This window comes from Ursus americanus, chromosome 4, assembly GCF_024610735.1.
Source record: "Ursus americanus isolate L20-20 chromosome 4, mUrsAme1.1.p, whole genome shotgun sequence".
NCBI classification, from domain to species: domain Eukaryota; kingdom Metazoa; phylum Chordata; class Mammalia; order Carnivora; family Ursidae; genus Ursus; species Ursus americanus.
Genome location: NC_142130.1, coordinates 47533802 through 47822159, shown reverse-complemented (window position 1 = coordinate 47822159; position 288358 = coordinate 47533802). Strand labels below are relative to the sequence as shown.

General features: G+C 40.8%; 2 protein-coding genes and 1 long non-coding RNA gene across 15 annotated transcripts; 1 reads left to right on the top strand and 2 right to left on the bottom strand.

Annotated features, from left to right (window-relative positions):
- Positions 1 to 77059: 77059 nt before the first annotated feature.
- CD47 (CD47 molecule) lies at positions 77060 to 122538 on the bottom strand. 5 transcript variants are annotated; one of them, XM_045785261.2, is made up of 11 exons: positions 122320 to 122538; positions 109849 to 110196; positions 101123 to 101212; positions 90112 to 90219; positions 88887 to 88979; positions 87760 to 87852; positions 86852 to 86944; positions 81253 to 81284; positions 79870 to 79894; positions 79189 to 79221; positions 77060 to 77310 (listed from the first exon to the last, which is right to left on the bottom strand). In XM_045785261.2, the coding sequence occupies exons 1-11, from the start codon at positions 122360 to 122362 to the stop codon at positions 77306 to 77308; spliced, it is 963 nt and encodes a 320-aa protein (XP_045641217.1). In that variant the 5' UTR covers positions 122363 to 122538; the 3' UTR covers positions 77060 to 77305. The 5 variants fall into 5 exon arrangements, with proteins under 5 accessions (XP_045641217.1, XP_045641218.1, XP_045641219.1 ...); XM_045785262.2 differs by lacking the exon at positions 79189 to 79221 and having other exon boundaries at positions 122320 to 122536; XM_045785263.2 differs by lacking the exons at positions 79189 to 79221; positions 79870 to 79894 and having other exon boundaries at positions 122320 to 122535.
- A 73-nt stretch (positions 122539 to 122611) lies between these two features.
- On the top strand, positions 122612 to 239485 carry LOC123784087 (uncharacterized). Of its 9 annotated transcripts, none has more exons than XR_015724211.1 (9): positions 122612 to 123499; positions 127511 to 127652; positions 178475 to 178697; positions 196646 to 196735; positions 200611 to 200761; positions 201626 to 201827; positions 205966 to 206065; positions 234961 to 235015; positions 238452 to 239485. It is a non-coding gene; the product is annotated as an uncharacterized LOC123784087 (long non-coding RNA). The 9 variants fall into 9 exon arrangements; XR_015724210.1 differs by lacking the exon at positions 238452 to 239485 and adding an exon at positions 235448 to 236820; XR_015724214.1 differs by lacking the exon at positions 238452 to 239485 and adding an exon at positions 235448 to 236820 and having other exon boundaries at positions 196646 to 199455.
- On the bottom strand, positions 192342 to 248946 carry IFT57 (intraflagellar transport 57). Its single transcript, XM_045785260.2, has 11 exons — positions 248602 to 248946; positions 245969 to 246131; positions 245052 to 245170; positions 242211 to 242301; positions 237556 to 237624; positions 219817 to 219939; positions 200319 to 200390; positions 198958 to 199089; positions 197543 to 197605; positions 195650 to 195716; positions 192342 to 194641 (listed from the first exon to the last, which is right to left on the bottom strand). Exons 1-11 carry the CDS (start codon positions 248811 to 248813, stop codon positions 194463 to 194465), a joined length of 1290 nt encoding a protein of 429 aa, XP_045641216.1. The 5' UTR covers positions 248814 to 248946; the 3' UTR covers positions 192342 to 194462.
- Between the last annotated feature and the right edge of the window lie 39412 nt (positions 248947 to 288358).

Below are 288358 nucleotides of genomic sequence, written 5' to 3'. Positions count from 1 at the left end.
CACAAAATATCGAATATATTAGAACCAGGTCATTATGTGCAGAAAATGAAATTTTCACCCAGATTCCATTAAGCGCTGTGGTGTGTTCAGGGTGTCCTGCCTGGGCTTCATCAGTCCTGAGGCCCATCACTTGGAGACCTATGGCACCCATGATGCTATTATATGCCCCTAAGGAAAACAACAACAACAACAACCCGAGTTTCTTTGAATTGGAAGTGCAGAGGAAGAAAGAGGGGAGGGGATTTCGGGGGTGGGGAGAAGAAGAAAAGGCAAATTGTAAAAGGACTATTTGGACCACAACAAATTGGTAATAAGTCCCAAGCCTTCTATTTAAGTCAAACCATGTCCAGTGTCTGCTGCGAGTGTGAGTATGTTGTGTTAAAAGATAAACTGAGGGCACCTGGGTCACTCAGTTGGTTAAGCGTCTGCCTTTGCCTCAGGCCATGATCCCAGGGTCCTGGGATCTAGTCCGCACCGGGTTCCACGTTCAGTGGGGAGCCTGCTTCTCTTTCTACCCCTCCCCCCTGCTCGTGGTCTCTCTCACGCTCTCTTTCTCTCTCTCGCTTTCTCAAATAAATAAGTAAAAATCTTAAAAAAAAAAAGAAAACACTTGTATAAAAAAATAAAAGAAAAACTGAGGCCTATTAAACGTTTTATGATTTTATTTGAACACTTTTCTATTTGAATGGGCAATGCCAAACCGGAAGTGGTCAGAAGCTCTCTGCCATCGGGAGCCAGGGGAAAGACATAGAAAGCCTGCGGAAGCAAAAAAAGGGAAATTATTGATTGGCTGTAGCTTAAAGCTACAGTTGCCTGTTTGTGATTGGTTCGCCTTAGCATTTTGATTTTGTAACCTTGAGGCATTTCCAGGCTTGGATTTTTGGTTCGCTTATGTAGGCCACCATGGCATCAGACCCTCACAGTCTCATGGTGTCCTTGTTTAATTAATGTGACAGGAGTCAGACTAGAGCTCACCGAACCAGGCCCTAGATGTCCTGGGTTAGGGTCCAACTCTGCGAGGCACTATGTCTGTGACCTGGAGCAAGTTTTTTGATATTTATGGCGTTCGGTTTCCTCGTAAATCAAACAAGGGAACTAGGGGATGTTTAAGTTGTTGTTTTTTTTTTTTCTTTTTCTAACTATCTCTGAATGACTAGTAGCCAAAACAACCAATGAGCCCTCCCTTCCTCTGTCACTCCTTCCCTTCGGATCAGCTCGCTGCCTGAAATAAGGCCGGTATTCTTTCTAGCTGGGTTACCCAGACTTGTTTCTTGCGTTTCAGAGCGCGCTCTTTCCTGACTTGCCTGCCCAAAGCCGCCCAAGTCCATCCCTGAGGAAAACAGGAGAAAAAGCACTTTGGGGGAAAGAAAGAAATTGTCTTTGTTGATGGCTCCCTCTCTCAAGCAGGCCCTTTACAGACAAATCTCATTTGCTCTTCAACCCGGAGAGGAAAATGTTGTTAAGATCATTTTATAGATCAGGAGACAAAGTCAGAAGAGATCAAGTGACTCGTTGGGATCACACAGTCCTAAGAATAAAAGCAAGGCTATGAGCTTGGTGGAGCCAATGGCAAAAAGAAAGTGCAGGGCCCCTTGTTCGAACATTATTTTTAAAAATTATTTATTTATTTGAGAGAGACAGAGAGAGAGAGAGAGAGAGAGAAAGCACAAGCGGGGAGAAAGAGAAGCAGATTCCCCGATGTGGGCTCGATCCCAGGACCCTGGATCATGACCTGAGCCGAAGGCAGATGCCCAACTGACTGAGCCACCCAGGTGCCCTTGTTTGAACATTATTAAGAATTTCAAGACAGCGACAGAAGAGCATGGGACCAAGCGCGAGTCCTTCCACTCCCAGGCCTCTGTGACCACACAGGTAGCGAGCCCATGAGGCCAGCCCCAAGAGGAGTTAGAGGACAAACTTACTCTCTGTGTGCAATTTGTGTCTGCATTTTCTCCATTTGCTCCTTCCATCCCACTCCTCTGCACCACGCTCCATGCCCGGGGGGCTGAGCTCTGGAACATGGCCTCTGGTTCTGGCTGCGTTTGGCCAATGGGAAGCACCGGCGGGAGGCTGGAGGGCAGGACAGCGTGAGCTTCCTCCCTGTCAGGTCAGGTCGAGCTCTAGTTTGGCCCTTGCTGCGTTCTCCCTGCTCCCTCAGCCCTGTGCCCAATGTCACAGCTGCCACTCCCACAGATTTAGAGTGAGTCACTGTTTCCCTCCCTAGCCCTTCAGGGCTCTGTTTCCCCTGTTGCGTGTCCCAGGCTTCTCCACCCCTCACCACTGTCCCCTTCGGAAATAGCCCTCTTTCAAGAGTGCCATCTGTTTGCTACGGGGTATCTGGTGTTTTGCTTGGCCAATTTTTTGCTTTTCTTTTGCGAACTGCAGCCTGCTTTCTCTTTGGGGAACTCCTGTCCTGCCCTCAAGTACCGAGCGGTCACATGACTCAAGCCTGGTCAGTCAGAGTCCCCTGACATCCCTTGCCACCTTGCTTGCCTCAAGGATGTGCACGTCTCCTGGGGACATTTCTGCTGGGATCAGTGGAGGGCGTGAGAGCTGGTCTCTTTCCAGCCAGGAGTCAGGAAATTTTTTCTGTAAAGGCCCACGTAGTCAATATTTTCGGCTTTGCAGTCCACATCGGGTCCTGTCCCACAGCATTCTTTGTTTGCTTGCTGTTTTACAATGCTTTAAAAATTTAAAGCCATTTTTAGCTTGCCACATGTGGATTTCAAGGTGTACCAAAACAGGCTAGTAGCTTGTTGGCTCCTTAGGGACATAGTACAGAAAAAATGAGGCAAAGAGCTACTTGCAGCCCTTGTCTCTGGCGGCGTGGAGGACGCCAGCGTGCGCGCACCTGCGAAACCAAGGAGGAACTCTGGAAGCAGTGAGACTTCCCTTAGAGTCATTAACACCCTGGTTCTGCAGCCCTGCCTTCTACCTGTGAGCCCCCCAGTGCTCTGCCCAGTTGCTGAGCTCACCTGAGCTGGCTTGTGCTGGGTTTCTATGAGTTGCAAATATCCCAATCCCAGCTAAGCATCCTCCTAACTCCAGAACCCAGGGCGCCCTTGATCGCATGGTCTCAGGGCAATCCCGCGCAGCCCACGTACGTCAACAACTCTTGGGCAAGCATGCCAAGGGTGCTGAAGACCGCTCCCGCTGGAACTTTTACCCAGTGGACATTTTGGGGGATAGAATATTGGGAAATAGAAAATGATTACCAAAATAAACGTGAGGTCTCTTTGCATTAACAGTGCTGTAGTTCACACCGCAGGCAGCACTGTGGTTTCTGAGCAGGATCCCCAGGGTGCCACAGATGGTGACCAGAGGCCGCCGACCTGGGAACCCGGGCTTTGGCAGCCGCAGCTGCAGTCGGCCCGGTGAAGAGTCGCTGCTCTCTGCAAGTGTGCGGGGCGGGTCGCGCTCGGAAACCACCGCCGCGAAAGGCCTGGCGTCCTCCACATGCGGTGGGAGGAAACGAGCCCGTAACAGGCACCCCCCCCCCCCCGCAGTGGTCCCCGAAGTGGGGGGCAAGCTGGCACGTGGACGAGCTCCGTCAGTGCAAGGTGGGAGGGGGGCAGGTTCCCGTTGGAGTATCTGTAAGAAACCTTTTTTTTTCCTTTAAAGAAATGTTTCTGCAGAAAAGCTTATAAAAAACCACCACACAGCCTTATCCATGACTAGGCTGGAGAGGTGGGCTTTTTAAAAATAATGCTCCACCCTTTTCAGAAAGAGGAAAGCGGAACAGTTATGAAAGGGGAGTTAAACACGATGGTGATACAATTCAATGTCAAATAGTCTGTCCCCTTGCTCCCATTAAGAAAATCCATACCGATGTGACCCGGGTCTAGTCTGGGCTGTAGGAAACATGCTGATCGCGAGGACAACCGTAGGAGAGATGGTTCTCCGGAGCAAAGCGCCGTGGGTGGCTGGCGCTCTCAGGGACGCAGCAAGCACTGACGCCCCAGACGGCAGGGCCTCTAAAAGCTGACCGAGTGGGGGAACCTCCTGGGGACCTCGCTGGAGTCCAGACTCCGATGCGGTGGGGCGGCGATGAGGCCTGAGAGCCTGCATTTCTAATAACCTTCCGGGTGATGAAGATGAAGCTCGTCTGTGAGCGCACAGGGCGGGGCAGTGCCTTCCTGCTGGGGACGTTCGGTCACTAATAAATGTTAATGATAACAGCGAACACGGACTGAATGCCAACGAGAGAGGGGAAGTCACAGAGCTAGTAAGGGAAATTGCTAGAAACGGTCTCTAAGCCCCACGCGCTTCGCACCACTCCACGCAGGCTCGCTGCGGAGGAGAGAGGCAAGGGGCAAGGCTCGGGCCTTCTCAGTCCAACACGAGACCCCCTCGCAGCCCAAGGAGCCGGCAGCCCAGGAGCCGCCGGGCAGAACCTTCTAGAGGGAAGCTTGGCCTTGTTCGGTGACAGGCCTTCCAGGATTTAAGAAAAAGTACATCTGGCATTTCCAGATGAAGGCTCGTCTTTCTGTTCAGCCAACCTGACTGATGGTCCAGAAACGAAAGCAGGAAGAATCTGATTGAAAAATAGCTCATTCTATACAAAATACAGTCGAATGATGAGCTGTTCCTTTGGGGCAAATGCAGGATGTTTCCGTCTCGCTCACTTGGGTCCCTCACGTGGCACAGTATCCTCAGAAGATAGATGCCAAGAACATGGCTTTGGCTCCTGCCTCTGCTTCTCCAACTGACAGTAAACCATGGGGTCACGATGAACGAATCTTCCAGAGGGGAGCTTCATATTTCAAGTGGTTTGTCTCTGAAAAGAAGCCTGGTTTCCAGAAACTTTTGTGAGGTGGGTTTATTGCCCCCATGTGTGTGGATTGGGCGTGGGTCATGGTGGGCCTGCACGATAGGGAAGAAACACATTTAGCTTTTTAGAAACGTCTGCCCCCGGAATGCTTCACAAAGGAGTTTTTCCTCTTTGGCCTCCTTTCTGAACAGTTTCTGCGGTAGAGCTCCCGGCAGAAGCAGCTCCGGGCAAAACTGGGACACAGGGGGAATTTCTTAGTAAGGTTTTCCCACCTCTTCCATCTGGTCCTTCCTTCCTCCTCGCAGCCTCCTCCACCTTCCAATTCCATCCACAGGCACAAGGTGAGTATCATCTTTGTAGCAGAGGGAGGGAGTGGGGACAGTTGCTACAATATTACAGGTATGCATATTTATTTTCCATATTGATGACAACATAGCCATTTTTTTTAGTTGTCACAGAGCAAATAGAACCATGATTTATCATTTATATAACTGATTGCATGTACTTCTAAAATCTTTACCAGATTTCTGACAGTTGTGAATCATTTTCCCCATCTGGAAAGATAGAGGAGTACGTGCCCCCCGCGTCTGCCCAGCTGCAGCATCCCTGAGTCTATGGTTACACATTGTTTTTCAATAACAGTGTTGAAAGAAATCTCTTGGCCCAAGAAGGAGCAGCTTCTGCCTCGGCGCCACGTCAGCTACCCAAATCGTAGGCAACTTTTACGTGTCTGTGAAATTCAGTCAGCCAATCCCCAAACACCAAACCGACTCTGGGCTCCGTGCTTACTGCCTTGTTCCTTTTTCTTGATTCTATGGGAGCTTCCCGCCTCCCACCCCATTTTGCAGTTCTCCAAATGGACAGTGTCCATTTCCTGAAGTAGTAAACAAAGTTTGTTTGTATCACCTGAGTTGTCTTCCTCAATCATTTTGAACCGTGGTGATTAGTTACCTGACATATTTACTGATGAAAATTCAGGCTGTGCGGATCCCAAAGACTATAAAGCCTCTGGGGCTTGAGAGAGTCAAGGGAGAGACAAGATAACCCCAGGCCATTTGCATCTCTAGTCCATCAACATAGGGCAATGTAGGAGACCCTGAGGAAGCCAGGTGACCCAAAGCCTTGCAGTTTTGGAGAGTAAGTTGAGACTGCCTTCTATTAAGGGGAAGATAAGTATGTCTGCTAAATGCGCTTGCTCAACAAAAAACTTTTATGGCAATAGCAAACAACTGGAAATAATTACCAACAGTTTGGGAAGCTGGTCAAAAAAATTATGAAACTGGTAAATAAATTATGGAACTGTTATATAATGAAGCCATTGAGTTACATCTACACAGGCTATTAGGCCTAGGTCTCTAGCATATTTGTAAATGAGGAAAAATCAGAAATGCATAATTTGCTCCTATTGTTTTTGAAAACTCATAAACACTGGATATCTATACAACATTTCTGGAGTAATACATAGGACAATATGAATAATGATAGTCACTGGTAAGGGAAGCTGGTGTCTTTAATCTATACCCTTTTATAATAGTCTTGCTATCGTTTATAATAATACTGCTACCATTCATTGAGTATTTGCTCTGTGCCAGGCAATGTTTTAAGTGTTTGGTATGTATCATGTATCATCTCATTTAAACAGCCAAAAACCTGTATAGCACATTTCAGTTTTTTTAGTTTACCTTTATATAAACTGAAGCAGAGAGATGTCAAGCAATGGACCCAAAGTCACACAGCTAACAGGGGACAGAGCTGGTGCTTGAGCTTCCAGAGCCCCTGAAATTCATCATTGTGCAGTCGTGCTCTATTGTTACCTTCTGATATGTCAAGCAGTAAAGCTTGGATTCAAACTCAGGTACCCTTATCGACTACTCCTCCTGGTCTCTCTTTCTTGTACTATTTGAATTTTTACCAAGCAGATGTATTAATATTCAGATTTAAAAGATCTTGACCAAAAATGGAAGCTATTCCATAGTTCCAAAAATTCTTTGAGAAGCTACTATCTGTTCGTTCCATGCTAGGAATAAACCAGTTTGCCTTGCCCTTCAGGTCTCGCTGTGGACTGGGAGACACCTAGGAACCCACTGGTAGAGAGGGAAGTGCAAGGGGCTTTGGAGGCCAGGCTCCAGCCCCAGGCTGGAGAGGGAAGGGCAAGGAGGGAATCCCAGACCTCTAACACCTCAGGAGTTCTTGAAGGGTAAGTAGGAAGGACAGAGTTAGCAAATTAAGAAGCTGGTGAGTGGGGCGAGGGCTGGGGGTGGAGGAGGTGAAGACAGAGGCATAAGATAACAGGCACCTCCAAGAACTGCATAGCTCATGACGGTTCCAGCACGAAGGTAAGAAGTCTGAGCAGGTAGAAATCAGACCGAGGGAGTGTCCAGCAGACCGTCAGTGTATTTCAACTCAAGAACTGTTGATCTCTGGATGGGACAAAACCTCGCTGGGTAAAACTGTTTCTCCCATTCAGGATGTTTTAGCAGTCCTGGCCCCTGCCCACTAAGTGTCAGGAATATCCTGGTCAGTGAGAAACCCCAAATAACTGGAAAGGGACGAAACCTCTAGATCCCATCCTCCTCTGAGAACCATGAGACGCAGAGTGCTGTGGGCCATAAGAGATTAATCTCATGGAAGGGTTCCATATTATCGGAGGTAGGAGAAAATTGGAGGCAGGGAAAACAATGAAGAGGTTGTTGTTGCCAGAAGGCAAGTAAGAAATTCTGAGAGCTTAGAAGAGGGCAGTGGGGAAGTTGATTAACTGCCATCAAGGAGAGAGTATGCATGTGTCTACCGGCTGGAGTTAGAGATTCAGGAGAGAGCAGGCAAGCGTGTTCGCTGGGGAGATCTTGGTGATTTGGGGCAGGCAGTGGAGCCATTTGCCATAAGGAATATACAATGAGCAGGTCTGAGAAGAGGAGGGTGATTTCATTTTGGACAAGTTAGATTTTTTTTTTTAAATTACTTATTTATTTTGGAGATAGACAGCACATGTGAGAGTGGGGGGAGGGACAAAGGGAGAAAGAGAGAAGGTGAGAAGCAGATTTCCCAGCTTGGGGCTCCATCTCACAACCCTGAGATCAGGACCTGAGCCGAAACCAGGAGTCAGATGCTTAACCGACTGAGCCACCCCGGCGCCCCTGGAGATGTTAGATTGAAGGTATATTTGTCACATCCAAATGGGGACGTCCAGCAGGCCAGGAGAGGAGCTGGAGTTGGACATGCACACTTGAGAGCCATCCGGGTCTGTGTGGGGTTTGGAATATGGGCATCAGATGAGTCTAGACGACTTGGAGAATGGATGTGAGGCATAGCTACACTGCCTTGGGTGGGAAGAGCCCGTAGGTGAATCATGACATTGTCAATCTTTAACAGTTTTTTGACCTTCAGGAAAAGAATTTCATATGATTCAAACTAAGAGTAACTCATGACATGCCTTTCGCCCTGACCTGCAATAGGGATTCAGACAATCTTTTGCTTGGGTGGAGGGAGGCAGGGAAGAAGTAGGTGTGCCAGGGGCTGCCAGCTGGAAAGCCAAACTACAGCTTGAGAATCTGGGGCCCTTGCCAGGGTCAGGTGGGATAGAGTCAGCCCACAGTGAGGCTGTGGGGTGCTGATGAGCTGCTCAACTGCACGGCCAACGAGGGCTTTCTTCTGGGGGCACAGTTCCTACACCCCTTCAAGAAAAACAAACCCTCTGTCCTCCTTTTTGGGAAGCCCAGGGAGAGAGTTATCTGCCAAAGAGCCACGTGCAGACAAGTCAAAGCATTTTGGTCCAAAGAAGGGGAGTGAAGAGCCAAGACTTTCAGGGCTGGGCTTCCTCTGATTGGGATGGGCCAGCCTCTCTCGAGGCCAAGGAGAACTCAGCCAGCTACACCTTGCAGCAAACATATGTACCCTGGGACTCTAAGTGTAAGCCCCCCGTGCTTCAAGAGTCCCATTCTTTGAGCATCTATGAGAAAGAGGGAGTTTGTCTCTTATCTTCCACTGAGCTGTCCGCTGGGCTGATGCCCACTCACTTTATGTCATCTTCACTGTCATTTGCCTGACCACCGTTCGTCGTACTGATGCTCACAGCCCGGAACACCTGGGCTCCAATGTCCCTTAATACAACGTTGTTTCCCACCTGTGGTTGATAATAGAGGGATAAATGTGGAAAGTGGCTACACTCCCCTTTACTGCCCTTATTTCTATTCCCCCAAATACCACTATATGAGGTGGTATAATTATATAAAATGTTCCTGAAAGTCTATGTATAACTAAAGATTTTTATTGAGAGAGGGCAGTTTTATTTTACCTACCTGTTTTTGTTGAGAGACAATTCTCCACAAATAGCTCACATTTCTGAACTATCTGGGTCCTCTGAGCAAAGACATTTGCGGCCAAATTAAGAATGTTTATATTAAGGGGGCCCCTGGGTGGCTCAGTCATTAAGCGTCTGCCTTCGGCTCAGGGCGTGATCCCAGAGTCCTGGGATCGAGCCCCGCATCGGGGTCCTCCACTGGGAGTCTGCTGCTTCCTCTCCCACTCCCCCTGCTTGTGTTCCCTCTCTCGCTGGCTGTCTCTGTCAAATAAATAAATAAAATCTTTAAAAAAAAAAAAAAAAAAAAGAACGTTTGTACTAGGAGACATTCCAGGATACAAATCTTAGCGACATGTCCCTACCTGGAGATGCTTCGAGGTAGGAAAGATAAATAGCTCCCCTTCACTACCCAAAGATTACTTAAATTCCAGATTATAGTTAAGGTTTTTCTGCCTCCAGAGAGGAGCATATGCAGGTCACCGGCAGCCCTATACAAGAGCATAGCTTTCCAGGTGTGGGGGTCTTCTCCGATAACGCACCCCACTGCAGGCGTGGGTGCCAGTTGGACCTCACTGCAGAGCCCTTGGGGAGTACTTTTCCAACATGCTGCATTCGCTGAGAGTAATAAATGGACTCTGTCTTTGACCCAGAGATCTCATTACCTCCCTCTGTCTGTGTGTGTCTGTTAAATTTATATATATTTGTGTAGATATGTGCATATAGATACATATATAAATAAAAGTTTATATTGTGGTATATATCAGTATGACGGGGGCAGTCTAACTTGTTAGCCTGCAAGTAAGAAAAATACTTCAGACCCTTCACAAATTCTGACTTAACAGTTTCATATGCAGATTCCACGAAGGAAATCCATTCCTCATAGAGAAGGATCATCCTGGCCTGGGCCCTTGCATCTTTCCTCCAGCAAACAGTGGGCCTAGGGACTTTTGGGAAAGGTCGGGTTGGATTTTGGCTTCCCAAGGCCAGGGCTGTTCGTGGTGCCCCTACAGGCATGGACTGTCTTCTCAGTATTTAAGGTCACCCGGTAGGTACCGCTGGATCAGATACACTACGTGTGCACAGCTAGATAAGGCCCTGGAACGACCATTAACATCAGACGGAAGGTTCTGAAGCTTATGGAGGAGGAGACGTGGTTTCCTAACTCCGCAACACTCACGCTCCCCCAGGAAGCTTCACACTTGACATTGATTGCAGAGCGGCCCTCAGCAGCCCCTTGTTCCTCTTCCAGCCTCAGGCCAGGCCTCGGAGCCAGCAGATGTTCAAGAAGTGACCATTCCTCGGGCACTGCCACCTAATTGGCACCTCCCAACTCCATAGAGACCTGGCAGCCTCAGCCGCTTTGAAGCATGTGCTTATCCAGAAATACTTTCTAATTATAACCTGGCCTCACCTCCTCACCTAGAACATTCGACAACTCCCAGAAACTCTCGGTGCTCACTGACGCCCAAGCAAGTGAGGGCACTAAATTTCTATTAACTTTACAGGAAATGTACATTCGTTTATGTTCTCCCTGTCCTGAGGCTTCTTCATTGAAGTTCCCCGAGATTTTCAATATTTAAAAAGAAACAAAGCAGGTAATACTTTTTTTTTTTAAGATTTTATTTCTTTATTTGACAGAAAGAGAGAGAGAGCGTGAGCACAACAGCATTAGCAGGGGGAGCTGCAGAGAGAGAGGGAGAAGCCGACTCCCCGCTGAGCAAGGAGCCCGATGTGGGACTCAATCCCAGGACCCTGGAACATGACCTGAGCTGAAGGCAGATGCTTAACCAACTGAGCCACCCAGGCACCCGGGTAATACTTTCTAATAGAGCTTCGTATCTCTGATGAGAGGCCTGCCTTCTACCCACCCACATTGTTACCCCCCGTGCTGCTCCCTCCCCACCCCCCCACCCCCGCTCCCCCACCTCCCCAGCACATGTCTGCACATCTCCCTCTAATGAAGCCAATCTGGACCGTGCGTGAGATGGTCGACGTGGCAGATTGTAGCCTTGCCTTTTCAGAGACAGCAAGACTATTCTAATTATCACCTCCATACTTTTCTCCAGGATGAAATTCACACGAACCTCCCAGTTATCCGCCCTGCCATTCACTAATAGAAAAGATTTTGTGTTAATCCTCCTCCTTCCGTCCAGGAAGGAGAAAAGAGCTCATCCAATTCCTGTCGTGCAGCACCACCTGCCCATTTGTCCGGAGCCAAGTAATGATGGATTTGGAGCTGGGGGGATAAATGGGAATTGTGTTTATTTTATGAGCTGCAGAAAGTTGGCTGGGGAGCCCAGCGGGAGGCTTAGCTAGAAAAAAATGATTTTCTCTTACGCTGTGTGTCTGCTGTTTAGAAAAATATATGGCCTTACCCTTTCTTGATCCTGGGAAAGACAAAAAGGAAGAAGACATGTTTTCCAAATACCAGGTTTGAGGGCTGACCTTCAGAGGGCCTTTCCTTGTTTTCTGGGATGTTCCACCCAAGCCAAAGGCCTCCTGCCCAGCTGGGCAGTGGCAGAAGGAAGGATGGAGCACATGGGGGCTGGGGGACCTGACAGAGGGTCCCTGGGCCAGTGCTCAGTGGCCTGGAGAGAATCCCACGCTGTTGGCAACTTTCTTGGAAGAGAGGAAGGAGCAGCTGTCCTCAAAAACAGAGACTTTTTCCTCATGACAATACTCTGGCATGCATTCTTGTGGAAGCCACCACAGTTATCTTAATGAGAAGTCAGCGAAACCGTTTAGCCCAGAACGGCGTCAGAGAATGCTATGAAGACCAGCACCAGGCTGAAGACTCCACCGTCCGTTTCGACGGACGGGTGAGAGACAGCTTCCGAGCTGTTTTCTTGCTAAAGCAGCTTCTCTAAGTTTCAGTCTGTACAAAGTCCAGGTTGACCTCGTTGTGGGACGGAGACTCTGGTGTGGACCTTTGAAGCAACGTCTCACTGCCAGTTCCTGGCTGACGAGCTACTGAGGAGGAGAGGGAAGCAGAGGGAAGGGGCGTTAGTGAGGAAACGTTCTTACTGGCGAAAGCAAACAGTGCCAACAGAATCAGCTCGGGGCCAAATGAAATTCTGTTCTGGGGAGAGTCGTGACTGTATGTCTTGTTTCTCGCTCTCTTCTCACAATTTGTAAAACTTTTATCGACATATAATTTATATATAATGTGGTATTAATTTTAAGTGCACGGCGTGGTGGGTTATTTGATGTATGTGTACACTGCAAAATGATCACCACAGGAAGTTTGGTTAATGGCCATCACCCTACACAGTCACTAACTTTTTCTTTCTTGTGATGAGAACTTTTAAGATCTACTCCTACAGCAACTTTTAAATATACAATATTCTGCGGCTGGGTGGCTTCGTTGGTTAAGCGTCCAACTCCTGACTTTGGGTCAGGTCATGATCTCAGGGTCATGGGATGGAGCCATGCGTCGGGCTCCACACTGAGTGAGGAATCTGCTTGAAATGCTGTCTCTCCCTCTCCTTCTGCCCCTCCCCCACTCACGCACAGTCTGTTTCTCTCTTTCTCTTTAAATAAATAAACTCTTTTTACAAAGAAAGAAAGAAACAAACAAACAAACAATAGAGTATCGTTAACTACAGTCACCATGCTGTACATTCTATCCCCAGGACTTGTTTATCTTATAATTGGAAGTTTCTACCCTTTGACCACTCACCCATTTGCCCCGCCTCTCTACCCCCCACCTCTGGCAAACACCAATCTGTTGTCTGTAACCATGAGTTTGTTTTTCCTCTTTCTTGATGTCGCAGGAGAGGAGGCAGAGCGTGACAAGGAACGAGAATCTGGAGGGCAAGTGGTAGTTGTTTCGGAGCAAAAGAAAGGCAAAGTAAAGCTGTCCCCTTAGTGGCCCTGACCACCCCGGCAGTGGGTCCTCGACCATGCTGGATGAGCGGAGGGCCACCGCGAACCCACACAGCACCTTTGTTCAAATTAGAAAATGTCCCCTTCCTCCCGGTGGCAAGGCTGGGTGGACAGAGCCAGGGCTGAACGTCAGCCTCTCTGCCCCCACCCCACGCCGGGATGACGCCCCCAGGCAGTGAACAGCCCATAGTGATGGAAAGAAGCCCCTTGTGGCTGAGGAAAGGCCCATGAATGTGAATGTCTCCCTTGGGGTCAGTCTTCCTGGGAGTCCCAGCCCTCCAGCCCAGAACACAGTGCCAGGACTTCCGGGTGACACAACTAGATGACAAATATCACAGCCACCCGGTGTCTCTTTTTCTCCTTCTTCAGTAAGAAGCCCTTTCCCCTCAGAGGCCACTGTAATTAACCCCAAAGAGAATAGTCAACCTTCTAGTCAAACAAGCAGCTGACATCATGGTTTGATACACAAGCCGGAACCCTGTTTTCAGGGCTCACCCGGTGTATATGTCCTTCCCCATGAAAACCCTTACAGCTGATGCAGAAAAGACAAGAACAGCCACATCAGTATTCCATTCTGCCCCCACCCCCGTCCTCCTGTACCCGTACCAGGTCTAACTGTACAGTCATCGACGAGCTGCTCTGCTCATTAAGCAATCAGACAATGACAGTCCCTTCGCCAGAGCCAGGGTGGGTGCAGAGCCGTGAGCTGCTTTGTCTAAATGCCACAAAGCGTTCAAGTTCCGCTCTGCACTTCGGTCTTGGCGTCGTCACCCTGTTCTTGGCCGGAAGGCTCTGCTGTAACAATCAAAAGGAACAACAATGTTCTCCGGCCCTGTCCAGTTTTGAATATAATTATTTGTCAGAGTCATATTAACCTGATGTATGACAAACCCATAAAATGGATTCATTTAGGTCTCTAGGAGTCCTCCCTCGTTAACTCAGATATTTATAGCCATGGCTTCATTGCTACATCCCTCCTCCCGTGCAACATCAAGCGGGGATGTCATATTTCCCTGATGCTGTTAGGGGAGTTGTTTGTTTTCCAGTGTTGCAAAGAGAGGCGGGATAGAGCTGGCTTCCAGTCCAGGCCCCCTCGAGCCTTGATTGGCTCCTCTACCCATTCGTGTCTTCTTAGGGAAGGGAAAGAAAACTAAAACTAGACACTTGTGCACAAATCCTACAAGATTAATAACTTTCCCGAAGTACTGAGAAGGAACGAGTAAGACTGAAATACTCGGAGGGCTGGTTCTGAAATCAGACTTCCTGCCCCCCAAGCCTGGGTGTATCACTTCCCAGCTGGAACGAGATGCTAACTTTTCTTGGACATCAGTTTCCTCATCTGTAAAATGGCGGGAATAATAGCTCCTAACCTCGTGGGGTTGTTGGGGGTAGGGATTCAATGAATTAACTTATGTAAAGTGCTTAGACCCATCGTGGGCACATAACAAGTGCAAAATAAATTTACTGAAAAGTATGGTTACAATCGCTATTATTTCCTTGGGCCACAGCTGCACCAAGTTTCCATTTGCAGGCCTACAGTAGTCTAGCCCGGTTGCTTTCACACTGTGTTCTAGGGAGCACTGGGCTTGAGCAGAGGTCCTCCGTTTCCCTAGAGGGGGAAGTGGGTTAGCTGTGGAAAGCACAGTGGCCAAAGGCTTGTCAGAAAGGATTTCCCATATTCTTTAGGCAGAGCCTTGGCACTTTCATCATTTCATGTATTGGAATTCTAGATGAGTTTTCATTAAAGAATAGGTTCTCGGCCCAAAACCGATGGAAAACTACAGCTCCAGATACTTGTGACCCGTGTAAGTCCCCAGCTAATGTCAGGGGCCCCAGGAGCACTCGCCCCTGTTGCTTACCCAGAGTCTTTCATGAAACTGTGGTCACAAGGCCCTCTAAAGTTTTTCTTTTCCTTTTCCTTTTTCAGGAGTCATATGGCAGCTGCTCTGATGTCCTGGCATGGCCAAAGGCTAGGGGTGCTTCCAAAGGCTTGTTAGAGGCTGTAGTGGAAATGTTGCTCATGGTGACCACAGAACCTTGAACTTCTGCTCCATCAGGACTAGCAGAGATGAGCTGTGAATAACATTGGGGTCTGGGGTGCCTGGCTGGCTTAGTTGGTGGAATGTGCTGCTCTCAATCTCAGGGTTGTGAGTTTGAGCCCCATGTTGGGTATAGAGATTGCTTAAAAATAAAATATTTTAAAAAAATAACAATGGGGTCTGAGTTCACTGCGGTGTTCCTAACGTTGCCTTCGTCATGTCCGAGCTCATTTCAGGACGTCAAGGCCCGTTGGGTACTTGCACTGTCCGCCTGCCTCCTGGAGACCAAGCATCAGGCATTTGCAATCAGCACACATTCTTGGGAAGGGTTGGGGAAGGTCTCAACGAAACACCGATTTCATCCATAGTTCATTTCCTCAGAACTTTAGTTTCTCCCCCGTAAATCTGTTGGATAAAGTTGAAGCCCTTTGGCCTGGCTTTTGGGTGGACCCAAACAACTTTCCTTCTCATACTCCTCTGAAACAAACGTTCTGATTGAGCACGTAGGTTTTATCACCACCCGCCATGTTATCTTTTCCCCGTCCCCTTCACCTTTTCAAAGCTGATTCCTTTTTAAGACCCATTCCTGAATGGAAGCCCCTTCCATTCTGAGCCTTCCCTTCATGACTCAAAACAAAACGCTTGCTCCCTTCTTTCATCTACAACTGTGTGTTTTGTCTGCTTTGTTCATTGAGGCCCTTATTCCTTGACACCAGCTCTAGGAGTAAAGGAAATGATGAATTAGAGGCACCAGCAAGGAAGGTCAGTTGTAATTGTTAAGACAGGATCCCAGAGAGTGGCATCTGGCCCAGGAAGACAGTCCTGCTAACCAAACTCCTCAGTCATCTGTAAATCAGAATGCCTATGACAGAGAAACAGAGCCGTTCACAAGAGCAGACCCTGTGGATCCTTGATCCAGGATCTCCTTGCTCCCTGCATCGAGATGTCAGGGAAGCTTAATTGGTCATTAGGGGGTTGACTAGACACTTCAGCAAAGAAGAAAGATAGCCATGTGAATTGTTTAACATGGCTTATAGTAAGAACTATATACACCCCTTCTCCCCAACAGGAACGGGGACCTTAGTGACCAAATATTCTGGTCCCCAAAGTCAGTGTCTCTCCACTGGATATTGTCATCAATGGTAAAAATACTTGCTTCTCTTTTCCCCCATTTCTTTTAGTTCACAAGATTGATTTTTTTCCCTTCTATGATTCATTAATTTTATCCTTTTATTCAAGAAATATTTGTTGAATGTCGTTTACTAAGTGACAGGTGCTGGGAATATGAAAGTGAACAATACGCTAGATACCTTCACACCACTGGTTTTACTATAGGCAAGTTTTGATACAGATCTAAAAGCCATTCTTTCTTTTGCAGGTGACTTTGGTATATCTTATCTTACCAATATAGGCTTTGCTATCAGAACTCTGCATAGCACTATTACCCGACTTTCCTGAGTGAATATCTTGTTGCCTCAACAATATTTTAGGCTCCTAGAAGGCAGAGAACAGCTTAATATTTCTCATGGTATCTCATGGTATGCTGTGCACACAATAGGAACTAAATATTTGTCTTTTTACAAGAGACACAATATTTCTTACCGGTCATAAGGGAAGGAAGGAGGCAGACTTGCATGGTTTTATTTCAGAGATTCCCAAACCAATGGCCCATAGATTAAATCCAGTCAGCAAACATGTTATATTTGGTCTACACCGTGTCACGTTTTGAGGTTGTTTTTTTTAATTGAGCCAACATTAAAAAAATTAAGATCTCTCTCTCTCTTTCTCTCTCTCTCTCTCTCTCACACACACACACACACACACACACACACACACACACACACATCAAGAATTCCAGGCTTCTCTGGACTTTCAGCTTCCCTGGAAATATGAAAGGACCTGCAACCCTTAGCCTCATACCTGCTGAGCAAAAGTGCTGGCATGAGAGTGTGCTTGACCACTTCAGGGAGCAAATATTTCCCCGTGGGCCACAGTTCCTGTCACTCTGTGTTTCATCACACTTGGCCTGCCTAACTTACATAACTGCCGAAGCCGGAGGCATTTGAATCTGAACAGTTTTACATGAAGCCAGTGTATTGGGAAAGGGGAGAGAAAATAGCCCATTCGACCCCACAGAAAAAGAAGAACTCTGTGCCAATCCCGTGTTTCCTGGCACTCTGAAGGTGAGGACAGGCTCCCAGGCTGGCCCTGCACCTTGGCCCTGGGCCTCCCTTATAGTCAGTCTTCTCTGGAATGTTGGTGTTTCCTGCTGGGGAAACTACTGGAGATCCAAATGGCCTGTCTCATCGAATCCAAGCTATCTGCCTCCCAGGCTCTTCTCCAACACACCCTGGACCCCATCTCAGCAGTTTTTTGGCTCATTGCTTGCTGACACAAACCACTCTAATCCTGCCAAGGAAATCTGCTTGCCTCGCTGTCCCCTCCCCCATGCCTGTCTTACTCCTTCTCTCTGGGCACCGCTGAGTGGAGAAATGATACTCAGGAGGAAAGTTTTTTTTTAAAAAGGGGAGGAAGGAAGAAAGTAAGGGAAAGAGAGAGAGTGAGAAAGCATTTAGAGAAGGCCTTTTATATGCTTGATGCTATTTAATCTCCGGTCCCTGAACACAAAGATTTTGGTCATGTTTGTGGGTGTTGTAGGGGAGCAAAACTGCCACCCCAAAACGTGTCTCTTTGACATGTGAATTATTTCAGGCTGAATATTTTTAAGGAACAGAAGGCCCAGGAAGACCCCATGACCTGCCCCTAAATGCCTAAAAGAATTTACATGGAGGATCTCCTCCAGGAAGAGAGCTAGCTCCACAGATGACTATAGTGTAATATGAACTGGCAGTGGGGGCAGGGAGGAACCTAACAAGTCTGTTAGAATTCCTCCCCATGTCCCATTGATTCTGTACAGCCCAGCAAACTTCTTCTTCTTCTTCTTTTAACCAAACATTTACTCTTTTTCATCTTCCTGTGAGTTGCCTTCTTTCCCTTTGATGTCCTAACTCCCTGCCCCCTTCTCCTTAGCTCTGGATGGCATATAAGTCTCAATTGCCTGACTGCCTCTGGGCCTCAAATTCTTATGGACCCTGTACATATGTAATTAAATTCAATTTTCTCCTGTTAATCTGTCTCATGTCAACTTAATTCTTAAACCAGCCAACAGAACCTTGAAGGGTCGATAAAAATGTTTCCGCTCCAACAGTGTGTTTGTGTTTGTGTACACTGTGTATGCTGTGTGTGTGTGGTTCTTCATGGGGAGGGGGAATAAAAGGAATAAAAAAAATAGATCCACAACTATTATTCAAGCTAGAAAAGGGAAAACAATAAGAATGTGAAGCCTGGAAAACTTGTGACAGTCATTTTGCAACGGTGGCTGCTTTCCTGTCAAGACAACAAATATACGTGTGTGTGCATGTGTACATAGGAGTGTATCCGCACACGCACATACACATGATTATAAAGTAAGTATTTGCTTAGGTACAAACTTGGAAAGTAAAGTATAAAAAAAGAAAGGGAAAGTAATAAAAATCAAATGTAATCCTACCACTCAGAGATAATTTTTAATCATCCATTTCTTATTCCTATACATAATGCAGATGATTTATATAGCTGAGAATTTACATTGTGTGTTAAAACTCACTAGCTTGCTTTTTGCCTCTTAAAATTGTATCATAGACATATCCTAATGATGGGAAAACCTCCTTATCACCATTATTTTAATAGTTCTGTTGCATCCATCATGTGGATTTTCATAGTTTACTTCACCGATCTTGAATTTTTAAACATGTAGACTGATAGAATATTTTGACTTCTATATGTAACATGGTAATAAATATCTTTGTATATTTATCATTGCATTTAGTATTATTTCTTTAGGATATTTCAAAAAATGGAATTACTAGGCAAAGAGTAAAACTACTTTAAAATTCATGAGTTGTATTATCGTTCAATTGCTTTCCTAACAGTGATTCTACTTTATCTTCCCGATACTCCCATTTGAATGTGGCACTAGAAAGCTCACAGAAATGTTCCATTGGATACATCTAGCTAAGATGTCCAATACTGCATGAAGAAATTATTTTATTATATGATTTTGGAGTGACCACAGAATATATCATTTGAGAGAAATCAAAGCCACTAGCTGAAAAGATGTTCGCCCAGACCACATCACTATTCAGTCTAAGAGAAATAAAAGAGTAACTCCCTGGATTGCCCCCACATAGAGCTCTAGGATCTTCACCCCTCGCTAATTGCCTCTCTGATCCCAGGGCAGACCTACCCATGCCACACAAGGGACAGTGAAAGACATAACATGTTCCCTGTGACTGCCCACCATACTATAGGCCAGAGGAAAACGTCCCTCACTTCCCTGCCATGGAAGTCCCTTGGAGAGCCCACGGGGCCCCATTTTCCTCTACTGCCCGTTTTGTTACAAATTCTCTCCTGATCTGCAATGTGTCATCGTTGTCTTTTCTCTTTGCCATAGCAAACTTCTCTTTCTGAAGTGAAAGGGAAGATATTCCCTCCAAAGTATTCTTTTTAAAAAGAAAAAAAAAAAAAAGAAGGAAGAGAAATATTTGTTTATTTACTTAAGTAATCTTTACCCCCAATGTGGGGCTCAAACTCACCACTCTGGGACCAAGAGTCACATGTTCTTCTGACTGAGCCAGCCAAGCATCCCTCCTCCAAAGTATTCCTTAAGTTTTCACAACTGTGCTATCTTGGGCTGTTAGATTTTTTGTTTGTGTGTTTCCTTATTATTAGGAAGGCTCTTTGTCTCATAGCCTTCCCTCCCTAAGGGAACTGGTCCAGCCGGGGCTGGCCTGGCAGCCAATCTGGCATCAGCCATTGAACTTTCATGCCTGAGTGAGCTCTGCCCCCAACTCTTCTGTTTTGCTTGTAGAGAATTTTGCCCCATCCTGTACACTGCCTGGGCCAGATGGGAGGAGGGTGTTAAGAGGTAACCTTTGTTTTCCTATGGCTTAGGGATTTTTAGATCCAGAGTCTAGTGGTCCTCCTCAAAGTGTCTAATCAATTTTCCATGCCATGAGGTTCCTTGATCTCCCATATGTCTAGAACATAAGCTCTTACTGGGGACCTAGTTATGGACCATTCAACATAAAATATATGGTGTGATTATGATGTTAAAATCCAATCCCTTCCTCCTAAGAAACAGTAAAACATCTCTGTCCCTGTTCTTTCTTGGAGATTGCCATGCTGATTTTCTATCTTTTGCCAGTCCTCTTGTATTTTCACTCAGTCTGTTGCAAATTGGTCATTTCCTTAATCCCAGAAATTTTTATATTAATTGCAATAAATTCTTAATCTCTCTGTCTCTGAGCTTCAACTCTCTCTGAACTTTGCAATATGTGAAAGGTTTTGAAACCTCCTCCTTCACTGGCCAGCAAAGAGCAACTTTGAAGGCTGAATACAACCTGAAAAGAATTTCCCTATTGTTCAAAAATTATAGATCTATTATAAATTCTGAGTCATAACATCAATCAATTCCCAGGGCTGCAGCTCCCTGAGGATTTTCCTGTTTAACTGAAGTAAGTCTCAGGGAGACATGCTCTATATCCTGGTCTTCAAAACTCTGGGTATAGAGTGATGACAGTCCAGCTGATGAGACAACTTGATGGGGTGTCCTCTTTTTGGAAAAAAAAAGTCCTTCACTGAAAGTAACCCACATAAGTCTCTTTCTTGCTAAATCAAAAGACCTGTATACTAAATTCGGTATATCTATTTTTATTTTTTTCTCATGTTATAAATGTAATTCCATTTTATTGTAGGAAATTTAAAAAAATGAGTCAGCAAAGGAGTTAATTTATAAATAATAATAAATTAATAATAATAAATGAAAATTACCTGTAATTCACCAGAGATATTTGATTTTTTCATATATTCTTGCAGACATTTAAATATTAAATATTAATAAATATATTAATATATCAAATATATATTTAAATATATACATAAATATACATAATAAGTATATAATATATATTTATATATTCAAATAAAAATAGAATCCTACTGGTTGGTAATCCTTCCTCTTTTGTGGAATGAATAATGTCTTCCTTGAATTTGAGCATCAAACCTGAAGGGGAGAATCCTTAAATTTTTTCCATAGTAAATAGATTTTTCCTGAAGTCAGGTGAGAACAAACCAAGACTGAATGCAGTAGCTTACAGCCTAGGTTGTGTGTTTGTTGCACTTCTTCCTTTCCTTATTTTTCTCATTTCAGTAAACAAAAGTGAACATGAGATGACAGAGAAAAAAGAGGAACCTATGTCTGATCAGGTGATTGTGTTGTCTCTAACATATGTCTTGGGTTACTTATTTTTATCAAAGAAGGTTCTTCCTCTGGGTAGAGTGACAGGTCTTATGTAGTGTTGGGGAAGGGAAAATTTCCCCTGTCCCTCTTAGTTCTTTTGACTGGTTGAATAATTAAGATGACCAAAAGTCAATTAAGAAGAGAAAAATGTAATTGTGTGTCTGGCAGGGAGCTCCATAAGAACACGAAGCCCACAGGCAGTCAGGCAGTTGAGGCTTATATGCCATCCAGAGCCAAAGAAAAGGGGGGGGCTGTGTGGCACAGTTGGTTAAGCATCTGATTCTTGGTTTCAGCTCCGGTTGTGATCTCAGCGTGGTGAGATCTAGCCCTAGGTCAGGCTCCAGGCACAGAGTCTGCTTGAGATTCTCTCTCCCTCTCCCTTCCCTTCCTGCTTGCTTTTGTGCTCTCTCTCTCTCTCTATCCCTTTCTCTCCTTCTCTAAAATAAATAAATAAATCTTAAAAAAAAAAAAAACAAGAAAAGAGGGGAGGGGTCTGGAACTTCAAAGGGAAGGAGAAAAATTCACAAGAAGTTGATAAAGAATAAATGTTCGGTAAACAAATATTTGCTGGGTCATCCCAAAACAATGGGACACAGAGAGTAATTTTAACAAACAGACTTTGCTAGGTCCCTCCCTGTCTACTACCCCTCGTTCATATTATACAGTAGTTATCTATGGTGTTAGCTCCCATATTATAGGAGCTCTTCTATGTAAATTCTTTTAGGCAGTTAGGGAAAGGTCAAAGGCTCTTTCTGAGCCTTCTATTTCTTAAAAATATTCAGCCTAAAATAATCCAAATGCCAAGGAGACACATTTGGGAGTGGCAAATTTTGCTCTCCTACGGTAGCTTGGGCAGGCAACAGTTAATGGTAAATGGTAATTCTGTGATAGGAAGTGGTCCATAAAATTGCCTCATGTTGGGGTATCTTTTTTGAACTTGCAAACTCTCCAATGGCTATGGTCATGACTTGGGAAAGGATGACCAGAAGCCCCAGCCAGAGTGTGGATCCCATCCTCTAGCCCCACTGAAATGGCCACTTCAGCTTGCCTTTTCTGTCTGTTGGGACCCAAAACCGACAGAGCTTTTTTTTTAGTAAGTATTTCAGTCACTTTAAAGTTCTTTTTTTTTTTTTAAGATTTTATTTATTTATTTGACACAGAGAGAGACAGCCAGCGAGAGAGGGAACACAAGCAGGGAAATGGGAGAGGAAGAAGCAGGCTCCTAGCAGAGCAGGGAGCCCTATGTGGGGCTCAATCCCAGGACCCTGAGATCATGCCCTGAGCCGAAGGCAGACGCCCAACGACTGAGCCACCCAGGCGCCCCCTTTGAAGTTCTTTTCTGCTATTGTCTTTGGCAGTTTATAGAGGTGAACTTCTTATAATTTTTTACTTTATAATCATCACAGTCCATCTGAAGAAATACTTCAGTAATATTGTTTGAGACTGAGCTTACCTTTATCTTAAAGGCTAATATTTCTAGATAGTTTAAATCATGACACATACAAATAAAGACAGAGCATGTGTCAAAGATTTCATTGAACTTATTAATTAACAAGAAAGTAAAAAAGATGTTACAACTGGTTTCACTGGCGAATCCGGACCAGACATATGTATAAGCGATCAGGAATACTGAAATCAATACATGAAAAACTGGTGGCTATCCACCGGGCACTAATCAACGGCATTCAAGTAGACACAACTTGTTTGCATTTCTATGGACAAGAATCACTTGCATTGTCACTTGTTTTCTACAACTTATGAAACTGTGAAATAGCTCCAGGACAATGACAGATGGAGATGACCCCTAGACAGGACACCAGTAATTTTGCCCATTTCAAAACCTTTTACATTTCTAGTTGGAGTCTGTGTCCCCTACCCTGGCTGCAAGATTTGTTTCACTCTAGCTAGGTGCTGTTAGGCAACATTGGTGCCCAGTGGGGAAGCTGCTCTTATGCAAAATGTTATTGCCGTTCCCCCCAGATAATCAACTATTCCATGGGTGACTCGGGGGAAGTAATAAAAGAGGATGGCTTCTTGGGTGAGTTCTCTTAGTGGCAGCAAAATACCTGCGCGTTCTCCTGGGCTTCAGAGAACATAGGAGACAGAAATCTGAAATGTGTCCGTTTGATCCTCTTGTTCCAACAGCCCCAGGGCTGGGATGTCTTTTGATGGAGTGAAACTGTGACATCAGGGTGATCTATGAGACCGAAACAGAGGGTGACTGCAAGAGGAAACTGACCAGATTCACACCATTTCAGTGCACAATTTTTACAGCCTAAACAATTTAAATACTTTAAACATTTAAATCACTCCATCAGCATGAGCTTCACTGGGATTGTAACATCATCCAATTTTAACCAGTACATTAAAAGTATCTTCAAACACTCCTACCAATGCTCAATTTAAATCCTCTTGTGAAAATAATGGGTTCACAGAAGTACTCAGCCCTAATAAGTGGTCTCTGGAAACCATCGAAGGGAGAGTGTTAGGAAATTTCCTGTCAGCTCCAGCAGGGCAGCCCTCAGGGGTATTTCCCTCTGGCCTGCTAATACCAGACCTCTCAGTCCAGCTCAGAGTCCTCTAAAAGGACACTAGGTATTTGTTTTGGAGATACCCTGGATACTCACTGGGAATTTTCTCTACGTTAGAAGTCTAGCTTGATTGAAACAAGACACTCCCATACACTTCGCCTGAATGTGAGTTACGCGTCTCCAAGAAAAAGGTGGGGCAAGAAAGAACTCTTTTATCATTCTGACCCCAAGAAATCCACTTTACCAGGAAGATGCAGGCTTAATGGGAGAGTGGAACAAAGGGCCGGGTGGAGACATTAGACAGCTTCTCAGCAACCTGTGAGTCAGGCCATTACAGAGCAGTCTCGTCATTTTGTTTGAAGGGAATTCCCAGGACTCCATCCGAGTTCAAGAGTCTTCTGGTTTTGCAGAAATGCACTCCAGAATCAGAAACACAAGCAAGTGACTCAGGACTTTCCAACCCTCTGCTTCTTGCTATCTTCTAATATTAACTATAAAGGGTTATGTTGGTCTATGCATTTGTATTCTCTCACACGTGGTTTGGTTCTCAAACTAATTCGAGGGATCAGTAAGCCATGTGACCCTGGGCAAGTTTCCTCTTGACTCTCTGTATCAATGAACTCATCTGTGCGCTAGGACTAGGGGAACCAGATGGTCTTTCAAGTCCTTCTGCCTCTCCATGTACATTTGCAATTCTCTAAATTAAGTCAGAGTTCCTTTGGAAAGCTTGTCAGCAGCCCTGTGCCTGGCTGAGCCCTTGGAGGGTGATGACATTGCACTTGATCCGATTACCCAATTAAAACGATCTATTACTTATATAATTATTTATCTAGGATCTGGTATCCCTTGCCAGACGTTAAAGTCCAGGAGTTAATATCTTTCTCACTTAGCACTATCTCCCCAGCACCTAACACAAGGCCTGGTACATTCGAAGCACCCAGTAAATGTTTGTGGAACAAATGAGTGAGGGCACCAGGGGCTTGGATTCCGATGTCCTCCACAACTGCAGTGAGGAACCGGGCAAACCGATGAGGGTGGGGCTGGGCCAGCTTCCGGAGCTGCTCTGACGGCGAAAGCAGGAGAAGCTTGCAGACAACTGTGATCACTGTGTGGGACGTCTTCTGACAGCCGAGGCAAAATCTGCAGTCCTCAGCCCCCAAAACCTGCCTCACCATGACGTCACAGTCTGGGATGGACAGAGCAGTACGTCAGTCATGCAGCTCTAGGCTGCAGAGATTCTCTCCACTCTGGCTCAGGCCTGCCAGACCAACCCTGACTCCCAGGGCTCACCCTCCTCTTCCCAGCGCTGCGTGTGCTCGGTCCAATCCCAATGCAACTCGGGAGTCAAAGCCCCCACGAGGGCATCCAGCCCAGGGGGACAAGTGGGGTCTGCAGCCCTGCCCGAGGTCCCCACACCACCAGTGAGCCCTTCCTGGCATGGGGTCTTGTCCACCTTAGGAGTGTGGTGAGACCAAAGCATGACCCAGAGGAGTTAATTTTCAATACTCTGCACAAAGGCAGCTCGCCAGAAACATCTTTTTGTTTTCCTTTAACTTTAAAGAGCTAAATGTCCCGCAGACACCGGTCAGTCGCTATATGTTATATAAAAGTGCGGGTTTTGATCTTTATGTAGAGTGCAGAAGACTTGTTCTGTTGACCTCTGCCGTTGGGTCGACAGGCGTCTGGCATGGTTAAAGTCTCTTCTTCCAGGCTCAACTCAGGGCCGAGGGGACGCCGAGAGAAGGCCTGGGAAGGCTCCTCTCCCCTCTGTGTCTTGGGACAGAGCTGCACCTAGAGGGTCAGAGGATGAATATATGTGTCCTCTCACCAGCCCACAAAGAAAGATATTTTCATCTAACATCAAGTTAAACTTAATAACAGTTGAAGCTTAAAAGCCTCCCTTATGGTCTCCACAAGCATTTTGTTTCACTCTGGAAATCTGTGATCTCTACTCGAGATTGCTAAATATAACACTCAGAATGTAGAGTAGCAGCGACTGGGGGCACACTGGGATTGGGTGCGGGCGGGAAGGCAGAGACAGGGCTTGGCTGAATTTTGACAGGTGCACTGTGTGTCCACAGGGCGGGATGTTTCCCAGGATGGGACTGATGAGCATGTGATCGTCCATAAACACTGTCCATAGATTAGGATCAAAGGCCGTGTGCACTTACACAAAGAAGTGTGAACATGAAAGCATTTTCTTTCGTCCTTTTACTGAATCTCTTCTTAGACTCATAATCCGCAACCCTGAGGGATGTCTGATGAGGTCAGCAGCCATTTTCCCAAGGCCAGCAGTTGACATACATACATCTCCTGCATGGGATGGAAATGAACAAAGCGCATCTGTTTTGCAAGCTGCCGAACAGATGACTTGTGATTGTAATATGTATCTGAAATTTGCATTGAGAAATTTTTATTCAGAACCTACAGGGAGAGGAAAAAATTGGATTTTAAACGCACGTGTGAGTGCATGCACGCACCCACGCTCACTGACTCGCACGCAAAATCTAGAAAGGATGAGGGAGGGCAAAAGGACAAACCGTGGGGCAAGTGCTTCTCTTTTAATAATAAGCCACGGAAATGGAGGTGATTTGGTCTGGGAAGCCGTACTGTACTTCTGCGAAGTCATTTGTATATGCGCTGATTTGCATACTGCTGGGGCCACCGGGTCCCTGCGCCACGGTCCCCCAGGCCTCTTTTGGCCGGCCTTCTTCCCACGAGGACCATGCTAATAATTAAGCTCGCGGGAGAACACCGAGAACAGAAGACGCAGTGGCAGGCGCTCAAAGTCACCTCTTCCTTTTAACTCCGTAAAGATCTGGGGACAGATCTGCCCTGTCAGCTTCTCAGAAGAGTCAGACATTATTTTCTCTCCTCTAGAAAGGAAACCCATTCCAGGGATTATGAATGTTACTCTGTGTCTCCATCCGAAGTTAAATCTTTGCAAGCATGCAGTTATTAAGATGCCAAGTTGCCTCATTTAATTACAACCTTTATTATGGTATTGAATACGCTAAATGCACTATTTATCACACCTGAAGAGACGAGCCATTCTACCTTAATGGACCACTCTCAGTGGGCCGTCTATTGATTATCTTCTCTACTGAATTAATTCCTAGTAATCGCCTAGTGAACAGTCATTAACCGGATCGCCCCCTGCGAGTGCAGGGCTGGGGCTGGCGGCCTGCGACGGGCCTTTCAGATTGAGAGCCACTTTGGCCCCCTTGCCACAATTTTAGACGACACACTGAATGAACAGAGGCCTTGAGAACAAGCGGGTGTCTTCACTGTAGAAAGGCTTTGTTTACGGGAGGCCGGCCCAGGACTATTCGTTTCCCTAAGAGTTTGTTCTGGGGCACCTGGGTGGCTCAGTCGGTTAAGTGTCTGCCTTTGGCTCAGGTCATGGTCCTGGGGTTCTGGGATCGAGTCCCACATCAGGCTCCCTGCTCAGCAGGGAATTTGCTTCTCCCTCTCCCTCTGCCACTCCCGCCTGCTTGCTCTCTCTCTGTCAAATAAATAAATAAGATTAAAAAATAAAAAAGAGTTTCTTCTAACTGAGCCAATGGCACTTGAAGACCCTTACCGAATGGAAACACTGGTGGAAACACTGGTCTGTTGAACACAATCCAGCCTCAGAGAATGTGGTGCTCTGGGGTTTTCTTTGGTGGCCTGGCCGCTGCATTGCCTCCTTCTACTGAATTTGCTGCAGTTGTCCAAGGAGTGCCTCATTCATGTCGCTGACTTCGAAGAATGTTTTACTGGCCCAATATTTGGATGAGGTATGTGGGGTTCAGAGAGGTCATCCAGGCAAACAATAGTGGGAAGGTGGTCGCTCTGCCTGATTTTAAGGAGACTTTTAGAAAGATGGCAGGCTGGTTAGAGGGAGAGGGAGTCCAAATCAGAGCCTTACCTCTGCCTTTCCTGGGTGCAAGAAGGAGGTCCCTGTAGACCCAGCATCTCCCAGGTGGCCTCTGCTCTCTTGTTCTCTTACTAATCCCACTTAGGGATCAGGTATGGCACTAGGCAGAGCCTGCATCACGGGCATCTCAGCCTTTTACAAATCAGCTGTCTCCTCAAATTCAATTCCACAGCTGGACCCAGCGGCTTGCATGGAGGTATGTTTGCAGAGCCAAAGAGTGGCCGGTCTGGCTAGGCTTCTCAAGCGTCTCTTTCCTGTTCCAGACCAGACCCAGGTGGTGTGCTCCCTTCCTTGACCTCTTCTTCCAGAACCAGGTCACACAAGGTGGCAGAATGGGTGGCGTCTATAAGTCAAATCAGGGCTTGGCTCTCAAATTGGTGATGTTTCTAGACAAGCCTCCAGGTCATGGTTCTGGTCTACCGGGCCAGGCAAAGCCTAACACAAAAGTCAGTGGAGTTAGATTTGGCCACCCTGGGGCGCCTGGGTGGCACAGCGGTTAAGCGTCTGCCTTCGGCTCAGGGTGTGATCCCGGCATTGTGGGATTGAGCCCCACATCAGGCTCCTCCGCTATGAGCCTGCTTCTTCCTCTCCCACTCCCCCTGCTTGTGTTCCCTCTCTCGCTGGCTGTCTCTACCTCTGTGGAATAAATAAATAAAATCTTAAAAAAAAAAAAGATTTGGCCACCCTAGACTGTCTCTAAGTTTGCATTTATGACCTCCAGTCTCCCTCTCTGCATTCTTTTCTCCCTGTGTGGTAGCTAATAATAATAGCAACAATAATGATAATTAAAATAATAATACCTATCATTTATTAAATGTTTATTAAGAATCAAGCACTATGCCTAGAGGATTATGTATGTTATCTGGCATAACTCTGACAACAGCCCCATGAGTTAAGCGTGGTGACCTCATTATAAATGAGAGTCTGTTTGTCAGCCCGAACTGTGTGTGGTAAGCACTAAGGGGTTTTTGTAGAATATGGCCCTATGGAGATTGGTTTAGTTGCCTGGGTGGAGGAGCCTGAGAAGTACTGGATCTTAACAGTAGTTATGCATTGAAATCACATGGAGAGCTTTAAAAACATACTCATCCTTGGTCCCACCTCCACAGATTCTGATTCGTGTGGTCTGGCATGACGCCTAGGTATTGGCATTTTAAGTCTCCCCTGGGTTGAATTTAACGTACAGTTAAGGCTGAGATCCCTGTGCTGGGTTGAATATTTTGCCCAAGATCTTCAGAATTTGGGGATTGAAGGGGTGCCTGGGTGGCTCAATCGGTTAAGCATCTGACTCTTGATTTCTGCTCAGGTCATGATCTCAGGGTCGTGAGATAGAGCCCTGTGTCGGGCTCTGTGCTCAGCGGGGAGTCTGCTCCCTCCCCTCTGCACCTCCCCTCGCCTCACTAAAATAAATAAATCTTAAAAAAAAAATTGGGGATCGAAGTTGGAACATGAACTGGCTGACCCCAATTTGCTCCCCAGGGTTATACCTCTTCCTTTCATGGACCATTCCAGCATCCCGTAGGGAGCCATTTGTTATTTACACTTCCAGAGGGATGTTTTCTAGGGGCAGTTTAAACCTCCCTTTATCTATCTGAGGAAGGGAAAATAGCATATTCCATGAGAAGCATTTTATGATCTTAGGGGCAGCTGGAAGCATTTTGGAGGTTTTGGGACATAGGAGTTCTGCCTACTAACTCTTCCACCCCATATTTATGCATATCACTGAGGTCATGAATCTTAAGGCTTGGATGTCCCATGGCAGCTAGGACCAGAGCAGAGACTCAGTGTACCCTGAGCCCACTTTCTCCTCATGTCATTCCAACATCATTGTTGCTCTCACTTTGCAACTTAATCCTTACTCAAGGAGGAAAAAAAATTAATTTAATTCCTGTAGAGTTGCACTTTTAAAAAAGGTAAAAACACTCCAGTCTCAGCGTTTGATCTTTTGAAAACTCCCCTGCTGGATGTGGATCTCCACTATCCCTTTGGTTCTAAAATTTAGCGTCTGGCAATAGCTATACCCTGGCCAAGCCAGGGGCTCTTCCAGCTGGGGGTGGGCTGCCAATCCTATCCCAAGTTCTGAGTGGAGGAGGGCGGGCAGGCCTTTCCAAGCCCAAGAAATCACCACAAAATTGAAGACTTAACAACTGTGCTTCATTGGTGTTATTTCTAGCACCAAATGTAGGCTCCCTGACCTAGTGTGGTTGACATCATGGGTTTCTGGGAGTTCCCAGGGGGTTCCCAGCATTCACTCATAAATAGTCCAGCTGGCTTGTTTTTCTTCTTCTTGGTGGACCCCAGGTAGTCTTGTAGGGTAGTGGGGAGGAGGCGGCACAGGCCAGTGTCACACTTTGACAGGAGGGCCCCAATTGGGTACAGCCCAAGCCAGGGGCCCTATGGAGATTTAGTGGAAACTCATTGAGCTTTATCCACATCTTTCTTTCTCTCTGGGGCCCAAGCAGAAGTCAGTGGAGGTCCAGGCTGGGGAAGAACCTGGGGGTCAGACACTGCACATGCTGATTCTGAAAGTTCCCCGCCCTTCCTACTGTAGTGTTGTCATTGTTCTGGTGACGCGTGCTCTCTTTTCTCTTGGGGAAATCGCTCTTCTGGGAAATGCCTCAGTTCCTTACTAGTAACGGGGCTCCTGTCTTCCTCTCCAATCCTTGGTGCTTTGGGTGCACCGCAGGACCAGGCTCAGATTGATTGGTGCTTGGCGATTCTGGGCCATTCCCTAGACACACCCTTGGAATTGCCCTTTTTAGGACTGCCAGCCCATTGGTCACTGAGTCTGTGTCTTTATGATTCTAGGAAAATGAAAAGCTAGAGAGTTCACTGAAAATAAATTAGATGAAAAAGACTTAGTAATGCCTGTTTCATTCTTCCAGTTGTTCTTGACCTCAACTTCTCTTTCTCTCCCACCTCTCTCTCTAATGGCCAGCAATTCCTGTTACCTCTCCTGCTTCCACACTACAATAAAACACCAACATCTCTTGTAGGAGCTCCTGACATCTTCCGTCTTCCACCTGTGCTGCTCCATGGTCTAATCAATGCAGCAAAGTCAAATCAGATCACGTCACTCCTTTGCTTCAAACCCTGCCTCCAATGGCTTTCCACCTCATGTGGAGTAAAGCCTAAGTCTTCACAATGGCTTCATGGTCTTATGAAATCTGGCCCCTTGGGACCTTTCTGTATAATTTGTCTAGTTTCTTCCACTCTGGCCACAGGGCCTTTGCACTTGTTACTTCCTTTGCCTGGAATGCTATTCCCCGAAATTTATATATTACCCACTGCCTGTTGAGCTCTACTCAAATCATTAATTCAATGACTTTGCATTGCATTAAGTTCTAAATCTGGGTATTTGACTTTAAGCCTTTGTTTCTCATTAATCAGTTAAACCTATATGTAAAAGACAGGAGGAAATTGGCCAAAATCTGCACAGGCCACTTTCCTTTGCCCCCTTTTTAAGAAAAGAAGCCACCTGTCATTGAGATCTGACACGATTTCATACACACACACACACACACGGACAATTTTGTATCTGAGCACGTGTGGACTATATATAGCATATAGAAGAAATCTGTCTACTTGCTAATAAGAATATCTCAAAGGAATATCTAGATGAACCCTGGGCAAGTTCTGACAACCATTTGTGACCACTGAGAATCAACTGAAGTGGGAATTTAGTTTGAAAAATGGTTATTAGTAATGAAAATGTCAAGGGAACTCTGACTTTTTGTAACCAGAGTAGATGGATTCACCTTTTCACAAAGCTTCAGAATGTAAAACAGGCTCTGATCTTTCACCAGGATAAAAATCTATTCAAGGCTATGGCTGGAAGCCCACAGTAGCAGTAGTTCAGAGAGGAATTTAATGGTTTTTAAATTATGGTTTTGGGTCCCTCTAAATTATTCTCAGATCCCAGACAGGACCAGCCTGACCACTTGAATATACTCATTTTCTAATGGGACAATTTCACAGGTTGGCTATAACATGGAGATAAAGTATTCATAGACCTAGGTGAAGTATGCATTTCTGTGTCATGTCAATTTGTGACTGTCTATATAATACATGGTATATCTATGATTAAGCAAGAAAAAAAAATTGAAAAATACTAAATCAGCGCCAGCTTGAATTATAGACTCCAAGAAAGACAGAGTTTAAAACTCAAAGTATCCTGGACCCGACCCACTTTTTACTCAGTAGTCAAATATTCCTGTATGTTTCTTTAATTATTTATATCCCCTCAACATCGACACTCTGACAAGTCTTCAGAAACTGGCGCCCAAATTTGAATCTATAATGGTTTACTTTTCTGTACCAGGTGAAATCAAAACAAAACAAAACAAAACAGTTGTGTCTTAGGATAGCCGGAGGCAATGAACAAACACTTGAGTTAGCTTCACCTCACACAGTGGTACCCCACGGTCACTGGGGTGTTTAATCGTTCTTACGAAACTGCACATTAAAGAGGAGGAAAATGTAAAAGGTTTCCGCATTGGTTTCATATCCTAACTACTGCACATCTGATGTCCTTCTCTGACACAGCAGTCATGCTGCCAACAGAGATTTCTTCGAGAAAGAAGTCATGCTGTTCTCTTTTGGATAAACTATGCTAAATCAAAGGGCTAGCTGCTTGCCTCTGGAGCGAAGGAATTTAAATTGTAGTTATTTTTCTATTCTCATCTAACTATCTCTCACCTCTTTTTTGTCCCTTTATTTTGGACTTTTCCCTATCTCTTCCAAATAGGGGTAAAAATCGGGAAGCCTTGAAGTCACCTGGGAAATCAAAGGTACTGAAAATCTGAAACTTGACAGGAGATTCTACACGTAAATACTCTTTTTAGTTTATTTCTAAATCATCTCTATGTCCTTCTGTTTGCTTTTCTTCTCAATGTAGCTAGCATCATCTCATTTTTGTCATGTGTTTGTCACACACACACATGATTAAACTTCTTTTTCGTGTGGTTTGCCCGCTGCTAGTCATGGGAGATGTTCCAAAAATGGAGGCCAGACCCCGGCCCCAGAAGGACTCATCATGATGCGGGGACATATATGTAAGCGATCATTACAACATGGCCCATCACTGAAAACACACATATACCTGATTGAAACTCAGGGGTATTCCCACAGCATTAAAAATACTATACAGTAAGAGGTAAAATGACGATTTCAACCCTCTACTAAAAATTAAAAATCCTTAATGATTCCAGACTTTTTCCTATGCATGTGTAAGTAAAGCTATGTATTCGTGTGTTGGGGGTCCCCAGGACCTCCCCCAAGTTCTACGATTTGCCAGGAGGACTCACGGGACTTAGCATATAATTATATTCACAAGGTTTATTTACAGTGAAAAGATTTAGAGCGAGATCAACACAGGGAGAAGGCACACAGGGCAAACTCAGCGTGTTCTCGCGGGACGCGCTTAATTCCACTAGCGAGGAGTTATGATGGCACATGTGAAATGTTGTCTGCGGGGGAAGTTCTTTAGAGACTCAGTGTCCGGGGTTTTTATGGGACTGGTCACACGGGTAGCGTCTAACTGGTACGTAGCACAATTTCTGACTCCCAGAAGGAGAGCGGGAGTTCAGTATAAACCACATTGGTCGTACAAAGCAGCCTAGGTACAGGAAGCCGCTTTTATGAGTTGGGAAGAGCAGGAACTCTCCCGAATTCCAAGTTCCCAGATGCCAGCCAAGGCCCAACCTGATAAGCAGAACTTGCAGAGGATGACAGTCAGGCCTGCTTTGTCAGCTCTTTCCTACACAACCCGTACTTACACTTCGTACAAAGTGCTCTGTCTCTATCTGTATCCCACTGTCTGTTTTTCTGTCTGCAGCTTTTCTTTTGAAGATAACACTATTGTGGACACCTTCCTATACCAGTTCATGTAGGTCTGCCTACTTCTTTATCATAATATTCCATTTTAGAGACGATTTCTTTAATTCTTATATAGATTGATATTTGGTTTGTTTGAAATTCCTATTTTTTTTTTTTAGGGGGGAGGGAGAGAGAGAGAGAATCCCAAGCAGGCTCCACACCCAGTGCGTGACCTGACCTGAAATCAAGAGTCGGATGCTCACCTGACTGAACCATCCAGGCGCGCCTGCTTGCAATTCTTAATATTACAGATTATGGTGCAACATCATTGTTCATATACTTTCCATATATTCATGCCTATTGTTTCTGTTACATAGGCTTCTAATTGCTGTTACCCATGTTTCTAGAAATGTTATTCCTGATGTCGTTAGATTTAGAAAGGAAGATCACGGTGTTGGAATGTTAGTGGGTGTATTAAAATGAAGAGAGTTTGTTGGAAAGAGGGCCATTAAAAAATCCAGGTACAGTTGATCAGAGCTGGAACTCAACAGCTCAGCTGTGGCAGGGAGTCTGGAGAGGGGCAGAAATGTTGTAGATTTAGGTTGAAGGCAATACAACAGCCCCTGACTGTGGATGACTAGTGAGGCGTGAGCTAGGAGTGGTGAAGATCACTCCCAGTTATATGATCTGGTGGACAGCAACTAGGTCCTATGCAAGGAGAGCAATTAGGAAGCACTTATAATAATTCAGGGAAGAAGTGACGGGGGCTCAGATTTCCAAGTGTTCATTCATTCATACATATCGAGCATCTGTTAAGTATCAGCCACTCCATTAGCTGTTAGCATTAATGCTTTTTTTTTTTTTTGTCAAAAACGTTGAGATAGAAACTTGATGCAATCAATATAGATTCCAATAAACTTGGTCATTAATTAATTTCATTGCTATTCTTTTGTGAATGACACAAAGCTTAACAAGAGCTGGAGAGAGTAATGGTGAATCACGACCCAGATGCTTGAATGATTTGCACACGCTTTAGTGTAAAAATATGAAGAGGGAGGGGAAGAAGAATTATGAAAGCAAATAAGATCTCTTTTGTGTCTAGGTTTGTAGACAGACGCTCTCCCACGCGCCCATTTCAGACAAATGCCCTTAGCGAACAGGAGCGAGTAATCCACCTCCTCACTGCGCCCAGAGAACATTTTATCCTGCGCAGTTCTGAGTATCACCTGTGTGGGCATCAAGTGCGATGTGAAAGAGAGAGACCAGTAAGCAGTTCTTTTTATTCTTTTCACTGATTTGCTGTTCCCTTTGCATCTGCCCCTCCTCCCTAGTCCATGAGCCTAAAATGCAACTTCCTATTGTCTGAAGACCAGACACATATAAATCGCAATTTGAATGACAAGGGGAATTTTATTTTTATAGGGTTTTATGCTTCCTTCAATAGAAATTGACGTGCTTTTATGCATTTTGTTTCCCAACTTGTTTGAATTTATATTGGAATCTGCTTTCTGATTAAGTTTATTTGACTAGGCAGAAAAGTCCCATCTGCATTCATTTGCACTCAGTATATGTAAGGAATGTGATCTCACACATTCTTTAAAAAATTGTTTTTCATAGTCTCTGAAGCTTATATGGGGAGAGGGGTCCACGTTTTTTTTTCTTTTTGCAGACATAAGTCTCTTTATTCTCCTTTTAATTCCTGTAAAAAGTCGAGTTACATTCTTCAAAGAAGATATACAAATGGCTAATAAGCACATGAACAGATGTTCAACATCACTAATCATTAGGGAAATGCAAATCAAAAGCACAATGAGATACCATTTCACATCCAATAGGACAGCTATTATTTTTTTTAAAATATAGAAAATAACAAGTTAGCAAGGATGTAGAGAAGTTGGAAACTTTGTGCGTTGCTGGTGGGAATGTAAAACGTTGCAGGTGCTGCATAAAACAGTATGGTGGTTCTTCAAAAAAAAAAAAAATTAAGCCTAGAACAACCACATGATCCAACAAGTCTACTTTTAGGTAGAATTTTTCTACCTGAAAGAATTGGAAGCAGATTGAAGAGACATTGGTACATCAATGTTCACAGCAGCATTCTTTGAAACAGCCAAAGATGGAAGAAATCAAGTGTCCATTGACAAATGTGTAGACACACAGCATGTGGTCCACACATATAATGGAATATTATTCAGCCTTAACAAGGAATGCAATTCTGACACATGCTACAACATGGATGAACCCTGGAGAACATTGTGCTCAGTGGCAAAAGCCAGACACAAAAGAGCAAATATTATACGATTCAACTTGTATGTGGTTCCTAGGGTAATAAAATTCAAGTAGACAGGAAATAGAATAGTGACAGCCAGGGCCTGGGAGAGGGGGGAATGGAGAGTCATTGTATGATACAGGATGGAGTTTCCGTTTGGTAAAAGGCACAGGTTTTGGAGATGGATGGCAGTGATGCCTGTTACAACCATGTGAATGCATTTAATGCCACTGAACTGTGCACTTGAAAATGGCTAAAATGGTACGTTGTGTGTTATGTATATTTTGCCACAATTTAAAAAAATGAAAAAAAGTCAAGTGATAGTCAGGACTACATGGACAAACATACACCTTTCCCCAGTGGTAGTTTTTCTTCATTCTGAGGGATTTTCTCTCTTTTGCCCATCTTTCATCCAGCTTCCTCTCTCTGCCTTCGTGCTGTTTGCACTCTTTTCCGTCATCCTCAGCTACGAAACTTTCTCTAATGACAGATTCTAATACAATCAATGATTCCCTGAAGGTATTTGAGCCAATAGGATAGCTTTCCCTGGCGTATTTTCATTTTAAGGCTTATCTCTAATTGAACATGCTAGGTGGTATTTCCTGTAGAGAAAGCCTTCTGGGGGCCCTAACAGCTCCATGCTTTGGCACCTGTGCGCCTGCAGAAGACTGATGTTCTGGTGACAAATTCAGTCAGGAAAATGGAAGTCATTGTAGGTATTTTGAGCAAAAAGGGGTTTCATACAGGGAGTAAAGCTGCCAAGTTGTTGGAAGGGAAGGAGCGAAAGTGAGGGTGGGAGGAGTTATGTACCCCAAAGGCCCAGCGCTGCAGTCAGCGCGCCAGCCCCACAGCGCCCCCAGGCCTTGCAGCGTACAGCCCACGTGCGCCCCCGCCCTGCGGGATCCCTCCGCCGCCCTGCGGGATCCCTCCGCCGCCCTGCGGGATCCCTCCGCCGCCCTGCGGGATCCCTCCGCCGCCCTGCGGGATCCCTCCGCCGCCCTGCGGGATCCCTCCGCCGCCCTGCGGGATCCCTCCGCCACCCTGCGGGATCCCTCCGCCGCCCTGCGGGCTCCCTCGGCTGTCAGGGCCGCCTCTACCGTTGTTATTAGATTGCTGCCACGAAAGTTGGAGTCAAAAAAAGAATCCCCGCTCTCACGCCCTTGGCTCCCATGGGTGGCATCTAAACTGGAACCGTGCTGGCAGGGAAGTCTGAGAAATAGTTCACAGGTGTCTAGCCCTTGTGGTTTGGGGAGCAGAGAAAGGTAGGTCCTGGGAACAGCAGGCAAGACCAGGCACAGATGTGGACTTGTGTGGACTGAGCGCCTTCACCTGAGCAGGCTGAGCCCTGCATGATGAGGTAGCCTCAGGCTCCAGAAGGATCAAGTCTCCCCAGGTCAGGCAGACCTGTCTTACCGCTTTTACTTAGATCTTGGGCGCTGATAGGGACAACCGTTTGCCAAGCCCTTTCGGGAAGCCAAGGGCTTTGTGAACTGCCTTAAGCTTTTCATCAATAAGCCCGTGAGGCAGGTTTCCTCACTTCCGTTTTACAGATGAAGACACTGGAGTGGGGGAGGGGGCAGGTAACACAGCCAACGAATGGGAGAGCTGGGATTCAAACCCAGGTCCCAGCGACTCCTCTCACGGTGAACTCTTGGAGATGCCATCTCCATCTCCCAGGCTTGCTGGGGATTTGATGAGATGCTGGATGTCCATCTCCTGTTTCAGTGTCTATTCCTTACCCTTGGCCATGTGGCCTTCTCCGCTCTCCGTTGGTCCTGTGTCAGGGAGCGCTTCTGTGGAGAGCTAGCGTGGTGTGGTCTCCACCCCGCTGAAGCTACCCACCAGGATCTCCGCGGAGCACGTGCTGGCCATACTGCTGCTTCCTGATTCTGGCAAGTGGACCTAGTCCTGGACCAAAGAGGGATGTCAAAAGACTTCAAGTTGTTTCTGCTGCTGGATAACTTTTTCCTATTCCGCCTGTACTAGTTTCCAATGACTGTTGTCATAGATTACCTCAAACTTGGTGACTTAAAACAATGGAAGTGGATTCTCTCACTGTTCTGGAGGCCCAGAGTCTGAAATCAAGGTGGGGGCAGGGTCATACTCCCTCCAGAGGCTCTAGGGGAGAATCATTCCTTGCCTTTTCCGGGTTTAGTGGCTCCAGGCCTTCCTTTGCTTAAAGCCATGTGACTCCAGTCTCTACCACAACCTTCACATCAACTTCTCTTTTGGGTGTCTCTTTAATCTCCCTTGGCCTCACTCTCGTGATGGCATTTATGGCCCCCACACAATCCAGGATGATGATCTCCTCATCTCAAGATCCTTGACTTAGTCACGTCCACAAAGACCCTTTCCCCAAATGAGGTACTATGCCCGTGTTCCAGGGATTGGGATGTGACCATATGTTTGAGGACACCATTCAGCCCACAGCCCACTATACCCTTCCCAAGGGAGGAAGGAAAAGCAAAGAGATGTTTTTTGCTTCCTCCTCTCAGGAGCACATCTTTATACCTGGGCTTTTCTCCTTCATTCTGTAGCATCTTTCCCAGTACCTTTCAGCCAGCAGCACCGAAAAAATCTGAAATCTTGAGGCACACCGTGAATAGATGGATATTCACAATTGCAGCTCTGTGGTCTTCTTTGGGTGGGCAGGTAATAGAGTCAGTCAGGCCTTATTTCCTGTTCAGGCCAAACAACACTCCCATCAGCTCCATTGTCAAAAATTCCTCCATAGTTCTGACTTCAAAGAAATTTCTCAAATTAGGCTTCCCTCTTTCTGGTACTCTGCCCTACAAAAAACACAAGAGAGTTTTTTCCAACTAATTTATTCCTCACTGGTTTCTATTTCCTGGACTTTATTTCACTAAAGACTTCTTCAGTATGCCTCAATTTCTGAATTGTGTCACATAAATCCCTTGCATGGGATTAACATGCAAACTTTCTATTTCCTTCCTCCCAGATCTCTGCGCCTTAAGGCCCCGCCCCCAACGTTCACTACATTTTCACTTGGCACTGGCTTCCCAGGCTGTCATTAATAAAAACATAAAACACAGGCGTCAGACAACTCAGTGATACACTCCTGGCCTGGGAAGAAAAGAGGTGATTCTTCTTAATTCCCACACAGGATTTGGGAGGGGGGAAGGTCTTCACTCTCTGAAACCTCACTGGAAAGATGGCCGGCAGGCACAGCTCTCTGCTGTCGCTACCTGGAGCAAAGGACCGGAGTCAGTTGGCTTACCTCTCCCTGGTGGAGTTGCTTGCATGTGAAACAAGACTTGCAGGTTCTCACAGGTGGGCTCCCAAGCTGAAGTAGGAGTTACTTGCTCTGTTCACCATTAGGTAGACGTTATCCTTCACTTTATACTGGGGGCCTGTTCTTCTGATTCTCATCCAGCCTTTGAACAGCATTGGAAGAGCTTCTGTTCGTACAGCACTTCTAATTTTACAGAACTTTGCACAGAGAATCTTATTTGATCCTGACAGCAAGCCAGTGAAGCAGTTAGCTGGAAATGGCTGCCCTCGATTTACAGATTAAGAGACTGCGGTTATGTGACTGGTACGAGCTCACTAACCTATAAATGGCAAAGTGGCCTGTAAGTGGGACCCCAGCCTAGGAACTCTGGTTAGGAAGGCAGTTTGCTTTCTGCTCCTGGCCTTTCCCTCTTATTCTTTTGTCTCCCTCTCTTTTTCCTTCTTTCTCTTTTCATCTTCTCTATGCCCTCTGACTCAGTTCCCTTCTATTCTTCCTCTCTATTCTGATTATTTCTGCCATCCTCCCAGACCTGAGTTTCTATCCTAACTTCTCTAGTATTGTGTGATATATAGAGAGATATATATCTCTATATATATTGAGACAGAGAGGAATGAATAATCTGGCACTTGGTTGGTAGTCAGCAGACATTTTCTTTCTCCAGTTTTTCAATAGTGTGGACACATGACCCAGACTGTACACTTTTGTCCCCCCTTCACCTGTGTCATCCTTATCATAGAGCTGTTGGATTAGATTTAACAGGAGACCCTGGCTGTGCATCTGCGACGATGAGCCGTGGCCAAATGAGAAACGCCTGATAGATGTGGCTGGGGTGATTAATAGCAGCCTGTCTCCAGAGCTCTGAGAGCGGCGAGTGAGACGCATTGCCCTGACTCCACTTCTAATTCTGTATTGTCACAAGCGTCTGTTTGGCCAAGTGAGGCCCTGTGTCCACAGCACAGCATCTGGCTGCAAGCCCTGGATTTCCTGGGTCACCAAGGCAGATTCCGTGAGTGGAAAAGAAAAAGATACGGGGTAGTGATATTTTTCCAGAGAAGGGTGTGAACGCAGGGTGTGTGTGCAGCTGGACTTTCATACCTGACTGCTCTCCTTGCTGGACAAAGTGTGAGCCAGGGAAGGCAAAGCAGAGCCACGCCTGGGCAGGTTTTGCCCCCATTCCTGCGACGCTATTATCTTCTGCTTTCCCAGGCAGAAAGTCATCATTAGGACAGCATGGCTAGGAATGGAAGAGCCCAGAGATATGACTCGTTTTTTTACTGACCTTTACCCATCTTCTGCAAATAAGCTAGCATTATTTTGCAAAGCCAGGTACTTACCTGATTCTCTTCGGTAGATTTCTAACTGCTTTAGCATAAGGAGGTTTAAACAGAAAAAATCTTGGGCTGTGTCATCGTTACCTACTAAAGTTAGGATTTTCTTCCCCCACCTACATGTCTTGGATGTTGTTGTCAGGCTGGAAATAAATCTTGAGGCAGAGCATCCACTGATTCCATTCAAGGGAAAACAACAGTGAATATGTCTTATTCTTTCACAAGCCGGTGTCGGTTTCTTAACAGTACTTCCGGGGCTGTGATCTGCCAGGAATCAGGAAGCTGGAGTCCCGGTCGTCTGGGCCAGGGGCCCTGATCTCGGCCCCCCTCTGGAGTTGGAGAAAACCCGCAGTTCCTATTTGAAATTGGATAGTCGGATGATGTTTTTCTTGGCTGCAACTCTAAAGGCTGGTGCCCAGAGCCAATCTTTGGCAAAAGAGAGAAGTACGAAGTTTGTTTCTCCCTCAAACACTCCCAGCCTCCCTCTTCCTCCCCTTTTCTCTTGTTCCTTTCCAAGTTCCCAGGACTTTGTCCCTCCAGCGCCTCATCCACACGTGGACTCTGAAAGGATCTGAGACACAGTTTCTACGTGTGCAAGTGGATGATATTGTCCAGAGAAGGGCTTCACAACTTGAAAGCGTGTACGGATCCCCCACATTGTTAACGTGCAGCTTCGGGCTCAGCAGCCCTGGAGTGTGGCTCTGCGACTCTGCATTCTAAGCAGCTCCTGATGATGCCGATGTGCCTGGTCTGTGGACCACACCGGAGTCACGTGTAGGAGAAAACCTCCCATCCTCCTCCTGCGTCTCTTCCTTACTCGGACATGACTACCACACTGGCAGTGCTCTGACACCAGTTGTTTGGGTCTCCCCCACACCGCCAAGCGATTCTGTGACACCAGCTGGGTGTCCTCCAGTTTCACTCAATTCCGACATTGTCTACCTGAAGATAGTGTCAGATCCCTGAGGTTAAGAGCTCAGTCCCACAAGACTGCCCCAGCCCCCACTTGATGTGCCAATCACAGTAGTGGGTTCCTAGGTTAATCACAGCTTCTGTCCAACTTGGCTATTAACTGGAGGTTCCCATGACCTTCTCCCGTTTGGATGCAACATTTTGCTAGAACGCCTCACAGAGCTCAGGGAACACGTACTTATGTTTACCAGTTTATTAAAGGATGTGTTAAAGGATATGGGTGAACAGCCAGATGAAGTGATACATAGGGTGAGGTCTAGGAGCTTCTGGAATGCAGGAGGACCTTCTGTCCCTGGGGAGTGGGGGTGTATCATAGATGCGTTCACCCACTTGGAAGCTCTCTGAACCCCACACTATTGGGATTTTATGGAGGCTTCATTAAGTAGACATGATCAGTTATTAACTCAATTTCCAGCCCTCTCCCCCTTCTAAAGAATGAGGGGTGGGGCTGAAAATTCCAAGCTTCTGATCATACCTTGATCTTTCTGGTGACCGGTGACCAGCCCCCATCCAGAAGCCCACCTAAAGTCACCTCACTAGAACAAGAGATGTTCCTCATGCTCTTATTACTTAGGGATTTAGAAGGGTTTCAGGAGCCCTTGTCAGGAACTGGGGGCAGTATATATTATATATATCTTATTATTTCACAAGGAGCAAAGTCTTTCTTTTTTTAAAGATTTTATTTATTTGTTAGAGAGAGAGAGAGAGCACACAAGCAAGGAGAGAGGTGGGCAGAGGGAGAAGCAGGCTCCCTGCTGAGCAAAGAGCCCAATGCGAGACTTGATCCCAGGACCCTGGGATCATTACCTGGGCTGAAGGCAGATACTTAACTGACTGAGCCACCCAGGCGCCCAAGGAGCAAAGTCTTAAATCAACCCTAAGGGAAGAGAATGGGAATGGAAAAGGTCTCTCCTTTTCCTTTCTGGTTTAGGGAAATGTGTGTGTGTGTACGGCTCTCATATTTCCTGGTCATTAGGTAAATCTTTATGCTCTCTTTAGATCCTGCACAATGATTGGTTTTCTTGATCAAAATTTTAAAATTAATTTAAAATTAATTGTTCAGTTCGGTTCTCATGGATTCATGCCCATGATAAATTTTCACTTTTAGAAATTTCTCCTAAAATACCCTGATCTCTCATTTTGGTAAAAATCAATCAAATTTAAATGAAGTTCCTTACAATTTTTTTTTCTACTGTGTGTTTTAGGGGCAGGATGAGCAGGGAAGAGTCCAGAGATGGGGTCAGAGAAGATGGCCCAGCTTATGTCTATGCCTTACCCACCACTGCAAGTCAATGCATCTAGCAAACGGCTGTGAGAAGTGATTTGCTTGAGAAACCGAAGAGCCTGAAGATGGTAACTCATCTTAGAGGGCAGAACCCAGATAAGCCAGACCCAGAACCAAAACCTTGGTTCTCTCAGTAATACAGATGGGTCCTCATCCCAGCCTTCTACTGACTCAGTATTCGGGTCATTGGAGAGAGAAGGCTGTGAGCAAATACAAAAAGCTGTTTTCATGAATTATTCTCTAAGGGATTAATTTGCTTAGGTACCCTTTTCACAGGATGGAATGCATAAGGAAGTGAACCACAGGGTGTCCCTATCTCCTTGGCCCCAGCAGGGGTACTCCCCGAAGCCGAGGGGTGCCTGCAGAGGGCGGCCGGTGTGCCCGGCAGAGGCGGTAGCAATGCCTGTGGGGGCTAGAGAACACTGCCTGGAGCCCAGGAGGGCCACAAGGGCAGGAGGAGAAGGGAACAGAGTGGAGACACAATGGACCCACTGGGGGAGATGACAATTTCAGTCTTGATCGTATGAGAGAAAAACTCTCTGGAGCCTTCCAAGAATATTAAGGGAGAGGTGCTGGTGAATAGAGATTTGGCTGGGGACAAGGCTCTGCTTTACTGATGGGAATAAAAGCCCAGGGCCACTGACCAAATTTATTCAAAAACCAGCATGTTTAAGCCTCCACTGTGTGATCTATAAAACCAGAACCTAAGACATAATGAGTGGTTGGGGTCTACACGCATGCTTTGGTCAGAGCAACTCTGTTCTTGTCTGTTCTTTTTCTATGAGGCATTCATGTATGATTTCATTTGAGAAAAGAGTTCCTAAGCTCAAATCCCTGAGCACGATGCTCCCCAAGGGCCCGGCCAGCACGAGGATCCTACAGCTCTTCCTCGATGAGTAAGAAAGGAATATTGGATGCTGTGATGAGACTTCTCGGAGCCAAGGCCAGGCCAGGGGAGGTTGTGGTCAGAAGGGATTCCCAGAGTCTGAGCCCTTCATAGTTTAATAGCTCTAAGTGTTGACAAAGTCCAATTCCCTGTGGATACTAAAGCCATCCAGGACAGTTGCGGTAGTGTTCAGGGCTAGGGAATATCCTTGGGACAGGTGCTGAAATCCCTGGAGAAAATGAAGGTGGGCAAAGCCCCAGACCTCACAGGCTATTTTAAACCAGGAATTAAAAAGCTCTTGCTCACATTCCTAACTTTGCAGTGTTCAAATGCAGACCTCATCACCAGCTGGCCTCAGACGCTCTGAAGGTCCCCAGGGAAGGAGGCCATTTCTAAATTAACAAGGATCCAAATCAGAGACCTTATTCTACCATGATTGAAATGTTCCGAGTAATAGGATTTTGGATAAATTAGTTATTCATCATGGAAGAGGTATTATAGATAAATACCATACCTCATTGCTATTCCAAGCTGTCCACTAGTCATCTCCTTTAAGGAGAAAAATAGAAGAATTAACGTGGTTCTGAACGGTGATCTGCTTAATGATTTCAAGGTTTTTATCTGGAGAGGATTTCAATAAACTACTTTAAAAGAAGTGGAAGCCAAAAAAGAACTGTGTGAAGGGTTTGTATAATTGCTGAAAGGTTGGTTCTCTAGGGCTAGAAATCAACGAAAAGGGTGAATGATATGGAAAGATTTTTAAGTAGTTATTCAGGAGAAACTAAATAGAAAATCAATCAGGAAAATAAAAAATTCATAAATCCAATTGCTTCTAATTGGCTCCGAACATAGCACAGAATTCAAAATGTTTGCCTATGAACAGCTCTGTCTCTTGAAATTATGACTCTCATCACAGGAAAGAGCATTTGGGTTACTTTTTTTTTTCTATCAAAGAAAATTCATGAAGGCCAAAGCAATCCTGCAAATGGCTCAAGCTGAAAAACTCTTCATTATGCTATTTATGGAGAAATTCTTACCAAAAATTTACTCGAACTAGGAAGAACATATTTTCATTTCAAATCTTTAAACATTTATTAAGTCCCTACTATGTACACAGCACTAAGTTGGGCCCCGTGGGAAATACACAAACTGATGAGCCAGGATTCCTGAGAATTTACAGTTTCAAAGGGGAAACAGATGAATGCCTAACTAACTTTAGGACAGGTATTAATGCAATAAGGGCCTAATAATATCACCACAGAGTATGATCAGAGAGACGGGCACGAATGGTTTCTGACAAAGGAGATCTACAAAGACGTCTTAAAGGAGGTGAAATAAGAATTAAGAAGATACCTCATCCAGAACACTTTGAACGAATGTCTGGTGGAAATGTGAGCTAGGCTTGAGGAATACAGAATGTTTTATAATAACTTAGAAGAGTTGGTACAAGGTGAAGTCCTAAAGAATATGATATTTATATTTAGTACTGTAGTCTCTGTCTCTCCATCTCAAACTTTGGTAGGCAGCCATAAACTGTATACTGCTCTCATTTCTCTTGTTAGGATGAAAATTCCCCAATTAACATATACACTCTTAAAAGTTACCAACTTAATAGGATACCCCTCCCAAGGAGTATTTGCTCTTTAAACTAATTTTAATTTTTTATGATGTATTTGTTGAAGGTATAGAACTCAAGATAGGGAAGTTATTTATGATTTAATCAGTAAGGACAACTATAAGAAGATTCAAGTCCCCTTTTCTTTATCATGGGCATTTTCAACATTTCAAAGTTTGCTCAGTGTTTGTTTTAAAAAGAGAAGCATGGGGGAAAGAATCACATTCTGTTCTAAGGTATTATCTTTCCTCTGTAGGGGAATTTCAGGCATCTGTGTGAGAATGGTATTTTCAGGTGGGAAGATAGCCCCTCTGGGAGTTACGTTAGCATTGTGGTATGAGCCCATGTTTTAGAGACAGAAAGTCCTGTGTTTCAATTCCAACTATGCCTCTTTGAATGTTGAGTCTGGGGCAGACTGCTCTGCTCCTCAGAGACTGGACTTCAATGTGTGTAAATTGGGAGTGATCTCTGGCCATTATCAAGTCCAGAGTGGGGCACAACATCCCCACAAATCACAACAGCAAAGTCATCCCTAGTACCGGTGCAGCAGAAGTGAAGGGCTAAGGGGCTTTCCAGAAGAGCTGCAGGTGTAGGCCACGGGGACCTCAGAAGAGCTCCCATAGTGTTCTCCCACTGCCTTGCTTACTCCCACACCCTTCTTTTCCTAGCCAGTGTCTCTTAGCTGGACTAGTCATCTTTCAGATCCCAGAGGAAAGTTATTTCTTCAGAAAGCTTTCTCTCATCTTCCAGACTCATTCTCTTCTCACTCTCATGGCAACTTCTAATTTACTAACATTTAGTGTCCACATTCCTTGCTTGACTGGAAGATTCATGAGGCTAAGTATCAGATCAGTATGGTTTACTGCCTGGCCCATGGCAGATGGCTTTAAATATTTTTGAGTGAATTAATAAAGGAAAGGGAAAAGGAAAGAAGGAAAGAAGGAAGGAAGGGGGAAACGGGGAGGAAGGAGAGGAGAAAGGAGGGGAGGAATGAAGGAAGGAGGGAAGGCAGGAAGGAAGAGCCCTGTTAAAATTCGTTCCATTGTAATCAAATAAGTCATCTAGAGGACTAAAGGAGGGTGTGTTCAGACTGATGTGGTAGCCACCGAGGAAGAATTAGGAGTAGCTCCCATTAATATGCTATGATCTTTCTGAGAGAACAAAAGGCAGCACTGGGGTCCACTCATTCTTACATATGTCAGCTTTGCTTTCAATGCTATTCTTGCTAATGTTTAAATGCCAACATCACGACCCTGGGGCCTCATGAACTGCACATGATAAATTCCCATGAACTGACACTCCTCTACTGCTCAGCAGAGAACCTCATAATATCTTCCACCTGCTTTGCAAACTGAACCCCTTTTTAGGTATAGAAGATGAATATTTTAAAAGAGTCTTTCAAAAAATACAAGAGTATTCCAACAGAAAACATTCTGCTTCTGTTTGCAATTCAAAATATTTTATGGGGTATAGGAATGCAACATTTGGATTATTCCTTTCATTCTCCTCTTGACTTCAGATAGGATTCTGACGATGAGAGTTATGTTAGAGAGAGGTATGGGTGCAGCGATAAGAGCTTAGCAGGGGGATTTAGCATTCGATTCAATGCAAGGAACATCTATTAAGTACTTACTGGGTTGAGTGTTCAAAATAATACCAAGTGTCAGACACTGCACTAATAATTAAAATGTTTTATGCAGGTATGGTGTCAGGTAATGAATTATCTCATTTAATCCTATTGGCTCTATAGTTGGTATTGTACTACTGTTATCCCAACTTTATAGATGAAAATAAAGGCATAGAGATTAAAAGCAAAAACAAATGATGCAAAATCTATATCTATATCTATATCTACATCTACATCTATATCTATATCTATATATGTGCCCAGGGACATATAAACACTCAGTGGTGAGTCCAGGAATCCAACAGGGGCAATTAATTCCTCAGTCTGTGTTCTTCACCACTATGGGAAGGAGCAGGGTGGGGTGTGAATGAGAAGTGTTGGGGAGGGAAGTTTTCCCTCTACCCTTCAAGATTCTTTTGACTGGTCTAAGAATTCAGTTGGCATGAGACAAATTAACAGGAGAAAATCAAATTTAATTGCATATGTACAGGTTCCATAAGAATATGGAGACCACAGGCATTCAGGCAACTTATATGCCATCCTGAGCTAAGGAGAAGTGGGGAAGCATCTAGAACCTCGAAGAGAAGGAAGACCATTCACAAGAAGATGAAAAAGAGTAAATGTTTGGGAAACAAATGCTTGCTGGGCCACTCAGAAACAATGAAATATAGAGAGGACTTGCCAGGTTCCTCCCCATCTACCACTACTAGCTCCTATCATATGTCAGTGTCTATGGTGATAGCTCCCTTCCTGGAGCAGCTCTTCTATCTAAATTCTTTTAGGCAGTTAGGGAAAATGTCAAAGATTCTTCCTGAGACTTCTATTTCTTAAAAATAATCTGCATGCCAAGGAGATACATTTTGGGGTGGCGAATTTTGCTCACCTCCAGAGGGCAGAGATATAATGAGGAGACACAATCTCAATCATTGAGAGGCTTGCAGTCCATCAAGACAAAAACCCAGATTCCATCGTTGGTTTTTTTTAATACTTCTTTGTAGTCCCAAAGTCTTCCTTTTAGAGTTATAGAGAAGTCTATTTTAAGTTGTACCTGCCATCCATACAACTGCCTCTGTCCACCTGATCCTGGTGTTGTGTCCATGGCTGATCAGAGCACAAATGCAAAGGAAGGAAACTGCTTTCTAGGCAGAGAAAAGAGCCTCTGTGAAATCTCTGATATAGAATTTTCCAGGAGCTGAGAAAAGGGTGGTAAATAGAGAAAGACAGAGAGAGCCAGGCAGACAGGCAGAAGGAAGAGCAAGAGGTGAGCAAGGCTGGACTGAAATGTGTTGTCTAGCCCTGCAGTCCAATACTTGGCACCCTTTAAAACTTCGTTCTTTAAATATTTACTCAACATTTGTTTATATGAGAAGCTGAGCTCTGCCTGGGAAAAGGGCAGGAGAAGAGGCTGTGCTCATTTGCTTCCTTGTCACAATTTAGCTCTGACCCCAAACATCAAATCCAACTCAGCTAAACAGAGGTTTTATGGTAACTAGGATCTTCCTACTTCATATTGTCCCTCTCAACCGACCTCAGATCTCATTCTAGCCATCATCTGTTATTCTTCAGCTTACCCCTCAGGAGTCTGATCCTCTCCCCACCACCCCAGAGGGTCACAATCCCCCTGGTCAGCTCCTATCTGTTCAAGTATCCCAAGCTTTCCAAACACATGCAGTAATCTCTGAGAGAAGATATTTCTCTGGTAACAATTTGATGCCTGGTTATATCTTGTTATCTCTTATAGAGGGTGCACCAATGGAATTGCTCCAAGCCTGTCCTTGTTTCTGAGATGAGGATAGATGGATTGGAGTGTCAAGTTCATGATCTCATGGGGCATTGTCCTTAGGGCATTGGGAGTATTGGAGGGTTTTAAATAGAATGAAGTGGCTTGTGTTCTAAGCAGACTACCCTAGAGGCAGTGGACAAAATCCTGCACAGGCTGTGCTTGGTGGGCCTGGAGAACTGAGGATGGAGATGGCTGGAGAGGACAAGATTAGCACCTCTCAATCTCAAGTCTGCCCAAGTCCCCCTCTCCGTTTCTTTTCCTTTTCTTAATAGTAGTTATTGTCGTCGTTGTGATCACCTTCATTATCATAACTTGCATGGCCTAGTACAAAATAAAAATGCAGGGTCCCTTGTTTAAAAGCTATTAATAATTTTAAGACAAAAATAGCAAGTTGGGGGCTTTTCTGAGCCCAGAGCTATGAGACGGTGCAGGTCACATACCTGTGAAGCTGGTCATCTTAGGATTCACACCTTCTCTGTCCTAGTTTTTTCTATGATGGAAATTCAGCTACTTCCTGTTTCAACTTCTTCTTTGACTCTTTATTGACCCTACTCTGTTTTTTTCTGCTCTATAGTTCTTGCTTTCTGTCTTCTTTCAGTATGTCATTTGGCCTCCGTCCTGCTATTGACTGATGATTTTCTCTGAAAATCTACTAGATACTATCTAATAGAGATTGTTTTTGTTGGAAAGAGATCCTCACTAATTAATCTCAAGGTCATAGACTGACCTCGACTCAGGTGTCCACTTCTGGCCAGGGTGGCAGTGACACATAGACAGAAGGGAGTACTGCATAGGGCAGGCACAAGTGTATAATAGATTCCTCTCCAATCAAAATGTAATGTTGAGGGGCGCCTGGGTGGCACAGTCGTTAAGCGTCTGCCTTCGGCTCAGGGCGTGATCCCAGCGTTCTGGGATCGAGCCCCATATCAGGCTCCTCCGCTATGAGCCTGCTTCTTCCTCTCCCACTCCCCCTGCTTGTGTTCCCTCTCTCGCTGGCTGTCTCTCTCTGTCAAATTAAGAAATAAAATCTTTAAAAAATAATGTAGTGTTGAGTCCTTGTCCAGGATCTAGAACTATAAAGAATTATAGGAACCATGATAGAGCCTCTCTTCCTGCTTGCACAGGGCTTACAAACTTATTGGAGGGAAAGGAAGTAAAAACCTAGATGAAGGCACCTGGGTGGCTCAATTGGCTAAGTGTCTGACTCTTCATTTTGGCTCAGGTCATGATCTTAGGGTCATGGGATCAAGCCCTGTGTCAGGCTCCACACTCAGTGGGGAGTCTGCTTCAGATTCTCTCCCTCTCTGCCTGCCCCTCCCCCATTCGTGTTCTCTCTCTCTCTCTTTCTCAAATAAATAAATGAATCTTAAAAAACAAAACGAAACACCTAGATCATGCTGTGAGACACCTTACAGGACTGTGATAAGAAATGCACCTCACTGGTTACTTGTGACCCTATGCCCCTGTCCTCCCAGTGGTAGCAGGAGGGTCAGATTGCCCATATCACATTCTCAGTCCCACCACTTAATTGTCATGTGTCTTTGGGCATGTTCTTCTACTTCTCTGTGCCTCAATGTTCTCAATGGAAAAATTAGGACAATAAGAGAACACAGTCCCAATCTCAGAGAGTTCTGAAATTATATGAGGTTATCTATTCCTAGTAAATAATTTGGCCTAATATTTTCTACCATAAATCTTTCTCTTATTTTATTTCTAAATTTCTCCTCCCCTTTTTGGACAGGCAAATCGTGTGCATCTCTGTCCAGAAGGTTCATGCTCTTTTCTAATCCTGTAATTTTGTTCAGAGTATTTCCAACAAGAAATCTATCTTCACAGACCAGCTGAAGTCCCAAGGCCTTTATGCAACTTTTCTTGACTATTTCAACTCACATACAGAGACTCACAGAGCAGAACTGAGTGTTGAAAGGACTTAGACCTCAGAGTGCGGCCTCTCTACAGCTCAGGAAATTGAGGTTGGCAGAGCCCAATGTCTCTCTTTCCTAATCTCCTATTTACTTCCCTCATCTCTGTCATCCATAGTCCTAGGATGGATGACAACATCCACCTCCTCTGCTCCTTGGGCTTCCTGGCTTAGCCTTTAGAGTACAGTTTGAGTGACTCTTCCTCAACCTTCTTCTCCTCAGAATAGATCAATTCCACTGACTGTCCTTTTGCAGAATTGCCTGTTCTTCCCCTTGGGGGTCTTCATCAGAAAACAATTCAGGGGGTGCCTGGGTGGCTCAGTCCATTAAGTGTTGGACTCTTAATTTCAGCTCAGGTCATGATCTCAGGGTCATGAGATCAAGCCCTACATCAGGCTCTGAACTCAGTGAGGAGTCTGCTTGTCCTTCTCCCTCTGCTCCTCCTCCACTCTCTCTCAAATAAATAAATATGTAAAATTTTTAAAAGAAAGAGAGAAAGAAAGAAAGCAATTCAGGAATTACTGCTGTAGTTAGTGGTTTAATGCCCATCTCCCTCACTTCCTGGAATGAAAGCTTGCGTGTTTGTTTGTTTAATCAAATATTTGCTGGGTGCCTACTATGGGCATAGTAGTATGCTGGCTGTTGGAGATTCAGTGATGAACCAGACAGATTTGGTTCCTGCCTTCATGGGTTTTATATAAAGCTACCAGACTGAGAGGTGAAAGGAGCTCCTGGAACTTTGGGGAGCTCTCACCGACTACAAGTAGCTAAAGAAAATGAACAGTACTGGAAACTTTACCCCCACTAAACTGAAGCAAAATAGTGAAATTATTTTTACAATCAAACATAAACTAATAGAAACATCTCAAGTGCTCCAAGTAGCACAACAAAAAATGATGTTTTGAAAATGAAATACCACTTTCTTTAGTCTAGAATCCTCTTTCAAAGGCCAGGAGTCAACATTTACTCCCGTCTTAGTTAACTGTCTAAACCACTCTAATGCTTTGTTTCCACTCTAATGCTTTGTTTCTTCCGACTGCTTTTTTCATAAAACCAATCTAGTTCCTTGTTATATAAGACCTTGAACCCTGAGCACCTGAGCGCTTATCTTCCTTTGTAAACTAATCTGAGCGCAAACAAAGCCCTTCATTTGAAGGTCAAGAGTTTCTTTTGTCGTTTAAATAAAAAGGGAATCAAATTCTTGTGAAATGGCATGGAATTGTAAGCACCCAATCCATTCAGGGCAGACTAGTAATTTTCTAGGCTTCAAATTGTCCACTTATGGAGACCACCTTCTGCTGATCTGTTTGAAAATACTCAGAGATTACAATGTTCATACCATCCTTTGTTAGGTTGCAATTGCCTATTACGCATTTCTGCTTCACTCTCTCATAGGCAACTCAATATCAACAAGTCCCAAATTGAATCGTGATCCTTTAACTCTCTTTTTATTCTAAATATCTGCTAATGACACCTTTGAAGTAGAAATCTGAGATTCAGTCTCTTATTCAAATACAAATTCAATTTTTTTACCTAAATATCTCCTGAATTTGCCTCCCAGTGCCCTCCCTCTTTCCCCTGCTGCCATCCCTCCTCCTGCTGCTGCTGCCTTGGGTCTTCATCTTTTCATCACACTTTCACTGTCCTCTGTGGCCTCCTAATTTTTCTTAGGGTGTCACTCCCTTCCTTTTGAATCGGACCCTCCCATTGCACTCTGCCCGGTCAGGACACTTTCCTGTTCAAACCCCTTCAGTGGTTTCGTATTATTACCAACAGTTTTTCTCAAGATGATGCTACTCTTTTGAAAGTTTTGGAGGGACAAGAAATTCTTCATTGGGCTGGAGAGTCCACCGACATTGTTGGACGTTAAATGTCCCTGGGTGCAGGCTACTACATGCCAGGAGAAACCCCCTAGTCATTGTGACAACAAAGAAATGTACACGCCTACTCAGACAAGCCCTGGTACTGCCCCAGTTGACAATCACCTGTAAGAGAAAAGCCTGTCCTTCATGTGGTCTAGAAAGCCCTCAGAGACCTGATCCCTCAAAGACCTAGACATCTGGCCTCTGCACTTCTGTAAACTGGGTTCTCTGACAGTGATCGCTGCACTGCGTCCTCCGTGGGACATCTCCTCCAGCTTCCTCACCCAGCTAACTCCTCATTCTTCATGATTTGGTTAAGGGTCTCCTCCTTCCAGAAGCCTTCCGTGAATATCTTCCTATGCCTTGTCTCTTTGCCCCTTCCTTTTGCCCCACTCCCATTCTAGTGCTGATTGGACAAGTGCTTCTCCTTTGAGTGCACTGCACACTCTGGGAAAACTATCCCAACACTCATTATTTCAAGTTACAATGACCTCTTTATGCTTGACTGCTCCACTAATGTTTTTGTGGACAGGGTGGAAAGATGGATGCACTTTCCGGGTTCCCTTATATTTGTGTCCTAAGGCTGCTGAAACAAATTCCCAAGGACCAGTTAGCTTAAAGCAAAAGACATTTATTTATTCTCTCAGACTACTGGAAGCCAGAAGTCTGAAATCAAGGTGGCAGCAGGGCCAGACTCCTTCCAAAGGCTCTAGGGGAGAATCCTTCCTCGCCTCTTCCAGTTTCAAGGTGACTCCACATGTTCCTTGGCCAGTGGCTGCATCACTCTGGTCTCTGCTTCTGTTTTCACATGGTCTTCTCCTCTCCTCTGTCTCTTCTGCTCCTTTATCCCTTAAGTGGACACTTGTCATTGGATGTAGGGCCTCCCTGGGTGATCCAGGATGATCTCATCTCAAGGTCCTTAACTTAATTTCGTATGCAGACTCTTTTTCTGAAGAAGGTCATAACCACAGATTATGGGGTTTAGGAGGTGGATATACCTTTTGGGGAAGCCATTATTTAACCTACCACACTGTCCAACTTGTGAGAAGACTGTTCAGCAAATAGCTTCCAGTTGTCAGCTTTTTCAGGGACTGAGGGATTAGCTCCGTAGGAGAGGTACGTCAGACCAGACTACCTGATCATTCAAAAGTGGGATGGGTCACTGAGAATTAGGCCTCCATGTCACCTGGCACTGATTGGAAATACCCATAATGAAATTCTCTCTTCTTTACTTGAATTTCCTTATAGAGTAGCCCCCCCCTGCCCTCCGCAGTTTCACTTTTTGTGGTTTCAGTTACCCTGGTCACCATGGTCCCGAGGCAAATGATCTCCTTCTGACATATCATCAGAAGGTCACTAGTAGCTTAACACTAAGTCACAATGCCACAATGTCATTTACCTCACTTCATCTCATCACGTAAGTACCTTGTCATCTCACGTCATCTCGAGAAGGATGAGTAAGTACAATAAGGTATTTTGAGAGAGAGAACACATGTTCACATAACTTTTATTACAGTATATTGTTATCACTGTTCTATTTTACTAGTTATTGTTGTTAATCTCTTGCTGTGCCTAATCTATAAAATCATAGGTGTGTATGTACAAGAAAAAACATAATGTACATAGGATTTGTACTACCTGTAGTTTCAGACATCCACTAGGGATCTTGGAACGTGTCCCCTGCAGATAACGGGGGCTGCTGCACTCGTACTCACCACAACCCACTTTCTCTGAATTTCTTTCCGTGCAAGTATCTGTTGAGAACCTTCTAAACCAACCACAGAATGAGATGCTGAGGTTGCTACATAAAAAGCCTAGTAGATTCCCTTGCCCTCCTGAAGCCAGTTTCCCCATCAGGGAGATGGGAAGCAATAAGAACGCAGGCAGCCAAGAAGGAGGTGCCCTGAGGAATGGTAGAGGGAGCGAGGTGGGGCTCCACCAGCCTCAATTTCCTGAGCCATACAAAGAGCTGCACCCTCAGATCTAAGTCCTTGCCACACATGCTTCTGCTCTGTGAGTCTCCACGTGTGGGTTGACATAATCGAGAGGAGTTTCATACAGGTCTTGGGACTCCAGCTGGGCTGTCAACAATAGGTGGGGTTTAGAAGGGGAGGATAGCCCAGGCCGAGTGGAAGGATGGGGCAGGAGAAGCATGGACATCTACAGGGAGAGGTGTGGGCTGTGCCCGCCCCTGAGGGGGAGCAGAGGTAGCCTGAGAATGACACATCAGGGCTTCAGATGTGAGACGGCGGGCTGCGGGGCCTGTGCGGGACCTCAAAGGTCAGTTTGCTGCCTGTGTGGAGTCTGAGAGACATTGCAGGCGCTTCAGAGGTTAGAAAAGTGGGTGGGTTTTTTTTTTTCTTCTTCTATGAATGCAAGACACAGGACAGGTGGAGAAAATCTGAGAGACCAGAAATGGGAAGCCAACCCAAGACCCTGTTGTAGTTGGCCAGTACGTGGCACGGTGGACTTGGAATTAAGGCCATGGTACTATCAGAAACCCAGATGAGTCGTTGGTTTAGTAATTGGTGTGAACTTTAACGAGACAGGAATCTTAAATAATTCCAAAGTGAAGATCCTGGGAAACACGCAGAAATAGGACCACTGGGGAGTCCAGATGGGAAAGACTCTGAGCTTGCTTTGGGACCTGCTGAGCTGTGGTAATGTCAGGTCATTCAGATAGAAACGTCCGGCTGTTTGTTAGAGATGCCTCATTGCTGCCCTGTCGCTGCCGCGGGGTTGTCCTGTCACAGCCTGTCCTCAGGGGCTATCTCTCCATTGCTCCTGGGAAGACAACCTCCTGTTAACTCCGCAAAGCCGTGCTCTGTCTTCTCTTGAATGTGACCTTTCCCTTAATTTATAATATCTCCTCCTGAATCTTTCACGTGTGAGCATCTATTGTCCGTTCTGCAGTGGCTGAAAGGAGGCATAAGAAGGGAGGTCGGGCAGCATCTATTTCTTCAGCCAACAGTGATTCATTGAGCACCTACTCTGTGCTGGGTGCTGTGCTAAGTCCGGAGCATCTAAGAGGAGGAAAGGGGACCTGGTCCGCTTCCCGCTGGGGAAGACAGATGGTACGTGAGGGTGAGAAGTACAAGAAGGGAACTGCAGGATTCTTTGAAGTAAACCAGGAAGGCCTGCAGAGCCCTGAGGGGTTCTGAGAGGCTTTAAAGGAGCAGCACTGAAGCGAAACCTGGAAAGGACCTTGGGAATTATTCTGCACAACACCAGGGACCGCCTTTCACATTGTACTCTGTGTAAGTGGATCCCATGGAGATGGGCAAGGAAGTGGCCCAGGATGAGGGTTGGAAAATGTGATGAGGGTGGGGGGCAGGTGGTAGGGTGGGACTTTTTAGGCTAGAGGAAAATGTCGGGGAACTTATTGCAGCTCAACTCTTGCAGGGACCCCTGAGCTGATCAGAGTTTAGATACCGACTCATGCTAACTAAACTCACAAGGCATTAATAAATATAAAGGCAGAGCTGTTTGCTCATTTCCATGAGAAATTAGAGTGTCTATCTGTCATGCAGACTGGAGAGTGACAGCTTTGAGGTGCTGATTCATGCTAGCTAAACTCCCAAGGCATTAATATATGCAAGCCAGCGTGCCAGTTTGTTAATTTTCTGTGAGAGACAGAGTTGATCTGGCAGCAGACTAGAGATTGACAGCTCACACTCCCCCTGTGTGGGGGGCTCCCTGGGAAGCCCAATTATCCCCGGGTTTCATGGAGAGCCTGGGATCAGAGGAAAGAGCAGTGAGTTACACAACTTGAGGACTTAAGGGACCTTGGGCCCTGTGTCTGAAGTGTCCATCTCTTGTTGGGGACAGGCTCAGTGGGTTTGTCAGGGGAGAGGGGCAAGGTGGGGGCTTGGCCTACCCTGACCTCTTTGTGCCTCTCTGCTCCAAAGCTTATTAACCTTCCTGACCCTCATACTCTTCCTTCAAATGTGTGAATGCTAACTGTAGCTTGGGATTAACCCATTTACTGCACAGCTTCAAAAAAAAAATCAACCCTTTTGGCTGATTTCAGTAATTTACCTTTATGGCGTTCTCATTGTTCGAGTTCTTGGTGTCACATTTCTCCTGTCCTCACTTCACATTTATGAGCTAATTTAGTATCTTGGCTTGTTGTAGTAACAGCTCTAGGGTTCAATCTTTGATCAGGTAAATAGCAGGATGACTTTCCCATATGGTTTAAGTCACCCCTCCAAGATAAGAACTCAGACCTGCTGACTTCTGCTCCACCCTCTTGCTGGTTGGTGCCTGTGCCATCTGGCTAAGCACCATCCTACCACGACGAGCTCCAGCCTGACCTACACAGGCTCCTTTGGAGCCTGAATACTCAGTGTGAAAGGCAGAATAATAGCACCCCCCACATAGATGTCCATGTGACCATGTACCTTACACAGCCAAGGGACTGATGCGATTGATGATTTTGAGACAGGGGGTGGGGTGGGGCTGCTGTGGGTTATCAGAACCCAGTGTAATCACGAGAGTCCTTATGGGGAAAATGGAAGGCCAGGGAAGGGAGAGAGAGATGCATGGACAGAAGCAAGAAGTCAGAGGAAGAGGGAGGTGGAAGATGCTGATTTTGAAGATGGAGGAAGGAGACACCAGCCAAGGAGGCCAGCAGCTGCTAGAAGCTGGAAAAGGCAAGGAAACAGACTGTCTCATGGGCTTTTAAAAGAAACACAGCCCTGCTGACATTTTGATTTTAGGATTTCTGACATACAGAACTGTAAGATAACAAAGTTGTATTGTGTGACACCACTAAGGTTGGGGTCACTTGTTGTAGCAGCAATAAGAAACTGATATACTCAGCTTTTTCTGTTTCCAGGACCTACCCGGCAATCCACCCTGCTTTCCAGAGCCCTGAGATGGAGCAGAGCATGGGATGTCAAAATACACCATTTTGAGCTGAAGGCAATCAAGTCCTAATAGACTCAGAAAGAGTTGTTTTTTTCTCTCTCTGTCCTTCCCGCCCGCCCTCCCTCCCTCCCTCTTTCCTTTCCTTACTCCCTCCCTCCCTTTCTCTTTTCCTTCCTTCCTTTCCTTCTCCCTTGACTGCTTAAAATAATTTAGATAGAGGGCCTGGACCAAGAAAAGAGCTATTTCCGATTCCCAGAGATAACTTTTTATATCAGAAAGACTCCCCTGCATGGCATGCAAACATGTGTGTACTAAGCATTTGCCCTTCCCAGCTTTCTGTGAATTGTCTTCCTCCCCTTTGCAGTCCCAGAACCCTAACCCCTTCTCCTTAGCTCAGATTGCATATGAGCCTCAGTTGCCTCTCTGAGAGCCTCATATCTTTGCGGTTCCCGTACGTATGAAATTAACTTTTTTTTCCCTCCTGTTAATCTGCCGATTTAATTATTAGCCCAGCCAAAGAACCTAGAAGGGAAGAATAGAAAAGTTTTCCTCCCCTACGGCTCCATCACTCCGGACACATCAGACAGCCTGTCAGTGAAAGACAAGTACCCAGTGTTTGTTCAGGGTGATGGTTATACTTCTTACAAATAGCGCAGCATTAAATCCTCCATCGCCCTGCTGCCGGTGTGTAAGTGGTGGTCTTGTGCCCTGGGCCCAAAATACAGCTGTGCTGTCCCCGCCTGTGCTGACTCGGCCCTCCTCGGGGGCTGATGAGGACACTGGCTTCCTTTGCAGTTACTTTTTCAAATCAGCTCTATGGGGGCCTCAAGCAACATGAGAAATAGGTCCAAGATTCTCATCATGATGCAGGTTTTGTATCAAAAATGCACAATCAACCGACTGGAACAGGAAATAATTAATCAGGACATTACAGAGCAGTTAAGTATAATTAATTCATACAAAAGAATGTGAGTGTGCAGTTTTAGCTGCCAGAGTGATTTTATTTCCCTGCAAATTTAGTTCAAGATAAACAAACACCAGAATAAGCTTTTCAGGTTTTTCATGACTCATGGGTTATTTCCTCCTTTCTAGTTACCAAAAATATTATTAAACTCATACACTAACACCTCTAAGTTGATCATATTCTGGAGAAAAAAGAGCTCCCTGCTCCTAGTAAATGGGAAATTAACCCCGTCATAGAAATCACTTCCTGCATATGTGTGTGTGTGTGTGTGTGTGTGTGTGTGTGTGTGTGTGTGTGTTGGAAGGTGGTGTTGAATAAAAGCCGGGGGGAAGTTTGATTTCTGCCCAAACATCTTAAAATCTAAGCAGAATGCCTAAAAAATTTATGTTGTGAAAACACTAGCTAAGAAAGTGACTAAATCTCCAGGGTAAACTTACTGATACCGCGTGGGTTTTCCTTTCCTCTTATCCGCCCCCCCACCCCCGGCTGGGAGTTCTTTATGAGAGAAGAGGTGAAAAATGTAGGGCAATGTGCTCTGGCTGCACAGAGGTGTATTGGTCTTCAAGTCGGTTCTCCGGTCCTCACTGGGACGTTAAAAAAGCCAAAAGACAAGCCCTATAAGCAGGGTTTTACGTAAAGGTGGAAGAATTTATTATGCAGGAATATTGGCGGGAATATTTTCTCCCCTTGGTGGCTCCAGAGGGCACAGTGTGCCCTGTCGAGCTAGAACAATAGAACTGGGATCACGTGATGCATGCTTATTGTTGAGAAGAGCAGATCCAGCACAGAGGCCGAGCTCCAGACGCTTGCAGGGCTGGTGGACTGCTGTCCTTGATAGACTCACTCCCGGGAGCAACCTGATCACAGGTGACAACCAAAGAACTGTCTGATCACCTCAGACTGAAATAGAAGCATCCCGTTACGGGACAGACACAAACGCGCTCTGCCTTCTGATCGAATTCAGTGTCTTGAGACACCAGTCCCCTAAGAGTCTTAATTCTTACATTTGGAATCAGTCTAGTTCCCAAGAACTTTATTCGTGATGCCCTTTGATTTCTACCTTCACTCTAGGGTATAGCTTTTCAAGATGAAAGTTATGACCCATCAGTGGGTTTTGAAATCAATTTAGTGGGCCACACCCAACAGTTTTTTTTTATTATTTTTTTTAAAGGTTTTATTTATTTATTTGACAGAGATAGAGATAGCCAACGAGAGAGGGAACACAAGCAGGGGGAGCAGGAGAGGAAGAAGCAGGCTCATAGCAGAGGAGCCTGATGTGGGGCTCGATCCCATAACGCCGGGATCACGCCCTGAGCCGAAGGCAGGTGCTTAACCGCTGTGCCACCCAGGCGCCCCCCAACAGTTTTTAAACAAAGGAACAGAGTTTTAAAAACCAGAGTATCTCACACAAAGCCAGGATGATAGCATGTGAAACTTGAGTCTGAATGATGATATATGCCTGTGGACGTGTGTGCATCTCTGTTTCTGTATCACGTCATACACGCTCACCTACACAACTGCATGTTTGTGTGTACTTGGTTATGATGAAAATTTATTAAACGGCAGTCAAAAAGTCAAAAGCAAAAAAAGTGTCTGCTGTATGTATTGGCCATTCTAATGCCTGTCTCGCCCACAGAGATATGCAGCGTAAATCATAATGAAGCTAGTCTATCTGGGAAGAGAAGTGCACAGAGCGAAAAAGAACTGAACACACAGAGGTGCGCTAGGAATGGCTACTCTTGTCCCAGCAGCTGCCTCGGACCCAGGTGATGCCCCTGGAAGGTCTGCTCTTACACTTGGCTCTTTCCCCAAATGCCTGCAAGATCCCTGTGTTTCGTATTGCTATGTGTGCGCACAGATGAGTTTCCTATGATATATGGGATGTAACAGGATTTGATTAGCTAGGGGACATGTGCAGAGTCACATGACCAATAGAGAAGCAGATCATGTGGGCACAGGGAAGGACCTGTGGGTCGCAGGTGCTACCGTGATGAAAAAGCGTAAACACGCACTGGTGATGGCCCACGGCATGATTGTTGACCAAGAGCTCGATGGACTCCCATGCTGCATTTGTATGTGTCCATTAACTAGTCTAGCTCTACACTTAACACTATAAATGAGGATTTTTGCCACAGTGATTCTTGGAGTTCCCATCTCCCCCCTCCTCATTTTTTTTTAAACTGAAACACAAGTTTCCATAATGCTGTTTTATGAAGGGAAGTTTGCCTGGGTCCACGATTCTTACATGACCGCAGACGACTGTGCACCTGTTATTTGGGCCAACCCGAGGGAATTGCTCTTCCATGCAATCAGGAGGACCTCACACTGAACAGCAGCATATCCAACATCTCAGATTCATTATTTTTTATGTAATATTTTCCAAGTAGTTTCAGTAAATAGGGCAGTCATTTCAGACGTGCTGGTTTTGACCTAAGCAATCATCATCAGTAGTTAATTATATCCAAAGATACTATCCAACCAGGCATATGTACCTCCTAGTGCAAGTACAAAACGAAACAAAACAAAGCAAAACAAGACAAAAAAAAAAAAAAAACCCAAAAAACAAAAAGAAAAAACCCCAAACTAAGTTTGCACAAACTTCCAGCTCTTTGTACCTCTTTACAGGAAATACAGAAGAAAGGGAAACAAATTAAGCTATGTTGCCAGGCTGTCGTCAGCAGAACCCAAACTGTGGGAAATACCCAGACAAAGAGACCCGGTGCCTTCAACAATACCACCAGGGCAGGTAGGGAAGAAGAGTACGCACTTGATTTGGATCCTCAGCTAAAGAAATAGGAAGAAATAAAAAAGAGAGAGAACGAGAGAGAGCAAGTACAAGAGAGACTATTTCTAGGATAATCCGGGAAATGTGAATACTCAATGGATATTTGATCATATTAGGGACATATTAGTATTGATTTTAAGGGCGTCTGATGATTTTTAGAGAGATGTAATAATGCTGTCTTCATTGTTTTCAAAAAGGGCGGTCTTTGTCTTTTACGGACATACGTGGGAACATGTAGCAATGAAATGCCCTGGCATCTGGGATTTGCTTCAGAAAGATCTGGGGCTGAAGGGAGTAGAGCAGGAAACAAGGCAGACTAGAATTTGAAAATACTGCAGCTGGGTGAGGGGAGTTCATGATAATATGCTATGCTTTGGTCTATGTTTGAAGTTTTTCCTATGACAAAAGCCCAGTGCTTCTTTTATTGAGGTATTTGCTCTTTTTAACAACGTACATTGAAAGCATCGTTGCGCACACAGAATATCGGGGAAGTCAGAACAAATTAGGGTTCTTCTGGCCAGACTTCTTATCACTACTTCATATTTCCTCTTTTCTAAGACGCCGTTAATTTTACGACACCCAATTGTTTGAATTGCAGCTTTTGAATTCTCCTGACTTGAAGGTCAGAGCTGATGTGGGGTGTGGGAGAAGAGGAGGAAAGACAGCCATGTTAAAATCACGCATCGATTGTAAGACACACCTTGATTGCAGAGTATCCAAACTACGTGTCTTAGTCTAAAGGAAGAATGGTGATTCTTATTTTCTTTTGGACCTCGAGTATTTGGTTGTAAAACCTGAACTTCCTAAGAGAGGATGTTATTGTGTTCCGTGCAACTGTGGTTTTTGTCTTTTATGGACCTTTTTTTCTTTTTTTTAAGTCTGTCAGAATCCAGCCATCAGGTTGAAATAGGTAAATCTGGTCTTATCACCGGCAACCGTGTCTCGGTCATCTGGAAGAAGGTACTGGCAGAAGTCAACTATGGGCACACTCTTGAGCAACTATGCAGCTGATTTAAAAGGCTTCCAGTGATTCAAGGTGAATTCAACAGTGAGACCAAAGAGGTTTCTCCAGCATGGCCGTCCCAGGCACAGCTGCAGAGAACAGAGCTTGGGCTCTGAGCCAGAAAGAACTGGGTTGAACCCTGGCTCTTATCAGTTACCAACTGGGTGACCTTGGATCCTTGGATGCGTTTCTTACCCCTCTCTGAGCCTCACACTCCTCATGAATAAAATAAGCAGGAGAAACCTACCTCTGGGGGTCCAAGATTTAAATGAAAGAACAACATATATAAAAGCACCTACTGCAGTGTTAGGACACAGTAGAAACCTAAGTTGCCATTTTTCTAGAACCCAGTTCGGGCTCCGTTGGCATACACGACAGGCGGAAGTTTTTGCCGTCTTTTGACAGGAACCTGCAGTTGACTGGTCCTTCTGCAAAGCTATCATCTGGTGGATCTGCTGCCAAAGAGCTGAGTTTGGGTGATGACTCAGTCAGCTCGGTCCCTCTCACAAAATACCACAGACCGGGTGGCTTACCCAGCAAACACTGATTTCTCACGGTTCTGGAGGCTGGGAAATCCTGGGTCAACGTTCTGGCTGATGAGGTATCTGGTGAAAGCCCTCTTCCAGAATTTGCTCTTCTCTTTGTATAAGGGCACTGCTCCCATCATGAGGACCCCACCCCCGCTGCCTAATCGAACCCCAGCCCCCTCCCAAAGGCCGTGCCTCCAAATACCACCACAGCGCGTCTACGTTCAGTCTGTGGCCGCTGCATTGGCCGCTTCCACACTGACTTGGAACTTCAGACACAGAAGCCTCAGAACTTTCTCAGGACTTCCTGCCGCTCTGACTCCTACACAGCAAATATGCTTCTCTGCGGATTGTGTGGCCTCAGCCAGGGCTGCTGGGGAAACTGTGTGCCTGTCTAGGTACCGAGCATGTAGTCGGTGCTTATCAAATAGGGACGGGCCAAGTGCGCCTGGAGAATGGGCCCCCAGAGCCCACCCCCAGGGCAGGACTGTCGCACCATCGACGCCCACGCGGTGGGCTGCTCTTTGCCTAGGACGCTTATACACCTTCCGTGCCTCGTGATATTACTGCCCTCGCTTCTCTCATCGTGGTGGAGTGGTCTCACTTCCATTTCGGACCTCAGAGGAGTGCTCACCCCTTTCCCCAGGCTCTCCTTGCTGGGAACCAGGTAGCACTGGGTCGGCCTAGGCAGAAAACCGGGAGACCTTCTGGCCCGTCCTTGTCCAGCAGAGCCAGGTGCTGTGCTGAGGACTCCAGGCGCCCGCTCCTCCTCGTCGGGCTCGCTTGGCAGTGGCCGCCCCACAGGCAGCAGGCCCGCGGCGGGCAGACACCAGCTGGCTCCCATCCCTGCACCGCCCCATCTGCTAGATGAGGGGGACTCTGGGGAGAAGCGGGGAGGAGCTGGCCAGCTTACAGCCTAGGGCTAGTGTGGGTGCACACCGCACACATGGTGGAGAGAAGGGAAGGGGGTTGTGGCGAAGGGCACCTTGTTCTCCCTGGGACAGGAGCAAGGAAACGTGCCTTCTCAGCACCCCTGTTGCCCAGACGGTGCTGGCATTCCCCGCTCTCAGCAAGTTCACGACCTGAGCCCGCGTTTCCTCATCTGTATGAAAGACAGAGAAGACCATAATAGAAATTCACGTTGTCAGTACTTCCAGCAAACAGGCTCAATTCGTTTACCAAATTCCCACCTGCCTTAAGACTGCTGGATGAGACTGAAGTCGGCTACGGGCGATGAAGCAAGCAAGGGCTAAGGACAGCCCAACTCCTGCCAAGGTTAGGCGCCAAGGCAATCCTGCCCTGACCTCGGATAGCTCTGGAAGAGGAAGGGCTGGGGAGAAGCTGCAGGCTATCTGCAGATCCATCCTCCCAGTTTTCCAGGGAGAGGATGAGAATAACATTTTTTTAAGAGCCAGGCCAGGTAATGCCAGTGAGTGGAGCGTGCTGGGGATTTGCGTGGAAAACACGAGCCGCGCCCTGTCCTTCCACAGAGACGCGCTCTCTGCTTGCTGGTAAAGCAAATGGTCCTCTGCATACGTTTTATTTTCTCACTTCTCGTGGAGTCATGAGCACGGAGAAATTATTTCCCTATTACAAGGAAAATCCTAAAATATAGGCTCAAGCAGCAACTGCGGAAGGAACTGAGAAGATGTGGGGAGTGCGTGCCCCACCCAGAGGCGCAGAAGCTGAGCCATGGGGCGTAAGCGTGTGCACCCAGTGTGGCCACATCTTCCCCTTTAACAGCAGCTGGAAATTCAGATTTTTTAAAATGTTTTTTTCTTCTTCTTTTCTTTTAATGGGGCAAATGTTGTTTAAAACTTTGTATACACCAAATAAAACCCACCTTCCCATGGCCAATTGGCATCCCACCTTCCACAGAGTACCCTGAACGTTGAAGAGTTCTTGACAGATTACTACAAATTTGGCTTTCCGGGTAACCCTCCTAATGCAGCTAGGAACCTCAGGAATCTCAGTAACTGGGAGGGGCGTGTCTCTGACCTTGACTTGGGCCTTGTGTCCTTGGCGGATTCCAGGGAGCTGGTGCAGGCTGGACAGAGGGGCGATCTCCTGTCTCAGCAGCATTTCTTTCCTGGGGTCTTTATGTCACCCTGAGGTAGTCGCTGGGGTACCGGCTCCTTCTGTAAGCCACCTCCTGACCTCTCCTTGGGTGGAGATTAAAGAAGAGACACTTTCCTGTTGTCCTGACCGAGCTCATGGCAGAGATGACAGGCCAGCAGTGCTGGGGTAAGCCCTCGTGGCCTCTAGGCCTCTCGCCCCTCATCTTACTCGTGGAGAAGCTGAGATGCAGAAAGCCCAGCCACCTTGCAGGAGCCCCCAGCTCCTCGGTGACAGCTGAGGGGCGCGATCCCGGACTTCCTGCCTCACCGTCCCACACTACCTCCTACAGCCTGCCACCTCTGCCCCCACTGGGCACACCTAGCCCCTCCAGGCCTTCTCTACAGGCTACGTGGGCCTTGCAACAGACTACATGGCCAAGCTCAGAGTGGAGGCTGGGAAAATTGGGGAAGCAGGTGGGGGTTTGGGGAACATTCTCTTGTTGCTCTCTGCATGTTCAGAATTCACCCAAAATCCATCCAGAAAAAAGGCATGTTCTTACTTTGTCACCAGGGTCTGGAGTCACCCACGCCCCTGGAGCCTATTGGACCGTGCCAAGCAAATTTGGCCTGAGGACAGGCCTGGCCGGGTCTTTTCCTGGAGTTTGCATAGGTTTTCACAGAGCCACTCCTGCAGGTGGGGCGGAGAGGCAAGAGTCTTCGGCTCTCCCTCCATTCTCCCCTCACAGGGCTTGAAGCCTGCACACTTCTAACTCCAGCCAAGGGTTTGCTTCCTCCGATGGAAGGTTTCCTGGAGGGGGTGCATGGCCTAAAGAACGGCTCGTCCTGGGATTCCTATCCTGTGATCCTAACCTGTGATGCTATTTGATCCTAAATCACTCACTTTTCTTTATTTTTTATTTTTTTAAAGACTTTATTTATCTGTCAGAGAGAGGGAGAGCACAAGCAGGAGGAGCTGCAGGCAGAGGGAAAAGCAGACTCTCTGCTGAGCAGGGAGCCCGATGCGGACCTCGATCCCAGGACCCTGAGATCATAACCTGAGCCGAACGAAGGCAGACACTTAACTGACTGAGCCACCCAGGCGTCCCCTAAATCACTCACGTTTAAAAATCAAGAGCTTAGACAACTATCATATGATTTCTCTCATCTATGGAACATAAGAACTAGGATGATCAGTAGGGGAAGAAAGGGTTAAAGAAAGGGGGGGTAATCAGAAGGGGGAATGAAACATGAGAGACTATGGACTATGAGAAACAAACTGAGGGCCTTAGAGGGGAGGGGGTGGGGGAATGGGATAGACAGGTGATGGGAAGTAAGGCGGGCACGTATTGCATGGTGCACTGGGTGTTATACACAACTAATGAATCATCGAGCCTTACATCGGAAACCGGGGATGTACTGTATGGTGACTAACATAATATAATAAAAAAATCATTATAAAAAAAAAATCAAGAGCTTAGGAGCGCCTGGGTGGCACAGTCGGTTAGGCGTCTGACTCTTGGTTTCGGCTCAAGTCCTGATCTCTGGGCCATGAGATTGAGTCCCAGGTCAGGGGCTCTCCCCTTCTGCCCCTCCTCACCTCCCTCAAATAACTAAATAAATCTTAAAACAAAACGGGAAAAAAACCCAAGAGCTTCAACTCTATCCAGCAATAATCTATTTTAAAAAGGTATACATTTTTAAGAAACGGGGAGTTGTACGGATTTAGATTTTTTTCTTTTGCTGCTCATGACTGAGTAACGTTAGCTAAGCCCCAATTATATTCCACTAAACACCTTTGTAAAGCTTATTTCATGGAGTCCTCAAAACACGTCTGGAAGGAGGGATTCTTATTTTTGTTTTTATTCTTTTCCTATGTCACCATTGGGGGAATCAAGGCTTGGAAACAGTCAGGAACTTACTAAGTTACCCACCCCAGCTTGGAGGGTCTGTCTGATTCCGGCTGCACCCTCAGGCCCTCACATGGCGCCCTCATGGGGCAGGTGCTCAATCGGTAGTTGCTAGTATGTTGTTCCCCAGGGTGGCAGAGCAAGCGGGTGATGAGACCTTTACAAAAGATGAACAAAGACCTCATGGGATGAAGAAGGAAAGAAAGAGGTTTGCATAAGTCATCATGAAATCAGAAAGGACTTTGATTTATATGTCACAACTTCTTTCTTCCAAAGACTTTGAGGTGTCTGACAGTTACCTGGCCTATCTGTCCACCGATCCTGACAACTTTCCTGGCAAGTGGGGAGACACAAGCCCGAAGCACAACTCACGGACCAGATGCGGTGGTCTCCTGACCCATTTGCTCCTGCGCCGCTGGAGTCTTCAGGCGTTTTGAGGGAGAGGGCCTCCGCCTCCCCACCCCCCGCCCCGCCTTGAGCAGCCATGACTGAACTCGGCCAGGAGGGTTCATTCCAATGTCACCTTGGGCACTCAGTAGGTGGAGAGAAAACAACTTAGAATTGACCATGGTAAGGTATTTAGACAAAGCACGAGGGAGCAATTCTCCAAATCTGTCTTCCACTCAAAATCTGACCTTTGATGGATACTGTGATTCCTGGAACATTGAAGGAAATGAGCTGAAAAGAAGCAAAACCTCAAGTAAGTGCTTTGCTCCACATTTCTGTAGAACTTTGGTTATCAGAAAAACAGCAAAAGAATCATTTGAGCTATAGCTATAGATAGAAGCTTTGCTTATATTAGCCCGATACGTATCTTTTCATCAAAATCACAGGGTGAAAGTAGGGGAAGTGGTTCACGGTCACAAGATTCCCAGGAGACTTCTGTCTCCAAGCTGGGGTTCTAGAGACCTGTAAAAGGCCAGCAGTGGGAAGTTCACAGGAGACTCCTCCATTCACCCTTGCCACGACCTGTCTTACAAGGTTGGATGAGACACAGAAGTCTTGATTAAATGCAGGTGACAAAGTGTCCTGAGTTGATTTTTCTCATTTAACATTAGACTTTCTTAATTTAAGCAGCTCAGTAAGAAACAAGACATAAGAGAGTCTTGCTTTTAATTAAACATACCGATATATATTTATTTATTTGCTAGTTTCACTGAGCTATTGCTTAATTTCCGTTAATGCTGTGGATTGTTTTTTCTTTCCATAGAACAGCATTCTTGTTAATCTTGCTGGGATGCATTGGTTGTGCTGTGTTTATCTTCCTGGTTCCACAGTTAATTTCAGCATAGAACCCATTTATTTATATTTTTCACTGCTCAGAACATCCTTCCCACTGAAAATTCATTGACCGTACCACGATGCACGTTGTACTTTTATTTGGGGTGGGAGGAAGTGAGGGATTGGTTTGGAGAAAGAAATGAGGGGGGGTGTCTATAAAATGCTCTTCAACGGGTAGCGTGGAACAGCGCTGTCCCTAACGGAGGCCACCGGCACCCACTTTTGGGTGTGAGTATGGTGCTGTGATTGGCTCTCTGCATCACTCTCTGTTCCCTCGGAAACAGATGACAGACTAAGAAAAGACTCCAGTATCGTTATTGCATTTCTAAACACCCAACAAACATAAACAGCAAAGCATCTTTTAACAGACTGTGACATATTGATTCACCACACATCTCTTGCCAAGTTAGGAGTCAGGAGCTAAAACATCGACATAGGACAGCTCACATTCCCTCTCTGTGGAGCGTGTATAATATTGAAAGCATTAAAGGCTTTGTAGAAAACCAGGCGTTCCAGGGCGTCGGGGGCCGCTAATCAAGCGCTCTCTAAAGCAGGTTTCCGCGCTCCGCGCACAGGACAGGCCGCGTGCCTCGCTTGGCGTTTGATCCCCCTTGAACTGGGCATCGTCCGTGGCCATATGAGTAGGCGGAGAAGAAGGAAATAGAAGCTACTTCCAATTCACAGCATGTCTCCAGCTGCCTTTTTTGCTTTCTACAGCCACCCAGGATGGAGCAAAGACTTGAACCATTTTAGAGAACGGCTGATTGCGGTATAACCTTATCAAAATCCCCGACTGCAATACCGCCATTGGTGAAATACTATTCACCGGGCCTCGATATTTTCAACACCCATCTTCACTCCTATATACTTGGATTTAGTTTCTCCTGGTTATCAGCCTGAAGGCAGCTCTAAGTTCTTCATCTAAGTATTCTATCTAGCGTGATTAGAGGGCCTGCTCTTAACACATTTGGAGAAGTCCTGAGAGTCAGCCACTGACAGGAATGCATAAATGGATGAGCCGAGAACACTGGCAGAAGTGGGGCCCCAAAGACCCTCCTTGTGCTGCATGGACAAGCTCCTTCTCTTCCATCTTCTTCACATTCTAGGTGAGGGTGAATAGGATTACCCGCTCCCTTTCTCGAACGTCCCCTCCTGTGCTCTGGCTTCGTGAATGGAACCAGAGGGTGTCCTGACGAGAAATTTTGCTTGGAGTGCACACGTCTGCGGTGTAGCTGCACCTGTCATATCATTTTAGACTCCCAGTCATGTTCTATTTGCTTCTTTGGTAATAACACTGCACCAGAAAATACAAATTCCACTCTATGTTATGCTCATCTCTAGACTGTCACGCCAGGTTTTTTCCCTCCTTCGCCCATGTTGAATAAGAAGAGGAAAAAGAGAGACTGTGCACAGTTCCCGAGTGCTCACGTCGGGGCAGGCGCTGTGCTGAGTACTTCCCGTGCCTGATCTCTTTCAGTCTTCACGCCGAATCTTCATTTGACGAATGAAGACACAGAGGCACAGAGAAGTCAGCTCACTTGCCCAGGGTCACACAGTGGGGTACGTGCGGGGCGTGGGGTGCTCTGACTGCATTGTTGCCTCTCCTCCGAGTATCCGCCCCGAGAGCCGGCTCCAGGTTCAAGCAGGGGTTTCGGTCGAGATGGTGGGTAGAAGCGGAGGAAGCGCCTCTACTCCGGAGAAAAAGGAACTATGAGGAACACAGAAAGCTCTGTGGCCTTCTTTCTGGAGTCAGAATAAACGTGCCGACCTGTGCTTGAAGGCACTAGTGCCCGGGCTGGTGAACAACACCACGGCTAGTACTGTTTTCCAGGCTGCCACTTGGCCAGTTCTCTCTCTTTACTCTTGGCTAGTAATTAGATTTAAATCCCTGACAGGACTCTAACTCTAGTCACCCTGGGAGGTTCTAGATTTCTTTACTATTGCTTGCAAAGATTTCATTTGAAAAAAGTCCTTTGAAATGATAAGTAAGTTATACTCAGCAATAGCTTTAAAAAAAAATCTATTATCTTGTTGAGTCTTTTGAAGAACACATGCTGCTCTCTCTGTCCTCACCTTGAGATGTTAACCCTTATTTTTATCTCCAGTTTGAAGAATAAAAATACCCGGGAGGACCAGAGAAGGCCGGCTCCTCCACTGTAGCTTTCATCCACACCCGTGCCGCTGCCAGGCTCATTTGGACGGCGTCCAGGCACTTGGAATCCGTTGACTCGGGAGTCTGGGGTTTTCTCTGTTGTGTGTTTTTGCAAACTCGTTTTCTACGTATAGAACAAATCATCGCGGTGGCTTTGCTTCTCAGGGGAAAAATAAAGCACCGTGCTTTATATGAGTGAGTGCGTCTCTCGGCCTCTGTGCCCAGCTGCTTTGAGCAAGGCATTCAGAGGCACAGTTTGCCTAGTGCTGTGGCCCCACCCGACACCCACGGCGACTGGCGGCAGCCCGGCCATCACAAGAAGTGCTTGTGATCACGAGCGCAGCTTTTCTCTGACACGGGTACCTGACCCACTCGGGCACTTGGAGTCCTTTGAGGAACAGCACGGAGTCATATAAATAACTGGCTCAGGTGGGGATCGCCAGCCCCGTTAACACGTGTTAAAGCAACTGCGTAGCCTCCCGGGGGATCCGGTCACTCAGGAGAAAGCTGTTCTGAGACCTTCCTATCGCTATATTATGGCTCCTTTGGAGGCTCCCAGTTGCTTTTGAGGAGGGAGGCTTGGTGGGTCTCCCTTCGAAGTCTAGTTCGTTCATTCAGCAAAGAATGAAACATAAAAAAAAACACAAAAGCATTTAATTTTACTAAGTGTGATGCTTTTGGAAAAATATGAAAAATTTTTGTTGTAATTTCATTCGCAATTGTTTTAGGCAATTAATAAATGCCCCACAATCAGCCGAAAGCATGACGAAAAATGCCACGATTTTCTGACAACTTTCTCTGAGTGAAAGTAAGAACAATTGATATGTGTTGATGCTTTCAAATATATCCCCGCAGAGGATCCCCGAGTAGCATTTTCTATTCCATTTAGTAACAGTTGTTACCAGAACAATCCCTGTTGATAGCCAGGCATACAGCTAAAGATAGGAGGAGATGTGGGCTCTATTGAATCCAGGATAATCACATTTTTAAAAATCCAAGATATATACCCAACCAATTCAACTGCGAGAATTAAGCACTTGATAACATTGCAATAAAAAAAGGTTTATTCAGGTAACCAAATAGATGCATCCTCTAGCTTACAAAAATGTGGCTTATGAACATTACATTCTAAAAATGTCTGGTTGAATTGGGGGTGGAAATTCCCTGGAGAGTGAGCAGCATTCCTGGCAGGGGAGGGGGTAGGGTGGCAGACCTGCCACCACAGGACCCTCACCCAAGGCAGTGGGGAATCTAGTCCTACAACCAGTAGGGAAGGAGGTTTAGCAGTAGAAGAGCAAAGATTCTAGTACTTTCCAGTTGTCCTCAGCATGAGAGATATCTCCCCATACAATCTGGCACATATGCTGAAATTGCTAAGTTATTATATATTTTAAAAGTAAATAAGTAGAGAGCTTCCATGGAAGGGAAATACACTTAAATTTTGCCAACAATCCATTTGTTTAGGATGTCGATCAGCTTATGTATATTGTCGGTTTAACCTTGAGGAATTTTGCAGGCAATTCAAAGAAAATCAGGAAGTAAAACGATAGCTGTCTTTTCCGGAAGGCAGCTCCATGATCAAATAAGATTTTGTTAGGAGGAAGATCCCGGAGTCTTGCGTCATGCTGCGTGTATCACAACATCTAGAAGAGAATAGCAGCAGTTTTGCAGATCTGCGAATCTAGCACGCTCCCTGGCATCAAGACTGACATCACACTGCAGTTTTCAGACTTCTACATCATTTCTCTCCAAATTGGACTCCTTAACAAGCATTTCTCATCGTCCACGCTGGGAAAAGCTACTCGGTCCTCCACAACTGGCTATTATCAGACCTGAAACGCTGCCGTGTTCTAGTCAAATGACTGACTGCAGGAGTGAGTGCTTAGTGAGTTGGGTCTAATGATTAGGTCCGTTCTCACTTCTATGCAGCCAGCAGTGCTGTCTTCAGTATTAAATAATCAGTCCAATTAGCCATAACTCAGGGTTAAATACTTTATCCACCCCCACCTCCCGTTCGGTGGATGGGTGCTTGAGCATGAAGCCTATATGCACGAAATAAACACCAGGTGTCGAGTTCCCGCACAGCCTCGCTGTTCATGCCAACACTGTCAACTGTGAGCTCCTGGTGAAATCATGTCCTACATGGATGGTGTTACCATAATCCGGCATTTTCTAAAGCTGTCAAACTTGAAGCCGTGAGCTGGAAAGGCACCACACCGAAATGAAATCCAGTTGCATCTGCAAGCCTCCGCCTCGGTGGGAGTCTAATCAGGTTGCGTACAGCTCCGTGCTGCACGGAGCCGCCTTCGGTGCAGGAGGCAGGCCATTTAAATGCCTTCTGAACTCCATTAGTTACTCCTGCTGAGAGTGACAAAATCCTCATAAATGCATAAAAAATTAAATTGCCTATGAGGTAAGAAATGAAATGGTACCTAGCTGCCAAATATTATTTTCCATTCAAACAGTCTACAATCACACATACAACAGAGAGTACATACCCGCAAGGCACGCAGTGTGGGCTAGGAACGCTGGGCTCGAAAGTCTAATGACATCATCTGGTAACCATCCCCTGACTTGGGCTTCAAGTTTGCTTCCCCTCCATGCCCACCCCCACCCCAGATGGCACCCACAATCTCCATTCCAGGCTAGCCGAGGGAGTCAGCCAGCCCAGTGGGAGCGTCGGAGATGCCTGGCATGGGGGGGGGGGGGGGACGACCCATGACCCAGTCACAGCGCGGGAGTGCAGCATGGGGTTGATGACTACTCAGAGAGACATGCGCTCCTTTTCCCCCCATGTTCCCGGACCTTGGCAGCAGGTGCTGGGACAGCAGCTGTCTGTTTTGCCATTACATGCAGCCTCTGAAGGCAGGCAAGAGCTAGCTCGAGAGCTGGGGATACAGTGGATCCTCAGGACACCGTTTTGAGGCCCAGGATCCAGCTGTGCACCTGAATGTTGTTACATTAGCCAAAAAACCCCATTTTTCTTAGATACAGGATTTCTTTCCCTGGTAATCAAAATAGTCCTAAGTGACAACCAGTTAAAATGGAGAACTATTTCAATTTACACCTCAGTCTCGGAAGAGGTCTCTCTCTACAGGTGAGGAGCAGCATGGCAACGCGGGGAGGCGGCAGGCCGAGGTTCTCCGCTGGTCAGCAGTACAGCCAGGACCAGAACCCAGGGTTCTTGCTTTCTCAGGTGCCGATCACACCAGACCGCGGGAAAAAGCAACACGACCAACTTGTTTAAAACTTTTAGTTAAAACTTTGTTCCAATTAAAAGTTTGCTTACTCGTTTAACATACTTTAAAAAGAATTTATAAATTAATATTTTAAGCGATCCTTTGCATTGTTACCTAGAATATGGACAACTTGAAGATACAATGAACTAAATTTCTTAGAAATGTGTTTGTGGTCTGCTTTAAGAGCAACAGAAATAGCCCAACAAAATAGCTTAAAATGTTTTATTAAGTATATATAATATTACAGGGTAATATTTACAAAGTTATGTTTTTAAATAAAAAAAGTATCTTGGCAAAGGTTGCAGATATTCAAAGCTTCAAACAGTGATAAATTGATTTAATACATATAAAAAAAACCTTTAATGGTAACACAGCTGTAAAACAACTTTGGTCTTTAAATCACTGCAAAAAATGGCTACTGACAAATAGCACACCTTTAATTGCTATGGAAAAAAGCCCCAAGAGAGGATCTTGCACATAGCAACACTGGAGTTTTCTTTATTTAGAATGGTTAATGGATATTTATATGATGCAGGATCTAAATCTCAACAATGGCTTTTTGTAAATAATGCTCCATTTAATAAAAACAGAAATGTTTCCTTCTCTTACCAGCCCTGATAACAACACTTTTAAGATTCCACTGATGTCGTCTTACAGAGAAGCTTATTACAAATGCTCTCTTTTTTTCAAAAGGCTAAATTTCTGGGAAAGCTGGTCTTAAATGATAAGTAAGAGCTGTCAAAAGCCAAAGGTAGGAAAACTTCCTGTTCACTGCTTATCTCTTAGAAGTTACCTGGATTATCCCTATTAGCCACGGAAAATGACTTAACAAAGGACCCCAGTGGGTGATGGCAGTTAGTGATTTTGAAAATATGACACATGAGAAACTAAGATTTCTAAACAAACTCTCCATTAAATAAAACATAATAAAAAGATAAAGCGTTGCCCAACAATCATTTCTCCAGTTTCCAATGGCAGGTAAATAAAGGAGTACGTATTTCCATACACATCCCACAGATCTGTTTTTGAATACCCCTTTTAGGACAAAAAATATCTAGAAGGTGATATAGAGCTTGATTCTTAATGAGATGGAGGAGTAACCTGATCACTTTTTGAGCTTTAACTCAAATCACAATGTGGTTGGTCATTTACTGAATTGAAGCATCCTGGCATGAGCAATACTCTCAAATTATGGGATAGCCCCATTTTTTCACATCGACATTCTCAGAAATTTAAACAAAATGGACCTGGAGTTTCTAGGTGAAGAGTCATCACCTTTTAAGGTTTTCAGGGCACGTGAAATTTGTCAAGAGAGAAAACTATCTAGATCACCCTACTGAAAATCGTGGGGAATCTGCATACTTTCAATCCTCCAACTTAGGAACTGAACACCTAATGTAGGCAAAACACTGCAGGAAAAGAAAGGTGGGGGGGAAGCTCTTTCCATAACAGAATTTCAAAATTGAGGGAAGCAATACAAAAAACCTGACAGAACTCAGCAGACACACATGAAGTACTAAGAGAGGTGTTATCAGAGATGAAAGAGGCAGCAACACAGATGGGGGTGAGCTACAGACGAGAGCTAGGAGGGGACGGACGGCTGGAGGACAGCGTTTGGAAGGAGATGGAAAATCGGAGTTGGCCAAAAACGTTGGAAAAGTTGTTGCAAAAATGACAAGTGGCACCAGAGGATGTGCCCTAAATAAAATCAAGCGGAAGAGTCAATGGCAAAAATTGGGATCATTGAGTAAAAAGCAGGTTGTCGGGGGGGTGGGGGACAGATACATGATGCTCAAAACATTGTTAACAATTCTAATTTCGTGTGATAAAAAATTGGGAGCCACTGCAAGTCTGATTTAAAGTGAATGAACTGGCCCAATGATGAGGGCTCCTGCTGATGTGGTCCCTTTTCCAGAGAAGCTGACAACTAGTAAGAGCAAGAGCTGATGTCACCTGGCATCTCTCCTGCTTCCTCTGTGCGTTGTCTAGGGCAGTGAGTACCTCAAAAGACAGGCAGTGTTAAAGAGAACACAAAGGGTGATGGATGGGTCCCAAGACTGAACCCCAAATAAATGAGAGCTTATTGCATATTAAAAGATACAACTTTAGTTTATAAAAAAGTTTGCTATAAAGATTTTCATGCCTTACTTTTTTTTAATAGAGAATAGGTATCTGGATCTTTTTCAAGTTCATCTGCATTTCTCCTCCTTTCATCAAAATTGATTTCTAAAGTAACCAAACAATATTAGTAAAATATATTTTCAGAGGCAAAAAGAGCAGCAAGAGCCATCAGATTTATATAAAGGAATACAGCTCCCTCTCCATATGATAATATTTTGGACAGCAACACAATTAGGAAAGAAGTTTTGTTTTTTTTTCCCAAGAAGAGCTGTCTTGACAGTCTGCTCAGTTTTCTCAGAAGCATCAGCAGGCCGTACGTTGAGGTGTGCCAGAGGCAAACCACTTGGTCCCAATATGAAATATGACAATTAATTTGGCATAAAAGAGGCACATGGGAACAATCGGTGGACTAAAAACTATTAGTAATGTAACTACAGATACGAATGTCTTATTATTACACAGACAGGAAGGAATTACTAGTATTTTTAGAGGCATTGTGAGCAGTCAAAAAGCTTGGCGAATTACCTAGAAGTTTTTGAAGTTTTCAGTGCTCAAATATTTGCATCAAATATAATTCCACCCAATAAAGATCTTTTTTTAATGTTGTTACTAAAAGCATGAAATTAACATTTGCTCTCCTGTAGGTACCCTGCTGTTGTCCGTACAGAAGACGCACGTGCCTACCTTATACATGTGCGCACACACACACACACACACACACCCACGGAAGAGGAAAACGAGTGCTAAGAATCTAAAAGTACTCCAGGCGATCACGACTGTCGGAACGTTAATTTTCTTCTAACAGGGGTAGGAAATGTGGGGGGTTTTGTTTTACTTCCCGATCTTAGAGTAAGGGGCTCACGGAGGCAGGACTACACGAGGAAGATGATGAGTGTTTATCATGCAACACAGACACAATGGTAACAAAACCACCCTGCCGCGGGTGGGCTTGTTGGCCTGACAGTGACACACATTATGTTGCCATGCAGGAGACTCATAGTTCAAATCTCAATCTTGGTTTTTCATGCCCCAGATCAGAAAAGAAGTGAAGAAACACTGTAGATTGTGCCTTCAAATCCGAGGAAGGAAATACATATGTTACAACCATCGTTATTTCTGCTGAAAAGTGTGAACCTAGTTCTCGGAGAATAAGTCTGGCTCCTTTCTGCAGTGACGCTACCGTGTCACTGGACAATGTTCAAAGAGGAGAAAAGGTGCTACATCTTGTACAGCAGAAGCAAATAACAGGAGGACAAGACAGGATTTAAAGGGTTGTGTGAATAAAAGAAAAACACATCCATCAATAAAATTACCCTAATTCTGGAAAGGATTCATTACACTGTGTGTCGAAGGAAGAACGTGTGAATGGCAACCCCAAGAATGAAGACCATGACCTCCTGCCGGACCAGATCACATGCAGGTGGCACTCAAGACGTTCCCTAGCAAACTCCTGTCTGTACTCGAATTTGCTATTCCCTTGCCCCAGAAGCGGTACAAGCCGTATTTGGCTAACACCAGCCGTAACTGCCAACGTGGCTGTGAACCCGAGTTCGCCAAGGTTCTATGGAAGCCACTGTTCTTCATAGATCTCTCTGGGAAACCAGGAGGGTAGCGCCAGGTAATTCTCACCTTGAACCAATTTAAACTGGTGACCTAAAGTCAAGGCCCTAGGACCTGAAAGGCATCATTCTTGGAAGTTGGCCACTCTACTCTTGCCCCGAATTCAGTAAAAATAACAACAAAAAACTGGATCTCAATTGGGCACACAACACAGATAATAATTCTTTTATTAACTACATTACAAACGCTTTGAATAAAAACTTAACTGCAACAATAATCATTTAAGGGTCAATGATTTACTTTTTTCCACAGACGAGAACCAGTTATTTTTCTTGTTTTCTTCTCCTGAACAGTGAATCAAGGCCATGGTGCTCGAACACAATTGTATTCCTCTCACGTCTTACTACTTTCCAAATCAGAGTCCGTCACTTCACTTCAGTTACTCTGGAAAATTGAAAAATGAACATATAATTACTATTCATGTCTATTTTCTATGCATTAACAAGTTGATGTATTTAAAAAAAATGGGAATTGTCACATATACGATATCTAAAAATAAAGAAAAAGTATTTAATTTTAGATTTGCAAAGGTCACAGACATAAACCCGGCAAATCATCAGCCTTTTTAGTTGTGGTAAGGAAAAGGCCAATGCCAAATGAAAATAAGAATCAACAAAGTCTGGTAATCTCAGTTTGCTGGGTTAGCTGAGAAGCCAAGAGATGTTGATTTTTCAAAGCAAAAAATATTGATCAAAGAATAATATTCTATCCCATTCATTTCAGACCTGTATCATTCATGTGATGTAAGTGAAATAAAATGTTGATTTGGGGTGAGAGGAAGAGAAAATGGTACCGTGGTCACTAGGTTAGTCTGAAACTCACTCACTGCCCAGGCAGACGCACTGTGAGCATCAAGCCCACCCAAAACATAGGCTGGTTTTTGTTTGTTTTTTTTTTAAGCCAACAAATTCTAAACAGCTAAATATTAGCAAAATTAAGGGAGCTTCAAAGGTCATCATAGATTTTGTGTGTTATGAACACACAAAAACTACTCTACCTACTGATATAGTGGTTCTAAAAAAAGGAAGAGGCACTTGAGGCTCTTGTACGAGTTTTCTGAAAACAGAGAAAAGGAGGTTCGTTTCCCCATACAGCTGCAGAAGGGTGACACCACAGCAGGAAAAGGGCGAAGCAATTACAAAATAAACCATGAGAATGTAAACATGGGCAAACCACGCCACAATTCCAGGGACCAGTTCTTTTTTTAAATGTCATTTAGTTTATTCCTACCAACCACAATTTTTTGTTTTTTAGGAGGGTGGTGGTTGGCAAACAAAACATGCATCTTTGTAATAAAAGCTGGAGCTGCGACAGAAACTTACAAAAGTGGAATCACTCTGTGATTCCTTGTTGAACGCGGCCCAAGTCTTGTTTTAAACTCTGTCCACCAACACATAATCGGCATGTTTTTAATCCTACGCAAAAACTACTTGCACTCAGGGGAACACAGCCTGCTCTGCTAAAGGCTGCACTCAGCCACAGAGGCGAGGCGGTAGGTCACGCATGTTAAAGCAGGAACATAGCAAACTATTTACATGATCAAGAAATGACTGCAAGTATCAAAGGTATGAAGCAATTTTTGATAAGATAAAAACACAAAATTATTAAGATGTTAACAGAACTGAAGTATCACAGCGTCTTGAGGTAAAATCAAAACGAATACTTAGAGCACTCAGCATCTCAGACTTACTTTTAAAAACTAACAAATATGTCCTTGAAATATTCAATAAAAATTAGAAATTATTAGCCTAGATTTCCAAAACAAGAAGCAAAAGCTTGAATGACTAAACATTTCTCTCTTAAATCCTCTCCCAAAAGGAAAGAACTGAGTCCTGCTTAGAAAAGCAGAGATATTAAGTCCCCATGAATTAAATGCAACAAATCGCCAACACAAGCACAAAAGAAACTCTGTCAAGATGATAAAGATTTGTGCCAGATTATCTATGTGTCTTGCAAAAAGCATTTAAAAGTTACAGTCACCAGATACTGCAGCTGAAAAATGTTTTTTAAAAAGCAGTAATTTCTCTTTGCTATGAGCAATAGGACCGGAGGGTCTGATGAGTGAGACCCTACAGCTTTTCTAGCACTTGTTTTGCAACTTTTAAGAGATTTAAGTTTAATAAATCAAGAAATGCAGACCTTTATGATTTGACAGTGTCCCTTTTACATACAAAAAAGAGCATACTTTCAAGAAGCCATTTTATTTCTTTTCAATGTTCATATTTTAACCAATCTATAATTGTAGGTGCATTTTATACTTACCATCATTCATCATTCCTTTTGATTCTTTAAATGCTAAGAATTAGTAACAAGCCAAGCAGGCAGTTAGTAAGATTCCACAATTAGAAATCATTTCTAAATAAATAAATATGCAGTATTATCATGCTAGCTATTCCACAGCTATAAAGCCAAATTAATTTTAAGTCTATTACTTTATTACAAAAGCCTTTCTGTGGATCATACCCACAGACTCCACAAAAGGAAACAAAGTCAGCTGGGAACACAGATCTAGATTGAGGGAGAAAGAAAGTGAGATGCTTGGGTCTCATCCCGTGGTGACAGCCTGAATCTGAAATTTATAAATCAGAAACTGAAATTAATTGAGATTCTTCTCTATTGGGGGCAGTATACTTCATCTTGGCTAATACAAGGCAAGGTCCCCTTGCCCAAACATTGCTTGGCCAGTGCAAGCAACTACTGAAGAGATACTGAATAGTGATTTTTCTTAGAGGTAAGAACATTACAATAGCAATACTCTGAATAATCAAGAAAAGAGGGGTCAAGACAAAAAAAAAAAAAAAACCCCACCCAAAAAACAAAAACAAAAAAACCCTAGTTTTCCCCAAGGCATAGATGGAGCATTCTAACTGTTTTGGGAAGCTGCTCAAATTATGGTCAGGTAATGGATCAAGAAGAATATACAAGTTTGTAACAACCACATACCATTAAGGGGCTCCTCTACAGCTTTCTGGAAAATATTTAAAATATATTTACATAAAAATGGAACTTATTTCATGTCCTTTTATACTAAAATTTATATATGCTAACATTTAAACTATATAGTAGAGAGTGAATCTTACAGTCTAAAAACAAAATAAGGCAATAAAGGTTAGAAAAACAGAGCTTGCCAAGTTTACCTAATAGTTTAAAAATAGTTGTATTAATATTTTTTCTATACAGAATTTCCCACCCACTCTGCCTCTTTTAGTTCAAGAAATTTTAACTTGTCAAAAAGTGCAAACATAAATAGCAATACAATAATAAATAAAAGAGTTAAATGAGATGAGACCAAAACAGAATCATTTTCAAATCATGCAAACTGAATTCAGTACCAAGGAAAGAAAATGTGTTAAGATTTAAGGGTCCGATGGTTGGATTATCTCCAACAGAGGCACTCAACACAGCTGGCTCTTGCCCAATGTAACTACAGCACCCATCTTTATAACATAAACACCTGCGGTAAGATTCACCCCTAGGCCCCCCTGCCTCTCGGGCATGTCTTCTGAGGCTCGTCAGGCCTAAGGAGTACATGTAATCTTCACTTCCTGCCACAGACAGCAGTCTCGATTCTGGCGTTCCAGACAGAGCTACCATTATTCCTTTCTAGGAAGGTGACTTCTCCAGACCTCCTTTCAAGAAAATAGTTCTTGGGCCTGTCCCATGACCAGTCTCTACACGAGTTTTTTTCATGTGCTCATTTATCCATTTCAGTGTATCTCCTAAATCTGCTCCTTCTCTTGGAATTTTCCTGAATAACTTATTAAGGTATCCAAGACAGAGTGAAAACTACAGCACAGTATGGAGGAAGAAAAATACTTATAAAATGAGGGAAGAAGGGGAGTAAATTATAATTCAGAACAGATAGGTTCCAGCAATATCTACATTTATTTTATAGATTATCATTTTTAATGAAATCAATTTCACACAAATCCCCCTCCCTCATTTTAAAGCCGGAAATAGTTTGTATATGCGCATCGAATGGAGCCAACAGGTGAGGCAGTATATTGCAGTCAGCTTCTTTCAGCAGAGATAACAACCATCATTCTTACACATGAAATTTCCAGTTCTGAGAAAGTGAGAAGTCACTCGAGAAGTGAGCACAATCTTAAGGAATCACTGATTCTATTTTAGTGCAACTAAAATGATCAAACAGGTTTTAAAACAGAGTTGGATCTACTCATGCAAATTCACGAAATGACGTCCAAATTCTCTTAATGTGATGTTATACCACTAAACAGAGCAAAAGGCTTCAATATCTCAATTACTATTCCTCAGTCAAAACCATCAAGTGATCATTCCCAATTCATTTAAGAAAGTTTAACTTACCCTAGGAGGTTGTATAGTCTTCTGATTGGAAGCTGATATGATTAAAAATTGAGAAAATGAACTGAATAAATTAAACAAATTAAGGCAATATAATGTTTCATTTCAATGACTATATAATGATTATTTTCAAATGATTATATGCATTGATAGAATAAAATGATCAAACGGTCCATCTACATCAAATAATAAACATCTACATTGTTTTACATGCTCTATTTCCCCCAAATCGGCCATTTGTCATACTTCTTGTTGAACAATGCTATCATCTATTCACCCCCAGCGTGGACTCTACACCCCTCCCCACACAGCCCAGCCAGGAAGTGGACAGAATGTGGCAATGACTGATCTCCACCCCCTACTCCACTGCCTGCCCTTAGCTCACTGTTCTTGTTTCTTGTAGCCCAGTCTTTTCTTCTGCTTCCATCTTTCCAGTTTTCAAAGCTCCAAACAGCTAACAAACTAAAGAAAATATTCAGATCCCTCTGAGTTTAATGAATTATTCTAAGCAGCTAGTTTTTAGCCACAATCAACTTCTTCTCTATGTATTCCTTCTCAGCTTCCCAAGTGACCCTTGGAACTGCTTCTGAATGAACTGGTTAATGGAGATGAAGGAATATAGGGCCTGAAGAAAGTGACAAAGGGAAAAAATATTACTCGAGTTGCGTAGGGGAAAAGGGAGAACTTCCTTACAAAAGCCAAGTCAGAAGGTCCCAGAGCAGCTCAAGCCAATCCTAAATACAGAATGAGTCCTACATATACAAAAGCATCAACCAGCAACATCCTGTGAGCCGGTCGGTAGGAAGGTGATGCTGCGGGACAGTCAATTACACTGTCCTGGAGGGCGGATGAAAGCCTGGATTTGATTGTGAGCAGACTCAGGCAAGCCCCCGGGACTGCTCTAGGGTTCTGTGCTCTCTACTCCTGCCTCTCCTGCTCCATGCTCACCCCTACCAAGCTTCCGAAGCTGATGGGCAATGGGAGTGAGACCCTACCCAAGGGCAGCCAGTGTACAAACTAACCAGAAGCTGACAGGCTCCCTCAAACAGAGACCACCGCAACTGACTAGCCTGAAAAGTTTCTCTCTCCCACTAGAGCCCGAAGAGGAGTAACAGAGAGAAGACCAGAAAGCTGGTAATGGTAAGAAAGGTGACAAGGAGGCAGCAAGCTGGGAGAGAAGCTCAAGGCTTAAAGAAAAAGGTAAGAGAAACTATCAGTGAGAAGACAGGAATAAAATACAAGATAAAGCCATAAAGAGGCTAAGCTTATAGGGAAAGAACCAGAGAGGAACTCAATAGTATAACAGGCAGATGGGCATTGACTAACTCCTATTACTTAGAGGGCAACACGACAGCTCCGTTCTTAGGAATTTCCTAAACGGCTTACTGTTCCAGTCCCTGTGAGGCCTGGTTGTGTCCCAGCTCTCAGGAGATTCCCTTCTCTGTCACTGTCATGTGTGGCTTTAAAGTAAAGGCACCTGAGGAGTGGTATGGTCCTGGCAGCCAAACAAGGAAGCCACTTTTTAAACTAGTATGGAGTGAGGTGCCTGGCTGGCTCAGTCAGTAGAGCCTGTGACTCTTGATCTCAGGGTTGTGAGTCTGAACCTCATGACAGGTACAGAGATTACTTAAAAAATAAATTAAATCTTAAAAAAAAATAGTAGTATGGAGTGAAATGGGTTGGGAATGTGGGTGAGTCACATTTAGCAGCCTTCCAAAGAGGCCACGCAGAATTATGGAACTTCGTTAGGGATTATCATGGTAGTTACAAGTACATACAACTTATTTCAACTAAACCATGCCCTTTATGTTCTATCAAGGAAAAGAAAACAGCTGTGAAAATTTCTGGCTGGTAGTGTGAAGGGCCAGATTCTAGATCTACATTTTTGAGATCATAAATTTATTTATCAGAATTATTATTAAGTACTTCCAAGTAATTCCTTTTCTGTCCTAATAACATGTAAAGAATAGTTTCTGAGTTCCAACGTTCAGGTCCAAGGAACATCACATTTTGACTACACCATTCTGAAAAAGAGCTCTATAAAGAACAATGATTCAGAGGGATAAGAGTCAGCTGTGCTCACTCTAATAGCATAAAACCCAAAAGTGCAGAAGTTAATTTCACTTGAGTTAATCACCTTCCATAGACATATGATCACTGTGACAAAATTACTATGGTTTATCTGCTACTATCATGGGCCTAAGGCACTGACAGCTACACATATGTATGTAGTTAAATATATATATACAATATATATAAAAATACATATGTTAACTATATATTTATTTAATATATATTTATAAATATATATCATATAATATACTTTAAAGTATTATTATAGTACTATACACTATAAAGTATATTATATATTTATAAATACATAAATTAAATATAAATATATTTATTATACATAAAATTATTGTTTATTATATATAAAATATATTTTTATTTATGTATTTATAAACCACAAGCCTTAAAGGTTCCACATGAGCTCCCTTGCAAGGTTTCTTCTTGATTTATTCTTCTCTCCCTGAAACATCTGACCACATGGCATAAATGTATTTCTAGGTTTTGAATTTTCAGGAATATTTTTGCTACTGATATCAGACTCACCTCTCCTTAACAATGGGCTATAAAATATCTCTGAATTATATATATATATATGTATATATATGTATGTTCCATGTCATTCTAAAACAACTAGCATGTTGTGATAAATACGATTTCTGTATACTTAGTAGGTTGATTTGTAACAAAACATGTTTATATGCACTTATATTGAACTAAGTGGTAAATGGCTTTAAAAAAGTGAACAAGTACTGCCTCTCATAAATAATGGCTATTGATGCCACAAACAACAAGCCTAACTCTAGTGAGTTTAGTTAGTTCTATTTAATTTTCTGTTTGATCTCACATAGTTATTGTTTCTAGCTCCGATTTCATTTTGCAAAACTTAAATGCTTCCAGTAACAAAATGAAATCCAACACGGTTTAAAAAGACCACAGGAAATGAAATTTAAAAATATTACTTCTAGAGTAACAATTAAGGCTACAAATTTAAGCTTGGAAATAATAAAAACAACAAAAAAGTTAAGATTCTCATAGGGCCATTAACTTACTCTTAAAGAGTCAGCTTGGGTTTTAACAACGACAACGACAACAAAAAAAACTGAGGATTTTACTGCACTTAAGTCAAGACACATTCATTAAGCTTTTCCAAAACAGAGCATCAGCAATGAGTAAAATTTATTTTGGAAACATTTACAATTTTTACCTCCTGATAAAAACGCTAAAATGTGCAACCTTAATGTTACATACACTCGCATCTACACATTCAGATTATTTTAAGAAAAACACATCAATTTTCCCATTCTACCACATTATCTAAAGAGCAACTTTCCTGTACCTTTTCTCTTCTTGCCCTTCAACTGACCGAAGGTGTGCCTCTGAATTCTGGCATCAGACAAGTTGATTTGGAAAGTTAATTTAGAATATTCTTAAAATGTCAATACAACTGGACTAAATTCTTAACTTACACGTGATATATTTATATGCTAAACTATGATAAAGAAAAAATAATTTTGGGAACTTTTCAAGATTTCACTTTCAGTTTGCTTTTTAAGGTGAGAACAGTATGTGTGTAATTACAGTGGTTTCACAAGCTTCTCTGGGATGTAAATGATGGAGAAGGGAGAGAGCACAGCCACGGAGGTGGCAGTTAGACGCTGCCTATTTCCACCTGAGTCAGCATTCCGGACCTGTTGGCAACTCTACTGAGCATCATTCTTTAGACATGGAAGGCTCGGGGAGCATGGGAACCAAAGGGAGGACGATCCAGACAATGAGGAATAAAAAAAAACAAAAAGCTGACTATCAGTCAAAGACACGGAACGCGACACTATGTTGCAGGTCGCATACTGTTCTCAAGCACTCATAAGAAGCAACATAACCAGCAGTGTCAGCTTCGAGAACCACACAAACGGTGATTAGAATATGTATCAACACTCATAATGTGACGCTTCTGACAGCCACCAAATGAACACCATTCGGCTGAGAAGTCTTCATTGCGTTTTATGGACTTAGGAGTCACGAGCTAAGAAAATTTCTTTGAGGAAACGACACATGAACACACATGAACAAAGATAGGGAGATTTTAGTTAAGTATTTTAATTGTTTATCTAATAAACATTAACTAAATAGAGACAAAGAATATGTAACAAAATTGAACTCATCGATCAGTCAGCAAAAGCTGAGGTTCAGAAACAAAGGTAAAATTTCTTTGAGAGTATTATGTGAGTCATATGGAAAATCATTTGACTACAACAATTTGAGGTTTATATTAATTTTTGGAAACACAGTAAAGTCCAGCTAAAGCAAAAACACTGATTTTTTTACTCCATTATTTGGTAACTTTTGATTATTGTGACAAATGTTTAAGAGTTTGCTTTGCTTCTTAAATAAAAAACAATTTTTTTAAAGGAATACTAATGTAAACCAATTATAGGGAACATTTTTAGCTTAAATAAGACAACATACTAACTAAAAGCACCTGCCTCTATATATAAAAAATAAGAATTTATATAGAAATCTGTTATTTGAAAATTGGCAGATTAAATATGAAGTTCAGAAACAATTAGCTAATTCCCCACTCACTAACAATTGATTTTAAAAGTAGTAAAAACAACATGGATGGATCTAGGGAGTGTAATGCTAAGTGAAGTCAGTCAGTCTGAGAAAGATAAATACCATGTAATTTCACTCATATGCAGAATTTAAGAAACAAGACAAACAAAGGAAAAAAGAGACAAAAAATAAGCTTCTTAAATATAGAGAACAAACTGGTGGTTGCCAGAGGGGAGGTGGGTGCGGGGAGTGGGTGAAACAGGTGATGGGGATGAAAGTTAAAGAGTACACTCATCATGATGGACACTGAATAATGTATAAACTGCTGAATCACTATATTGTACACCCGAAACTAACATAACACTGTATGTTAATTATACTGGATTTTAAATACATACACATAAATAAATTTTTTAAAATGTAGTAAGCCCCTAAATTTTAAAACTCCATGTTTTTATTGTATTGGTTTTAACTAAAAATATTTTAAAGTCAAGTAAAGTCAGAGGGCACTGTTCTTTAATAAAAGTGACAGATTTTGAATTTCAACCAGCCTACTTAGGGGTGTCGAGGTCTGTAAACAATCTGCAAGAACAGCAAGTAACAAATAGTCTCTGTGAAAGAGCTAGCTCTCATAGAACCAATGGGCCAATTAAAAATCCTTTCCTATTGAATCCTCAACATTCTCTCTTTTTAGGTGGTATAAAAAAGTCTACACATTCTAAAACAAAGACATTTTCTCTTAAACTAGTTTATAATCTAAACTTTTCATTAATTCATATTACTTCTACCCTCTTTCATCACCCCACAATCATTCCAATTTTATTATTTAAAAAATACAGCTGCATTCACAGTATTTTCTCATTTTTGGAAACACTGATAAATTTCTTTAGTCATAAATTATAAGAACCAATCAAAAGAATTTTCCAAATTATATATTTGAAATTCTTGGCATAGGTTAACAAAAATAAGATTGACTTACCAACAAGTTTCATATACACTAATCCAAGTAATTCTGCTAGAGCTATAATACCCAAACCTGAAATCAGAAGAGGGCCATGCACTGGGGTGCACTCTGTAAAAACAAGTGAAATTTTACATTAGAAATCCACATGAAATAAGTGAACTTTTTAAGACCCAACAATAACAGTAATATACCAGTTTTAAGGAGAATAATTCTTTTTCTAATTACTAAGAAACAAAATTTATCTATATATATTCATCATTAACTCATTATTAATTCAGTGAAATAACTACAAGTTATTAAAAGAAAAAAGTTTTCGTTCGTATAACATGTACCTTATCTCATCAAGACTAATGGAAAATAGTGTGTAAAGCCTAAAGTTCCAACCAATTGGAGCCTGGTTATTTAAAAAACATTTTCCCACAAATATAGGCGTAGCAGTTTGGCTGCTAGGATAATCATCCCACAAGCCATATATAGCCAATATTCTCATGGCAATAGGGAAAACACTGTTCTCAGTGGGGGAAAAAAGAGAGTTAAAAAAAAGAAAAGCTCACAAAGCTCACAACACTAAATGCTGGCAAGGCTGTGGAGCAACAGGAACTCTCATTCATTGCTGGTGGGAATGAACGTAAAATGGCACAGCCACTCTGGAAGACAGTTTGGCGATTTGTTACTAAACTAAATATATTCTTAACAATCCAGCAATCACACTCCTTGGTATTTACTTAAATGAAGTTGAAAACTTATGTCCACACAAATACATGCACATGATGTTTATAGTAGCTTTATTCTTAATCATCAAAAACTGAAAGCAGCCAGGATGTCCTTCAGTAGGTCAATGAATAAAGAAGAGAAGGAAGAGCTCTGTCCAAGAGGTATTCCTAGTAAGACAAACTGGGGCTAGAGAAGAACATGACCCTTACCTGAGACACAGAGGCTTAGTCCAACCACAGAAAGCACATAGCCCAGTACCTGAAGGATTAATATGGCAATGGTGAAGGGAGACATCCAAATACCTGGAGGAAGAAAGAGTGGGTTGAGAGCACTTAAGAAGCAATCATACCTCCGTGTATTCTGTACAACCAAAAATGACATCCAGGGACTAAAGACTGACTCTGGATTTCCTTGTCAGATGGTAGCTTCCTTCCCAATGATCTAAACTTCGCCTTTTCACACAAATAGTTCCAGATTCATACATTCAGCAGTCTTTTCGTTTCACAGTGAGCTCAGCTGGGTTGGTGCTTTTTGCCCAAAATCTTAGAACAGTGCTGCTTCTACCACACTTCTGAATTTTACAATATGAATGGCTATTATGCATGACTTTGCCACATGCACATAAAATTGCTCTGGTGAAGAGAACCGTTATGCAAAGATGCCATTGTAAACATCACAACCTCTGTCTTATGTGTCCAGATCTGTGATTTTATAACAAATTAATAACTTTTAATCAAGCCGGGGATAAGCTCTAAGACCAAGAGTTAAATGTACAAATAGAAAAAAACAGACTGAAATAATGATAAAAATATGTTAGTGACTGACTCCAAAAAAGCAGTGAAGATTATATCAACTATAGGTTGGATATCTGTAACATCTTTTAAAACTACAATGTTAGGATTTGCCAATAACTAAAAAAGGTATATATTTCCACTATTTTTAATTGATAACTCTATTTTGTAGAACTAGTGTTTTTAAAGAGAGGCTTAACAAAAAAAATGTTTAATATCTACTTATAACTTGAAAAAACTGAAATAAAAATATGAAGATAATCATTAAGAAATTATATAACATAATTTGAAAAATCCACTGCCTAGCATCAAAGATATATGAAAATTACTTTTTACAAAGTAACAGAATGCCTTGAAAACCTAAGCTAACCTTAAATTTAATCCATACAGGAAAAATGTCACTAAGAATAGCTTGGAAAATCTTTTAATAAGCCAACTTTTATTGAGTTGTTAAAAAAAAAAAAGTCATACAAGAAATATTTTAACCAAAAATATTGTTTTAAAATGAAAAAGTCAGACAAAATCATGCTATAACTAATACTCACCTATTATAAACACACAGTACTGAAGTAATATTAATATCACTGTAGGAATTACAATTAAACCAAGTCCGCAAGAATTCTTTGTGGAATATTCACCTGTTAATAAAAATAAAATTTTTATTATTCTACTCTACAGGAAGCTAAAGTACTTAAACTTACTAAATGTATTGGTCTCAATACTCCTCTTACAAACTTAAAAAGGTCTAAAAATATATTTCTCCCAAAACTTCACACAAAATGACTATTTTCAGATTAAGACCAAACTTATGACATATAAACGCCAACATCTAAGTCTCAATATGTCAAAACCTTGAATTGGCTTTGCCTTTTCAACTACCTTACAGAATTCTGGGGAGAAACTCTCGAGTCACCTCTTGCCATTCCCTTCACTTGCTGTGTTCAATCTGATGCAAAGTCAAAACAGTTGTCCTCTCAAGTAATCTTCTGAATTTATCTCTCTCCTCCCTGTATTCTAACTCCAGAGGCAAACAGAGCGGACAAATTTATGTTTCTAAACATTACATCTATACTGTATTCAGCTCGAAAACAACAATGGCTCTCTCCAGTCTCCTGTGGGTCCCAGGCTATCTTTGCCATCTTTCTATGTGCCGCATACCCTTTCTTTCCACTCCCATTTCCATCCTCTGAACACAAGCAGTTTCAGACAGACTTCCCACGTTCATTCCCACTTCCGTGTCTTGGCAAATGAAGTTTGCCTCTGCAGTGGGTTGAATGATGGCCCTAAAAATATGTCCACCTCCAAATCCCCAGAATCTGTGAATATTAACTTATGTGGCAAAAGAGATTACGTCATATAGCAAAAGATGATTAAGTTAAGGATCCTGAAAGGAGTTGATCCTGGATTATCCAGGTGGGCCCGAAAAGCAATGACAAGTGTCTTTGTAAGAGGCAGAGGGAGATCTGACGAAGACACCATGGAGGCAGACACTGGAATTATGGTGCCACAAGCCAAGGAGTTGCAGACTGCCAGCAAACACCAGAAGCTAGAAGAGGCAAAGAATGGATTCTCCCCTAGAGCCTTGGGAGGGATTACGGCCCTGATGACATCTTTATTTCAGATTTATGAACTCCAGAACTGAGAAAATTTCTACTGTTTTAGGACACCCAATTTGTGGTTATGTGTTACAGCAGCCCTAGGAAACTAACATCCTCCCCTCCCCACCCCCACCCCACTGAGCCCTCATCTCCATCAATCCGTGTTTCTTACCTGGGACGAAAAGAATGGCTCCGACAATGACAACTATAGTGAGCAATAGTCCACCAACCAATAAAAGAATGGTTTTCTCCTTCACGAGATTGGCTTTATATTTAATTGCTTAAAAAGAAAACAAAGAATGACATGAACCCAATCACAAAAAGTAAAGCCACTTCTGTAACTTATAAAGTGCAGGGACAAGCTGATAACTTACTATAATTGAATAATCTTTAAGGAACAACTCCTTCATATCATGGTAAGCCACCTCAAATCTTTTTCATAGTAAGTCAATGTCTAAATATTGTCACGGTAGAATAAATATGGATACTGAATTTATTCTCCTACACTTTACGGAATGAAGTTATATATATATCAGGCTTTCTCAAGGCATTATTAAAATTTTGGGCCAGATAACTCCTTGGGTGCGGGGGAGGAGGACTGTTCTGTGCATTATACAATGTTTAGTAGTATCCTGGCTTCTACTCACTATATGTCATTAACAGCCCCCCAGTGGTGTCAATCAAAAATGTCTCCAGACATTGTTAAATGTTCCCTGACCAGGAAAACCGCCTCAGGTTTACAACTGATATACATAACACTGATGAGAAATAACTGGCTATTTAGTAACATTGAGAAAAAGAGAACTTTATTTCATCTTATATAAAACTAGGAAAGCATTCGGAATTCTAGATTATTTTGTTTTGACAAAGCAGAATAAACACTGGACAAACCATACCCTCTTGATATCCTGATGGTAAAAAATGCATAATTTATTAAATTAAAATAATTTCTTGAAAATGAACCACAAATACTCAATAGCACTTATCATACATGTTACTGTTTTTGATGCTAGCTCTACTGTCAAGTATCTGATATCTTCCCTGAAAGAATATAAGCTTAAAAATATTACAGTTGCCCCTTAAACAATACAGGGGTTAGGGGCACTGACCTCCCCCCCACCTTGTGCAGCTAGAAATCTGAGTATAACTTTTGACTCCCCAAAACCTTCACTACTGATAGCCACTCTTGACCAGAAGCCTTACCAATAACATAAGGTCAAGTAACACATATTTTGTATATGTTATATATGTATTATATTCTGTATTCTTATAATAAAGTAAGCTAAAGAAAGGAAAATGTTATTAAGAAAATCATGAAGAAGGGAAAATACATTTATAGTATCGAACCATAAAAAAAAATCCACATATAAGTCTACCCACAGAATTTACACCCATGTTGTTCAAGGGTTAACTCTATTTCTTTTCCTACATATTCACCTTTTAGGTTTTGTTTTGGTTAATATTAAAATTAATTTTTCACCAAGAAAGTTGATAAAAGTAACCTAAAAGCAGACTGAGTAGCAGAGTGCATGATGAAATTCTGCTCTTTCATATACATGGTATTTTCCACACCATTAATCAAGGAGTGTCCTGAGGGGAAGACTTTTTAAATGTTGTATTTAGCATTTAACTTGTTTTCATTAAAATGACAAACAGGTCAAATATACTAAAAAGAATAAATAAACCCCTAACTGGCCATAACAAAATCTACGTATAAGTTATTAAAACCTAGGGTTCCATGATAACCTATGGTTAGGATGTTAAGGTATGATACAGGCACCTGAAGACTTTTTACATTTCTACCTATTTTAGGTTGCAATCATCCTTTAGATTGTAACCTCAACTTTATTCTCGTTAGGGGGAGAAGGCTAAGCAATAATCCGTCCCGAAGCTGAATAACCGAATCCACATTCATCAGAAAAGAGTGAGAATCAATCTGGCAAGTTCCCCAAGCTTTCATTTAATCCATCCAGCCTTGAAACTAATATGACTATGACTCAGTCATGTTCCTGACTTATTATAGGGCACAGATTTTCACATCTTCCCTATTTTCTAAGTTCAAACACTGTCTAGGATGAAATTCCAAGTATAGGTCACAAAAGGCACAAATACGGTTAAAAAAAACCCACAACTTTCTCCAGACATATGTCGGGTTTTCCATTTAGACCTATGCATACGGTTATCTAAATAGAATTTGAAAGTTCTACAAAGGGTTATAATCAGTGTTTCAAATGTACTTCACAATCAATCAAACATGTATGAGACTCTTCCAGGTTTAATTCAACACACAGAAGAGCTACAAAGATCAAGCAGCAAGAATTCACCTTAGAGTACAGAAGTTCATGCAAAAAGGCAGACATATCATTCCGAACAAAAATCAGATTGTGAACTTCATATAAAATTCTACCTTTTCAGACGCAGAAGGCTCTATGAGAAAAATAATGTCAACAATAGCCACAGAACCCACCAGCAAATGCTACTGACAGTGTTTTACCACAGAATGGCCTTTTCAAACCTTGGCATATAAATACACTCCATGTCGGAGGTAGCTGTTGTTCCTGTTAATTGGTTCAACTACTTCTTCTCAAGGCTACTAGCCTTCCTCTTCCTTAAATTAAGCAGCCATTTCTAACAAATATATTAGTGGGGTCTAACTTATGCAACCACAGGCAATGAAAGAGTATCTCCATGTTTCTTTAGTGAACCTTTAAAAAGAATCTCTTCTGACTCATTTTCTTGCTTATGATGGTGCCCATGCAGGTCCCACAGTAGGTGTGGAGAAAATATCTTGTTGCTAACTCAGCTGTCAATTTTTTCAGGAATGGGTCAGGAATCTGATATAGATGCCAGAGAACTCAATAATCTCAAGGGTCCGAAATTGGTAATTTTTTCTAGTCCTTTATTAAATAGACTTACTCTTATTTATCAAACCTATCGAAATTTTAAATGTAATAAATAAATTCAAGTAATTTCCTAAACACTTAGTATTAAGATAAAGATTATATAACATGCCCTTAACTGCAGGGTCTTATCAAACTCCCTCACTGTTTGGCAAGACAATCAATGTAATTTTAAAAATCAGTATGCTTTGGGGTGCCTGGATGCCTCCATCCGTGAAGCGTCGACTCTCGATTTCAGCTCAGGTCATGACCTCAGGGTCGTGAGATCAAGCCTGGCGTCAAGCTCCATGCTCAGTGTAGAGTCTGCTTAAGATTCTCTCCCTCTCCTTCTGCCCCCACCGCCTGCTCGCACACACTCACTCTAAAAAGAATTTTTAAATAAATAAATAATATTAATTAATTAATTAAAACTCAGCATGCCTTAAAAGATTCTCCTCAGCCCCCCCCAAAAAAATTCTCCTCAGCTAAAAGTACTGAAATCAATATGCAAATAAAATATGAGCAATAACACTATTTACACTTTTTTAAGACTTTATTTTTTTAGTGTAGTTTTAGGTTTATGACAAAACTGAGAGGAAGGTAAGGTACAGAGAATTTGATATATCCCCTATCCCCACACATACATAGCTTCCCCATTATCACCATCACTCACCAGAACGGTACATTTCTACCAAGGATGAGCCTACACTGACACATCATGATCAGCCAAAGTCCCTAGTTTACCTTCGCGTTTGCCCTTTGTGTTGTATGCTCTTCGGTTTGGATAAATGTATCATGACAGCCATCCATCATCGTGATATCATAGAGTATTTTCACTGCCCTAAAACTCCTCTGGGCTCTGCCTGTGCATCTCTCCTCCACTCCACCCACAGTGGTTGCCCGTGGCGACCACTGATATGGTATTGTCCCCACAGGTTTGCCTTTTCCAGAATGTCCTATAGTTGGAATCATACAGTACGTAGCCTTTTCAGATTGACTTCTTTCACTTAGTAATATGTATTTAAGTCTCCTCCCTGCCTTTTCATGGCTTGACAGCTCATTTCTTCTTATTGCTCAATAACAGTCCATTGCATGGATGTCCCCCAGTTTATTTATCCATTCACCTACTGCAGAACAGTAAAGCTGCTGTAAGTGTCTGTGTGCAGGTTTCTGTACAGACATGAGTTTTCAACTCCATTTGGATAAATACCAAGGAGCACAAAGCCACGTCATACGGAAAGGACAAGTTTAGTTTTGTAAGAAACTGCCAAACTGTCTTCCAAAAAGCAGCTGTGCCATTCTGCATTCCCACCAGCGATGAACGAGAGTTCCTGCTGCTCCGCAGCCTCACCGGCATTTGGTGGTGTCAGTATGTGTATTTTTAACACAAACTCACAACTCTAATGCTGCCACAAAGGAGTACCAAATATATGGGAAAACTATCACATTTCTGACAACAAATTAGGAATTCTAAAATTTTCCCTTTTTACACCTTCTATAAAATAATTAAATATAGCAAGCTACTTCTCAGAAATGAGCTAGACTGATTAATTCATTTGTTTCAGAAATATCTGCTATGCACCCACAATGTAGCAGGCCCTTTTATTAGCCCAAATCATACCAACTAAATCATACCAACTAAATCATACAAGTAGAAGATTATGCAACAATAGTTGATTATGCCCTACTATGTGATAATTGCTATTCTAAATACTGCCATTGAATAAAATAGCCAAATCCAAATACTTCTGCCTCAAGGCTTTTACATTCATGTGTGTGTGTGTGTGTGTGTGTGTGTGTGTGTGTGTGTGTGTGTTGGGAAGGAGCAGGAGTGAGGATGGAATGTTACTCCCTTATCTTCTTTCACAATTCAATAAATAAAAGGTATGGGTCTAATCTAGCCTAAATCTAGCCTATTTAATCTTTTTGAATTCATGGGAGTAAAAAATGACATATCCCTCTAGTCACCTGAAGCAACAGCTAATGTTATAAACAGATACTCCAGTTAAGTTTTCTTGTCTCCTTGTAACTGATATAAAGGACATATAAGACAAAATGTAGGTTGTGGATGATAAAATCTAGTGAAATTACCAGATCAACCTGGAGATCAAATAAAATCTACCACCTTAGTTTTCATGATACTCCAAAATTGGGACTCAATATGCCCATACAGGTCCACACAGACCTCAGTCTATCTAACCAACAAAACCCAAAAATCTATGAATTCAGTATCTGCTTAAAAACATGACACTTAGATGGTCCCTTACTGAGTGATTAGTGAGTTAGTGGTCAGATAAAAAGGCTAACCGGTGAAGGGTAATGCACACCAGATTAAGAATAAATCATAAAGGGAGACATGTTTGATTTCATTATTACAGTGCTATTTTCTGACATTCTAGGAGAGTAATTGTAGGATCTCTTTGGTATCTGTTAAGTTGCAAATCAATATTGTCTTTGAATCAGGAAAAAGCATATCTGATCACTTTTAAAGTGAAATTACAATTTCAAAATTTTTAATTTAATTTTAAACAATTTTAAATTTTAAATGAAATTAAATTTAAATTACTATTTTATAAATATTTAACACACTCATTAAAAAAAAACAATGAAGGCTTTGTGAATCTGGTGCTGGAGAAAAAGGAACATTAATGCCAATTATAAACTGATTACTTGCCTTTTGGCAAGTAAAAGAATCTTATAATAAACTCCATACATTACCTAACTGGCTTTGATGAAACAATTTTGTAAACATGAATACTGACACATGCATGGTCTATAGGACCCAGAAATGAAAAAGCCCAGGCAGGCACTGTGCAGTAAGTACTCTGAATTCAGAAGATGAAAGAAGATGATGTGCAACATGCTAACTTCCTTTTCTTGGTTCCAAATGTTCCCTGGTCTTGTGGATGGTGCCATAACTTCAGAATGTATGCAGGAAATTGGATGTTTGCATTTGGAAGGGGTCGAAGGAATAACAACTGCATTTCTACAAGAACATACTGCCGAGCTCTAGTTTTGTTCAGTTCCTCCTACAGTAACACCAGGGCATAAAAACATTTAATAACAGAACTGTTGATAATTACATGGCGAGGACCAAGGGAAAGCATGAGAAGTTCAAGATTATTGAACAGAATTCAGAGTAAACTTAATAACAAAGTCCTATTAATAGAATCCATCAACCAGGTCACAGAATGATTCTTTGTAGTATTATTTATTGTGATGATATTTTACCTTCCTGGATAGAACTTTCCTAGTGCAAGTTAGTTTATGTCTTCACTTCTTCGGAATGATTTTTCTAATCTATAAAGAAATTCCCTGTCCCATTACATTCTTTTTATGTGTGCGCATGGTCTAATTACTTTCAGTATTTATAAGCTAGTCCTAAAAACTGGATTCAAGGACTTAGTAGGATCTCAAAGCTGTTGTGAGGATTTTTTCCCTTGAATTTCCCAACAATGATTTCCACATGAACATATAACCAAATGCCTCTGAACAGTAACCAAAATCTTTATGGAATAACCATGAGCAAGGATTAGAAAAGTTAGAAAATGACATGAAGGATGCCTAGAAAGCATGGATTTGAAATAAATTACAGCAGTCCTCGCTTGGTCCACTTCCAGTATTCATGAATTTCAGTTACCATGGTTTAAATAACACAAATGCCCCCAAATCACAGTACAAATTTCAGCTACCACAATATATTAACTGGGTACTTGCATGAAATGCAAACTTCACTGCTATCTCCTCAGTCCACAAATCACCCTGTTAATATCAGATGTGTATCATGGTCAGTGACCAATCATGTCACTTCTTTCAAAGACTGCTGGTGACTACTCACTGAACATGTGTTACTCAGTTCACGCACAGAGAGCAGAGAATGTGTTGTGTAACTTCCTTGTCTCCCAGTAACAAATCAATGTGATATTTTATGATGGATTATCAAAGGAGGAAACAGGGCAGCAAAGATGAAAAAATAAGGAAATATAAAGTAATAGTGTTGGAAGAGAGATTCAAATACAATGTAAATGACATCACAAAACAGCTGACTGTGGGAATGTCAACACTGCTGCCATTCAAGAGACTAGATATACAGTCAGAGAAACTCAGTAAAAGTGAACTTACTGGCATAAATGAGGACAGTGAGTAGGTTGTGACAAAAGGAATGCAGATGTCCCAGAAGTGGTGACTCTGGCAAAAAACTTCACATAAAAGAAATTCTTGGAGATATTGTATAACACTATAAATGCAAAGGATGAAATGTTGGAAGCTGATCCAAACCTAAAAAGGAGTATGACAATTCACTGAGGCATAAAAAAAGATGCCTGCTCTGTATTCAAAGTTATGTAACAAGGAGGAGGCAAGCACCGTTCAACTACTCTTACTGGAACACTTTAATTCTCAGTGTTTCTGATGTTTCAATTTAGCATGTACTAAATAGTTCTACTTTTTTCCCCCATTTCCTAATAGTGTTATTACTGACAGTAAGAGGGTTTTTAATGTTTTGACCAAAATTTTAAAGGTCATGGAGCAATAGTAATTTTTTTGCATTTATTTTAGATTGCTTTGCAGAGTTTCAGCTTATTTGGTCCTGTTTATGGTCTCACAGTTTTGTGTAAAGACAAGTTCAAAGAAAGGAAAAGTAAAATAGATATGCGTGACTCAAAGAATTTTAGAATGTTGAAGTCCCTGGTATGGAACTGAACCTTAACCCTATAGGAACTACAGATCCTGGAGGGCAATACTTGAAATCACTTATCAAATATCTTAATGACAGAAATTACCAGGTGTACTACCAAAGACTGAGGAAGAAGAACCCTGGAAATCAGCCAATAACTTGATTGTCATCAACACTGGAAACTGTGAGTTGGTACAGTTTTCAGAACAGAAAGAATGTGCCCGAAATGTAATACTACTAGAGATTTATGACTTTGGTTAACACTCAGTTTTTGATTCTAGTGATCTCTGAGCTGTTTGCTAAGCATTAGGATTCTGCTTAAAAGTCTGTAAGTTAAAGATAAAGGCAAAGATGTTTAGGAACATTTCCCTGTAAGAAACCTTTCTCTTCAAAACATGGTCTAGGGCTCACCAAGTCCTGGCTTGGCTTCAGGAGTTGAAAAGTCTTCTGAGGCTTCTTCCTCAGTAGGAGCAATGGCATCCTAAGATAGAGTGCAAGATAAATTTCTGGTAGAAAGTAACTCTTTCACCTAAAAATGAAGGCATAACCTGTTCTTTACTATACGTTTAGCCTATGGAAAGTCCAAGTTGAATCTTGGACCACTAGAAGACTGACATACCGGAGTAGAAAAACCACCGAGGGAAACCTCCTATGGTCAAATACAGACCATAAATGGTAACTTGAAACAGTGAAGGACAACTAGAAATCCAGGAAGTGAAAGTCATAGGTCTGAGTTACTATTAATAACTCTGGCTATACGATACTACGCCTTACCACATAACCTAATGGCAAGTGGAAAACAGAGGGGCTCTCCTGTTTGGTGGAATCCCCAGGCCATAAACAGGAGGCCTCTTAGAAAGGATACCCCAAATAAGGTAGACTTAGATCCATGACTATCCCCAAAATGGGACAGAAGGCACAGAACATACACACTCACATGTTTCCTCAACTGAAACGTGAGTGTTACAAAGCCAGGAGCAATATGCACTTCACTTTCATATCTCGAACCAATGAGCCCATGCCTAACAATCACTAGGCACCCTGTCAACAGATACTTGTTGAATAAATTAAACAAAGTAGGTCTACATTCTGCTCTGTCAGTAAGTTTCATCTACTGAGTATGTATACCCAGATATAGGTTCCCTCTTCGTGGAAAAAAAAGGTCTCAAAATAAGTTCAAGAAAGGGAGGTAGCACAGTGTAGTGGTAAAGAGCACTGGTTCAAATCCCAGTAGTACCAGAGAAGAGCTGGGGTGCTGTGGCAAATGGCCTAACCTACCTACACCTCAGGTTTTTAATCTATAAAATAGGGATAACGATGGCACCTACCCCCACTGAGTTCCTGCGAGCTGACTGCAGAGGTCAGTGCTTTCCAGCATCTATCATACAGAGCAAGGGTTCCACAAATATGTAGGTACTCTTATCATAAACACCTTTCAATGGGAGTCCAGGCTGCGTGAATCAAGTACATAGGCCCTCCTCCACACCACCCCCCACATTTACTTGTTCTAAGGAGAGCCTAAATAAAAAATTGCCATCAAAATATTTTTTTAGCTTCATAAGCATGTTCTTTAAAATATGATCAGTGGAATAAATATTTAAAAAGAGCATTCAACCTAACACAAACTGAAAATTAAAATAAGATTTTTCACCCATCAAATTATTAGCAAAGATTTTAGAACTATGCCAGGATTATGAGGTGAAAAACAGATATTCTCATCTGCAGTAACTGATACAAAATTTCAAGAAAACACTTTGGCAGTATGTATCAAGAGCCTGAAAATATCTCTGCCATTTCCAGTCTTACATATCTTTAGCAGAATTATTTCCATAGTATCAAAAAAAATTGGAAACATCCTTAATATCCATCAAGATGAGAGTTAAGTAAATTAGAGTACAACCATAAAAGTAGAGCACAGACAGCTATAAAAAGATTTCTGAAAACAAGGGGGGAAATCAGGATATAAGTATATAAGTTATATGAGTCCATTTACGGTTTTCTTTTTTAAAGAACATAACAAAAATGCATAGAAAAAAAACTGAAAGGGAAGGAGAAAACTCACTAGAATACACCAATAATTTATTTCTAGGTTGGGGGACTTCAGATTTTTGTTTTTGCTCTATAATTTCCTATACTGCATAAGGGTTTCTAAAGTGATATTTATTATTTTTTAAGTCAGAAAAATTGTAAAGCTTATTTTGTAAAAATATGGCTGATAGTGAACAGACTGACTCCTGGTTCAGTCAGTAAAAATACTGTCACTATGATAATGCCACGATCAGCAAACTTCAATCAAAATGCAACAAATCACATTACTGTGAAATAATTTCATAATCTTAAAAAAAGGCTATTCTCTACCTCTACATGGGCTTATGGCCTGGGTCTGCCAATAAAGATAAATGCTTTCCCTAACATCAGGAAAGACTGAACAGGTCTTGATGCTCTATCAGTCTTTTTCGTGATATAAAAGGCTTACCAAAATTCTAAGAAAATTTCCACAAGAAGTCTAGACACTTTTTTAAAAATAAAAGTTGTGAAATATCTTGACAGTTGTCACTGTTAGCCCTTTCTTCCCTTTCTTTGCTTTTAGACAAAAGTTGAGAATAGCTCGGAAATCACAAAACATTTTACAGAGTGCCATACATTGACAAGAGCCCACAGAATATATAATCAGTCATCTCTCTTCCATTTTCATCACTTTAGATTTCTGAGTAAAAGTAAAATTCATGAAATATACAATAGGCCAATCCACTACAACATTTTACTAGCTTTCACTTTTTTAAAGGTTGCAGAATGAAATAAATGAGATCAGCATTACTCATACCTTGCCTTGTATAACTGCTAACTGGCCTTCAATGACCGTTTCATTGCATGATAGGGAGATGAGGAATAAATCTTACATGTTAGAAGTTTAAATGTTTAGACTTCAACAATTTAGTAAATTTCTTTTACCAAACCGGTAGAGAAATATGGTTGAGTCTAAGTATCAACCAGAATCCATACTACCTTTTTACCTAGTAGTGACAATTCCCCATTGTTGACACTAAGTCTGAAACAGCATCAAGATTTACCCTGAGAAGTTTGGTCACATGATTATTACAGCAAAACATGATCAAAAGCCACAATTCACCCATGGCTATTTCCTTAGAGGCTGCAGAATCATAGTAAGGATGCCAAAACATGGTTCAAATGGGGCTTTTCCTAGGATGAACACATGTACACAGACAAGTGCAAAGTAGGAAAATAAAGAGAGGCAGTCTTAATGCTCAAAAGTACAATATCCTACCCTAACACTAATGTAGGGCTGTGACCATCTCTTTGCCAAAACAACGTGTGTAAAGGCTCTGAAAACACTATACTCTATATGAGAGTTTAAGGTATTGTTATTATTAGGATTCCCACTATTCATTCTTAGGAATTTTTAAAAAACCTTAAGAACTAAAAGTGAACTGCAGCAAAGTGTTCGGGAAAATATACACTTCAAGAAGAATATTGAGACTGTATATTATTATTTATCACATTATCACATTTCCTAATACAACTAAGATAGACTATCTCACTAATATTACCTCTCAGAAATAATATTTTCATCATTAAAACATAAATGAAAAATAGAAATAAATACTTACTCACAATACCAAATTGTCCCCAAGACAGAAGTACAGCCAAAATTGGGAAAATGACAATGAGGATATTTTCATTTGGAGAAAACCATGAAACTGGGAAGAAAGCAGAAATCACAATTAATATTTACTATAATCATGTTAATTCCTGCCACTAAATAGTCAACAATATATTTTTACTGTGAAGATAGAAAATAAAAATAACTTATTAAAGCTGTGGCCTTAAAATAATTACAAATTACACAAACAGTTTACTTATATAGGGAATTTTATTTATGAAACAAGAAGTGAGCTTAAGTGTTTTTTCCCTATTTTCCCTAACCTATGATTTAAGAAAGGAGACAATATGGCCCAAGAGCCGAGAATAGGGCTCTGCAGCCATGATGCCTGTCTTGAAACCTAACTCTATATTATAAGCTTTATGAGTATGGACAAAGTCTTAACACCTCTCTGTTCTTTAGTTATCTCAACTGTCAAACCAGTACAACATAGTACCTATGCCTTGAAGGGCTGTTGCAACTATTAACAAAGCTACTATGTGAAAAGGGCTTAAAACGGGGGTGCCTGGGTGGCTCAGGCTGTTAAGCATCTGCCTTCTGCTCAGGGTGATCTCAGGGTCCTGGAATTGAGCCCCACATCGGCCTCCCTGCTTAGTGGGGAGTCTGCTTTTCCCTCTCCCTCTGCCCCTCCCCCCCATTTGTGCTTTCCCTCTCTCTCTTAAATAAATAAACAAAATCTTAAAAAAAAAAAAAAAGAAAGAAAAGGACTTAAAACAAAGCTTGGCTATGTACCAAATACTCAGTCAACCCTCCTTACGATGATTATAAAATTAGGTATTAAGGAAATTTCTGTTAAGTAGGTCACATGTTACCTAAACAGTGAAAACAGAGCCACACAGTCTATGTGAAGGAAACTGAAACAAAAAGACTTCTAATAATTTGACAACTTTTAAAACATTAAGTTTCATTTCATCTTAACACTTAAGACACTGATTTTATCTATGAAATTTCTTCTTTAATAATAAAGCCAAATAAATGCACCAAAGACATTTCAAAGTTTGCCTGTACATGGGGGATCTGCTCTTTGAAGAACATTCCTAAACACTGCCCAAAGCAAGCACTGGTGTTCCTCTGAAATCAACGCTATTCATTCAAATCCTCCCCGGCCCTGCCATTCCATATCGGCATGTGAAGAACCTTGCAGGCTTTCATACCATAAGAATACATTTCTTGTATGAACCTTCTGTTAAAACCTAGTAAATGTTCGCAATAACATAACAACAGAATATAACAACATTATAAATTCTGTCTTAGAGATATTAGATTTCAGAATCTAGCATTTCACCCCGTACATAGCAGAGACTCAATAGATTTGCTGTTGAAGGTTCTAAGAGTCAAGAGATAGTTCGGTGAGTGAATGGAAGACTATGTTTCATTTTTTGCAGATCTCTACCAAGAGACACATTTTTCAGATACTCTGAATCAATACCTTAATTTCCAATTTCCAACTGTTTTACTATTTTCATACACCAAAGAAAACCTATTTTAATTTGGCCTAAAATCTACCAGGAAAAAATTTTGTAAATTATGCTTAGGTTTTCACATCTAATGCCCAAAGGATCTGATAAAAGCTCTATGATCTAATGACTACTCCTAATCAATTTATTTTCCCTATCCATTTTCTCTATTATTTTGAGTTGTCTATATTAACTCCTCAAATTCTCACAATTATTGTATGAGGAATTATTAACCCCTTCTTAATGCTGAGGAAACTGAGGCACAGGGAACCAAGGATCTTTATTTTTCTATTGTGTTCAATTAGCCAGCATACAGTACACATCATTAGCTTTTGATGTAGTGTGCAACGATTCATTAGTTGCATGTAACACCCAGTGCTCATTACAACATGTGCCCTCCTTAATACCCATCACCCGGTTACCCCCTCCCCCCTCCCTATGGATAAACGGCTGGTATCCAAGATCTATAATGAACCAAGGATCTTAAGTATCTGAAGTTTTCATGTCCCAATGGACTTCTGATACCCCTCCACCTACTTCACTAAACCTCCCCTCTCGGGTTTCCCCATTTTGGTAGGGCTGACTCTTCCAATTACTCAGACCAAAAACCTTACAGTCATCCTCAACTCCTTGGTTTTTCTCACACCCCACACCCAGTCCCACAGCAAATCTTACGGGCTCTACATTCAAAATACAGCCAGTATCTGATCAACATAATCAGTATGTGTTTAAGACGAGCTGACAATGAAATGTCCTTTCACTGACCTCCCTCCCTATGCAACAAAACAATCTCAGGATATATTGATAGAAACCTATTAATACGAGGTGTGTCTGACCACAGTCTGACCACCATTTTTCAAGTCATGAATATTTACTGAAATCACACCATGGATAGGGTATTCTAGACATTTAAGGTCTGACAGTGAACATGGCAGGTGGGGCCATGCTCGAGGAAGGGGAGGAATTGAAGATCAGAGTTTTGTGGGTAGTAAGGAGAGGTCTCTGGGGTGAGGAACTGGATCCGAGCCACATGAAGACAGGGAAGAAGAGACACCGAAGGAACAGCAAGTTCAAGCAAGTAAATGGTGGCTAGAATTTAGTGATATAAGAGGAGATGGGGCAAGATAATGTTGGGTCTCAACAGCTTGTTATGAGAGTTTGGATTTTATTGTAAGAGCAATGCTAAGTGACTGGAAAACTTCAAACAGGGGAGAAAAACGACTATGATTCATTTAAAATCTTTGCCAGCCATGTGGAGAATGGATTACAGAGCGGGATCAATCAGAAAGTTGCTGCAGCAATTGGGTAGTGGCAGGAAGGCAAGGTGTGACCCGCAAACACGGTCTTGAGTACATTTTCACTCATCGCATTTAAAGACATAACAGGAAATTGTTCCAAAAGAAGGTGACTAGAATGGGGATCCTGAAACCATTAGCAATGGCTGGAAGAACTGGGGATTTCAAACTTACAGAAGAATAAGCTTGGGAGGGAAATACCATAGCCCTCCTCATAAAGAGAAATTACAGGACTGCAAATTCTAGCCTGACTTAAGTTAGAACTGGAACTGCCTACTAGTAGACTGAGATCCTTTGGGAAGTAAGAGAGTTTCCTCACGTCAAGTGTTCAGGTAAGAAGTCTGAATGATAACTTCCTGGGGCGTGATAGAAGTAATTCGTGAATTAGACAGTGAGAGACTAAATGACTACTGGAGGACTCCAAGCCTCTCTGCGGAAATAAGCAGTGTAAGAGACACTGCAGTGACATACAGAAGGCGGGATTATACAACAAAAAACACCATTGTCTAAGTGATTCTTAATTGAAACTTATCAGAAGGTTTATTCAAACTTCACACAGGCTCACCTCTCAGCCCCCACCCCAAGATTTTAATATGTTCTCCATAGTAAGTGTGTGTGTGTATGTGTGTGAGCACACGCACACGCATGGAGGGGGTGCTCCATCATTCTCTCAGTTCAAACTCACTGCTGCACACCTCTGCCATAACTTATCTCTTCTCACTGACATGAATGTGTTACCTCTCTAATTGGTTAAGGTGGAGAGTGTGAGGATCACTGAATTGGACGTTCAAGAACCAAATGAGGTGCTGGGGGGAAAAAGCCAATGTTTCATATAAAACCACTTATATGCCCATTAAGCTATTGATTTGTTTTGATACTACTGTCAGATGACTTTAACTCTTGTTCCTCAATGGGAGAAAAGAGATAAGATACTTCTCAAAGGTCCTTCTCAATTTTGAATGTCTATGGCACTAAGAAAATAAGCTTAAAATGGACTAAGAACAATATCAGATATTTTTCCACTTTAGGATTAAGAAAGCTAATCCAAAGGCAATGTTATTCCATTCAAGCTATGGCTGACAACTCTGCCCATTACTCTTCCCCAATTCCTGTTCAGACAGTGTGGCTCTCAGGAAGATGAACTCATTAGTAGAAAAGCAAAGAAATGATATTAAGAGAGTATGGTCTATGAATGAGTGTTTAAATTTTTCTTCCCAGCCTAAGTGTTATAAAAACCCAGTACTTCATTTCCCTTATCACTGTGTACAAAATGGGATAACTGGAAAAAGTGGAAAGATCACTTTAATCAATGTAAGTATGCCTTTCTTTCAAATATATACATGGTAAACCTTCACAAACAACAGTTTCCGCAAAAGAAGATCAGGATAAAATTTACAACATTAAAACTCAAGCCAAGTTTTTATTTGATGTTTCAGGATTGTGATGACTTTTTTGATGTGTCGACTTGGCTAGGCTACAGCCCCCCGTTTCTTCCGTAACCCAGAATTCTAAGGTGGCCAAATCCTACTCCCTACAATCAGCCTTTTGTAATTCCCTCTCCCCTGAAGAAGGGATGGGACAGTGAATATGATGGATTTCATTCCCATGATTATGTTGTGTCATATGTGAAAAGGGATTTTGGTGATGTGAGTAAGGTGCCCAACCTGTTGGCTTCACTAAAGAGCAATTGCCTTTGGGAGAGAGGGGGCTGGTCTAATCAAATGAGCCCTTAAAAGGGCCTGTGCTCTTCCTGTAGAAGATTCAGTATGTGAGAGGGATTCTACAGGAGGAAGGATCTTCTTTGCTGGCTTTACACGTGGAAGAGGCCATGTGGCAAAGAATGAGGCAACCTCAGGGAAGAGAAGCCCCTAGTGGACATACAGCAAAGAAACAGGGACTTCCATCCTACAATCACAAGGAACTGAATTCTACCACAATCATGTAAGCTTGGAACAGGATCCAGAACTCCACGTGAGAACACAGCCTGGCCAACACCTTGATTTTAGCCTCGTTAAGACTTTGTGTGGAGAACCTAGTTACACCATGACCAGAACTGTGGCCTACAAAATGTGAGCTAATAAACGGGTGCTGTTTTAAGCCACTACATTTGTTATTTGTTACACCGCACTAGAGAACTATTTCAAGGATCTTGCAATGCCCTCATGCCAACCTCATGAGCATAATATAGATCATGCCGAGAATGACGGAAATGGCAACTCTACTGAATTTGAACTTACCTTTTTAAAACAAAACCTTAATAACTTACTTGGAGAAATGTAAAATTTTAAGTCTCCAAGTTTTTGTATTATTAATAATATCAATATAGATATTAATAACTGTTATAACTTATTTACATTTAGTATTTGGTTATTTACAAGGTGTTTTCAAAGAAACCATATAAGCATGGTTGTAAAAATCTTGGGTTTTGAAGACAGACAGATCTAGGTTAAAATCCTGGCTGTGACTCAATTCTTGAACAAGCAGTTTAAATCTCACCTGTTTCCTCATTTGTTAAATGGTAAAACCTATGTCTATCTCCTAGAGCTCTTGAGAAGATCACAGGACACAATATACATGAAGTATCTTGTATGTGCTCAAATAAATGTCAGGTTATTTTACTGTTCTTATTTATACTGCTATCATTTCCTTGAAAGCAGGGAGCATGTCTTAGTCATCACTGACTCCATAGTGTCTAGCACAGTGCCTGGCACATAGTAGGTACTCAATAAATCTTTTTAAGAAAGAGAGATATTAACTTATATACATTTCAGTTGCGTCATGGAGATGGTATAACCATTTTAGAGACAAAACTGAGGACCACATAGGCTGAGTTCCTCAAACAAGTTTTCTTAAACTAGAAAATGGTGAAGTATAGAAAAAGCTTTCTAAATTCAAATCCTGTGCTCCCTCCATGGTACAATACTATACACAGACATCAGAGGTATATAAAACTCTAATTCGCATATACTGCTTCCACATATTCAGTCCTAGTGCTCAAAAAAAAGAACACAAATGGTCACCATTACTCCACATTCCACTAAGTAGAATTCTCTATTAAGTAATTTCTATTCCTCCTTTATGCCTACATTTGCAAAAAAAAAAAAAAGCACAACATAGTACAAATGGTTTCTACTGCCTAACTCCCTAAAGTCCACAAGATGGGTAAGTACCCCTACTACAGTAACTTTGTATTCCACAGTAAGAGTCCTGCCCCAAATTAACATTTTTGAGCAGAGGGGGTTTATTTCTTTCTCCAGTCAAAAATGGGTGTAAAACAGAGACAACACCAGATGCTGGCAAGGAAGTGGGGAAACTAGATCACTCATATGCTGCTGAAAAGAATGTAAAATGAAAAAACCACTTTGGAAAACAGTCTGGCAGTTTCTTTAAAAACTAAGTGTATACTTACGTATAACCCAGTAATCGTACTTCTGGGCATTTATCCAGAGAAATGAAGACGACTATGTCCACATAGAAACCTGTACACGATTGTTCATAGCGGCTTCATTTGTAATAGCCAAAGCTGGAAACAACCAAAATGTCCTACAATAGGTGAACGGTTAAACAAGCTGTGATATACCCATACCATGGACTACTACTACTCAGCCAAAAGACAGAGAGAGACAGAGACATAGAGAGAGAGAAGGAGAGAGAGAGAATGAACTCTCGATACGCACAACAACTTGTGTAGTTCTCAGGGGCACTGTGCTGACTGAAACAAGCCAATCTCGAAATACTGTAGGATTCCACTTAAACAACACTGTTGAAATGACAAAATCACAGCCACAGAGACCACATCAATGATTGCCAGGCTGGGGGTAGTTGGAGGGGGAGGTGACTATAAAGAGGCTGCATGAGGAAGATCTTTGTGTCAATGGAGTAGTAGTTCTGTATCTTGACTGTGGTGGTGGTTACTTAAAAATACACGTATGATAAAATGACAAAGAAATATACACACATTGTACCATTGTGAACCTGCTGGTTTTGATATTTTACTACAATTACATAAGAAGTAATCACTGGGGGAAACTGGGCAAAGAGTAGATAGCACCTTTCTGTTCTATCTTTGCAATTTTCTATGAACCTTTAATTATTTCAAAAAATAAAATTGGGTGCAAAGTCAAACGTCTGAGACCTCTGGTAGAGTTTTCTAAATTCTCTGCAACAAAACATCACCTTCTCATTTTAATGGCCCGAAAGGTACGTACAACTCATTTTTTTTTACAGGATACTTTGAAAACAAAAAAAGATAATCACACATCTTTAAAATTATAAACTTTGTTTTCATCTCAGATACTGGTGCTTCCTCCCCATCCATCTTCATTCCATTGTCAAGCCTTTCAAATTTCACATCTAGACTTTAACAGTTTGCCTCTCAGTGACTGATACTACACTCCAAAATTACTGCTTCTCCCTGGTCTTATTTTTCTATTCCCACAAAAGTATACATTCCTTCAGAAAAATTTCAGCTAGGTATTAGATTATCTAATTCCAGTCACTGTGTTTGAATGATTATACCGTGCTGAAGGGCAAATAAAAGTTTTTTAAAAAAAGCTCCCTAGTCCAAATAAATATCAAATTAATAAAAGTTACAATGTAAGAGATCTTCTAGCAGAAACGCCTTCCAAATTCTGCCAACCTACTCTAAGCTGCCTCCTGCCCATTCCTCACTGCACAGAAATCCCTCTCACAATACCCCAGGCCAGCTTCAACAACTTATCTTACTTCATAAAATAAACATCCCAGGAACACAACCAACATTTGCAAAGCACTTTGGCTGACACAGAACTTACACACAAGAGATCTCAGCTGCTGCTCATTACACTGCAGGACACATAAAAGCAGGGACCAATTTTCATCCCCATCCCAGAGACAAGGTAACTTGGATTCTGAGAAGAAACTTCTCAAGATCATATAGGCAAATAATTAAGTTGCAGAATAGGGGACAGAATTCAGATCTCCTGATTCCTAATCCTAAACCATGTCAAAATATTCCATCAAACTAAACAGCCCACTCTCAATCTGGTAACAGACATTTTATAACCATGAACGCTAGAAGAATAGAAGGCAAAGAGACGATCCAATTGAATTGTTCTGCTCCCTCTAAAGCAGAGGTTCTCAAAGTATGGTGTAATCCTAAAATCAGTTATATGTCTAGTGATTGTAAACAGGTATTTCAAAACAGAAAGTCATAATGCACTTCTATGTAGTTGAAGAAATCAGCTGGCACGAGAAAGAAAAGAAAAGAAAGCAGGCTGTTTACTTCAGCTAACTACTGCTTTATACACCTCACCAAGCCAAGTTTGTGAAAAAGAACAAAATCATGGTGCTATAATCAAGGCTGAATTCAAATACACTGAATTGGATCTCTAGTTCTTCTAAATCTCGGCAAGTGAAAAAAACACCAAAGCAAAGATAAGCATAGGAAACCTCAAGGACTCATCCATGATAACCTGATTTTTTAATCTCCTGATTCTCCTTCTAATCTATTCTCTGCAAAGGGGACATGGCTGGGACTTGTCAACCCTTGATCAAAGTGTAAGGTTAAAAAAAAAAAAAGGCCAAATAATTGGGAAGAGACTGGAAAATTAATCACATGAAAGAAAGTACTTTTGATGGCAACAAACAGAAATGCAGAGTAGATGACCTCAGGATTGCTCGCCCCAACAGAATAGTCCTCAAACCAAAAGTCTGAGAACCACACAATATACAAATTAACCAACATCAAAGGAGTTTTATTCTGAAAAGTAGAACAATAAGATAAAACTCATGATCTTAAAGCTGTTAAACATTCCATCAACATTTATTATTAATAGCCTGTTTTTTGATTCAAAGGAGTACCTAGGCCCATTCTGCTTCCTTTCTAACAGGATCAGGACACTACAGGACAAATAAACGGGAAGGTTTTATAGAAATCTTACCAATTCGATATTTTAGTTCTATGATGGTTTCGCCTTCTCTGGTTAGTTCGGTGACTTCACAAGTGTAGTTTCCTACAACAGCCTCTGCCTTGTCCATCTCCAAAGAGGCAATGCCAGTTAGTAATTTTTGCGGTACGATTTTTGTACTCTTAAAGTTATCACCGTGAGTGGTCTTTTGTAGAGCTCCATTAAAGGTGAAAATGTCTTTTCCTTTTAATTTCCACTTTACATACATTTCATTAATGTTTGTTGCCTCCACATTATTAACAAAGCATGGGATGATAACACTTTCGTTGCAAGCAGTGTATTCTACAGATTTGGTTATGTTAAATATTAGCTGAGCTGAACCTGAAAAAGAAAAAGAAAATTGTTTCACTTCATTATAGAATTCTATGCTTCAAGTTGTTACAAATCCTTAAGATAAAGAGCAATGTTTCACTTGTTCATTTAAGCAAACAGTGCAACTACAGAGAAGACAGGCAAGGTGAAAAAAAATCCAAATTATTTTAATATTAATGTGTAACAGCTCGTAGACAACACTGTAACTTTTCCTTACTCAATCTCAGTAATACAAAGTATACATTACCATACATCTTGAGAATAAATTCAGCAACCCTGCTGGAACATACAGGTGTAGTATCTGGCTTTGGAAGCTTTGAAGTAATCATTACTGCCTACTGATACATGTAGAAAACTACTGTCCTAACCATGGGAAAATTTTGAACAAAAAATCAAACCAAATATTATATTCAGTACATATTTCCTCCAAACAGAACTTGCTAAACTGATAGGAAGTTTATCTCTAGCCTTATGTTGCATTTCCAAAAAAGATGACAGGGTCTACTACACTTTAATACAAAAAAGTAAACCAGATGAATCACATCACATCTCTCCATGAGGATGGAAAGTCTTAGAATGTTAAGGAGAAAAAACATTCTCTGTGGCTATTTTCCCACTGCAAAACACAGACAGCAATAGTCATTTTGTATGTAAGTATCAGAAAGGATTACATACAACAGAATGACAATTTCCCACCCCTATATTTCACTGAAACTACGGAACAACAATTTTCAAATATATATTACAGGTATTCTTTCCTCCTAGAAACCATAAACGACTCAAAAAAAAAAAAAAAGCTAACAAACAAGTTAATACCAAGAGCAGATACTGCTAATAAATAGGGTATATACTAGTCCTCTTTTATCCATGGCTATGCTTTCTCTGGTTTCTGTTACCTATGGTCAACTACAGTCTGGAAGCAGATTATCTTCCTTCTGACACATGGTCAGACAATCTATAGTAGCCTAACTCTAGGTCACATCACATTGCCTATATCCTTCAATCTCATCATGTAGGCATTTTATCATCTCACATCATCATAAGCAGATGGATAAGTTGGGACGCCTGGGCGGCTCAGATGGTTAAGCGTCTGCCTTCGGCTCAGGTCATGATCTAAGGGTCCTGGGATCGAGCCCGCATCGGGTTCCCTGCTCAGCGGGGAGCCTGCTTCTCCCTCTCTCTCTACTATTCCCTTTGTTCCCCGTTTGCCTCTCTCAGAGCTCTCTCGCTCTGTCAAATAAATAAATAAAATCTTTAAACAAAAAAAAAAAAAAAAAAGGAGGAGGAGGAGGAGGAGGAGGATTAGTACAATAAGGTGTTTGGAGAGAGGGACCACATTCACATAAAATTTTATTATAGCATACTGTTATAACTGTTCTATTTTATTATTAGCTATTGCTGTTAATCTCTTACTATGCCTAATTCATAAATTAAATTTAATCATAGACACATATAGAAAAAAATAGTATATGTAGGATTGGTACTATCTGCGGCTTCAGGCATCCACTGGTGGTCTTGAACGTCTCCCCTACAGATAAGGTGGACTACTGTATTCTATCATTTCTTCTCCGGAAAATAAACTGTCATTGCCTTACAAAAGAGGGATTGGAAAAGGAAATGCAATCACTTACCTTTCATCTAACATGTTCGAGAACATGGAGAAATTATAGCTGTCTTCCACACTGTTCAGCCATTTATCAACCTTTTTACCTAAATAGTTAGCTGGCTCTTCCCTCAAAAAACAAAGCACTGACAAATACAAGTAAAACATTAACTTCAATAGTTCATCCTTAAGATTTCCTCTTTCTACACTTACAAAATGTGAACAAAAATCAGGAGCATCGGATGTTATTATGCTAAGAACATAATTATTATTCAGTAACTGCCCACTGAGTTGAATGCTAGGATGCATAGTGGAATATGAAGTGGACAATGTTCAGAAAGTCTGAGTACAAATTAAGCAGTTCATTTAACTTTTCTGTGCCTTGGTTTACTCTCTCTGAGTAAGAGGATCAAAACCGAACGCTAGGCTACTTCACAGAATTGTGGTGAGCATCCAAGGAGAAAACACCTGGGCAAGTGCTCTCTTACAATACTGTGCTATAAACATCAGGGGCAATACTGTAAAAGTTAGGTGATAAGGCATTTTAATGTAATGATCTGGACCTTCTCTGACTGGCAGGTCCAAACTGTTTTATTTCTGGGAATCTGCAGTTTGAATTTGCCTCGGGCATGTCCATGGTTCACCTCTTCCCACTTCTTTACATTTCTTGCCATCCAAATATTAGGAAGCCTCAGGAAAAACCTGGACTCCCAGCTGCATTCTTCCAAGCCTTGGGCTTGTGAGTTATCTTCCCTGAGAAAGAAGTACTGGAGGTGGGGAGGGAGGACCTACAGTGTACAAGAAGAAGTCAGGGTGTGTGGGTGGCTCAGTTGGTTGAGTGCCTAACTCTTGGTTTCAGCTCAGGTCATGATCTCAGGGTTGTGGGATCAAGCCCCATGCAGGCTCCGCACTAAGCAGGGAGTCTGCTTGAGGTTCTCTCCCTCCCTCTGCCCCCCCCCCCCGCCTCTCTCTTAAATAAATGAACAAATCTTTCTTTTAAAGCTTTTATTTATTTGAGAGAGTGAAAGAGAGAGAGAGCGCACACAAGCACCAGCAGAGGGAGAGGGAGAGGGAGAAGCAGACTCCCCTGCTGAGCAGGGAGCCCGACACCGGGCTCCATCCCAGGACCCTCAGATGATGACCATAGCGGAAGACAGACACTTAACTGACTGAGCCACCCAGGCGCCCCATGAATAAATCTTTAAAAAAAAAAAAAAAAAAAAAGGAGAGAAAAAAGTACGATGCTGGATGCGAAAGAAAGGAAAGTGTCAGAAAATATACTGAAAGGTTTTGAAATGGACAAAAAGATTACTGAGTGTCCTTTCAATGGAGTGCTGGGAATTGTGGGACAAATTCCTTGGGAATATCTCATTCTGTAGGGGCCTACGCCCTTTACTGTGTTTATCTGTCTGAGCTATTTTACAATTTTGGTAAAACTGATGGCAATGCAAACGATTCATGTCCATAGAGATACAAATAAACTTTGTTCTGCAATTCACTTCTCCCTGGTGGAAGAAGAGATTTCAAAAAATCACGTTTTATTGCCCTGAGGATAATATTGCATCTATTTGAAAATTCATTTCACCATTCCTGATTGCCTATAAATGTGTCTGTTCTCTCAATTTTCTTTTAAAACTGAGATGGTTTTACTATCTTGCTGGTTTACTTGTTAATTAACATGTGAAATAAAATCTTTGATATGTGGTCATTTTGTATGTGAGTCAAGATTTTAAAAATTATTTCTAAAAATTACCCTTTAATAAAAAAGATACAAGTGAAGAGCTCAGTTATCCTAGCAAACTTTTTTAGAAGGCTCTAAGTAATAAGTGGTTGGTGAAAACTCCACAATTTCATCTTATGTTTCAAGAATGAATTTTCTAAAGAATACAGAAAGCACTAATAGCACTGCATTTTTTGTTGCAATAAAACAATCTTACAGCTGAAGCAATTTAAGTAGAATAAATGCTACCAATAAAATTCAAAGTAAAATTGACCTAGATAAGCCATAACTTGAATAACCCTTCTGCTAATTAATAATTAAGGGTAGTCCAAAAATGTCACTCCACCAGCTGTTAACTACAGCTTCATCCTCTATAAACATTTATAAAACAACGACGACAACAACAACAACACAAAACTACTAAGTAGTAAAATTATCTGATTTGGGTTTTCTCTCTTTTGCCTACTGCTTTCTGATGAAACATCAAAGTGAGAAAAAAAGATTTAAAATATAGAGAGCAAATAAAAGCACATAGATAATTAACATGAATAAGGAAACTCTGAATAATCAAGATATGCCTATAGCAGTATAAATCAGATAGGAATAGATAAATATAACCATCAGTGATGTAAAAGCTACAGATAAATTAACAAATGAAATGGGATATTATTTTATATAAAATGCCAAAAATACTGGACTTCACAACCTCTGTAAATACAGACCACCAACTGAAAGCATCTCAGACCACAGTCCTGAAAACAGCTATTATATGTTGCAAAGAAGGCTCAATACATCCTAGTCACAGTACACAAGTCTAGCTCTGAAATGTACAAATGCAACTAACATTTACTGAGAATTACCTGATCTGAAACATTGTGATAGGATGAGGGGATACAATGATGGAAAAAAGCGAGAATTATCTTTTAGAAGCTTTCAATTCTCATTTGGAACAATGATACATACTTTTTATAATAGAAGGTCATAAGTGCTATCCTTTGGTATGAACAAAGTGCTACAGATGGGCAGGAGAGTAATCAGTCTTACAGATTTCTAAGAAAATTTGCATTGCTACTAGGGGAACAACAGAAGATTGTCACAGCTCCCGCCCATCTGGGCCTTCAATCATTTATCTTTTATCTGTTCCATGCAAAACCTCTCTCTCTCCTTTTTTTTTTTTTTTAAAGATTTTATTTATTTATTTGACAGAGATAAAGACAGGCAGCGAGAGAGGGAACACAAGCAGGGGGAGTGGGAGAGGAAGAAGCAGGCTCATAGCGGAGGAGCCTGATGTGGGGCTCGATCCCATAACCTGGGATCACGCCCTGAGCTGAAGGCAGACGCTCAACGACTGCGCCACCCAGGCGCCCCTCTCTCTCTCCTTATTAACACTTAAATCACTCCCCTTTTGCAAAAGCTTATCTTATCTCTCAAAGAAGCCTTGAGTCCTTTAGATGAGAAGCCAGAAGCTTCCAATACTTCCCACCTATAAATTTACCTGCAACCCCAACTATCCACACCCCCTTCACCTTCTTCCCCTTCACAGTTGTATCCCTTCACCCATTAGTTTTCATTTCTGCCTCCATACCCACTAGTCACCCCAAGGATTTTCCCTAGTTGATTATCAGCTTCCTACACCCCCCCATGCTATTCGTTGGTGTTCTTTTAACATATAAAAAATTCTTAAATATTAACCAACTTTTTAAAAAATCACTCATACTTGTCTCCCCTAGCATCCTAAAATAATAATCTAAATGCATTTCTTCACCTCCTATTCACTTCTTAAATCTCTGCCACCTGGTCTCTACCTCTTCTTCACTACAACAGTTCCCGCCAAAGCCCCCGATAATCCCTTGTGAAAAACTGAATGTGGACAGTTCACTCTCTATCTTGACTACTCTATAGTTCCTGAGCCAGTAGGCAGCTCCTTTCTTGCTCTTTCCTCTTGGCTTCTGTGATAGCTCTTGATTCTGAATTTCCTCTTATTGCTTTGTCCATCCCATTACAGCTTTCTTTCTTTATTGAAATCTATTCCATGACTCACAAAATAAATATTAGTGTTCCTCAAAACTTTATATGCAGCACTGCCCTCCTCCCAACCCCCTGGGGCCCAGCATTCTCTCTTACTCCACAGTTACACCTACCTACATACTTTTTGTTTAACCAGGCCCCACTTTCTCCTTAACTGCAGACGTGGAAAGCCAACTGTCCGCTGTGTACTTCCACTTGAATGTATTACAATTCAAAGTCAACATGTCCAAAAACCTATTTACCCTCTTCCTAGCCTCCACCCAAATCCTCACCATTCAAAGTATTTTCTATTATCTATCAGTCAACCAGACCTTGACCTATAAGAATCATACTAGATTCCTCCCTCTGCTTAGCTATGAAGAATTCTTAGTAGGCTCAACTTAATGGTTCCTCAATCCAATGTCTGTTGTAAGAATTAAACATCTATCATCTCTCTTTTGAAATACTGCCATAACCTCTTAACTAGCTCCCTACGTCCAGCCTCAATGTTTTCCCATCTCAGCCCCAATGTATTTTCCACAGTTCTCAAAATAACTGTTCTAAATGCAAATGTGCACTCTTCTGCCTAATATACTTTAACAACACCCCCCCTCCGTTTCAAGCTAAATTCTAAGTGCATTAGCATGTAATACAAACTAGGTCCTTCAAGATCCTGTGCAGCCCCACCTCCTGTACTCCCTCATTTCCAAACTAAGCTCTAATCATAATGACCTCCTGCAATTCCATGAATATGTACACGCCCCCTCACCCCCATCCATGCTTTGGGCGAGCTGGCAAACACTTCATCCAGTGTCCAGGTAAGAGCACACACTGTGGAGTGAGACCTTGGCTCAAAACTTGCACTTTCTAGTTGTATAACCTTTGGCAAGTTACTTAACCCCTGTAGTTCAGTTTCCTCATCCACAAAATGTGAACTGAGGTCATATATACCTCACAGAGACTTTGTTAAGACTTTAGAAGACAATAATATTAAGTTCTTACTGCAGTGCTTTTGCATACATAGGAAATGTTCAATAAATGTCAGCTATAGTTTACTAACTTTGGTTCTTCCTGCTAGAACACAAGGGAGATGTTCAATCCTATTCCTCTTCCCTACCACTGCTCAATCGTATTCATTCCCTCCTTATTGCTCCCATTGCTCCCAGTTCAAGTGTTGTCATTGCACTTACTATTGAATCTTGAAATTACTGTTTTACTTAACGATCTCTCCATTAGGCTCAAACGGTAGAGAAACAAAGACAATGTCTTCATTTGGTATCCTATGGATCCAGGGCCCAGCAAGTACCAACCAATACATTCCTTAAAAATGTAAAAAATTTAAAGTATGAATCCCAAGAAAGGAAAACTGTATCAGAGAGGATTCACTCTTCTTACATATGTCAAGAGAATCCTCCACTGCTACTCACTTCAATAGACCTGATTATCGAATCAAGAAGCTACATATTTTAATGGAAAATCTTGATCAAGTCAGTTGCAGATTGCATGGAAGAGTTTCTTAAAAATTATACAAATGTGTTTAAGAATGATCTTCCTAGAGGATGATGTTTAAACTAGGTCTTAAAGGATGAGTAGGAATGATATAGAAAAGGAAAAGCTTTCTAGGCAGAGTATATAACATGTGCAGAGGAATGAGGAAAAGTGAGTAATTGGAGGCAGACGATTCTTCAGGTGAGCTCTAGGAAAAAAGGAATGGTTAAGAAATGGTGTAAAGGCTTCTCTGAATGTCATTCTAAGGAACAGGGGCTTGATAATATAAGCAACAGCAAAACACACAGACTTACTTTTATTTAAAAAAATTATACAGCAGCATGAAGGGCGAACTGAGGGCAGGAAGGGAGATGGGAAAAGGAGACCCATTAAGAGATCATTGCAACGGTCTAAGTAATTGACACCTGGAGGGAAGGCCAAAACATTACAGTAAAAAACAAAGAATATCAACGTAAGTTGGATGTGGGAAATAAGGGAGAAGAATAGGAAAGAATTAAAGTTTACTAAAAGTATGTGTAACTGGTTAGATCGTGGATTTTATAGAGAAAAGAGATTTTGGAAATTTACAGGGGAATATTCTTTCAATATTTAATAGGCTAAGTATTAAAGGACCTATGGTACAATGAAACGAGGATGTCCAGTAGACCCCAGGACACACGGATCCAGATTTAAGAAAAAAGGTCAGAGCTATGAAGACTTGGGAATCACCAAGATCAAAGCTGGTAAGTCAAATTGTGAGCATAAACAAGATTGCCCAGAGAGTCCCTGCAAAGCAAACAGAGAAGGAACCAGAGGATAAAATGCTGGGGAACAACAGTATTTATAGAAAAATCATTAAAGAGGAATAAACCAAGGAAGTGAGAAAAAGAACTGAGAGCAGCAAAAAATACCACTGTGAACATCAAAGACGGGTCTTCATGTGGACAAAATAGATGTTAAATAGTATGGGTAAAAACAGCCTCTAGATTGAAAACTACATCATTAGCTTCTTTACAACAATGTCAAAAGACTAGTGGGATCAAAAGTCAGATTGCATTTGGGAAGTGAATGGGAGGGAAGAATGAAGAGGCATTCTCTTTCAATAAATTCTGGAGTGTAAGAAAGCAGAGAGATAGAAGGCAACAGGAAAAGTGTGGAGACAGGGACCAGGGCAAGGTTTTTTGGTTCTTCTTGTTTATTTGTAATATGGGGTAAAACCTGAGCATGTGTGCAAGCTAGAGTGAAGGAGCCAATGGAGAGGGAAAGATCTACGATGAAAGACTGAAGAGTTAAGTGGAGTTGGGCAGATCTCCAAATGGTGAAAGTGGAAGAGCGGCAGACAGGTGAACCTTTCCTTGGAAAGGTACTGAATAGGTAGGTATACTTCTGAAACTGGGGGAGGGAAGAGAATGAGATGGTTGCTTAAGATATTGTAGATAAGTTTAGTAATGGTGGGAGGGAAGCTGAGAGAGTCCACACCACACATCACTATTTTTGCAGTAGAGTAGGAAGTTAATTATCTGCTTGAAATGGATGTTCAGGAATGGGGAAGAAGACCAACAGTCACTAAGGCAAATGAAGCAAAGATCATGAGTAAAGATACCTGCTGAAAGTAATCCTACCAGTTTTTGCCATCAGATCAAGACCCTATTACGAAGAACTAGATTCTAAAACCGAACTGGGTTAGAATTAGGGCCAAAAAGAGGGATTCAGACAGATCTCTCCTCAACAGAGACCAAATAAGGTCTAGGGTAAAGTAGGCATGTCCACAAGGTGTTCAGCTCTGACTCAAAGTAATTCCCTACTAGATTTAAAGTGGCCTTATAAGAACAGAAGTGATAAACCTAGAATTACAGGGGAGAGAGCAGTGTCAAGTCAGTAACATCCAGAATTATGGGCTTATCAAGCATTTAAAATATATTAGATGTCACCAAGAAATAAAAACAAATGAACAAAAATCCCTACTCTTTATAAGCTACATTTTAAGTTACTGAGAGGCATAGAGTCTGAAATTTATCTGTTATACGCAAGAGAGCCTTGCAAAGTGCTTAGAACATAGCATGGGCTCATACTTGCTTGCAACGGAAAAAGCGGTTTTGACAGACCCTGCACTTGCCAAATGCCTTGCCTTGGTAAGTGCGACATGTATTCAAATATGCACATTTATTCTCTTAATCTGAATCTCAAACTCTAGGGTTGACCAGATTCTGAGTCTTATCTAACTGTCCCATAGATAATGAATGCAATATTCAGAGGAGGGTATAACTATAATTTCGGTTTCAACTCTGTGTAACTACGAAGGAGAAAAATCCAGGTTCTATTGCCTCAGTCTAGGTATATCAGGATCAAATTTCTTGGGTGCTCTATATTTTTTTTACTTTAGTACTGCATTGAGTTTAACAAAATTGATCCTATACTAGTATTTTTTTTTTAAATCATGGAAGAACTAGGACACAACGTAAAAGTTGCTTTATGAGAACCCAAGAGTGCATTATATTAGGCTGAGACACAAGATATCAAAATACAGAGATTTTTATCTTGTATAAAAAGCTGACAGCAAAAACCTAAAAGATGGCTAAAATGGCTATATGAAAACTGTATTACAAAAAGAACACTAAAGTATTAAAAACAATGCTTATTTGGCTATAGGTGAATGAACATTAAGAAATGCAAACTTGGTTTTAATAATATGCGTGATTATTGTGGACTTAGAATATTTATCAAACTTAGGAAAAACACCTATTTTTCTTCTGTAGAACGTGGCCTTTCAAATCTCCATTAACAACTCAGTGGCAAAGATAAAACATCTGCCAAAATACAGATGACAGCATGAGCAAGTGTCCTAATGGTAGGCATTTAGTGTAATGCTTTAACACACTGCCTCTAGACTGCTGCGGTGGCCCCATAAATAAGTACTTTTAAATAGGCATTTACTTCCTTAAAATGGCAACTTGTGTTTAAAAGTAATACATTCTTTAAGAGAAAACAAAACATTTTCATTTAAGCAAAACGAATTACTACCAGGCTTAGGCAATAAAACTGTTTTCTAATCATGTGTACCCTTGATTTGAAAAACTCACTTCGAACAAAGAAAAATCATTCAACCACTGAAAAAACAGTCCATGTTACTGTCGTTATCTAAGTCGTTTTATCTGCCAGTTACTAAAAACTACTGAAACTACTGATGTGCTTTTAAATAAACTATAATTGGACTTATAGGGCATGGGGGAGGAAAGGAGGGTAGTAATTCATTCTGTGTCTTATAAACTAATAGGTGGTTTGCAGTTTGCCTGTAAGTAGACAGAAGGACCATTTCAGGTAACTCCTTTTACTATAAAGGTCAACTGAAACTGAGTGGCTTCCAAAAAATGCCTCTGATTACCAGTCATCTATAAATGAAACTGAAAGCAAAATCCAACTTCAATAAAAATAAACGTACACATCTGTGACTGTTTTACTCATCCTGAATTCTAAATTCAGTCTCTTAAATATTCTGGTTGATAATGACTTGTGTTCTGAGACTGTTACCATATCCTCATGCCTGTTTTTTTTTTTTAAACTACATATTAAACACACATAAAATCCACTATATCCTATGGCAAACACGATCACTTTCTGTTTTATAGTCAACACTTAATAGAGCTCAAATGTATAATGCCTCTATTTTGCTTTTTTTCAGGTTATTATTAAGGACAATAAAGTACTATAAATTGTGAATTCTGTCACTCTGTAGGGAATTGAGCACATTAATATTGCATGTAAATGAGTGCTAATTATATGTGACTTAACTATTATTAAATAAGGCCTAGCAGAAATCCTATTCCCGAAAGTGGCATTATACCAGTTCTTTCCCATCTGCTTGAAAACAGGACCACTGTTTTTAATAAAGTATATGATTTACATTTTTTATTCTTCTGACTAGCTTTGACGCCAACAGTCTGAATTAGTGATATTTTATTACAAATGTGTAATTTGGTCCAATATAAAGGCTTTCTGAGCGTACAACAGATTTCTGAAAGCAGTATTATTTTCGCTATAGTAATAGTAATGGCAACAAGCCATTAATGATGATGACAAGAAATACTACCTTATCTAATTATCAACTCTTTAGATAATAAAGACATCATCAACAGCTCCAACAACCCAGGATGTTTCAGAGATCGGAGAAAGTGGAAAGCAAGAATTTAAAGGCATAATGGAAATGGTTTGAAATCACAAGCGTTTATAAATGGCAGAGTGAGGCTAATAATCAGTTTAAAATCTAATTAATTTAGCATTCTAGAATTAAATGTAACAATTGCGTCTGCTACTCAAATTCAATACTGAATCTTATAAAAAGTTCACAGAAGACTATATAGATGTAAAGTGTGACAGGCACTGTAGAACCACGAAAATTCCTATTCCTCACTTTTTACAGACGAAGCACACGTTAAAAAAAAAAAAAAAAGCAAAAGCATAATGGATTCCAAAAGCCTGGGGGGGGGGGTGCAACCGCCTTTGGCGTTGAAAGACACCAAATTCCACTCTACTGCAAATACGTTTTGACTGGAGGTCTTCATAATTCAAGCGAAATCTGGATTACTATTAAAACGGTTCACCGAAATAAAGTGGAAAAACTTGAACGTACAATTTGGGCTACATTAAAGTGGTTGATAGGGCGTGGGGGTAGGAGAGTTTCCAGGTAGCTTATTTCTAGGGTTTAAAAAAAAAAAAAAGCGGCCAGAAGATTCTTCTGACTAAATGCTAGGCTGGAAATGCAACTTAATTGTTCCTTTATGTTTCCTTAACTCTATGTTCATGTGGGAGGGCAAACAGGAGAAATCCCGTCTTGCAGACTTCTCCAAAATGCGCACTTCTATCTCAAGAGGCCCGGGCCCTCCCACTCTCCCTCCTTCATCCCCAAATGCGTTTGAGCATCGAGGAGGAAGAGGGGTGCAAAAGAGGGGGGGCCCTAACAGTTGCCACCCCTCGCCTCTGATCGCGCCCTTTCTCTCTACAGTTAATTTTTGCGCGAGACGCACGGCTCAGAATCGTCCTCGGTGTGCATCTGGAGGTGGAGCACGGGGGAAGGAGATAAACCCCGCTCTCACCCTGGGGGAAGAGGAAGAGGAGGGAAAGGAAGGAAGGGGGCGCAGGATTACCCGCGGGCCCTCCTACGTTCGCACCCGGGGCGAGCTGGGCCCGCGCGTCCCGCGCTCTGACCACACTCTCCGGAGCGCCGCCGGGCCAGCCGGGGCGCAGCCCACACACCGGCGGGGGCGCCTCGGGGGCAGCGAAACACGAGCCTCCGAGCCAGTAGAGAGGGGCTACTCACCGCAGCACGCCGAGCCCAGCAGCAGCACCACCAGGGGCCACATCTTCGCGGCCGCCGCGGGGTCGCCGCCGGCGCCGCCGCAGGTGTCTGGAGCAGCCGCCGCAGCTGTTTCAAGCAGGATCGGCCGCCACCGCCGTCACGGGCAGGACCGGACGCCGCCGTCCGTCACAAGCAGGACCCGCCGCCCAGGCTGCCTGGCCGCGCGCACGCGCGCTCCTGCCACCCCACGCCCGCTCCCCCCCCTTCTCCCGCCGCGCGAGCCGCGCACGCGCACTCGTCCCCGCCCCGCCGCCGGGACTGTTGACGCGACGCCCTCCTGCCTTGCGGGCTCGAGTCCCCGCTCCAGTCCGCTCCGACGAGGCCTGGATCCTGCTCCCACGCAGTGGCACGCGCCGGACTTGCCGGTCACGTCCCGTCATCCCCCACTTTCCACCCCCGCGGGTCTGTTTGCCAGCCCGCCACAGGAGGCTGAGGGCTGAGCGTGTATTCCTACGCTCACCGGGGACCTCCTTGCACCCGCCCTCTCGGCGGTTCTCTCCCGCCTCTCACACCGTCCTGGGCCCCGTGTCCTCCCTGCGCCGGTCCTCTTCCGCTTTCGCTCCCACCCTCACGCTTCAGGAGCGCCACCAGGTGCTGCTCCCTTAGACCTGGGCGTCTCGGCCCGCCCGAGCCCCCGATCTCTCTCCCGTCCCGGGTCCGACGTCCGCCCGCGCGTCGACCCTGCCGCGCCCTTACCCCCACCTCTGGCCGCGCCCCCTAAACACCGCCCCCCCACACCCAAAGCGCGCGTCGCGTGGGGGCGTCGTTACGCTTCCCCGCGTTCGGGAAGCCCCGGGAGCTTCGCTGAAGGTCGGGCTGCGGCCGCGCCTCTCCGCAGCGGGCTCCCGCTCGGCCCCGGGGGCTCCCGCGCGGTCGCGGTTCAGCGAGCTCGCACTGCCTCCTGGGCTCTTGTTTCCGCTGCGGTTGTTGGGCTCCCGGCGCGCTTTCCCTCACCTTGTTCGTTACTATTTTCCTTCTTCGAACAGGGTTCCTCAAACAGTTCGGTCGTGGAGGTAAACATTTTTAGGTGTGGTTAACGCCAAGCCCCCCCCAAGCCCCCGGGGCGATCAGGCCTGATTGCACACGTTGGCCGACACACGACACACTCAAGACATCCCTTCCAGGACCCTCGTTGAGACTGGTGAGTGACAGCAACTCGCACAGCCCTCTACAGTTTGGGGTTATCATGCTTGAAAATTGGGTTCAAAATGTCGACAGGGACTTTGACGATCTCACTGAATCATACAGGACACATCCTTCATCCTGAAGCAAAAGCTCTACCTTTAACACTTAACCCTAAATGATGAACTCTCTTGTCAAAAAGTCAGGCTCTGGTGGCTACTCTAATGGAGTGCCTGTCTGCTCCCTTGTTTGTTTTTCTCTTACCTGATGGGAAAGAAAGCAGATTCCCACCACAATATCCCACGTCTCCAAATCCTCTACCCGTGGTGACTCCTCCATTGCACCCCATCCCCTTTGTTATTACAGGATATAAAATTGCCCCTCTCTAACACTGTAGCAGTATAATATATACTTGTATGAGTTTTTCTATAGTTATTTTATTGTGTAGACTTCTTCCTCATACCATTATCAATTCTTTCAAATCAGAGAATATTTTAAGTATTCCCTCCTCTAAGACTTCCTGTTGAACTGTGAAAACAGAAGGGGCTTAATAAATGTGTTGATGTGACTTGAGGCAAGCATTGTTCCAGTAAAATTTGATTGTTTTTTAATGATTAGAAAAAGAAAGAAAAACAATCGCCTAGCAGATAACTCACTAAAACAATGGTTAATAATTATGGTGGTAATGATTTGAATGGCAGCCTTGACACCCTGAGGCTACCAAAGGGACTGATGGATTCTCCTCCAACTGCTGCTTATATGGATACAAAAGAATCATCCACCAGACTTTGAGCATTCAGGACATTGTGTATCGCAGAGCAGCTGGTTGCCTAAATAAGGCTGTCAGCTGTCCCTGAGACCAACCGACCCCCCTAAAGCTGAAGAGTGACTGGGAAGGACTGTCCCCAATCTTCAGAGGTAGAGACTGAGGGATGCTCTGTTTCATACTGGGAGCTGCTGAGGCTGTGTGCTTAATGTAGCTCAGTGCAGAAAAGGCAGGAGGCTTAAGTCAAGGGATGAGAGGCCACCTAGGTGACCATCTCTACTCTTGGGAATGTGTTTTGATGGTGGAACCAGAGGAGGCCTAGTCCAGGAGAGAGAATCCAAGTCTCTCTTAGACAACCTTGGGCTCCTTTCTCCAGTACCTAACCACCTTCCATTTATGTTTCCCTTTTAGTACTCTCAAGCCTTTTAATTTGGATTTTTAGTTCATCTGATCTTTACATAAGGGTTTTTTGTTTTTTTATTTTTTGGCGGGGTGGGGGCGGGTGCAAGGCAAGGGAAAAATATATATTAGCATGTTTTGAACAGAGGTAATACACATTCGATTTATCACCTAAATGAATCTTTATAACAGCCTTGGAATGGGTATTATGATCTCCATTTTAGCAATGAGGAAACAAAGGGAAAGAGGGATAATGAGTTTTTTGCCCACACTTATATGTGATACTTCTCTGACTCTCATTTATAAATGTCTGTCTCCTTTGTCCTCTCTTTTACCTCCTTTGAGAAGCCTTTCTCAATCCTACTTTTTCTCTTTCCTTTAATTCTCCACCACTTAGAAGGTCCAATTACTTCTTCCATTATACTTTCTCGTGTCGCTAATAAAATGGGTCAGTACATATTTCTTTCTACAAAACTGTCTCCTATAATTTCAGCTCAAAGAAAATGAATTTTTTCCTGGGTATATTTGCATCTCCAGGGTCTGGCACAGTGCCTGGTCAAGACCTAAAGGCTCTGTGTACGTTGGCTCAATCAAGAACAATCAGTATGGTGTATAGTATACAAAAAATTTTAGCCTAGGTTTGAGTAACAGCTCTAGCTATGTACTACCAGGTGACCTTGGACAAGTTACTTAACCTTTCCGAGCCCTAGTTTCCTCCTTTTTAAAGCTAGATGACAAAAATAATAGAAATTAACTCTTCAGATTGCCTTGAGAGTATCATACGTTAACACTTTTACAGTTACATGGAGCAGGGTCTGCTATACAGTAAGCACTCAATATTAGCTCTTATTATTACAATCACCTTATGGTGAGGTGGTTCTCCTGGAAGGGCAGTGAAAACTATTGTCAAAAGGATCACCAGTTGCTGGTCTGGAGCCTTCAAGAAGTACTGGGACTTGGCAAAATGTCTACAGTTTGATTCAAGCTAGAGGCACATGTCTGTGCCCAGTGGGTAGCCCTTAATCCTCTTGCTTTTCTGCACACTTTGTTGGTGACTGAATGCTGAGTGGTCCACATTTCTGACACCTGGCTAAGGGCCCAGTGTCCTAGGGCATTATTTCAACTTGACCTAGTTATTAAAGCATAGGAGCTCCAGTCATCAAATAAAAGTAGTGTAGCAAGGAGGGTCTGTGCTCTCTGGTTAAGGACTAGGTTTGGATCGTTAGGCAGCTAGAAGATACTGACATGTGGTTGGAGAGATGGATTTGGTTTAGGGAAACAGAAGGAAGGCTTTAGCAGTGAGAAATGATCTTCCTAGACTGTGCTTCAATTAGAAGCAAATATTAGAAACAGAAACTGCCTCCAGGTAGGAGGATGGCAGGACCGAGGGTTCCAGGTAAGAAATATCCTACCAGAGAGGTGACAGTCAGCTCTAGTGTAAATTTCCTTCTGGATGTCAGACGTGCACAGGCTTGTTTTGCCTAAGTCAGGGGAAACACAGCATTTCCTGCTCTTCCTCCTCCTGCTGCTGCTGCTGGAGGCTACTCATGCAGGGGGTCCACACTCATGACAGCTAGGAAGCACTAGAGAATGCTGGCTTCTAGGTTAGGTTGTAAAATCACAGCAGGCTTACTTCTTTGAGAGCACATAATGTTTGGGGTCCTGGGAAGGCCCCTCCGTATCTTGCCTAACTCTCCTCTTTGAGGGCAGATAACATATATGTAGTGCGTACCTACTATGCACAAGACCTCACTGTACTAGTGTATTTATTTTCTATTGCTGCAAGAACAAATTACCACAAATTTAGGGGCTTAAAACGACACCCATTTATTATCTTACAGTTCCGTAGGTCGGAAGTCCACTGGACTCAGCTGGTTTCTTTGCTTCTGTTCTCACAAGGCTAAAATCAAGGCGTTGCCTGGACTGCTTTCCCTTCTGGAGGCTCTAGGGGAGAATCCATTTCCAGGTTTATTCACGTGGTTGGCGGAATTCAGTGTCTGAGGTCCCCATTTTCTTGCCGGCTGCTGTCTGGGGGTTGGGGGTGCTGCTTAGCATCTAGAGGCCTCTTTTGGGTCATTGTGTATAGTTGCATGTGGTCTCTGAACATGTCAGAGCTAGCAGTGGTACATTAAATCCTTCTTATTTGTCATGTCTCTTCTGCCTCCCCTTCTTCTGCCACATTTCTATGACTGACTCTTCTGCCTTCCTCTTCTACTTTTAAGTGCTCAAGTGATTAGATTGGGCCCCTCGGGTAATCCAGGATAATCTCCCTATTTTAAGGCCTGTAACCTTAATCACATCCACAAACTCGCTTTTGCCATGTAAAGCAACATATTCACAGACTCGCAGGAATTAGGGCTTGGCAATCTTTGGGAGGCATTACTCTGTACCGCAGTTAGGTTCTTTTCCTATTTATTCCCTTAATCTTCATAACAGCCCAGTAAGAGAAGCGTTGTTCATACCCACTGTGTACATGAAGATACTGAGGTTTGGAGAGGTTGATACCACAGGCGAAAATGGTGGACTGCGGTTTGAATCTTGCTTCGGAGCTCACGCTCCTTCCTCTGGAGAGAAGGAGTATAGGGAGTAAAGCAGGTGTGTGATCTGTCGCTGTCCCTACATTTCCCACTACTGCTCCACTAGTGCTGCTTCTCAGCTTCGTGAGGGTGTCACCAAGGTGTCCACCAGATTTCCAGCTCTCCTACCAGGTACCAGAGACTAGCCATTGGGTCCCCAAGAAAACTGATGGCATGTTCAAATAGAGTGATTTAGCGTAGACTGATAGACGAGGGAGTGGGCCCGGGTAAAGGAAACCAACAAGAAATGGCCAAATGCTGTTAGCTAACAACAGCTGTCTCCCCCTAGGTGCCTAATCTGGAGGTGAAAGGGGAAGAAATGGTTACCAGAACTGTGAGAGGAAGAAGAACCCGAAGGAGGGCTGCCTGCCCGGACAGCTTTGGTGGAGGATACAGCTACGGCCGGCCTTGAGGAGAGGAATGGGGGCAAAGTAAGTGCTCCAACTTCACTCTCCTCCCACCCTCTGAACTCCTGTGGGAGTTCAACCAGAAACCGGAGGGAAAGGAGGCTGTTGGTACAGTTCTCAAAGCTTAGCTTTCCAGGTGCAGAGCAGAGCAGAACTGATCAGAGGGAGAGTACCCAGCACAGCTGCACTGGCCCTCCCCATCCTCTTGCAATTGGGTATGATGATGGGACTTACTTTGCCCAGCGTATTAGTATCCCAGGGCTACCCTAACAACCACAAACGAGGGGACTTAAAACAGGAGAAATTTATTCTGTCATAGTTCTGGAGGCTAGAAGTCTGAAAATAAGATGTCAACAGAGCTATGCTTCCTCTGAAGGCCTCGATAAGAATCCTTCCTTACCTCTTCCTAGATTTTGGTGGATCCTAGTGATGTGGTTATGGAGTGTTGGTGGGGTCCGGAGCCAACGGCCAAGAATAAATTCTTGAGACATCTTTGGTGCAGAAAAGGGTGGTTTTATTAAAGCACGCGGACAGGCCCCAGTGGCCAGAAACGCAGAGGCACGGGGGTTGTGATGAGTGATTGATTACATACCTGGGAGTTGGGAGAGGTAAGAACAAAAAGAGGTGTCTGAAAGGACTTTCATATGCTAAAGAAGACTCTTAGGATACTGGAGTTCTGGCTTTTGTCAAGCAAAAGTGTTCCCCACCCCACCCCCACCCCTCCACTAGTAAGGCATTAACATTAAGAGAGTTGGAAGTTTCCTGGAGGAATGTTGTTCTCTGCCTATTTCAACTATTTGTCAATGGGCTGCAGGTTATAAGAAATTTTATTTTCCTTCCTTTCTGCCTTTGTTTCCAACATCACTATGGAGGGGAGGGTGATGTTAGCGCCCCAGGAAATTGAGTCTATGGGTTTCTGAAAGTTAGGCTATTGATAAAAATGCTTTTTCCTTGTAAATCATTAAGACATTTGTTAACTGATGGAAATTAATGTCCTGCTGGACTGTAATCTCCTTCAGTTAATCATTTGGTTTCTTTTTTTCCTTTCCCTTAGTTTTAGGGCAGCCAGGAGTGCCTGAGGAATGTCACACAGATCCCACCTGGGGGGCAGAGGGTATGTGGGGTGTCAGCTTGTGCGTCGCCCTCAGCTTCCCTTCTGCTCCCTCATCATTGGTAATCAATCCTTGGAGTTCCTTGGATTGACCTGCACTGTTCTAATCTCTGCCTCGTCTTCCCGTGGCCTTCTCTGTCTCTATGGCCTTCTTCTTCTTATGAGGATACCAGTCATTTGATTCAGGGCCCACCCTAAATCCAGTGTGATATCATTTCCAAATAGTTAACTAAATACGTCTGCAAAGATCCTCTTTTAAAATAAGGTCACAGTCTGAGGATCCCGGAGTGGATGTGAATTTTGGGTGGATACTGTTCAACCCATTGTAGCCAATAAAGTGTGTCATTTCCAGACAAAAGCATAAAACCTAGCATGTAATTTGCCATTCTTTCTTTCCCTCCACTATGGCACTTGGCAATGATCCAGACAGTGGCTGCTTCCGCAGCCTGGGTCCTAGAGTAAGGATGAGGCAAAGCAGAGCCCTAGCTGACCTACAAAGAATACACACAACAAGAATAGAAATACATGTGTCATGTCTCCTGACAGATACCATCTACAGTATTTAATGACACAGTCCAGCCCTTCAGAAATATTCCCAGCAGCTAAGGCAGCTCCCCACTTCCTTTTTTACATACAAAAACACCGTTGAATACGGGCATTAACCAAAACCATTCTGTGGCCTCACTGTTCCTCTTAGTCTCAACTCCATTGGCAACATTTTGCTGCACTATTGTTCCTCTATGGGCAAGGTGTAGAAAGAAATGGATTTCAAAGACTGCCTTTTGTGTCCTTAGAGGGGCAAGTTTTCTAGGGGGAAGAAAAAAGAGTGAAGGCTGGGGCATATGGATGTCCTTTGAAATTAGCTGCAGAGTCGCTGTCTGCATTTCAGGCTGATAGTCTCATCTCCAGTTTCAGAAGAGTTCCCCACCTGCAGCAGCCAGGAATGTCTGCTGAGAAAGCTTTGTTTTCTGCCTAAACCAGAGCTGTCTATGTGTACCCTCCCTTGCCTGTCTGTGGCCACTTGTGCATATCACTCAAGACGCCGTGCCTTGTGAAGTTTGCTTATTGATGCTGCATGAGTTCTCTGGGTACATCTGCCAATCTGCTCTTCCCTAATACTGGTCTAATTGCTATGGGTGTGGGCCAGCGGACTCAAGCTATCATCAGATGGGCTTCAAAAGTGGATTGGATAAACTAGGATCAAACTGCCAGACAAGACAGATGTACATATTTGGAATCCTGAGAAAGGTTGCCTGATTCCATGTGCCCGTAACCTCACGTAGTATTTGTCTGTCTTGAATGGCAGCCTGGACTCGAAGGCTCCCATGTGCCAAGTACTGCTATTGCAGCTGTGACTTCTACCGTCTCTTCCCTAATCACAGGTCCCATGAACCACAACAGGAGGAGGAAAGGAGAAAGTTATAGAAACACTATGCTTATAGCGATAGTTCTCAAAGTGTGGTGTTTGGATCAGCAGCAGTTGTAGCCACTGGGAACTTTACTAGAAATGCAAGTTCTTGGGCTCTATCCCAAACCTACTAAACCAGAAACTCTGGAGTGGGACCTAGCAATTATTGTTTAAAGGAGTCTTCCAGCCCATTCTGGTTTATACTAAAGAATGAGAGCCACTGGCTTGGGGCCTGACCTTGGAAGTCAAGTGGTCCTCCTAGGAGGTAAGCCATCTTGGTAACATTACCATCAGCTCCTCTGTCTCCTTGGATTTGGTGGGAAAGACTCACCTATAGTACAGTGGAGAATCCCTGGGAACCCCGGTCATCTCCTGGCCCACGGGGCATTATGTATTAGCTGCAGGTCACACGCACTGGTCTGGCCGAGGCCGTGCCCAGAAGACAACCCAACAGTTGCAAGAGAAGCATCTCACATGGAAGCAGGTTTCACTAACATCTCAGAGTGAAAAAGCACGTATTCCACCTCCATTCTGATCAAAAGCAACGTGTACTTCCCAGTGGCTTATGGATCACCTTAGCTCTATAGTTAGTGGCTTACAAGTAGTTTAAGAAACTGGTTTCGTAGTAGGTTACAAACTGCCTTTTTGTGTGTCCGTCAGGGTACTTAGTGGAAATCTGGGCTAATTTTTTGTGAATTTCCATTTAAAAGATGCCATTTTGATAAAACGTGGCAATCTTTCATGTGGTCACATAAGCATGTCTCTTTATCTAGAGAAGGAAGTAAACAAAACTGGGGATTCCCTGGAGGAATGATAGGTCAATACCCATTTCACCAGATGACGGACTCAGAGACACCTACATAGCAGTATGTGGAGTCGGGGAGAAATGAGTCATACTCTGTCATCATTCAAAAGAAAATTATTTGTTCATTTTTGATAGCTGTATGGGCTAGACCACCTGGAGCTAGTTCTGATAAACTAAGGTAAAGGGATCATCTTAATCTGCTCTATCCTAGAAAGGTTAAGCAAGCAGCATTCTTGCCCATGGGGTATGCATGAATGCTCTTTACACTGGAGATGGAAGAAGGGCTCCTGATGGACAAATCAGTCAGATTTGCTAATGGATATATTCCTCCTCTTTAGTTGTTTAGAAGACTCTCTTAATTGTCTCTGGCAGTACTAGATGGCCGAAGAAAGTCTACTGCTTCCTTTGCATAGCACAAATTCTTATGAACCAGAAATTTGTCATCATTGGTATTATTTTTTGGTGTCAAGATTGCACTTCTCAACCTTTCCCTTCTTTCTGCTCTCTGAACCTTCACTGTGTTTTGGAACATTATAAATATGGCCCCAGAAGACCAATGGAGCATGCTTGTAATTTGTGCTCCAATAGTCATCTCCTTTCCCTGTCTCGCCTCTTTGGGGGCTGAGTACTATGCCTATCCAGTTTCCTTTTCCTCCCTAAGCAATGGCTTTGTGCCAGTGGGACTGCAAGTTAGATGAAAAGCTATCAAAGCACTAAGGGAAGGAATCAATAGTAATATATGTAAGTGTGTACATATATCATTAGTGACAGGCTCATTTCCATGCAAGTTAAGATGTTCTCACTGCCTCTAATCGACACCCTGTGTATCTGTGTGCACACATAGTCTAAAGGGGATATACATGGCTGGATTCATCCTATAGAGGCAAAGTGGACAGCTGCCGATGGGCTGTGATTTGATTTTGCTGGAGGGACCTTTCCATGACTACCCCAGCTGGCCCAGGCCTTTCGCCTGCTGGGAATTCCCACATCACTGGCCTCTTTGGATTGAGGCACTGAAAGTTGTTTAAATGCAAATTATTTTCTAGGAGGTAGAGACATTATTATTCATTAATATTTGGGCTTTAATGAGTTTATAAGCTTAGAAGAGAACAGGCCAGAATCTTTTGGTAATAGAAGCCAGAGAGATATGTTTTAATGATGATAGGCGGAAAAGAAAAGAGTGCGATGTGAAATACTACAGAAACTATAGCCAGAGACTCAGGGAATAGCGGAAGTCCCCCAGTTACATGGTAAGAAATAAGATGGAAAAAGGAAAGTGGGCAAGTGGGAAAAAAAGTGCCCTCCACAAGTGCAGAGGTCATTTCTGCCTGACCTCCCTAGTGAGTCTTTGCTAAGCAGGAGTGTCTGTAGAAATCCTGGCTGAGACACAGATACATTTCACATTTGTCGTAGCATTACTCCTTCTAAGGGTTTATTTATTGATTCAGAAACAGCGATGGAACACCTAAGACATGCTTGGGCACTGCAGGTGTATCAGGAAAACAAACCAGACAAAACCCTGCCCTCACAGAGTTTGTATCTTAGTGGGAAGGCAGGGAGAGACAACGTGCAAAATAAAGAAGGGACATGTACCACATGTGGTACATTACATGGGGCAGAAGCTGTGCAGAAAAATGAAGTGACGAGAGTGGGGAGGAAGTGCCATTTTAAAGAAGGTGGTCAGAGAAGGCTCACTAAAAGGTGACATTTGAATAAAGAGTGAGTAAAGAGTGAGCAAGCCAGGCAAATGTCAACATGGATATCATTTCCGGCAGAGGGGACAGTGTGTACCAGGTCCTGCAGTAGGAGCCCGCCAGGCTTATTTGAGGAAGAGTGGGGGGCGGGGGTAAGAAGAGAGGCACAGAGGCAGGGAGCAGACAGTGTGGTCAAGTGAGCCTGAGCACAGGGCAAAGCAGTAGGGGATGAGGTCAGAAGCTCATGGCAGGGGCTGTTCACACGGGGCTCTATAAGACTTGGAGTCTGAGTGAGAGGGTTTCAAGCAGGGCAGTGATCTTATCCAACTTTCCATTAAATAGGCTCTTTCAGGGGTTGGCCAGAGACCGTAAATGTCTTTCGCAGGCCACGAGATCTCTGTTGCAGCTCCCTGATACTACTGTTGGAGCACAAGGTAAACCAACGAATACAGCTGTGTCCCTATAAAACCTTACTTACAAAGGCAGATGGCAGGCCAGATTTGGCACAAGCCGATCCTGCGGCTAGTGCAGGAGTCCATTGGAGAGATGAAGGTGCTCAGACGAGGGTCACAGCAATGGGGGTGGCGAGGAAGATAGCAGCTCTCTTTGGAAGGTAGAGCCCACGAGATTTGCCATGGGGTCAGATGTTGGGTATGGCCAGATGACTCCAGGGTTTGGGGCCTGAGCAATGAGAGAAATGAAGGTGCCACTACTGAAGCGGGCAAATTGACAGGGAGGTTTGGTGGGGGAAGGGGAATGTGGGGGAGGGGTATCAGGAGTCCTTGAAACATGAAAATCGAAGATGCCTTTAGGATAAAGGAATTGGACTGGATGTTCCCAGACGCTCCTTCTAGCTCTAACGTTCTATGATTCCACAACTGCGAGAGAATAAACATCTACCCTAGTGGCGTCTGCCGTGAACGTGTTCTTCAGGGAGACCTTCCACGCTGCATTACTCCATCTTTCCCAAATGCACTTGGTGATTATGCTGGCTAGAGATCAGTTGCTGGAAGGAAGAAGCACTGAAAGGGAGGCAACTGGCAGCTGAAACTAGCAGGGGGACTTGGAAGAGCAGCTTAAATGGTGTATGTGCCCGAGGAGGCTTTAAAGGGCTGGAGGCAAATTCCTGTGAATCTTAGTTTCCTGGAGGTTATTCATAATGGAGGGTTGTCAGCCGACCAGGCTGAGAATGTTCAACTCATTTTCAGAAAAAAAAGCAAAGCATCATCTTCAGCTTCACCTCCGCCGCTCTCTCAGAATGACTACCCTTCAGACCTGCTCACCCCCTGCATGGATAGCCCTGGCTGGCTGTGCAGGCTGATTCTGGTGGCCCCTCGGAGACCTGCAGGACACAGACAAGGTCTTTATTATTGGCTTCTCCAGGCCATTTCCTCCCTCATCTCTCTCATCTGTCCTCACTGGGAGATATGTCTTCTGTCTGCCCAAATTTTTTCTGCCCAAGGAGTGGCTGTGTGCCAGTGGGGTTGTTTGCTGCGTGGAGAGCCGGCAAACCACTTTGGGAGTGAGCTGATAGTAATATATTTAGAATGTGAGCATTTATCAGAAGCAGCAGATGGAGGCAGCAGAGTGGAGCTCCCAGAACCGAGGGCAGGGAGTGTTTCATTCAAGTGTAAAGCGCGTGCCATCTAGACTCAGCTGGCGCCCGCCCCTGAAACCAGTGAAGAGAAGGAGGAAAACAAAGAAAGGCCACCTTTGTGCTAGGTCTGAGAGGTGACAGCGATCCCTGACCAGGAATATTCAGGGCCTCAAAGACTGCATTCCATCTGGGATAGGAAGGAAAACCCTTTGCAGTTGCTTTCCCTAACATTTGTTCCTTCCCTAAAGCTGAGTAATTTTAATTAAAAATTCTGAAGCTCAGAATAAATGGAAATATAGACCATTCATTGATGTATGCATGGATTAATTCATTTAAGAAACATTAGTTACATGCCTCAGACATGCCAGGAGCTGTGGAATATTCTGGGACAGAGAAGACCCAGGAAGATATATATGTTGTAATTCTTAGCTATTAGAAGTGTCAAAAATATTTTAGTTTTAATTTTTTACCACCATTCCCACAACCAACCCTTAAAGATACAAATATATTCAAGACCTGTCCTATTAACTACTTGAACTGGAGAAGTATATTTTTGAGTGGTAAATTTCCTCAGGGCACAAGTACCAAATTCAACATATTAGTGGGGAAAAAAATAATATTAATTCCAAATCGCCTGTTTGAGCAGAGTACTGTGATGAAGCCATCCCATTTGGAGAGGCCAATTTTAACGGTGGATGTCAGGTAGACTATAGAAGGGCTTCAAGTCACCCAACGGGGGCAGATAGGTGTACCCTTAACAATGAACCTTTGAGGAAATGCCTGTCTTCAGGTTTTGGTTTGGGTTTTTTTTGTTTGGTTGGCTGGTTTGTTTTTTGTTTTTTTTTTTTTGAGAGATTTTGAGGAGCGTCATCCTTGAATAAATCACATATTTCTTCATATTGCCTTTATATGAGAGTCTCAAAATGTGAACCATTGCACTATGATATATAGAAGATGTGGATCCCAGATCACCTGGTCAGAATTAATCACTCCTTCCCTTGGTGCCACCAGGGAGGCATAGTGTTGCATTTAAATATACCAAGTTGTGTACTTAGCTCTTTCTCATGATGCATTGTAGATTCCTCAGAGGAATGCACAGCTCAGTGCCTGACATACAATTGGTACTGAATACATCGAATGAAAGAATAAAGACTATAGAAATACTTGCAGTTATAAAGAAGAAAAAAGAAAGATTACCAAATGTCCATTTTTATTCTATTATCTTCATGGTAAAATAGGTGTATTAGAAAACATTCAGTTGTTATGGATGGGATTGTCCCGAATCTATATGCTCTCAGAGTTGTTGTTTTTTTTTAATTTTGTTTTAAAGTTATTTATTTAACAACTTTTGCTGAGCATTTACTCAGTTTTGGATTGTGTGATTCCCTGGAGGGCATAAAGGTGTTTAAGAGACATTTCTGCCCTACCCACCCGCCCTCCTGCGCTTCAAAGGGCTGGACCAGAACTATGTTCAGGGGAGCTGAGAGAGCACATTGAAGAATAGAGCCACGGTAACGCCAGTGATGGAGAGGGAGACTGGGTAAACTGAGGTTTGGAGGAAGTCTTAGAGTGGATCTGGCAGACCAGCAGTTCTCAGCAGGAGAGGTATTGTCCCCTCGGGAACTTTGGAAATCTCCGGGGGCATTACTGATGGTCACTTATGGGAGGATGGCTCTAACATTTAGTGGATGGAGGCCAGAGATTCTAGATGTCTTGCTGTGTGTGGGTTAGTCCTGTATAACAAAGAATTGCCCTGCATCCTACATGACATTTGTATGTCCCACCAGACATTCATGTAGATGAAAATCTAGTTATAATTATCTGAGCCTAAAACCTAACTCTTGTCGTGTACAAACACAAAGTATGTTTTGCACGGTTTTAACAAAAACTGAATTTTCCAAGAATACGACTCCCTTGTGCATCAAAGGAAGATTGTGCTCTTTGGAACTTTGCCAAGAGTTGTTCGCCATCCTGAAAAGTCACATCACTGCCTGTCTCATTGCTCATGGTATTTGTGTCACCAATACAATACACCTGAATTGGTCTTCATTTGTATCTGTCAATCCCAGTGATTCTAGGCAAACATTTCATTACTTTGTTATGTCTTTTAGTATAATTGTGCCCCACCATTAACATACAGAAATACATGTTTTATTCCATATTACTTGCCTTTTTTCACATTATTGTTAAAGTATCATATTGGATTTTTAAAATTATGAGCATAGATACATTAGCACAACATTTATAAAGGGCAGGTTACTTTTTTTTTTAACATATAGAAAGGGGTCATTGGGTCTCTAAGCCCGAGAGCCAGTGAGATGAACAAATAGGTAGAAAGAACATTCTATGCAGGACTCTAAAACTTAAATGTGTACAAGAATCACCTGGTATCTTATTAAAATTCAGATTCTGTGTCACTAGGTCTGGGTGAAGCCTGAGAACCTGCATTTCTAACAAGCTCCCGGCTGATGCTGATGTTGTTGGTCCATGGACCGTGCTTTGAGTAGCAAAGGTCTAGACAAAGGGATTTATAGGCATGAAAGTACGGAGCCTTGGAAGAGCTCTTCTGGGAAAAACCACTAACTTGATATAATCAGAGCACAGAATGCAAAGTGTTCTTGGTGGGAGATGAGGTTAGAGAGGAAGGCAGAGTCGGAGTGGTCAAGACCTTATCCACCCTGTTTGTTCTTCATTTTGTAGATGAAAGTACACCTCAAAAGGATTTTAAGTAGAGGTATGTAATATTAGATCTCTCTGCCACCACGTGGGATGGCTCTTCTGGATGCAGGAGTCCAGTGAGGAGACTTTAACAATTATTTTGCCCGAACGTAGAAGTAATAAGGACCTGAACCAAAGAAGCCACAGGAGAAGTGGAAGGAGGAAGACAGGCTTGCTTTTTGGAGTTAGGTCTACTGGGACTTAGCAGTGGATTGCGTGTGGGTAGTGAAGGAGCAGGGGGATCAAGGAAGGCTTGCAAGTTCCTGGCATGAGTGCTGGATATATAATGATGCTATTGACCAGCACAGGGAGCAAAGGAGGAGGTGCAAGTTTAGGGCCAAGGTTCAGGGAAATTGGCTTTCAGATAAATGAAATGAAGGTGCCTATCCTATCGAAAAGCAGAAAGACATCCAATTGGACTTTGATGTGGAGACTTTTTTTTAAGAGTGTATTTTGTTGTGGATAAAAGAGAACCCTTGTACACTGTTGTTGGGGATGTAAATTTGTGCAGCCACTATGGAAAACAGTTTGGAGTTTCCTCAAAAAATTAAAAATAGAACTACCATATGATCCAGCATCCCACTTCTGGGTATATTCTCAAAGAAGTTAAGATAAGGAGCTCAGAGAAATGTCAGCACTGTCATGGTCATTTCAGCATTGTTCAGAGCCAAGGCATGATACGAACTAAATGTCCACTGATAGATGACTAGATTGTAAAAAATGTGGTATAAACATAGAATGGAATATTTTTCAGCCTTAAAAAAAGAAGGAATGCTGCCATTGTGACAACATGGATGAACCTGGAGGACATTATGCTAAGCCAAGTAAACCAGATACAGAAGACAAATAATACGTGATACCATTTATATGAGGAATCTAAAATAGTCAAACTCAAAAAACAGAGTAGAACGGTAGTTGCCAGGGCTGGGCGGAGGCTGAAACAGTGAGGTAGGTATTAGCCAAAGGGCATAAAGTTTTGGTTATCAAGATGAGTAAGTCCTAGAGATCTATTGTACAGCCAAGTGCTTGTAGTTAATGATACCATATTGTACATTTAAAAATTTGCTAAGGGGGTAGCTATTAACTGTTCTTATGACAAAGAAAGATTATAAGAAGGCAGAAGGAAACTTCGGGAGGTAATGGATATGTTTATGGCATAGATGGTTTCATGGATATATACCTATCTCCAAAGTCATCATGTGGTATACATTAATTATGGACACCTCTTTGTGTGTCATTCACACCACAATAAAGTGGTTTAGAAAACAGTGTATTATATTTCACCCTGACATCGGTTGGACAGGTATGCTCATTTGCCATATTCCAATGGATTTCCAAGGGGGGTAGAGGAGAAACACGGGCAATCTCTCTAAGCTCCATGGTTGTCCAAACCAGGTGTTAGGGTGAGAAGAAAGCGGGCAGTTTGAACATATTTATTTTATTATGGAAAGTGGCTTAAATTTTATAATCTGGGTGTCAGTAGTAGACGCAGGTGGAATGAATTTCCTGCTTTGCATGGTTAATCTCTCTCTTTCCCCCTCCCTCTCCCTGACACACACACACACACACACACACACACACACACACACACACCATAGATACTAGCATGGCAGTGAGTTTGAGGTGGTCCTGTGAGGTCGTGGGCCTGGCATCCCCATTCTTGTATTTGTGTCAAACTCCATAAACACCATGAGCGGCTAGTCTTCACTGAGTGCTGGGGGCCTTTCCTTGTGTACAGTCTTCAATTTATCTCATTCTGTTTTCACAATAATCCTGGGAAGAAATTTTATAAATGAGGAAACTGAAGCACGTATAGGTCCAGTAATTTGCCTAAGGTCACACAGAGAGACCTTCTTTTCAGATATTCAGCTGTCAAAGCCCTACCTGGTATTCTGTCAAAATCCTACCCATCGCAGACCACTGGATCTGTGAAGACTCTTCTGAGCCTCCTGACTGGGTGCCCTGTACACACTTCCCCTCTTGCGTGTGTCATGCTGCACTGCAATTATGTGTTTATACGTCCCTCCCTCTCTGCAGGCTGGGGGCTCCTGAAGAACAGGACCGTATCTTAGTGCTCTTCCCTCACTGTGCGTGGGCCCACTCCTGTCCAAGAAGGGCTTTTGAACTAAAGTAGTGTGTACAGTTATTAGTGGGGTCTCATTAATTGCATGGGATGTTTATAGTGCCTGGGAAGTATGAACCAGTTTCTAAAGAAAGTAGACACTAGCAATGGGCAAAAAAGGTGACTTGGAAAATCATAATCTCTTAACAGATTATTTATGTATAAAAGTTATTATGAAAAGTGGGTTTCACAACGGACTTCCTCCTCTCCTGTAATCTCTCACTGTTAATATTAGGATTAATTATTTAGGGGCACCTGGCTGACTCGGTCAGAAGAGTATGCAACTTTGATCTGCGGGTCATGAGTTTGAGCCCCACGTTGGGTGTAGAGGTTACTATAAAAATAAATAAATAAACTTCAAAAATATTAGGCTTAATTTAAATTTAGTTTATTGGGATCCAATATTTAATTTAAAATCTAATTTTTATTAGAGTTTTAATAAATAATAGCATTTAGTAGCTACAAATGACACTTCATATAAAAGGACTTTTTAACATAATTAATTTTTAAATAAACTGTGGTGGAAAAATTACTCTACTGACAACTCTACACCTTGATCAAATTTTAGGTCTAATCCTTATCCTTGTTGAAATGTCCTATTATTTCTTCAGTGAGGTTTATATGAAAGAAGGTGGGCTTTCTTCAGGCCTATGTAAATTAGGGGAAATCATCACTGACTTCAGAAAAATAGGCAAAATATAGTTTTAATACACAGAAAGATATAAAAATATCTCCAAATAAACATATTTGGGTTTGAACATTAAATTCCATTTTTCTGTAACATGTGTTTATTATAAATTAACAAGCATTTAAAACATCTAGAATGCTGTCTGTTCTGGCTTTTGTGATTAAGAAGAGGTTCTGGGGGCGCCTGGGTGGCACAGCGGTTAAGCGTCTGCCTTCGGCTCAGGGCGTGATCCTGGCGTTATGGGATCGAGCCCCACATCAGGCTCCTCCGCTATGAGCCTGCTTCTTCCTCTCCCACTCCCCCTGCTTTGTTCCCTCTCTCGCTGGCTGTCTCTATCTCTGTCGAATAAATAAATAAAATCTTAAAAAAAAAAAAAAAAAAAAGAAGAGGTTCTGGAGAGTATTTTGCTAAGTGAAATAAGTCAATCAGAGAAAGGCAATTATCATATGGTTTCACTCATATATAGAATATAAGGAATAGCACAGAGGATCATAGGGGGCATGGCGGGAAAACTGAATGGGAAGAAATCAGAGAGGGAGACAAACCATGAGAGATTCTTGACTACAGGAAACAAACTGAGGGTTGCAGAAGGGGAGGTGAGTGGGGAGATGGGTAACTGGGTGATGAGCATTAAGGAGGGCATGTGAAGAGCACCTGGTGTTACATGCAACTGATGATTCATTGGACATTACATCAAAGAACTAATGATGTATTATATGTTGGCTAATTGAACTTAAATAAAAAATAAATTAAAAGTTAAAAAAAAAAGAGGTTCTGGGGCGCCTGGGTGGCACAGCGGTTAAGCGTCTGCCTTCGGCTCAGGGCTTGATCCTGGCGTTATGGGATCGAGCCCCACATCAGGCTCCTCCGCTATGAGCCTGCTTCTTCCTCGCCCACTCCCCCTGCTTGTGTTCCCTCTATCGCTGGCTGTCTCTATCTCTGTCAAATAAATAAATAAAATCTTTAAAAAAAAAAAAAAAGAGGTTCTGGAATGGGACACACACACACACACACATTTATATCTTGAACTGCTACATTAGTTAGAATCTTCAGGGAACATTCAGATAACCTCAACTAATGTAAGTTTATTATAAGACCATGTTTCTCAAACTGAGGTGGCCATACCTCAGAAGATGACATGAGTTATTGGCTGGGAGTTATGGGAAGGAACTGAAAAAAATAGGAAGTGGTATATCTTCTCAAGTTGTTAATTTAAATCAATGGGTTAAACATTATTTTGATATAGGAACTAGTACAGATCTCTTAAGGAGGAGAATGCAAATTTCTCATGAAATTTTAAAGATAAAAATACCATGGGACGGCAAAGAAATGTTGAACTGGTGATAAACTGCTTGGGCTGGGTCCCAGACAGCTAGTAGTATACATTCTTTTCTTTTCTGTTTCTTTGGTTAAATGGAAAAGTCAGAGAGGTATTGCGCAGGATTTACATAGAAATAAGGACAATAGTAAGAGCTCCACAATGGTTGTTGTTAGAGATTGGAATGTTTTTTAAAGAACAGAGTTAGCTAAAAACATCCAAGACAGCTCTGGCAAATGAATTATCTTGACATCACCTCAACAACTGAATGCTTCCACCTCTGCTCTTATGTTGACTCTGGCACGGGTCAATATGTCTGCTTCAGCAGTTCCTTCTCCTAGCAGCCAACCATGATCCTTGTTCCTTGCCATATCTTTTGGTTTCTACTTCCTTCTGGCTCTGCCTACTAATAATTTCAGTATATCCAGTGGTCCTTCATAGCCTATACAGCTTACTTTCTGTGTATCTTTTGACTCGGCTCCATCTTCCAAATGCCCAAACTGGTTTGTGTATTAAATATAAAACTCTCCAAAAGAGGGAATATAATCCCTTCAATTAATCACCATGGTCTTTATTTTGACATAGATTTTGTGACAAGCTGCCTCCTAGAACACCAGCCAACCTCCATGTTGTTTTCCCTTGAGTTCAGTTTCTACTTCTGGTGAGGTTGCCTGTTGTGTCGGTGGAGTGACACAGTATTATAAGGATTAAAATTATGTCAGTTTAAGTATTCACCATAGTTCAGTTTTCTCTGTGGGACTGTGGAAGTGTGTCATGGGCTTTCTGACTCTTGCCTTTTCCAAAATAGTCCCTCTAAAAGATGTCAGAAACGGATTCCTTTGGAAGGATGAACAACTGACATAACCAGATAAGAGTCTGAAGGCTTTTCATAGCAATGAAAATTCTCAGTAAACTTATATAGAAATTTAAAGAATGGAATCTTTGAAGGGACCACCTGTGTAATGCAAGTATCCTTTCTTATTTGCTTTCCTTTAACTTAATTTTTTTTTTTTTTTTTTTGTATTTCAATTTCAGAGGGTTGAGTTAAACATACTCCTTACTTCCTAGCCCACCACCACCACTGGTCCATGCTGGACCTCCCCTGATTGATTTATTAATTGGAATCCTCTGTTTTAAACCTACCACTGGAATTCATCTCTAAAGGGAACATCCCATAACATATGTAAAGTCCCCTGATTCTTAGATTAATTTTTTCTTACATTAAACTAAAAAAAACTTTCCTATAACTTTCCCCCAGTGTTCTCACGTCTGTCCTGGGGAACCACACAGAATAATCAGTTCGTTCCTCAACAACTCAATAGATTTCAGTCTCATAAAGTCAGCTCTCATGGTATGTGAATGTTTATTTTACTATGTGAAACATAGTCTGTTCCTTAATTCTTCATAGGATGTGGGTCAAAGATACTTTACTACCTAGTCACCTTCCCTTGGACACACTGTAGTTTGACAATGTCTTTTTAAAAATTTAAATATTTTAAAATAGACGTGCTCTGCCAATGCAAAATGTGATGGGTGCAACCTTGCCTCTCCATTCCTTAATTTCAGTTTCTATTAATGCACCCTAAAATTTGTATAAGTTTTTTAAAAAATAATATCACATTTTTGACTCTCACTGAACTTTAAATCTTTTTCAAGTGAACTGCTGTCAGTCTGGAGCTTTCCTACCTTGTATTTAAGTAGTTGATTCTTTGAACTTAGATGCAGAACTTAACATTTAACCCTATTAAGTTGTATATTGTTAATTTCATTCCATCCTTCTCCTTTGTCAAGGTCTTTTTCAAGTTTGATTCTTTAATACAGTTTATCAGCTTTTCCTCCAACATTGTGTCATCTACAAATTTGATAGGCAAAATTTATATTGGAGTTCACCCAATTCACTGATTAATATTTTTAAGATTTCAGAACAGAGGGTAGAGAACTTTAGTGTGGTTCTTAAACTTTAGTGTGCAAAAGAATTATCTGGGACATTTGTTAAACATGAGGATTTCCAAGTGTCATTTCCAGAAATTTTGATTCAGTAAGTGTGGGGCTCCAGGAATGTACATTTCTAACAACCCCATGTAATCCTGATTCATTTGGTCCCATGTCAACTTTAGAAGCATTTTTAGAAATGTCCTTTGCATCTGAGTTGACAGTAACGTGTTCGTTAATTCCAATAGGGTGGTTGTCTAGCACATGAATACATGATTGATAATGAATGAGTGAAGGGGTGAAGGAATGAAGGATGGGAAGGAAAGCTCGGCTAACAATCCAGTTTATATGTCTCCATTTTAATCACATAGCCAATCTGATGGGCTTTTTCGAATGCTTTGTTGTAATTAAATTATATCTTTTGATGTTCCCCACTGGGAAATGTGTATTAAGCATGACCTATTCTTCATGAACATATGTTGTCTCCTAGTGATCATTGCTTTCCTTTCTGAGTGCTCACAGACTGTGGGTTTCTCTCCAGAATCTCATTGAGAATTAGAGTGTTTTATATTAAAACCCAGAGATCTCCCTCTACTAACTCCAGCTTGACGTATAAGAAATTAGGGCATAGTTTTAGTGTGTGACTTATTTGCTCCCCTTCAGACCACGTAGATGGTCTTTTCTGTTTTAACGTGCTTGCAAATAAATAAGCACCCAAGCAATAGACATTTCAACAAGGAGAGATTTCTTCCTTTCCCCTGAATTTATATTTTTGAAAACTTTCAAAATCCATGGAAAGACTTGAAGAATAATGTGTTTTTTACCTAGATCAACAATTGTTAGCATTTTGCCATATTGGTTTTTTGTAACAAGCAATAGCTAGATAGATCTTTTTTCCCCCTGAACCAGTTGGTCACCATGTTTCTTTAGTCTCTTAGCCTAGAACAATTCCTCTACCCTGTTTCTGCCTTTCAGGGTGGGCATCTGAATTCTCTGACTATATTTATTGTTTTTGTGTATTTGTTTACTATTTTGAGTTCTGGCTTCTGAATCACATGAAGTTTTACATATTCAAAAAATAAGATAAAGAGGATTGGAAAAGCAAACTTTAAAATTTATTCCTAGAGAGAGATTAGAGCACATTACAGTATTCACCACAAATGTCAAGGCATCTGATCCTAAGTAAAAGTGAAAGAAACGGAAGGCTGGGTGGAAGCATCCTAGATGGCTATAAAATCGAAGGTTCAGTAAAGCTGGGGGGAATTTCTGCAGATAAGATCAGCTATCAGATCAGTCCCCAACCTCTGAGGAGGGGACATGGTATCCTTGGAGACATAAACACAGTGCTGGATTTCAGATCCCAGCACCTGGGTCTGTGGAAGGAGACCTGAGAAGAGACTCACAGCTGCCACACCACAGTCATGACCCCATCTCTGAGGGGTCATCATCTGATCGATTGCAGGGTATCAAGGCCAAGCACCCTCCCTCCCCAGGTCAGGGCAAATCTGGGGACATCCCCACTGAGGCTCTGTCACGACTTTGTCACAGTCATCCTCTTCCTCTGCTCAGTGCTGCTTCCTTCCTTCTGCTACCCCAGTAAACCACTGGTGTGCCATCTCCCAGCTCTGCTCCAAGCTCTTATTATCCATGAACGTATGTAATTCTCACAACGCTATGAGGTGGGTGCTATTGGCATCCCCATTTTATATGTGAGGAAACTGAGGCACAACGGGTGGCTACATGACTGGCCAACGATACTCACCATGGCAAAGCTTGACACAGTCCTGTGACATCTCTGCCACCCCCTGATTAGCCCCTGCAGCTCTCCTCCGACCCACAGATTGCTATTAGCACGCTCAGTATCGTAGTTCTATTATATTTTCAAGATATTTTCCTAATCAATGATACAGAAGAACTTCCTGTAGATTTAGCATGGGAGAGGATTTGTCCTGATTGTGTAAGAAAGGCAGGTAAAAAAGCAGTTCCAACCTGATTCTTTGTTCTTCCACAGAGCTTTAGTCCTAACCGGGGAGTTCGCTTCACCCTCTAAGCTGATTCCCCAGAGCTCACTTTTCCGCTGGTGACATTGATACTCCTGCCACTCCCACTCTTGCAAAGGGAAAGAATATGTAAAGCACAGAAAGCGAAATGAGAGATAAATAGGCCTCTCTTCCCTAAGACAAGCGGTAGTTCGTGTTTCCTGACCTATTTGAGTACACATTCAGAGCTTGTATAATGTCGCTTAACCAGCCTATTTAGCATTTATGCAATCTGCTTTGCTTTCAACAAGCTCTTTAAGATGTGACTTGTTTAAAAAGCTTCATAAATCTGCAAGGTCAAACTAGCCAGTCCTATAGGGAGACTGAAGGAATTATCGAGACCACTGTTGGCAATTTACAGTTGGGAAATCTTTCCACTTTAGTGATTCTTTCAGGCCCAGTGGTAGAACGACCAACTGTTCCCACTTTCCCTGTGGCGGAGAGGGTTCCCAGGATGTGGCCCTTTCATTGCTGAAACCTGGAGCGTCCCATGCAAGCTGGGTGAGCTGGGCAACCCACAGTGCACCCTTTGTGACCCAGCACCGCTGGGTTACAGGAAATGCCTGCCCCTCTATTGCAGATACTTTTTATTATCTCAAAAAATACTTGTATTTTATTATTAAATTAGAAAATTTAGAAATTTTGGAAGAAAACAAAGGAGAAACTAAAAGCCACACGTGAGCTCATATTGAGCAGATCACTGTTTTAACCTTTCGACGTCTTTCATGAGTTTTTCTTGATGTTTGCGTGTGTGTATACATATATTTTACAAATCTAAAACTGTGCCATATAAACAATTCCGTATCCTGATTTTCATTTAGTGTGAGCATTCTCTTATGATCAGTAAATACTTTTTGAAAAGACCCTAGTTGCCGCATTTCCATTGAGGATGCACTCTATTTAACCATTCTCCTGTCGTTCAGCGTTTAGGCTAACGTTTGCTGTTAAAGATAATGTTGTTATGGACGTCTTTAGGTTTCTAATTACTTCTTTTGGAAAAGTTTCCAGGACCTTATTGGGTGAAAAGTTATGGGCTTTGTTAGAGCTACTGAATCCTATCTCCAAAATGCTTCTGCAGAAGGTTGTACGTCAGCATTGTTCATGCTGGTTCCACTGAACTGTCAGCACTAAGTCCTTTTTTTATCTTCATCATTGTTGTAGGTTAAAAAAAAAAGTTACCCTAATCTGTATTTCCTTGTTTACTGATGAAGTTCAAACCTCTTTTATGCCTTTCTCTTTTAAACTTTCTTATAAATTGTTTGTTCATGTATTTCCCCAGATTTTATGTTGTTTCAGTGTCTTGCTTCTCAATTTACACAAATTCTTTACAAACTAACTAGAATGACTCTTTTAATGTCAAACTTGTTTCAAATACTTCTCTTGGTTTATCATTGGATAGATGTTTTTCAAATAGTGACCCTTAAAAGTTTTGGATGTTTCTGATCTTTAAGCAGCGTATTAAACTGCACACATGCACAGGCAAGCAACCCTCTGGGGAGGCCTATGCTTTCCTTTAAAAGTCTTTTTTTTCTTTTCACTCTTAGTTCGTCAGACTTAACATTATTTTGTAATATTTAAAAAGAATATGTGTTGCATGTATGTAATTTTGAAGAAAAATGGTAAAAAAAAAATTTGTTTGAATCCACCACCCAACCTTAGAACTAAAACATACCACCTTGTGTTCCTCCCTGTAATGGCTAATTTTATGTCAATTTGATTGTACTATGGGGTTCCCAGATTAAACATTCATGAGTGGGTCTGTGAAGGTGTTTCTGGATGAAAGTAGCATTTGAATTGGTGCACTCAATAAAGTAGATTGCCCTCCTCAGTGTGGGTGGGCATCATCCAATCTGTTGAAGGCCTGAATAGAACAAAAAGGAGGGGAAAGGAAAATTTGGCCCATTTTGCTTCCTGCCTCCCTACTGAGCTGGCACATTGGTCTCCTGCCCTTGGCTGGGATTTGCACCATCGTCTCCTCTGGTTCTCAGACCTTTGGAGTGAAATTACAGCATTGGCTTTCCTGGGTCCCCACCTTGCCGATGGCAGATCGTGGGACTTCCCAGCCTCCCTAATCACATGAGCGAATTCCTTATAATCAATCTCTTCCCATACATATCTTGCTGGTTCTGTTTCTCTGCAGAATCCTGACTAATAAACTCCACAGTCTCAGATCTCTGCCTTTCCCAAGATGTAGCTACCATCCTGCTTTTGCCTTTATCATTCCCTTGTTTCTTAAAAACCATTTTTATCCTGTATATGTTTGTACCTCTGAGCATATGTTTAGTTTTCATATTTTTGAGCTTTATAAAAATAGATTAATCTTTTATCTCATCTTCTTAACTTGCTTTTTTTTATTAAGTACTATATATAAGATTTATCCATATTTAATGTGAAGATATAATTCATTCATTGCCACCCACGATAATAATTCCTTTCATGAATATGTATATATATATTATGTATACATATGTACATATATACACGTATATACGTGGTAATGAAATTGCTAGGTTGAAGTGTATGTGCCCATTCAAATTTACAAGCTTTGCTAAATTGTTTTCCTGAGTGGTTGTACTAATTACATTCCCAGTTGCAGAGTATAGACTCCTGTTGCTTGACTTGCTTGCCAGTACTTTGATATTTTCAAGTATTGAAATCTGGTAGCCATTTTTCATTTGGGAGATTTACACTCATTCTTTAGGTTTATTTGGCCAAGATCTTAAAGACTGAAAAGTAGTGCTCAAAAACAAGTCAAACCTTTTTATTTGGGCTTCTGGTTTCTCCTTGAGGTCAGTCACCTTGGCATGGTAGCTTTCCAGTGAAACACTTAACAAGCTGTTCATAATGTGTCGTGCTGGGCCGAATGTTCAGCCCTTCGAAGAAGAGGCCACATCAGCTAGAACAGGGGAATAGTAGACTGAGTTAGGAATTAGGAAGCTTGGGCTCTAACCTGGTTCTGTCCCTGCAGCTTTGCAGGGCGCGCGAATAAGTCACGTCACCTCTTGGCATCCCATCTGCTCACGAGGCATGATAGCTCTGACCTTCCTCCCTGGCCTGCAGCGAGGATGAAATCCTGTTGTGGAGCACTTTGAAATCTTTGGATGAAAAGCACAACAGAAGTGCCAAGTGTGATTGTTACCCGTGCCAGCAACACTATAAGACAGCATAAAAATAGGAAGCAAAGAAAATTTCATTTTACAAAAGCTTCAATGAGAAAATTGGCTGGTCAGAGTGTCATTCCCTGTTTTTGGTTCGCATAGATGTTGGCTTTTATAAAATTAAAAAAAATGTGTACATTTTTGTCTTTGCCAGGCAGAAACCCTTTGATCATCACTATCCCTGTGACATTAGGTGAGTCACTGATGCAGAGAGAAGGTTAATACCTTAGGAGACCCTGTGAAATCAGTTCTTTGTAGTTGCCCCCGAAATCTTACCTCTCCGTACAAGGCACCGAAGCCATGAAGTCTGAGGGGGTGTTACAGATTGAGGCTCGGGGAGAGTCTAAGCCTCAATATTGTTACAACGTAGGATCTAAGACACTCCCAGCTGCAATGGAGACTGGATCTCCAGTCACATGCTGTCGGATCCTCCATCCTGCTTTTAATAGGAAAACATGGGAAATGCAGCTTTAAATCTGAGAAGGGACGTTGCAACAACCTTTGATATATTAGAAACCTCACAATAAGGTGAGTCATGCCCCTTTAATGTGGAGGTTCATTCTAAAAATGACTTAGCCATCCTTTTGGTAGCTCATACCCATCTAGGTATGAAGCTGTAAATGAGTTGTGATGAGCTGTAATCAGTTTTCCTTATGAATTAAAAGGGCTGCGGAGAAAGTTCCAAGCCACAGAAAAGGCATTTCAAACCCTGGTCTTGCCACCTGACATGACACTCAAAGAATTTAGAACAGGAACTTTTGATTCTTTTGCCACGCCTTTACCACCCAAGTGTTTTGTACGGGGGTTTACAAAGTCAGTCCCCCACAGGCTGGTTTGTTTGCTGCATCCCACTGAGAAGCCAAGAAAGTGAAAGGTAAGGAGGTGTAGCCTGGGCGTAAAGGGGGGCGTGGGTGATACAAGTCCACCCACAGCAGCCGTTCCCTGAAGTTATGAATCATATTGTACTTGACTCCTAATTTCCACCCCGGCACGCAAAACTACTGAGCACTATTGAAATGTTTTGTTCAGAAGTTTCTCAGAGCGAGGGTCCTCATAGTGTTTTGTGGAACAATTTGCATTCTAATTGGCATAATTAAATTATTGCCATAGAATTAGCATGGTGTGACTCTAGTAGGAATACTTTCCATTAGGAAATACTCCTTAGGAAAAAAAATATCCACTATAGTACCCAGGCACAGGGCAATCTCTACTTATTCTATTCAGTAACCCCATGAGAAGGGTCATTCGCACTGGATTTTCAATTGCTTAACTTAAGAAATTAGTCGAAAAGTGGAAATCCAGCCTGCTGATAGTTTCTTTATCTGCCCACACCTAATAATTGGTTTGACTGATTTTTTTTTCTTTAGATCGACAGATTATTTACGCTTCTGTGAATTGCAATGCGGCTAGAGTCTCTGTTTCTTTCTTTAAATTTTTTTTTAGTTGGTGGTAAGAATTGTCCATAGTCAAGCTAAAATTCTGTTCCTATCTTCCTAATTCTCATTTACATAATACAAATTTCTAACAACGGCAGGATAGTGGATTATATGCAGCCTTGAAATATCACGTTGATTAAGACAATGGAGCATCACAGAAGAATGGTAGCATGTTAAATGAAAAAGAATATGAAGTCGTTGTCTGTACCATGATTTCAAGTACATAAATTACGCGTATATGAGCACAGACTGAAAAAGGAATATGGAAAAAGGAAACAGATGGTTGGGTAAGGTGGTGGGATTATGGGAGCCATCCCCTTTTTTTAGTTTTCCATTAACACTATGACAGTACTACTTGTGTGAGAAGAATAGTTGTAAAAGCATTTAGTTAGGTGCAGGAGAAGGTACACCATGAAACCAATAAATCGTAAGCTGCAAGTCCCCTCTCTTGCAGGGGCCCATGAGTGCCTGAATTGCTGAGAGTTTGTGAAGGGTTCCAGGTGGGGAGAGAGGATTGTGTTACAATCAGAAACATTTCTATGTCAGCATTTCTGGTAAATTGCTTGAAGAGATCTCAGAAGAAAGGGACCTAATTCTCCAGCACTCCTGTAATCTGTCATGATCTCTTTTCTCATTCTAAGTAAATATTCACTTTCATGCCTAATTTTGTATTTGTATATCTGCATTCTTTTTTTAAAAAAAAAAGAGGGCTTCCATAATTGTCTAAACTTCATGCCTCACAAAGCCTGAAGGTGCCTTTGATTAGGTGGGTCATCAGAACCCCAACTGAGTACTGGGAAGTATGAATCTACCCCGGGGTCACAGCCCCGACTTTTCCTAAGAACCACTGTGCATCTGTTAGACAAACTGCTGCTGTGCTCAGTGCTTCAGACATCAGCGCACTCCTGATTTCACTTCTGGCTCCTAAGCTGGTCTCTGTTCTTAAACATGAGAAAAGCAGCTTGAAATACCAGTTCAGAATTGCAGGGTAGGAAGGGACTTACCTGACGGTCATGGCCAGCCATTCCTCGGACACTTGGTTCTCCTCTTCAAGGCATCTGGGCCAAAATGTGAAATTAATTTGTGTTTGGAGAAGAGCTACCCAAGTGTCACGCATTTTACATGACAGCCCCGTTATTAGGCCCATTTTTGAGCTAAGGAAACCAAAGTTCAGAGCCTGGCAAGGAGCAGCTCTGGCATCCAAGCCCCAGTGTTTCATTTGAAGGCCCAGTTTCTCCCTTCACTGCATGATACAATTATATAATATCTCCCTCTGACCCAAGCAAAATGTGGAATTAATTCGTCCCTAGAGAACAACTCCCAGGGCTTCTCAAAGAACGAAAACAAACACAAAACCAAACATACTCCCAGCTAAGAGAGGAAATCCCCAGGAACTACTGCTTGTCCATTTATTTGACATTGTAAGCAGAATTCCTGATGAGAAACTAGCCAGAACTTTAGCCGAGAGTGAGCACTGAGGTGACCCTGAGAAAGAGACTAGAACAGTGGGCTGCAGGCCCCTCCCGTGCAAGCAGCTGTTGCCCAAGGCCTCTGCAAAGCAGCCTCCTCTGTCACAGCGGCAGCGGGAAAGGGGACGCTGGGACCCTGCTGCACACCTTTCCACCTGGGCGTCGCTGAAACCCGATGTCCTAATCATATTTCCCTGTCACCTCTCAGTGCTGATTGACTTTCTCCTCCCATTCTACACGCTGCAGAACTAATTGCCTGCCTAATTGCCAAAACTAATTGCTGTGACATTCATTGTTCATCTGCTCTCTTCTCTGGCTTGGGCTCAGGCAGGTGGCTTGTATGAAGGCAAGGATGGAATTATTCCTGGGTTGCTCCGGGGACAGTGATGCCCCCCAGCAGTTGCTTTTCCCATGGAAGTGGACCAAGGGACCAGCTTTCCCACTGCAAAGGGAACAGTAACTCTTGGAGCAAAGGTTTACCTTCTTCTGGCTTAAGATGGGGTCTCTTTGATTGGTTTGGAGTCTGTGAAGTTGCATTGCTCAAGAAGTCCCTCTCTCCCATTTAGAGGTTAGAATTAGATTTGCTGGTTAAAAAATTGAGACCCAGGGGCGCCTGAGTGGCTCAGTCGTTAAGCATCTGCCTTTGGCTCAGGGCATGATCCCGGGGTCCTGGGATCAAGCCCCATATCGGGCTTCTCCGCTGGAAGCCTGCTTCTTCCTGTCCTACTCCCCCTGCTTGTGTTCCCCCTCTCGCTGGCTGTCTCTCTCTCTGTCAAATAAATAAATAAAATCTAAAAAAAAAAAAAAATTGAGACCCAAAGAGATGACCCTGCTTCTTGTTGGCCACAGCTTGTTAGTGGCAGAGCTGGGTCTAGTGCTTTGATTTCCCAGTTCCCGGACCCGGATGATTTCTGTTGCGTCATGTTGCAACCATTGCAGTTGCACTAATTCCTCTTTTACATTTTCTTGTAAATTTTTGTGAAAACACTATCAAGCAGTATTTCCTTATTGGTAGCTAGGATAATAATCATCAGTATTTATTGAGTTGTTAGAAATATCAAGCACTTTCCATGCGTTATCTCCTTTAATCCTCAAAGACAGCAGCATGAGCAGGTGCTACCAGTATCCTTGTTTTTATATGTGGGGAAACTGAGGCAGAAGGAGGTGAAGAGCTTGCCCAGGTTTGATGCCAGAGCCCACCCTCTAGCGACCACAAGGTCACATGCACGATCCTGCTGATGACTTCTGGATTCTGACACATGAAAGAACTTCTGGAGACAGACTGAAGGTTGGAGTTGGAGCAACTTGAAACTAGTCAAGCAGACTATGCAAATTCTCATGTAAATTCATGTTGCTGAGCCAGGAGTCGTGACATCCTCTTTTCTCCATACTGCTGAGATAAACACAGATGGATTGCAATTCTACTCTGAGATGAACCTGGGGAGCTCAGCAGGAATTACTGGGACTTACTGGGCCGCGTCAAAGACAGTGAGTTGGGAGGGAGGCCCGAGGTTTAGTTCTAGATCTACCACTAGGCCACTAGCTAGCTGTACGGTCCTGGGATGACCTGAGTGCCTTGGTTTCTTCCGTGAAATGAAGGGATTCGGCTCCATGCTCCCGAGGATGGCTACCGTTCCGTGCCTCAGATGGCACGTCCAAGGTGAAGCACACAATGGCAGAGGCTTGCCGTGACCTTCAAGACAGCTCTGCAGTGGCTGTAAATAAAAGTCTGATTGTTTGGTTCTTGATCTTTTCCCCCTCAGTGATAGGAATAAAAGCAATGGCACTATTGTGTGAAATAAGAGTTTTCTCATTCAAAAGAAAACTATGACACATACAATAGCAAACCATTTGGAAGCTGAAAAAATAATTGTATAATTCACTGAATAGGATAGGAAAAGTGCTTTAGGAGATGGGAGAAGGACTAAGGGTTAAAAATGATGATTTAAAAAAAAAGGTTTGGAACTTTATTGCTAAAAAAGGGAGCATTGTAAGGTGATTTAATACACAGGAAAAAATAATTACTTCAAACTATTTTAAGGACGAAAGCCTAGGCACAATTAGAAGAAAACCAGGAACAAAAGAGAAAATTATAATTTCATCTGAGAAGGAAAAAGTTATCTTCATGAAAAGCAAGTTTTGAAATAAGGACGTCTGTCATCAATTGTCTTTTCAGTTCTTTTGGGTAATTTTATGAGGCCCTTGTGACCTTCCAACTTCTAAAGGCATGGTTGAGGGAAAGGTGGTAAGGCATGAATTTTAAAAATTAATTTTTTTCTTTTAATTTAATTTAATTTAATTTAATTTAATTTAATTTAATTTAATTTTAATGCCAAGATTGTGAACCTCCAGTGTTTGATTAATTTCAGGTTCAAAACAATTAATTTCTGTGGTATGGATTTTATAGTAGAAACCCCCTTAGCAAGTAGGAAGGGAGAGAGACCTCTGGAGATGCAGGCAGGATTTGAGGCCCCAATCTGCTCCTTCCTGCTGTGTGACCATGGGCAAGTCCCATTTCCTCTCAGGGCCTCACTGTCCTCCTATCTGCATGAAGCTGTAGGCTTGAATGCCTCTGAGGCCCTATACTATATGTTTGCATTTCTTATTGTAAAGCACGGTAAAAACAAAACAAAACACCAAAAAAAAACCCCAAACCAAACAACTCAACGTTTTATAGTCACTGGTCTATGGGCTACTAGACATTAGGAGAAAACCCAGAAAATCTATTTTTAAAATTATGAGTATGGTATTGTGAAATGTTCATATTCCAGGAAGCTCTGTTGATAGAATGATTCTAGAGTTGTTCTCATGCCAAAAAAGAGGTGGGTGCAGACACTTCTTCCTCCTCTGCTTCCTTCTTTGTTCATGGGCGTATACAAATGTTTGTGGGAAACCATGGTAGTAAACCATTTGAGAAAGCGCTGGCATCATGTATTGCGGTAGTCACTGTGTGTCCTCCCAGTGCCCCGTCCCTGGAGCTGCTCCGGGTTGGGTACAGTGTGTTCGGCTGCAGCAGCAGGCTGGGAGTGACACCCACACTCACTGCCTTGTGGTGGGCGGCAGAGCGCCTCTCAAACGGAAACACCTGCCACAAAATATTCGTTGAAGCTGGAGAAAATAAAGGTGAAGGGCTCTGGGCTGTCTCACCCCCAGTCTCCACAGTTATTCTAGGGCAGAATGCACCTGTGGGATCACAATCCCGTAAGGAAACCACGAAAGCCACAATGGTGAAAGCTGGCCCCAGAGATAATGAGCCATTGAAATAGTTCTGAGATGGGAGCCAGAGGGGCAGAGACAGAGGGGGCAGTCAGAGAGTGGGACTGGGGTGATAGAAGGGGCTAGACACAGTAATCTAGTGCCTTGTCTCATTCCAGGTACAGGACCTGAAGATCTGAATGTGTGTAGGGTAGGGGTCAGGGGTGTGACTGGAAGGGGAAGCATTGGGAAAAGGAAGGAAAAGAAAACCTTTTGAGTCATGACAGGATAATAAACATCTGAAAAATTTAATTACCATAAAGTGTTCTGAGCCTTTGTCTACAGCTGCATTTTCCAAACTGCAGGTCATGGTTTAGTGGTTGGTTGTGAAATCAATTTCGTTATGCAGGGTTTCTTAACCTGGGGTCCATGGACATGGCTCTCCCTCCCCCCAGAGGCTCAAGGATGGGACTATACTTCAAAATAATTGATTTCCTCTGTAATCCTATGAGTTTTGTTTTATGCATTTAAAAACATTAGTCTAAGAAGGCATCCTGAACCGCACTAAGTAGAAATGGCACCAAAACATAAAAAATCCCAGGGTTAAGACCAGCATTTTTAAAAAGCTATTGTGGTAGACTAAAGAGAAACAGAACAATTTGAGCTCCACATGTAATAAGGAAAAGTATTGTTTTGTGAAAATTTTGTTGCAAGTATTTAAATACATGTGTGTACAAATATACGTGTGTGTGTGTGTGTGTGTGTGTGTGTGTATTTATACATATAAATGTTTATTTCCAACAGTACTGGATGGTCAAAGTTTGACAGCCACTGATCCATAGGCTTCTAGACACTAAGGTAAACTAAAAAGTCCACTTTAAAAATGATGGGTGTAGAATGTGGTGACATATTTGTATTTGGGGCCAGACATATTTGTATTTGGGGCCAGAGGGTTCTGCTTTTATGCAGACACTTGACATTGTACACTCAGCACAGCTACATTCCGGCCAGCCTCTCCATGGATGGTGACCAGCTGGCTCTGACCACAACCTGTAATGGATGGCCACATCCCTCTCTGCCTCGTTGAGCCCTGAGTTAATTTGAAGTGAACAGACCTCTCAGAGATACATGTTGATTCCTGTGGCTACAAGGCTCCAGGAAATGTTAGAAGCAGAGGTCTTATTTCCGGAGAGGTGTATCTTCCTGTTTTTCTGCCAGGAGGTTTGCTCTCTAAGCATAGGACAAGGCCATCGGCAGAAGCAGAAAGAGCCTGTCCCTCTGAGGGTGACAGCAAAGGGGAAATGCGCAAGTGAAGAAAAGAAATAGGAGCAGAGAGGTGAGATATAGCAAATACTCAGGCAAAGGGGGAGAGGGCCATAAAAAAGAGAATGGCAAAGAGAAAATAGCAAGTGTGTAAGGCAAGTAGCTGGGCCAGCTGAGCCGTGGGTGTGGTAAGAAGCTATTGCTGGCCCGTTAGCCTTCCGCAGGATTCACAGCATCAAGGATGGTGAAACTAAAAGAAAGAAAGGCAGTTCAGCAGGAAACATCAACAAAGACAAATCCTGGGACAAGACCAAACTGCAATTAGACTTGAACCGACACAGAGATATGGCCTCCCCTGTTAGTGAACTGTTGCTCACTTAGTAATATTTTTAAAATGAAGCTTGTATGTACTTGGTTCATTTAGAAAATGTAAGCTTTGCTAGAGCAGGGACTTTGCCCAGCTGGTTTCCTAGGTCCACACCAGTGGTGGTAAGGGCACAATAAAGATTTGTAAAGAAATGGTAATTGATCAGCTGGTAACTGATATTTGAGATTCCTGGGAATAATAATAGTGATACCTAAAATGTGTGCACTGCATAATGGTTTAGAAATCAATTTCATGGCCATCATCTCACTTAGTCCTCACACAGTCCCATCAAGTATCACCATTGACATCCTTATTTTAAAGATGAGGACACTAATTTATTTATTTATTTATTTATTTATTTATTTATTTATTTATTTATTTTTAAAGACTTTATTTATTTTAGAGAGTGAGCAGGGCGAGGGAAAGGGGGAGAGGGAGAGAGAGGATCTCAAGCAGACTCCCCACTGAGTGTGGAGCCCGTCGGAGGGCTCCATCTCACACCTTGAGGTCATGACCAGAGCCAAAACCAAGAGTTCAATGTTCAACCACAGGCACCCTAATGAGGACACTAACTTAATGCCACTCAGTGATAAGTGTCTGGAATTTTAATCCACACTCTCTAATGTCAAAGCCAATAGAGCACATTGCCTCTTCTGGAATACTGTATATTTAACGTAGATGCCTCGTAAATCTAAGTAGGCATATCCATAGTAGGAACGTGTATTAAATTGGGTCCTTCAGGAAACAGACACTCTGATGGAAGTGTATGAGGAAGAGGGAGTACCACTTATGAAAGATAAAGGAGGAAGGAGCAGAGAAGGGCAGGAATGCTGGAATGGCACTTGTGAAAGGAGAGGCAGAAGGAAGCAGAATCAAGGTGGGAGTGCCTGAGACTATGGTGCAAATTTTACAAGTCTTAGCCAGTACAACAGGAGTTCCAGAGCAAAGATTGCCTGTTCTGGCTATAAATGGCCAGGCTGGGACCTCCCTGTTTCCACTATGCTCCATGTCTGGGTCTGCCTAGGAAGCACTTGGCCTTGGCTTAAAAGTTGAGGTGAGTTTTGCAGCAACTGTGGCTGGATGTTGTCGGCTACCTGCACTTCTTGCAGCTGAAAGACAGGCTCTTTTTGGAAGACAGAGGAAAATGGTGCACCCCCATGGCCAGCACAGCTTATAATATAGTTTTCTTAAGTTGGAATTTCTTTACAATTCCAACTGAAGTACCCTAGCTGGATATTGTTTTCTTTAGATAACCTCACTTTCTAGTTAGTAAATGAGGGCCCACGTAAGGACTAAACATGCCAGTTTAAAATACTAAATTCCTATCTACAGGATTAAGAGAAGACAGAGGTTTATAGTAAGTTGAGCAATTAAAATTTGATACACTGGAGCAGGTCAACTATTAGAAAATACAGGTGCTGCTAGTCCATTTTTCACATTCATGGCAGACTTGGCCGATTGATCACAACCGTCTTCCTCATGAGTTGTGTTGTCTGCCTCAAAATTATTCTCAGCATAGTGATCCAGACAGCCGCTACCAATCTATCAACGCTGGCGCCTGAGATGAAACCAATTTATCATCCCAGCACTAGGTAACAGGGGCAAATATAGGTCTTTGAGCAGGTGTGTGCACGAATGTGTGTGTGAGTGCTAGTGAGATCGTGGAGTTAAGGGAGACATAACGAACACTTGGACTTGTTTATCTGTTAGGGAATTAGGTTTCAAATTTTTTATTTACAAGTCTGTTCCAACTCAGAACACTCCCCTCACCCAAAAGCAATGCCATAAATAAGAATTTTACACAAAAGTCGGTGCCTAAATTCCTACTTACTTGTATATAAGCATCAGTGAAGATGCTTTTATCCTAACACAAATCAACACCCATTGGCCTTAATAAATAGCAGTTATTTTTTTCTCCCATAGTAAGAAATTTGCAGGTAGACAACTGCCTGCATAGGATCAGGGTTTTAATAATGCATCCCCATAATCCTGTTGCTATTTTCCTCATGGTTGCAAAATGGCTCTTGTTGTTACAAGCATTGTCATCGGTGGCAGGAGAATGTGGAGGTGGGGTACCCCCATTCATCAGGAAAGAAAAGCTGTCTAAGTAACCTCCCCCAGAAGACTTCCATTTACATCTCATGGGCAGACAGGATCATGTGACTATCTCTGGTTTTAAGAAAAATGAAGAAAGCACATACTTCATTTTCCAGCCTCTACGGTGGGAGGCAGCAAGGGAAAGGGGATTGGGAGCAGCTCTGAATAGGTAACCAGTAGTCAATGGTAATCATATTTTAGACTGTGGAGCAACTCTCAGATGTTTTTGAGCAAAGGTGGAAAATAATCTGTATTCATTCTTCTACTTATTCCTACTTTCCAATAAAAAGTAACTTGATGAAAGGAATAAAATGTCTCTTTACAAGTACTTTTGTTGGGTGAGGGTGGGTTCTACATATATGAGCTTTAGCAAAATAAATTCTTATTTTGAGCTTCAGTGAACCTATGTCTTAAAATCTAGTCATTGGATAATTTTGAACTAAGATACTGTTAATTCATTACTATTCACAATAGGATTAACCCAACAACTCACTGCAAACTAAAATGAGGATTCTAAAATTAAATGAACAATGAATTATACTTAAAGGTGAGAATGTCAGAAGTTGAAATCTCCAGGCTACTCATGATAACAACACTTAAAATGTACAGCATATTTACTAAACATTCCAGAAGTTCCAAACTATCTCTGTGTCTTTAAGCGGGTCACATGCCAAAGTTGACAACCCTTTGGTGCTATCCAAGCTTCTTAGTAGAATATAGAATTAAGTCCTTGGTAAACTCTAAAAATGTGTTAATTTTAGATCATGGTACCATATTTTAGTAATCCTTAGTAACATACTTTGTGGGTTACTAGAAAGTTTGTCTCATCATATGTAAGAAAGACAATCTAAGGCATTACATGCCATTTGCTTCAAAGAACTAAAGGAGGGAAATTTGGGGGATCAGTTTTTGGTCCATCTATGGGATAGAATGTTCAACCATATTTTAAAGAATCATGATGGTTTGGAAGAGAGCTCTAGTTTGAAGTCAATAGCTGAATTTAGTTTTCATTCTATCTCTGACTGTGTAGGGCAAGTCCGTTAACCTCTTCAAAGATCACTTTCCTTATCAGTAGCCCAGAAATACTAATATAGAAACTCCTCTACTTACAATCAAGTTGTAAGTGAGTCTATTTGTTGAAACGTCCGAAGTGACTAAGCTTGCAGTCCCAAATGCATTTCCAAGAATAGGAGCATGAATCAGTTTCTCAAAGCTTTTAATTAAGGCTAGTGTTCTTGTTCATACATCTCCTATGCCATGTGGGCCTAGCTAAGAGAATAACACTTGACACATAGAAGGCATTGAGTGAGAGAATGATATCTTTTCCCCAAATCATCCTTGTTTGTATCTCCTGGAAGTCTGTGGAGGAAGATAACTGTTCTTCTTGGGGATCTCCTAATGGCCTGGGCTGTTCTGTAGCAGCCATGGTTTTTGTTCTCACCACCTCACTCCTCCTGTGGGTGGAAACCACATTGGAAGAGGCTAGAGACAAGAGTTTAGGAGCAGGCCCCTATCTCCCAATCCTCAAACTTCGAAGCTTAGCCCTTTCTGGAATTAACGTGAGACTCCAACAGTGTCCCTCTTTCATTATCTTGTTGGTATTGTCCCTTGGTACATGGACAGCACTTTTGTATGTTGTGTGATTTGTTCTTTGTCCTTCAGAATCATTTCTGCTCTTGAATAATTCATTCTACAGTCACACGAAACCTTCCTTTTCTGACCACTTTTAATTTTTAAAAATCTCTTCTGTTTCCATGGTAATTGTATATCTTGACAAGGGCTTTTAACACTATCACTGTTCTTGGACTTATCAGACCTGATGTGGTTAATGATGTTTGGAAAAATTTCTCAAAATAAACACAAACACAGCAAAATTCATGGATGGCAAAAAGTGCGGTTTTATAATCCAAAAGGCAGCAGCACACATTCCAACAATCTGCTGGTACCATGTAGCGTGTTCTCACAGGAGAGCTTTGTTTTTATCTGTGACCATCCATAGGGTGAAAGTCTGTAAGCAGAAAAGCATCTGTAACTAACCTACTTTCCTCACGGGTTTGTTGTCGGGATAAACAAAAAGTGGAAGTGTAAATTTTATTCAGATCTTCGTTATCATTTCCACGAAGCTTGCCTCATTTCCCTACTTCCATGTTGGAACACCAGGGACAAATCTTCGTCCCACAGCAAAAGTGGGAACTTTGAGCTTAATCTCTCTTCATTCCAAACATACGAGCATGTATGCATGCATGCATACACCCACCTACACACACACGCACACGTTCACACACACACGCACACACACGTACACCACTCTCAGGAGGAGAGAGAGGGATCTGGGCTCATAGAGCTCACATCTCTCCCAGTAGGAAAAGGAGTAGAGTCAAAATTCTTAGTTGCTGATCACTTCTCTTCATTTTCACAAGACAAAACTTCCCGTTGTTTGCTTAATAAAAGGAAACAAATCATTTGAAAGATGTTTTGAATTGAATTTAAAAAAAGACACAGGTTGAGATGAGGGTTAGAGATTTTATTATATCCCGGAGTGCCTGTATAAATTACATTGCAGTGATGTTTAATTGAAAGCTTTTCTAGATAATAAATAGGAGACTCATTTACTGGCACTTCTAAAATGCTATAGGAATGAGAAAATGTAGATGCCAGCACATGTTCATGTTATCAAATAATGAACGACCAGTTTTTATGTTGAGTTTTAGAATCACACAGTTATAAACAATTTACATAGAAGGAGGGGTCATAGAGATAGCCTTTTGGGAAAACGAGATGGATTTTTCCAGCCAAACTTGTCTTGGCGCACAACTACCTTAGACATATTTTCAGATTTTATGAAGATATTTTTCCTCTCACACTTCACTTTCACTATCTAGAAGCCAAGTTGAGGCATTTTCCTTGATGAGTGGGACTTGTAAGGACTAGCTCAAAATTGGAGTAGGCTTTTAGCAAAACTTTCATGTAGGGGAAATTATTGCTTTAGCCTGCATCTTGTTTCAGTGTCTTGAGTCTAAGCCCTATCCTCACCCTCAGGCACCCAAATCTACTGCTGACACAAAATTCCTCACAGAAGCAGCCCCCTGAGGAAATAAATTTTAAAATTGTTCAATTTTAGATGGCTGCAAAAGGGAAATTAAGCCCAGGGCTTCAGTTTGTGGATATTAATCTCTGCTAATACCCACAGTTGTTTGTTTGTTTGTTTGTTTGTTTAATCTAAAGGTGTTTTTCTTCTGAGTAAGTGGTTTGCATTTTAACAAGGGTAAATAAATGCCTTAGTTCAAAGAAATGGCACCATAGGATTTTTAAAATACTACTTCCTCCAGGAAGTCTCTCCAGGCTCCCTCCATCTCCACAGGCTAGATGGTCCCAGTAAGATTCCTAAGCAAATGTACTTTTCTTGTCATGGCACTTAGAACCCATTATTGTGATCATTTGTTTAATTGTCCCTCTTCTAGTTCCACGGTGAGCTCTGTGAGTATACAGACTGATATATATTCATATATGTGTATGTATATGGTATTTGTATGCCATCATATAAATTCCCACCACCTGGCTCTGTGATTAAATACTTGGAGGACCTCAGGGTGCCTGGTCGACTCAGTTGGAAGGGCATGCAACTCTTGATCTTGGGGTCATGAGTTCAAGCCCCACACTGGGTATAGAGATTACTTAAATAAATAAACTTTTCAAAGAATACTTGAAGGACCTCAGTAAATACTTGTGGATTGAAGAATGAATGAATAATGCTAAGAATTTCAGAAGCTCTAGGAAAGTGATAGGGCGAGGGAAGAGGAATGCAATATTTTGGAGGTCAGGAGGCTTTCATTAATGTCTCCTACTTAGTGATTTTATAAGGCTAGAGGGCCCTGCTGACAAGGCTCTGAAAATGCCACCTAAAGAAACAGATACAGATTTCAGTATCATTTAAGTGCTTTTAGAGACCCACTCAGCACTGAATGTATAGCCTTGATCTTCCAGAGCCACAGGTACGTTTACTATACAGAAATTATACAGAAAGTGTCATGGCATCCTTGTTCTACTCAATGAGGGAATCCATTGAGTCGAAACCTATATGGAGAGTACTCCTTCCACCAACAAAAGCAGAGAATGAGAAGAAAACAAAAGTAAAATCTTCCCACCTCCACAGTATGACATAGAATAGCCACATAAAAAGAGAAAGAAGGCTTCAGGGAAACACAAATAAAAAGAGAATTACTTCAGTGATATTCCAAGTATGTAAATAGTGGCTAGCATTTTGACTCGATTACTAGAGGGTACGAAGACTCGCCCCCCCCCCTTAGCAACACAGTGCTAAGAGCTCTTCTCCAAGTAAAGTGAACTTGGAACAACTAAATGGGAAAACCCTGAGAATGGGGGGCAGCTAGAGGAATGCAACCTCTCAGAACATGTGGGGAGGCTCAGCTGAATTAATACAAGGAGGAAAGGAAAATGTATCCCCGACCAGAGACTACTCTATAAATCCCGTGGGTGTCTTCAGTTCTTAGTGAGGAGGAAGTGTAACTGTTGGGGAAGAATTCAAAGTTCTTTTGGCTGATCTAAGAATTTAAGTGGCATGAAACACATTAACAAGAGAAAACCATATTTAATTACGTAGGTACAGGGGCTCCATAAGAATGTGATTCCCCACTACAGTTCAGCAGTTGAGGTTTATGTGCTATTCAGAGCTAAGAAGGGTAAGGGTCCGGGACTTCAAAGGGAAGAAAGAATTCACAGGAAAATGGAAAAGAGCAAATACGTGTTAAACAAATGTTTGCTGGGCCCCACAGAAACAATGGGACACGGAGAGGAATTATAACAGACTTTGCTAAGTTTCTCCCTGTCTACCACACCTAGTTCATATCATAAGGTAGGAGTATCCGTGGCGGTATCTCCCTTCCTGGAGCAGCTCCTCTGTCTGTATTCTTATCGGCAGTTAGGGGAATGGCAAAAAAGAAAAACTTCTTGAGCCTGTTTCTTAAAAATAATCAGCCTAAAATAATCCACATACCAAAGAGACACATTTTGGGGTAGCAAATTTTACTCCCCTACAGTCCTGCCTTTAAAACTGGAAGTTTCGAAGTCCAGAAGTTGAGTTGGTAGATCGTTTCCTCTCATTGAACCAGTCTCTTAGTCCTGATGGTAGGTCAGTTCCGTGAAATTCATCTCAGGAGGCAGGGATGCAGGTGTGCCCCCAAAGTTAGGACTGTGGTTCAAAGTAATCAGGTATTCAATAAGAGGTATTTCTATGGAAATTTTTTTAAAAGAAAGAAAACAACGGTTAATGATTGGAACAAACTATAAACCCAGTTTCTGAGTTCTGAAGACAGCCAGTCAGGAAGCCTTTTAGATGGAATGGGGACAGGCAGTGGCAATCTTACAGATTTTCCTGGTTTGTAGTTTGAGTGTCTCTGATGGTCTTTCTGAATGGCCACACACCAACTGCTATGACCATGGTAAGTACATGAGCTGTTATGGTAATTCCTCTAAAGTTCATATCAAGTCATTCATATTCAGCCTGTAGGGCTTCGAGAAAAGGCAGTTTTAGTTCTCAATGATTCCAAGTCAGAAGGGTGGGAGAAGAAGGGAGTAGCCAGGCATTAGAGGAAACTAGAAGAATTCATCATCGGGTCCAAGTTATAATGAACAGTATTAGAAGTGCTATTGAGGCATCTTTTTCTCCTCATTTTCTCCTCAGCCTCATTTCTACCAAAGGTAGCCAAAGTTAGACTGATCTGTTTGTTAGCAAAATAAGTCTAGTTTTATTAAACCTGGCCTGATTATCTGCTTAAGTGCGGTAAGAATAGTGATTGATCATACAAGTTTTTAATATTTATTTATTCTTTTTTTTTTTCATATAAATCTGCTTTGCTGGAACTTCCCATAAAGAATCTTGAGACTGAACTTTTAACAGCTTCTCCAGCCTAAGAAGCCAAGCCAAATACTTACCATTAGGCCTTGCCTGCAATACCTATAGATTTATGTTAATTCCTCTCTTCTTGAGGTTCCCAAATATTCTGAGGCTCCTGTGCCTGCCAGGAAGTAATTTTTTTTTTAAAGATTTTATTTACTTACATAACAGAGAGACAGAGAAGGAGCACAAGCAGGGGTAGCAGCAGAGGTAGGGGGAGAAGCAGGCTCTCCACTGAGCAGGGAGTCCAATGTGAGGCTGGATCCCAGGGCCCTGGGATCATGACCTGAACTGAAGGCAGATGCTTAACCGACTGAGCCACCCAGGTGCCCAGAAGTAATCTTTTTTACTCACCTGGGAATGTTGCTGGAAACTCCATAAGCAAGGTATCAGGCTCATATTTCCAAGGGGCTCTACTGGGTCCATAATGTCAAACTTAGTTCATTAAAGCTGTCTGGTCATATCTGGGTCTATGCCCATCTCTCTCAACTATGACATTCCAGTCAAAACCTTGGTAATAATAACCAATGTTTCCAATGGTGTCCTCTTACAAGGGAGCAGATTCTTACTGAACTTACACAAGTAAATATATTGCCATAAAAATAAGAATACTCACTACGAGTTTCTGAATTCTGGAGGGATCAGGTAAGGAGAAAAAGATAAATGTAATCATCCTCATCAGTTCCTTCAGCCCCACATTATTAATTTTTGTTCTGCTTGAATCCAGTTTTTCTACTAGTTATGGTCTAAATTTAATAGAAAGTTGTATTCTAGAGGCTTTCCCATGAATCTCCTTTAAGATGAGCATTTTTGCAGGAATTCTTTTTGTAAAAGCATCTGAGTAAATGAATAACGAAATTAAAAAGGCTTAAAAATAGCATGGCTAAGGGTCTGATTAGAGTTCATTACAATGCGCCTCACAAGGAAATTTGGTTATTTCTGTGACATACAACATTTTAAGATAATAACTAGAATTATGACTGATAACATTATACCAGGATATATCAGAATTTTAGGAATTTTATACAATTTCTAGAATACTTATATTAATAATATTTACTTATTACAATACAACTACTTGACACTGCTTCCCATGTAATTTAACATATCAAATAAGCCCAATTAGTTTAATATCTCTCTTTTATAAGGAGAAAGAACAAATCTTTTGTGATTTCTCAGGAACCTTCTGAAAAATCCCATAGATATTTTGAGGTTAAAAAGAATTTTTTTAGGATTTGATTTTTGGGAAGTTTGTCAAAAATATCAAAAGGGTTATAAAATACTTTATCAAATAGAGTCTCTGTGAAACAATACTTAATTATCCATTTAATCATGATAACAAAGACATTGCAGACAAATACAGAAAGTTAAATGGTCCTAAAAAGGAAAAACTTAGCTCTTTTAATATTGAGAAGATTCATTTTCTTAAGTAATCAAGGACCTGATTAAGACAACATGAAGCACAGGACATTATTTTGATAAAACACAGAAGTTTGGTTTTCTAGGCAGATTACTTTAAGAGAAAAGAGAAACCCTTTATAATCTGTTATTATAAAGAGCAGATCAATAGTCCAAGAAAACTTTTAACAGACAAGAAAACCAAATTCTAATTGTGTACTAGTTAGTGTACTTTTGATATTAAAACTCATTTTTTTTAAGATTTTATTTATTTTTATTTTGACAGTGAGAGAGGGAACACAAGCAGGGGGTAGTTGGAGAGGGAGAAGCGGGCTCCCCGCCCAGCAGGGAGCCCGATGCGGGCCTCAACCCCAGGACGCTGGGATTGAGACCCTAGCCTAAGGCAGACGCCCAATGACTGAGCCACCCAGGTGCCCCAAAACTCATACTTCTATAAGTTTATTTTAATCTTAGCTAGCTTGATTACACATTAAAATTCCTTCTCAAAGATTCCATTTCCACAAACCTTGTATGACTTTCTTTTTTACATTTAGATTCTGTCCTTTCCTGTTTTCCATAACCAGTTTGATTTTAGGAGAAATTTACTTCCTTTAACAAAAACATCTTCATACCTGATACCTTTTCTTACCCAAAGTATATCCTTCTTTCCTTGTATATACATTCTAGTTGCCTTATTATTTCTAGTAGCTTTAACTACATGTGTTAATTAGAATTCCTAATTCTTAGAAAATTTTATTTCTAGTGAAATCTAAGTAGTAATCAATTGTGAACTGTCTGTTATATCAGCATTCTTTAGATTGGCAAATTTATGAATACATTTCATAATTTCTAGAAACATACATCTTCAAAGTACAATCTTTTACTAAAGCACAAAACATGTTTGCAAACAGACCCAAATTTATCTTTAGTTTCTCTGTAATAAGGAAGTAGATAAACTTATTTTCAGTAGTTAATGTTTCATTATTTTATCTTATTTGGAGATGATCTAGGTATTTAATGAGTTTCCATCTTTTAACTTAACTAAGCAAAACTCTTAAGTTTCAGGTTGCCAAAAAGATTTTGGAAATTATCTCTAAGTACACATACCATAAAACGTAAGTTTTGCTAAGAAGTTCATCTAAAAACTCTTATCTCACTTACATCTCTCCAAAGAATTTGCCCCCAATAGTATGTTTAGATTATCCATGAAAACTTGATGAGACATTAGACAAAGTCAGCCATCATTCTAAATTATGTTTTGCTGACAAATTTTGCAACAGAGACAAGAAACTTATTTGACTAATAAACCCAAGTAGAATAAAAAGTTGTATGTCTGCATTATAGTCAATGCTGATAACTCTAAGACGTGCCTATTTTGATCAAACCAGCATCCTTACATTAGGTTTCATACTGAATATTTTCCCAGGCCATATAAACCTGAAATTCATTTGGATTAAGTTTCTATTTTATTTTTGAGAATTGTTATGAATGCTAAATTTATATGAGTGCTTAATTTTCTTTTTTTGTAAAGATTTTATTTATTTGAGAGAGAGAGCGCACGAGCAGGGGCAGGGAGAGGGGCAGAGGGAGAGAGAGAAGCAGACTCACCGCTGAGCACGGAGCCCAATGTGGGGCTGGATTCCAGGACCCTGGGATCATGAGCTGAGCAGAAGGCAGATACTTAACCAGCTGAGCCACCCAGGTGCCAGTGAATGCTTAATTTTCTTTAAGCTAATTAAATAGAATTATTTTACAAATTAATTTTGGTAATACCATCCTGAGGTAGAAAAATACCGTATTTCTAACAGACAAATATAAGCATACATACAAGCACAGAGATTTTATAGCTTCTATTTTAAAACAATATAAAATCACTCATTTATAATTAACAGTTGGAACAATTTAAGTTTACTCACTAGAATGCTTAAAAGTTTTTTACTATTTGTGGAGAAGAATTTTAAGATTTGTATTTGTCCCTGGAAGTAATCTTAAGGAGGCTATCGTCTAGAGTTTGGGCAAGAGAGCCCTTTCCATAGTTTGTACTTTTTTTTTTTTAAGATTTTTTAATTTATTTCACAGAAAGAGAGAGAGAGAGCAAGTGAACAGGTGAGGGGAGGGGCAGAGGGAGAGAGAGAGTCCTGAAACAGACTCCCCTCTGAGTGTGGAGCCTGATGTGGGGCTAGATCCCAGGACCCTGCGATCATGACCTGAGCCAAAATCCAGAGTCGCGCACTTAACCAAATGAGCCATACGTGTGCCTCCCATAGTTCATATTTTTAAGAAGACTCTTTTTCTTTTCTTTTCTTTTCTTTTCTTTTCTTTTCTTTTCTTTTCTTTTCTTTTCCTTTAGTCTTAGGTGAGTGTGGACATTGTTTCAGATACCTCCTGGGATGTTACATTTCAAAGACATGGTAAGATGTATTTTTTTCAAGAGACTGAAAAAGAATACAAGTTCTTCCAAGGAGGACTTTGGTTTCCTAAGGCCAATAATTGACAAGATTTTTAAAATGAATAGGTGAGGTTTTAGAATTGGTGGAAAGGAATAGATAGTTTTTGGATTGCCTGTAGAGTTGCATTTTTTTCCTTAGTTTTGCAAAGATTTGTAAGATAAGGACAGTTGCTCTCACCTTTTTTTTTTCTTCTTAAGTGCAGGACAATTATCCTTCTAATGTCTTGATTTTTTTTTTTATAATACCTGCAAATGTCTGAAGGGGTCTGAGTGGACTTTGATTTTTGTACTATGTTTAATTTATTTTTTTTCTTCTAAGGATTTATTTATTCATTTTAGAGAGAGTGTGTCTGAGTGGGAGGAGGGTAGAGGGAGAGAATCTCAAGCTGAGCATGGAACCGACACAGGTCTTGATCCCATGACCCATGACCCATGACTCAAGCCAAAATCAAGAGTCAGGTGCTTAACCAACTGAGCCACCAAGGCAGCCCGCTATATCTAATTTCTGTTCTTTTTTTTTATTTAAAGATTTTATTTATTTATTTGACACACAGAGAGAGAGACTAGAGAACACAAGCAGGAACGGGAGAGGGAGAAGCAGACTCCCCACTGAGCAGGGAGCCCGATGTGGGGCTCGATCCCAGGATCCTGTAATCATGACCTGAGCTGAAAGCAGATGCTTAACCAACTGAGCCACCCAGGCATCCTGTTCTTTCATCTTATTAAGGGGTAATAGGACAATTTACCAAGAGGACAATTGTTCAGGATGAGAGCTCTCCAAAATTTTTTTTCTTTCAAATATAGCCAACTTAAAGGATCCATTGTGTGGCCACTGATGAGTAGAATCTCATATTAAACTCAAAAGTGACTTAAGCCAATAAGCCTTTTTATGGCTTAACCATAGATGCAAGAGGTATCCTTAAAGGAGAGTGAAGAAAAAAAAAAAAAAGTAGTCCTCATAAGATCCAGAAAGTTTACTCCCAAAATTAGCTTAAGAAAGATCTAGCCACAAGAGGGGTGACATCCATATTTCTATCCAGGCATATCTAGCCGCAAATAAAGTGCAACCCACATTTCTGTCTGGCCAAATTAGTGACAAGGAAGGTTGAGATGATAAAGGACCTTTATGAGCTGAAACCCCTTATGACATATTCTCTTGCGAGCTGGCACAGTTGGACAAAGAGAGTGCGACTATTGGATCCACAACCTATTGGGCTACCTGCCAGATGCATGCCAGTATAGGCATCCTCTGGTTGCTAGAGACCAAAGAGAATATTCTTACTGGTCATAAAGCTAAGCTCTCAAGACATAGAACAAGATGAGAGGAAAACTTAATCAAAACTATGGTTCACCATTTCTTATGACAAATGACACAAAAGACAGAGACAAAAGAAAGCAATGACTATCTCTGGGAGAAAAAGGATGAATAGAAAACAACAGTACTCATAATAAATTTTTACCAAAGTCACTTTACCCAAAGAAATAGTTCCATAAATATTTCCTCATGCTAATCTAAATTTAGATAAAGAAAAGTACTCTCACTACTGTTGCTTCCATTAGACCCTGCAGGCAGAGATCGGGAGACTGGTATGGTAAGAATTCTTACCTTCTGCCAGCTTTTCGTCGGAAGTCCCAGCATCGCTCAGCTGCAGCAGTCCTGGGTGAGCAGCATTCAGCCAGTTAAAATTTATCCTGCTGGCTACACCAGCTCTTGGGGAGGAAAAATTTTCCTGTACCCCAAGATTCTTTTGGCTGGTCTAAAAATTAAATTGACATGAGACAGATTAACAAGAGAAAATCAAATTTAATTACATGTGTCTGGGGCTCCACAACAACAGTCAGGTAAGTGAGGCTTACTAGGCCATGCAGAGCTAAGGAGAAGGAGGGGTGTGGGGGGCTGAGACAGTTCACAGGAAAGCTGAAAGGGAGAAGGACAGTCCACGGGAACGGTAAATGTTTGGTAAAAAATGTTTGCTGGACCATACAGACAGTGGAACCCAGGAAGGAATTTTAGTAACAGACGATGCTAGTTTCCTCCCTGTGTACCACACCCAGCCCATCTTACACGGTAGGTGTCTGTGGTGATAGCTCCCTCCCTGGAACAGCTCCTCTATCTATATTCTTTTAGGTAGTTAGGGGAGTGGCAAAAAAAGGAAAACTGGAGCCTGTTTCTTAAAAATAATCAGCCTAAAATAATCTGCATGCCCAGGACACATTTTGGGATGGCAGATTCTGCTCCCCTACGTAAACTGTATCAGAACTGCACTGTACATATGCATATGTACATATATGTTGTTTGTCAGTGTGACTGTAGTTCTTAGAAATACGGCATTCAGTCACTTTTACTTCTTTCTCTTTTTCCTTTTCCTCTCTCCCTTCCTCTTCTTCTCCCTCCCCCTCATTTCTTTTGTCTGTTTGATATTTCAAGTTAAAGAACCTATTTTGACAGTGTTATAGGTAAGGATATATGGACCAGGTGGACCAGTACATAAGTTAATATATAAAGTGGCCAAAAGTAAAAGTGTCCAACTTCTATGGATTTATTTCAATCTAAATGTGTTAACATATTTTATTTAGACACACACACGTTCTCATCTAATTCCCCCAACATCCCTACTCTATAATAATTTTATTGCTATTTTTTGGATGAGTAAAGAAATTCAGGTAAGTTAGGTAGCTTGGCCAATGAAAACTAAATGTAGAGCATGAATTTAAAGCTGCATTGTCTGGCTCCAAAGCCTATAGTCTGTTCCCTGCATATCTTGGAAGATAATAGGTACAACGTAGGACAAAATCAATGTTGTAATAGTTGTTTAGCTTAGATAAAGATGTAATGTCCTCATTCATAATGGAGTACCCAGCCCTACTCTGAAAGAGGAGATTGTTTTAAAGCTGTAAGATACCAGTAAGGATGCCGAAGGTATCCATGCACAAGTTTGAAAACCCAGTCGCTTCATGGTTTTCTTTTTCCTTTGGCTGGGCCAGTGGATACAATGACCACATTCCTGCATGAAGATCTCGTCCATGGTGGGTATTCCTGGATCAGTGCCTGAGGCTCCAGGGCTTAGGTGGGTTTCTCCAGGGTGCTGTCCACCCTACACTCTTCCACCGGGTACCTGTCCAGGTGAACAGCATGCTGACACCAGCCAGACTCTGTTGCTCCTACTTCTCCATACTTTACTTACAATATGACTTGGTACAGGATCAGAATGTTGACATATTTTAATTCACTCATATGCCAAATTGCAGTGTTTGTATTTGCAACTCGGAGAATTAATGAAGAGAATAAATAGAGTTAGGATGCATATTCCATGAAGTACTTTGAGCTTCACCAAAAGGGGAGACATATAAGACATTACATTTAGAAATTGTTTAGGAGCAGCAAATGGAAAGAAGCAACATTTTCTTAAAAAAAAAAAACACATCACAACCCCTTCATTATGTGCAGCACACAATTTAACAGGTGTGTGATTTATTCATTTATTCACAGATTCATGGACTAACCATTCCATCACAGCACTGTTGTCTGTGAAGCAAAACATATTTACAACAAACTGTATCAGCTTCTTCAGAGTGACTGAATTAGCTGATCTCCAGAAATTCTTGACTGCCAGTTGAAAAAGAGGGTTAATAATCCCCAAAATGGTGATCATGAATAATTAAGCTTTACCTCATTAAATTCCTTTCCATCCTTGGATTTCTGGGTCATCTCTAACTAGCACTTGATATGAAAGGGGGGAAATGTGTATCATTTCCACTGAAGAAGTAATGACATATAATAGTTTCTCCACATACATCTAGAATGGTCAATGGCCCTCTCGGGAAAGGTGCGATAGCCTGCCCTCTCCTGCTTACTTAGTACTTCTCTTGAGAAGATGGTTTTCCTGACTGGTGAGTCTAGGGACAGCACACACCATCTCCTTGGCCACATTTCTTTACTGGGCCAAGTTAAGTGTTGAAGGTCATTGTTCTTTTTCTCTTGGCTTCTCTGACTCAAGTGCTGCAGGAGCTGTGTGTGCCTGTCTCTAGTCTCCACATGGTTAGCTTATCACTGGTGGGTCCAGCTAAGTGTCTTGTTCTTGCTTCCCCCCCTGTGGCTGGATAAGAAGTTATGGTCCAGTGGGTGTCCAGGTGTAGAGGTGGAGCGGAGAGCTAGTAGGTTGGGGCTGCACTTTCTGCACAGTTTAACAAAGTGCCCTGTGATCTTTGGCCCATAACATAGCTGATACCACACTTGGATTGTGCAGTGTTATTCAATCTGGCTTTACTGCTGGGAAAGCTGATAACTGTGCTATGATCCTCCGCTTGCTCCTTTTGCCAAGTCCTCAACTGAGTGGAAATAGAAGGTGAGGATTGGACGAATGATTCTTTCTTACTCTGCCCCCAAACTCCAATAGAAACAAAGATTCCCGAAGGAACTAGAGGGTATTATGCTAAGCAAAATAAATCAATCAGAGAAAGACAATTGTACGATATTACTCATATGTGGAATTTAAGAAACAAAACAGAGGAACATAGAGGAAAGGAGGGAAAAATAAAACAAGACAAAATCAGAGAGGGAGACAAACTATAAGAGACTCTAAACCTTAGAAAACAAATTGAGGGTTACTGGAGGGGAGGGGAGTAGTGGGATGGGTTAACAGGGTGATGGGCATTAAGGGAAGGGAAGTTAAAACAAGATGAAATCAGAGAGGGATACAAATCGAAAGAGACTCTTAATCATAGGAAACAGACTATAGGTTGCTGGAGGGCAGGTGAAGGAGGGGGTAATGGGTGATAGGCATTGAGGAGGGCGTGTGATGTAATGAGCATGGCGTGTTCTATAAGACTAATGAATCACTGACCTCTACCTCTGGAACTAATAATACACTATATGTTAATTAATTGAATTCAAACAAACAAAAACCCCCCCCAAAGATTCCCAAAGACAGTCAGGGCATCAAGAGGGAGATGAGAGGGGTGAGGGTGGGGAAGAGAGGTTATTGTTGAGGTGTATGCATGCCTATGGATGTGTGTGGAGAGATAGCTACTTTTCACTTTCTGCCTACCTTTAATACATTATCATGCCCTCATTAAAAAAATTAAAAAGCTGCATTCAAAAATGATCCCTGTGATTATAATGTTGAAGACACAGTGGGAAACGCAATCAATAAGTAAACAGCTTCAGCCCAAAGACCTTTCAGAACAGCATTCCTACCCAGGAAAAAAAATATATTAAGGTAGATTTAGCCTATTTAAATATTTCCCATGATATTTGTTAAATTTTAGGTAATAATGTTTCTCCCTTTGCTTTTTGTTTTTTATTTGACACACAGAGAGAGAGAGAGAGAGAGAGAGAGAGAATGAGCACAGGTGGGGGAAGCAGCAGTGGGAGATGGAGAAGCAGACTTCCCCCTGAGCAGGGAGCCCGATGCAGGACTCGATCCCAGGACCCCAAGATCATGACCTGAGCCCAAGGCAGCCACTAAACCAACTGAGCCACCCAGGTGCCCCTGTTTCTCCCTTTGAATAAGCTTGCTTGCTTGTCTTTGAGAATAGCCTGGGCTAGAGACCATTTGATATTCAACCTGTGACTATTTTAGTATTGGGGCTGGACCAAAAGAAATTTATGCTCAATCGAGTGATTTTCACTTACAGAGACAAATTCACTTTTTGCTTCCTCCAGTAATTCATCAATCTAATGGGAAAAATAAAAGCTATCATAATAATGAGAATAGACTTCTAGGAGCATGAGCCAATATCAATACTTTATTTAATAATGCAAATTCTATTGCTATATATTTGGTCTCAATCCAAATTTGCTTTTAATTAAGTTTTCTTGCCATTGTATGCTCCTGCTCCTTCCTCTCTCGCTCTTTCCACACCCCTCACTCCCCCTCCCACCCCACATATACATATATAGCTTTTCTCATAGCATAGGCATCCCATTTGACCCAATCCTGTTGTCACTGGATAACACTGATAATCACACTGATGACATCACTATTACCATCATCATTGTCATCATATTGGAGGACATTTTTAGAACATTTTGAATGTGGCCGCAAGTGGGTTTTGGATAAAGTAAATACTCCCTATGATATAGTATATCCCCAAACAATAGCACTAATTGAAAATGCCAAAGAATATATATTTTTAAGAATAATATGGTAACATAATGTGGAAGCATCAAAGTTTCATACTGTGTCATGACTCAACTTATATAAGATAGGATACTCTTAAACACTTGAAGAAGAAGGGCTACCAAATTCTGCTATTTTATTATTTAGATTTCAGACAATTAAAAATATTTCTATGGTAGGTGATTCTGAGCAGCTGACGTCTATCTACTTAAGGATGTTATGAAATACTGTGGCTTCTCCCATCCTGTCCATCTACCTTTTTAGGATGTCTGGGAAGCCCATGGTTAGCAGCTGTTTCCAAGCCCCTAACTCCCTGGTTTCTGACCTGCGCCTAGCCTATTTCCAGCTTGTTCCTGACTCTGCATTACTATCTCCCTTTATTCTCTAGATCTATTTAGGCCTTTGACTTTGGGCTCCTTTCCAGGACTCTTGGCTCCCTTTCTAGTTGCTTTGAAAGGGTTAACCCATCCTAGCAGCTTCTATCTGGGGCTGCTGACCTAGTTTCTCTGATGTGTAGATGTGGACAGCACAGTTTCAGACCATGACTTGGTCTTTCTTCATCCTTCTTCATCCGGCCATTAGCATTGGATTTCATCAAGGCTTAGTTCTGGGTCCTACTTATTAACTCCGTGTGCTCTCTGGAAGAACTAAAGTCCATAATTAATGACTGGTTAGTAGAATAATTACTAGAGTCTGAGAACTATATTAAGAGTTTCAAATGCATCATGCCAGTTAATACTCCCAACAGTGTTTTAAGGTAGGGAATATTCTTGTCTCTCTTCCATAGATAGGAAAATTTGGTGTAGAGTATTTGAGTGATTTCTTCATGGTTGCACAGCTAGAAAGTGACAAAGCTGGAGTGCAAATCAAGACAGTTTTTCTCCAGGAACGCTGCTCTCAACCACTACTCTATATTGCCACTGGTTTATATGGAATCGCTCTGTGATCTCACCCGCACTTATAAGTTCAGTTGCCACCAAAGCACGGACGGACTGCCAAACTTCAGTTGCCTGCTCAAAGTCTCCATTTGGATGTCTCGAAAGCACTTCAAATTAAACGCATCCTAAATTTAACTCAATTATAGTTGACCCTAGAATTACATGAGTTAAGGGTGCAGACCCCCTGTGCAGTTGAAAATCTGCATATAACTTCCAACTCCCCCCAAATTTAACTATTGATAGCCTACTGTTGACCAGAAGCCTCACCGGTAATAAACAAACAGTTAATTAACACACATTTTTCATGTTCCATGTATTATGTACTGTATTCTTAAAGTAAGCTAAAGAAAAGTAAATGTTGTTAAGAAAATCCTAAGAAAGAGAAAATATTTATAGTACCATATTTTTCAAACAAACTTACACATGTAAGTGGGCCTGTGGAGTTCAAACTCATGTTGTTCCAGAGTCAACTGTATTTTCCCCTCCAAACTGGTCCTCTTAAACGCACCCTCCCTCCCTCAGGGCAGGATACAATCCTCCATTTGGTTGTATAAACCAGACACCTGGGCATCATCTTGGACTCATCCCCTCCTTTCCTTCAGTCGTGTCCCATCCATTATTAAGTCCTGTGACTAATGTCTCTGAAATGTGTTTCAGAGCTCTCCCCTTCTTTCCATCTCCACAGTCACCACCCTTGCCCAAGCCTTGGTTATCTCTTATCTAATCTAGTACCATCAATCCCCCCGACTGGTCTCTCACCCGGCTTTCGTCCTCTTCATCTGCTCTTGATATTGCAGTCTAAGTGACCTTTTCAAAATGCAAATTGACAATATCATCACCTACTTAAACTCTTTCATGGTTCTCATTGTTCATAGCTGAAGAACTATCTACTTAGCAAGACCAGGAAGGTGCTCAAAGTCTGGTCTCTGCCCGAAGGTCCAGACTCATGCGGATCCCCTTTTCTTTACTTTTTGTATCAGGCACACTTCCCTTCTTTCATTGGGGCATTTTCAGTCCACTGCAGGGCCTTTGCACATGTTATTCCGTCTGTCTGAAATGCTTTCCATCCATCACCCCCACCCCCTCCCCCAAGTCTGGTTAACTTTTATGCATTCTTCTGTTCTTAGGTCACCTGTCAATTCTTCAGAGACACCTTCCTAGCCCTCCTTCCCAGACTAGGTCAGGTTCTCCTGTAATATATCCTTATAACACCATGAGCCTCACTGTCATAACACAGCTTAGTTTGTAATTATGCTTTTGTTTATGTAATTATTTGCTCAATTACTCTCTCCTATAGTGGAATATAAATATAAGGATAGGGACCAAGTCAGTTTTTGCTGAACATTGTATCCTCTGCAAACATTGATAAATATTCATTGAATGAGTAAGATGGATGATTCTGAAAATACAAAAGAATTAGTGTTAAATGTAACAGATTAAATAGTAAGAACTAAATCTTTGTTGAGTGATAGGTCATATATTAAATTTTAAGGTAAAGTTTTTTGACTCAAAACTTCCCTCTTTCATTTTAAGCTTCTTAACACACTCGGAATATCTATCTCAATGTATAATCCTTTTAATTTTCTCAGTAGCATATAACAAAGGGTATGTTCTAGTCTTGAAACTGCTTCCTGGGTTTCCCCCCTTCCCCCTCCCTACCACTCTCACCATAATTTCCTGCATCTGTGACCTTCTGGCCTCCCAGCTGCCTTGCCTTCAAGTCAGAGCCTACCACTGGCCCTTGCTTAAGACCCGTTTTTTTTTGTTTGTTTGTTGTTGTTGCTTTTACTTCACCCTTGGATTTTGTATCCTTACAGCTTCAGCAGTATTGGAGAGTGGAGAGTGGGGTGGTGATGCTGATGGCTGGGCTAATTCCTGGCAAGAGGGGAATTTATGTAGTTCTGATCTGGAATCCAAACTGCCTGGACGAAAGAACAGGGAGTGGTGGAGCTGTGTGGAAGGATTGGGTATTATTGTCAGTGTGTTTTGGGGCAGTGATTAAATGCCAGGCCTACTTAATCTGAATCTCTGAAACTGGCCCAGAAATCTGCATCTTAATATGCAGCCCAAATAATTTTGATGCATGTGGTCCCTATACAGCACTTTGAAAAAAGCACTGGCATAGAGACATAATTTACTAAGAGCAATGTTAACACTTAATTAAAAAAAAAACAACAACAACCCTATATATCCCAGCTGTACTGACTTTCTTGGAACAAAATATACACATGCCATCAGGTAGGCTGACCCTCTGGTCCTCTTCATTAAAGTATATTAATGGATATCATTGTGTTTTTATTCTGAGAAGCTTAGAGGGACAGTTACCTGTTTTTCTTTGTGAATTCCAGGAACATCTGTTGCCTAACACCTGGCGGTCTCTGTAACAGGTGTATGCTCAAGATAGCAATGATCAAACATCATTCGATGTTGGCCCAGATCACAATTTGCAGCCTGTCACTCCTGCCAAATGGGTCAGTTGAGAGGAAACCACAATCTGAGCATCTGCGTATTAATAATTTAGGGAAGTGTCATAATTTAAAAGAAAGAGTATAGAATATGGAATACCTTGGGGAATGGGAGAGGCAATTTTCAACTGCCCAGGAAACTCATTTTCTTCCTTGCCCTCATCCTCTCCTTACTCATCCCCCAAAACATTGGCTACTTTTAAGACTTTATGAAGGAGATGAAAATTAGGAAGTTGTTTGAACAAAAGAAAGCAGTTGTGTAAATTGTGGGAGACCTCAGCTGGGAGGCCCTCAGATGGTCTGGTTAACACTCCCCATTATGTAGACGAGGAAATGGAGGCCCAGGGAGATTATGTGGTTGAGCCAGGTGACAGGTTATATTATCTTTCATCTGTCTAGAACCCAAAGCACAGCTAGAGTCCAGGTGTCAGATGTGGTTTGTTATTCTTCCCACACTACCGCAACATGTTAGCTCAGAGTTCTAGACAAGGGAAATAGCCAAAGATATTCCTTCCACCACAGTGGACTCTGCCTATCTTTTTCTCCACCGTAACCTCAGCATTTAAAGCCATGCAAGGCACTTTGTGAGTACTTGGTAAGGCCCAGCTGCTTCAACTTTTGTGTTTTTGGGAAACCTGAGATGCCTCTAAGAAATTCAGCTCCTCTAATGGTGAGCCCATATGCAGAGATCATATGGAATCTATGAAAGAGACTTCTTTGCAGATGTCATCATATTAAAATGAGGTCATACTGGACCAGATGAAACATAAATCCAATGGCCGGTATCCTCACACGAGGGCTGGGGGGGAAACACAGACACACACGGGAAGAAGGCTGTGTGGTAACAGAGGCAGAGACTGCGGTGAAGTGGCTACAATCCAAGGAATGCCAGGGGCTGACAGCAACCGCCAGAACCCAGGCGGAGGCGAGGAAGGTTCTTCCCTAGAGCCTCCAGCAGGACCACGGCCCCACCAACACCTTGATTTTGAGCTTCTAGCCTCCAGAACTGTGAGAGAATAAATACGTGCCATTGTCAGCCGCCAGCTGGCGATACTTCTCTGTGGCAGCCCTAGGACACTCCTACAAGGGAAGAGGCTGGAAACTACACACTGGGGGAATGATTCTCACTATCCCGCATTCCAGGTGATCCTTCCAAGGATTCTAGCCCCAGCTGCCGCCTGACCACAACCACATGAGAAACCCCAGGTGAGATGAGTACTTGTCAAGGGGCCTCAGACACGTGCGTGTTGATGCCATGGGACATCTTGGACTTTCCAGCCCAGTAGAGCACCCGCATAACAGCAGCCCCAGCTGTTGCATGGAATCGAAGAACCACCCAGCTGAGCCCAGTCAACACCACCAAATTGTGAGATAACAAAATGGTTGTTCTAACCATGACATTTTGGGCTGGTTTACTATGTACAGTGATAGATATGCAAATATCTATGAACAGATACCTATATACAGCAATAGATAAGCAAATATTTGGGTTCCCTAGAAATCCCTAGAATTTATTAGGATGTGTTCTGAGTAAACAGATGGCAGTGGCATGGGCAGGTGGGGCAGTAAAGGGAAGACAACCAAGCAAGTATGTGATACCAAGCAAAGGCCCATGCAGGATAAGAATGACCCGATCCTGCAAGGAGCTCTGGAGACAGGGTAATTCATAACTCAGTATTATCCCCATCAGGGTCACAGAAGGGCGTACCGAAACTCCCTTATCCTTCGGGCACTGGTTAAGAGCTCCCGCGGGGATATGAAAACTCTCAGTCACTTCTGGCTCTGGGGGGTGGGGGGACGAGGTTAGGGGATGTCAGCAGCCTGAGGGCAGCCCTCCAACAAGGATACACTGGTGCTGGCCTTTGGCAGTGAAGGTGCACACAGGAGCAGTATGTGTGGAATGGTAAAAGTAGGGTGACCAGTTTGTCCTAGTTTGCCAGGGACTGTCTGTATTTGAAAGGAAAGTCCCGCATCTTAGAACCCCCTCAATCCTAGGCAAACAAACAGTTGGTCACTCTAGAAAGAGATTACAGGATGCATGGGCAGAGCCTGATTCTTCTACTCTAGGAGCTGCATGAATAGCCCTAAGCTGGGGTGAGTGGAGCCCACAGGGCCCTCCAGAAGCATCTTTGTAAGAGGCCGGGGACACTGGAGGTCAACTAGCTGCTGAGGATCCTTTTAATGATAAGAGCCTGTGACCTGTAACAGTTATAAATGGTTCCAAACTATTTCAAACACTGGGCTGAGGATAATCGGAGTGGGGAAACTTCTCCTAGTTCGGCAGTGAGAGGCATGCGTGAGACCAAGGGGCCAGAAGGTGCTTTGGCAGGACCAGGAGCTGGGCTGGAAGGTGAAACTCTGCAAAGAGCACACAGCACAGCATCGTCTCCAGACCTAAAGGGGATGAGAGGCTGAAAACTGGAAGTGAGAGGAAGGGTGGGGACAGGCAGAGATGAATTTACGGTTAGTCAGGACTTTTTTCAAAAAGAATTTTTGTCCAGAATGATCATTTTTGGATGTTTCTGAAGCAAAGGAGTTTACGAATAAAAATAAAGGTGAAGGGTAATCGTGTGAGTGGCGAGACTGGGGACTCTGGTGGGGGAGGAAGTGGACTCCTAGTCACCCCAGTTACAAGCAGAGAAGCTGGTGGATGTAACAGAGTTGAAATAAGGAATTTATTAGCAAGAATGAGAAGCCTTCAATGAGAGAAGGCAAAGATAATGGGGGAGACTTCATTACGGCTTATAGATGAATGAATGGTTTTAGGACAAAGAACATAAGTATGTTCATTTAATCTCAGAATATCATAGATAAGAGGGATGTTTTGGAACCAAGAAAGAAATGCCTATAGGATAGACAAAGGAAATTATATTTTATTTAAATTCTACAAGTAAGGGGCACCTGGGTGGCTCAGTCGTTAAGCGTCTGCCTTCTGCTCAGGGCGTGATCCCAGGGTCCTGGGATCGAGCCCCGTGTCAGGCTCCCTGCTCTGCTGGGAGCCTGCTTCTTCCTTTCCCACTCCCCCTGCCTGTGTTCCCTCTCTAGCTGGCTGTCTCTCTCTCTGTCAAATAAATAAATAAAATCTTTAAAAAAAAATAAATTCTACAAATAAATATATGGAAGAGGCTTCCAAGAGGGTATAATAGTTAGCCTAAATTGGTAAAGAAGTTCGAGACAGATTTAGTTTAGTGAGTGCAAATCCATCTCTGATTAATAGGGAAGGGCGTTGAAGATTTTCCTGTTTGTTTTTTCATTTTTATTTTATTTGATTTAAATATTTAGAAAATGTAAAAGACCATACAGTGAAAACTTGCTCTCTTGTGCTTGTCCCACGTCTGCCCAGCCCCTGCCTCTCCCAACATGTAATCTCTATTATGGGTTTCTTATATGTCTTTAAAAAAATTTTGTAAAGTGCATATAAAAGCAAATAAGAATAAGTTCTTTGAAGGCAGGGAGTTTGGTCTGTTTTTTTCACTGAGTATATATATTCCACACCTAGAAAAGTTCCTGGGATATCGAAGATGTTCAAGAAATATACATTAAATGATTAAGTATATTCATCTTTCCAATTTCTAAACAAATAGTGGCATCCTATACTCACTCACTTGTATGCATCTTGCTTTATTTATTTGACGCTATGTCCTCAAAATGTTTCCTTGTTGGTACATGAGGACCTCTTTCATCCTGTTTTTCAGACCCAATTTTTTTCATTGTATGGATGTACCGTAATTTATTCAACCAGTCTCTTATTAACGGTCACGTAGTTTGTTCCCAAGTTTTTGTTATTATAGCAATGAATAATCTCGTGTGATTTTTGCATTTGTAGGATAAGTTCCCCAGAAGTGCAAAACCAGTTTTTAAGAAGTCATGTCCTTGGGGCACCTGGGTTGCTCAGTGGGTTAAGCGTCTGCCTTCAGCTCAGGTCATGATCCCAGGGTCCTGGGATTGAGTCTGATGTTGGGTTCCCTGCTCAGTGGGGAGTCTGCCTCTTCCTCTCCCTCTGCCCCTCCCCCTCCTGCTTGTACTCTCTCTCAATCACTCTCTCTCAAATAAATAAATGGAATCTTAAAAAAAAAAAAAAAAGTCATGTCCTCCCCCAAATATCTCAGATACTGGTGACAAAATTCTCAATCAAACTGAACACTGGTCTGCCTGGCATGCCATTTCTTGTGTTCTTTCCAGTGTCGTTGGGGCTGCTAATGCCAGGTGTCTTTAGCCTGCTTTTTTAAAAAACAGAGATTTGCAGAAAGAGAAACAGTGAGCAGTGTTGGAAGCGGTGAAATTGACACACGGAGGCTCAAGATCGTGCGGAAAGATCATAGGGGGATCAAATCTAAAGTCCCAGAAATCCCACACAGATCTCGTGTGGCCACTGCTTGGGTCTCTAAGCTGGCTGTCTTCACTGTGAGGTATAGGCTTTAATTGCTATTGTCTGGTAATACACATCTGCGCTTTCAGTATTTTTCTAGGGATGTTTGAGAATCCAGGCCAATACATAATGGCTTCTTTGCCAATCTTGCTTCATCATCGCCTTTCGTTTTCCTCATAGCCTTGGGGCTTCGATTTTATTATTTTGGTCAGACAGTGACACTGGGGACATCGGGCTGAAATGACAGCTTCCCACTTGCTTTATCTCAGTGTTGCTTCTTACAGGGCCATCGGACATGGATGAGGGTGCTGTAAGAAAGCAGTCTCTGAATCCTTAACCCAGGCACACATGGCTGTGCTGTTTTCACTGCCATATTTCCATCAGAGACGCGGAGATAATGATACATGCCCCGCCCCCTTCGAGGATGTCGTGGTGAATATTAATGAGATAAGCTTCAAAATGCGGTTTGAGCTCTTCAGGCCTGAGGTCCTTGATAAAAATTGGGTTATAGAATTAGGGAGATAAAGGAGCACAGTCCAACCATGACCATTTTTCATTAGAGGGTACCTTCACAACTGCTCTATGCCTCTAACTCCAGTACAATACCTAGGAGCTGTCGGTACAGTGCACATGTATTTTTAATATTTTGCCTGATCTTCTTATGTCCTTACTGCCAGGGACTGTGGGTAGTTTACTCAGTCAGCAGGTAGGTTTTAAATGTTCCCTGGGTTGTGATGGAGGCCTCAGTCTCAGGAAGAACCCTGGGCTGCGGGCCAGGAGCGCTGCTTCGCGCGGACCCCGCCCACCCAGATGCGAGAAGCAGCCCACCACACCTGAGCCTGTTGCCTTCCCATTAGAGCAGAGCAGAGTGAGGGGCTCTGCCCTGTGCGTCTCTGTATATGAATGGGAACATTCCGTGAGAGTAGAAGTACAAGCATGTTCAGTAGAATAGGGTCCATTGAAGATGAATACTAATGTCTAGATGCGGTACTTCCTCACGTTGGGAAGAACACTGAGATGTCAGGAAACCAAGACTGCCTGCTCTAAGTCAAGGCTTCCCCTCAGCAGCTGAGCTATAATCCAAGAACATACCTACCTTTTCTACTGTGATATATCAAAATCATAGAGGGCTACGTGTATGTAAAATATGTATATAGGATACTTGTAAAGTGTGCATACACAGATTATAAAATGTGGAGACAGCAATTCTTCCATAATGACAACAACAAACAGATTCTTCCTTTCAGTTAGTTCGCATTGAACTGGTCTATGAGGGGAGTTGGTTTTCTGTCTCCTGAAAGAACCAGGAAATGTCGGAGGGGCCCAATGCCAAACTCAGAGCCCTGCCAGCATGCATTCCATCCCTGGCAACAGTCCTGTGGCCTTGGGATGACCTTAGGCGCCTGGTACAGATTCTATTCCAAGAGCTCTAAGGGCTCAGTGAGAGGAAAAATATCTGTTGATGTTTTTTGTTTCTCTTTCCTGAAAGTGGATGGCTACCCGGGGGCTGGTGACGCTGGTAGATGTGGTGGTGATTAGAGTCTAGAGGCAGCAAAAAGGTATTGCTCCCACTTCTGGGCTAGGAGAGCAATGCAGACAAGCGGGGCAGGCAAGGTAAGAATTCTGATAATCTGGTAGTGCTGTATTTCACATTCAGAACTGCCTCATTTCAGGAACACAGTTGGGACTGGTGAGGACTGAGGTCCTATGGAGAGCATCACTCCACTCGATGTGATTGTCTAGGTACTGATGTGGGCTTCGAGTTGGGGCGTCTTCTAATCTTTGGTTAAGGTCTGCAATCTGGATCTTTATGCTCAATTCTCATTTCTGAATGTTGCTGTGTGTACAGACATACTCAGACGTCCACCCACAGGTCATTATGTGAGAGAAACTGGAGGGGTCTCCCTGGGGGTCCTTGGACTTTTCGTGTTGGAGAGCAGAGGGCGGTGCCAGCCCAGAGGAGCAGACATGCTTAGAAACTAGCCCCGTGGCAACATTATCATGTTCTCTCCTTTCCGAGTTCAGCCTGACCACCAAGGTGGGGGTAGAGAGGCTTCTGGGCCACCATGTAAACATCTATCACCTTCCTGGGGACTGGCAGTGAAGGAAGGCCACTTTAGCACTGTTTTAGATTCTCCATTCGTTGGGTCAGAGTTCATGGGTCCCCCTGGCCATAAGGGAGTTAACATGTGGATGATGGAACTAAGCTCTGAAAGCCGTGTGAGTTTCTCAGATAAACTACAGGAGCCATACTACAGGAAAGGTGGGTCCATGAAGTGGAACTAATGGTGACCCCTATAACCACAAAGCTAGCTACTTCTAATAAGGGGAAAAGGTAACAGGCTGATGATTGCCGTCTTCCCACGTGTAAAATGGCAGTGCTGACGTCTAATAGCTAAGCAGCAGACTTCCTGTAAGGTGATTCTGAGGAACTGGTTTGCCCCAGACTTGGAAGGATAAGGATAAATAATACCAAATGACTCATTGTCTTGCTTCTTTGGACCCCCTGGAATTTCCCAAATGCTAAGCAACTGGCAAGAAAGTGTCTGCCAGGGCACAGGCTACAACTATGAATTTGGAGAGGGCACTTCTGTTCAGCTGATTATTTCAATTTTCTCACCCATAAAAGCATATGGCCAAAGAATACTTTTTCAATACTCTGCAAAAGCCGATTTGGAAACCAAAGGCTTAATTCTTTTCTCTCGCTGTTAAGCCTGTATGTAGAAATCAACCACATCTAATTTAATCACACCTGCTTCTATTTTGATGATAAGATCAAAGGATTTATAAGCTATGGAATATAAGGCCAGGGAAAGAAGGAGGCAGGCCAGAGGTGGTGAGTATGAGCACACATTGAGCACCTAATAGGTACAATCACATACATTATCCTATTTAATACTAGCAACCTCCCCAGAGGGAGGCCTCGTTACCATCATTTTACAATGAAGCAAGTTTTCTTTTTGAAGGTTTGTTCCAATTACAAATAAGTGTGTAAAATGAATGTCATACATAGGAAATGAAGGAGGAAGAGAAAAAGGCAAACGTTAGAAGCTACATTCTTCTCACTTGCCTTTAATTTATCTGATTAATCCTTCTTAGTTTCCTTCCTCTGGCCAGTCCTTATGGGTAAGAATTTCCCATCCTTGGTCCTTTCCCCAATCTGTTTCTGCAAGCTCTTACCCAGTCCAGGCTTGAGGTACAGCCTCCTGGTAGATGAATCCCATCTCTGGTCCTGGTTCTGTCCTATGTTCCAAAGCCATGCCAGGCTTGCTCACTCTCAGCTAGCCACCTGTACACGTATATGAGTTGGGGTTGACCTGCTCATGGCCAACTGGTGTATACTGGGCCAGTCATTCCAGCCTCTTTCAGAATCCCAGTGAGATTAGGACTAAATAGCCTCTCTCCAAATCAAGAGATCAGAAATTTGACTGAAGGGAGCAGTTTTGAATCAGCAGCATCTTCTGGAAATGATGCTTGGAGGCTGCCAAAAGGTTTCTAAGGGCCATGTAGTCTTCCGGTGTCCTGGACTTTGGGGATTCCCCTCCAAGGTGTGGTCACTGCAGGAGGGATCCCACGCAATATCCCTACCTCCTTCTAATTTCCCCACCAGCTCCAGGCCTGGGAAGACCAGATCTGACTCTCCCTGACCTGCCATTACATAGGTTAGCATTTGGTACCATACCAACTCTCTGATCTCTGGCCTGATCCCTGAAACTCCCAAACTGCCACTTACTAATTCCAAACTGGATTAAAAATTGACATCCCCAAGCAGACTTGGTCTTTGACATCCCGGCCCCCTCCAAGGAAATGAAAGCTTGGTCCTTTTCTCATATTCCGTATTAGTCTCTAGGCAGTTTCCTCCACCATCCTCCATTACAAGATATCCCATACCAACTCTTGACTGACAGTATTTGCAGCTATTTGAGTGTAACCAATGATGGTTTCAACATGCTTCAAATACAACAAGGTTCAGATCAACAAGGGTCTCTCTTCTGACCCTGAATCTGGTTCCTTCTTCATGTGTATTGTGTAAGAAGGCCAAAGGGAGCAGACATAGAATAGTGTAGTTGTCAACCACAGCTGCCAAACTTCCTTGTTTTTCTTCACTGATAGCTCTCTGGAAAGTCATGACTGGCATCCTCTCTCCCTCCTCTCCTCAGCTCCCTCTGCACTTTTTCTGTGGCAAGAATTTTTAAGTTTGCCACCAACTGGGTGATTGGGGTCAGTTTTCTCTTCAAGGTGTTGTGATGATTTAATATGTATATTAAATGTCTTGCAACATAGTAGCTGCTCAATAAATGGTATTTTTGATTTAAAAATTATTATACTATAACCAACTTGATTTAGTGTTGCCCTTCAATGTCATATCATATATCTTTATATTTCTTAGATTGAAGGTTTATGGTATAATGAGTTCAAACCCTGAGTCCACTATTATATGGCTTTGGGCCTGTTACTTTGCTTCTCTGGACCTCAGTTTCATATCTGTAAAATGGAAATAATACCTCCCTCACTGAGGTGCAAAATAAAATGTGATATTATAGATAAAATGCTTAGCACAGTGCTTGGCATACATAGTGATAACAATGATCATTATCACTGTCTTTGTGCCTTTGCTCACATTAGTTCCTCTTTCTGGAATGCTGCTTCTCCTCTTTTCCATTTTGCAAAATTCTGAAAGACTTGGATCCTTTCCTCCCAGTGGATTCATGTCTCTTCAGCTCTGTTCTACTGTATCCAGGTCTGCTATCATATTTCATTGTATCGTGTCTATTTGATCAGCACTCCTTATCTTGGCATTCAGAGTCTTCCATTTCATCTTCCTTTCCTTCCTGCCGGTGTGCCTCGAGTCCTTCCTCTCCACCATCCGATCCCTTAGTGCCCTTCTGCACCCCCATGACTTTGTGTCTTTCCCTCTGCCTGCAATGGCCATTCCTGTTTTTCTTTGTTACCAGAATCTTACTCATCTGTCAAGGACCGACTCTAGGAATTCTTCTCTATTTCCTGCAAGTTAGAATTACTTCTTCGCCCAACTCAGTACCATTCAGTTTATTTCTCTATTATGGAAGTTACCATTATAATGTTTTAATTAATGCCCATATCGTCCCCATTAGACTGTGAGCTCTTGAAGGGAGAGATTATGTCTGATTATTTGTTTCCTCCAGCACCTACTACTGTGCGCAAAATACAGTAGTTATCCATCACATTTCTGCTGTATTTGTACTACGTAAGTGTACTAAGCAGCATCTGCCTAAAGGAAGAGGTCGGAAATATGACTGAAGTTAGCACTTCTAGATCAGCAGTACCTTCTGTAAAGCTCATGGATTGCTGAATAGTTTCCAAGAGTCAAATGAACAGGGAGTTTGAAATCTGTCACAGTCTCTGTCTGAAATAAAATATCCAGTCATGAACATTAGTATAGGCTAACATTTAATAACTAATGAGGCCCAGGAAGCATAAGAGAAATCAGGTCATATGCCAGGGAAATATGTCAGTAAAACTAAGAAAAACATAATAAACTCTGGCTACAGTTTTTAGTCCCTGTGTATTATGTAGAATCATTATTGAAATTTATGGTTGTGGAAAACTGGCCAGTTTCAGTTTCAGCATGGTTGAGTCAGGGACATTTCCTGTTATCAATAGGAAGCTGCTATACAATTAAATGGATCAATGATGCAGTGAACTGAATTAGTTGTTTTTTTATAGCAAGTAATTGGACTAGTTGTGCATTCTACATTTTTCAGTTGTACAAGCATGATCTTTGAATTTGTCATGAGGGAAGACGCTTGGGCTGCTTTAGCTTATTGATTTGAGAGGCAGTAAAAGGAACTGGGTTTAGTTAGAAAGGCAGTAAAGTTACATCAATAAAATGGTACAGGGGATGCACATTTGACACACTGAGTGGCTTTATGGAGACTTAATGATTTTTTAGAACAATTTGCAAATCTGATCTAATTCAATTAGTACTATAATAATCTACCTTAAAATATGGTGGAACATTCTGTTATATATTTACTGCATTTGGTTCTGGTCTACGGAACATTATACTACTTCTTATCAGTGGTATGCTGGTAAACTGGCTTTTTGTTTTGCTTTTGTTTTCTTAAAACCCTCATTTTTAGTGTTTTCCTATTTCGATGGGGTAAATACTCCCATTATGCACTGGCTTTAAGCTACCAACAGTTTAACAACTGCTCTCAAAGTTTCTAAATATCTGACAATTGGCTCTTAGGAACTGGTACACCATTGCAAATTATTTAAATAGTGTAGGAGAGCCTGCTAAAGATTTAAAATCATGTGATTTTAGGATGAGAAGCATTCAGAATAATCTAGTCCTACTCCTAACTTTCCAGAAAAAACATATTGACACTAAACTTACCAGCAGACTTGCGGTTGGAATCAGGGTGTCTGGATTCCCCATTCGGTAATCTATGCAAAAGCCTTTATATGGGGAGTAGAGAAAAACAGTCATTGGGCATGAATGGAAATGTGACTGTATAATGTAGCTTTGGGATTCGGAAGGATGGGTGACAGGAGCTGTGAACATGAAGTTCCCATAGAGCTGCTCCAAGCTGCGTAGACAACAATTTAGGTTCTCAGTACAAAACTGAGGTTTGTAATCCTGGTTTGAAAATGGTCGGGCCGCTTGCCCTTTTTGGGTATTGGCTTTATGATTTTTTTAAGTGACAATTTTTAATATGAGTATGCCTCAAACCTTAACATGTATTAAATAATCTAGGGTACCTAGTAAAAATCACTCCAGGTAGGGCTAGTGTTAAGACAGTCCACAGGCCAAACTTTAAGAAACACTAGTTTAGATCCTTTTTAAAGAGCTCTTCAGATCCGAGGTGCTTTACCTGTTTACTGGTAGGCAAGGACAGTTTCTAAAGTGGAAACTCCCCGAAGCAGTTCTTCAACGAGCTGTATCAGAGGCATCTGAGCAGCTTTTTATTTCTGGCCTCTCAGCCCCACCCAAGAACTATCAAGAAAGAATTGAGGGGTTAGAGGGCTGGGAAATTGTTTTGTTGTTGTTGTTGAAGTTGCCTATTTGATTTTGATGTCCAAGCAGAGTTAAGAAGTTCAGACATTGCTAGCCTAGAGAATGTTTTGCAGGGTAAGAAAGTGGTAACTCGTTGCTAACTACTGAACCACAGAGAAGGGGCTACAGGAAGAAGCTTTAAGCCTATCCGGTAGCATCTCAAGTGGGGGATAGGAAGGAGCAGGTGATGGGTTATAGGGTATTGTCTGATGGTCAGCTGGAACGTGTCCTTGTAGTACTTGGCAGAATGAGGATGAAGTGTGAAGGGGTCTGACACAGTCCTGAAATAAGGCATTGATGGTGAATCAGCAAATCCTAAGTCTGAACTTGGCATGTCTGTATCAAATGCACACAATTATGTAAATCTAACACTTGGGACATGTTATTTAGGACACATTTAGATGAGCATGGTCCCTGTCCTCCTCTCCTGTATTTTAAAAAACCTTGTCAAAAAAACCAAATAGACTAGTGAATCTAAACTTGTTTTCGCTTTTCAAAATGCCATTTCTCCTTTTAAAATATAAAGTTTTAGGACTTATGACTTGGTTGTTAGGCACATTAAGTTTTGAAAAGGTAAAGCTATGACAGTGGTTGTTATTTGACCACAAAATAGGACAGTACATTCTAACTATTATAATTACGTTTATATTAAAGACTGCTTTAAAGGAAAAACAAAACGCCTTTTTGGCAGGCATAGAAGAGTTTTAAGAAGAAAAGCATTTGGCCATGTCATCCTAGGTTCTCCACAAAGTCTCCCAAATCTTCAGCGTCTACTGACATTCAAAGAGCATTGCTTGCATGTTAATCATCCACATAGGAGAGTTATGAACCAGTGACATGTGTCTCCTCATCTTCCTACACAGATCCCTGGAAGATCCCTGGTTCTGATAAAAGGTTGAGAATAATCTCAAATTTATGCACTGATTTTCACATGCTCATTTACCTAAATCTGCATTCTCGAAGTGTGTTCTTGGATGAAAAGGATCCGTGATTACATATTTGTAAAAAAAAAAAAAAAAGGGACTATATTCACTATTTGCAGACTCACAATGCAGATGAAAAATCCTAAAGAAAATGAAGTTTAATATTTTCAAATTTAGTGGTCACAGAAGTTTATTTTTGGGTAAAACTCAGGGGAAATGCTGACCTAGCTAAGCTAGAGGGGAGTAGGAAAAAAAAAAAAAACTCCCTTAGAATTGTCAAAAACGTGTTCCTATTTGGTCAATGAATCAATGATTATAAAAATATAAGATGTGTTCAGTAGTCCATATAACTTTATTGGGGAGGTCATATTATTTTAACAAGTTGATTTTCTATTTGATTCAGAGGGAGGCTAACTTCTATATAGAGCATATAATTTCCAAGAACCATCATTTCTTAAGCTTTATATTTTGAAATAATTTCAGGGTTATAGAAAATTAGTAAAAAATACAATGGAAAGGGGTTAATATCCAAAATATATAAAGAACTTAACGCCAAAAACCCACAAGTAATCTGATTAAATGGGCAGAGGACCCGAATAGACATTTTTCCAGAGAAGACCTACAGATGGCCAACGGACATATGAAAAGATGCTCAACATCACTAATCTCCAAAAAACTTAACATGAGATACCACCACCTGTCAGAATGGCTAAAATAAAAAAATAGATGGAATAACAAGTGTTAGTGAGGAAATGGATAAAAAGGAACCGGCGTGCACTGTTGGTGGGAATGCAAATTTGTGCAGCCACTGTGGGAAACAGTACAGAGTTCCCTCAAAAAATCAAAAATACAATTACCATATGATCTAGTAATTCCACTACTGGGTATTTACCCAAAGAATACGAAATCACTAATTTGAAAAGATACATGCACCCTTACGTTTATTGCAGCAGTATTTACAATAGGCAAGATATAGAAGCAATCCAAGTATCCGTAGATAAATGAGTGGATAACGAAGATGTGGTGTATACACGTATACAATGGAATATCACTCAGCCATAAACATGAATGAGATGTTGCCATTTGCCCCAGCATGGATGGACCTGGAGGGTATCATGCTAAATAAGTCAGAGAAAAACAAATACCTAGGATTTCACGCATAGGTGGAATTTAAAAAACAACAACAAAAAGAACAAAGAAGGGACAGACTTAAAAACATACTCTCAAATACAGAGAACAAACTGGTGGTTGCCAGGGGGGAGGTGGGGGGAAGGGATGGGTGAAATACATAAATGGGATTAAGAGCACATTTATCTTGATGAGCACTGAGCAGTGTATAGAACTGTTGAATCATTACGTTGTACACCTGCAACTAATATAACACTGTATGTTAACTACATTGCAATAAAAAAAGTTGTACCTCCTTAAAAAATACAATGGATTTCTATATACCCTTGCCTCTGATTTTCAAAATGTTAACAATTCACCACATTTTCTTCACCCTCCTCCTTCTCTTTATATATACATGGATACATAAAGACACACGCATACATCCACTTTTTTTTTTTTTTAAGATTTTACTTATTTATCAGCAAGAGAGGGAACACAAGCAGGGGGAGTGGGAGAGGAAGAAGCAGGCTTCCCACTGAGCAGGGAGCCTGATGAGGGGCTCGATCCCAGGACCCTGGGATCATGCCCTGGGTCAAAGGCAGACACTTAAGGAGTGAGCCACCCAGGCGACCCACCACGGTTTTTTTTTGAGAATCATTTGAGAGCAAGTGTTGACATGATACTCCTTTACCTTCAAATATTTGTGTGTTTTGGTAAAAACAAGGATATTCCCTTACATAACCATAGTATAAATATAAAAAATTAACATTTTATTTTTTAAAAGATTTTATTTGAGAGAGAGAGAGAGAGGGAGAGCACACACAAGTAGGGGGAGTGGGAGAGGGAGAAGCAGGCTCCCCGCTGGGCAGGGAGCCTGACAGGGGGCTCGTTCCCAGGACCCTGTGACCTGAACTGAAGGCAGATGCTTAACTGAGCCACCCAGGTGCCCCCCAAAATTAACTATTTAATACTATATTAACTATTTAATAGTATTAATTATTAACTATATTAACTATTTAATACTATATTAACTATATAATACTATTATGCAATCTACAGAGTTTATTCAAATTTAGCTGTCTCAATAATGTCCTTTTCTAACAACAAAAAAAATGTCTTTCCTGGTCCAGGATCCAAACTGGAATTATGTGTTGCATTTAATTATGTCTTTTTAGTCTTTAAATTGGAGCAGTTCCTCACTCTTTCTTGTTTTTCATGACCTTATCATTTTTGAAGACTATAGGCCATTTTGTACAATGTTCCTCCATTGGATTTGTTTGATGTTTCCTCATGACTAGATTTAAGTTATGCATTTTCCGAAGGAACCCCATAAATGTTTGTCCTTTTCAGGAGACACATAATGTCCATTTGTCCCACCACTAGTGATGTTAACTCTAGATAACTTAAAGTGGTATCTGCCAGGTTTTTCTTCTGTAAAGTTACCATTTTTTCTCCTCGTGGAATATTTTACCTAGTTTGAGACTATGTAAATATTCAGATTTTCGTTAAATTTTCACCTAGTAGTTTTAGCATTTGTCAACCTAAATAAAGAAGTAAACTGAGGCAAACTCAAATTACTGGAAATTGAGTTTATTCAGAAATAGCAGAGGAACTACAATTCAGGAAACACATGCAAGCTTTAGGTGAATCTGTTGAGAGTTCAGGACAGGCTGTAATTTTGAACAAGGAGTGCAAAGACAGGAAGACCAGCTGAGTCCAGGCAGTAAGTTCATTGGCTGAGGATAGGGAGACATTCTTGACCTATGTTCATTGGTCAGGAGATAAATCTGGGTCTCCTATAAATCAGGCATTTATGAGAAATCAGTCTCTCAGTTCTTAAATTCTGTTCTGAGGGCTCATGGATGATAGTCCCCATTTCATATCCTCTCGTTCCATTTTAGACTGAAATCCTTTCACATATCCTTTGATGATTCTTGCCCGAAACAATTACTACCAAAGTAATTGCCAGATGGCAATTTCTAAATGCAATATTCTTTTTACATTAGCTGTCATTCTCTTGTAAGGAAGACCTCTGTCTTCTTCCATTGATTCACTTATTTTGCCAACATTAAAAATAAAATACCCAGTTATTTTACTAGCAAAATTAGTTTATTCAGAAATAGCAGAGGAATTGCAATATGGGACACGCAAGCTATGGTGAACCTTAGGCAAATCTGAAGAGACAAAGGGAAAGTCAGCTCTTCTTAGGTTTGAGGAGGAAATTGGGGAGGGTTGTTTTGAACAGAAGTTCATGGGAGAAGAGCAAGAGTTTAAGGTTGTGGCAGTTTCTCATTGGCTGCAAGCAACGGTTAGTGCTTTGTTGCTGTGACAGGGCGGGATCTTCCTTTTTTTTCTGAAAAGCAGAAAATGAAATTCCTATGTGAAAATGTCTTTCCTTGTCAAGATAATTCTTATCTTCCTTCTCTTTGCTGGTTACGCAGGCCGCAACAAGTGGTCTGTGCGCCAGCGCTCCCCCTCAGGCTGTCGGACTCCATTATTTTACATGAGGTTTCCTTCATTAATTTTCAGTTTCTATCTGTATGGACTCACTGTTTTATTCTGTGGATTATAATTCATTACTATCATTATTTATTTTAATGTTCACTTGTCCCAGATTGGCTGGTGGGACGCCCCTCAGTCTGTGTCCTTTAGCCATTTTCCCCTCATTCTTTGAGCGCTTCTTTGCTTTCTGGCAGAACGGGATATTCCCGCTCGTATTGTGCTTTTCCTGCTCCAGCCCAGGAATCAGTCATTCTTCTAAGAAGCCTGTTTTTGTTTTTGTTTTCAGTAGAAAATTTAACCAGGATCTGAATGTGAGGCATTCTCACTGTTACTGCGCTGTCCCTGCTTCGAGGACAGAAAGAGTAAATACATGCATGTTGGTGTACGTGGACTTCTATATACTTACTTATTTCTGTTAAACTGTATGTATTAAGAAGCCATGTGTCCATCCTGATGCTTCCAATTCCAATCCAATACCACAGGAGAAAAAAACCCAAAACATCATTTACAGTTACTGTCTCGAAACTTCGTCAAAACTCCTAGACTTGAAGTCATTATATTTGCCATGCTGTACAATAGGGACTATGAGACATTCTGGAACTGCGTGATACCAGTCATCCACCCATCCTCTTAGAAACTCATGCTTGGAGTGCTACCTACTTGGCTAGAAATATGGAAATGAAAAAGACTTTCTCCCTAGTCTCATAAAGCTGAGGCAAGGGTAGTTTGAGTTTTTAAAAAGAATCGCCAGCCTTCATTCGCTGGCGCTGGGCGCAGAGGCACTTGTGATCACTGCAGATGTGGACCAAACTGAAGGGGCCAGGCGTGTGTCAAAGGCCATGTGGTGACAGCAGCAGCAGCCCCTGCAGAAAGCCTGGGTCATACACACTGGCTTACACAGGAACAATAAGAAAAATATGCCACCAGGTGGGGGTTTTAACATCTGTAATGATTCGTGAAATCTTCTTTGAAAGTGAGAATTTTTAATTACTTTATTAAATATTATATTCAGTTTAAAGGCTTTAACCACCCATAATCACCATGATACAATATGTATGTGTATATATGTAAAAAAATACCCACTGAACATGCTTTAAGAGGTATAACTGTGTTTTGAAATCTATGCAACATGAAATACACTCTGACATAAAAAAAATAACTAATCAGAAGCACGAAAAACAGTATGTTTTAATAAGAGCCTATTGCAGATTCTGGAATGATTGTTGCATGCATGTCCCTAGTCATGTTGGACTTCTCTTTCAGTTTTGACTGGAGTAATGTGTGTTCCACAACACCGATCCTGATGTCCATCTGAACGGTTTCTTGCTTCAGCTTTGTTAAGCTCTGTTTAATCTTTACCAAGGGAGCTGTAGAATGAAAATAGCATGCAATAAAAATGTTCGTTTGGAGTATCAGTGTATTACAGAATTGTATGACATTTTCCTCACTTTGTCTTAAGCCAAAAATAGGGTTAAAAACACAGCCAACAACATACTGACATTCACACAGTTTGGCTGCGGTATTTTAAACACCTGAGATTTTTAGGATGGGAGATGATGCAGCATTCGATGTCCTGGGGTTGAATTTCCTTCCTTTTCTTGGGGAAGAGTCACTAAAAGCGTATTTAAGGAGGTTCTCAATAAATTTTACGGGCTAGAATATTTGTTTGAAGGAAAGGGGTTACGATGGGAGAAAAAAGGAAGAAAGAAATACCTGAAGAGACACAGATAATGGGCTCATTCAAACCTACTGCAAAGCCTCTATACATCCCCTTTTGAACGCTCATCACTCAGTATATACAATCAGAACTCTGGAAAATCTTTCTAGAACACAGAAGGGCCTCAGGCAATGAACCAGGGCCATGTCAAAGTAACTAGCTCACGACAGAATATGATTACTAGAGGGTTATTAATTCTTTATTTGACCCCTCTGCCCAGTCAGGTCCACAGGGGGGAGGAAGAAAAACAAAGGTCGTCCCACTGCCGCCTGTGTGCCGTCTGGGCACACACTTAGTGCTCTTTTGCACATAAAATGGAGTAATGAAGCTCATTTAATGAAAACAGAAAATATTATTTTTTTAAAAATTGGAACAACAAAGTGTGTATTTAAGTATTCCCCACTCTATCTCTGAATCAACATAGTTTGAATCAAAAAATCCTAAATAAGGGTAAAAAAAAGTATGACTCTCCTCAACTGATTGACAAGGAAAACAGTACATGGATTATCAGACATAATTTTTGCACCACGTACCTCCCTCTCCTCAAATTCATTTTAAAAAGTAGACTCCCTATTTATTAACAGCATTTTGTTAAATAGATTTCTTGAGAAATACTCTCCTCTTGCTCATTTTCCCCTTAGGATGAGTGTGTACTCACCGCCGTCAGTCATGCTGCTGCCTTTTTCTTCCATTTCTTGCTTTACCTTTTCTAGTTCTTCTGTCACCTTTAATTGAAAAAAAAAGTTTTCATGAGCTCTGGATTTTAATAAACTTTCAAAATTATTGAAAGATGTATTAAGAAACTTTAGAGATAATACATCTGTAAAGGGACATAAAAATATTAGGAATGTTCTAGACATAATCTGAATAAGATAAAGTAGGCAGACACACAAAGCTTTTTATCTTCTCAGAGTGCTCCTAACATTAAACTTCAAATGACGTTCTCAGGTTGTCACATGACAATAAAAAAATGATCTGAGTTGTTGTTTTCGGCATCAGACATGCAAACCTGGCAGTTATCTCCTAGCATCTACCATGCCAATCCTTCTTTTTTTTTTTTTAGAGAGAGACAGCAAGGGGGGGGGCAGAGGGAGAAGGAGAGAAAATCTTAAGTAGACTCCACGCCTGACATGAGGCTCCATTTCACAATCCTGAGATCGTGACCTGAGCCGAAATCAAGAGTAGGACACTCAATGCCAGTCTTTAAAGAATGAGTCATTAAAACCATACACACATCCTGAGAAGATTTTGGATTTCTAGGGCTTACTAGGTATCTTTCTTAATATTATAGTTTTATAAGAGAAGATGCTGTCTTTTCCTCTATAGGACGCTAAAAATAAAGTTGATACCATATGGCTGTATATAAAAATATTCCAACTGTTCTATCCAAACCATGAACTCAAGAGGCATATTGTGCTGTCATATTGGCTCCTATCTGTACTCTACGTCATACTCAAAATTATACTACTATAGCCTCTATTAGCAAAATTCCAACCTAGCATATTATCTTTAAAAAATCAAAAAAATTTTACATGACCTAGAACTAAGCCATAATTATCATAACTTAGTAGGCTTTATTTTTATCATACTGGTGAGTAAAAAGTTCCTTGGGAATAAAGTGCTCATCCAAGTAAAGCAAACTAATTTTTTTTAGGCACTTGCAATGTTACAACTGGGGATAACTACCTCCTCCAAAAGAACCAAATGGGTCCCTGGACTCCCTTCAAGTGTTAATTTACCTAACGTAAGTGAGCACTTTACTTCTACGTAACGTTCTATTTGCCTAGAAGCACCACAGGATTAGAGTCTAAATATTTCTGAAGTTATACTTTTAGTATTCTAAAGTAACTATTTATGCCTCAAATAATCTCTATAAAAGAAGCTTAATTCTACTATACAGAAAAAGTCTGGGACAGTTACACCGGATTGTAACCAAAGCGAATCGTGCACATTGGCTATCGGTCTTGCTGTAAGATTGTTTTCCTCTCAGCTCCTCAGTAAAAAACTGGAATATATATTAGATCTTACTCTCTTGCATGATGACAATCAATGCAACACTATATGCAGATATTTCAGAAGTTCTCAGAGGGAAAGGGTTACCAGCCACGTCCGGTTTGTGAACAGAGAGATACTCACGATCACATATATCAGCAGCGATCACGAAAAACAAATCTTACATCCTAGAGACCAACATTCAAATTTGTGCAAGACAGTTAAGCCAGTGCTTTACCTACTCTTCTCTATATTAATCCTAATTATTAGGTTTTTAAAAAGATGAAGGAAGGTTATAAATGTGCTAATATTATCAGCAGGTTCTATGTTGAATTTAATAAAACAACTTCGGGCATTTTATGGAAACAAACAGTATATAAATACATAATTGATTCATTGATGAGAAAACTAGGGACTTTCTCCTAAGAAAAGGACTTAAAGCCACGGGAAGCAGTTACTGAAATAAACAAGCTCAGCTGTAGCCGTATTGAACCGCCGATGGCTCCGCACGGCCGGGGCTCAGCCCACGGGGAGAAGACGGCAGGAGCACAGTGTGTACCTCAGACAGGAGCCTGGTCCTTTCCGTTACCCCGCCGCTGCCCTGCTGGTACCGCTCCCTCGCCTAAGGCAGAAAACATTTTGTTTAATGACAAATTCAAAACAGAAGCAGATTACTTAAATGTGACCTCTTTGTGTTTGCAATTTCTGCGTATCATTTTATGACAACCCCTCCTCCTCATGTGTGAATACATTTGTGAAAGTGACATTTAACTGTAGCTGTTTTATGTCCCTAATAGGCACCATGTATTTAAACGAAGGCGCTACAAAATGATAAACTACCTTAACCTTCATATACTGACTGTGTAACTCACACGGGCATGGTTCATAATAAAAACTGTCCTCAGCTATTCCTACACAGTTCAGGAGAGTAGCTCTTGGTCGATCTAATTTGCATGCTATGCAGAGAAAACCAGTTCTAAAAAATCAATCATAATAGAGCATCGGGATGAGCAATTAATAAGGATTAACAAATGGTATGACAGTATGGAATACGTTCTTGGGAACTAATCTAACAATTATTTAATATCAGTGTTTGACAGATACACAGTGGCTTTAATCAGAGACCTTTACAGCATTTTGAAAGTAAAAACATCTATGAGTAGATGTGTATATGAGGGAATAATTTGTTAAACAAATAACATAATAAAAAAGTGAAAGTTCTCTTCCGTTTGGTCTTTGAGAACCTCTGAAAGTACAGAGGTATGTCAAGTTTATTTCCATTTTTTCCGTTCTTCCAACCTCTTTGCTAAAAGAAAAAAAAGGCTTTAACTGAAATTTGCAAGTGTTCTTACTAGTCTTCCTCAGCATCAGGAAAGAGGGGGCATAACTCCCAAGGACAGCCTTTAGATCCCTACTGGGGTACAAAGAACTGCTGCTTTCAAAGGCTGAAGGTTTTATTTTTTTGGTTGAAATTCTAAAACCTTGAAAGGATTAAAAAATTTGCTCATTAAATTAATTAAACTGCTTGTCTTTGAACGTGTCTTGCTTTCATATTCTTTATTATGTGGCTGTAAGCCATTAAGGCAATGATGTCTTTTCCCTCTGACACATGTAAATGCATACTATTCTTTTTCCTCCTACTCATAGGGTAAATTAACAGCAGACTTAGAAACAAAACCAGGTGTCCTGACACTCTGTTCCTGTTCTAAGCAATGTTCCCCAACAATACATGCCTTCATTTATTTAAATCAAAAGAAGAAATGCATTTAAAGACTTCTAGGAGATAATTTCTATTACATGTAACATGGAGATGGCAAGTTCTACCGCCTCACATGGCTTCCTAAAGTGGGCAGAGAATCCACGTGTTGCTGTTCTGAAAAGCATTTCATGATTCCCAAATGCAAAGTGCTGTGGCACGTTCGGGAATTAGGGTCATTAACTGAAATAAATCCCTGGATATCATCCCTAGGTTACCTCACTCAGTTGGGCTTGAGCTGCACGATATTCTTGAACCAAGTGCTCAAGCTGATTGTTGATGTACTTTTCTCGGCTGCCGATCTTTTCCAGAGTCCTACTAATTTCATTATGAAGTTTATCCAAAAATCCCTAGAAATTCCATAGGACTTTAGCAGATAAAAGAATGCACAAATACATTTTTCAAAAATAGTATAAAACAGGCTAAATCTCCTTCAATTCATCCCACAAATTCTCAACCACTTGTGAAAAAGAAGATAGCTTGAAATTTTCAATAGCAAAAGAAGTCTGTAATGAGAAATATTTTAGTCACACTTAGCAGAATGTTAAAATAAAAAAGCACCTGGTAGTGTTAGTCAACTCATTAGCCCTTATGCATTTCTAAATTGTACGTGAGTAGAATTTGCTTTATATGAAGTTCGCAATCAAAGTAGGTAACGGAATAACGTGACTTTCTTGCAGCACAGTTCAAAAATGACTAGAATGTTCCCGTTGGAGGTAAGTCATTAAATTTATAACTCTAGCCTGGGACCCATTACTTCTCATTTCAACTTTGCTTCCTTGTGGCATCCTCCAAAAAGTCCTTATTTCTGTCAGAGCAGCAAACCTGGGGAAGCTGTAGGTTCTAAGCATTGCTGGCCTGGTGCTCTGTTATCCCTTGGGATTCAGAAAGGAAAGAATGATGAAATGTTTCATATATATATATATATATATATATATATATATATATAATATATTCTCTAATTTCATATATATATTATATATTAGAGAAACATACACAGAGATACATATTAGATTCTCTCTCTATATATATATATAGATTATATATATATTAGAGAAACATTTCATCATTCCTTTCCAAATATATTGTATAATTATATATATATGTTGTATATATATTATACAATATTATATATTGTATATACATATTGTATATACATTATGTATATACAATATATAATATTGTATATATACAATTGTATATAAATTGTATACAATTTATATATATACAATTGTATATATATACAAAATATATACAATTGTATATAAATTACACGATATACAAATTATATACATTATGTATATTGTATTGTTTGTATATATATATTGTATAGTTGTACAGTATATATATTAGAGATACATATCTATATATTAGGTATATATTATACTGCTTTGATATAAAGTTACCTTTCTTTAGTTAGTTTAAGTGTTAGGGCTGTTGAAATACATGAACATTCAATCTGTAAGCTCATCAAAGGCAAGGATTGTGTCTTTTTTTCTTCTTCTTTTCATGTTCTCCTTTAACAGGTGTTCAACAGATGGGTAAATATACATTGATTCACCTGAAGTAATTCACATACCTTGGTCTCCTTTAGAGCAGATTCTATTCCACTTTTGTGTTGATGCATTTGGTCAACATGGATTCTCCAATCCTATAGGCATAAAAGCATATAGGAACAAGTAAAATATACATTTCCTTCTTTCCTCTACTTTTTTGAAGTTGTATCCTTTATTTTAATTACTTTGGTTGCTGCCCTATTTCAGGTAGGGAAGTCCTATATATAGCTTGCAATCAGATTATAAAGAAATATGTGTAGAGCACTTTAGGATTAAAGGTTCTAAACAAATGTGAATTATTTTATGTGTTCACAGAGTGATGTCTGACAATTTGAATATAAATTATTCCTGCACTGCTGGTGGTTAATATTTATGACTACCCATCGAAATGAAAAAAAAATCTAATTACTAGAAAAGAAATACTTGTTTAAATGGTAACAACTGCCAGAAGCACATCTGGAATCAGGTATCATGTATCAAGTATTGGTTTGTCCTCTGAAAACTAAGATGGGGCCCTCTTCTTCAGGGAGACTTCTCTTTCTTAAAAAAGGGAATCTATAATGATTATTAGAGTTCATATATTTTAGATACATCGTGTTACTACTAGGCTGATCCATATCAGTGTGCATATTTGAAATCCATGCCAACATTTTAATTTCTTACAAGGTATCTTCGAAATCTTTTGGTTTACATTACTAAAGGTAACAATTTTAAGACGGGAGAAATACCCATGATGAGAAAAAATATGGTTAAGTTGAAGTAATGGAACCAGGATATTCCTCGATTATACATGTCTGTTTGAACACCCTGATGCTCCACTTTGCTATCTACACTATTCTGTGAAGACAAAAATATACTGTGAATTGTCCTAGTCTACCGATTTCTTAACTTTGAAACATGGGCTAGTGACTATAGGGGAAAAAACAATCCTGGGGTACTTCACACATACCAATGATAAAATGACAATATATTAAAGAACCTCAAAGAGCATCTAGTCTCACCTTCATCATTTCACAGATAGGCAAAGAGAGGCCCAGTGACAGAAAGGGGCACACCCAGAGCCACACGGGTAGTGGCGCACCTGGATCAGAAGCCCAATGTATTAACTGCCACAGAATATATTTTGGCAGGTCCGAGTTAATAAAAGGAGCAATTGGCTACTTGACACCAGTGAAGGTGCTGGAGCAGAAAATCAGCACTTTCCTTTGTCCTTAAGCATTTTTCTGTCTCATGAGCAAAAAATATCCAGAATATGAGAGCTGGGAAGGACCTTAAAGATCCTCTACTCATCCATTTAACAGTCGTCTGGTGCAACGTTTTCATTTTACAGCTGAGGGGACCGTTCATCACCCGTGACTATGACTAGACAGATTTGGCAAGGAAAGAGGCCTCTCCAAGTCAGCCAGGCAGCACTGGGGTGGGGAGGAGAGGTGACTGGCTGGCCTGCTGCAACCAGACCAGATATGGTGAAGCCTCAAAATGGAAACCGGTTTAAGCCCAAGCAAGCATCCTTATGAAAGAAAATGAACCTAGTAAGTATCATTTTATCAGTAATTTTTCTAAAACAGTACTCATCCGGCCTGATTTCAAAAAAAAAAATTCATAAGCTTAATAAACACAGAGTGTTAAGTATTTTTACAATCTCTGTGTCTGCAGATATACACAGGTATAAGCACATACATATATACATACATATACTTTGTATATATCATTTTATTTATAGTAATCGATGTGTTCTGCTTTTCTACTCAGCATTATTTTTTACCCAGCAAATATAAAGACTGTATTTTTTTCACATTCTGATAAAGTATTTCAAGAGAATTAAACATGCCTGACTCATCTGTGTGTAACTATGATAACTTACATTGATGTTAAACTCCATGGAGGAGCTGGCATTTCAGTGCGAGCTTGAAGCATGAGTAGCATTTCAACAGGCTGGAAAGGAGTGGGAGAGGAAGGGTATTTTAGGCTGAGGGAGTAACAAGAACAAGAAGAAAACAGGAAAATATATAGGGAACAAGAGCCCCGGCTGGCTAGAATATAAAACACAAAGGTCTTGGGGTGGGGGTGGGGTGGAGAGGATGAATCATGAAGAAGCAAAGCTGGAGAGGTAGGTTAAGTTAGATTGAGGGCTGGAACTGAGGAATGTGGATTTTCTCATGTGGACAATGGAAAGCCAGCAAAGATTTTTGGTTTCAGTTTAGGACAAGTTTGTGTTTTGAGAAAGTAACAGAGGGAAGGACTAGAAAGTAAGGAAGAATTAGAAAGGCAAGAGACTGAAGGCAGGTAGGCAACCACATGATTCGTTAGCAGGGCCTGGGGTAGAGCAGTGCCTGTGGGAATGAAAGGGAAGGCATGGATTCATGAGACATCGTAGAGAAACAGAACTAGCAGGACTTGAGGGCTAAGGGCAAGTGTGGGGTGGCTGAAGTGGAAGTGGGGTAGTAGAGAGAAGGTGTCTGTAAGGTTTCTAACCTTAGGAACTAAGATATTAGTAATATCACACTGTGAGAAGAACAGAATAGATTTCAGGGAGCCAGAAATACTGAGGAATTTATTTGGGACTTTTTAATGTGATAACCCGCTGGGACATATTTATGTGTTCTTATTGCCTTTTAAAGTGGAAAGCTAATAATGATATATAATTATCTGCCACATAAATCCGAATGTTTGTTTTACTAAAATCTAGATAGACACATTTCTGATGTACAGTTATCTATTTTAAAAAAAAAAAAAAGGCCTTAAAAACGTTCTAACCTTTTAACCCAGGAATTTCACCTCTGGAAATTATTCCCAAGGAAATATTTGGGGATACACACAAAGATGAATGTACAAGTTCTTTGTAAAACATCTCTCTAAATATTTAACTCTCTAATTTTGTAATATCTATTTCACCACTAAAAATAATGCGTATGATACCATTTTTATAATTGGCATAAATTATACCAAAGCTCAATGATACATTGCTTGGAGATATACACACATGTGAAAACACTAAAAAAAAGGAAGAGGAAGAAGAGGAAGAGGAAGAGGAAGAGGAGGTCGAGGAGGAGGCAGAGGAAGCAGCAGCAGCTAATGACAATACATAATAAACAAACTTGAGGGCAGTGGTTCCCCACGGGAGGCAAAGGGCAACAGCACAGGAGCACACGGATAATTTCAAGGGCATGTGACAATCTAGTTCTCAAGTTGAGTAGTGTGTCCACGAGTGTTTGTCTTATTATTGGTTACATAAATATATATGTATTACATATAGGAATGTTAAATTCATGTTTTCAAAAAAATTTACTCAGCAAAAATGCATGCAAACAACATATAGTAAAGTAGAAAAACATTCCCCAAAGAATATACTATTAGGTGTCCAATTTAGTAAAAATTAATATTTGTGTGTATTTGTATGTGTATGTCTATATTAAGCCAGGAATTTGAATACCGATGTTTAAAATTTCTTCTTTATCCTTCCAAAATTTTCTAAATTTCCTTAAAGAGAATTTTTAATCATCATTTTTATCATCAGGGAAAAAAAAGTCAAAAACTCTCTGGATGCCCAAGTAGTTCTTTTTTTTTTTTTTAATAATAATTTTTTATTATGTTAGTCACCATACACCCAAGTATTTCTTGAAAGGGGTTTAATACAGTTACAGCAGAAAATATAAGTGATTATACTTGTAACATTTAAAAAATACGAATATAAAAAGGCAAAATACATAGCTTTTAAAGAACTACAACTGAGATGGTTAAAAAGTTTACAAAGGTTTGTGGTAAGAATGAAGAAGTAATGGGTTTTAATGGTATGTAAGGACTTGATCCCCAAAATAAAACAGTAAAAGAAACTATCCAACAATGCTAGCAATCCTTATACTGGTAGAGAATCCACTAGGTTACAATGCACTTCTATATACCTTTGCTTATTTGAGACTCACAAAGGTTTGGAGCGCTGAGTCGATTTCTCATCCCTTCTTTTTCACTTCTACCCTCCCCTGTAGAGGGTTATGTGATTTGCAGGCCAGTTTGTGGGAGGAGTATACTTCCCTGCTCCATTGATGCCGCCCTGGCCATGTGATTATTCTCTTTGGCCAGTGGAATAGTGGTGGCTACGGCCTATGCCAGGACTGTGCAGACGCTGTAAGAGGCATCCATCAGCCCTCTTTCCCTTTCTTTCAGCCATGATAATAGGCATGCCCCACACTGGGGTTACACTTTCAGCCTAGGTCTGGGAATAAGGAACACGGAACACAGCAAGAGTAGGGCTGCAGCTGAGTCACACATCAGCAGACATGTATCTTGAGTGAAAGTAAATGTGTTGTTATTATGATTATAAACCACTGTGATTTGGGCTTGTTTTCAGTACAGAAAAACTGACTAGGCATATATATATATATATATATATAGTAAAGGAGGAAAACCAAGAATCAGGTACGTTAAATGACCTTTCTGAAGTTTCACATCTGGAAAATGGAAAGCACTCCCAAACCAGTGCATTTTCCACATACCAGAGACTGCTTTTCTTTATGATAAAATGAACTACCGCAGAGTATTTAAGGTAAACCAATAATTTGTTTGTTACATATCAAGTGAGACCACATGGGCCTCTGGAGTTTACTTGTCACCTGTTCCAAAGTGCTCTAAGTGTGTTCATTAAGCTCATTTCTCCTCTCTATTGAAGTTGAGTTTTCCACTAATCCAGCACATTTCCTCTCTCCGAGGAAACGAGAAGACTAATAATGATGCAGTATACCATTTCTTTAGACTTTCTGTTTTTAAAAATCCTTTCATACAAAATCTCGTATAATTCTGTCACTTCTGAAGTAGACAGCAAAGGTATCGTTGTAACCAGTACCCGCTCCCCACTCCAAACTCTTTAGTGCCAAATGATCTCTCTCCCTTTTTCAAAAACCAGAGAATTCTGAGGCCATGTCTGCAGATGGTGAGTCACAGCGTACCATAAAATCGAAATGCAGGAGATCTAGCTGCAGCCATTAAGGTGACCAGCAAGACTACATGGATCTCTGGGTTTTACTTCAATGGCACAACCCCTGAGTGATTAACTTTACATATGACGCACAGACACCTGGTTTCTTTGTCTGGATCTCCAACTCAGTGCTTCAGCTCCTCTCTGAAACTGCTTCGGAGAGAGACCGAAACACAAGCTAGGGAGGGCAGTTAGAACTTTTATCTGTGTATACGTTTCACTAATTTACTGCTTGTAAAATGTCAAACTCAGATTTTTCCCCAAGTTTGAGCTTCCTTATGTGTGGAGAGGCGGAGAGCCAAAGGACTCTTGGCAGAGCAAAGCCGAGGAAGGCACCTTGGTGTATACTGGGATGTTTGCTCTGGGCTCAGGAAGAGTCCAGGCCAGAGCACAGCTGAGTCTCACAGTCCATGGATCTCGTGGCACCTTCGCTCTAGCCCACAAGGGCGGGAGCAGGGCCCAAGGCTCGGATGTATTTTGAATTGCTCTCCACCACAAACATGTTACTCCTGCCATCTACCCTCCCTTTTCCCTCTGTTCTTACTGGTTCTCCCCCAACTGTGTTATAAATACTTACTAATGGAATCTTAATTTAATGTTCTGGTTTTGCAGTTGTGTTTTAGTGAATATGACAGTATTTACGAGGGTTTTTATGGGCTCCCTGCATTTAAGAGGCCTCACTGCATTTCTCTCATCAGGCCTGTTTCACCCCTGAATTTACTTTCTCCGTGGATTTTCAAGATCACTCTGGGGAGGAAGTCTTGTACCTCCGTTTCACCGACTGGGTAACAAATTGAGGTGGTATGATTTTTACCATGTCAATTACAAAATGAATAGGAAGCCAAATGTCCTTTCTCTCACTTACAGATTTTCCATTACACTGACCTGCTTCTTTCATTTCCTTGCTTTGTCACCCAATTTCAATAAGGAGCACAAGAAACTGACAACTTCCCATTCAAGTTTGCACATTCAATAAATGTTTCTTAGCTTGGTTGTTTTGCTAAAGCTTAGATGCTACAGAAGGTTTGCTGCTTCTAATCTGCTGTGGATGAGCAGTCTGTTTAACCAACCTTGTTAGAATAATCTCTGAAACAACTATATGTAAGTTCCAAAGAAGGATTTATCAGACTCGCCTATAAATAAAATGCATGGGCTTTAGTGTACGTAGTTTTTTGTGATTTCTATTTTGGCAACTTAGAAACCTTTTCTATTTCCTTCCTTGGTATAGAGTAGTTCCCCAATAGTCACATCCATTCCGAGATCGTTTTACATCTAATGAGAGCTTCAATGTTAACATTCAAGGAATGTCTAGTATGTGTCAGGCACTATGTTAAGCACTATCCATACATCATCACATACAATTATTTTAAAAACTATCTAAGACGAGGAAATTGAAGAGTAGCTACTTTAAAGTAGACTGCCCAATCTTACAGGCAAGTCAGCAGTAGAGCACAAACCTGCAGAGAGCACGATATCATTACTTATCATTTCCCTGATGAAATGTAGTGAGGTATAACTAAAAAATTTAAGGGGGTAATGGTTAAAGGAGACTTTAGTTTCATCTGTAATACTTGAATATTTCCAAGAATATATTTATATATCAATCGTATAATAAAACAATGAATTTAAAACAGTTTTAGGATAAACACATGCAATTAAAAACTTTCTCACAAAGAAATATCCAGACGCAGATGGCTTCATCGGTGAATTTTCTCAAATATTTAAGGAATAACAACTTTATATAAATACCAGAGAACAGAAAAAAAAAAAAAGGAGAGCAATTGTCAACTTGTTTCATGAGGCCTACACAGCATTACACTAAAACCTGACAAAGACACCTAAAAAACAAGAAAAATTACAAATCAGTATCTTTTGTAAGCATAGATACAAAAATTCTCAACAAAATACCAGCCAATCGAATCCAGTAATATATAAAAAGGATAATATATCACGATTAAGTTGCACTTATTCTAAAATGCAAGGTTAGTTTAATACTCAAAAATCAATCAATACAATCTACCATAGCAAGAGAGGGAAAAAAGAGGAAATAAATCATATGATCTTCTCAACAGATGAAGAAAAATATCATTTGAAAAAATGTAACATCCATTCATAATAACTCTTAGCAAAATAGGAACAAAAGGGAAACTCCTTAACCTAGTAAAGATTATTTATAAGTCATAAAGTTAACATCATACTTAATGGTAAAACTGAAATACTGAAAGCTTTCTCCCTGCTAATATCACTTATATCCAACATAGATTAGAGTTCTTAACCACTATATAAGGCAACATAAAAGAAATAAAAGGGATAAGGCTTATAAAGAAAGAAATAAGATTGATGCTATTTGCAGATGACGTAATTATATACACCAAGAATGCAAAACAAACTATAAGCCTATTGTTAGAATGAGTAAGTGAATTTAGCACGTTTGCTGGAGATGTGTGCTTGCATATACACAGAAATGTATATTTTTTAAGATTTTATTTATTTATTTATTTGAGAGAGAAAGCAGGGGGAGCAGGAGAGAGAGAGAGAGAATCTCCTGCAGACTCCACACTGAGCACAGAACCCAACGCGGGGTTCGATCCTATGACCCTGAGGTCATGACCTGAGCTGAAACTGAGTAGGATGCTCAACCGACTGAGCCACCCAGGTGCCCCCATAATTATTTTTATATACCGTCAATAAACAGAAAAGAAAATCTAAAAAGATACCATTTTCAGTAGTATGAAAGAACAACAAATAGACTAGTGCAATAAAACAGTGCCCAAATACAGACCCACACATACATGCTTACATATTATGACAAAGCAGTGAACTGGTGAAAAGATAGCCTTTTCGATAAACTGGGTCAGCTGCATATATATATATACATATATATATACATATATATGTATATATATATATATACATATATATGTATATATATACCATATACATATATATGATATATATACATATATACATATATATGGTATATATATATATATATATCAAATAAATCTTGAGTTCTACCTCACACCATACATAACAATCAATACTAGATGAATCACAGAACTCAATGCAAAAAGTAAAGCAATAAAGCTTCAAAAAGAAAACATAGGAGAATAACTTCATAGCATTAGGGTAAGCAAAGTTTCTTAAATAAAACATAAACATTAGCCATATTCCCTTCTCCCCAAAAAGATCATTTTGAATATATTAGAATTAGGCCACTGTTTATCATACCAATAAGAGTGAAAAGAAAAGGTAAAGAGTACATATTTGCAATACCTATATCTGACAAAGGACTCACATTCAGAGTATAAAAATAATTTCTATAAATCAAAAGACAAAGCAAATAACCTGATAGCAAAAGACAAGAGGATATCCAAATGTCAAATAAACATATGGAAAGGGGTTCAACTTCAGCAGTCATCAGGGAGATGCAAATTAAAATGGCAATGAGACCATAGCATATCTATTATGAAGACAAAAATTAAAAAGACTCAATACTTAATGTTGATAAAGGTGCGGAGCAACTGGAACTCTCATACCCTGCTGGGAGGAGTATAAATTTGTATAACCACCTTCAAACACGATTTGGCAGGGTCTGCTAAAGCTGAACATACACATAGCCTAGGACCTAGCAATTCCACACCTGGTAGAAATTCCAGTAGAAATGTGTTCAGATGTTTACCAAAAGGCATGTACAAGAATTTTCAGAGCAGTATTATTTACAATACTTTAAACAATTTACATAAGCCCAGATGTGGGCTACTCTGGAAGGGCAAGATCTGGGCTGGGAAGCTCTCTGCCATCAAAGGAGCAGACAGCTAGAGGCTGTCTGTTGACCACACTCTGTGGCTGGGCAGCATGTCCTTGCTTGTAAGGGGATCTGGGCATTTCATCTCTGTTTCAGCCACAGGGAGAGAGACTTAGTTATTAAAATTATAACTGTAGCTGCAGTGGTAGAGAGGTAGGACCAAGTGTGAGTGGCAGTCCAAAAGTGATCAGTCTCAAGATTTCAGTGTGGAATACTGATGTTCCTGTGACATGTTTAATACCCCATCCGTGGTCAATGATGAAATTCTTTGGAAATCTGATGGCAGGGAATCAGGTTAAGTGAAAAAAGCAGAGAAGACAGCTTGATAGAAGTGGCTGCATAGGTCTAAGTTCACTGCAGCAAATGTTCCTGGGACAGGTCGATAATTCATCATGCTTTCAATGCAAGGAAAAGAGCAGCGGCTTTCCCTCCTCCACCAACAACCCTCCTTTCCCCAATAAGAGAACATTATCTATATTCTCTTTTTGCCACTTCGCACAAGTGGTTTTGCAATCTCTTCTTCTTGTTCTAATTGTTAATTTGCAGCTTCACCATGGCTCACATTTGTGCACGTATTTGGGTATGTGTGTGTGAGAGAAAGAGAAGAGTGAGGGAGATTGTCCATCAAATATTTTTTTCATGAGATTGAATTATGTTCTTAATGGAAAATGCCCATCAGGTTGTGAGGTAATTACAGAATGTGGCTTTCTGAATTTTTTAATATGACATTTTTCTTTTATTGCCAGCAGCTTAAAGTCTTCTGTGGTACACACTTGTGGTGTAAAAACTTGATTTTTCTTTGTAAGTGTTCAAAGATCTAAGCATACAACTTAAGAAGAGTTGAGTATGCATGTGTGGTATATGTTGTATGTGTATATTTGTGGAAGGGAGAACGGGAATCCACTACTGCTGGAAATGCGAAGAATAAGACAGTGCGCACAGAGGGTAAGCCAAGGCTATCCTAACAATCACTAGTATTCTCTCACCTGCCTGTAGTTGAACTGAAACTGGAGATCCATAATCTCTAAATAAAATACCTTGTTAGTTAAACAATTACATTTCTAATGTGTGCTCAGAGATGATCTTTACTGACTATCATCTGTTACTAAAGTGTTTTCTTTTTTTTTTTTTTAAGATTTTATTTATTTATTCGACAGAGAGACAGCCAGCGAGAGAGGGAACACAAGCAGGGGGAGTGGGAGAGGAAGAAGCAGGCTCACAGCAGAGGAGCCTGATGTGGGGCTCGATCCCACAACGCCGGGATCACGCCCTGAGCCGAAGGCAGACGCTTAACCGCTGTGCCACCCAGGCGCCCCCTAGAGTGTTTTCATATGTTGACTCTGACTTATTATTCATGCTTACTCCATCCACACCCCTTTTCTACGGCCACAAAAATCTCCTGAGTGACGGTTTCTAAACTTTAGAAGGTGGTACAAGCCCAGAGAAGAGATCTGGCAAGGCAGACGGCAAGTGGGGGGGCACCCTTCTGTGCATGCAGGGGCACTCTCAGGCCAAATGAGAACGTAATTATTTCACAGGTTGCTGCATAACCATAATGCAGAGCTGGAAGAGATAACCTTTAGTAGGTTCCTCTCAACTTCAAGAACCTACTAATCAAAACCTTGATCTCATACAACACTCAAAAAATAAAAAACTGAAAAAATAAATAGAGCCATCTGCATATTTGAAGAACCAAGAAACATAAGTCATTAACTTGGCATAAGGAAACAGAATCAAATACAATGGGATAAAGGCTATGGGAGTAAAATCTGTCCATATGAAGAAATTTAATAATAAAACACAGTGATAGTGAGAACTCTAATATCATTGATTGGAAAAATGAATCAAACCAATTAAAAAGTACATTTCATAGGGAGGTCCATATGACAAATGGTTTCTGTTTCAATTCATATTTTTACATTAAGTAATTTAAAGGAAACATTAAATCATACTTTGCAATAATGAAATATTTACACAGTCTAGAAATTTTAATTATAATCAATATATATTAATTCACTGCTCTCAATCACAAATGTCTATTTGAAGTATATCTGCTGTGAGGCATTAGTAACTTCCCCTCAGTGTTTATATAACACGCAGCTTTTATTGGCTATTTCCTTAAAATCTGCTACCACTGTTGATTCTCTTTAGTTAGAGCTGATGGTAATCTCTAAAGCAAAAACACTTGTTCTCCTATTTCGACTTGTAATAAATGAAACCTTTCCCCGATCCCGTTGAAACATTTATCACACTCAGGGTAAATAGGGAGGAAGGCATCATCAACTATCTTTAAACAGAATATCCTGAATGTTCAACAAGACTGTGACAGAAGCAGCTAAAAATCGTTTTCAGTTGCCTAAGGATGGCTGGGTTTTTCTCCACCCCTCTGCAGTAGTTTTACATATATAATTTTAAGCACAGTACTCTTTTCCACAATCCTGATATCTGTCCATGACCCATATGCTAAAAAGAAAAACAAACAAAAAAAATTGTTGACCAGCTTAAGAAAAAAAAAAAATAAAAGAAACAGCGAATAAAATTTTAGGTCCACAAAATAACACCATGTTTTTAAAATAACACAAAAATCCAAAGCAATACTCAGTTTTTTGTAGTCTCCTTTAAAGAAAGCTTGCCTGTGAACGTCCATCAATGAATATTTCCCCTCATTCTTTGAGACAACGTGGCAGTTGAGTAATCATGCAGGCTGCTCTAAAAATGTATGTGTGTCTAGTTAATTTAGGCAGTTTATTTTGATAGCATTCACCTCTTTTTGATTATAGCAGGTGTTTCAAGGATAAATTTGCTGAAATTTGTATTTTGTTTAAACAACAGCAGCATGTACATTTATGGCCTTACTATATTAAAAAGCATTTATTGTCTGGCAGCAATAGATACAATTACAAACATTTGTGACAGTAATTGGAGCTATTACTCCTGCACGGAGCCTCATGGAGACCAACTTATTGCCACCTGTATTTACATTTGTTACTGGTAATTGTAAAAGCTGATTTTTTTTTATTTGGTGCCTTATTTTTTTTTTATTTATGTGAATATTTCTCAACAAAAGGTCTACCAGAAAATCTTTAAAAATTATAAATATGGTTTCTCCATTATTCAAATAACAGGCAGAATCACATTTTAATGACTAACATATACATAAACTGTATTCTTGTATCCTAACCCACAGAATATATTATACCTTTTTGCTCATGGATGCAAGAATCCTATCAATATAGCCTATCCAACAACCAGAGTACGAGTCTTAAGAAATGCTCTTTATTTCCAAAGTATAATAATTCATAAATCCTTGCAGGTCAGAAATATTTAGAAAGCTAAATTTTATTAACATTCTTCTTACACCGCATCCAAACACAGCGATGGCAGAAGGTCAAGGAAGTTACTCTCTGCACTGCTTTGGAATGAGAAAAATGCCCTCCTTCTCTTGCTTCCAGATACAGATTTGTCTATAACAGTAAAAAGAGAAAGCCTACTGTTGTACATTTTCTGCAGGATTTGGCTTCCAATTTGAAGAGACTTAAATCTAATATAGTAATTCTGTGGTCCCTCCAGGTTCATTTAAATGGAATCCCACCTGCTGATTAATAAAGGCCTCTCTCCTCCCTCTTAGGTTTTAGCTCTCACAGTGACTAGAGAGCCCAAGGGCTCAAGACTATTGCAATGATTCCATCCTTAGCACAATGACTCTTCCAGGAAGGTTTCTTGCTGTGAATTAACCCAAGGCAACACCTGTATATGGTTTATTTACGTTAAAACAAAATCCAGTTGTTTGGAGTTGAAATTTAAAGTTTAAGGTTCTTTTTACAACTGCATCCTGAGAAAGTCAGACACTGAAAAATTGGTAAGGATGTAAAAAAGCAGTTCAGTGAATCAAAGGCTTGAAATAATTAGAAACACATGCTGTAGCACTTCCAAAGCCTTTAAAAAATATATAATCTCTTTATCTAAATTCCTGTAATGAACCTGAAGATTTACATAATGAGTAGGAGACATTTTAGAGAAATGAAGGGGGTACTTAGCCAACTATCTTTTAAAACAACAAAGCAGGAAACATTTAATTATAATTTAGAAAAAAATCAATTTTAGTCATTAATCAAAATTTTAATTACAATATCCACAGGGCATTAAAGCATGATAGAACATTTGTTCATTGCATTAAACACCTCATATTAAATCATTATAATATACAATTGTTTAGGAATAAATACTGTATAATTGAAGAAAAGGGTCTATGTAAGGTTTAGTTAAAAACTGATTTCACACTTTCTGCTCTTCCTTATTTCTAGGAAACAGGAATAAATATTATTAATGTTTACTTGGTTTCTATTACGGAAAAAAAAGTCATTCTCCTGATAAAGGCAGATAAGACTGATCATTTTAAGAAGCCACTTTCCCTCGGTTCAGTGGATGAAGCTGAGAGACTGAATATACGAATGGAGAACAGACAATGTCCAGGCCACTATATAAAATAGAATTCTGACCTATTGAGACACCTGGGTGGCTCAATCTGTTAAGTGTCTGCCTTTGGCTCAGGTCATGATCCCAGGGTCCTGGGATCGAGTCCTACATCAGACTCCCTGCTCAGCGGGGAGCCTGCTTCTCCCTCTGCCTGCCGCTCCCCCTGCTTGTGTGCTCTCTCTCTCTCTGACAAATAAATAAATAAAATCTTAAAAAAAAAAAAAAAAAAAAGAATTCTGGCCCACAATCTGCAACAACTAGTCCAGGAAGTCAAACTACAACGTCTGGGTGAAATTGGCCAAAAGCGTTCAGGACGTAGTAACTGCTGACTTCCCCAGTTTTTCTCCTCACCCCACTGCTTCCAGTGCAGGACCAACCAGACAAAGCCACATATCCTCTCTGAACCAGTCACGTGGGAGGCCCTGCTTCTAGTTAGCCTGCCTCCAAATCTCCAGTCATAGCTGAACATTGCTGAAGGCCTCCCTTTTTCCCACTATAAATCTTTTAAATACTCCTGCCTGCCTTTAAGTCTCTGCCAAATGCAGGTGATGGTGGAGAACTCCCTTGCTACGGCGAACTCTGAATACATACTCTTTGTTCTCATTTAGGTGATCTTCTTTATTTCCACAAAGTCAAATATAGGCTTGTTTTGTAATAATAAAAAGGAAACTAAAAAAAAAAATAGAATAGTTTTCTTCAAGAAACAGCATTCTTTAGTGATTCAAAATTAATAAAAAAATACAGAAAGTGAAATCTATATGAATATGCAACCGCATCTTTTATTTCCTCAGAAATTATGGAACGTGTAGAATTCTCTGGCAGCTCAGTCTCAAATACATTATTCCAGTCAGCAACTGTCAACTGATTCACTTAAAAAGTTTTTTAAAAAATTACTATTATGGAATTAAAGATATTTCAATCATGAAGGAAAATATTATTTTTCAATGTCACCAAGTACTTCCACCCTCAATAACCACTTGTTTCTCTAAAATGCCTCACTGGGGGTTTCATTCCTTGCTTTGGTCTGCGTTCTCAGATCGTATGGTCCTCATGCTTGCCCATATTCTAACCATCAGCGAGCAGTTGCATGACTCTGTCCTGCCGGCCATTCCTCCACCAAGATCTTCAACCTCCTGGTTTGCCCCTAACCTGCTGAGCTTGGCCAAGCCCTCTCTGCTACCTACCACTCAGCTAAAGTTATGGCTTACAGGTTTTAAGGAAGTGTGAACTGCTCATGATGTACGACTATATTTTCAAAAATAGAGGTGTAACCTCAACTGTATACACATAAAAGCACACAGAAATAGTGGTCAACATTTATTAAGTGATTCTTCTGGCACCATTCTAAGTGCTTAAGATACGTTAATTCATTTAATTCCTTTAATAACTCCTTGAGGTAGGTTTTATAATGAACGCCATTATACAGATGAGGAATCTGAGACAGAGTGGTTGAAACTTGCCCACAGGGTCCCACAGCTAGTAAGTATTAGAGCCAGCATTTGTACTCAAGCAACCTGGATTCAGAATTTGTGCTTTTAACCAGTATGTGATATTGCCACTAATGGAGTAGGTAAGAGCCTGGGTTATAGGCTTGAATATCTGTCACTTACTAGGCAAAAGCAAGTTACTTCACTTCACTGTGTTTCAGTCTCCACCCCTGCAGTAAAAGGTACCTATATCTAACAGGGCGGTGGAAAAGATGAAGTGAATTAAATATATGTGAAGTGTTAAGAACTGCACTTGGCACATAGTAAACACTTAGTAAATGTCAGTTATTATTACCATATTATATATTCTTTTACTAGGGGGAAACACCTGGAAAGATTTACCAAAGTGAATACTTTGAGCCTGATTACTTATATGGGCCTGATTACATCCCCATGTAAGAATATAAGGCTGATGTTTTAAAATATTCCCTTAAATGAGGGAAGCATTAGTACAGAAATTTTGTAAATTCTTCCTGAATAGGGATACGGGCACTGAATGTTAGAAGGCCATGACAGAACACATGAATATTGTAATGATACTATAATTTAACAATAATTAACATTTATTTAGTAGGCATTAATTATGTCTCAGACACTGTTGTTGGTGCTTTACAACAACTGCGTAAGGTAAGTATATAATTAGTCCCACTTTACAGATTAGGAGAAGGAGGGACAGAGAGGTTTGGTAGCCTGCCCTGGATCACACATCTAGTAAGTGGTAGAAATACGAATTCAGGGTGCCAAGGTAAGATGTGTGAGACAGGTTCTACCTTCTGTTGATCTTTGTGGCCACCACAGTCCCACTAAGTTTTTGAAACTCTGGCCCAATAAATCAGGAATTGATAGTGAAACTAAATGTGGGATTACTAGCTTCTAATTCATAGCACACTGCCCATCCCTCTTCCCCTTGAATTGCTTCCGTATTATTTTTATAATTAAAAACAGAAGTGCATTTTAAAAAGACTTAAGAGAGGGGCAACTGGGTGGCTCAGTCAGTTAAGCGTCTGCCTTTGGCTCAGGTCAAGATCCCAGGGTCCTGGGATCAAGCCCCGGGTCAGGCTCCCTGCTTTGTGGGGAGCCTGCTTCTCCCTCTCCCTCTGCCTGCTGCTCCCCCTGCTTACGAGCATGTGCTCTCTGTCAAATAAATAAATAAAATCTTAAAAAAAAAAAAAAAAGACTCAGAGATTAGGGTAATTCTTGACCAGTTATAGATTTAAGTCTAATCCGATTATAATCACAGATGTTTGATCTTAGTTCTAAATTTCACCAGAGTACTTATGTAACACTTGTGAGCACCAACTGCTGGTCTAACAAAAAACAATAAAAAAGACATGAAAACACACAAGAAGAAAGGGAAAGAGATATAAAGAGAAAAAAATGAGGGAAAGAACAAGAAGTGTTAGATATATAGTCACAGTGTACTAATAATACTCACAGATGATTTTATTAGGTGGCACGGATGTCTACTCTGATTTAGCTGTCCTCAGATTGCCCTTCTAAGGAATTGACTCCAGAGCCTTACTCACTTGGTCATAACTGAGGCATTAACTAGAATGGAATGACCCAGGATTTGGCTGAATTTACTGACTTACTTAGCAGACGGACTGTGTATTTAGACACATTATTCCAAGTTCTGTGTATTTAGATACATTATTCCAAGTTAGGGCAGATCTGAGTTGGTTGCTGGGTATATAACATTCTGGAAGTAATCACCATTACTTATAGGAACATTCTCTATAACCAGCCCTAAAAAGGGAACTACTAATATGGTCCATTGAAGCTAACATATGACAAAAATCTTTCACCTTCAGCTGTGGAACATATTATTTGTATTTTTGGCAACATATATATTTTCCCAATTGTAATTTGTTTAAGCTAATATTAAAATTTGTTTGCATTCTTTGAAAATTGTCAACAGCCACAAGTGGTGCCAGAAAAAAGGATAAGCTAGCCCAGACATAAAAACCTAATTACAACATTATGGAGAATATGAAGTAAAATATTAGTACATGAGAGGATTTCATCAAAGCATACATACTATATAATATGCAAAAAGAACAGAAAAGGAGATTTACTTTCTTTTTTTTTTTTTTTTTGGCAATTACCTGCCACAAGCATACAAGGAATAAATGAATTTATAAGAAAACAAACATTTGATGCAGTGCTAAATAAATATGGGACTTACTTGCTACTAACACAAGGTCATTTTCAAGAACTTTATAATGGATTTAAATAATGGAGGTCCTTTATTACTTATTTCCCACATCTCTGTACTACTTAAAAATTAATTTAACAGTGATCAGTAAAGCACATTGATCTGAAAAAAACTCATTTTCCCTCAAACACAAAGTTGAATTCTCAAAATGTCCTAAATCGCCTGTGTTGAGTGAAAAGATAATTGTTTTGGCCAAAAATAAAGGAGAGAGTTTGGTTTTGGTAGAGTTAGGAGTTGAGGAAGAATGGGCTCTACCACGATGCAGGACTCAACCTCCTCTGATGGAGGATAGTGAGCCTGTGAGAAACCTCATCCATGACCAGATGATTTTTATTTCTGAGGCATGAAAAATATCTCTTTATTCATTAGCCCCTTTATTTTCTCAAATCAATGGATAATTTTATTTTTCTTAAGTAAAGCTGAATAAAGAATTGACCCAAAACCTGCATTTCTCAGTTGATACTTCCGAAATACTTAGAGTTTGTGAAATACTAGACACAAAGGCCAAATGATTTAGAGAAGAATTCTGAAAAAGCACTCACATATTACTTTAGGTCAGTATATTTTACCACAAAAATCTAAATTCAAAATGCTATTCATATAAAGAAAAAAACCCTCAAAACTTTACCTCACATTTCAGAATGTTACTTGTAAAATTTGACTGTATAATTAATTTGGCACAGTATATCCTCATAAAATCAAGGCTGGTAATACATGGCACGAGACCAAGAGGCCAACTTTCACTTAGTTAATTCTTCCCCAAATTGGGAGATCACTGACTCCCTAAGTACCCAGGATTCTGATTACTGTAATATTGGTTTGTAGTAGAATTTGACCTGTACTTAGTTTTGTAAAACTGTATGTGTTACAAGTTACATTTATATTCTTTCTTTATTCAGTTACTCCTATTATGTAGAAATCAATGACCATGCTTTATTTATTTTTATTTTTATTTTTATTTTTTTTAAGATTTTATTTATTTATTTGACAGAGAGAGAGACAGCCAGCGAGAGAGGGAACACAAGCAGGGGGAGTGGGAGAGAAAGAAGCAGGCTCCAGCAGAAGAGCCTGATGCGGGGCTGGATCCCAGAACGCTGGGATCACTCCCTGAGCCGAAGGCAGAAGCTTAACGACTGCGCCACCCGGGCGCCCCAATGACCATGCTTTAAAAAAACACTCTTGTGTGATCCTATTAGGCTCTAAATGAGATGTTGGATTTCAAGAGTTTACTTAGCTTGAAAGTAAATAAATTAAACTTGCTTCCTTGTGGGATTAAGAAGTATCAGAGAGTTCCTCACTACATGGTTATTTTAACATGTCATTCTAACTATAATCATAATAAAATAGTGATTTTTAATTTAATTTAATTTTTTAAATTTTTTTAATTTTATAATATTTCTTCTTATAAAATTAAAGAATTAGAAATTATATTTTTACCAAAAAAAATCACATTCTTGCAAATTATGACTTCCAGCAGAGATCAAATCAGTGAAGAAATCTGTATTCATATGTATTCACGTATAAGAGATATGCAAACAAAGAATTTACCCCTAATGTAGTCAAATAATGGCTATCCAAAATGTTTGCATAAATACATGGTAAACAGGCTGCAGGATTTGCCCACTTACCTTTAAGTCTGTTCCACAGCTGTTCAGTCTAGTAAGACCTTTGCTGCCCTTATCCTATTCTAGGATTGCCCTAGGAGTCTAGGCTGCTTCTTACCCTCTCTAGGACACAGTTTTCCAAGCTCAAATCTAGACACTCTGGGAATGAATTCATTTCCAAGTCACTCAGAAAACAGAAATCTTTGGGGGTAGATCTAGGACCATATTTTCAGAATAACAAGCTTCCTTAGAACCTTGTTCCATAAAGCTGGTGCTTTTCTCCAGCCTCCAAGGATAAAAACCGTTTAGTTTCTTTACCTAGATGTCTCTCTAGTCCCTTCTGCAGACATTATTATAGTATTAATGAGAATGGTATTATCTAGTCACCTATTAGTTTGTTCTGAAGTTCTCGTAAATTGTAGGTAAAAAGGAAGCAGAAACTTGATTAAATGGGTCAGTTCATCTGGCCCAACCCCCAAATCTTAATGGAAAGGCTTTGATTATTTGCTTACTACTTGACTTTTAATCATACGTACTGAATAGATTATGTAAGGCAACTTCAAGGATGTCTTCTGTTCTGCCTTCCAGCAGGGTTCCAAAACCATTTTCTAACTATAATCAGTTGGTATACAGTCATGAAATTCCAATTTTGTTCACTATTCACCTAAACAAAATATGATTTCTAAGAAAATACATCAAAATGTATTGAGAAAATGCCCCTCAATCCCAAGGAACATGGCAAGTGTTCCAAACCACTTTAAAGATCTATTGCTTTCTTTTCCCTTCTTTAATATTACACTATTGATTCATTCAACAACAATTTACTAAATCTCTGCTAAGACAGAATACTGGAAACTGAATCCTACCACCTTATGTCATTCGTATAATTGGGAGTACCCCTGACCCTGAAATTGCCTTATGAAGCTCTATTTGAACAAAATGTATTCTGTCCTCTGTACCTTATTGTCAGTCCTAATCGTGACTTTCAGTTGTGGTAGTACACGTTCCACTTCGAGACTCCATTCTGCAGCATCTGTTGTGGATTCCAAAATATCTTCTTGTTTGGCAGACTCGTTCATATCCTAAGAAAGGAAAGATATCACAAGATTGAGAGTTTATAAAAAGAAACAGTAAAATTTTGAGGCATTTTAGCAGGACTGCACAATTTATATCAAGCCTGGTAGTGTCAAAATTACAGTGGCAGAATTTCTTATCTGTCCTCTATCCACGTTGAAAGAAAACAAAGCACAAACCTGGTAGAATAGCAAAATTTGCATTTTTAAAAACAAGCAAATATATGATTCACCATTTTGACAAAAAACGATGCTTTTGAGGTATCAGAGCAAAATCAATGGGAATACTATCAAATGAACAAGCCATTGAGTTACGTTAATTGATAACAGTAAAGGAGTACAAACATTCACACATTTGGTAAGCAAATATTGTCTCAGTTTGAATTTTCTATACTGAAATACAAACCCCAAATCTGAAAGACAAAAGAGATAAGATCCCAGAAGCGAAGGGGTCACTACTTACAAATTTTTTATTCATAATTAAAGTGATATTTTGGTTAGGTCAAACTATAACATAGCTTTTAAAAAATACAGACCTATTTGAACTCAAGTAGGGTGGGGGCCACATTTCTGCACTTGGTTTCTACTGTTGAGTAATAAAATCAATTCATGCCTGTTTTTCAATTACAAAAGGAAAACTTTTTTGTTTTGTTTTGTTTTTGTGTTTTCATTTTCCCAGCCTTTCACATTTCGGCATTAAGTATATATGGATCTGAAACTGTAAAGAATACATAAATTAATGATTTAAAGATAAGGGCTAACACATTAATTTTGGTAACAATTTTTCCTTTAAGCTTCCTTGATAAATTAAAAGAAAATGTAGAGAAAACATATAAAAATTTATTAGTATAGAAAAAAAGAGACCTGAGAGAATAAACAGACAAATACAAATGTACATGGATTCTAGTTTGAACAAACAATCCGTAAGAAGACGTTTTTGAGACAATCAGGGAAATCTGAATGTGGAAGAGAATTAAATGATATAAGGAATTATTGGTAATGTTATAGGTATTATGACGGCATAATGGTTATGTTTAAAAACAAAGCCTTACAAATTAGAGACAAATGCTGAAATATTTGCAGGTAAATGGACATGATGTCTGAAATTTAAGATGCCACAAGGCAAAAGAAAAGAGGGGGCCTCTGCAGGAAACATGGCTGACAAACTATGAACTGCTGAAGCTGGGTGATGTTACATAAGAGCTCATTACCTTGTTCTCTCCACTTCTGTTTATGTTTGAAATTTCCCATAATACAAAACTTAAAAATAAAAGATTATATAAATAAGCTCATGGTGAAATTTCATTCTCAGTGTGAATTTATGTCACTAAAAGACATTTCTTAAATGAAAGCTCATTAGACTAGTCTTTCCAATCCAGTCTAATGCTAAGCATAAGAATAACCTTATATCGGGATTTGTATTTTGGTGGGAGATTGAGGTCTTTAGGGACTTTAAACTCCTGGCTGAGTCTCGAGAGCACTGCTGGCGTAAGAAAGCCTCTCTCCCCTACCTCCTAGCTCATATTAGCAAGTCCTGAACAGACTCAGAGCACTAAAAGGAGCATATGTTGCTTTTTGTTCAGAAATTCAAGGGGCAATATAGCTCTAACCACACAATTTGAGGCTGGATAACTAATACATGCTTTCCTATTTTACAATATATGGTCTGAATTTATTCAGGTACGTTCTACCTAAAAAACCAGAAGTATAAAAAATATAAGCATTAATATAAGTAAAATGTGGAAACTCTAAGTGAAAAATGTTCAAGATTCTGCTTTAAATATTAAGGTGCTCACTTTAATATAAAAACACTGCATTATTTTGAGTACTAACAGAAGGCTACATACATCTATACAGACTGAATCAGGGTAGCACAAGAGCACGATAGCGGGGGTGGGGGGCAGTATTCACAAAGTAGACAAGTGTGAAGTTTTATGAGACATACATGACAGCAGGAGAAGCAAGACTGAGTCTCCCAGTTGAAACCTAAAGCCATGGGGAAAGTTTTCTGTCATGCCACTGAGACAAAGGGGCATGTCCTCTCAGCAGCAGTTTGATATAATTCTTAATAGAATGTAAATATTCTGATTTACAAATAAGTTTTGTTTATGGAACCACCATTTGGGTGAATTGAAGTTGGGTACTCCTTCTTTTTCCCTGCAGGAGGGTGGAGCCCAGAGTCACCAGACAAGGCTGAAGAGGGTACTCAACCACAGTCCCACTTTCTTCAGGCCTCAACTCGTAGGATTGCTCAAGTTGTACATAACACATTCAAAGATTTTCCTCAAGGAAGGGCACATTTGTCTAATTTTCCCAAAGGCAAATGGGTCAGCAGTGGCCCTATCTGAATCAGACTCAGAATCTAAGAGTTACTAAGGCACACGAAGATCAAACACTGCATGAAGACATCGCAGTGCATAAGCTGCTATTTGGTTTATATTGGCCCTTTAGTAAGTAAGAACTCTTCTTAAGTTCTTATTTGGTTCCCTTAAGCAATGATTTGCAAATTCCTACTCCCAATGTCCTAAAGTGACTTAATATAGCAGCTCAAATGTCTTCACTCACTCCTAGGCCACAGTTAACATATTGGGGGAAGATGGCCTAGTTACTAAATGAGGAAGGACAAAGAGAGAACATTAGGCTTGGTAGAGCGGCATTAACTTATTCAAACTATACAGTCTCTTTCTATTCCCATGTTTGCTCATCTACTTCCTAACCTCGTTCCTCAGTCAAAATTTCCTGGGGCGCCTGGGTGGCTCAGTTGTTGGGCGTCTGCGTTCGGCTCAGGGCGTGATCCCGGCGTTATGGGATCGAGCCCCACATCAGGCTCCTCTGCTAGGAGCCTGCTTCTTCCTCTCCCACTCCCCCTGCTTGTGTTCCCTCTCTCACTGGCTCTCTCTCTCTGTGTCAAATAAATAAATAAAATCTTTAAAAAAAAAAATTTCCTAAAGCCTAATAAGTGGATACATTAACTAAGTGAGCGCTACATATGAAGTAGAAATCACTTTAAAACTATATCATGTCTCGGTTACAATAACCTGAGAAAGCCTTTCCTTTCCAATTGTATCTCCATTTAACAAATGGTATTTTATGTGGAGATATTAGTAAAAGAGAAATAAACTGGTTTCCATTTAATCAAAATTTTATATCAGCATGACGAAGTCCCAGTCCCTCTCTGAAGCAACATTAACTAAGATAAAGCACAGCTCCTGGGAAATTGCGTTTTCTAGCTAATGCTGCTGAAGAAACAATTAGAAGCTCAATAAGTCACAGGCTATCCAGAAGTCTCATTTATAATTAATCAATTTACCAGTAAGCCACTTGTAAAGCTTCTACAACATGCAAGGTAAGAATCCAGGCACTGTGTTTGGTGTGGGAAGAGAAAAGTATTTAATCCCTGCCTGCAAAGAGTTTATAGCCTATTAGGGAGAGTCTCAGGCTAGTTTATGGAGGTAATAAATGGGCCCAAGGAAAAAAAATTATGAAAACTGACTCTAAGACTGCCAAAGGAAGAACTGAAGATAGTCTAAACCATCCTGTAACATAAACCTGGGCTCAAATAGTGGGGCATACCACCAAAGTCAGTTCAAGGATCAAACATACAATCTTAAAAGCCTGCTGAGAATCCTGTTCCAGGAAGTAATCTCCTCTTTTCCAGGTAATACTAATGGGATGGTTAAGCATCTGAAGAAATACTATATTCTGTGTATCTATATACGTAAACACACAAAACTGGATGTGTGTGCATATATATAAAATTGATGTGGCTTATGGTTACAGGGGTAGAATAAGGGAAGGCCTCATGTATCAACAAGGGAGGGTAAATAAAGCCCTCTGCAGCCTCTGAGCTGTTGCGTAGCTTATGTAGTGCTGAGAAGCTGTTCTGTCACACTACGTTAAATGCAGTACAAAATTTGATATACCTTCAAAATATCTTCACCTTTTAATTAACACTGGGGACTCCAGGTAGACCATGACTACCAGCAGGGAAAGTAATGGATCTGATATTAACAGAGGGAGACTGGCCCATTAATAAGTATATTGTTTTTAATTTAAATTCAATTAATTAACATATAGAATATTATCAGTTTCAGAGGCAGAAGTGGTGATTCATCAGTCTTATAGAACACCCAATGCTCATTACATCATGTGCCCTCCTTAATGTCCGTCACCCCTCCCTCCCCTCCAGCAACCCACAGTCTGTTTCCTATGACTAAGAGTTTCTCTTATGGTTTGTATCCCTCTCTGATTTCATCTTGTTTTTTTTTCCCTCCCTTCCCCTATGATCCTGTTTTGTTTCTTAAATTCCACATATAAGTGAAATCATATGATAATTGAATGGATAAAGATGTGGTATATATTAAAAATAGAGTATTACTCAGCCATCAAAAATATGAAATCTTACCGCTTGCAATGATGGAAGGAACTAGAGGGTATTATGTTAAGTGAAATAAGTCAGTCAAAAAAAAGGACAATTACCATTAACAAGCATTAATACAGAAAACTGTTACAAGTGATACAGTAGAAGAACTGATCACATTTTTGGTATATCTGATTAATTATACCATCATAAGCAAAGAATTAAAAAAAAAATCTCTTTGGAGCGAAACTATTTCTAGTATGTAGTACATGCTCATTATTGGAAAACTCCACAAGGGAAAGGGGACTAAACATTACCGGACAAAGCAATGTTGACTATGACTTCCTACTACCAGCAACAGTTACCCATTCATTTCAGTTCTGCTATAATAACAAAAATCTAGTGCTATAGGATCTTTTGATCCCAAGGGTCCAAATCAGGTTGGGCATTTAGCTCTGGTTAAGACATTCCATTGGGATGAAGGAGGAAGAAAGCTAGAAGTAGGGAGAAGTAGAGTTTCTAAAATTTGACTAATCATGGATACCCTATAATACTCCCCTTACTGATGGAGAAACCCCTTGTGTGGTAAAGGGAACATATACGGCTGCATCAGACCTAAGAGTGAAGCTCAAGGCTCAGGCATCCATGAGAAGATGTTTCCTTGGGAACCGGGACCTGTATCAGAAGTTACAGAGAGATCTGAAGTTCAGATGGGGGCCTGGCCAGGAAAACCTAGACAGTGAGGGCCTGGGCAGAAACTGGATTCACAGACTTTCTGGTGAAAATGGGAGATGAAGGGAGGACCAAAAGATCCTAACACTGAACTAATGAAGCAAGAGCAAGTAGAGGCTCTTTTTACCAGGCTCAAATCCCTACCTCTTGTAAGAATGAGATACCACTGTCAGACTGGTAACTGGAAACTGATATATACTGACATTTACTAACCATAATTTAATCTTTTTATGTTATCTCTTATTCTACTAATTCTGTAATACAATGATGCTCTCAGGACTGAGAAAACTGGGTATGACTAATCCTGCATTAAATGTTCCCAGATAGCTATAATTTTTGCATTCTTATGTCTGCTTTTAAAGTTTTCCTGTAGCCTCTCTTGGTATCAAATGCCAGTGATCACCCTGGTTTTCTGCTTGATTGGCTGTAGCACCTCTTCCTCCTCCTAAATTTCTGTGGGCTTAGAAACCTAATATCCAAGCTTGTTAGAATTTAGGCAAAGTGAGAATACAAGGGAAATATGTCAGAGCTGGTAAGAGTGGTGGTGGTGGTGATGAGGTTGGGACTCTCCATAGATTTTTTTTCTTTTTTTTAAGATTTTATTTGTTTATTTGAGAGAGAGCATGAGGGAGCATATGCACATGTGAGTGGGGGGAGAGGCAGAGGAGGAGGGAGAGGGACAAACAGACTCTACAGGGAGTGCGGAGCCCTACACTGGGGCTCCAGCTCACCACCCTGAGATCAAGACCTGACCCTAAACCAAGAGCCTGATGCTCAATGGACTGAGCCACCCAGGTGCCCCTTCATAGATATTTTTTTAATGGAAGTGGTTATACTTATTTTGGTTGTTCAGGGGCCTTTTTGGAATCGTCCTAATCTGATGCTTTGCTCCACACAGGAAATAGGATAGGTGGCCAACAAGCTAAGTACTAAATATATATGGCATTACTATTATTTTTTAAAGATTTATTTATTTATTTATTTGAGAGAGAGAACAAGCATTGGAGGGGGGAAGAGGCAGAGGGAGAGAGGGAGAGAATTTCAAGCAGACCCTGTGCTGAGCAAGGAGCCCAACTTAGGGTTCAATCTCAGGGCCCTGAGATCATGACCTGAGCCAAAATCAAGAAGCAGATGCTCAATTGACTGAGCCACCGAGGTACCCCTGGCACTACTATATATTAAACAGGGTTTCTCCTAAGGGTACCTAGTGTCCCTCTTTCTTTATCATTGATCTATAAAAAGCTACAGGGATAAATAAGGTATTTCAATCAAGAAAAGTGTTCCCTTGAAATCCAGTGATTTTAACAAATCACATTGAAGGCACAGAGTTAAAACCTTTCATGTCCCTACAAGTCAATTCTTCTTCATGATTAAAGAAGCATAAATCATGAGTCTGATTCACTATTTTCTTTTCAAATTAGGTTTTAAATGATTTAACACTACATTACTACGAAGAAAAATGTTTAATACCATACAAAAAGTATTTTCAGATTTGGTCTGAATAACTAAATTAAACCCTGGCTATAATCCATCAAAAGAAATAGATAGATGGTGGCCTCTGTCTTTAAATATATGAAGTTCATAAAAGTTTTCAATTCAATTTTAAGACTATCAAAAGAAATTTTATTCTGTTATAATGTAGACTAAGATTTGAATAAATTATGCTCACAAATCAAAAAAGTTAAAAAGCTCCCTAAACACAAAATCAATTTAATTTTCTAATAAGAAATCTGAAATTATTTTTGAATGAGGATTCAACTTCCAGTAATTATTTCTGTTTAATATCTCAAACACCTGTCTTTGCTACTATTTCAGCTATTTTAATGTACATTAAGTGCTAAGGTAAAATCATCCCTGATTTTTAATTTTCTCAAGATAAAAACCAAAAGAAAGCAACACTACCATAGACACTATAGTTGCTATTACAGAGTATGCCAAAGTAAGTTTAATTCTTTATGGAATGAATTTCTAGAAGGCTTCTTTTCTCTGAGATGGCAACCTTATGGATATACCATGCCCAAATACATTTGAAGAGCTCAATTCATATATCTACTGAGGACATGAAAATCCAATTAACTGTCAAGATTACATAGTCCCAAGACTCAAGGAAAAGGAAACTAAATTGTCTTGAGAACTGCCACGTTATGGTGCAAAATGTCAAGAGGATGGGTCCAGAATCCCATCTCTGTTCAAATCCTACCTGTGTCACTTACTAGCAGCTGCTGGTCAAGTTACATAACCTCTCTAAATCTCAAGGTTCCCATCTGTAAGATGGGGATAATGGTACCCTCCTCATTGGAAGGGCTGTGGTGAGGATTAAATTATGTGATGTATTTTAAAAGGCTTGCACAGCACCTGGCATGTAGGAAGCCCCAATATATTTTAGCAGTTACTATTACTATTATTATATGCCATGCATGGTACTAGATGCTTTCACCTATGTTAAATGCCCATAATAGCACCATGAATCAAGGGAGCCTTATTCCCATTTTGCAAATGAGAAAAGTGAGGTAAAGAGCAGTTAGCTCATTTTCCCTATGTCGATCATTAGTGGAGTTCAGGGCCCAAGGAATGTTACTCAAGAGCACCAGCTCTTATATACCTTACCAAATGCCTATCAATTCTTTATCATATAGGTTACAACTATGTTGCCCCAGTTTATCACTTGTCTTTTTAACTTTATGGTGTTCCCCATCCCATCCTTTCATATATAGGCTTTAATTTTTATGCATTCAGATTTATCAGTGCTTTTCTTTTGTGGTTTTTAGTTTTCTTGCCAGGCTTTATCATGCCAATTTCAACCCGTGCGTAGAACGCTTGTCACTCATGTTTTTGTTTTTGTACCTCATCATTTTCTAATTTGTTGATCCATGTGGGGTTTATTTGGGTGTACAGTATGAGGCAAGAGCCTATCTTTTTTTTGCCAGATGGACAGCCTGTTATTCCATCACCCTTTAATTGAACGGTCCAGTTTTCCCCACTTACTTGCATCGCTTCCTACATTATTAATACCATTATATATTTGTATTATTTTATGAACTCTGCACTACTTCATCAATCTATTTCTGTGTCAGTATAATTTTTTTTCAGACTTACAAAAAAATTACACAAATAGTACAAAGATTTCCCATATGCCCTCATCCAGATTCACCAAACGTCAGCATCTTACATAACCTCAGGGCAATTATGCATAAAGAGATATAGTGTTTATAGTTTAGTGCTGAGATTTGGGGATGTTTTCAAATTTTTCTTTGTACTTCTTTGTGCCTTTGTTTAATAAAAAACAAGGAATATATTTCACTTTAAAAAAGAATAAAGTATGTTCAATAAAAGCAGGTAAAAATAATCAATTTGATTAACTTCCAGAAACTAGCTGGTATGGGTGTAAATGCTTTAGGAATTTGAATGAGAGAGAGAAGTGTGTTTTAATGGCGATGATGGGATCTAGGTTTAACTTTATAAGGATGTATGGAATGCAAATAGGCAGAAAAGAGACAAGCCAAGTGTTTATAGTCAGGAAAGCACCGTAAGCCAAGATACTGAAATAGGAATGCACATGGCTTGTGAAGATCCTATCAAGAGTGACTAGGGGCTTAGAAAGGCAAATAACGAGGAGCAAAAAAAGAATTAAATACTTTGTGAAAGACCTCAGAAGCTAAGCTAACGAATATGAATTTTGTCCTCTAAGTCAGAAGGCAAGTCAAGAAGAGTTACAAGCAAGGTAAAATAACTTTATTTATCCAAGAAATCTTTATTTAGCACCTACTATTTGCCAGGTACTATTCAATACCAGGGAGAGTTAATAAAATGATAAAAATCCTCATGAAAGAACATTCTAATTATGTTTTATGAAGACTTATGGGTTATAGATTTGTGGGTCATAGAACTGAATGGGGCTGGGGTATTTGGGAAGGTGTCACTAAAAAGGCAGAATTTGAGCTGAACTTTGAAGGCTTAAGAGTCAAGCAGAGAGATGATGAGAAGACATTTTAGATAGGAGGCAAAGATGAGAAGAGATATGCTCATAAGGTGTTTGAAAACCTATGAGAGGATCCATTTATCTAGAATAAAGTTATTCTGGCAGAAGAAAATAAGGTTGGCTATATGGACAAGTTGTCAAATTGCTAAGAGTCTGGAAATTCAGACCAAAATATTATTGTTTTATAATCTACATAAACTGACCCATAAGCAGTGAAAAGCATCAAAAGTTACTGAACTCAGAATGACCTTTTAAAAGTGGTTTGGTAAGCAAGAGGGAAGAGTAGTGAAAAATATTTTGCAAAAGGGTGAGGGTGGGATTGAAAGAGGAGGATCGGAGACCATTCAGGCCATTATTGTTACATAATCCAGACAGGAGATGAAGCAGACATGACCTTGAAAGATAGCTGAAGGGATACATATGAGAGATATTTCGAAAGCAGCATCTGCAGGTCTTGTGACAACTAGATGTCCTGGATTAAAATGAATCAGACAAATACTGAAAGCACTAACAGTACTAGAGGTGGATGGGTGGGGTTGGGTGGATTTAAAGAATATGGGTTTCTATAGGACTGAGGAAATCACACATGCCAGGAATCCATCTAATATACAGAATTATGTAATAAGTATCTGCTCTTGGCATTGATTCAGGAAATATAATCTATCCATTTATAAAATGACAGCTCTCAAATGAATCCTGAAAAAGATCATATTACTTTTCATCAAATTCCCTTAGTCATTTCTTTAGGGGAGACCTTCTGTGATAGCAGATTTAGTCCAGTGGGCCTTCAATAAGAATTCATGTGAGATATTATGAAAATAAAGACATGACATCACCAAGACTTCCTAATTTATATAAAAATGCAAGCTTCTTACTCTATATATATATGTGTGTATATATATATATAGAGAGAGAGAGAGAGAAAGAGAGAGAGAGAGAGGGATATTAGGGCTTTTTCTACTCTCCTCCAGCACATAAGAATGTTGGTAACATTCCAATCTCTTAGTTCCAAATTCTAGGAAAGGTAAAAAATTATATGAAATAAAAAATGCATCAAGCTATGTGCTGTCCACAAGTTAGGCTATATTAATGTCAAAACAACCCTGTGAAGAATTGTGTCACCACTGTACAGAATAAGCAGAGTCACAGGTTAATTTACTAAGGCTAAGTGCTAGTGATATGCAGTCCCAATGTGACCCAAGGATTATTTTCCACCATGGTGTCTACGTTGAAGGTATCAGACTCAGATCTGGAAAGGACCTTGAGAAGTCCTTGCTTCCTACTTCTTTTTAGGCTAACAATAAAACCAGGATGGAAATAAGGATCTTTCCTATTCCAAGTGCGGATTCAAAAGCTACACTAAAGATCAAGCAAAACCCTCTTTTACACCCAGCGAGAACTGCCATTTGAGCTGCTTCTGAGCAATACAGAGTACAGCTTTTTTCTCTAACCTACATTTTCTAGTCACCTCCAGATGTAAAACTGATGGGGTGGTACAGGTTAGTTACCACAGAAATAAAAGCATTTACTCAGTCATAATGTGTTCCATCACGCTCAGACATGTGGTGCTTTAATTGTTTCTCCTGTGAAATACCAACCGCAGACTTCTCAGTCACAACACAGGAGGACAAACAAATGTTTTAGGAAAGGAGAGGAAAAACCATTTTCCTCAAGCAGGAATCCAAACCAGTGATAACCTAGGGGGCAAGCTATATTGCAGAACAGTACTTTTTTCCCCCCTTGTATTACTCAGAAATGACGTTTTGTCAAGAAGTGAAATGTAAATCAAATGTAAAATGAAGAAAATTTAAAGTATTTAAGGTATTAACCAAATAAATCTGTCTTCTTCCCTTTTTTGATTATAATCTTGCAGACTTGCCACAATGACACTCTAAAACTGAGACGACATTTTTTTTCTAAGCCCAGATTTTTGCTTCCTTACAGCTTTTGCTTTTTAAGCTAAAAATTCTCTCATTCTTGGTACAATGAATTTTTTGCTAAGTAATTAAAAACCAATTGTGTTTAAACCTTTTGAGATAGTTGGTTTTATGCTGTCTAACTCAGAATTTGGTTTCTAAAACCTCAAATTTAGCATCTCAAGGAAGAATGGTATCTATGGCATGTTTGAAAAAATGTTTTGAAATGAAGTGATGGACATTTAAAAATAGAACTCAGCGCATAGCTTCCCTCCCATCTTTTTTCCACGGGGGGAGGAGAATGACACATCTGCGTTATGCTGCCACAACACTGCCACTATGATTCTACTGAGCTTCAGAATGGAGGGAGCTACAAAGACCACTTGTAATTACAGTGTAGCTGCCACAACCATGCAGGCAGTTTCCAATTAACAGACTCAAGACAGAACCAGAAATGGCCTGAACACCTGCATAACACCTCACCACCAGCGCCTTCCTTTCCTGCTCCCACCCCTCAACATCTCTGAAATTCTATTGTGCCCCTACCCATCAGGAGCTCTGCCCAACTGTGAGAGCTTTAATGCAGCACCAGTGTCTTCCCCCATGACCATTCTGAAGGAGTCTTTGGCTAAATTTCGGATTTCGAGAATATTCAGGAATCAGAGGGACAGAGAAAATGTGGAATTTTGTGGGCTAGCCTTGAAGACTAATATATATCTATTTTTTTTCCTTCTAAGAAAAGCTCTATCAAAATTCAAATAACTAACCTACAAATAAAATTTCAGAAGATAAAGCAATCCCTCACTAACTGCAAAAGTTATTTTCTTGAAAATATAATATTTGGCAAAACCATAATTGCAGTACGAGAATTAGAGGGTGAAGTCACACAATAAAAGGATATTAAAATATACTTTTTAAACCTCAGAGTAAGTAAATGTTCTGAAAAACAACTACTTCCAAAACAAACCGATTTCATCCCTGCAAGCTTTCAACATTGACTGGAAGAACCATTTTCTTAGAACGCCATTTTCAGTGTTCATGAAACACTACTGCTCTGTCATGATCCGAGTAGGCAGACACTTCAAAGTTTAGTCAGTGGCCACCTGGTAGCTCTTTACAAATTCTTCAAATTAGCAGTTATAGGATTCAAATACGTTGTGGTAGTCAGGAAGATGGACCACCAGGTGTCCTTCCAGGGAAAGACCTGCTGCCTCGCTGCAGGCAATGTGGCCAGCAGACAGCTTCCTGCTGTTGGCTACCTCAGGCCGTCTTACCTGCGGTGGCCACCTCTACCCGGCAGTATGTCCTCCCCAGGGCAGCCTGCCTCCAGTGACTGAGCCAAGCAGGCAACACTTCTTCAGAGCTCTTCAGCAGGTTGCTCAAAGCTTTGTCAGGCCTGAATCACAGCTGGACTTCTCCCTCAGCCCAATTTCTTCCCCCTTCCTTTCACAATGAACATCTTGCACCCCAAACTCTGGTCTCACTGTCCACTTTCAGAGAACGTAATCTGCAGCGTGCCTTTTCCATGCACATTCTCTCTCGCTCTGTTTACCACAAATCTCAAGAAAATGCTGTGCGTGCTCATCTTCTTGCATCATCACGATACTTAAGAGCAAGCACACTTTTTAGGATCTAGACATCACTTTATTTAATGAAAGAAAGGAATATAAGTAGATTCCTCCCTGCATCATCCTACTTGGTACATAGAAGAGGTCATAATTATTGTTGAGAAATTCTTTTCTCTATGAAGATTAAACTATATCTTGCCTATAAAATTACAGATATAAAATAGCATTCATTCAAGCATGTATTCATTCAGTATTATTCAATACTGAGCACTTTCTACACACCAGAAACAGGTGAAAAAGTACTGAAGAAAGCTCCCTCTCTAGAGGAGAGTGCATTCTAGTGATTGAGATAGACAACAGATAGAAATTAATACATTGCCAGTGTCTGTGAAGAAAAATAAAGCCAGGTGAGAGAATAGAGAATGACTGGAGCAGCATCTGTTGTTTCAAAACCACAGGTAGAGACGGATGGCTGTAATCCATAAATGGCTGGGGTGGCACAGTCACATCTACATTTCATATATCAATTTCCTAGATAGTATGTATCATTTTTGTTCTAGTGCAAAAATTGCATGCAACTTTGCTAAAATAATATTTCCTCTGCATTGTGAGTCCACCTGCTGTATGAAACATAAAATCTTAAATCTATGTTACTAACCTATATAGCAGTTCTGTCTTGGGGAAAGAGCAGCCTAAGCCATCATAAGCTAGAGTCAGATACAGCTGTCTCAGGCAGATGGCTTTAGTGGGCAACATCATAAGCCTGCCAGATTTTTTAAAATATGAAAGGGTTTTCTGCCTCATTAGTACTTCATGGCTGACCATCCACAAACACCTGGTGTTCAGACTTCTTCCTCTTGTGAAAATGCAACCATATATAGTCTTAGCTCAAAGGGGTTTATGTTATATAATCTTTGTCCAAAGGATCTAATACCTAGATAATTTATAAAGGCACAGGTAGGGAAAAACTTACATAGTTCAGTTAAGGTGAAAAATTGAAATCAGACCTACAGGAACCTAAGAGTAGTGGTAGAGGCAAATTAAATCACTTTAAGTCCTTCCCAATTCTCAAACTACATTGTCTGGAGGGAATCCCAGCTGGCCTTCAGAGGTATCTATTTACACCGTCAATGGAAGAATACATAACACAAATCACAGTTTTGTTCTGAGAATAACTGTATATTCATCTCTTTTATTTTCTTCCCTTACACTTCAGGAGAACTTTGCTGTCATCTTCAACACATACAGGAACACTGAACACCAGAGTGTCCTTGCTTAATGTCGGAATCAAACCATACCTACCCTGCTGAACTCTTATATGAGGGAAAAGGTTAAAAAAGCAATAGACTTGAGAGTTCAGAGTAAACAATTCGAATTCAGCTATTGTAGTTTTACTAAATTTTTAAAAAGAGTATACTGTCCCAAGGTTATAAATTTCAGTTTTTGTATCTGTAAAAGGGAAATAACAACATCTACCCAAATACTTCACAAGGTCAGTAAAGGATGTGTTTTAAAGTACAATTGACGCTTGAGCAATGCGGGAGTTTGGGGTGCAGACCCCCAATAACCAAAAACCTGGATCAGTCAAATGGTGAAATCCATCATTAAATTTTGACTCCCCCAAAATTTAACTTATTTTTTTAAACTAAAAAAAAATTTTTTTGAGAGTGTGTGTGTGTGCGCGCGCGCACGCATGGGGGGACAGAGGAGAAAGGAGAGAGTGAATCTTAAGAAGACTCCCCACTAAGCACAGAGCCCAACGCAGAGCTTGATCTCATGACCCCGAGATCATGACCTGAGCCAAACTCGAGTCAGATGCTCAACCGATACACCCAGGTGCCGTCCAAAAACTTAACTTCTAATAGCCTACCGTTAACTGGAAGCCTTACTAATTAACACATATTTTGCATGCTATATGTATTATATACTATATTCTTACAATAAAGACAAAAGGAAAATGTTACTGAAAAAAATCAAAAGGAAAATACATTCCAAGTATTGTACTGTATTTATTGGGGGAAAAAAATCCATGTGTAAGTGCACCTGTGCAGTTCAAACCCATGTTGTTCAAGGGTCAATTGTACTTTGAAAACTACAGAGTGATTTGCAAATGTACTGTTACAACTGGAGTTTATTTGTTTGGATTAAAATGTTAACACATTATTCTGATATACTGTATCAGATTATAGTATATTCTCAATTTTCAATTGAGCAATAACAATACATTCATTCATTGGGCATCTTCCGTGTTACGCTATGGAGAAAGCAAAACATGACAGTTATCTCCTATAATCAAGGAGCTTATACAAGTCAGATTTGAGAAGGGTAATGTGGGAAGATGTGATTTTGGTTTTTGCCAACACTTACTGAGCACTTTCTATGTGCCAGATATCATTATAAATGCTTTATATGTAGTAACTCTTATAATCTTTAAAAACCCTATAAAAAGGTAACATTTTTATCCTCATTTTACAGATGAGGAAGATAAGGCACAGGCATTTTTGGAAACCTGCCCAAGATCAGACATCTAGTAAGTATTAAATGTATTAAAGTCAACTCACACATTCAGGCAAGTTAGCTACAATGTTACTCGTTATGTTTTATTGCACCTCAAATTGGGCAGAAAACAACAAACGTACCATTAACAACAACAAATAATGCTGACTAACATCACTAAGGTAGTAAATGATAAATGAAGAGATTATCCTGGGATGGGATGGCCACGGAAGTCTTCATGATATGTGCCCAAAGCTATATCCAAACGTGTTTGTAGAATTTAGACAAGAAAAATAAAGGGCAAATGAGAATATTATATTCTATATATACCGTTTTGAGCAAGCAATAGGTATCACTTTATTGGAATATACATACAGGAAAATACAAAAATCCCATATGTATTTTTGAAGTATCTCATTGAGTGGGTTCTCGTTTATAGACTAGATTTATTTCCTAATTAAAACAGAGAAAACAACTCCCGATTAAAATACCAATGACATTTTTCAAAGAACTGGAACAAACAGCCCTTAAATTTGTGTGGAACCAGAAAAGGCCCCGAATTGCCAAGGAATTGTTGAAAAGGAAAAACAAAGCTGGGGGCATCACATTGCCGGATTTCAAGCTATACTACAAAGCTGTGATCACCAAGACAGCATGGTACTGGCACAAAAACAGACACATAGACCAATGGAACAGAATAGAGAACCCAGAAATGGACCCTAGGCTCTTTGGGCAACTAATCTTTGACAAAGCAGGAAAAAACATCCAGTGGAAAAAAGACAGTCTCTTCAATAAATGGTGCTGGGAAAATTGGACAGCTATATGCAAAAGAATGAAACTTGACCACTCTCTCACACAAAGATAAACTCCAAATGGTTGAAAGACCTCGATGTGAGACAGGAATCCATCAAAATCCTAGAGGAGAACATAGGCTGCAACCTCTTTGACATCGGCCACAGCAACTTTTTTCATGACACATCTCCAAAGGCAAGAGAAACAAACGAAAAAAATGAACTTGTGGGACTTCATCAAGATAAAAAGCTTCTGCACAGCCAAGGAAACAGTCAAAAAAACTAAGAGGCAGCCCACGGAATGGGAGAAGATATTTGCAAATGACACTACAGATAAAAGACTAGTATCCAAGATCTACAAAGAACTTCTCAAACTCAATACACAAGAAACAAATAAACAAAATATAAAATGGACAGAAAATATGAACAGACAGTTTTTCAATGAAGACATACAAATGGCTAACAGACACATGAAAAAATGTTCAAAATCATTAGCCATCAAGGAAATTCAAATCAAAACCACCTTGAGATACCACCTTACACCAGTTAGAATGGCAAAAATTGACAAGGCAGGAAACAACAAATGTTGGAGAGGATGTGGAGAAAGGGGATCCCTCTTACACTGTTGGTGGGAATGCAAGTTGGTACAGTCACTTTGGAAAACAGTGTGGAGGTCCCTTAAGAAGTTAAAAATTAAGCTACCCTATGATTCAGCAATTGCACTACTGAGTATTTACCCCAAAAATACAGACTTAGTGAAGAGAAGGGCCATATGCACCCCAATGTTCATAGCAGCATTGTCCACAATAGCTAAATTGTGGAAGGAGCCGAGATGCCCTTCAACAGATGACTGGATAAAGAAGATGTGGTCCATATACACAATGGAATATTACTCAGCCATCAGAAAGAACGATTACACAACATTTGCAGCAACATGGACGGGACTGGAGGAGATTATGCTAAGTGAAATAAGTCAAGCAGAGAAAGACAATTATCATATGGTTTCACTCATTTATGGAACATAAGAAATAGGAAGATTGGTAGGAGAAGGAAGGGAAGAATGAAGGGGGGGTAAACAGAAGGGGGAATGAACCATGAGAGACTGTGGACTCTGGGAAACAAACTGAGGGCTTCAGAAGGGAGGGGGATGGGGGATTGGGATAGGCCGGTGATGGGTATTAAGGAGGGCACATATTGCATGGTGCACTGGGTGTTATATGCAAATAATGAATCATGGAACATTGCATCAAAAACTGGGGATGTACTGTATGGTGACTAATATAACAAAATAAAAATTATTTTAAAAAAATTAAAAAAAATAAAGGTACTAAAATATAAAAAAAAAGAGAAAACATTGACTTAAAGCAATGTCTGACTACCTATCCATACACCAGTCTTAAAATAATCCATTTATTTCAAAGAATTACCAATTAAATATTTTCCTGTAATCAAGACTATTCAATACTAGCCAATTATAACAGAAAATAACTTGAAACCAAATAATATCTTTCTACAATAAAAAACGACAAATTATTTTCAGCTTACATGAGAAACACTGTGTTGATTTTCCACGGTGCAGATCGGAGGCTGCCCCATTTGGCCCTCTGGATCTTTATTATTTGCTATAATTACAACATTTTATATACAGGAAACACTTTTTTGAGAGCTACTTTTCACATGACACACAAAACAATGGCAAACAATGGTTTCTACTTGTTTCAATTTCCAGCAGAACAAGTGCACTGATCGCTTGTTGGTCCTGTGTGTATCCCATGTAACTTACCAAGCGATATGTCTGGGACTTTAAGACGTTGAGATCAATAAAGTTTTCTTCATTGTCTGTCTCCTCTTCCTTAGAAAGAAAGAGTTTTAAAAGTTAATAATTATAAAAAGTTATAATTTAAAGAATGTATTTCCAGTTTTTACATGTAATATGTACTAAGCTCAACACAAAGACTAATGCAGGAAAGGGGATTTAAAAGCCTAGTGGTGTGCATAAAGTAGGGCATAATGTTATTAGCAGCTCATCTGCTTTTTGAGGTTTTGATGGTACCTTTTAAAATACGGCCTTTTTATAGTCACTGAAAAAACAAAACAAAATAAAAAAACAGGAGAAGGAAGGGCCACTGCTGTAAAATTAGGGATAAATAAACATAAGAATAAAATAAGAAACACTGTAAAGTGGCATATCTGAAAGAGACAGATAATGGAAGGAGTTAATTGCAATTTTGAGAACATGACTAAAATGGACAAAAATGAGGTTGACAGACACAGAATATTTTCACCTGCTCCAGGGACCAATTCCATTAGTGCATATTTTTGACATCTCATCTCTTATATGCTCAAGTTTAATAAATTAATAAGATGAGTCATTAGTACTGCTTGGCCCATGGCCCCTAAAACTATTTAAAGATATTAAAATATTAAATCTATTTAAAGATATGAAATATATATTTAAGATACTAACCTTGTATCTTAGATATTAACTATCTTAAGGGATATTTTGGGTAGATTCCAAGCTGGTCCTGATCCCTGGGCCAACTGGTATGGGGGGGGGGGGGTAGTGTCAGAAGTGACCCTTTGAGAGGCAATACCTTTCGCAATATACAGCAAAAATGGAGTCTTAGCAGGTTCTAAAGCACGTGGAACAAAAAAAATAGTTCCCCTTTCTCTTCAAAGGTGTTCGTGGTGACAAGCGACATAGTGGGTGAAACAAATTTAACAAAAGACTTAAGGACATGGTAAGACCGTGAATGGAACTTGGTCCTCAAAGAAAAAACAACAACCAGTAAGCGTGTGTTATTTGGTGGACACTTCCACATGTACAGTTCTACAAAGCTGCAGTGGGAGATTTCAAAGCTAGTGCTTATCTTCAAGCACTAAGAAGGATATCAAACAGTGGTTCTCCACACGGGGTTCTGAGACCTGTAGCATCAGCATCAGCTGGGAGCTTGTCAGGATGCAGACTCTAAGGTCCCATCCCACAACTACTCTGGAACTCTGCGGGTGGGGACACTAAGGTAAGCTATGAGAACTATGTTAATCTTTGGGGAATTGGAAAGATTTATTAAAATATGAAGAAATATAAATGCAGAGTATAAATACACTCAAGTGACATTTACTTTTTTTATGTTTACATTTTTTTTACATTACTTTTTCAAGGAGGAGGGGCAGTGGAGCACAGAGGTGTAGACAAAATTGATGTGACTGTTTACATCTTAAATCCTAACCATAAATGCAGATGCACACCTTTGAGATTCAGCTCAGTTTATTCTGTGTTTGCACTGATGATGACCTACTTAACAACCAGAATAAATGATTGAAATGCCAATGACTCAATGCCCATGGGAGAAGAGACAGGTTTATTATGCTTTTACAATAACCTAATCAGTCTGTTTACATAGGGAATCAATAAATACTTGTTGAATTAGTACAGGGTTAAATGCTAATAGGTAAAAGGCTTTAATAGCAGGCAGTGGAAAAAAGGATTTAAGTTACTAAATATTACTAACACAGCATTCAAAAGGAATTCAAATATAAACAGACTTAGAAAAAAGTTTTAAAATAAACTAAGAGGATTCTGATTTCAGTAATATAGAAGACACTCAACAATTTCCTACCATTTCTTCATCTAACAGGTACTAGGTACTCTCTTAATTCTCTAACTGCCAATTACTAAGTATATGATTATATGCAGCCTGTGAAAATATTGTTTTGTGACCAATACTTCTTTTATCTTTTCTTTTAAACAGTTATCAATGTGTCCTATGATAAGTCTAAATCGGAAGGATTCTAATTTCTAGGTGATTATAGCAGAACTTTACTCTGTCAGAAATAATTTTTTCCACCCTTGAGCCACCACACAAACTCTGGCAACAAAATAATGTAACATGTCACCATTCAAACGCTTTTTGGCACCCATCTCCTTAGCAAGAGGGATGGGAGAGGTAACAGAGGGCTACTTGGAACAACATGATGATAACAAGAAAGAAAGAAAAGGAAAAAATTCAAGAGACTCGACATAAGGGAACCAGCAGCCTTAGTGACAACCCCCTGAGGAAGACCTTCAGTTTGGTCTAATGATAATAGAAGGTCTTTACCTTACAGTTGGGAAGAAATGTGCAAAGAGGCTGCTTTCTAGTTTGTTTCTCTAATTTACAAACCTAATGCTGCTGCTTTGAACTTTAGAGGGTTCTTAGAAAAAAATTAGCTATAATTTCTAAAAGTTACACAGCAATTTGCTGACAGCTGATTTTGATATTTAATGAACACCCACTTTGCACTAGTAACATGGAGATACAAAAAAAGTGCAAAATTGGTTTCCATCCCTATACAGTCTTCTTTCTGACTAGTAGGTTTTTGTACTTTTTTTCCGCTGACTGGCAGTTTTGAGTTATGTCTCTGAAGCTAAACGTTGATGCGCTAGGACCAGGTTTCTGTCGATAAACCATTAACTAATAAATAGTTACTTAAAAGAGAAGATGAGGAAAATACCTGAGTAAAATAAATGAGGTCAACAAATGGAAATATGTGAGAACTTAACATTTCTTGAGCCTGAATGGAAAGATCTATTACACAAAGAATAAAGTCGATACTCCTTAAAATGGCCACAATGATCTGGACCTGGTCTATCTTTCCTGTGAATCATAAACTACACACATGCATACACCCGCCTTACTTAGGAAATCTGGCCCCAGTGGTCTTCTCTCTGTTCCTTGATCAAATTAAGCTCCTTCCTGCCTCAGAGCTTTTGTCATGCAGTTCCACCAGGGTCCTGCCCAACAGGTACTCAGTAAAACACATGCAGAATGAATGAATATATATATTTACTTTAACTTTTAAAATGTATCATATTTTTTTAAAAGATATCTTTTAAAGTCGTTAGTTTTACAATGGTCTTTTTCCTTCTGTAAATAACAGAATCAGCTTTTTTCTATTTATGGTTTAAAATATTTATACTGCTGACAAAATACATGTTAAAAACTTTGACAATACAAAGAAGCATAGAAAAGGAAATAATCGGGGCACCTGGGTGGCTCAGTCAGTTGAGTGTCTGCCTTCGGCTCAGGTCATAATCCCAGAGTACTGGGATCGAGCCCCGAGTCAGGCTTCCTGTTCAGTGGGGAGTCTGTTGCTACCTCTTCCGCTTGTGCTCTCTCTCACTCACTCTCCAATAAATAAATAAAATCTTAAAAAAAAAAAAAAGGAATAATCACCCATAATCTTTCTACCCATATACAACTAATGTTAACATATTATTATCTTTTCTTTTTTGTATATTTTATATACTTGGGTTTATGCATACAGCAGAAATTATCATCCCCATATCACTAACATTACTTTGTAAACAATTTTAATAGCTACATAATATTCTACTATTTGGATAGTCTAATTTATTTAATGGTTAGTTTCAGCATTTTCTGGAAAACAAGAAGTGATTCTTTGTAGCATATAATAGCTTAATAAATTAAGCTGAAATACAGAATATACTTATTATCTAATGATTTATTTATTTACTTTTTAAAGATTTTATTTATTTATTTGAGAGAGATAGAGAGTATAAGCAGGGGGAGCAGCAGAGGGAGAGAGAGAAGCAGGCTCCCGGTTGAGCAAAAAGCCCGATGCAGAACTCGATCCCAGGACCCCAAGGTCATGACCTGAGCCGAAGGCAGATGCTTAACAGACTGAGCCACCCAGGCGCCCCTTATCTAATGATTTAAAAATTCACTTGGAAAATGTAATTGGTTTATGACAATAAAATACACTTTAAAAAAGGGTTTTTTCCCTGCTATTTCAATTTCAGATCATAGATATACTTCCTAAAACAACAGGGTCAATCGATCATTGGCTCTGAGAAAGTGCTCTTTTTCTTTACCATGTTACTAGTTTAGTCTGTTATTGAGACTTGATCATTTAGTTTCAGAATATGAATAGAATGTTAAAAATGGTAAAGGCCCAGATGCTGCCGAACAATTTAAATAACGTTGGTATTTTTAAGTATTTTTTAAAATTCCTAAAGGGTAGTACTTACCCTAATTTTAGAAGCATACAGGAGTTCCTGAGAAATGAGCAGTGTTCTTAAGAAGTAGAATATATTAATCCTAAGCCCTATTATTCTTTTCCAAGTTCTTTATTATTTATGGCCTATTTCAAATCATGAATGGTTGCTAATAAAGTATTTACTCACACAACTAGCAGTCCACTATTTCCTGTCTACAGTTTAAGAACCTCTGCTATAACTCAAACTTCAATCATTAGAAAACGCGAGCATTAACTTAACCAAAGGTCTAAACAACTATTTGGTACTCTACTTAAAAGCTTTCTTCTCTAGACACAATGAAATGAAACATATTCCTGAAAATGGAAGTCTGGGGAAATTAAGAGAAGGGAAAGGAATTCAAAGGTAAAAAGAAACAAAAAGTTCAGCAGCACACATACCACAAATTCTTCATCCACTTTATTTAATGTTAATTCTGCATCATCTTCTGGGACAGTTTCTTCTTCTAATTCTTCCACTGGGTATGTTGGTCTAAAATAATAAGGCTTAGTATGTGATGAGAATTTAAAAAAAAGTCTTAGCAAGACAAAAAGGTATAATGTGAATTTTAAGAATCCCCTCTACACCAGATCTTGTCCTTTTTTAACCCCCTTCCATAATCACTATTACATGTTTGATGCATTCTTTTTGAAAATTTCTATGTAAAGAAGCAAAAATGTTTATCTTCAGATTTAAAAAATACATACACACAATTGGGATGATACAATTCATATTGTTATATAACATACTTTTTCACTTACTAATTTACCACATTTAAGTACATATGCATTTTTCTCTTTCTCCCCCCACCCCACCCCCGACACCTGCACTGTGCTCCACTGAACAACAGTGCCAGAACTGGCTAAACATTGAGGTGGTTTCTAGTTTTTTTCACTCAACAGTAACACAGAGATCATCCTTATACATTCATTATGTCCATCATTTAGAAAAAATTTATACAATAGCTGGGTCAACAACTTTGTACATTTTATTATTTTGCTGTATGTTACCAAAAACCAATTTCCAGAAGATTACCCTAATTTACACCATCAACAGTGATTCCATTTCCGTATGTTCACGAATAACTGCAAACAAACTTTAATCTTTGCCAATCATATAAGTGAAAAATCTCGTTTTAATTGCATTTCTTCAAGAGAGTAAGTGAACCAAACTTTTCATGTTTTAATTGGTTATTGGTGTTTCTTTTTCAGTGAAATGCCTATTTATGGCTTTGCCCTTTTGTATATTAAGAAAATTAATGCTTTGCCTAACTTGTGTTAAAAATATTTTTCCTACTTTATCACTTATAATCTTGACTATTCAGGACTGTTACAATTCTTATTACATAGACTTGCCAACCTTTCCTTGCATGGATCCTAGCAGCTTTAACATCATATATACAAGGCTTTTCCCTCACATGACACAACCCACCCCTTTGACCTTTTAGTACTCCTATAGTTTCATTTTTCACGTTTACATCTTTGACCAGTCTGAAATTTATTTTGATAGAATAAGAAGGGTTCCAGCTTTCTTACTTCCAAAGTCTAATCAGTGGTCCTAACACTAAGTATTGAACAACTATTTTTCCAACAAGATTAATGACATGTATTTCCCATATTAAAAATACCCGAAAGTATTTAGGTTTATTTCTAGAAACTTATTTAAAAATCCATACCTCAGACAGATTAACAAAATATAAAAATCAACATTTAATATTAAAGAAAGAAAGTACTAAGAACCAAATCAATCTTCTTAAGGAATATATTTCCTATTTTAATTAATTAGAATTAGATAATATCTCAAAAGCAATATTCTTCTAGGATTTGCTTTGACATATTTAATATGTAAAATAATCATCTATAAATATGTAATTTCTGTGTAATTTACATATTACATAGCTGACATGTTATCTGATACCTACTTCCAATATTTTCCCCCTTATTCTTCCCATATATTTTAACGGTCCTTATAAATTATCCAAATCACAATACATGGTCAAGAATTAGATATTCCTAGAAACAAAGGAAGTACAAAATTGAATATTGGTTGAGATACTAATCGCTTCAGGTGAATACAAAACACATCAGGCAATAAATTTAGTAATACTTAAAAATGCCAGATGGTTTAGCACATCTCATAACTTTTCTTGGAGTCTAACAAAGAAGTAATGTGAATCATAATAGTTATTCCATATATATAGCACTACCTGGTAATACTTAGGTTGAAGCATATGAAATTGCCATTTTTTAGTTCAATGATAGGTGAGTATCAGTAATTTCATATGGCTCAGGCTGATGCTGATGATGACCTAAGTCAAGTACATTTTTTTACAATACTTATTAATAAGGGAATTGATTATTTACATGAGCATGTAATTGAATACACGTTAAGATATTAACAGGGAACAATATATACACCTTTCCAAAGAAATTTTTTCTCATCCCAAACCACTGCTTGCTCATGTTTTACCTAAATAATGCTTTCCATAATCCCTAACCTGTCAATAATTCTAATCTTCAAAGAACCAAATTTATGTATTTCCTAACTATATCCTATATAAATTGACAGCTTCTGAATATTTTATTCTCTTATCCATGTGATCAACATTTACTGAGCATCTGTGATATACAGAGTACTATGCTAACCGCCATAGAGTACATATTAAGAGTTCATAGTTTCTTGCAAGAAAGCCAGACCTGTAAACAAATGTTTTTAATACCAATGGATAAATACAATAATAGAAATATAAACAAATCACTCTCAGGTCAGAGAAAGAAGCAATGAACAATGCCTAAGAGAGTGTCAGCTGGCTTCTTCAGGTGGCTATTATTCTGGCCCAGTATCTATAAGCAAAAGAGAAAATCCCATTGAAAGTACTATATTAATTTCCATTTTTTTTCTTTAATCTACAGCTATCAGTTACCCCTATGTATATAGTACCTTTGTGTATATAAATAAAGAGACCTTGAAAAAATTTCATACACTGAAGATATTCAGTTACAGTTAAACCTTTCATAATTATATATTTGAACTGGGACGGGGCATGATAAAATCAGAACTGGTTGTGAATATACCAGATTATTCCAATTTTGTCTATGCAGACATTTCCAATCACCTGTGGCATTTTCAGTTTAGAATAGTCAAGAGGAAATACTTCTTGTCAGTTCAGTTACATAGCTCCGAACCCATGGAGAAAAAGCTATTTACATAAAATTACTATTGCCAGGTTGGGTAATTTTTACCTTTTCCAGGTGAAACCAATATATTTTAATGCTTCTTCTGCTAAACAGTCAAGAACATAGCATACATGTTCTCCATAACCTGACTTTAATTTTGAAGGAGGAAAATCTGCGGTTCTGCCCTGAAATACAAAAGATAAACAGGGTATTACTTGTTATTTATATTCCAAATGTCAAAATATTTTAAGCAAAGTACTGCTGAATAAATGTATCACTTCTCTACATTTCAAACAGGATATAAAATAACTGTAATTATATTGCTTCTTAGAAATCCATCTTTTCAATCCATTGATACATAAAAAAACCAAAGGAAAATGAAGATGTTTTATTGTCAAAGGTATCAAATTGAAAGGCAATAACCTCATGACAGAACAAGTAACTGATCCTGTTAGGGCGAAGAAAAACAGCAAAACTATTAGCTTGGTATCCTACCGTTAAACAACCATAGGAAGGACAGAGAGAACCACTTGTCAAAAGTTAATAACATGTGTGCCAAAAATTCTTACTCCCTATCCCCAGGAAAAGTCAGAAATGAAAAGTACAACTGCTATCATCGTCTATTAAATCAAAGCTCTCTTTCAAAATACACTGTTCCAGCTTCCGACCAGCATTTTTTAGAAGGAGAACTAAGTTAAGTATCCATAAATTTACCTCTAAGACATAACAAGATTAATAAAAATATTATTGCTTTGGGCTATAAAGGGTACATTAAACATTTTTAGAAGTAGCATTAATACTATAATATGAACCATTCTGAGGTTTTATCTGAAAAAATCCAGATAGAATTTTATATATGTATGTGTTATAGACATAGTTATTCACAGAAAATTCACCTAAATGGGTAGCATCTACATTGCATTACCAATATTAAAATTCATAACTTGACAACATTCTGCAAGGAGAGAGTTGTTTACACTTACAAATGATCGAAGCTCAGATAATATGTTAGATATAGTTGCATTAGGGTCATCATATTCTTGAGGTTGCTCAAAGGGGCGTCCTGCTTTGTTAATCAACCAAGCAGCAAGAGTGCAAAACATGTAGAACTGTTCACCAGGGTTGGTAGGCAGTGCGAAGTAGTGTCTGTTTCAAAACAAAGTGGGGAGGATGGAATATGAAATACTGCAAACAAGTCTATAGTAACTAAAGGGACTAAGTCCAAAGTTGCTAAAGAACTTTTCTTTTTAAAATGGCTTTAAAATCAAAAGGCACTTATGATTCACTCTGAAGTTTCTGGTAATCCACAACACTCATATTAAAGTTTTTAACCAACAGGACTAGAGCAATTACTATTTTACACAAGATATTAGATCAAAGATCTTACACCCAGTAAAGGCAGGGCATGTTAAAAAACTGATCATGTACAACTTTTGCCAAAATCATTCATATGTCAGGAATCATGAATAAGAGAGTACCTCCTGAAAATGGTAATTGGGAATTAAGAGAATTTCAGAGTTTAAAAAAAAGACTTTAATGATTATTTGTTATGCATTTTTACAATGTCACTGGTATCTTTACAACTGTTCCTAACCTATCAGGTATGTTCAACAGTTGTTCTCATCTTGGCTGCATATTTAAAGCACCTGAGGAGCTCGTCAACCTATTACTACTGGACCAAACGTTACTTCTTCCCTTATGAATTAAATCAGAACTTCTGAGAGTAAAGCCCCAGTACAAGTACGTTTCAAAAGCTTTCTAGGTGGTTTGAAGGTGTCAGGATTAAGAATCACTGAGTATCACATCCACAGTCTAACACTTGCTGACTTTTGCTAAATCTCCTAACCTACTAAAAACAGTCCTATGAAGATCAATATGATTTATACTTAAATAGGTTAAGAATAAAACTTGCTAACAATATTCAAGTCATTTTGATCAAAGATCTTTGTTTTCTGTGCAGTTATTAATTTTATGTGCAGTTTATAATTTTATTTATGGCTATTATAACTATTTTTCGTAAGAATCAGCAGTCTATCTTTCATGTTTCCCAAACTTTTTCCTGCAGGGTAGTGCAAATGTTCTGAAAGGTAACAGATAACTGGGAAGAAAAGGGTCAGGAGTCCTTCCAGGTATATATTCACAACGCTTTCAAAGTACCCACTGTTGAAAATTCATCTTTTCCTTACAGGCTGATACCAACTCCAAAACAGAGGACTGGATACTGACAGATCCTCCAGATGTAGGACAATGGTTCTAAAACTTAAGCATGCATCAGAATCACTGGAAAAGCCTGTTAAACAGACATCTAGGCTCCACCCCTAGAATTTCTGATGCAGTATACCTGGAAAAGGGCCTGTGGCATTGCATTTCTCCTGAGTTCCCAAGCGATGCTGCTGCTGGGAACCATTAAATTAGGATATTGCCATGCAAATCCATGATTCAAAATATCCTGCTGAACTCCTGAAGAAATAGCACAGACGTTATACCACTAGAACCTTAAGGCCATTTTCTTTTAGTTTGAAAGATATACTTGGGGACAAAAATGCATTTTTATCATAGAAGATGTTGGTTGTTTATATTATGCTGATTGACTCGTTGAAGTAATAACTCCCAATCCCAAAATTTCTATCATAGATCAAGCAACACTACTTTTTCCTCTAACTTTTTTCCTATTATGGCCTGACTTAGCTATATGGGCAATTTACATAGAGCCTACATATCTTACAATTCAAGTTATTGGAAGGGAGCAAGGAATGAAATCAAAACTGTCAAGGGAAATAATTTTAGCCAAGGTATAGCCATTAAAAGAAAGTATTACAGATTTTTAATCTAAATTGTGTTTTACACAATAAACAAATGTAAGTATTAACTTATTTATCCAGCTGTCATTAAGCTACACTGATTGCAAGAAAAAGTGCTAGCTGTGCATTACCCTCAACAACTAATGGCACTGACTTCAGGATACGATGGACTTTCCTCACCACAAGGGCAGAACTTTAGGTTGTAATGATACAGTTCCCATAGTTTTCATTTCATTTGTCTTTTCCACTTCTTAGTTTCTGGGAGTACTGTTATTGCAAAGGTAGAAATCTTTTAAACCAGAGAAATAGTCAACAAGTTTACTAATTGCATATAAAGTCAAGAAAGGTCCTAGTTACCAGTTGTAGGGACAAATTATTCGCAGAGGAAAACAAAAACTAGAAATAGAGCTAAAATGTTAACAGTATTCATCTTTGGGGGTGAGATTATGGATGATACCAGTATTTCCTACACACTTTCTTGTGTTTTTCTGAGTCTTCTACAACAGGTACTTTTATAATCAGAAAAAAAACAGTTTGTGTTTTGTGGAAGTGCGTGTGTGCTTTAAAGACTAAGCAAGACAAGCCGACTTCCGGTCTTTTCAGCGATTCTGAAACTTTACTCTCTCTAAAAAATACCAAAGCTAAACTCTGTGAGCTCCGCGGACTCTGTTGCCAAGTGTGGGGTGAAGTGCCCTTTCCTGGCTAGGAAGATGGAGGCAAGCGCTAACTCGCGTTCAAGGTTCCCCAGAAGGCCGGAGAAGGCATCTCCCCGGGGTCCAGCCGGCACCCAGGCGCTGGAGGACGAGGGCACCCACCTGGACGGGGGCTTCAGGTTGTTCTTCCGGAGGAGTTCCTCCTCGTAGTGGAGCAGCTTCAGCTTCTCCACCAGGTCCTCCATCACCACGAACATGTGGTAGGCCGCGCCGGGCCCCCGCTCCACGACCACCTCCCCTGCCCCTTCGCCGCGGGACCGAGACACTCCATCCTCTAAACCTGACGGCGTGACTACTGCCGCCGCGGCCGCCATCACAGAGCAGGAAGAAAGCGCCCGGCGTGGGCTCCGGCCCACAGACCTCGGCGGCCTTTGCCGCCTGAGCTGCCGCAGCCAGGACCGCCGCGACCGGTTACCAGGCGACCGCCGGGCAAACCCGTCACCAGGGAAACTAGACTCCGCCTCCTTCCCGCCCTGGTTTCTTCTAAATTCCCTCCAACCAGGTCGGGCTTTCCGGACGACGTCACGCCGGGTCCGCACTCCTTCCCCGCCTCTGGGGAGGAGGTGGCTGGGAGGCAGTCCCGCCCCCTCGCGGGGGCGTGGCGCTCTGCCTCCACGTCGGGGCACGCCTCCTAGCGGAGGAGAGGCGGAGCGCGGTTCCGTCGAGCGCTCCCGGCGGCTGGTAGCTGGCTGGGGGTGGTTTGGGCCTGGTAGTAAGCGGCCGCCGCGCGGGCGTCTGAGTCAGCGGGGTCGCCTTGAAAAAATTAAAGGGGAAGAAAGTTGGGCAATCTTGAAGGCTGCGCTAGGCCACTGCTATGTTTTCACTTTTCTTCTCAAAACTGAAAGTTTTCACTGTTGCAAAAATAGTCGCTATGGTAGGTTCCCTTTACATCATGAACTTTCCAACAAGAGGTTTCTGTATGTGCTGTGTTAGATTTAACAATATTATAAACCTTGAGGTATTTTAACTCCCCCCTGTTACTCCGGCGCTGGAAAAGGGAAGGGGTGGGGAAGAGAAGGGCAGAGGATGAGCCAAAATTCACTGGGAAGGATTTGTTCTGCCTCCGAAACAAGAATTCTAAATTCACATCCCGCTGATTAATCTGTTTCAAGCCCATTACATGTGGCATAAAATTTGGGGGTTCCTTGTTAAAATCAACAAAATAAAGGGGATTATCTTGAACTTCTCAGCACGACACAGCTGGCAGTGCGGCTAGCGAGGTACTACTGTACTCAGCAGCTGTGAGGAAAACAAGAAAGGTGACATCACTGACCACAGCTTTACAGTTCTCCAAACTGGCTTGTGTACCAAGCAGTTTTCCAAAAAGCTGCATAAAATGTGAGGTAAGTGGTAGGTGTGTGGAGGTCTCGTGGGAGAAGAGAATGTGTGGGAAGAGGTTGACAATGTATTTGTGTTTATGATGTGATTTGGGGGAGACCTTTGATGTTCTATACCTACTACTAGAGAACAGAAGAGTCACGTTTTCTTTGACATAACTGAAGTTTTGAAATTTATCTAATATATTTTTGTTTTTGTTAGAAAATGGGTGGAGGAGCACTTTTCATTTTACTATCAATCTAGGCCTAACTTCTGATACTAATAAAGTTAGTAAAGTGAAAAATCAGAGAGGCAAATATCTTTTTCCATTTACCAGAGAAAGGAAATACATAAAATAATTTAGAAAATAACCCAAAGGGAAGGGCCACAGAGGATTGCTTTTTAAATAAAAAATGTTGCTTTCCTACTGCAAATCATTAGCCAGCTGCTCTTAATAAAGATAGGTTGGAAAATCGGATTTGACTGTACCCTACTGCAGATTGGGTCCTTTGCTTCCTCAGAAGAGTGTTTCTCACCCACACATCCCCACCCCAGCGACCACATTTGTGGGTGAGGGATGTTGTGGTATGTCTGTCTAACTTTCAGAGTACAAGATAGATGTATAGCTTTTTACAATTGGAAAAGAAAAATGAAAGCTCAGATACATGCTTTGAGATGCTTGGTTAGTCAGCAAGCAACCTGTGGCTGTTTAAATGACACTCCAAAAGATTTCAGACTTCACAGGTAAATTGGTTCCACCCAGGGAGATAGATGTTCACTCAAGCCATGCTGCCTGCATGAGATGTTCTGACATTTTCAGAAAGTTATATATAGCACTCAAGATGAAATAGCCAAGCATTGTATTTTGGCTGAGAAACCCTCCAAAAACATATGTATTTTGACTAGGGGTGGGGGAAACCACCTGTCCCAGAACCTAGCCATTTTCTTCCTAGGTACAATGCTGATGCATCCTGGCTTGAAAGCAGTATGAAGAATTATTTCTCCCCTTCATTGTTGTGAAGAAGAAAAAAGACTAAAATATAAAGTGTGCCGCAGTAACTGGGGCATGGAGAGAATGAAAGAAACAAAGGAAAAACCAACTGCTCAACATTTTGTGTTTTCCCGTAAAGAAAAAGATGGGAAACAACACAGAAATGTCATTTCATTTTTATAAGGCCCTGGATGAGTTTTGCTGAATCTTTGTTTACCCATCATAGTTGATAACACTTCTCTTTCCCTGCTGGAAGTACTTCCTTCACATGTGTGGGAATGCCCACTTAAATCCTCTTCCAGCTGTTTCAGCCACTTGGAAGCTTTGGAGTACATTTTTGTTAGCAATTTTGCCAGACTAGCTCCTATATTGACCAGGGAGTTAGAGAAGGCCTTGAAGGGAAAGGATGTTGAGGCATGTGCATTCTTCCTTTCAAGAATCTTGAGAGGTTTATCCCTGGCTCCGTGTTGACCACAATTAATAGCCAGGCTTCTGACTTGGACTTTTATTTCTTGCAAACCGTGAAATGATTGGTGGTAATTTTTAAGGCCCTTAAGATCTTTTTGTGAGGGAATGGACTAATCTCTGGAAACTGAACAGTATTCTGATCAAAGGGGGATTTAAACTAAATGGATTTCCCTGAAAGATGCTGAGCAAGGCTGGCAGTGAAAAAGAGGCAGGTTCAAAGATGGAGGAAGGCTTTCCAGCTGCATCTCCTAATATAAGAACAAGCGCTTCAAGCCTGGGCATGCTTAAAGAACAAACCTGCTTTATTTATAAATGGCTTCAAGATGTTAAAAACTTAGAAAACCACTAGTTAAATAAAACTTTCTTAGCCTAATAGAAAGTATCTGCCAAAAATCTAAGAAGAAAAAAGTCAACTTTAAATGTGAAGCATTAGCTTTTTTTTTTTTTAAGATTTTATTTATTTATTTGACAGAGGGACAGCCAGCGAGAGAGGGAACACAAGCAGGGGCAATGGGAGAGGAAGAAGCAAGCTCCCAGCGGAGCAGGGAGCTCGATGCTGGGCTCGATCAATTCCAGGACCCCGGGATCACGTCCTGAGCCAAAGGCAGACGCTTAAGGACTGAGCCACCCAGGCGCTCCAGAGGTAATGCCTTTTAAAGTAAAGACCAGATGAAGACATTCACTCTTCTAAAATGTACTGGAGATCAGAGCCAGTACGCTGGATAAAAATTAGTAAGTATTGCAGAAGAAGAAACTGTTGCAGGTGATATGATAAAGTAAAAAATCCAAGAGCATCTACAGACAAGCTATTAAGACAGCTCAGCAAGTTTGCCTTATACAACAAGATCCAAACTAAAGAAAAGTTACTAGAAAAACAAAAACCTCAAAAATAAGCCATATATAGCATCCAGGAATAAGTCTATCATTATCATTATGGAGAAATTGTTAAACTTTACTGAAAGTCATAGAAAAATCCCCAAGTAAGGATATGATGTTCATGAATGAGAAAAATTAGTTATCTTTGCCCAATCTTTAAACTCAATGCAATTTTGAATAAAATTATGAGAGGGCTAATACTGAAAATCATATGTAAAAGTAAATTTAAAGAAGACTGGGGAAGGAATCATGATATCAGATAGTAGTTTCTTAAAGTGTAGCTTAAGATAATGACATCACAGGAATAAATAGAAAATAGAAAGTCTGGAAACAGGTGAGAGTGTATTTGGAAATTCAGTATATGAAAAAATTGGTGTTACCAATTAGTGGAGAAAGATGAACTAGTCAGTAAATGCTCTTGAATTTATGGGTTATCCATATGGAAACAAAATTACATCTCTGAATTCCAACACATAAATTCCACTTGGATTGAAGACATAAATGTGAAATACAGGATATTTAGAAAGGGAGCAAGAGAGTATCTTTAACTTCAACACAGGGAACGATTCCTTGAAGGAAATAAGCAAATTTTAAAGGAAAGAGAAACTCATTAAAATTTGAGAACTTAGATAAAAAGAGAATTATATAAACAATGAAAAAAAAAGATATTTGTGACCCATATAATGTCAATGGATTAGTCTCCAGAATATACAAAGGTCATCACAAAGCCTCTGGGCCATGTTGAAGAATTATAGATATTTTCTTCTAGGTCAGAATTTCTTGCCCTTTACTACTATTGACATTTTAGGCTGGATAATTCTTTGTCGTTGGGTACTGTTCTATACATTGTAGGATGTTTCACAGCATCCCTGGCCTCTACCCATTAGATACCAGTAGCATCTACCCATAGTTGTAGCAAAAATGTCTCTAGGGGTGCCTCGGTGGCTCAGTTGGTTAAGAATCCAACTCTTGGTTTTGGCTCAGGTCATGATGTCAGGGTCCTGGAATCGAGCCCCATGTTGGACTCTGTGCTCAGTGGGGAGTCTCCTTGAGGATTCTCTCATTCTCTTTCCCTCTGCTCCTTCCCCCCCACCTCGCTTGCATGCTCTCTTTCTCTCTCTCCCTCTCAATAAATAAATACATGAATATTTTTTAAAAATGTCTCCAGCTGGGCCTTGCAGGACAATATTACCCCTGGTTGAGAACCACTTCTCTAGATGCATGGGTTGAAATAGGAAATACCTTTATAAGGACCAGGAATGTAAGGGTAAATGAGTGACTAAGTGATGTGGGGGGTGGGGTGGGTTGGGGAGCAGTGGGGATGACTGTGGTTAACTAGAAAACTCATGTACCATCTCAAGTGGACATTTTTGTCATTTAGGAATTTGACCCAATTTTGTCACGTATTATGTTGCAAAGATTTAAACCTTGATTTGTATGTCAATGTGAGGTCTTCTTGAGGATGACCTCTCTACACACAAAATATTATTTCAGGGGCTACTTTAGTAGTTGTTAAAGATATTAATGCATCGAAGTTCAAAATTGAGAAGCCTAGTTCTTAACTTTTATTTTGATTTTCAATCTTCTTCAATTTGTAAATGTAGGAAATTTATTATAGTCAAGTGCATTTACAACTTAAATTTCTATAGAGGATTTTAAACTGTTCATAAACTTACGATATTTATTGTAACATTGTCTGACAAACCATTCCAGATATTGTAAAATCTCCTGAATTTAAAGTTTAAAAAAAATGACGGGAGGGGAGGGAAACATATTCTGTTAAGTATTCCAGTACTGTTTGTAAACAGAATTCAGTGTAAAACCAAGTCTAAATTAGTTACATAATTGCATATTATAAATGGGGATCACAAATCAGTCTGTTTCTCTGATGGGCCAAATTTTCAAACATTAGATACTTAAGTATCAAATATGTACAAATTATTCTTTAGCATAATTATTACTATTGTGGGGTTGACTTTCATCCTTAGCGTATTTAGTGTTGCAATTTTCCATGATTAAAATACACCACCTGAGAACCAATCATCATCCCAACCGGAACCTGTGAAGTTTTCCATGCAATGTACCAAGAGATTCCTGGGCTAGAGGTAGAAGAGATTCTTGTCCAAAACACCGGTGGGACACACTAAGTCCTAAGTTGCTATAATAGACTCCCTAACTTAGAAAGGGAAGTGGTTTTGTAACCCATTCCCCTGGGTTTACTTCATTTTCTAGTTCTTCTCTACTAATGGAAGTCTTCTAACTCCATTAAGATTATAGTTAACTGCTTTGGTTTCTCAAGGTAGATAAATGCCATATAATTATATTGTACAGATTTCAAGGCTTTGCTTTGCTTCATGGTCTCATTTTTTTGGGAGAGAAACATAGCGCATGTGTGAACTGAGTTCAGTTTATTGCCTCTGTGTAGGTGATGGGGATAGTTAATGAAGGATATAAGTAGGGGGTGTGTGTGTTGGGGAGGGGGAGTAGAAGATTAGATTTGTATCTTTTTTTTTTTTTTTAAGATTTTATTTATTTAGTTGACAGAGACAGCCAGCGAGAGAGGGAACACAAGCAGGGGGAGTGGGAGAGGAAGAAGCAGGCTCATAGCAGAGGAGCCTGATGTGGGGCTCGATCCCATAACGCCGGGATCACGCCCTGAGCTGAACGCAGACGCTTAATGACTGCGCCACCCAGGCGCCCCTAGATTCGTATCTTGGAATGTTCCAGCAATATTGTAGAGAAGGGACTATAGGAAGATGAATATTGATTCAGAAGGCAATTTGAATAGTCAGGTGAGAGATGGTCCTGAACTGAGATGAGTGACAATTGAAATAGTGAAAAAATGATACTTAGAAAAGAAATTCAATAGAACTTTGTAACAGGTACCATGAGATGTTCTCTAAGGCATGAATGGCACCACAAAGATGCCCCACTTTTTTAAGGCAAGAAAACTGGCCTTTATATTCCTGTCTCACTAGGTCATTGGCTATGGGCTCTCCCAGACATCTCTGGGTGAGGTAGTTTCTATTGGCCAAGAGTAAATGTCTGGAGAAGAATACAGCTGTGAACACTGAGTGGCCAGTATTTATAGCAACTGGGGGATGAAAACATCAGCCTGGTAAAAAGGGATCTGGGCAGGCATCAGCAGCTTTTACTACAATAGTTGACATTAAAATGCAACACTTCAGAATTTCTTTGTGTGGAATATGAACTGAAGTAGTGAAGATGATCTTAAGCTAAGGTTTTCAAAAAAGTAAGGCTGCTAAAGGTACAACTTTGTTGACCAGCTCTAGTATAAACTGTCAGATAGGAAAGTAGCAGATAAGTAACTGGAAATATTGAAACAGTCTAGTTTTTTAATAAGAGTTCTATTCCATCATATATGATAGTAACACTTTGATTTGATACATACTGGGTACTAACAAGAAGGATTGATCTGATTTTCAGAATTTTGAAGGTTAAATAGAAATGTTTATTCTTTAAGAGCTAGATTAAGAAAATTCAATTTATTTTACAGGCTGAGATGGCATTTTCCCCCAAGGAAAAATTAAATTCAAGCAGAGAGTAAACAATAAATGTCCTAACAACAAGCTTGTTAATGGGGCTCTCTAAAGCCTAATAAAAGCAAAATCTGCTAGATGCTACCCCTTCATGGTACAACTCTGCCTTTCAATGCATAGTACACCAGACTTTCTGACAACCAGTTTCTCAAATGGTTATTGGCACTTTGTTGTGGGTTTTTGGAACCCAGTGCCTAAACCATTACGTAATAATAAACATTAAATCCAATTGCCTTATTTTTATTCCTAGCTATTTAGTATAGATGATTTCTACTCCGTATCTACATGTTTTGCTTCATGAATATAACAAGTAATCCATTCTGTCTTTGCATCTAGTGAGATTTTGATAATGAGAGACATTTTTTTTTCTTTCTTTCTGAAGGTGTGAACATGAAAGCCCAAACTAACAGATCCAAAGCAGTGTTTTGCTTTTGACAGCCATGGAGAATATTTTCTACCATTTTTTTGCACGGCAAATATTTGAGTACATATAATGTGTTAGGCACCATGTGTGGGTGTTGCAATACACAGGCTTACAAGCCTTGTGTCTGTGCTGAAATATCTCATACCCTACTGCAGGACACACATGTCAATTGACAAGTGCAACCTACGATATAGACAAGAGTGCTTTTGAAAAAGGCTCTCCAGACTTCTTTCATTCTGTCCCTGCAGAATTGGGTGGGCCTCCTCTGTACCCCCATAGCCTCTGATACTTTCTCTGTTTCCAATACCATTTTTCTCCTAGGATCTGAAGGGTTGGAAGAATTAGTAAGGGGACACTAGTAGGAGAACCAATATGACTGCGATAGATCTCTGGCCTGGGGAGCCAAACTGCAGAGCAAACGTGATGGTTCCTCTCCTTTGTGTCTAATGTGTGGGCTGATGCCTTTTAGCCTTTTGCTTATGCGTGCAGGGGCATGAGCTAACTCTCTTTGCCTAGGAACTTTAGCAAGGGGTCTGTCATATACAATCATATATTTTCAGAATCTGGAGAAGAATATGCACCTGTGGCCCATTTGCTAAGAATTCAAATTGGAATGTGTTTAAGTAAATTCCAAAGAACTCGTCCCAAAATAGTCCTGAATCAAGAGCATATACTAAAAACTATTTCTATGACTTTTTAACAGCTTTTAATTTTCAATAAGTCTTTGTGCTTGATCTACATGCCCAGTGTATATGTGAGTGTGTGTGTGTGTCTGCAGAATTCAAAGGAATACTCAAAATTAGCATAAAACTTTTCTTCCTTCTCCCCAGTACTCCAAGGCAGAGTAGGATTTTTCACTGTGTCTTTGAGGAAGAGTAGACAATTGATGGTACATAGACTGTGTGGTTGTCTGGCACCCAGGAAGAAGGGGAGATCTTTCCCACAGTTCCCCCATGAAGTGGAGTTGATGATTTCCCCTTCATTCCATAGTGCTGTGAAAAAAGACTAACCACCCACCAGCCCATTTTTTCCTTATTAATGTGACATGTTTATACTTATTTTGTCCATTTCCAGACTCCAAACTTTGAACAGACTTCTCTTTGCTTATTCTCATGTTTCTAAAACTGTTTTTGTTTTCATGGCTTTAAAATAAGATTTACTCTCTAATAGAACAACTTGCCTTTCTCAATCTTGATTATCATATATTTATTCTTCTGAATGAACTCTGAACTTGTTTAATGTTGAAATGTGTACTCTTAGGATATTTTTTATAATATTGAGTTTACCATCCAGGGATATAGCATATGCTCTATTTGAATCTTTTATTAGATTAAACAGGTTTCTGGAAAACCATTCTATTCTCAATTTTTAAACTGACAGCTAATTTTAAAACACAAATTCTTGCTATTTTCCTTATGCTAGTAATTTAACACTGTTGAGTATGAAAATTCCATATTTTACTTTCTGAAGGCAAGGACAGACTGTTACACTGCAAAAGATTTGAATCTCCTCAGCTTCTTGGAGGAAGAATAATACTTCTGAAATGGGAGGCAGAAGCTTTTATAAGTAAAATTAGAAATGCCCCCAGAGGATCATGTTCTTTCAAAGGAAACACCAAGTCCTTTTATAAAAGAAAAAGAAAAAGGTCTTTATTCTTGCTTGGAATACAATGATGGCTTTCTTATAGTTTTCCCTGAAGATCTGGTCCTTTTTCACACTTTTGTCACATTGTTCTCAGAGTAATCTTTCTAAAATGCAAATATGGACATGTCACTGTCTTACCCAATATCCGTATATGGATCCCCATTTGTGACAGTATCCAAATTTCTCAGCCTGCTATACTTGCCTCCTGGGACAGATCCAGGCTTTGTGGGACCTGAAGTTTATGCAATTCATGGGGAGTGAGGGTTCCTTTTAATTAAAAAATATGAAATTTTGAATTCAAAATCAGCTATGGGACCTTAAAAGGGGCAATGCAAGTGAGGTTCCCTGAGCATAAATTTCACTCATTTCCTGGTATATCTGCCTCTATTAAGGGAATTGTTTTATCATCTCAAATTGAGGTTACTGGCTCAATAAATAGTGACCAAAATAAAGCATCTAACAAGTTGAAGTTGAAAACAACTTTTTCCTCTACCCTTCTAGATTCTTTGGCTGTGGCCCTACAAATTAGACTGACATAAGGCAGATTAACAAGAGAAAAAGTTTATTAACATGTGTCATGAGCATACATGTGAGAGAAACTCAGTAATGAGTAACTCAAAGAGGTGATTAGAACTTGGGCTTGCATAACATCATAGTAGAGGACAACAAACTTGTAGGGAAGTGACAAAACAAAGGAAAAGGGTTTTAAGCTTCCAAGGTAAATACACGGGGGAAAATAATGGCAGATAAGGGTTGTTTTGGTAAGGCAATGTCATAGATTTCTCTCAGTGCTCTCTCTGGGCTTATAAGAGTCTTCAGTGAGTGAGAGTCTCAGTATGATTTTAGGCAAATGTGGGGGAAGGCAGAGAGCTTTTTTTGGCATCTGCTATTTCTCAATTGTCTTCAGTTCAAAATAATCCTTATGCCAATGTTGCATATTTTTGTGTGTCATTCTGATCACCTACAGCCTACAGATCTCGGACTAGAACTCAAAACTAGGCTGGCTGCATGTGGCCAGGATGGTTCTTCCTAACATGAGACAGACATCCATGTGAATGCAAAATGTTTCTGATCCTCTTTCCTGATTTGGATTGAATAAAATACATACATTCACTAGATTAATGACTATATGTGGTGTCCCTGACCCCACCTTGATTTTTTCTATCAACTGTACCAGGCTTGGCATAGTAGCTACAAGTTAGGATCTTGGTTGACATTGTGATGGTCTACAGTTATTCTCCAGGATCCATCTAACTCCAAATTAAATGGAGGTATGATAAGAGCAACCATTCCTGCATCCTTCAAATATATAACCCTGGTGCCTATGTTTGCAACACCTACTCATGGGATATTGTTATATTTTAAATTTACTATGGTGGGGGGGTGGTTTCAGAGGTTTCCATTTGACTATCCTGCTATGATAACTCTTATTCCAGAGGCCAGCGTCATGATGTGGGGATTACTCCAACTGCCAAATGTATCAATTCAAATCATGTAGACAGGCACTGTATCATCATGGTACTTACTCACTGTGGTGTGGCAGAGTCCTTCCTCCTGGGACCTTAGTCCCTTCTTTAGCAAATAGGTTATAAGTGTGAAAATTTGTCCCAGTCTGGGAACTGAGCAAGTGATTGTGATTTTTTTGGGCAGAAGCACTCAGCATCCTGCTCTTCTGTTCTTACTTGGTTGTAATGTTAAGCAACACCCTTGTTAGCTGTCCATCTGTTTTGCCCCGAGAGACACTATGCTCTATTAACCATCTCTACAACTCCCTGTGGGTCAAGCAGCCTTGGCTGCCCCGCGGTCTTGCCAGTCATTATGGTAATTACACCCTCCTAGCTCCTGACGGACAAGTGCTGCCATCTGGCCTCTGTTACTTCAAGGCCTCATCATCTCCAGGGATACTAACCAGCCCAGTTATGCAACTGTTTCTAGTACCAGCATTTCTGGCCTGTAGAGGAAAGCCATCACAGAATTTCTCAGTGGTGCTGGTTCCCTTCTTACCAGTGCCTTCCTGATGGCCTTAGTGAACCATGTGCTATCTGGGCCCTCCTGTGGAGCATAATCTTTTGGTGGGTCTTCTGGCCTTATGTATCCATACCACATGTTCACTTCTTTCAGCTACTTAATTCCTTCATTTGTTTTCTGCTAGGAAAATTTGGATATTTCCACTTTACTGAGAGTTACCCAAGCTTCTTGGAGCTACCCCAGCTGTGAATTTACCTATCCTCTGGGTCCTTTTTTGGCTTTTAAATCCTGATTCTTAATAAAGTGTCCCCAAGTCAATGAATTCTGGCTTTTTCGGTTGTACATTCTGTCCCCACTGATCAAGAACTTTCAAAATCAGGGCACCTGGGTGGTTCAATCAGTTGAGCATCCAACTCCTGATTTGCTCAGGTCTTGATCTCATGGGTTGTGGGATCAAGCCATGTGTTGGGCTCTGTACTCAGTGTGGAGTCTGCTTGGGATTCTTTCCCTCTTCCTCTCCTTCCCCTTTCTGCTCCTCCCCCCATTGGCACTCCCGCTCTCTCACTCTCTCTCAAATCTTTAAAAAAAAACTTTCAAAATCTACTTCAGTAGTAATTTCCTGATTTTTCCTATCATATGCCAGTTCATTCATGTAATTCATTAGGGGTATAGTCTCTTTCCTCCCTTGTAAGACTCAGCATCTCTCCAGCTGCATTAAGCTGAGATTTAATGCTAATTGTTGTTCTGACAAACAAGAAAGGTAGCAGGTGTGGCCCTTAACATTACTTCTCCCAACCCCAAGGTGTATAATCACTTGTGCCTCACAATCCCACGGCAACAAGGAGCAGCAGGCAGCAGCTCTTTCTGCCCACGGGTCCTATCCCCCATGCTTTAATAAAACCACCATTTTGCAGGGAAGACATCTCAAGAACTTTTTCTTGGCCGTTGGCTCCAGACCCCACTAACCTCACCAACACACTGACATTCAAAAACTACATCATTTGGTGCCCAATGTGGCCCAAAGTGGCACCCAACATGGCACCAAATGATGTAGTTTTTGAATGTCAGTGTGTTGCTGAGGTACAAAATGGTGGTTTTATTAAAGGGAAGTTCCAAAAAGACTTTCATATGCTAAAGAAGGCTCATAGGATCCTGGAGGAATGTTAGAATCTGCCTATTTCAAGTATTTGTCAATGGGCTGCAGGTTGTAAGGACATTTAATTTAACTATATTTCCTTCTGCCTTTGTTTCCCACCACAGTGACTCTGACCTTAAGCTTTCTTACAGAACTTAAGCTTTCTTCAGCTTCCAATGAGCTACAAATAAGTAAGATTATACAGTGCTTCTACCCTAAATGGAATGTAAGTTACTAGTAACCAATCACAACAGAAAACGATGTACTTTCTCATACTGTTACTAGTGGGGAGAGTCTGCTTTGTGTGAATGGAGGTCTCAGTTCTTGGATTTGCCAAGAATGATTTACATGAGGGTCCACATTGAATAAAGACAGCCAGAAGAAAAGTAGCAAGCACAAAGCAGTTAATTAACGGCAGTACCCTCTCAAGGTAGGAGAGAGCCGGCAGGCTCAGAGGTGGCAACTGTCTTGAGGCTACAGGGATCCTTTTTTTTTTTATGTGAGTGCAGTCTTGCATCCTGGACACAGTGGTCTCTAATGGAGGCTGCTTCCAATCATTTGGGGAACTCTTCCCACAGGTGGGAGGGTAGTTTTTGACCCTATAAGGTTTGTACCAGAACTGTCATGGCAGCCATTTTCCATGGGGTGGGAGAGGGGCTGTAACCACAAAGTGACTGTATCATAATGAGTCTAGGGGTTACCCTGGGGCAGAGGTGGAAGTGGAGAGTGCATGCTTTGCACTTGCGGCTCTTGATCTGTTAGCTCCAAGGTCTGGGAAGCTGTAAGGTCAGGATGTTGTGCCCTCAGGCTTTTAATGTGTAACCTGTTTATCTCCATCCTTATCCCCAGCTCCCATTTAACCAACTGCCTACTCTGATCATTCTTCCCTCAAGGACTTGGGCTCTCTGATCTTTCAGGTCAAAGAATGAAGTTCCTTAGGGCGTTCCTCCCACTGCTCAAATGTAGCTTCTACCTAACAAGACCACTTTCAGTTTTAAAGTCTCCCTGTTTGCGAACAGTTTGTTTCTCATTCAATAAAATATTGAAATCAAGTAAAAACTCTTTGAATTTTCTTTTGATAATAGATCCTATGAACCAGGAACTCTAATACAACGTATCAAGCACGGCTTGTCTTTGTAATGTTTAGGGACTCAGCTAGGAAGACTCTGACAGAAGATAGTTGGAAAAAAGGAAGGGAGGGACAAGGGCCCTGCCCTAAGAGGAAAGGAGTCCTCCACCTTTTCCCACATGATAGATAGATGACAAAAACCTGATTGGATGACAGACACAGAGAGGGTTAATCAGATTAAAACAGCCTGCCAACATAAAACCCCTAGACCAAGAAACTCTGGTGGCAACGCTCTTTGGTCCCCTCCTTCTTTGGGAGCTTTGTGCTACCACTCAATAAACTTTACTATAGCTCCATAAACTTTGCTTTGCTGCCCATCACTCTTCATCTGGTCTGCCTCTTCATTCTTCTAAGCAGCATGACCAAGAACCGTGGGCCCTAAAGGAAAAGAAATCCTGTAATAACTCCAAGGCTGGGGTAACTCCATAGTTGGGAGCTGGATTCCTCTAAATGCTTGTTCACTCATAGGGGCAGCTGGGGTGGGAGAGTGTGAAGATTAGGACTGCCACCTAGAGGGTCTACACATGGGTTCTCCATGTGGCTTGGCTTCCTCACGACATGATGACCTCAGGGTAGTCAGACTTCTCATAAGGTGGCTTAGGGTTCCAAGTGTAAGTGTTACTAGCGAACAAAAAACACTTTGTATGATCCAGCCTCAGCTGTATTGTATTGGTCAAAGTAGTCACAAGCCCACCCAGTGCCATGGGAAGGGGACAAAACCATGCCATCTTTTGGTGGGAGCAATGACATAATTTTGTAGCTTTTTTTTTTTTTTTTTTTTTTTTTAAGCACCACAGCCAGTCAACAGGTTCCTATAAGGAAGACTTAGAAAACCTGCAGCTTAGGGCTGCCTGGGTGGGTCAGTTAGTTGGTGTTTGCCTTTGGCTTAGGTCATGATCCCAGAGTCCTGGGATCGAGCCCCACGTGGGGGGATGTGTCTGCTCAACGGGGAGCCTGCTTCTCCTCCTCCCTCTTCCCATCCCCCTGCTTGTGCTCTCTCTTTCTGTCAAATAAGTAAATAAATAACTAAAATCTTTAAAAAAAAGGAAGAAAGAAAAGAAAACCTGCAGCTTAATTTGTTGCCATTTCTAGCTTCCTAGATTTCTGCTCATCATAACGCTCCTCAGCTTGTGTTGTAACTGCCTGTTTACTTCCGTTTCAGTCTTCCTTGTTCCCCTGCACCTGGCACACAGGTGCTTAATAGGCACTCAATTAACTGTTCCTCCTTTAAATCTACTTCGGGACCAAAACTAACATATATAATAGTGTACAATGTAGGACGATAAAATTACAAGTTCATATGGTTCAAGTTGTACTATAAGAGTTAAGTTTTCTTTGCTCGCTCGTCTCAATGAAATCCAAGTTGATGAAAACCAGGAATTATTCAAATAAACTGTAGGGAGCTATTTCAGGATTCTTCTTTTTTTTTCTGAGGTAGTTGATAAACATTTCAACTATGGCCTGACATATAATTCCAAAATAGTAAAATCCTAACTTGCCTCCTGAAAATGGCCTTTCTAAACTGGGAATTAGGGAATGAGTTCCTATCCAAAAGCAATTACATGGCCTTAATAAGTAATTAATGACTTCTTTAGGACATCCTTGGTGTATTCAAGTGCAGTGTTTACCACTGTAAGAGAAATATAAGAGAATTGGGAAGAATGGCAGCACTTGTCCGGAAGGACATTCAGAACAATTCACTAACTTTCCTTACTCCTATCTCCCTTTAAAAATATTACCAAAAAGTAAATGAAGAATATTAGATAATAAAATTGATTAAAATAGTTAATCTGTATCTACACAATAGTTAAAATACAGAGTATCAGAAGAAATAAGAGGGAAATGAATGAGACCAAACCGAAATACGTTTTATGGCTGTTTGTCAAATTACCCAGGAGTTTGTTTAATCTCTGTGATTTAGACATGAAGAGCTAGCTAATTTGTGATATTGTTTGGAGAACTCAGAGGTATCAGAGTAAAGGCAGTTTTTCCAAACTAAAATGAGTTGGGAAGATAAGAAAATCCACCACTTAAAATAAATTGGCTTGGGGACCAGCACAACTTGGTACAAAGCTATATCACAAATGAAATCCTTATTGGAAACTTACCTTTGACCTATCAGTAAATACAGAATTCTTATTTTAGTCTTGTGCAGCAATAGATATCATTTACTTATAATTTTGATTTTGCCTGCAACAATTTGCATAGCTTGGTAACTTAAGAAATTTATAGAGTTTCAAAGAAAAGAGCAAAGATCCACTGAAATTAGAAAAACACTTTCCTACCAATCCATGCTTTTCATCATTGTATAAAATCTAATTATTGGTCTTGGGACTTCCTTTCTTGAGTATCAGTAGGGTTAGACTGTTATCTTTTTTTTTTTTTTAAGATTTATTTATTTATTTATTTATTTGACAGAAAGAGAGAGCCAGCGAGAGAGGGAACACAGGCAGGGGGAGTGGGAGAGGAAGAAGCAGGCTCCTAGCAGAGGAGTCTGATGTGGGGCTTGATCCCAGGCTCTGGGATCATGCCCTGAGCCAAAGGCAGATGCTTAATGACTGAGCCACCCAGGCGCCCCTAGACTGTTATCTTTCTCGTATTCTCCCTTGGTTTTCGCAGTCAGGCTAGAATAGAACAAAGTGGACTCCTTCCTCCATGGTGTCTGTGTCTCACTTCTGGCAGGCCTGATCAGAGAAAGAATGTGTATGTGAAAATGAGAGATAACCCTTTAGCTTGGCTTTAGCATAAATTCTATGGGGTTGAAAGCTTAAAATAATAGCGAGAAGTACCATGAATCTGGAAAGATCTGGTTAAGTAACTATATTCTAATTAGAGATCAACTGTAAGAGTCATGGAGGAGCAGAGCACCAATGTCTGACATCAGTGAAGACCACAAAGCTAATGAGAAGGTTCTTCTAGTTTGAGAAAGTAACTGACCTTATCTGAGTCTTAAGAGAACGTAATCATGCAGTATACATCAGTAATCCATGTATTTTGTGAAACGCATTTGTCATTGACAGTTTCTGGCAATAAAGTCAAGGTAATTAACTGAAGAGTTATCCTTCCAGATGCCAAAGCTAACATTTGATGGGAGTCTTCTTAAATGTGTGGGGTTTATGATCCTGGTCTATTAAAAACGAGTCCACTGAACAGCAGTTGGGCTGCTGATATGCAGATGCCCACCCCCCAACCAATAAGGCCATTCTAACTGTGCTTGGATGGAGCCTGTACATCTAAGTGTTTAAAATCTCTACAGATAAATCTAAAATGCAGCTAGTAGTTATATCATCTTCCCAGCAAAGTTACTGCTTCTATCTTGCATCATGTTTGATATACATAAAAATTCAGAGCTACCTTCCTTCTTTTTCACAAAATACTGCTTCTCAGATTCACTACCCTATTCTGTGACATTTTGCAATGTGAATTTCCCACCCTTAGTTATCACTTCACTGCATTCATCTTGGACTTCAACTTCCTATGAATAGTGTTCTACCTTAAAGATTTTTCTCCTTTATGAAGAAGAAATGAAAGCAGAATTAAGCAGTTCTGCCTCCTTTCACTGGATGATTTTTTTTTTTTTAAAGATCATATTCTTCAAGCGGCGGTGTCTATCCAGTCTTTTTGCTCTCTTCTTTTGCAAACCTAATTTTGACTGACTTCCTGATGTAATCCCTTAATGGTTTTGGTTATACACCTGTTCCCTGAGTCTACAATCTGAGTTGTTGAATTTATGTACATGTTTCCCCTTTTTCTTTCCTCTGTTACCTCCCAAATGATTCAGGTGCCAGAGTTCAGTCCGAGCTTACTATCAGCCCCAACCATCTTTCACAATAATACACGGTGTGGCGTGTGAATGTTCTGACTGCTTTGAAATAAACCTTCCTATGTCTGGCGTACTTTTCAATGTGCTTGACATGCTTTTCTTTGGTTGTAATAGATTCTGGGGTGTTTTTACTTTCTCCCAAAGTTTCCATTACTTCTACTTCGAAGAGCATTAATTTATGTTGGTCAGAGTGAAATTAATTCAAGGAGAGTAAATGCTTTCTTCCAGAAAAGCGACTTCTTAAAAATCCTGCTTCATTCTTTTCTGAGGGATTTGACAGACAAATCAAAAATTTTAGTGTGTATTCTTTTCCTCAATACCCCCTTCTATATACTATTGACTCTATCAATAGTCAACTTAGACAAAGTTTTATGTAAATAAGTTTTTCTGTTAGTTTCTACAATAGAAATTGGAATTAACTAACATGTCCAGTGGTACATAGTTAATATTCCACTGTATATATGGACTCTAATTAAAGCAACACTGAAAGATGTTTTAAGATATTTAATGGCACAGAAAAATAGTTATGCAATCACAAAGTAGGTTTGAAAACTGTGTATAAACAGCATAATATCAGCATTCTAAAAATATATGCATGTAAAAAATAAGATTAATCATCATGTTAACAAAGTTATTCTGTAATCATGATTGTATTATCTGTGTTTCTTTTTAAATTTTGCAGTCTCTGTAATCGTATCCTACTTTAAAAATGAAGAAAAGTTACTAGACCATTTTTAAAAATCACATATACACTTTGTGTTCAGGGGTATTTGCTTATTGGGGTTCTCTATCCCCTTTACACCTTGTTTTAGATCTGTTTCATAATCCCTTATCAAGTTTAATACAGGGGACAGAAGAAACACTTGCTTGCTAGATAATGGCTCTGATTCTTTCTACTTCACAGTAACTAGCATCCAAGTACTTACTCTGTGGAAGGCACAGTACCAAGGCTGTTAAGTACATGGTGTTTTATGTATCTAATTTAGATAATACCTCACTGGAGCCTTAAAAAAAAAAGGTCTTTTATAGGTGAAAGCACATAAACTCAGACTGTCCAAGGTCACACAGCCAATATATAATAAGCTATATTTGATCCAAGGTCTTCAATGACAAAGCCCATAGTCTTTTCACTGCAAAGTGAACATTATCATTGCTTCCTCCATGGTACTGGTGTACTATAGGAGCCCCTAACAGAATTATTTGAATATACAATGAAAGTTCTCCTTGCCCTGCTTTTTGATTAGATTTCTTTTTATTAATTAAACTTTATTTTGAGGTAATTGTGGATTCCCATGCAGTTGTAAGAAATAATGCAGAAAGATGCTTTGTACCCTGTCCCTAGAACACTCCATTGGCAACATCTTATAAAATTATGGTACAATAGCATCATCACGATATTAACATTGGTACAGTCAAGACACATCACCACCAAAATCCCTCATGTCGACCTTTTATGGCCACATCCGCGTCTCTCCCCACCCCATTTAACCTCTGGCAACTACTATACTGTTCCCTGTTTATATAATTTGTCATTTCAAGAATGTTATATAAATAGAATCAAACAGTATGTAACCTTTAAGAATTGGCTTTTTAAACTCAGAATAATTCTCTGGAGATTTAGCCTGGTTGTTGTATGTATCACTAGTTAGTTTCTTTCCTTTTTACTTTTTTCTTTTTTTCTTTCTTTCCTTTTTAAATTTTTTATTTATTTATTTTTTAATGTTTGCTGAGTAGTAGTCTGTGCTCTGGATGTACCACAGTTTAACCATTCCATTCACCCATTAAAGGATATCTGGGTCATTTCCAATTTTTGCCTATTACAAATAAAGCTGCTGTGAACATTACTGTATAGGTTTTTGTGTGAATGTAAGTTTTCATTTCTCTGGGATAAATGTTCAGGGGTACAATTGCTGAGCTGTACGGTAGTTGCATGTATATTTTTATGTATTTTTATTATTTTTTAAAAAGATTTTGTTTATTTTAGAGAGAGAGAGAACACAAGCGGGGCAAGGAGGAGCAGCGGGAGAGGGAGAAGCCAATTCTCCATTGAGCAGGGAGCCAGACATGGGGCTCCATTCCAGAACCCTGAGATCATGACCTGAGCCGAAGGCAGACACTTAACCAACTGAGCCACCCAGGTGCCCCACATGTATATTTTAAAAGAAACTGCCAAACTGTTTTTCCGGATTGGCTATCCCTTTTTACATTCCCATCAGCAATGTGTGGGTAACTCAGTTTCTCTACAACCCCATCAGTGTTTGATGTTGTCGTTATTTTTTTAGTTGTCGTTATTTATTTTATTATTTTATTAATTCTGTTTTAAATTTTTTATTACAATACATGCGTCATTGCAGTATTAATTTAAATTTCCCAATTTCTAATGATGTTGAACATCTTTTCATGGGCTTTTTTGCCATCTATATATCCTCTTGGATGCAATGTTTTTTCATATCTTTTGCCCATCTTCTTATTGAATTCTTTGCTTTTTCACCGTTAAGCTTTGAGAATGCTTCAAATATTCTAGATACAAGTCTTTTGCCAGATATGTGGCTTACAAATATTTTTTCTCAGTCTGTGGTTTGTCTTTTTATTCTCTTACCAGTGTTTTTTTTAATTAAACAGAGTTTTAAGTTTTGACGAGGTCCATTTTATAAAGTTTTTCCTTTTATGGATTATACTTTTAGTGTTGAATCTCAGAACTTTTTCCCTAGCCCTAGTTTCCAAATATTTTCTCTTATTTTTCTTCCAAAAGTTTCATAGTTCTACATTTTTTCTTTAAGTCCAGGCTCATCTTGGATATTTCCTGCCCAGTCCTAGAACCAACCATTTCTCCAAGGAGCCCTTGTTCCTTTTATTGGAGAATGGTATCAGAAACCAAGATCTAGGCACTAGGTATATTTTTTGTTCCTGGAATGTTCTTGATTTTAAGTCCTCTTAGCCTACAAAGCAAGGAAATGTGTGTTACACTATCTCATGCACTAAAATTTGCATACATACCTATAAGTATTTAAAAAAAATTTTTTTAGAGGGGGCAGGGGAGGGGCAGAGGGAGAGGGAGATAGAGAATCTAAAGCAGGCTCCACACCCAGCAGAGAGACCTATGCAGGGCTCTATCTCACAGTCCTGAAATCATAACCTGAGCCAAAATCAAGAGTCGGATGCTTAACCAACTGAGCCACCCAGGCTCAATATAACATATTTTTATATGTAGCTATCTATATCTATATTAAGTTAAACTTGAGTTTATACCAATGTCTCTGACTCTAATCTATTACCATGTGGATTATCTAGCTTCCTCCCTTTGCTTGTCTGTAAATTCCCAATGGTGAGACACTTGGGTCCCAGCATCTGCCATCTATTTATTTAATTGTTCAATTCCGGTATACTTTAATAATGGTACCATAATTAACCTGTACCTGAGTAGGAAACAACTCTATCAACTAGAGTATAGCGCTTATGTACAGTTTCTTTTGCTTTCATGTTAACTCCACTCATTTCTGGAATTACTCAGTTCAGCCCCTCTCCCTGGACTCCCCTTAGTAAGGTTGTTTCCTACACTTGTAGTACAATTAGATTGTTTGGCCATAGTCTGCATTTCATCCTGGAATCCTCTGACCTCCTAAATAATTTTTTTAAGATTTGCATACATTAAAGCTTACTCTGTGCTATGAAGGTCTATGGGATTTTGACAAATGCATAATCTCATGAATTCACAATTACCTACAGAATATATGCCTTAAAAATATCCCTTCTGCTTCACCTATTCACCCTTCCCTCTTCCCCCTCCTCTCTGTCAAACACTGATCTTTTTATGGTCTCTATAGTTTTTCCAAAATGTCACATAATTAGTATCATAGAGTATATAATATGTATTTAAGATTAGTCCATGTATTTTCCTGGTTTGCTGGCTTATTCCTTTTTTTTTTATTCCTAATATTCCATTGTATAGATGTACCACAGTTTGTTATCTATTCATTTATTGAGAGAACATCTTGGTTGCTTTCAGTTTCTTATAACCATAAATAAAATTGCAATAAACATTCAGGTACAGATTCTCTTGTGGACATAAATTTTCAAATCAGTTGGGTAAATAGCTAGAAGTATGCCAGGAGTATGCTTGATGGATTGTGTGGTAATACAATTGTATATGTGGTAACACAATTGTATGGTAACTGTGTTTAGTTGTATAAGAAACTTCCAAACTGTCATCCAAAGTGACTGTATCTTTTTCCATCCCCATCTGCAATGAATGAGAGTTCTTGATGCTTGACTTGGCATCTTCACCAGCAATTAGTATCATGTTTTTGTTTATTTGTTTTCATTTTGGTCATTATGATAGAGGTGTGGTAATCAATTATATTTATTCTTAAAACTGGAAGACAGGTTATTTTTCAATGTAGGACCATTAATAAGAAGCAATGATACTGTTCAAAAACACTGACAACCGTTGACTTTGCCTCCTCCTCACAGAATGAGGATTGGCCTCACTGCTAAGGAGTCTGCTTCAAGACCCAGGAGAACTCATGTTTGTAAATGTTCCGTTAAATCAGCGATTCTCAGTCCTATCACCCCAATGCTACCTTACACCAAATGTTTGTAATCTCTTCTTTTCTGTGCCAAAGTGAAATTAATCAGTAATAGAACCTAAATACGTATTAAAAAATCAATATATATGTTCTGTTACATAAAGGAGAATTTTTAAATATAAGTTATATATTTCAGAATGTAATCATATAGTTATAACTATATTAAAAGACAGTGAAGTAGCCAGGTATTAGTACCTTCTTGAATAATAAATTGAGAAGATCAGAAGTCATTCCGTACAAGACATATAGGGAAATTGAAGCAGTGATATGGGTGGACACTAAAATAAAGTCTGATATTACTTTTGTGTATAAAAGACAGAGAGCTCATTTGTATATAATGGAAAGGAACAACCCCAGTTGAAGTAGGAATAACCTGCCAAGATAAATTATAGAATGTTGAAATGGAAACAATGGGGATTTATGATTCTTGCAAATGAGCTCAGCATTACAAGCATGGTGTTAATTTCCTATATTATGACATAAGGTACGCTAGTGACAAAGTGCCACATCTCCTCCTATTTTGAAATCCCATTATATGTTGGGCATATGTTCAGTCTCAGCTAAAAAGGCCTGGGAGGCTATATTCTTTAATAAGCAGTAGGGACTATAGAATAAATTGGAAAGAAGTCATAAAGTAAGAGGCTATAGAGAAATTGTGTGATGAACCATTAGGGACAGAACTGTAGCAAGAGCTGAAAGCAGGCAACCCCCAAAACAATTTCAATGCTATTTTCACAATATAACTTTTTATCCTTGTACACAAGAAGTAATGTAAGACGTTAAGAATGTGAAATTTTAAGAACATTTTTATGAAATGTAGTGAGATCACAATGAGTCCTGCTAATTTAATAATATTTGGCATCAAGTGACTTAAAAGGAATCCTAAAGCTATGATATATTTGCAATCTGCCTTGTCATTTTTGCAGTAACTGCACTTCTATAATATGAAACCCTTTTAAACTAATATGGGTTTGAAAATTCTATACAATGTTGAGTAGATAGAAAGTACAAAGTAACTTACTTATTCAATAGTTTTAAAATAGCCTTTACCCAATTTAAGCTTTTCTCTCTATAACATCCTTCCCTTAAATTATGTTGACTTTTTGCATGAATTTATGTAAAATCTTTTCAGCATCTCACTAATAAAGTATCATTAGTTTATAGTTGTAGTGGGTTTGGCACCCTGGGATGGTAAAAAATTGTTCAGGAAGATAACTTCCTGTGTGGGATTGTCCCGTGTGTTTGAACACCTTACATCCCTGGCTCCAACCACTAAATGCCTGAACCTCCACGTCTCTGTCTCCAGTCCTCACATGAGCAAAAATGTTCCCATGTTTCCAAGTTGTACCCTCAGCTACAGTACTTGCCTGTTTGAGAACATAACTCAATCTGTGGCTCCTGCTCTTTCATGAAGGGTATATATAAGTTTCAATCATTTGAGCATGTAGAGTGAAGCCTGGATAAACAGATTCTGAAATGATTTCCTGGTGTGGAGAGGCCACCATGTGTTTGATGACATGGGGGTTTCAGAGCAGATGATAAACATCAGATTTTGCAAAGGTGGGTCCCAAAAATGCTCTGGAGGAATAAACTGGCTATTAGCAATTAGAAACTTAGGTCAGAAGTGACCTTTGCTCTTGTTTTGTTGTTGTTTCTCCATCTGCAAAACTGGGTTAGGACGGGGTACCTAAGAAGAAAAGGAAACTAATGTAGCATATGCCAAGAGCTCTATTGCTACTTCCAGACCTAATCTTCATAACAGCTGTTTAAGGAGGTTACACAGTTCTCACGTAATCCTTCCTTAACAGTGGAGGAAACTGGGATTTTGAGAAACAGCATAAATTTTCCTATCCCTGTTAAAAAACAAAATCTTCCTAAAAGAGAAACAAGAAGAAAATTGGATGTTGGAAATGGAACAGATTGGAATATTAATGCTTTTGAGTAGGCAAGCAGACTCATTAGATGAGAGATACACATGTTTGGAGGGAAATAGAAAGCCTTTTATAATGGTAGGTAACTCTGTATCCCCTAACCTGATCTAAGGTCTTTTATCTAAGTGGTAAACATATACCCTTATAGGTAGGAACAAAATACATCACCCAAGAGTTTAGGTTTTTCTTTGAGGTCTAGCTACAGCTAGACCCCCATTAAATAATGGGGTCTGTGTTTCTGCAATAATTAAATGTGACAAATGGAAAGATGGAAGAAGTTCTCCTTAGCTCAAATTAAAGATTCATTGCAGGTGAAATGAGTTGCTTTCTGAGAGATGATGGACAGAAAAGGTCTACGTGTTTATTTTCTGTCATCTTTGGCAAGATCTACATTTCTATCAGTCGGCTTCGTGCTTCAGTTCTGGAATCTTAAAGGCAGTGTGCCAGAACATGCTCTGACCAGCTCATGGGGGCCAACTGGTACATTTTTTTTTTATTAATAATGATTTTTTATTATATTATGTTAGTCACCATACAGTACATCCCCGGTTTTCGATGTAAGGCTCGATGATTCATTAGTTGTGTATAACACCCAGTGCACCATGCAATATGTGCCCTCCTTACTACCCATCACCGGTCTATCCCATTCCCCCACCCCCCTCCCCTCTGTAGCCCTCAGTTTGTTTCTCATAGTCCATAGTCTCTCATGTTTCATTCCCCCTTCTGATTACCCCCCCTTTCTTTATCCCTTTCTTCCCCTACTGATCATTCTAGTTCTTATGTTCCATAGATGAGAGAAATCATATGATAGTTGTCTTTCTCTGCTTGACTTATTTCACTAAGCATTATCTCCTCCAGTGCCGTCCATGTTGTAGCAAATGTTGAGAACTCATTCTTTCTGATTGCTGAGTAATATTCCATTGTATATATGGACCACAACTTCTTAATCCAGTCATCTGTTGCAGGGCATCTCGGCTCCTTCCACGATTTAGCTATTGTGGACATTGCTGCTATGAACATTGGGGTGCATATGGCCCTTCTCTTCACTACGTCTGTATCTTTGGGGTAAACACCCAGTAGTGCAATGGCTGGATCATAGGGTAGCTCAATTTTTAACTTTTTAAGGGACCTCCACACGGTTTTCCAGAGTGGCTGTACCAACTTGCATTCCCACCAACAATGTAGGAGGGATCCCCTTTCTCCACATCCTCTCCAACAATTGTTGTTTCTTGCCTTGTCTATTTTTGCCATTCTAACTGGCGTAAGGTGGTATCTCAGTGTGGTTTTGATTTGAATTTCCTTGATGGCTAATGATTTTGAACATTTTTTCATGTGTCTGTTAGCCATTTGCATGTCTTCATTGGAAAAGTGTCTGTTCATATCTTCTGCCCATTTTTTGATTTGTTTATTTGTTTCTCGTGTATTGAGTTTGAGAAGTTCTTTGTAGATCTTGGATACCAGTCCTTTATCTGTAGTGTCATTTGCAAATATATTCTCCCATTCCATGGGCTGCCTCTTAGTTTTTCTGACTGTTTCCTTGGATGTGCAGAAACTTTTAATCTTGATGAAGTCCCATAAATTCATTTTATCTTTTGTTTCTCTTGCCTTTGGGGATGTATCATGAAAAAGGTTGCTTTGGCCGATGTCGTAGAGGTTGCTGCCTATGTTCTCCTCTAGAATTTTGATGGATTCCTGTCTCACATCGAGGTCTTTCATCCATTTGGAGTTTATTTTTGTGTATGGTGTGAGATAGTGGTCAAGTTTCATTCTTTTGCATGTAGCTGTCCAATTTTCCCAGCACCATTTATTGAAGAGACTGTCTTTTTCCCACCGGATGTTTTTTCCTGCTTTATCAAATATTAGTTGCCCAAAGAGCTGAGGGTCCATTTCTGGGCTCTCTATTCTGTTCCATTGGTCTATGTGTCTGTTTTTGTGCCAGTACCATGCTGTCTTTGTGATCACAGCTTTGTAGTACAGCTCGAAATCCGGCATTGTGATGCCCCCAGCTTTGTTTTTCCTTTTCAACAGTTCCTTGGAGATTCGGGGTCTTTTCTGGTTCCATACAAATTTAAGGACTATTTGTTCCAGTTCTTTGAAAAACGTTCTCGGTATTTTGATCGGGATAGCATTGAAAGTGTAGATTGCTCTGGGTAGCATGGACATTTTAACTATGTTAATTCTTCCGATCCATGAGCATGGAATATCTTTCCATCTTTTTATGTCTTCCTCAATGTCTTTTAAGAGTGATTTATAGTTTCTAGAATAAAGGTCCTTTACGTCTCTGGTTAAGTTAATTCCAAGGTAACGTATGGTTTTTGGTGCTATTGTAACTGGGATGGATTCCCTGATTTCTCTTTCTTCGTTCTCGTTATTCGTGTACAGAAATGCAACTGATTTCTGAGCATTGATTTTGTATCCCACCACGTTACTGAATTGCTCTATAACTTCTAATAGTTTGGGAGTGGCTTCTTTTGGGTTTTCCATATAGAGTATCATGTCGTCTGCGAAGAGAGACATTTTGACTTCTTCTTTGCCGATTTGAATACCTTTGATCCCTTTTTGTTGTCTGATTGCTGTTGCAAGGACTTCTAGTACTATGTTGAATAATAGTGGCGAGAGTGGGCATCCTTGTCGTGTTCCTGATCTTAAGGGAAAGGCTTCCAGCTTTTCCCCATTGAGAATAATATTTGCAGTAGGCTTTTCATAGATGGCTTTTATGAGATTGAGAAATGTACTTTCTATTCCTACACTCTGAAGGGTTTTAATCAGGAAAGGATGCTGTATTTTGTCAAATGCTTTTTCGGCATCGATTGAGAGGATCATATGGTTCTTGAGTCTTTTCTTGTTGATATGATGTATCACGCTGATTGATTTGCGAATATTGAACCACGCTTGCATCCCAGGTATGAATCCCACTTGATCGTGGTGGATAATCCTTTTAATGAACTGTTGGATTCTATTAGCAAGTATCTTGTTGAGGATTTTGGCGTCCATATTCATTAGGGAAATTGGTCTGTAATTCTCCTTTTTGAGGGGGTCTTTGCCTGGTTTGGGGATCAAGGTAATATTGGCCTCATAGAATGAGTTTGGTAGCTTTCCTTCTGTTTCTATTTTTTGAAATAGCTTTAGGAGAATAGGTATTATTTCTTCTTTGAATGTTTGGTAGAATTCCCCAGGAAAACCGTCCGGGCCTGGAGTTTTGTTATTTGGAAGGTTGTTTATCACTGACTCAATTTCTTCATAATTAATTGGCCTGTTTAAGAAATCAATTTCTTCCTGTTTCAATCTTGGTAGTTTATAGGTTTCCAGGAAGGATTCCATCTCTTCCAGATTGCTTAGTTTATTGGCATATAGCTGTTGATAAAAATTTCTAATAATCCTTCCAATTTCAATGGTGTTCGTCGTGACCTCTCCTTTTTCATTCATGATTTTAATAATCTGGGTCCTTTCTCTTTTCTTTTGGATAAGTCTTGCCAGTGGTCTGTCAATTTTATTGATTCTCTCCAAGAACCAGCTTCTAGTCCTGTTGATCTGCTCTACTGTACTTCTGGTTTCTGCTTGATTGATTTCAGCTTTAATTTTGGTCAACTGCTTCCTTGTGCGTGGATTAGGCCTGTCCCTCTGTTGCTGTTCCAGCTTCTTGAGGTGAGAATATAAAAACTGCATTTTAGATTTTTCTATTCTTTTGAGTGAGGTTTGGATGGCTATGTATTTCCCCCTTAGGACTGCCTTTGCAGTATCCCATAGGTTTTGGACTGTTGTATTTTCATTCTCATTGGTCTCCATAAATTGTTTAATTTGATTTTTGATTTCCTGGTTTATCGAGTCATTCCTGAGCAGGATGGTTCTTAGTCTCCAAGTGTTTGAGTTTCTTCCAAATTTTTCCTTGTGGTTGAGTTCCAATTTCAGAGCGTTGTGGTCTGAGAATATGCAGGGGATAATTTCAATCTTTTGGTATCGGCTGAGACCTGTTTTGTGTCCCAGAACATGGTCTATTCTTGAAAATGTTCCATGGGCATTAGAATAGAATGAGTATTCTTTGGTTCTGGGGTGTAGTGTTCTATATATATCTAAGAGGTCCAACTCGTCGAGTATGGCATTCAAAGCCTTTGATTCTTTGCTTAGTTTTTGCCAGGGTGTTCTGTCTATTTCTGAGAGTGGAGTGTTGAGGTCCCCTACTATTAATGTATTTTTATCTATATGTCTCTTTATTCTGGTTAAGAGTTGGCTTGTGTATCTTGCTGCTCCCCTGTTGGGGGCATATATATTTATAATTGTCATATCCACTTGTTGAATACTTCCTTTAAGAATAATATAGTGCCCTTCTGCATCTCTAACTATAGTCTGTAGTTTAAAATCCAATTTATCTGATATGAGAATTGCTACCCCAGCTTTCTTTTGAGGTCCATTTGCGTGAAAGATGGTACTCCATCCCCTTACTCTCAGTCTGAATGCATCTTTGGGTTCGAAATGAGTCTCTTGTAGACAGCAAATGGATGGGTCATTTCTTTTTATCCAATCTGCAACCCTGTGGCGTTTGAAGCCAGAATTTAAACCATTAATGTTCAGGCTGAGTACTGAGAGATATGCTTTTAATTCTGCCATGTTGTCAGTAAAGTCTTTGTTTGTATTGGCTGTGACTTTCTGTTTTGTATCACTCTTGGGGCCTTTTTACTTTTATAGAACCCCCCGTAATACCTCCTGTAGGGCTGGTTTCGTGGTTACGAAATTGGTTAGTGACTGGCGATTCTGAAATGTCTTTATTTCTCCATCAATTCTGAATGACAGCCTTGCTGGATAAAGGATCCTTGGCTGCATGTTTTTCTCTGAAAGAGCTTTAAAAATGCTCCCCCAACCCTTTCTCTCATTCCAGGTCTGTGTAGACAGGTCTGATGTAATTCTGATGCCTTTGCCTTGGTACATGAGAAATTTCTTTGCCCTGGCCGCTTTCAATACTGTTTCCTTGGATCTCATATTTGCGAAATGCACTATGACGTGACGTGGTGTAGGTCTGTCATGGTTGAGCTTGGGAGGGGTCCTCTCTGCCTCTTGGACACGAATTTTTGTTTCCCTTGCTAGATTAGGGAAGTTTTCAGCTACAATTTGTTCAAATATCTCTTCTAGACCTCTGTTTTTCTCCACCCCCTCGGGGATGCCGATGATTCTAACATTGGATCGTTTCGTTGAGTCAGTAATCTCCCGTAGCCAACATTCGTGGGCGTGGATTTTTTTAAGACCATCTTCTATTTTTATTTTTTCCTCTATTAACCCATCCTCCAATTCACTAACCCTTTCCTCCGCTTCCGTGACCCTGGCCGTCAGAGCCTCTAGTTTTGCCTGCATTTGGCTCATAGAATTTTTAATTTCTGTCAAATTCGCTCTCATTTCCGCCCTTAGGGATTGTATATTCTCAGTAATATTTTCCTGAATACTTTTTTCAAGTCTACTCATTATCTTGACCATTGTTACTCTGAATTCCATTTCTGATAATTTGGTTACATCCATATCCGTTACTTCTGTGGCAGAGGCCACTGACTCACTGTCTTTTCTTTGCTGGGGGGGGCTTCTCCTTCTTGTCATTCTGATGAAGAGAGGTTGCGGGGTTTCCAGAGCCCAAAATTATTGACTGGGTCCCAGGCCGTGCCCCTTGTTTTATAGGGATCTTAGAGATGTGGGCTTCTTCTTTAAAGATTTTATTTATTTACTTATCTGAGAGAGGGAGACAGACAGTCAGCAAGAACGAAACAGAAGCAGGGGAGTGAGAGAGGAAGAAGCAGGCTCCCAGCGGAGGAGCCCGATGAGGGACTCCTTTCCGGAACGCTGGGATCACGCCCTAAGCCGAAGACAGGCGCTCAATGACGGCGCCACCCAGGCGCCTCCGGTTGTGGGCTTCATGATTTTTCAGCCTGCCTTCTGTGTTCTGGGGGAGGGGCCTGCCGCGCCGATACTCAGGCAACCCTGTTTGGGTAGAGTCTCCGTGTCCCCTGCGAGGGAGGATGGGGATGGGCACTCTCTGAGCCGGTATTTCCAGGCTTTTGTTCTCTGGCGGCTTTCCCTGGCGGCCGGCTATGCCTCTTCTGAGGGTCAGAGCAGCAGAGGCTGCATTGTCACAGAACAGAGGGATTGCGGCCCGTTCTCCACTGATGTTCTGGCCACTTTAACTCTGTTACTGTTGGTGCTGCTCAACCCTGCAGCGTCCCGGGATGTGCGCACCAACCCGGTGTCCCTGCCCTCACTTCCAGGGCCGGCGCGTCTCTGTCCTTTGTGTTTCTAATGCCGCCATCCACCGGCCGCCCCGTCTCTGTCCTTTGTGTTTCTAATGCCGCCAGCCACCGGCCGCCCCGCGCGCTCCCGGGTCTCCCGGTCTCAGTCTATGCCCGGTGAGCACACCTCGATTCCGGAGTTTCGTGAGAAGCCTGGTGGCGCGCGCACCCGGTTCAGGGTCTCAGTCTGCTGTTTCGCGGGTGCCGACCGCGAGTCCGCCCGCTCCCCCGTGCAGGTGGCCCGCCAGCCGCCAGCCGCCCCGCGCGCGCTCCGGGAGTTCCCGGTCTCAGTCTGGATCCCGTGAGCACACCGGGATTCCGGTGTTCCGGGAGATGCCTGGTGGCGCGCGCGTTCACGGCTCACCGGTCTCAGTCCGCTCTCTCGCGGGTGCCCTCTGTGAGTCCGCCCGCTCCCCCGTGCAGGTGGCTGCCGCTTCCCGGAGCCCAAACGCGGCGGCTCCCTCCCCCTTCCGTTTATCTTCCGATATCCGTGCACGGTTTACAGCTCCCCTCTTCGTACCTCAATACTCAGTGCTGGAGATGTTCATTTGTAGAGATCCAGATGCATCATCCTGCGTCTCAGGCTGATTCCGTGGTTATTTAGGCTGGTCTGGTACCTATCCAGCTCGACTCAGGGGACCGGCTGAAAAAGGGGTCCCCTACTCCTCCGCCATCTTAACTCCTCCCTCCCCAACTGGTACATTTTCAGGAGTTTTGCCGTCTTGTTTGTTAAATCATTGATAGTTTGAAATTAGCTCTGATGGGAATATTTACATCACAGAAATCAGCAAACCCTACAAATCAAGCCCCTACTTCCCCCCTCTGAAACTGTTAAACATTTATCAGCATACAACTGTTTAAAAGTTACAGAGTGCTTCCACTATGGTCATTGGCATTGACTTGTGCTCAAAGGATCTTGGGTTTCTCAGGGTATCTTTCTATGGCTTAAAATCATTGGTCATAAGACAAATACTGAAAAAAATTATTTGTTCCTTTGTGTTAACCCACTTTCGGTTGGGATGAGAAAAGTAACTAAGTTATTTATTTTGGGGGAGTTCTCTAGTGCAGATGGTCCTGTTAATCAGTTTGTGGCTCATTATCATTAAGGCTTTTATTATTTCCATTCATCCTTATTCTTTACTCCTGTTGCTCTCTGCTGTCACTGGCAAACATTCTAATCAATATAATGTTTATACTTTTGTGTATGTTCTTATAAAATGTGTACTGTTCTGCATATATATATTAACTTACAGGAATGATTTTTCTCATTCTATTTTATTCTGTTTCATATTTTTACATGCAGAACTAGCATTAAGGATTCTTAATTGGACTGTGTTGTGACCAGTTGTTCCCTGGAAAGGCTCCACTAGGCACTTTCCCGTCAACCATTCTTGAGGATTCCCACATTCTTGCCAACACTTTACAACTACCTAGCTTTCTATTTCCAGGCTAATAGGTATAAAGTGATATCATCTCTTCATTTACATTTCTTTGATTACTACTGAGTTAAGCATCTTGTATATATACTTGCTGGCCTTTTGGGTTTTCGTTTATGTAAATAGCCTATGGATATGTACTTTGCAACTTTTTTCCCATGGAGTTCCTGCCTCTTTATTGTACATTCTAGATATTAATTTCTTATCAGTTTCAGACCAAGTGACCAAGTGTCAGTTTCAGGCAAGTGTCTTTGGAGGAAAAAATTTAATTACCCCTAATGTCTAGGCCCCAAAACTAGAAGCCCATAATTTTATCTTGTTTGGTGATAGTGCACCAGGAGAAAACTGTGCCGCATCACCTTGCCCTCCCCCATCTCCCTTGGTCCTTTTATCAGTTAAAATAGATTATCTTATGTTGCAGTACCAAACATTCTCCATATCTTTGTGGCTTAGAAGAGGCAGCATGCCTGAGTGAGAAATGAACATGTCATCTGTGGATCAGCAGAGTGGTTCTGCTTGTCACAGTCGCTCAGGGACTGATAGATCAGCCACCACCTCAAGCATTGCTGGTTGCTAAGACAAAAGAATTTCGGAGGGTCTAGCATCAGCAATTGTATGCTTGGTTTGGAAGTGACACCGTTGTTCACAACTCATTGGCCAGAAGTGGTCATATGCCCTTATCCATTTCCAAGAGGGCCCCCCAAGAGGGCCAAATGGTCAAAATCCTGCCATTTTACTAGAAAAAAGAGAGATGCAAATCGTCAGCAAAAATCACTAATATCTGCCCTTCTGGCTGAAACCACTACGGAAACGTAAAGATGGTTGGAAACTAAGATGGACACAGTAGCGCTTCAGGAAGGTGTGACTTTAAAGTGAACAGATTTTTCTCTTCCTCATTCTTGAAGCCCCTGCCCCTTCACTTTTTCTGCAGATTCCTTTGTTCCAGGAACTCAGTATTAATATTGACATCCCGCTGACCTCAGTGTATACTTAGTCATGAGACTTGGCATCAGTGTTTGACCATCCTGAGAGCACCTTGAAGACATGACGATGGTTGCCAGCAGCATGGACCAGATTCCTCTTGAAAGAACCCAGATCCTGTATTTTCCTATAAGGCTCCTCAGCCTTTTACCCCAGGTGGGAGTGCGGTTTTGAAGCCATGAGCCTGCTGCAGCCTCCATTGCCTGGCAAAGTAATAAAACTGATGTGGTTTTGGGATATAGGTGAGGTTCCGTGGGGTGCAGTCTGGAGCTGACAACCAAGAAAGAATTCTTGAGATGTCTTTGGTGCAAAATGGTAGTTTATTGAAGCACGGGGGACAGGACCCTTGGGAAGAAAGAGCTGCTGCCCCAGGTTGTGAGGGGTGGCTGATTATATACTATGGGGTTGGGGGAGGTAAGGAAAAGGGGAGGTTTCAGAAGGATTTTCATATGTTAAAGAAGACTCCCAGGATACCATAGGCCTTGCTATTGTCAAGTTAAGGTGGTTTTTCCCTCTAGTAAGGCATTAACATGAAGATAGTTGGGAAATTCCTGGATTCGTGGAAGTATCTGTCTAAGGCCTGCAGTTTATAAAGACACCTAATTGTATTTAACATTCCCTTCTGGAAGCTCGGTTACTGATAGCTTTGTTCCTGTAAACTGCTAAGCCATTTATAAACCGAGGGAGACTCAAGTTTTGCAGGATTGTGGTCTCTATAGGTTAACTATTTCTTTTTCCTTTAGGGCAGCCAGGAGTGCCTGAGGAATGTCACACACAGCCTATTGGGGGGGGGGGGTTTGCAGGGTGTCCGTTTCTGCTTTGTCCTCAGCTTGCCTTCTGTTCCCTCATCAAAACTATCATTCCTCTTTATCCCCAAACTCTGTGTTGGTGTTCTATTTTGGCTCTGGAGCACAGGTCGGTTTTTGACAATATGGCCACCAAATATGGTCACCACTTTCTTTCGTGCAGCCAAAACACATTTGACCTTTCTTGAGAGATAGAACCCAAAAGTCACTTCCAGTCAGTGTGTCAAATTCAAAGCCCCGCATCTCCGAGTGATAAATAGAATTCGTTACATCAAGTCCAGGTGTGGTTCTCCATTATCTGGAAACCTATGAAATAAGATGACAAGTTATTAGTTTTTCACACACTGATATACATTGGTGTAATAAGAAAAGAATAACTCAAACAAACAATCCTTTTCAGACTGGGAAAAGAATGGGAAAAGACACTCGGGAGTCACTGGCAATTTTAAAATCACCCTGGGAATGTGTTGTGAGGGTCCTTTATGCTGTGGGTGAGGGATATTTCTAATCAGGGCTCAATTCTGTTTCCTGGAATCCATTCTTTTCCAAGGCCCTTAGCTTTAGCCTCAGGGAGTTTCTCCCTTCCCTGTTATCTTCCTTGGTTACCTTTGAGGAGGGAATTGGAGAATATATCGTACTTACAGGTTGGAAAACCTTTCTTAGCTGGCGCTTTAGGGACTAAATTAAATTTCAAATAGTCAGCTTGAGTTTCAAATTTTTTTTTAGTCTTATGAGTCTTTGAACTACAACTACAAATGTAACTACAACTACTACAAATACAAATGTAATTTGGATTCTCATCTGTTTGATTCCAATCAGCACCACGCGCCAACAGACACATCCACAATTATTTTCAGGACTGGGCTTAGTTCAATCAAGTGCACAGCTTGAGCCTATAAGGATTTGGTGGAAGAATCATAGCCTTTGTCTCTTCTCATCAAGTCATGTTGTCCTCTTAAGATGATGTTGTGGATGCTATAACCTTCACTAGATCTATGTTCCAAGATAGCTGGAACCATTTAGAAGTTTAAACCGTCAGGCATGCCTTTGATTTGGTTCTTTCTGTTAGGCTGAATTCTACCAAGCCTTTTTTACTCAAATTCTTATTTTTATCTTTTACCAGTTGGGTATGAGAAGCCGTGCCTTTCCCAATCCTGCAAGTCCTGGACTTTCTGGATCCTCTCTGTTTCCTTTCGTTCTTGAAGTTGGCAAGCCAGCCAACTCTTTCCTGAGTTAATCTATTTTTTGTTTGTTGACAAATATAGCCAATGGTAATTAAAGTTCTTTTTTCCATCCTCTTTCTTCAGAGATGCAAGCTTATCAAGCATATATACCACATACCTTCCAAAGTGTCCCAGAGGACAATTTTACCAAATGTTTCACCACCGTATAACATGGACTGTTACTTTCCTAGCCTCCGAAATTTATCTTCTTGCTACCTAGCCCCTAGGTCAATGCCATATAATTTGAGATTTTTGTTGTAGTGACACCCCCTTTTCTAAATATTTGTTTGCATAATGATCCAGGTGTTCTTCTCTCTAGGTTGCGTGATTAATGTAGCAGGTAACCATGAGGTCCTGCTGCTTACTGGGATATCTTCCTCTGTGTTACTGAGTTAGAAGGAGAAGACAATTGATCCATTTGCTATTAAGGTCCAATATTTCCGAGTCAGTTACCAAAGACAACATGTTAAAGTAACACTAAATCTAAATCATTAAAAATCTAAATTATTAGTATCTAAAACTAATATATCAAATCTTTCTTTCCCCCTTGATACAATGATAGCAATCTTGAGGATATTCCTCATATGGTTTGCCTCTTTGCCTGACCCACACAGGTATAAAGAATAAATGAGTAACTTGGTAATACCTGTCTTTTGTCAAAAAGCTTGCATAATTGGAAATTTTCAAGGAACTGAAAAGTATTGAGCCTACTCAGTCTCCAGCTTCATGGATTTGTCCTTTCAAGGACCGTTTGGTAATTTCAGATGCTGAAATATTGGAGTACAGATTTTTGGGAGATGGAGAAATGAATGATGCTCCTCTCCTATGGGGGCTGGGTTAACAGACTCTTGCATAAGGCTGAGGGAACTGATGCCAACTTCATACTTTGAGTTTCACTAATAGGTCTCAGATTCATCCAGCACGACCAGGGCATTAAGAGGTGGGTGGGGACGGCAGACATCTGGATGGGCTAGAGAGAGCCAAGATGACCCTGAACTAACCACGGCACTGGGCTTGGCATCAACAAGACTCCATGAACCAGGTGGTCAATACTTGATCGTTGGGTACCAGAGTGATCAGAGGAAAGTGATAGCATCAGAGAAACTCATGAGATCTATGTATAGAGCAGGCCTAGGCAAATTTTTCCTCTAAAGTGCCAGATGGTAAACATTTTAGGCTTTGCAAACCATATGTGATCTCTGTCCCATGTTCTTTTTCCTCTTCCTACCCTTTTTTTTTACCTCTTCCTACCCTTTTTTTTACCTCTTCCTACCCTTCCACTTCCTTCCCCCTTTCCTCCTTCTTTTTCTTTTCCTACTTCTTTTCTTCCCCCTTTTCTTTTACGACTCTTTAAAAATATAAGAATCATTCTTCGTTCCTGAATCACACAAAATCAGGATAAAGACTGTATTTGGCCCAAGGGCTGCCATTTGCCAATCTCTGGTGTAGAGGAATTAGGCAAAATCTCTGTAGGATCGTGGATACCGGGAAGCTACAGGGGAGGTGAGGGGGCATCTGCAGGAACAACTGATGCCATGTGATGGTGTCCCTATTGGTGAATGTCTGTGCTAAAATATCAAATCCCGAGGCACCAGCAGTTATGCATAGAAAGATGTGGATATACCCTTTTTTTCCCCCCACAACTGAGTGGACACAATTTCTGAGCAAGGATAAGAAGGAAGCCTGAAAAAGAATCTTTAAATAGAAATGTAATTAAATGATTTTGAACTTGGCTGGAAATAATCATTGAATTGGACCACTTTTTCTACTGCTGAGCAGAAGTGGGGCTTCAGAGCTAAGGTGAAATGGTTATAGAGTTTCAATTATGTTCTTTCCGTTTTGACTTTCAAATCTATACCTGGTTTACAAAGATGTTTGAACAATCACCAGTGAATTAGAGACAATTGAGTATGTCTGTCTGCCATTCTCATGTTGAGTGGTCGAGTTTGTATACTGCATATTCCAGACCTCTTTTAGTCTGTGAATACAGCTTTTGTCCTCCTTTCTCTCTATGTACATCCAACCTCTGATAAAAGATAAAGTTATTTATCTTGGAATCCCCAATAGTTTTTAACCACTTTATACAAAGGAGGTAGGGTGTAATTTTTTTTTTTAAAGATTTTATTTATTTATTTGACAGAGAGAGGGACAGCTAGCGAGAGAGGGAACACAGGCAGGGGGAGTGGGAGAGGAAGAAGCAGGCTCCCAGTGGAGGAGCCTGATGTGGGGCTCTATCCCAGGACTCTGGGATCACGCCCTGAGCCGAAGGCAGACGCTTAACAACTGAGCCACCCAGGCGCCCCTAGGGTGTAATTTTTAAGTAGCTTATTTCTTTGAGAAATTTTCTAGACTTTGAAAATTGGGTACTTTTCAAACCAACTCTGACAACACCAAATCCACCAGAATATACGATTGAAGTTCATTTGATTAGGAAAAAAAATTAACATTGTCTAGGCTACAAGAAAAAATTGAGAATATTATTCTAATTATTGGAGACATTTAGGTTTTTAAATGTATCAAAAGTTCAATTATAAAAGTAAATTTCAAAATGAGCCCCACAGTTGTTCTTTGTGATTCCTAATTGGAAGATCTACAGGACAAACAAGGAAGTCCTCAGATCTTGAGCTGATATCTAGAAAGGGTTATTTGGCTCTCTTAATGCCTTGGATATTTTAATCAAAGAAGCAGCAGCAATCATGCTCACCTTTGGGGCAGTTAAACTCTTCGTCATTTGCACTGTAATCCTGGGAAAAGGCCTTTTACAGTTTTGAGAAAATCTAGTCCATGTGCCTTTGGTCTTTACATCTCTCCTTTTGAAGTTCTTTCATTGTACCGGAAGGCACATGTCAGAATAGAGTTGTACGGGGTTTGAGTCAAGCTGGTGTATGGTGGTATAAACCAGGTTAGGTCTCATGGGATCCCCAGGTCCAAGACAGACAGGAACTCCAAGGCTGATGTATGACTATCAGGAGAGTGTGTTTACAGCAACTTCTTGATGACTCGATGCTTTTGTTGTCTTTAATTCTGACACAACTCAGGTCCCCTTGCCCTGTTCTATCCTACCTTTGTAGTACCTTAAAAACTGGACATAAAGAGATTTAAGGAGATTGGACTTGCATTTTATCTCTTAGTTTAATGTCCAGCAAGACTGTATTCCTGGAATGACGTGGGAGTCTTCAAAAAGATTTGAGTCAACCATTTCTCAGAGGTGAATTAGTCTTAGCAGGATCTCCGTCTATTGAAGGTACATCTGGGAACAATTTTGTCCTGGTATATCCCCAGTCTATCCAGTTATCCTTTGTTTGCCCAATCCTTGGGCAATGGAGAGTATGGCAATTAATAGCTCTGGATATCTTGTTCAGATGATTTGGGGCTGAAATGTCTGCTTCATTCCATTGTCTGCTTTCTCTGAGGATCTTGAATCAGCGATTGACCTACAATTGCATGTTATTTTAAGGTCTCTAATGGTTGTAACTTCCTAATTCTGTTAAGAATTTTTTCACTTTTCCAGAGGCTTGGGGATTAATAAGGACAGTGAAGTTTCTGAGTAAAGGATAAAGCCTTTCATAAACCATGAATAATTGTCCCTGCAAAATGTCTTTCTTTATCAGTGAGTAGAATAGATATGTTAGGATTGCCTAGGTAGAAATCATGAAGTCTTAGAGCCTCTCTTTTTAAATTATGCCATTGTTATTGCTATGGCTTCAACCCTTCCAGAAAATAAATATTCTATTACTACCATATATTCATTGTCTAGGAAGCCAATTCTATAAAATTTGTTTAGAGATACTCAACTAATCCTGTCATTAATATTTTGGTGTGTATCACATTCATAGGCTTTTCAGTATCATGTTAATTATAGTGAAGTTTGAACTGGACATATCTCTCTTATTCTAGAAAAGTTTTCCTATTACTATTTAATATCAAAGGCAATTTGTCCCAAATGGAATGCAGTGTATCATGGAGGGTTCTAGCAAGGCCCATTCGGCGTCTGGTAACACTATACTTCCTTCCTGGATTTGATGGATCTTATCCTCATGAATTTTAAAACTTGGTGATTTCCATTTTTTCCCCAGAATTTTCTGTCAATTTTATGCTCCTGTTATGGACTCTTTGAACTTCTTCATGGATTCTTCCTTTCTGTTTTGTAAAGGGGTGTTTTTATTAGAACAGTCTGTTTAGTAAGGTGATCTACTATTGCAATCTCTTTTACTGTAGGCCTCTATCTTGATGACAGCAACTTTCTTGGGTAGAAAACCTTTGTGTTGGGGCACCTGGGTGGCACAGCAGTTAAGCGTCTGCCTTCGGCTCAGGGAGTGATCCCGGTGTTATGGGATCGAGCCCCACATCAGGCTCTTCCGCTATGAGCCTGCTTCTTCCTCTCCCACTCCCCCTGCTTGTGTTCCCTCTCTCGCTGGCTGTCTCTATCTCTGTCGAATAAATAAAATCTTTAAAAAAAAAAGAAAAGAAAGAAAAAAGAAAACCTTTGTGTTTCTATAGCATTTCAAAATCGTGAACTACTAAACTAATGAACTATTTCAAAAGCATATCAGTGATCAGTGTGTGTTCATATTTTATTTATTTGCAATTTACCATGCCTTTTGTATGACCACAAGTTCAACCACTTGAACTGATTTGGCTTCTGTTAAGGGATAGGGTTCTACAACAGAATCTAGAGTAGTTATTGCATGTCCATCCCAGTATTACTCTTTTTCACTTTTAAGATAAAATCCATCAATAACGAAAAAGTCAGAATCTGGAATGGACATGTCCAAAAGATTTTTTCTAGGATCGACACTTCTTAAAGTACAGAAAAATAACCATGAGATTCTTTCTCTTTCATTAGGTCAGGTTAATCATGTTGCTGGATTAAGAATGTTAAATCAGTAGATAGGAATATGAAGAGGAGAAAATAACCATATTTGATAATTAGTTCAGCCTCAACAAAAAATACTGGATGTTTTCAGTTAGCAATAGGGACTGTGCTAACTGCGTGTGGTACTTCAGATTTGTAGATGGTCATGTTGTTAGTTCAGGATATCTGGGAAAACAGATGTCAAGAAGAAATTAGAAGTGCAAGAGCTTTATTGGAGGCAATGATCCTGTGAAATATAAAAGTGAGAGGGATGGGGGAGAGTAGTCAGGTAAAGTCTTTAGTCTCTGAAGCAGGGCCAACACTTGTGAAAGAAGAGAAGGAAGGAGAATTGAGAATGAAGCACCTCAAACTGAGGTAAATGTCAGAGAAAGTCATTTGCTCAGCCCAAGGGGAAGCTCCAGAGCAAAGATTGCCCTTTAAGG

Bases quoted from the DNA above. Each gene is read 5' to 3' on its own strand.
- CD47 (XM_045785261.2), bottom strand. From the start codon at position 122,362: ATGTGGCCCCTGGTGGTGCTGCTGCTGGGCTCGGCGTGCTGCG. The intron at 87,853-88,886 runs GTGAGTATTAGT...TTCTTCCTCCAG, and splicing joins GTACTGTGTGTTTATAATAG to GTATTTGGATGTCTCCCTTC. The intron at 81,285-86,851 runs GTAAGTCAATCT...TAATCATATCAG, and splicing joins AGTGTATATGAAACTTGTTG to CTTCCAATCAGAAGACTATA.
- IFT57 (XM_045785260.2), bottom strand. From the start codon at position 248,813: ATGGCGGCCGCGGCGGCAGTAGTCACGCCGTCAGGTTTAGAGGATGGA. The intron at 242,302-245,051 runs GTAAAAATTACC...TTATTATTTTAG, and splicing joins ATTGGTTTCACCTGGAAAAG to ACCAACATACCCAGTGGAAG. The intron at 197,606-198,957 runs GTAACCTAGGGA...TTTCTGCCTTAG, and splicing joins CTCAAGCCCAACTGAGTGAG to GCGAGGGAGCGGTACCAGCA.